At 42.2% G+C, this 286,596-nt stretch overlaps 16 protein-coding genes, 2 long non-coding RNA genes and 1 other non-coding gene across 53 annotated transcripts; 9 read left to right on the top strand and 10 right to left on the bottom strand.

The window, feature by feature from the left end:
* Positions 1-13,691: 13,691 nt before the first annotated feature.
* Positions 13,692-25,505, top strand: LOC143901402 (uncharacterized). 2 transcript variants are annotated; one of them, XM_077413692.1, is made up of 3 exons: positions 13,692-14,685; positions 14,860-15,027; positions 21,551-25,505. In XM_077413692.1, the coding sequence occupies exon 3, from the start codon at positions 21,599-21,601 to the stop codon at positions 25,094-25,096; it is 3,498 nt and encodes a 1,165-aa protein (XP_077269818.1). In that variant the 5' UTR covers positions 13,692-14,685; positions 14,860-15,027; positions 21,551-21,598; the 3' UTR covers positions 25,097-25,505. The 2 variants fall into 2 exon arrangements, with proteins under 2 accessions (XP_077269818.1, XP_077269817.1); XM_077413691.1 differs by having other exon boundaries at positions 13,692-15,027.
* Positions 25,506-44,759: 19,254 nt separating this feature from the next.
* Positions 44,760-60,091, top strand: LOC143901408 (solute carrier family 41 member 3). 4 transcript variants are annotated; one of them, XM_077413714.1, is made up of 10 exons: positions 44,760-44,929; positions 46,735-46,983; positions 49,856-49,975; positions 50,801-51,064; positions 52,985-53,277; positions 54,659-54,983; positions 56,339-56,639; positions 56,880-57,085; positions 57,476-57,624; positions 57,706-60,091. In XM_077413714.1, the coding sequence occupies exons 4-10, from the start codon at positions 50,803-50,805 to the stop codon at positions 57,883-57,885; spliced, it is 1,716 nt and encodes a 571-aa protein (XP_077269840.1). In that variant the 5' UTR covers positions 44,760-44,929; positions 46,735-46,983; positions 49,856-49,975; positions 50,801-50,802; the 3' UTR covers positions 57,886-60,091. The 4 variants fall into 4 exon arrangements, with proteins under 4 accessions (XP_077269840.1, XP_077269839.1, XP_077269842.1 ...); XM_077413713.1 differs by lacking the exon at positions 44,760-44,929 and having other exon boundaries at positions 46,520-46,983; XM_077413716.1 differs by lacking the exons at positions 44,760-44,929; positions 46,735-46,983 and adding an exon at positions 49,459-49,483.
* Positions 60,092-62,619: 2,528 nt separating this feature from the next.
* Positions 62,620-97,407, bottom strand: LOC143901403 (uncharacterized). Of its 2 annotated transcripts, XM_077413693.1 has the most exons (7): positions 96,587-97,407; positions 94,172-94,351; positions 89,258-90,608; positions 68,441-68,677; positions 67,102-67,970; positions 66,287-66,569; positions 62,620-65,659 (listed from the first exon to the last, which is right to left on the bottom strand). In XM_077413693.1, the coding sequence occupies exons 3-7, from the start codon at positions 90,528-90,530 to the stop codon at positions 65,469-65,471; spliced, it is 2,853 nt and encodes a 950-aa protein (XP_077269819.1). In that variant the 5' UTR covers positions 90,531-90,608; positions 94,172-94,351; positions 96,587-97,407; the 3' UTR covers positions 62,620-65,468. The 2 variants fall into 2 exon arrangements, with proteins under 2 accessions (XP_077269819.1, XP_077269820.1); XM_077413694.1 differs by lacking the exon at positions 94,172-94,351.
* A 341-nt stretch (positions 97,408-97,748) lies between these two features.
* Positions 97,749-101,663, top strand: LOC143901419 (uncharacterized). Its single transcript, XR_013258067.1, has 4 exons — positions 97,749-98,970; positions 99,575-100,966; positions 101,359-101,439; positions 101,529-101,663. It is a non-coding gene; the product is annotated as an uncharacterized LOC143901419 (long non-coding RNA).
* On the bottom strand, positions 101,207-105,844 carry LOC143901405 (putative glutamate receptor). Its single transcript, XM_077413697.1, has 8 exons — positions 105,421-105,844; positions 104,609-105,108; positions 104,067-104,393; positions 103,566-103,722; positions 103,109-103,317; positions 102,382-102,468; positions 102,135-102,298; positions 101,207-101,734 (listed from the first exon to the last, which is right to left on the bottom strand). The coding sequence occupies exons 1-8, from the start codon at positions 105,581-105,583 to the stop codon at positions 101,434-101,436; spliced, it is 1,908 nt and encodes a 635-aa protein (XP_077269823.1). The 5' UTR covers positions 105,584-105,844; the 3' UTR covers positions 101,207-101,433.
* Positions 105,845-107,004: 1,160 nt separating this feature from the next.
* Positions 107,005-118,382, bottom strand: LOC143901406 (putative glutamate receptor). Of its 4 annotated transcripts, none has more exons than XM_077413699.1 (8): positions 113,246-117,061; positions 112,419-112,918; positions 111,851-112,180; positions 111,277-111,358; positions 110,884-111,092; positions 110,450-110,536; positions 110,211-110,368; positions 107,005-109,829 (listed from the first exon to the last, which is right to left on the bottom strand). In XM_077413699.1, the coding sequence occupies exons 1-8, from the start codon at positions 113,406-113,408 to the stop codon at positions 109,568-109,570; spliced, it is 1,791 nt and encodes a 596-aa protein (XP_077269825.1). In that variant the 5' UTR covers positions 113,409-117,061; the 3' UTR covers positions 107,005-109,567. The 4 variants fall into 4 exon arrangements, with proteins under 4 accessions (XP_077269825.1, XP_077269824.1, XP_077269827.1 ...); XM_077413698.1 differs by having other exon boundaries at positions 107,007-109,829; positions 111,277-111,433; XM_077413700.1 differs by lacking the exon at positions 113,246-117,061 and adding an exon at positions 118,227-118,382 and having other exon boundaries at positions 107,009-109,829; positions 111,277-111,433.
* A 67-nt stretch (positions 118,383-118,449) lies between these two features.
* Ref(2)p (refractory to sigma P) lies at positions 118,450-121,664 on the top strand. 4 transcript variants are annotated; one of them, XM_077413723.1, is made up of 4 exons: positions 118,450-118,587; positions 118,682-118,919; positions 119,753-120,912; positions 121,335-121,664. In XM_077413723.1, exons 2-4 carry the CDS (start codon positions 118,730-118,732, stop codon positions 121,587-121,589), a joined length of 1,605 nt encoding a protein of 534 aa, XP_077269849.1. In that variant the 5' UTR covers positions 118,450-118,587; positions 118,682-118,729; the 3' UTR covers positions 121,590-121,664. The 4 variants fall into 4 exon arrangements, with proteins under 4 accessions (XP_077269849.1, XP_077269852.1, XP_077269850.1 ...); XM_077413726.1 differs by having other exon boundaries at positions 118,549-118,919; positions 119,753-120,190; positions 120,269-120,912; XM_077413724.1 differs by having other exon boundaries at positions 118,549-118,919; positions 119,753-120,190; positions 120,248-120,912.
* A 387-nt stretch (positions 121,665-122,051) lies between these two features.
* Positions 122,052-124,644, bottom strand: Mrps29 (mitochondrial ribosomal protein S29). Its single transcript, XM_077413732.1, has 6 exons — positions 124,485-124,644; positions 123,715-124,044; positions 123,241-123,333; positions 123,025-123,161; positions 122,616-122,963; positions 122,052-122,449 (listed from the first exon to the last, which is right to left on the bottom strand). Exons 1-6 carry the CDS (start codon positions 124,498-124,500, stop codon positions 122,213-122,215), a joined length of 1,161 nt encoding a protein of 386 aa, XP_077269858.1. The 5' UTR covers positions 124,501-124,644; the 3' UTR covers positions 122,052-122,212.
* Positions 124,645-124,971: 327 nt separating this feature from the next.
* On the bottom strand, positions 124,972-136,516 carry LOC143901407 (tetratricopeptide repeat protein 39B). Of its 10 annotated transcripts, XM_077413708.1 has the most exons (15): positions 136,373-136,516; positions 134,973-135,076; positions 134,695-134,892; positions 133,978-134,221; positions 133,056-133,903; positions 129,279-129,331; positions 129,159-129,187; positions 128,695-128,875; positions 128,453-128,585; positions 127,842-127,974; positions 127,673-127,772; positions 127,519-127,584; positions 126,658-127,379; positions 125,901-126,134; positions 124,972-125,817 (listed from the first exon to the last, which is right to left on the bottom strand). In XM_077413708.1, exons 6-15 carry the CDS (start codon positions 129,303-129,305, stop codon positions 125,622-125,624), a joined length of 1,821 nt encoding a protein of 606 aa, XP_077269834.1. In that variant the 5' UTR covers positions 129,306-129,331; positions 133,056-133,903; positions 133,978-134,221; positions 134,695-134,892; positions 134,973-135,076; positions 136,373-136,516; the 3' UTR covers positions 124,972-125,621. The 10 variants fall into 10 exon arrangements, with proteins under 10 accessions (XP_077269834.1, XP_077269833.1, XP_077269835.1 ...); XM_077413707.1 differs by lacking the exons at positions 133,056-133,903; positions 133,978-134,221; positions 134,695-134,892; positions 134,973-135,076; positions 136,373-136,516 and adding exons at positions 129,600-129,648; positions 129,721-129,763; positions 132,829-133,047; XM_077413709.1 differs by lacking the exons at positions 133,056-133,903; positions 133,978-134,221; positions 134,695-134,892; positions 134,973-135,076; positions 136,373-136,516 and adding exons at positions 129,637-129,763; positions 132,829-133,047.
* Positions 135,858-139,906, top strand: Tbc1d22 (TBC1 domain family member 22). 4 transcript variants are annotated; one of them, XM_077413718.1, is made up of 8 exons: positions 135,858-136,435; positions 137,194-137,374; positions 137,461-138,017; positions 138,095-138,225; positions 138,317-138,571; positions 138,648-138,897; positions 138,989-139,212; positions 139,291-139,906. In XM_077413718.1, the coding sequence occupies exons 2-8, from the start codon at positions 137,292-137,294 to the stop codon at positions 139,435-139,437; spliced, it is 1,647 nt and encodes a 548-aa protein (XP_077269844.1). In that variant the 5' UTR covers positions 135,858-136,435; positions 137,194-137,291; the 3' UTR covers positions 139,438-139,906. The 4 variants fall into 4 exon arrangements, with proteins under 4 accessions (XP_077269844.1, XP_077269847.1, XP_077269845.1 ...); XM_077413721.1 differs by lacking the exon at positions 135,858-136,435 and adding an exon at positions 136,746-136,979; XM_077413719.1 differs by lacking the exon at positions 135,858-136,435 and adding an exon at positions 136,746-137,077.
* Positions 139,907-140,261: 355 nt separating this feature from the next.
* Apoltp (Apolipoprotein lipid transfer particle) lies at positions 140,262-159,401 on the bottom strand. Its single transcript, XM_077413686.1, has 27 exons — positions 159,074-159,401; positions 158,838-158,997; positions 157,892-157,936; positions 155,793-156,873; positions 155,276-155,639; positions 154,854-155,163; positions 154,110-154,609; positions 153,736-154,031; positions 153,100-153,610; positions 152,799-152,940; positions 152,542-152,715; positions 151,743-152,288; positions 150,740-151,646; positions 149,466-150,564; positions 148,850-149,140; positions 148,554-148,754; positions 148,309-148,464; positions 147,015-148,154; positions 146,555-146,916; positions 144,956-146,337; positions 144,458-144,642; positions 144,230-144,384; positions 142,610-143,784; positions 142,286-142,497; positions 141,177-142,190; positions 140,650-141,099; positions 140,262-140,514 (listed from the first exon to the last, which is right to left on the bottom strand). The coding sequence occupies exons 2-27, from the start codon at positions 158,896-158,898 to the stop codon at positions 140,428-140,430; spliced, it is 12,846 nt and encodes a 4,281-aa protein (XP_077269812.1). The 5' UTR covers positions 158,899-158,997; positions 159,074-159,401; the 3' UTR covers positions 140,262-140,427.
* A 106-nt stretch (positions 159,402-159,507) lies between these two features.
* Positions 159,508-164,173, bottom strand: LOC143901418 (uncharacterized). Its single transcript, XM_077413735.1, has 5 exons — positions 163,736-164,173; positions 163,379-163,552; positions 162,029-163,158; positions 160,950-161,117; positions 159,508-159,638 (listed from the first exon to the last, which is right to left on the bottom strand). The coding sequence occupies exons 3-5, from the start codon at positions 162,065-162,067 to the stop codon at positions 159,549-159,551; spliced, it is 297 nt and encodes a 98-aa protein (XP_077269861.1). The 5' UTR covers positions 162,068-163,158; positions 163,379-163,552; positions 163,736-164,173; the 3' UTR covers positions 159,508-159,548.
* Positions 163,833-163,939, bottom strand: LOC143901442 (U6atac minor spliceosomal RNA). The gene has a single exon (XR_013258072.1). It is a non-coding gene; the product is annotated as a U6atac minor spliceosomal RNA (small nuclear RNA).
* Positions 164,174-164,905: 732 nt separating the features above from the next.
* On the top strand, positions 164,906-169,134 carry Sak (polo like kinase SAK). Of its 3 annotated transcripts, XR_013258027.1 has the most exons (12): positions 164,906-165,138; positions 165,240-165,335; positions 165,656-165,869; positions 165,949-166,061; positions 166,151-166,243; positions 166,317-166,598; positions 166,727-167,248; positions 167,362-167,667; positions 167,875-168,153; positions 168,217-168,402; positions 168,529-168,763; positions 169,036-169,134. XR_013258027.1 is itself a non-coding variant. In XM_077413372.1 (11 exons), the coding sequence occupies exons 1-11, from the start codon at positions 165,046-165,048 to the stop codon at positions 168,700-168,702; spliced, it is 2,358 nt and encodes a 785-aa protein (XP_077269498.1). In that variant the 5' UTR covers positions 164,906-165,045; the 3' UTR covers positions 168,703-168,887. The 3 variants fall into 3 exon arrangements, 2 of the variants coding, with proteins under 2 accessions (XP_077269498.1, XP_077269500.1); XM_077413372.1 differs by lacking the exon at positions 169,036-169,134 and having other exon boundaries at positions 168,529-168,887; XM_077413374.1 differs by lacking the exons at positions 164,906-165,138; positions 165,240-165,335; positions 169,036-169,134 and adding an exon at positions 165,342-165,476 and having other exon boundaries at positions 168,529-168,887.
* A 963-nt stretch (positions 169,135-170,097) lies between these two features.
* Positions 170,098-174,104, top strand: M6 (neuronal membrane glycoprotein M6). Of its 2 annotated transcripts, none has more exons than XM_077413384.1 (5): positions 170,098-170,239; positions 171,292-171,428; positions 171,508-171,690; positions 171,799-171,949; positions 172,109-174,104. In XM_077413384.1, exons 1-5 carry the CDS (start codon positions 170,236-170,238, stop codon positions 172,420-172,422), a joined length of 789 nt encoding a protein of 262 aa, XP_077269510.1. In that variant the 5' UTR covers positions 170,098-170,235; the 3' UTR covers positions 172,423-174,104. The 2 variants fall into 2 exon arrangements, with proteins under 2 accessions (XP_077269510.1, XP_077269509.1); XM_077413383.1 differs by lacking the exon at positions 170,098-170,239 and adding an exon at positions 170,277-170,976.
* On the bottom strand, positions 173,887-176,132 carry Pig-l (phosphatidylinositol glycan anchor biosynthesis class L). Its single transcript, XM_077413385.1, has 5 exons — positions 175,556-176,132; positions 175,355-175,436; positions 174,701-174,897; positions 174,494-174,624; positions 173,887-174,398 (listed from the first exon to the last, which is right to left on the bottom strand). The coding sequence occupies exons 1-5, from the start codon at positions 175,869-175,871 to the stop codon at positions 174,258-174,260; spliced, it is 867 nt and encodes a 288-aa protein (XP_077269511.1). The 5' UTR covers positions 175,872-176,132; the 3' UTR covers positions 173,887-174,257.
* On the top strand, positions 176,008-178,111 carry LOC143901258 (mitochondrial fission process protein 1). Of its 2 annotated transcripts, none has more exons than XM_077413387.1 (4): positions 176,008-176,140; positions 176,708-176,863; positions 177,067-177,194; positions 177,263-178,111. In XM_077413387.1, the coding sequence occupies exons 2-4, from the start codon at positions 176,809-176,811 to the stop codon at positions 177,575-177,577; spliced, it is 498 nt and encodes a 165-aa protein (XP_077269513.1). In that variant the 5' UTR covers positions 176,008-176,140; positions 176,708-176,808; the 3' UTR covers positions 177,578-178,111. The 2 variants fall into 2 exon arrangements, with proteins under 2 accessions (XP_077269513.1, XP_077269514.1); XM_077413388.1 differs by lacking the exon at positions 176,008-176,140 and adding an exon at positions 176,470-176,490.
* Positions 178,112-178,250: 139 nt separating this feature from the next.
* Lim1 (LIM homeobox 1) lies at positions 178,251-223,165 on the top strand. Of its 8 annotated transcripts, none has more exons than XM_077413381.1 (8): positions 178,251-181,065; positions 195,448-195,637; positions 211,379-211,611; positions 215,001-215,228; positions 218,010-218,251; positions 219,308-219,593; positions 220,029-220,217; positions 221,926-223,165. In XM_077413381.1, the coding sequence occupies exons 2-8, from the start codon at positions 195,465-195,467 to the stop codon at positions 222,063-222,065; spliced, it is 1,491 nt and encodes a 496-aa protein (XP_077269507.1). In that variant the 5' UTR covers positions 178,251-181,065; positions 195,448-195,464; the 3' UTR covers positions 222,066-223,165. The 8 variants fall into 8 exon arrangements, with proteins under 8 accessions (XP_077269507.1, XP_077269506.1, XP_077269504.1 ...); XM_077413380.1 differs by lacking the exon at positions 178,251-181,065 and adding an exon at positions 186,710-186,820; XM_077413378.1 differs by lacking the exon at positions 178,251-181,065 and having other exon boundaries at positions 192,947-195,637; positions 215,022-215,228.
* On the bottom strand, positions 182,093-185,997 carry LOC143901259 (uncharacterized). The gene is made up of 2 exons (XR_013258028.1): positions 185,180-185,997; positions 182,093-184,118 (listed from the first exon to the last, which is right to left on the bottom strand). It is a non-coding gene; the product is annotated as an uncharacterized LOC143901259 (long non-coding RNA).
* Positions 223,166-286,596: the final 63,431 nt, after the last annotated feature.

The following is a 286,596-nucleotide window of genomic DNA, read 5'->3' as shown; positions in this document are numbered from 1 at the left end:
ATAATTAAAACATGTTTTTATATCAAACCGATGAAAAAACAGTTTGAAAATATTGTAAAAAATATTTATATATAACTAAATTTAATCTTCATTAATTAATAATATTTAAGAAAAGCCCAGCGGCTAATAATAATTAACCAACCTACGATACGTTCGGACCCTCTGAGAAACCCATATGATATTCAGCCCTGTCCGCGGGACGTTCCGCTGCTAGCTCCCGCTGCTAGCTTCAGCGACATCTCTCTCTCTCTCTTTTTCTCTCTCTCTCTCTCTCTCTCTTTCTACTTTCCTTTTCGGATGGAAATGAAGCGCGTTCGATCAAATTTAAGTGCGCGAGCCAGTTCAAACCAATCACTCCTGCACAAGTGCACCCATTGCGCGAATTCTCCTTTGGATTCTCGGTTTGCGGCCTGCGGTCTGCGGCTCACGATATTGATCATCGCAAACTATGAGACATACCGACTCGATAATAGAACGATATCTGTTCCACATACGGAAAAAGTCGGAAACGATCTGCAATCGAACGGTTTATAGCTCCCTCACTGACTTTTCTTGTACTGTCGATTATTCCCGAAAAACATCGTTATTCTTGCATCCTGCTCGCAAAAGTTTACTACCGCGAAAAAGGACTGCAAAATTTGTGGCGAGAGAAAAGGATTGCCTGTTATTAACGAGGTGAATATTTGCGAAATAAAGCACGAGGCTGCTCGAACACGTTTCAAGTAATATTCCCAATTAATGTTGCAAAAACGAAGAAAAAACTTTGCACGGGTACATGAAACGTAATAATTGTTATCTGCGGATTTACAATCCTTTTAATTGTATACGTATGAAACGTTTGCGTAACAAACTATCGTTTCTGTGTGTATCGCATTACAAAAAATATTGAGTTTTTTATTTCAAAATTTTGCGCGTAACACCGGAAGTAAATCTGTTAAGAAAGAAATTGTTTTTTATATTAAAGATTTACGTTAAGTATATTGTTTTCAAAGTTAAAATGTCTCGATATCGAGAATTATTTTAGTATTAAAAATACCAATATTTCCATACAGAAAAAAAGTATCAAATAAAACTTTATATATAGATATTCGTATATGCGCAACAATCTATAATCTTCTTATAAGAATTTACACTTTTTTTCTTGTTTCAACTATAGAAATAACTTTATTTAAACAAAGTTTTTTTCGTTTGACGTAATATATATCTCATTTCAAGATTACAGATACTTGTGTATATACGAGTATATAAGTCTTGATTTGACATTTCTTTCTTTTCTGTGCACTTGTGCCAAAGTCATCACAACTTTTTCAATAAAATGAGTATTGCAATTTATATGAATCACTCACTGTTTGCTACATAATGTTTCTACGATATAAGTTTCCTCCATTATACTTGTACTTTACACACACTCGCGACGTACACACGTCACAGATATACAGATATAGTTTGCCGCAAAATAAAGACTGCACAACTTCTTCGCCTTGGCACTTTATATAAAGCGAAATTTTTGATAATAGAAATTCTTGTGGAAACTCTCAACGTGAGCAAATTTAATTATGACGCTTATGGTCTTGCACGCGATCGAATCCGCGACGTGATAATATGAACAACGTAGACTCTTGTGAGCGCTCGCATTAAACGATCTCATTAATCCGACAGTATACCCAACACGTATTGTGGAATTTTTTGGAATAGATTCCAATCGGAATTGTTTAGTTATTTCCTAAATATTTTCTTTCTCTCTCATCGGTACCTTTTTTTTTTTTTTTTTTTTTTTTTTTTTGGAAAAAAAAATAATTCCGATCGGAATCCGTTCCAAAAAATTCCACAATACGTGCCTAGTATAGTGTAATCGCAGCGCATATAAGAGCGACCGATTCGAATGAGAACTACGACTGTTCGGCTTTTAACAGCGCACATTTTATAAGCCTCTTTGTATCAAAGTCATTTGGTTAAACGGCTCGCATCGCTGTTTTATAACACGACGTAGGTTCGCGAGATATTTCTGGTTTGTGTAAAGTATACAAACCATGAGAATTAGATACAAAGACGAAAGTTTTCGTTTTTAATGATTATATAGAAGGTAAGAAATGTAACGCATTATCGGAACGGCAACAAGCCACTTACCGAAAGTAGCGTCGATTTTTCTTCCACCAGTAATTCATCCCGAATCAATTGGCCGATGTCTCGAGAAAAGCGGAATATTGGAAATGGCGGCGATGCGGCGCGGGCGCGGAGCGAGGAGCGAGGAGCGGAGACGGAACAGTCTGGCTGATTATCCGATTATCCAGTTCTCCGGAACATTTGCAATTTACGTCTCAGAGTTCCACCCTTCCCTCGAGAGAGGTCGTTCCTTCTTCTGCCGTCTCTCTTTCTCTCTCTCTCTCCCTTATTCACCCTCGTCCTCGTATCGACGAGTCGTGGGGAATTTTCCATTTCCATCTCGCTGAAGTCGTTCCCGCTCTCTCTCTCGCGCGCGCGCGGTCGCGCCTTCATGTCACGCGTTATTCTTGATAAAGAGTCCTCGTGGATCACGGCGGCTGCCATAGTTGACCTACACGAGTCGGGAGATTAACTCTCGAGCGGAGACTCTCACTACTTCGGCTGCAGGCGCAAATCCTATTAACATAATAGAGACGACCTAATTAAGGATCGCTTACAAGCAATGTGTCGCGTTTTCTTTCAAAGGCTATCCCCACGAGGGATTTGACGGCTAATCCTTCCGAACGCGACATTTTCCATTAAAATCTTTCGAATCTAATACGCGCGTACGGGCTTATTCGGGCTTTAATGACTGCCTACTTTGATGGTCTATGGATCGCACGTACTGAAAATATCACGAGAGATGTTATATATCACTAAATGTACCATTTCCAGGCAACTTTTTTCTGAAAAATTTGATAGAAACGTTGTCATTTATCGTAAATTTGTTTAAAAAAAACAAATATCCTTGCAATCGAGAAATAATAAGTTTGTCATAAAACAACATCTGTTTAAAATAAACCAAATATATACGAATAAACTGGGCTAACTAAGAACCAGCGCGGTAAATATGATGCGCGAAAGTTTTTTATTTATATTTATATTTTACATACATTTTCCAACGTTTGACTGCGTACGTGCCGACTAGATTTGTCAGACTTGAAACATAGCTCCGGTTGGAGTAGTAAAATTCCCTCCTTCCTTACACTTAATTAAATAAATTTGATTTAATTTTTTTTGCTATATGCATCTAAATAACTGTAAATGTAATAACTGTAAACTTGATTTAATTAGGTGTAGGGGGGGATTTTATTACTCCAACCGGAGCTGTGTTTCAAGTCTGACAAATCTAATCGGCACGCAGTCAAAGGTTGGAAAAATATGTAAAATATAAATATAAATAAAAAACTTTTGCGCGCATCATTTACCGCGCTGGTTCTTAGTTAGCCCGGTTTATTCGTACGGATTTTCCATTGAAACCTATACTTCGAATTTTAAACCAAATTATATACTTTTAACACATTTCTTTGCGTTTACATCATTTATCTATACGCTATTTAGCTTTCCATCTTGAACATACAGTCAAATATAGTTTTCCATTTAAATGCCAATGAAGAATAATATAATTACATAGTTTTGAAGAAACGTACAATTGTAAAAATCAAAGATAAATTTATAAATGTAATATCTTCGAATTTTAAAACAATATTATTCTAAGCGTTAGAAGATTAAATACTCAACTCATCATTGTACCTCGTTAAATATCTCTTTATCCTTAGTTTCAATTTATATGAAAGCAATTTGTGTTTCTCATTAAACTTATCAAGAAAAGGGTTTGAGTTTGAGGGTAAATCGCACTTGGAAATTTCGACACTTCCTGTCACGAACAGCAAAATGACAGTTTCGACTGTCGTCGTTGTGGCCGTTTTCAGTAGTTAACTTCGCGACTTTGAGACGCGTCGAGTTACTGATTATTCATCACTACAACCTCCGCGAACTATCAGAAAGAGCAGAATAGAGAGAGAGAGAGAGAGAGAGAAGTGAGAGGACGGTTTCCGCAGGGAGCAACGACGGACACGACACCGTTCTCAGGATGAAGAGAGGCAGCGACGAGAGGGGGAACGGATGAAGAGGGACGCGGAGAGAACCAGGACAACAACGTATTCTGGTGTGTTCTGTGTTCCCTCGTGTCACTGATTATTCCATTTACGAGCCATGCCGCATGATTCTGAATAGCGGTACGCACACGCCACGCAAATCTGCCGTTGGATTCACCCTCCGCGTCCCAGTTCCTCGCCTCTCAACCAGTACGTTGTCATCGCACACTTCCATCCTGCTCTTGCCTCCCCCTCTCTCTCTATCTCTCTTTTTCAATTCCTCTTTAACTTTCCGACCCTATGGTCGCCCGTAGTTCATCATAGGTGAGAGGGGTCTCGTCCGAATCGGAAATCGATTCAATCTGCGCGAGCCGCGCAGAGCCGGGCGGCGGTTTCGATTCGCGAACGCGAACGATACTACTGCCGAAAAAATAGCCGATCGATACACGCGGCACAGAGATCTCCGCTGTGCAACCAATGCGGCGTCCGCTGCAGAGCAGAAACGTCAGAGCCCGCGCCGTATCGGCGTTTTAGTACGGCCGGCACCGTCGAAGCGGAATGTTTACGCGATGTAGGCGCGCCGAACGGATTTCCGATTCGCGAGAAGAACAGGAGGGACAACCTGATGAGGATTTTATCCAGATGAAATCCAATCCAAGTATACCGCTAACGCAATAAAAACGTCAATTCCGCTTTTGATGCTGTTTCTTACGCAATGAGAAGTGTATCGAGAAGTGGAGTTATGTCGTTCCGATTCGCAGTACGACTCGCGAATCTCCATCGAATCGCTATTTTAAACGTACTTACTTTGCCGTGCTCACTCGATAAATGTTCGATCGACGTATCGGAGCGTGAGACTCGGAGCGCCGATATTAAATCCCGCAACGCTACTTATGTTACGTAGCACCGATAACGTTGCAAGTCTCCATCCGAGCGAGACCAGTTACGTTACATTCGCCGCTACGACGACCGGCAGCGATGAGAAAAAGAAGACGCGACTGGTGAACGTTAACCAACTTTGGCCGCAACCGAGATGCGTATCGCGACGGACATTATTAGGGCGCATTTCGAAAGTTGATGGATGGTGGATGAGTTCTAGATACGTTGACCAAGATATTTCGAATATATGACGAAAATCTCGAACCGTTTCGAATATTACTCAACGTCAAAAGCTTTCCGAAGCGCTTGAAACCCTCAAACATCTCGAGAATATTAAATGTGTTAAAAATCCAGTTCAGATCGTCTTGAAAATGTATCTTTTTATCTACTTAAGAGTGTATTTTTTTTATATTGCTTTAAATTATAATTTTAAACCACGTTCAGTTTTATACATAGACATAGGCTGGTATTCATAGTCAGATCTTATATGTATATGAGGTCGTCTTAGGTTTGTCTTCAGATATCTACTCCGTAACTAATGAAACGAGTCGTATATACAGCGCCTGAAGATGAACTTAAGACGATCTTGAAAAATGTTTTGGAAGTTTTGAAATCTTTAAAAATCTTGAAAGTCTTGTCTTGAAGATCTCTCCTTTGAACGTCTAAAACAGTTAAAATTCTAAAAATTATTTTCTATGGGTCGACTATGTTCATAGTTAGATCTTATACTTAAGATCGTCTTAAGTTTATCTTCGAATCGCATAGCGTCTAAACTTTAGACGTTCTTAAATTTAAGATCTGATTATGAATACCATTCATGGAAAATAATGCCATTTTTCAGAATTTTAATCGTTTTAGACATTTAAAGGAGATATTTTCAAGGCTAGACTTTCAGGATTTCAAAACTTCCATAACATTTTCAAGACTTTAAAAAATCTTCGTTTCTCAAATAATAGATATTTGAAACAATTTGAAACGTTACTACACGACTGATCTTTTTTAAAATTTTCGAAAAAAGCAAGATTCGAACGCTCTCATCGCTACCGCCAGACATCTCCCCGCTTTTCTAAATGCACGAGTACATGCTGATGGAATAAAAAATTCTGTGGGGCCAGCAGCGCTCCACCGCTATCGAACACTCCGCACGTTCGCAAACACGTAGATCGCCGTGCTTGCGCATGCAGATTTTCAGGTGCAGCCAGCCGGCTCTGCGCCGCGTCGGAGGAGCGCATATCCCCGAATTAGCCAACTGAGAGGGTTAGACGCGAGATGGGGACGCACAGAAGGGTACTTCTGTCCTTGTTCATGCATAATATCCATATTCTTCGAAGGAGACAATGCCCCATCGCGAGGTAGCGACGACATAGCGGGATGCATCGTGATACACAATCGAGGCAATACCCTCCTTTCGATCCCGCTTCGCCCTCGGGCTACCCTCGGCGATTGCGCGCGATCCAAAGAGATTCTTTGCGACCCTGACATTCACGCGAAATATCAGGAGGGGAAAATAAGAGATTTATCTTTTATTTTCAATACGTCGATTTCACATAAATGTCAGAAAGAAAGGAAGAAAGAGAGAAGGAAAATTTATAAGATCAAGATGCGATTTTGATTCCTTTTCAAAGAGATACAGAGTTTCTCGAATTTATACACGCGAACGTAATATGTACTTATAAAATTGACTTTGAACAAAAGTCTACCAGAAAAGACCACTCTTCACACTTTTTCGTCCGTAAAAGCTCCGAAAGCACTTTAATACTTTTTTCGTCAATGCACCGCAAAATTTGGCCGGTCATTTTTAATGCGGTTTCGTTTTACCGGCGGGTGATTAAAATGGCATTGCCTCCGGGCCGTGTTTTCCATATTTTACTTCTCGTTTCATTTCAGCTTAGATCACGCGCTTATAACGGCGATTGTTTTATAATTGCATTAATGCGGTCAGTAGTACGTCTATATATATTCAATTTTGTTGCGCGTTTTAATAGCGGATCCGCGAAACGCGCCTCGCGTACAATATCGAGCGGCGCGAAACATTTCATTCGCTGATTAATCGGGGAATGAAATATATTTAATTACGCGAAAACTGGTCGCGCGCAATTATTCCGCGATACCCTCTCAATTACATTAATGAACCGAGAGAAATGTTACGCTGTCGCGGGCTCTGTCGGTGCACTGCCAAAGGACCAGTCGCGCATTTCATTCTGTCGTAATCTCGCCAATAATTAACACGATTACACGAGCATCTACTAATGAAATATACAAAGTGTCACATATATGAAACTAAATCTGGGCGGATTATTCGGCCGCATATCGCGTATATGGATGAAAGAGCGATATACCGAAACTGGACATATCATTTCGAGCTATCTAGATCAATACCAGCAATTGCTTTATATCTATATAATCTATAACCGCATAATTTATTAATAACTAATGACTAGATTGCTGATCTCATAATAAAATATGATTGAGTAGTAATATAGTCCCGGTGTATCTGTACCCTACTTCAAACTTCAAGCTATCTAGAGCAATACCAACAATTGCTCTACACATTCTATAACCATATAATTTATTAATAAAAACAAATAAATAGATTGCTAATCTCATAATAAAATAGGACAGAGCAGTATAGTCCTGGCGATAAAAAGATTTTTTAAGGTGATCTTAATAAAGCTGTCTGTAATACCTATATACACTCGTTTTTAACAATATTTGCTTTGTATAAAAATTCTACAACTTGATGTTACAAAATGAGGGTGCAGATCCATTCAATAGACATCAAGAAATATCATAATGTACGTACATTAAATAATAATGTTTATTATTATTTAACTTAACTTTTTTGTTTGGAGTCTCAGCCTAATTCTACAAACGCGGTATGATATTCCTTGATGTCTACTGAATGGACTTGCAGCCTCATTTTGTAACATCAAATTATACGAAGCAAATATTAAAAAAAAACGAGTGTAGGTATTACAGACAGCTTTAGGATCACCTTAAAGACATTTGTATAAAAGAGGAATGCGTAATGTGTGTGTGTTACGCTATATATTATAGCATGTTTCAAATGTGTTCTTTGCACCTGTACTTTATTTCAAATTCCTTACAACAGAAAAATCTTTACTTATCTATTAAGTTATTAGAAGAGCGGGAATGAAAAATACATATATATAGAGAGAGAAAGAGAGGCAAACTCTAATAGTTTTTGAATCGACTAAAAGAATCCGCGAACGGGAAAGAAATGCGAGGAGTGTAGGGGAGGCGATATAATACGAAGGGTGTTAGAAACTTCCGAGGGACGCGACAAACTGACGGGGAAGAATACTAATACGGCGAATAATTGGAACGGCATCGCGGGACACATCGCGGGAACTTCGCGACTCTATATGAAGCTCCCCGTCTAATCGTCCGATACGAGATTTCTGCGGTACTTTATTAGAAAAGTTTGCGGACGGGGAAGAATCGAACGAGATCAGGCTCACGGGTCGCGCGGATTATCACGGTTATCGTCTTCGCGACTGCCACGACGATTCAAGTCGGTGAGGGGAAGAAGATGGGGCTCATTCTGTCCATTACGCCGTTCGAGTAACAAGATATTGAATTTCTGGCACGATTGAGTGAGAACCGACCAGTTTTCGTCTCTCCTTCCCCCCTTCTTCTCCTTTATCTCTGTCTTTCCCCTCGAGGCCGGATTCCGCGTCTTGAGATATAATGGGGCGCCTTTACGCGTCTCAGGACTATGTTTCGAGGCGCTCTAAGGAGAGAGAGAGAGAGAGAGAGAGAGAGAGAGAGAGAGAGAGAGAGAGAGAGAGAGAGAGAGAGAGAGAGAGAGAGAGAGAGAGAGAGAGAGAGAGAGAGAGAGAGAGAGAATGGGAGAGAAAGGGAGAAGGAGACGCGACGGCGGAGGCTGTACACGCTCTCCAACAAACGCCCATTTTCAGACAATGAATATTTTAGCGCGTCTATGAAAGCCCGCTTTTTTTGCACCTCGCACCGCTCTCGGCACAAAGGGCGTCATCGTCGCGCCATACTCTCCGCGCGCGCGCGCGTGCGAGGGTATGTATGCGAGGGTATGTGTGTGCCTGGTGCTTTTTGTATGCCTGACGCTCCCGGGCCCTTGACCATTCGAGAATTGCCTTCGTCGTAACTGGATCAAGTAACGCTATTCTCCGCGCGCGCGCGAGAAGGTCCTTTTCTTGTCTTTCTTATTGAAGGGCTCGCTCTCCTCTCTCAGCCCATGCGACGCCTTCGGGTTGCGATTCACTTCGAAGGGGAAGGAAGGGCTCTTACGTCGAGACCGAAGGGTCGAAGGAACTTCCCTTTCGTGCCGACGATAACGAGGTGCTCGTTTAAATGATCGGTGCTGCTACTTGAAGGAAAATACAGAAGGCTGCGCGAGTTTTGAAACGTACGCGACCGGACACTTGAAAATTGCCGCGATACTGATCGATTCGAAGGGAATTAATCGCGCAGATGACGCCAGTAGGTAGCGATCTCGTATACTTTTATCTACAGGTCGTACGGGTAATATATCTACAGGCGGATCTTATTTTACCGACGGTAGAAACTCTCTCTGTCAGTTAGCTCAGAGATACAAATGTGTTGAAAATGTATTGCATATTAAAAAGTGGCAATACAATATTTTCTAACAGTTGCCTTATATTGAATAGAGAATCTGATAATTAATCGACTTTAAATGATAAAATTCCTTCGTTGACCTTTTGTAGATAAAATCAAAGGATTGATACCCGCGTAAGATATTAAAAACATTTATTTTAGTTTAGTAAAAGAAATATTTAACTATCTAGCATTAAATTTATAAAATTTTATTTTGCATTATTTTAACTCTTATAATGTAAATGAAATAAACGTGTTTTTTTTACATATAATATAAATGAAACAGAAGAAAACTTCATGTATCTTTCGCTTCTTCATTTCGACATAAATAATTTTTATTAACAGTATAAGTCGAATTGGTAAAGACATCACCCATCACGAAATGTAGGGAGATTCAGGTTCAAATCCTGGCTGAGGTGATATTTTTTGCAATAAATTCTTTACAGAAAGGATGCTTATATTAGCATCAAAATTTCGATTATCGATTTGTGTATGTGGTTTTACTGTTCCAACTAGCTATGTTTTAAAGACCAATAAGAAATCGGCGCGCAGAGTTTATTGATTTCGGAAAAAGTATGATATATAAAATTCACACAATATTATTAGGCTACCAAGATCCAGTCCGGAGTATGGCGTTTCTCTTCCTCTAATTGAATTTTTATTAATGTTAAAAAAAATACGAATAATGATATTTAATATATTTTATATATGTTATAAATATATTGAGTTGAATATAATATAATAAATAACAATTTCGTACAATAAGAAATAATTTATTCGTTTAAAATTCAAGCTAAGAGTGTAAATTAATTATTGTTTGAAATAAAAATTACGTATTCGCATTTGCAAAATTCCAAACGATGTTTCTCCTTACTTCTTAGTTATCGCAATATTCGCAATCGAAACGGTGCATCGAACTGCGTTTAAGCGTAAAATATGGAACTTTCCTACGAGCTGGAAATTCCACCGGGCTCTCGACGAGACTCTGCCTCGGAAAGGCGTGACGATAAATAAGAAGAAAACCGCGGAACTTTTATCTAAGTGGAAAAAAATTGACGTATCGGCGTCGTATCAAATGAATATTGGAGCGAGGGCGCTTTCCAGACCGGGAAACGGGAAGTTCCGTGACGAGGGATAAAAATCGGCCGCGACCATTGTCCAGCTGTCCGGTAATGGACGACCCTCCTTTGGCTCGAGCTAATAATACCGAATTGATCCGGGGACGTTTTGGCGATTATGTTTCACGGCGTTGCTTCCCGTGCTTGCCTTTTATATTACGGACAATCGAAAAAAACCTAACTTTTTGCCCGATTTTTTCTTTTTTTTTCGAACGATCGGCTGCCCGGTGTCCGACATCTGCCTGCCGATGTGCATCGGTCATCGGTCACCGCGTGGCGATCGTCCCGATAAAATGCGGGATGTTCTCAAAGAGTGTTATCGTATCGTGACGACAAAGCGTGAAATCAAACTCAAGTCAAGCGTCGAAGGGAATTGCACGATCTCGGGATGAAACGTGTCGTTCGGCGTCGCGATAAACGGTGGACGTTTATGGCACGTTTATAGACGGAAGTTATGCGTCTATTTCATACGCGGGGCGATGAAATTTTACAAACGTGCCGATTTGGAATATTAACGACGTGGAATATTAACATGACTTGCAAAACGCCCGCGCGCGTTATCACTTTGGAAAATTTTATTCGCTTAACGATTCGCAATATCTTCACTTAGGTCGTACTGCCGATTATCTTTTTGTAATGCAATGATTATAATAACAAACTATATTGTATAAAATTACGTTTAACAGAGCGTGTTCGATTACACGTAATTATACTTATCAAGATACGAACGATAAAGATTACGTTTTTAATTAAGAAAACCTAAAATTCCTAACTAGATTAAGATAAGTATATCTTATCGCATAAAATTGTGATTAGAAATTAAAAGATACATCGAAATTTAATATCTAACGTTTAAGAAAATTGAAATTTATATATATATATATATTTTTTTTTTTAAGACCAAGAGCGATTTCTTGGACTCTCTAAATCTAAAACTTATATGCTCGCCATATTGCATTTCGAAGGGAGGAGCCCTTATTTTTTTGGCTGAACAACCGCTTATTCCGCAATCATCCGTGTGACGCACGGTCATGCGACATGGCTACTTCCACTTTTTTACCGCACGATTCGATCATTCAAAGGTAGCAAAAACTATGAAAGGAAACTCACGCGCGGCACGCGTGCAGCAAGAAAAGTATCCCCGCTCGTGCATCTCCACCAAACTTTACATAAGGGAATTTTTTTTTATCTATATGATACATAATTTTCCCTCAGATATAAAAAAATTATTCTTAATGTGTGAACATACAATCCCAACAAAATTTATACAATTTGGTTTTAACATAAATTTTTTTTATTAAGCGGTCTGATAGATTATGGCATACTTTCTTTGTAAACATTTTGAATTTTTGCAATATCTTTAAAATTGAAGAAAATATAGTACACGAAAGTGTGCTGTGACGTCATACTTTATATAAGAAATGACACTTTTTGAAGTTGCCGTCATCAAAGAAACTTTAGCAAGCTATAACTTTCTCAAATTTAGGTTTTTTTTTTTTTTTAATTTAAAAAGTACTAAAAATCGGCTTAGATTCTCTACATTAATTATGGATATCGCTTAATAAAAAAAAATGTTAAAACCGAATTATCTCAAATAAATATAAACTTTGTAACAGATAAAATATATCAATATATTTTATGTGTTACAAAGTTTATATTTATTTTTTTAAAAGATCTTTATACAATTAATTGATAATCCCAAGAAATATTTACAATCAATTTTAATTAAACCTTAATTAAAGCCTTAATTAAAGTTTTAAGTTTTAATGATGTAAGATATTCATAGCGATTTTTAGTGTGAACTTTGTATATTGATGTATTTTATATGTTACACAAAGTTCACATTAGAAATAGCAACAAATATCTTGCATCATTAAGGCTTTAATTAAGGTTTAATTAAAATTGATTGTAAATATTTCCTGGAAATAATATCATAGTTTACAGATGCTAAAACGTTATCAATTGCTCGTTCCGTTGCATTTTAAAGAGGAACGATGGTCGATGAGAACGCAAGCACCGGCGTAGGCTCTCACGGATTATCGAGTTGGATACCTCATGAAAATTGTCGGGTTAGGGCTCGGTAGCGGTCGGCGCGTAATGCCATTAATTTGCAGGAACCAATGCAGACCGCCGGCTTTCAATATCGTTATCAATACTGTATATAGAATCGCGTGACAAGTGCGTGACCGCAGATGCGGAACGCCCCCGGTACGCATGGACGTTTGCGCCCAACTGCCTCAATTTGTCTCTTAAATTATGCACGATCTCACTGAGAATAGTGGTTTTTGATCCAAAGACCCTACTTTATATCCTTCGTAATCCCACCATCATTCTTTACATATTCTTTTATCGTTGCACATGTTTGCTAATCGCTTGACCGCTCTCCAACAATATCTTTTGGCCGAAGAAAAAATTCCGGTTAATTAGAAACTTTTTTATCTCCTCGTAGTCCCTTGCACCTTACATTCGTGTTCTATTATTACGTCCCCGCAATTTTCAATGAAAGTGGAATTATCGATGATAAATAATACAATTCGTTGGGAGCGGAATTCAGGCGCAAACGACACGCGGTAATCGATACCGAGCCGTCCGTCAAAGGAAGGGCCACTCTTCGGTAGGCTCGGACATTTTAAGAAAGAGCCTATGTGTCGTTTTCTTGGTGGAGAAAGATCCTGAGAGGAGGCTCGAGCTGGCTCGAACTTATCCGTGAGGCTAAACTAATTTGCCGCGCGCGAGGGTGGACGGTTGGAGCTTCTATAGGCGGGGTGACACGGGACCACGGTCGAACCACGGGGAACGAGGGGCGAAAGTGCGGACGAGCGGGAAGGGGGCTCTAATGCCATCGGGTGGTGGTGGGGGGGAGGCAGCGAATTCCAAGTGACCAGTAAAAGTACCACCCCACACACACACCGGCCTCGCTTCTCTTTTTCCTTTCATCCTCTTTTTCTCTCTCTTTTTCGTCGCCACTCCTCTCCTCTCCCGCCTCTTCCTCTCCGTAAATCCCCTTTCCCTTTCGCTCCGACACCCCCGCCCTTCCGTCCCCCTCAAAAGACCTCAGTGTTACCCGAGGGGAACTGTGAACTGGGGTAAAAGACTGCTCGTGCTGGGTCGCGAGGACGACGTTCTTTACGGCTTCTACGTATGTGTGTTTCTCGCGTGCGCGTGTGTGCGTGTGTATGCGTATTTACGCGCGCGCGCGCGTGTTTTTTTTTTCAGCGCACGTGTGTGCAGGTGCGTAACTTCGGAAGAGGAGGAAGTGCCTTGACGAAGAAGTTCAGTGATGGCGAGCCGTCATCCAAGTCCCCGAACTTTTTCTTTACCACGCCAATGACTTTTACTACTTTCCTGTACATGAGATGTACCACGTAGGTAAGATGGAGCGTGTTGCACATAACAACGTAGTTGTATTGCTTCTGCTTTCTCTCTATCACGTATAAAATGTTCTTTATGCATATATAAAATTGATTTATGATAAATTTTATAATGTCATCTTATCGTAGCCATTTGGAGACCCTACAATTTTCAACGATGGAAAGAGATATTTTCTTGCTCAGAGGTTTTGTTTTATCAGCTAAAGAAACATTGATTATTTGCGAATTTTCCATTTTCTTCGGACTTTTCCCTAAAAATAATTTTGAGAAATAAGAGAGACGATCATGTTGTTCGACAGCAAATATATGTGCGAAATAAAGGAAAATTTGGTGGTCGATAAGAGAAAGAAGGGAGCCTGTCTGTTCGCAGAAAGGCGTCGGCCCTGACTTTGAAAGGACGTGGGGGTGGCGGGCAGGCAGGCAGGGAGAGGGGCAACTCAGTGAGGGAAGGACGTTGAATCGTGGAACGCGCGGGGACGGGGACGAGGCGGCCGCGGCGGGCTGGAGGGTTGAATCAGCGCGGGGGTGTATGGGGGAATTAGTGGATGGTCGCGGACAATGTGGGGGATACTTTCTCATATCAAGTATGGCCGCCATCGTGGCACGATGGTCAAAACAATAGTAAGTAGTTGAGGCCGCGGGCGATTCCTCTTCTAAACCCCGTATATCGTCGCGCGCCGCCATGATATATCTCTCTTCTTCTTTTTTCCGTTTCGCTCCTTAATTATCGCCACCTCGCCACCTCGTCGGTACAGCGCGCGATCTGCCATTATTCCACCCTCCTCCTCTTCACAGCTTTCCAGTGCGCGGTGAACAAAGTGGTGTTATCGTCGCGTTATCGCCGGCACGCACGTCCAGCCGCCACCTCGCCGGTGCTTAACAAATGGATAATAATAAGGGGCCGTCGACGAGCCGCGATTTTCTGGGATGGTTTTACATCCACGCATCGCGCTGCTGATCACGGTGAGTGCAATCCCGGGATTATTCGCAATCGCGTTCAGCTGTTCCACGATGCCACGTATGTATCGAGGGATCGAGATGTCGGATATAGTTTTGCCGCTTTTAATTATTGTATATAAATATATAAATATCTGCCAAAAGCATTAAAGTCACAAAAATTATTCGATCCTTATCTTGACGATCATTTTGATAGATTGTTTCGATAAACTTTTGAAAACATCTGAATCTAAAAGATCTAAATCTCGTCGCGTGTTGTGGATGGCAGATTTTATCTAGTCTTTCCCCCGGAAACATTCCCCGGACACTCAAACGATAGATTCTATCACACGTGCGCGGTAATCTTTACGAAATTTAAAAAGTTAAGTCGTTTATCACGTAGAATTACTATAATCGGAGAAAGTAATATGATAAAAGCAAGGTGACACGATAAACTCCCTTTTTATCCGGATTGTCGGAACGATCTTTGCACTCGGCTCGATTGGATCGACCGACAGACCGCGAGATCCAAACGGACTGCGCGTAATGTCCCCGTACTTCCGGATCCTCTCGTCAGAACAGGTCCCCCGAATCTACGGAATGCGCGAAACGATACTACACCGCTCCCCTTTCAGGGTGAACTAAGAGTACCGGCCGACCGGGTATTCTCGCCGCGACGTCTTTTGCATGCGAATACTCCACGTGGTTCATCCGGCGACACGCATTGCGCAGATCCGACCTCCCGCGATCCCCACCTTTATGCGAATCACACCTTTTACCATACCGTAACAGATTCGTGTGCGAGCTCCCGCCGAGTGAGTTGACTGCTATACTTAACACCTCGAAGTTTCCGACAAACTTTGTGATTTAAGACGTTCCGACGTACCTTTGTGATTTTCTTACCTTACACGTATGACCCTAAAGATATTAACCGATGAAATTTGTTTTACAAAACCGCGAATTTATATTCACATCCATATTTATTGAATGTTCTAAATATAAAACGAAAATCCTCAAACGCTGCTACATACTTTTGAATAATGCATGATAAGAATGTTCAGGCAAAGAATGTGAGATATAAAATCATTGAAACTTGCGGAAAATTAATTTTAATATATAGCGTGCCTTTAAATATCATTAATATTATATTCTGCCACTTAAGCTTAAGTACAAGTTATATCATAATATATATGCTCGAATTGCTTTGTTGGCCCTTTTCCGCGATGCTGATTGATTCTGTTGCTGCGCTAACTTCGTGAGCGGCTATCGTAGCATATTTTGACAGTTGTGTGTAATATTAAAGCTAAATAGCGCGCGCCAAGCGCGCGTCTGTGATGTCTAGTTTTTTACAAAAAGAAGACAAAGATATGTAAATAAAATATATTTAAAAAATAACAAAAACAATGTATGTGTGTACTCTTTTATATGTGTGTACTAAATTTTTTAATTCAATATGAGAGATATTTACTTATTCATTTGTATACAAGAATCACAAAATTAGAAAACTTATTTAAAAAAGGGGGGCTATACATTCCATTTAACAGTATTGAAACTCTCTTTCTCTCTCTCCTCCGTAATGGTTAACATTGAGATTTCAGCGGCAACCACGGCAAAGTCGATCCGCTTGAGACTCGAGAAAGAGACCGGCGACGAATCGGATGGACGTTTCTCAGGACGTCGAGGGGAGGGTGCGCGGGTAGATTTTCAGGGACTGGCGATGATATTTGTCTTGTTTACGGGAAGACTTATGCGCGTGTGCGGACCGCCGAAGTTCGCCGCTCGATCAATAGGCCTCTACTGAAATCACACGTAAACGGGACCCGCGTGTATCCCCCACACGCCCACGCGGTGCGCACGTACACGCACCGCGTACACGGACACGCGTGCTTGCTCGAGCACCGGTCCAATCCACGCGAAAAGTTCGCGCGAGCTTTTCTTTCGACTTTTTGCGAAAGGAGCCACAAGGCTTTCATAATTCACTGTCCATACCCACTATTGATTCTGTTCTCTTTCTCTCTGTCTCTCTTGCTTTCTCTTTCTTGCTCTCTATCTGGATCCGTTTGATGTCCCTGGGCTCTTATTGCTTCACCTTAGGTTCGATTGATTTCTCGTCTCTCACTTACTTTCGCCGACCTGCTTTTGCGCTTGTTTTAATCAGGCTCTATATTATACAAGTGTCATCGGACAATTATTTGATGAATTGTGCGAGCCAATTATTTTTTTTAAAAATGGTACAAATTAAATTCTGGAAGATATATGATTTGGAAGATAAAATAGATTATTATTTTTAGAATTATTTAATTAAAATTCTATTTAATAATGTCGTGAGTCAGAAAGTGACATTTGATTCTCGCAATTCAATCAGCAGCGAATACCGTAAAAGAAATGTGTCTATCAATATATAAGTTCATAGTCGTTAAATTTTATAGTTAAAAAATGGAACGATCAATGCCAGGCTGATATACAGTTGTAGTAACATGTCTCGATTTAAAAGATTAATTCTTTAGCCATTTTATTTCAATGCAACTCAGCAACGCGACCGACGCCGACGTGTCGTTTCTCGCCCGAACTGCGTCAAGCCATTTCGTACTTTATTAGAATTATTGAACCGCTGATGAGAGAGAGAGAGAGAGAGAGAGAGAGAGAGAATTTTACCGTCATCGGTCAGGCTTGCAACGAGAGCGCCGCACGAAAATACCCTTGACGTGCGTTCATCCATTATTTCGCGGGGGTGCAACGTTGTTTGTCGTTGCACCCACGCGCTCGTGCATGCCACCCACACAAGTCAAAGAAAATCTGGCGAACGCGGTGTACGCGTAATAATAATACAGTAAGTCTTGTTCTATTTCATTGTCAGTGCTCTCTCTCTCTCTCTCTCTTTCTCTCTCTCTCTCTCTCTCTCTCTCTCTCACTCACTCTCTCTCTCTCTCTTTGCGCCTCTGACGACGTGTTTTTCGCCGACATCCTTTCGCGAATGGTGAACTACCCCATCGAGTCGGATCACCGCCCCTCTCTATCATTCATCCAATTTCGGCGGTGAGTTTCCACAATGTCGGAGCTTTCTGCCCTCGCGCGAACATACGGGCGTATTTACGCGTATTTTTAGAAAATCTGTCAAAGGTTGCGTAGAGAAATACGCGGGTTCCGCGGAACCCTCGCTGTCTGCCCCGTTCACTACCTCTACCTATCTCTCACTCTGACGTGCGTCAGCGATTGCTTTACAACCCTCACATAATCCAATTTCCGTCACACACGCGCACATGCACCAACTGCGAATAATAACCGCTGTTCTTTTTAGACAAACCGAAAGCAAAAACAACTCCGCGGGGCGATTGTTGTGTAGATCGTTGCCGTTACATTTTAAATACTTGAGAGTGTATCTTCTAAAGGAGATGAATTTTATAGTATAATTGCCAGAACTAATAAATAGTTAGTTTTATATATCAATATATCTATGTATAAATAAGTACATTTATATATAATAAAATTATATTAAAAGAGAGAGAACATATAATAGAATGAACTGATAAAGGATGGCTATGAGAGTTAGACGCAGTTATCGGTGCGTAAAAAATCCAATTCACTGATTTATTCACAGTGTATATAATCGAACGTTTCGGCTCGGGATTGAGCCATCTTCAGCGAAATATACAAAAATTAATTAATAAAAATAAATTTCGATTTCCTATAAAAGAATACAGTATATAAAACCCTCGTATAATAATAGATACTCTATATATTTTAATAACTTTATAACCAGTACTAATACTAATTAATCAATTTAATTGGACTTTAATATTCAATTTAATAAATGTAATTATATTACATTTTCCAATTTTGTCATAAAACTACGTTTCAAGACTGAATAACAATCAACGCGTGGTTCAAAAACATAAAAGTGGCGCGTATAAAATTTGCAAACACTATTACTATAGGCATAAAATTCCGCTCGAAAATATTAATATTTACTTATTTTGTTGCATACATATCACGATATAAATCTTGGTTAATATTCATCAATGTCGCACACAAAATGAAGACGGTGCAATGTTAAATTTTTCTTAAAATATTATTTCTACACGAACATGTTATTGTTGCCGCGCTCAGATAAATCCGGAAATCATCAACCCGCAGAATGCAGCAGAATGCGGGGATGACGGAGCGGGGTGGGGAGATTTGTATCGCGGTCTCCGAAGGTGGTAGGGACGTGAAAACGGCGTGACAGACCCTTCGTAGGATACCGTGCCTATACCTAACAGTAACGTGGCAGAATCCAAAGCTGCCGAGGGCCGCGGAAATCAAGGCACGCGAATACCTGAGCTCTCGATTAAAACGTTTCGACACTGTCATTTGCATTTCCCTCCGATTCCCTCTCGTGCAATCACGTCTTAACGTTATCTTGCCGTCAGTTCCGCCACCGCGGACTTCTTCGATCCGACAAAGATCGATATCGAATGAGGAAGTTTCGAGCGACGACCTCGATTTTCTCGTTCTCGCGAAAGGGAGGGCCCGGCGACGACGCGAAAATGGAAATATCCCCGCCGGAGAGGGTGAGGCTGACCAACGACGTCCAAGGTCCACGCAGTTCACTCACCCTCGGTAACGCCACGTGCCAATAACGCGGCGATCTCAGCCAAAAGGCGAAGCGATTGCTCTGTCGCGGACTGTGCTCTGTTTCGAGTTTTGCAAAGTGTCGCGAAGTTTTCGTAATCGCGAGAGATGCGTGACGAGGCTGCGCGTGACTCACGACGACGACGACGTGCGGTTCTCGTGGTGTCACGTTTCGATGCGGACGCGATTTCCACGGTTCATCGGTCATGAAACGAAGACGTTTGAAGCACGAGGACCTGTGTATCCCGCGGGTGAGAATTTTACAAAGTGTTGGTTGCACTAATCTTGAACCTCCGTCTGTATACGTGGGTCCACGGAGTCCGAGCCAAATTGATATCGGCTCGTAACTGTAAAACTTGCAAGCCTGTCAGAAAATGTTAATTAAACGATGTTTATCTAAATGATTATAAAATCGTCAACTACAACAAACCAGACAAATGTTCCATAAATTTTTTCAAATTTTTTAAAGTACTTTAAGGTAGGGAAAAATAGCGTCAAATGTGACAAACTCACGTATACGCTCCAAGGGTGCAAAAAAAACGTATACAAACGGAGGGTTAACATTCCACGCAGCTTCGGGTGTTAAAAACAAAAATTATGCGAGCGATTCTCGCACGAACATTCACAGATATTTAAAAACATTTTATCAATGAGTTTTAATTAATATAATCATTCTAATACATATTAATTTCTATTTTTAATATTTATTATAAGTATATATTAAATTTCTTAATACGTTATATTAATTAGTCCAAATCTTATCACTTCCAGACTGTAATAGTTAACAAAATGAAATTGAATCATCCTTACAACGAGCGAGTAAAATGCGAAGCGTTAGATCGCAAGAAATATAGTCGATAAACTTTTCCCACAATTTTCTTTCCCTTCGCGACACTGAATAACAGGGAACCTAAGTATAAAAATCATTGCGTTGAAATGTTTTCGAACTTGTGCACGCACAGCTCACGCGATCTTTCTCACGCGTGTATCACGCACGGCCGGACACACAATGGCAGAATATCGTTCAGGGTTCACTGACCGTGTATCGTCCACTTACATTACATTTGCGATACAAGGCTGTCATCCTGAATTAGTAATTACGCCGCGCTTTCTGAAATGCATATTCGTACTATCTTCCGAATTCCCTGAATACGTAGGGTGGACGTATAATATGAGTCATGGGAGGGTGTCCACCCTGCTCTCCCCCCCCCCCGCCTCGTCTGTCCGATATCCCGCGTCTCCCTTTTTCGAGACCGCATGTCCGTCGCGCGCGAGCGAGGGTGTCTCGTTCACCGTGTCTCGTTCGTCAAGTTTCGCGTGCGTCTTCCTGCAGCACGAAGTGCTCGTTAGCCGACCCCAACTTTTCCTTTCCCCTGCTCCTCAGATCGGTCGAACGAAATCATTATGATCTGCCTCGAATTAATGTCGCCTTCGACGAGCATTCGCGATTCTCCGCGCGCTCGCGAGACAACATATTCGAAATTTATATTATATCGTGCCACGATGTTCTTGTATGACATTCTTGAAATTGGACACTAGCTAATCCATAAAAGAGGTAATGATAGACGTCTAAATAGATAGATGTCGAAATCAAGGGCTAGCAAACTTTTTTTAATAAAAGGATAGATAGTATTTTTTGGACTTTAAAAAAAGTTCAAGAGGATATTATAAAAATATAATAAAATTTTTGACTAATTTTTTATTAACAAACTTTAGAATATAATAACAATTACGCGAGTTATAGTTTGTCTATTCCTGCTATATAATTTTGCATATCTAAATGCGAATTTATCAATCCAAATGTTGAAGAAAGTGCAAAATTAAGTTACATGGAGAACTATATTGGCTTCCTTTTTCACGAAAACATTATCAAATGGCAGATCGTTTCTTTTTTTTTGTAATTTTTTAAACGCGAGACATTTTATCTGTTCCTTGCTAGACGGGCAACATCTGAGGAAAAGCAGCGGGGTGCGTGAGATCCATCAAGATGTCGTCGAGCGTGACATCGTCGCACGAGGTCACGGCGGCGACGACGGAGGCGACGGAGCTGGACAGCGACGGTTCGAGTTGCGGCGAACGCGACGTCTGGAAGCGCGTTCGCGGCGATCCCGCCGACGCCGGGCCCAAGAAGCGTCGGAAGCAGACCACGCCGGTAAAAGTCTCGTCCGGCCTCGCGGGCGTGCACGAGGATGCGCGCGAGGACGAACGCAGGGACGAGGACGTCGAAGGTAAGCCGTCGTCGCGATCGCCGTTGCTGAGCAACGATCACCACTACCAACAACACCACCACCACCATCACCACCACCACCACCATCACCATTCGCCGTCGTCGAAAGACGAGAATCTGAACAACGAGTTTCGCTGCCAGCACTGCGGCCGGCTTTTCGACAGCGACGAGACGCTCAATGTCCACGTGGACGGCGAGCACGGTGGCGCGAGTCAGGTGACGCCGGCTGTCGCCATCAAGGTAGAGCCGGCGCAGCAGCTGGACCCGACTAACGGGGGTCCCGTTAGTCTCTTAAGCGTTAAGAACTTCGCGACCACGTGGCTGGCGCCCGGCAGCCAGCAGCACGTGCAGTCGCAGACGCAGATGCAGTCGCAGAGCGACGAATCGTGGTCGGGCGGCCCGGTAAATCAGATCGTCACGATGACCAATCACTTACAGGCACTCTCGAGTTTCCCGGGTGCCCTCGCGCAGTATCTACCCCTGCCAAGTTTTCCCTTGACCGATCCTCAGCTCCCCAGATCCTCCCTCGGTCCTGTGCCGGTCAAGATTTTCAATCCGGACGCGTATTGCGACATGTGCAACAAGGAGTTTTGCAACAAGTACTTCTTGAAGACGCACAAGGCCAACAAGCATGGGATCTACGTCGACTCGCCGGCGCCAACCGTGGCTCTAGATTCCGCCAATGTCGTCGTTGCCAGCGGCGTGTTCGGCGCCGCGAACTTCCCCGCAGGTAATGTGAGTGTGAAACTGGAGCCGCCGGCGACACCGCCGCAGAAGCGTTTCCGCAACGAGGATCCCGCGAGAAAGCACAAGCTGAAAACGCACAATGAGTCGCCGACAGATCAGCAGACGGACGGCCAGCAGATCTCTGTGTCGCAGAACGAGGAGGACCAAGTGACGCCGCGCGACAGTCCCGGCGGCATGGAAGCGCTTATGAAGCAGGAATATGGCGTTGAACAGGAAGATGCGTCCTTCATGCCGGCCCCGAGACACCTCTCGCCCCAGTCCATCCAGCAAGCACGCGATTCCGGTTTCAGCGTCGATCTTCTGCGTCATCTGGGCGTCATAAATCCGGAAGCGTTCTGCGAGATCTGCTGCAAGGAGTACTGCAACAAGTATTTTCTGCGCACGCATAAAATGAAACGGCACGGCATCGTCGTGCAGGACAACGAGAAATCGCCCGGCAATCCCGGCACGGCCGTCACCACTTGGCACCAGGTGCAGACCAGTCCGCTGAACTTGATCGTGTCGGAAGTTGCCGCGACGGGTGCGGAGTCCAACGACCGCAGCGGCGAGGAGCACGAGTGCAAACCTTGCGACATTCGCTTCCAGACGATCGGTCTGTATCAGGCGCACTGCAGGAAGATGCACGAGAACGAGGAACGCGGCTCGCCGAAGCAGGAATACGATCTGGACGGCTCCGATCAGCGTACCGAGTCGATCTCGGAGGATCTTCAGAAGCTGCAGACTATGATCATGCAGCTGAACGGTCTGGATTCCGGTAAGGGATTATCCTGCGCCGTGTGCGGCAGGGAATGTGACTCGAGGTCGGCTCTGCGCGTTCACATGGCGACCGAACACGGTGTCGCCGGTGACGAAGCCTCATCGCCGCCGCAGAAGTCGCCCACGGTAATTTCAACTATTTTCTGCACTCTCTGCGAGAAGGATTATCCTAGCCAAGACGCACTGAGGAGACACATTAGCGAGGAACATCAACCCATCGTGTCCAGCGCTATCACTCTGCCGACACTGCCGCCAACGGTAATCGCCTCTTCCGCCAGTTCGACGCCGACCAGTCAGACTCCGAGCGGCCAAACGACGATAATGACGACGACGACGACGATGACGACGACGGAGAGGAAGGTGACGTCGCTCACCCCCACGTCGAGTTACTGTGAGATCTGCAACAAGGAGCTGTGTAACAAATATTTCATGAAGACGCACATGCAACGGATGCACGGCATCGAGATCGAGAATGGCGCGCAGATCGGCGGCGTCATCTGCAACATCTGCAACAAGGAGTTGTGCAGCAAGTACTTCCTGCGGGTTCACAAGCACAATACTCACGGGATCGTCGACGAGAACACGTCGTCGGGATCGACGTCGAACAAGCAGGAGACCTTTGACGCTCCCAGCGCCGAAGATCCGACACTGAAACCGGAGCAACTGAGCGATCTCAGTCACAGATACTTCACCCACTTCACCGAGGTATGTCCGATCTGCAGTAGAAGGTTCCGCAGCATCAAGTGGCTGAAGGCTCACCTGATGAGCGACCACGGGAAAGCAGGGGTCGACAAATGGCACGAATTGGAGCAGCAGTATCAAGCGACGTCCAGGACCAGCGGTAGAAGCGTCGCTTCAGCGAAGAACACGCAGCCAACGTCGAATCTGAAGATTCCCAATGGCTTCGAGGTCGCCCAACAAGCCAAGCCTGTCGATTACACGAGTCTGGGAAATCAGATGCTGTCGAATCTCCTCGGCTCCTCGTCCGAGGAACCTCAACTGAAGAACTATCGTTGCGGCTACTGCAACTTTACGACCCCCGTGCTACCCTTCCTCTTTCTTCACGAGCGGTCCCACGTGAGCTCTCAGGAAAATCTCGAGGGGGATCGCGCGCTGCAATGCCCGATCTGCTCGCACGACTTCCATCAGCCGGATCTGCTTCATCAGCATCTGCTCGCCAAGCATCAGTTCCCCTCTCTGTTGTCGCAATTCCAGCATCCTTTAGTGAATAATTTCAGATCGGACATCGACGTCAAAACAAGCGACGTCAAGGACAGAGCTGATCAGGATTCGAAAAACGACCGCGTGGGATGCAGTCCGCAAACCGATCGGAGCGTGACCGAGCCCGCGAGAAATCCGCGGCAGGACGAAACCGCGGTGCAGGTGACGCCTCAGGGTGTGTACAAGTGCGCCCAGTGCGGCTACGCGACGACGAATCTGAATCGCATTAAGAAACACGTGCGGAAGGATCACAAGGCGATAGGCGATCCGACGGAGAGCGTGATCGCCGAGCTCAGCAAGACCCTGAAGGACGTGGCGAACAAGCAGAAGATGCCGGCCTGTTACGCGATGCCGCAGGACACGAACCCCGACAAGACCATCATGCAGCCGTTCCTGATCGAGGAGCAGGACCTGATGCAGGTGGGCGCCGAGTCGAGCTCGGCGAAGAGATTCGCGCCGGCTCTAGTCTACTTGCCGGTCAAGTCCAGAATCGGCAACGCTCTGACCGCCTCCTTCACTCTCACCCCCGCCTGAATTTAGATCGCGATCGCCCTACATCGCACGTCTTAAAAGAGTACGGGCGGCAGCATCTGCATCTGCGACCTGAGCACGTGGTATCGGTTCCTATTTATCGTGTAAAACGGCAAGTTTTATTTTACACTATAATAACTTTGACGTTCCATTAATTTTTACGTATCTTTAGCGACTATTGCAGGTTTTTTTATTATCCGATTAGTGAGTCCCTCTGATTCCATGCTGCGAATTTATGGAGAACGAACGTAAAAATAGACGATACCCTGACGAGATTATTATTCTCCTTCGAAGCTAATTTTGCATCGTCCAAAAAATAATTCTGAAGCCATTCAACGTCTGAGAAGATGGTCACTATAAATGGAAAAAAGTTTTTCAATTATTTTCTTAGACATTAATCAGTTGAAAATCGATCTTTCACTGTGCAATGTTATATCTTTGTAAGAAGATATAATCCCGTCTGACAGTATTTCGTTCCAAAACGCGCCGTTGCCACGACGCGAGATTGCTCGTTTTTTTTTTTCGCAACACGTCAACTCGTACACTCAAAATACAGGGAGATCGTCCTGAAGCAACAAGGAGTAGGACACATTTACACGTATTTTATTTCGAAATGGTTCTCGAGGGCGACGACTTTAGCAGACCGAAACGATCTCCTTCGGAAGGGAAAAACCTTCCATAAAAATAACGAGACGAGATTGTTATTATTGTTCTAAGTGTAGGGAACATACTCGTTATATAATTCTTGTAAATATTTAAGTGTAACTAATTAAAACACGAACGGGTGATTGACAAAGTTCCTATTTTAAACGCGACAGGCTCCTCGACATCGCGGGAGGCCTTCATTCTCTTCGCTCCGCATTTCATTTCGTCCGTTTTCTCTTGCTTTAGCATATCGGTTTTGCTTCTGCTCAAGTGAACTAAAAAAACAAGAAAGAAAAAAGAAATTTGCGCGAAAGATCGAGCGCGATCGATCGATTGGCATTAAAACCATTCATCGTCTTTTATCAACTTTCCTTTTCGCGACTGTTCTAGTCAATATTTTATATATAAATATATATATATATATTTAATTACGTGAGTAAGAAGAGAGTTTTCTCAGAGATAGGGAAGATTTAGAGAGGTATTTATCATACACACATAGAATACGCTAGACTCCGAGAAAGCGTCGGGCGGCGCTAATTAGGCGCGACCGCTAATTACGCGTCGCGACGCGTACAGCCGCGTGGACGAGAGCGCGGTACAATGGTAACGGAGGTATTGGGGTATCAAATGTGCAGAGAGAATCGCCAACCAACTCAGGGGTGGACACAGTATAACCCGCAACAAAGAGTACAATCGTATACACAGCCAACGCATTACATAGACTTTAAATAACTTTTAACTTATAACGACGAGATGTAGCGCGCGTCTCTCGTAAATGTTCCGCGGAATATATCAATATAACGATCGGCCCCCCGTTCGACCCCGCCTTGGGCGAGGGGGTCGCGAAACGACCAAGCTCGATCCACTCGAATATTCGACGAACGGCCCCCGATTTATATATGTATGAGCTACATACGAGAGCTATGTAGCGCACTCGGATTATTTTAACTAAGAGTTACCTAGTCTAGTCGGTAAACGCCACGGACGGTCGAGTCCGAGATTAAAAGTTCCTCCTTGAAAGCTGTTTCGAGCCTCGTGCCTTTGGAGCTTGAGAAACCGCGTTACCCGCCAACTTCCTCGTTGTCACGCAAGTTTCGATAAGATATATCCGAATGTGACGGGCCGATCTGTTACGATTATAATAAATGTGGTTTCTATCAGGTGTACTCTCTCTCTCTCTCTCTCTCTCTCTCTCTCTCTCTCTCTCTCTCTCTCTCTCTCTCTCTCTCTCTCTCTCTCTTTCTTTCTCTCTCTCGATCGTGTCGTAACCGATCTCCTCCCCTCGTAACGACGCGATGCGAGACTTTTCCTTGAAAATAAGTTGCGGATAACCGCGAAATTGTTTCACGGAAAATGTCTCATAAATACTTATCTCGAAATCCATTAGGAATACAAGCGGTTTATGACGCGCAATATACATTTTAATGGTTTCCGCAAAAACGATTTTAGATTATCGTCTGCTTCTAAAAATATCCGAAGAGAATAGAAACGATTGGAATATTCAAATGTTCACGTAGAGACTATTGTTTCTGCGATTGTGTGTGTGAAAAATTCGTAAAGATCCTCATTAGGTTGGTGTCACGAAAAAGTTTCGGCGATTTCTTCGTCAGCGCTCGAATACAATTGAAATGCTCGAAAGGGCAGCTGTTGCCCGCAATGACCACGTTCTCGATTGCTAGGCGTGCAGCCGTTCTGACCTGCCTAGCTTCCCAAACACGTTTTCTCGCAGCACACACCGGTGTGCCTATCCCTCCACGATGAACAAACATGCACGATGCATTTCCGCCTACACGACGTCGCCCTTGCTCTATCGTAAAATAATAACTCTGCTTATTCAGCGCAATCATACTCTCTTTACTTACCGAGCAATATTTGGAGTGCAAATATTATTTCACCAAAAAATTATTTTAAAAATTTCAGCAGATTTTATCTTCTAATTAGATAATTAAAAAATCTTCTTAAAACAAATATAATATTAATATCTCATAGAGCAAAACGTAACGATGGAAAGGACATAGCTTAATTGTGAACAAGTTCAGATTTAGATTAATTTACATATATCTTTGAAAACGACTGTATTTAAATGTTTTTAAAAATTGTACAGATACGTAACTTTAATTTAAGTTTAATCAATAAACAATCGTGATAATTTGCAATTATGCGTGCCGAAATTTTCAAAATTTAGTTCAAAGAGCAATATGGCGAGAAAATAAATTACGCTCCATAAAAGTGCTGTCGAGAGTGACGCGCTAGAGACGATAAATAACGCGATCGGCTAGACATATATCGGTTCCCGGTAAAATGCAACATTCGGTGCCCGTCGCGTTCCGGTAATGCGAATTCGCCGGACGGATGTCAGATACGGCAATGATTTATTCCGGGACAATTTCCATGGCACGAGCCATGGTTTTTGTCTCAGGGGCCATAAAAGTTTTTCCCCGCGCGCTCGCGCAGCTGAAATTCGAGAACCGCGTCATTTAACGGGGCATGGCACACACCGATGCCGGCCGTTGCCGAAAATTTATCTGAATTAGTATGCGCGCACGCGTGCATTAATATGACTTAGGGGAGGAGAGAGGAGATCGGCCATTACGCAGATCCATCGAGGGAGTAGAAATGAGAGAGAGAGAGAGGGAGAGAGAGAGGGAGAGAGAGAGAGAGAGAGAGAGAGAGAGAGAGAGAGAGAGAGAGAGAGAGAGAGAGAGATGGAAAAGGAAGAAATGGAAACGGTCGCTGGACAGAGGGAGAAGGAGCGATTTTCGATGGGGAAAAACAAATTTTTAGCTGGCATTGTCGTGCCGGCGAGATGGGCCCGGACAAACGGGCCTCCACCATCTGGCCTCCCCCTCTGGCGAGAAGGTCAGAGAGAGGAGGAAGGAGGTCGCGACCTTGGCGGGGATTTTTCCGAAAAAGTTCGAGAACGAAACTACCCGGGATGGAAAGAGGGGGAGGGGGACACGGTATCCCATCCCCCCTACCCCCGCTTTACCCTCGGCTTCGCCTATTTTTCCTGCCCCACGTGCGCGACGCGCGCGGTGACACGCGAAACGCGCACGTTCATGCAAAACGGCTCTACCTCGACCCCGCTCTTAATTGTGTCCCATGCAGATACGCGTATTGTGCACTTAATGGTCCGTGCGCGACGCGTTACCATCGCGCCGGGGATGTCGATTTAATTATTATCGCGAGGAGAGAAGAGGGCACGCGCGCCGAGGGGTGGATGACAAAAATCCGGGCGACGTCGGGGAAGCCGTGGGTTCTTTCGCGCGCGTCGCTGCAACAATTTCCGGATAACAGCGAGCGATCGTATACGAATTAAATTCTTTGGTGTTTCGGTGCAAGAGGCACAACGGTTACCAGATGAAAAATATGAGGAAAGATATTTATGACAGATCGAGATGTTATTGAATATCAAACCAATCTGGCGACGATGACGATTATCAGACAAATATTACTTTCATCAATACTGTTTACAATAAATTTGTTATTTTTAATTTAAAAAAAAAATCACCACGCGCCATTAAATTCTCTCGAATGAAAATGTGTCTGCCCCTCCTCCCTCTTTATCGAGCACCAAAGATTTATTCAAAACTATTATTCTTTGTTACGGGAAAGTGAAAAATAGCATCATTTGCATCGATATTGGTGTCCAATTAAATACTTTGTTTTCTATCTACAGTATATTTATATATAATTTGACGGAGTTACAGACGATCGCTAATTGTAATCAGTTAATCACGAATGTCGACGTATGTCGAAGCCGTGGAGCAAGAAGAGATTATAACGAAGTTCCGAGAAAAATCTCAACGGCTCGCATGCCCAAAATCAGCATTGCCTTCGTAACGTAATTGAGCGCAAAATCAAAATTTACCCATAAACCGAACAAAAATATGCAAAGTATATATTATATATATATATATATATATTGTTCATTGATATATATATTATTAATTATATTAAGAAGGTCGTAAGCTAAGTGCATATGTGAACGATGCGAACGTGAATTAGGTATACCTATGTGTACACCGTGTAATTCGTGTATATTAACAACGGGAGCGTACGAAAGATATCGCATATTCGACAAGTGCATATACGGTATAGAGTGTATATTTCGTGAAATTAGGGGAATTAATTAGCATGTCTAGTCATTTTGGAAGCGATTTACAAATTCCTATACCTGATCTAGTCACACGATGTAATCAAGGCGACGTATTTCGATTACCAGCGCAATCGATTTTTTCGTTAGAGCAATCGCGTATATTTTTTTTATGTAAGACTGCGTGAAACGACGAGACACATTATTTTTGTTATTTTATATTTTTTTTACGTACACGCTTGAGTTCTCGCAATTATTTAATTATTTATATACGTGTGATCGAAAGAAATTTATATATTATATATATATATATAAATAAATAATTATTTTTCTCTTTCTTTTATTTTTGTTGCCTTTCTTTTTTTTACGTCCTCCTTGCAATTACACGCTATTATACTTTCGATCGATCCGCACAATTTTTATGTTTTTAATTTTAGCAATTATTGCGCTACTGCAAACGGGGAAGGATGTATTTTACGTTAACAACGGTGTTCGCGTCGATGCCAATAAATACAGAGAGATTGCTCTCTCGTGTCTCTATCGAAGCATCGAAATTCGAACTCACCGGAATTACACCGGCTTCGAACGCTCGTTTTAAGATATCGAATTACCCGATCCAGAGTTTGATGGGCGGCTGTTAGACTGCCGCCAACTCGTCGGTTTTGTTTTTTAAGGGTGTTGCTCCTGGGGTGCCTTTTTACCACTGGTGACAAATGATATCTCAAACAAGTTAAATTTGACAAATTATAGACACGCGTGCTTCCCTCGGGGTTCGTTTTCTCATTTCATTTCTTTGCTCATTTGAAAATGGAAGTTGCAAAACAATGGAAAAAAAAGGAGCATTCGTTGAATGTAATTTTTCTGGATTATTTTACACGGGGTGAAACAGGAAATTAAGATAACACCATGTTTGTCAGTTATTGGTTTTATGTCATGTTGAGCATTTTTAGTAATGCAATAGCTCAGTGAGTTTTTACCGTTGTGGAACAAATTTAAAACACTTAAAGAATATACATAATATACCATTAAAAAAAATTTTAACGTATACGATACTTGAAAAAATAAATTATATTTCTGATAACAAAGTCAAGAGCGTCGCCAATGTTAAAATGTTTATCCTATAATTCCATAGCACTTGAGTCATGCCTTATTATGAACATTTTGTGTAAAAAAAAAGAGAAGAATATAATTTCAACGACTGCATACTGAGAATTTTATTATCTACAATCAACGGGCAAATAACGCCAGACATTATTTTCCGTTTCGACGGCAGAGCGCTATCGAACCAAACGGAGAACGAAAGGAAAAGCGGGTACGACGGTTTTCAATCAGAAGGAACACACAAGTCGATGGGACACGAAGGCGCTTGCGCCATATAAGAGAAGTTTTCCTTTCGCTTGATGGCCGGTCGGGTCGGTTTGAAAAGGGAAGGCGGAAGGACTCGGTCGTCCTTTTCGCACCGAGCGACGACCGACCGATGAGTAAATGACACACAGCCCGGGCCCCCTGCTTCTCTCTACGTAAACACACAGACGTACGCGCGTGCACACGCTCGAAAAAACGAATCCACCCACGTACGCACGCGTCGACGTGTCCCTGGTGTGACGGGGATGTGTATAAAAATCAATAATATCTTACGGTTTCCAAGAGCCCCGAAAACGAAGGAGACCGTGGCGCGAGGGTGGCAGTCTTTGGTCGTGAAGACAAAAGATGGAGAGTATTTCGTTATCGTTCGTTATCGCGCGATAAAGAATCCGAGCGCTGTTGACTTTTGTACCTGACGGATCTTGCCGGGTATTTTTTGGCGAAAACAATATTCCGTTTCTAAAAATATATTTGCGAGTTTTAAACGGGCGCGTTTTGTGTCAAAATATTCTTAATATAAAAGATATTAAGATTTAATTAAAGAATATAGGTTGCTTTAAAACATCTCAGTTAATTAATTCAATTATTGTAACGATTTGTGTTGTACGCAAAATTTAAAAATATTTGAAGAAATGTTCAGTTAGATTTTAATATATCTATGCATTTGGATATTCATTAATTTCTTAGCGCAAGACATCTGCTTCTCTAAAATTCAAGCCTTAGAACCTTGAAAGCAATTCTTCAGCTTACTTACGGCCGCCATTCCGTCTTTTAGCTCCCATATCGCGTCTCTACCCTCGCTGAATACAATAATCGTGTGATCGTTTTGTTTTCTCGTCATTTATTTACAAAAGGACCGCCGGGCCAAGATCCATAGCAAATTTCAGAAAAAGGTATCGAACCATTCTCACCCCTCCATTTACCCAGTACGATATCCATCCTGCTTCCCCTGCTCATCAACTACCACAGCTTACATCCCGAGAAAGAAGTGGATTGCAATTATCAAAGCCTCCCCCTTTCAATTCCGCTCCTTCTCGGACTGACCGCTCCGCGATCTCGTCCCTCCGCGTTCACTTTCTTCCCCTATCGCCTTTCGCGCCAACTTGTAGAAATTTTATCCTCCAATAATAATTTCACCACCGCCGTTATAACCGTCGTCACCACCATCGCGACGGCGGCCACCCTCACCCGTATACACATCCTTTTTCTCCGTCCTGAAACTTCTCAGCGGCCGTAATCGACATATCCGACGATTAAAGAAATCTACGCGGCAAAATGCGGAGAAATTTCGTGAAAACACGACGGCACCGCGATTGAAGAAATAAACAATTGAGTTTATTTATTCCAGGAAAAAATATATTTATTGTTTTTTATGATAAATTTCCATTAAACCGGGATGAAATGTACATAAAACTCCGTCACTTTTCTTTACCTGCGTAAAACTTATTCTGTTGCTCGGTTCTTAATTTAATTAAGTATTCTCGACGATTAGTTCGCAATCTGTGGTATTTTTGCAACTGCGCAGTCACAATCAATCGAGAACGTACGGCGATAAATATTGAATCGCCTCAACGATGTCATTAAATTCAATGGACTATGAAATCTTAATCGCATAAACGAAAGAAATATCGCAAACAACCGACGACCCGAACGATATCGCTATTCTCGAGAGTAAATAACATCGTCACGAGCAATTATCGTGATCGATTTTATATCCAAAATCATTAACTGATTAGTTTTACAGCTAGGAAGACTGAAAGAAGTCAAGAGTCATTTTTAGATGTTTCTGTTCTATAAACTGATACCATTGACGATGAAATAAAATAAATGTAGAAATGATTTAGAAGAAAGACGCACAAAATCCGCGTTCGGATTTCAATTCTATCCGTCTTAATTCCGAATTTATCGTCGAATGAATTTAACGCGACACATCGCGAACTCTGAACAATGAAAATATCGGGGATGCCGATGTTTCGTAAGCGCTGTACTGCGAGTTGTCGAACGAACCCTTCTGGATCGTGCAAAAAAAAAGCGCGAAAAAAAGAGCCAAAAACAGTTGTCCCGGCATGGAGAAACCCTTTCACGGCTTTTCGGGCTCGCGCCGCGAGTTGCACGGCCGCGTTTCCAGTCGGATGATTCCACGGGGGAAGGGTGAGAGCGCAGAATCTCCGCGAAACGGGAATCGAAAACCGAGAATCGAAGGGTTGAAAACAGGAGCATTGTGCGGTCCGTATACGTCTGGTGCGCACCCTCAGAGGCAGGGAGGCAAATGCCTCGCGCGCACAACAACCCTTTATTTATTTAGCGCCGCGTCCACGTGCCGGGTGCGCGCGCGTACGCGCTTTCCCCATTTCAACGGATTTCACCCCAAATTTTCAGCTGGCGCGCACGTCCCCCTCCTCCTCCTGGCCGATTTACACAATATTTTGGAAATCCTTTATAAGATTTCGCTTCTGTATCGCCCCATCTTGCACCGCCGTCGGCTTAGCGCGTGTATTCGCTATTGTTGGGCCTTTACAGCCCCTTTCGCAACGACGGACCACGCCAGATGGGTGAAGCGCGTCAATCATGAAGAACCGGCGTAAAAAAAAAAGTTTGTAAAACACCGCGAATTCGTGAAATTAGGGTTGACGCGACGTGAGAGGAACATGGAATCGTGGAAGGAGGGCGAACCCCTGCGCGACACGTGTCTCTTTAAGGAGGGAAAGGTGATATAACGGCGAGAGTTGAACTTCGGGGGATTCGCGAAGAGTCGAAGTTTGTTTGAGATTTCATTGCGCGAATATATTATACCTTTCGAAGTTCCGTTTTGTGTAAATTTTTCTATTCCGGAGATAAACCGAGATAAACTAAAGCCGATTCTTATTAATTAATTTGATTTATCTGGTCATTAATGTTTTATCTTAGTGGAATCTTAATTTGATCATAGAAGATACATCTAATATTTCTAAAAGTAATTTTCAAAAAATAGTTATCATTTGATAACAATAATTAATCAATAAAACAAATTTTTCAGTTTACTTCTAATGCGAATGTATCTAAAATTGTTGATCATTAAAATTAATATTAATATAGTTTTACATATAACAGAAAAAAAAGACCTTTAGAAAAGAATTTATCTCGTCTATAAAATATAATGTTTCAATAATCAATTCTTTCTATCAACCTGAGCCAGATTTGATCTATAAGAAAAGTAACAATACATAAACAGTATCATTGAAATTACCAAGGAGCGATACCAAACGCGACATAAAGTTTATTTATTTGTTTTTTTATAGACAGTTCCTTCTTTTGCGCGGTATTGGATAACAAACGCGATGCGTGTGTAATGCTTATCGTCAACAATTAGTCGACAATAGCTAGTAGTCGGCCAATCCTATTAACAGCTTGGAAAACTCGAATGTCGAATGGTACAATTATATTATGATTTTCAACAAACTCGAGACAATAATGACCCTGAAAACATAATTACAAACGCCAGTTATGCGCGGTACGCACACAGAATATACAAGATAATGAAAAGAAAATGCCTAATAAATTTTACGATGATACAATACTTAAATTTTAAGTTAAATATGAGTATTCGTTAAATTAAAATGCTGAATATCCCCAAATCAGCTATTTCAGACGTCGATTTTTGTTTGCACGAAAAATCAATCGCGAGATATCACAATTTATAAAGTAATAATTTCGTAGTAATTTTCCCCTACAAAGTTATATCATCGAAACGTATGAGAAGACAATTTGTTGAATCGTATCTCTTTTCCTGTGACGAGCGCCTCTGGAAATTTCCGAACCGCTATCCTCAACACCCCCGTATAAACGCTGATATTGTATTGTAATAATAATAACGTCCCAATGACGCAACTACGGAATGCCAGTCCTCAGGAATCGCGTGGCTACCTCAGCAATGAATTTTTACAAATTTATCTTTATCAGACATCTGCGGAGATGACGCGCGCGGAGCGCTCGCGTGAAGAAACGTCGCGATTATCGCGGCGTTTATCAAAGATGACCTTGCGCATCGACGACGACGACGATGATGGTTCGCGTCGCGTGAAGAAAATTCAGTTCCTATTATATTGTAAACGGCTAGGTTCCTAAATTGAGCTTTATCGAGCGACACGTCAGGTTAGTCCGGTCGGAGTAGACTCGTTACGTCGAACAACGACGGCCCCGATAGAACTGGACCAACCCGTATCCTATTCGAGCGCAAACGTATCGATACACGTCATTTAATCGATGAGCGAAAAAAAGTGCCGAAACAATATCGTCGTTTTACATAACTGTTTCGTGTAAAAAGAAATTATTTTGTCGAGAAGATAAAAATCGTCCGAATATTTTATATTGTTGCAGAGCACACTTTGAATGAAGAATTAATAGTGAAGAATAGTTAAAAGATTTACAATGAGAAGTGTGACAGGGCCTAAAAATGAATGATTTTTAAAAGGAAAACGACAAAGCCAATTGATGAACAACTTTTCCCGCATATTTTACTATATTTCAAGAGTGCATACAAATTTTTTCAAAATTTTATATCTGTTATTAAAGCCCGTGCCAGCCATTTTTTTGGATCGCCGCGAAAAAACGGTCATCACGATTGCAGCCGTTGTAGTTATCTGAGACAAAAAAGCGAAAGGATGCTCAATCTACTTGAGTGTGGCTATCGTCTGAACTAGAGAATCATGAAAAAATATTGAAAATTTAAAAAATTATAGCTAAAAAACGTTTGCTAAAAAAGACGAAAATAATTATAATCGCTATAATTTTTTTAATTTTCTATATTTTTTCATGATTCTCTAGTTCAGACGATAGCCACACTCAAGTAGATTAAGCATCCTTTTGCTTTTTTGTTTCAGATAACTACAACGGCTGCAATCGTGATGACCGTTTTTTCGCGGCGCTCCAAAAAAATCGCTGGCACGGGCTTTAATAACAGATATAAAATTTCGAAAAAATTTGTATGCACTCTTGAAATATAGTAAAATATGTGGGAAAAGTTTATCAATTGGGGCTTTGTCGTTTTCCTTTTAAAAATCATTCATTTTTAGGCCCTGTCACACTAGGGAAGCCCCTTAATTTTATCTTTCCTATTCTTCTTAGAAGAATGTGTTATGTTTCTTTCAAAGATAATGCTCTTTTCGAAAATCTCTTCTTTTATTGCCCGTAAACACTCTTAGCGAAGAATAGTTAAAATGTCTACAATTAGAAATACATGTATAAATCTTAATTAATATTTTGCGTATTTTTCTTAAGAAGAATGTGTGTGTTATTGTGTTTTTTCCAATTTTTCGAAAATTTCTCCTTTTATTGCCCAACGCAAAACACACTGAGCGAAGAATGAAGAGTGAAGAATAGTTAAAATGTCTACAATTAGAATTATATAGGTGTAAATTGTAATTTTATCTCTTGTACTCTTAAAACAAGATGCGTCATGTTTATTTTAACTTTTCAAATACCTCTTACCTTCTTCTCTCGCTTATCAATTCAATGCAGACGTGATCGTACGTGTACGCAATGCGCGACGTTATTAAAATTAAGCATTACTTTATATAAGAGGGTGACGTAGAGTTAAGGCACGTAATACGTAACGCATGTACATGTACAATGTGTAAGTTTCGAGGATAATCAAAATTAGTGATTAAATCGACAGGGCGATACCGCAAGGAGAATTTTAGCCGGCAGGGCGGTAGGTACTTAAATTAATACGATCGTAAGCATCACAATTCAGGGTCCCCTATATAGTTACTCTTTTCCTTGACCGACAACGGGAATAGCATAATTAAACTTGTCTACTGGGTAAACAAAAAAAAAGTACAAGTGTGATGATATCGGATCGAAACACACACATATATACTTACAAGCGACGAATTATTATTAAATATTTACCGGAGTCTGTGAATTAGAATATGTACATAATAAACCGGCCGGGAAGAGAGTCACCGTTTTTTTCTATGTTACTTTACAGGCTATAATTATTGCGAGGTGTATATGCAATGCGATATTACTGAAGTTATCGAAAATCGAAAGACTGTAATATGCACGAAGCTCTGTGTGACGAGTTCATAATTTCCGCCTTATCTTTCGACTGTAGAGTATATATCCTTTGTATCCGATTATCAAAAAGCATAAATGTACACACATCGAAGTATGAATATTTAATATACAACTGCGCAAATGTGTGACGAACATGGCATAATCAAATCAGAACAGATGTGTCATATATTGCGTTTCTCGCGACAATCCGCCGAACGCTGTCCTTTTTAGATTCTTTCAGATTTTCCATTCGCGATTTCAAACGTAAAACAGGTCAGGTATAATCACTCTCTTGTTCATTTTTATTCTAATGTCACTTAGGAAGGACGACGTCACTATTGTGCGTCTGTATCTTTGCGAAGGACGAAGTCGCATAATTAACGAGTCCTGTCGTACATTTTTGCCAAAGTTTTTCTCGAGGACGAATTTATTAAGTTTTCAACACACTCTGCCAACGTTTTAGATCGGTAAGACTCACGCAGATATATCGTACGTATTAGCTTTTGTACGTGACACGAGAGTTTTCGTAAACAAGACGATATCGATTCATTACGCGGTAATCGCCACCCTCTCCCATCTTAAGTCTTAACGGTAATTTAGCGTGTAAGAACAGCAGCAAAAAAAAACGAACGTTCCTATGATAATGCTTTCATCTACCGTATATATATTTATTAAGTATTTATGCGATAGTATAATTATAGCGTTTATACCGTATTCTCTATGACGTTTTCGTTTTCGTATTTTCAGGAAGTGACAAACGGTATTAGCTATACACGGTAAGTTTAGTACGATCTTGTGAGATTAAGAATTATTGTGTATCTATATCTGTGAGATATATATATATATAGATATATATTATATATATATAGATAAATATATATAAATATATATAAAGAACTGAGAGAGTAATATAATGATGTGTGTATGATTAAATTAACTAGAATGAGAAACTAGTGCGCGAGAGAGTGCACGCGTCTTCTGTAACTGATTTGTGTAAAAGATTGTATATCAATCACTCGCAACTTTAATTCGTATACAAATACTCTATACATACCTAACATAGATAATATTTTGATTAAAGAGCCAACTCGGTAGATATAGAAAGAAGGAGATAGAGACCAAGATATTTGATACGTAAATTTAATACGTAAAGTGGCGGCCGCTATACAATGATATTTCTTTTACACAAATTAGATATGTGATATGGACGAAGAGTGTGCTGTGCTCCGGTGTAAAAAAAAAAAAGTATTTTTACCTGCGACCGAGAGATATTTTTGAAATTCACATACGATCGTGACGACGATTTCGTCATAGAGGTAATTTCTTTCGCGCGTGCATCTCTGCACCTTACCTTATATATTGTACATCTCTCCTTCGCGTGCACGACATTTTTTCGGGGGGGAGGGGGCGGCCCGTTGGCGTAATCGCCGACGCGCGACTGAGGGTACAAAGTGTGTGAAAGGGAAATGAAAGCGTGGGAGGAGGAGAAATCCAAAATCAAAATATTCAAAATCAAAATTACATTGTAAGTTCATAGAGATTGTTCGTCGGATAAATATTATTTGTTAGCCAAGAAGATAGTTGGACACGTCCAATAATATAGTCTAACAAACATTAAGCTCTCGTTGTTCTTTTATACCCCACCCTCCAATTACATATTTTTTTACAAATGACTTCATAGAGGAATCCCCGAGATATATTGTGGAGATATCGTATCTGAGAATCGTATGAGGAAATAAATGTAAAATAAAACGAGAAGGCAACTGCAAGAATACTGAATTTAGAAAAATTGCGAGATGAATATAGTAATGCTGTGGGGTCTATTCCGTAGCTTTTAACGACAGTTTCGTTATCGTTATATATTTGCGTTGCGTAGATATTATATATAGTAAAAAAGCTGCGCAACGACAATATAACGATAATGAAACTGTCGTTAAGAGTTACAGAATAGGCCTCACAGGTCATTTGCATAACGGGAGAATTCTATGTATAATAATAAATTGAGTTTTCAGAGAATGGTTTCGTTATTATTTTCTTTTTTGTATTATAACGATTTGCTTAACCCAGATGATAATACTACGCAGGTAAACAGCAGTTATCGAATAAATGGCACTTCTGCACATCAAAAGTAGGAGAGTGTATCGATAAAAATTGCGATAAATAACACGCCTGATAAAATCGACATTACAAGTGGCAGTGGTGAAAAAAGAGATTAATCGTCAAATCAGTTGCGTCATAATTACGATCAATCTTTAACCATGTTGTATGGCATGATGATAAAAATCCGTTTCTCTCCTATATCTATATAACAAACGCGATTATATTTCTCTTGTACCTTTCAAAATTTTTGATGCGACACGCGATAGAAAACAATTTTCTGTGTTTTACGTAATAAACTTAGAAACGTATTCGTAACTCCCTTTTACAGAAAATATAGAAGTCGTAATATTTTTTGCGAGAAAAATAAATTGAACAAAATTTTAATACAGGAACCGATAAATTTTCAAATATTTCATTGATTTTAATACAAACTGCAAAAAATCTGTCAGTGCTTTAACTGTAATCGTTTAAATAATTATATAATATAAATAACATAATTTATATAAGAAAATTTTAAAAATACTTTCTAAATAGAAGTAAAATTTTTATTTATCTATCTCGCATATAAGAAACGTCTAGGTGACAATCGGAATTTCCTCGCGCGACTGGAACGTGCGGTAAAAATCATTTTATTCCCATAACGGAATTGGAGCATTTTCTTTGCACATTTCAGGTCGCATTGCTTCAGTCTAGGAATCTTATCAAAAATTCCGATCTTATGTGTCGAACTGCAAACCCCGCCGGATTGAAAACATTATGGATACGTTGAATTCGCTCGTTACCGCACGCAAACAGAGAGGGAGATAGATAAATGTTTCTGCAAAATTACATTACGTACACGCGAGATGAGCGCGGCAGACACAATGACGTTATACAACAAATAGTCGCAGAAAACAACGGCATCGTTATTATTATCTACGCACCGGGAAAAAAATTATTGCGCGTGACATCGCAATAAGAAAAACGTATCTCCGACAGCGGAGATACGAGTTTTACTCTAATCTTTTACCTATAATTGTAGAATAGACGCGTGACCACCTGTCGGATATCTTTGTCCTGAGTCTTTGACCGCGGCTGGACATATTTCTGAAGTGTCGCGTTGCGTCGCGTATCCTCCTTGACGTCCGTCGCGTCGTGAGAAATCAAAGCTGCTTGTCCCGCTGGGAAAACGAGCGGAAATTAAACAGGGGGACTGTATTTATATTCGTATATTTACGTTCATATTCGTCGAGCAACACCGTATCGTCAACTTTCATTATCGTCTTACATCGCGGTGAAATGAAACGATAAACGGCAAGAGAGAGACGCGCACACACAATGCTCGCTTTAAGAATTTTATCGTGTGATTCCCCATGGTGTTCATTATCCAAATACGGCTTATTATCTAGAAGCAGCGGAATTTCGAGTGTCTGCAATAATTCCGAGATAAAATACAGGAATGTAGCACTATGTAATTTAACTGTGTATGATTATTTAGAAGAACATGAATATTAATTACCAATTACCGTGACCGAGTGACATACTTAAGATTAACAGAACACGTATTTCTCATTAATTAGAGTAATATTCAGATAATTAACGGTTCACCACTCTTGATGTTGTCGACGTTTATCGCCGTTGAAAATCTTTTATATCACTATTGCGAAAGTGTCGTACATATCGCGTTTTTCGTTTACGTAGCTTGCCACGCCGAATGCTAAACAGTGTAAACAAATTTTACAACTGCTTTATCGCACACTCTAGACGACGATAATTCCGGGCTCATTTTCCTTCGATAAATACGATTGTAAAGTGTTTCATAAGTCGTGCGCACACGTGCGAATCATCGGCAGTGAAGTACGATTTCAGAAGACGTTGCAAAATGCGACTTTTCTTACGGCAAAAAATATATTTGGGATTCAAAATCAATACGAGATATTTCTTGTAATTTTCATCGAAGTCCCACCTGTCCCAAATGTCCACAAAATTTATTTCTGTTTATATTTACAGTTTTATTAATTTGAAAAGACTTTTAGTACTTCTCTCTTCGTCGAAGCTTAAAAAATATTATAAAAGTAATCAAAGTTTTAATACTAGAAACCCTAATAAAACTTGATAGACAAATCGTACTAGAATTTCCCATTTAATAATTATTGGAAAAAACTTCCCAGATTTTTTGAATGAATTCAATAATTATTTTAAACAATTTCCAAGATTTTGTGGAGTATGTATCTTAAAATTCATCAATCGCAAATTCGTGTATTTTTCGAAACGCGAAGCTTAATAATGTTCCGAATGACTCGGAAATTACGATAAACAGCTGAGCTGGCTCGCGCTTTATTATTATTTGCTCACGAATCAATCGGCCCTACAGCACCAGTAAGTGTAATGCCGTCGATCAATGATGACTGGTGATTCGCGCGTTTTGAGTCTCACGCTATCGTGTATTCGGTTTTATTCGGCATGTTACGCGAAAAATTATTCTTCGCGTTGTGCGATGAGCGTGTGAGAGGATGTGTTCTCCAGACGGATATCTGAGTCACCTTGCAATTGTAGCCGAGGATCGATACCGGTGCAGTCCCGGTTAGTGAACTCATTTCTTTAAATAACAGTCGCAGCAAATAAGATTCAACGTGAAAGAAATCTGTTTATCTGTTTATCTAAAAATTCTTCCCCGCAATATTTGACAGTATCGTTAACGATTGAAAAGATTTGTGATAAGATTCATGAAAGCAACGAGTACACGATTTTATAGATTTCAGATCACGTAGCAACATCATGTCCATATTGTCCATTCACCATTTCTTTATCGCAATCGATAATAATTATAATACTAGCACGTTAAATGAAATAGCTTAGCATTCATCGCGAATCGAACGGTTCCGTACGACGGGCACAACGATTAATACAATAATTGCAAATGTATGCGCATGCGATATTGCTTACTAAATAAGTTCGTGAGGATAGTGATTATAATTTCTAATAGTCGATAAGTCAATTCATATTCGTTGCATGTGGATTATGTGTATTTCTCACCGAACGTAATCTCCAAGAATGTAATTAATAGTAATTATTGAGGGAAATTCCTATTTAATCGGAAAAAGTACTTACTTCGTTACGTATATGCAGATCTTATCTCAAATACTATATATCCTACAAGCACAAAACTACCGTGCATTTATATTACATAATTCCAATCGTTTGCGACGTGTAAACAACTTATCATACTTTTTAATTTGAAAACAAAGAGTAATTTTTTTTGCAAAATTATACAAAATTAAGCTCTACTAATTCACAGGCAATTTTCATGGATAATTCATAGATGAAATAATTTTACTGTACTCCGTCCAACGAGAGATCATGGTTGATCAAACATAAATAATGATAGAGCACAAAGCCGCAATAACAAGGTGTTCGCGTTAAATTATTTTTATTTTTAATAGTGTTGGACAATATATCTATTAAAAATAAAAATAATTTAACGCGAACACCTTGTTGCGTCTTTACGCCCTATCGTTATTTATGTTTGATCAACCATGATCTCTCGTTGGACGGAGTATAGAGATTATTTGCAGGAAAATTTTATTACCTAACATTTTATTATACGGATATATGACGGAATCTAGTGTCATTTGATCGACGGATTTTCCCTCGTATTTCCAGAGTTTTTACTAAAATTTATTTTCTTCTGACGTACATGCGTGTGGTTTTTCTCTGAACAGTAATTTCTTATTTCCTCGAGATATGTTTTCTATTAAATTTTTACAGGAAATTGAAACATACGAAGAAACAAAGTTATAATTATAACTTTTATGATAATAATTAAAATCTATTATTAGAGACCGTATCAATACTGAAGTTATCATTAAGAATGATAACTTGTTGATATATGGCCTTCACAAAAGATTATTTACGAAAATTATTTATCTCACACTGGAAGATGTTCTTTTTCTAACTTGCGTTCCTTGATTCTGGTCAAGCTATATGATTGTCAATCAAAATTGTGAGTCGAAACTCGACAAGTGTAATTGTCATTAATGACCATTTGCGGGCCAAAACGTCACCGTCGCCGGATGACGACACGCGCGTAATCGCAGACGTGTAATTACGCGTGGAGATGATCCACGATCGTCTCTGCGACGCCCGGACACGCGCGGTGTTTCTTCGTTTTTGACTGTTACGAGAGCCGTGAGTCTTGCATAAAACCTTGCGCTCGCGTGTTCGGTTTGCCGATCGCGTACCCGACGTCACGGGCGATACAATATTCATGGGACATACACGCGGAAAGTTGATGTTGATTAACGAGCGGACTTGAAGTTAACGTAAACGTTATGTATGCGAGGTGACGTGCTTGTCACGTACCACAACACTCTGACATAGTACTTTTTGGCGTTTTATTATTATTTATAGCACGTTTTATTCACAACTTGTACGTGCTTTTCGCTCAAAACTTTAACGCTCTCGGAAGATCCAAAAATCTTTCCTATAACCAAGGAATTAAACTTCTCTCTTTTCAGAAGATAGAAAGAGATTTTTATCTGGAAGTAATGTTTATATATATATATATAAAGAATATTTCTTTTTTAAATTCTTTTTTGGGAACTCTTTTTACTGAAAAAATTGCAAAAGGTAATAAAGATGTATCAGATTGAATAGAGTAAAAATACGGCTACCTGCCATGGGTCGAATATGGTAGGTAAAATAATAGAGCACAATAGATCACATACACATACATATATATACACATAATGCTATTATGTTTGTGTTTCAAAAATTGAAAATTAGAAAGTTGAAACTGATACACATAAAAGACGTATTTTTTGCTCCAAAATTCACTAAACAGCAAAACATGCAGTTTTGTGAATTTTGAAGACAAAGAAATTGGAAGACAAAGGACTGCATATTTTGTCGGCGGACTCAAATTCACTAAACGGCAAAACATGCAGTTTAGTGAATTTGAGTCCGCCGACAAAACATGCAGTCCTTTGTCTTCCAGTTTCTTTCAAGATTTCCAAATTTTAAAAAATTTTCTGTATTAATTTTAACTTTAATATTAATATAATTACTAAATAACAATTTTCAATTATTAAAAGTAAACATTTCGTTTCTTTATTCTCTTGTTAAGATCTGACAAAGAACACAATTAGTAGGAAACCATAATTTATTGTACAAAGAAATATGCGTATACGTCAAAGGAAGAAAAATTACCGTCGTTTTTTCTGGGAATTAAAAAAAATCATCCTTCGTCAATCTTTCAACGTTTTCTTAGAATCTTTCAAACAAACAAGTTTTCTGCTAAATAAGTTTTCTATACACTGTATACACTTCTTTTGTGTGGGTGCTTTTTCCACCTTTTATATCAATTCTTTTAGAAAAGACTTCACAAATGCACTATAATCGTTGGTATTTCGACTCGTCGTGTCTACGTAAATACGAGTTATTATTACAAAGAAACTCCCTTTTTCTCAACAAACTAAACTCGATCCCTCTGAACTCTTAAAAGGCTTAGTTCTCTTTCGTGGCTCGTAGCAGCTACATCATCTCAACTGAATCCTCCTTGCAACTTTGGTCTCGCCAAGCGCCGTCGTCGTGGAAGCCTTATAGTCAAGCGAGAGGTCAGAGAGTATTTCTATTTATTTCGTTCTTTAAAAATATGTATTAACATCGCGTCGCGCGTGTGAACGGTGCACAAATCGACGCGTGATTCACTCTTCGCGGTACACTGACGGTCGTCTCGAAGTAAATACCTTAAAACCCGATTAAACGATTCGCCGTGACGCAAACCGTTGCTTACGTCACACTTAAATAATAATCATCAACGCCGTTTGTCGTCGCAGGGTAATAAAAGGTTTATGTGCTCGGCATACGGTATCAATTGCCAATGATAATTGAAGGCACGCGATTCGGGCATGTCAAGCACACAAGTCGTCGACGGACGTTGAAAATCTTTCTTTTAAGAGTTAGAGTCGAAGGTCTGGAACAAGGATCTTCCTATAAAACGTTTTAAAAGGTCAAATACTGCAAAACATAAAAATCTCGTGTACCGAATATCCATATCTTTTGAGAATGAGATTTGTCAACGAAAGGAATACTGATGATGAGCGATTTGCATCAAGTGACTGAGTAATAGTGCGCGATCTAACAATAAATCTTGATATTAAATCTAATTGGTTGAACTTCAGATTATTCATTGACGAAGTGGAAAAATGTACGTTTAAATGATCATAATTCATCGGTATTTCCGATACTTTGTTAATGTGCTTGATGAGTTTTCAGTTTATTAATAATGTATATAGTAACCAGTTTCCTTCTATTTTCAACTTTTGTTAAATAATGAAATTGCATACCTTACGCTTAAAGTTATTGATCGATCTTAAATTAATTATGGAAGAATGACGAGAATTTCATTGAGAAATTACAGTAATATAATATTATTATGTTACCGTATTATTAATGTCGTTTATAATGTATTGTTATGTTACTAAATTATTAATGTCGTTTGTGTTAATTTTAAATAATTCTATAAAATATACACCAAATTATTTTTCCGAGAGAGAAATGACTTTAACAAATTTTACGGATAAACTGTCACCGAGATTCGATTGATAGTTCACTTCAAGGATCAATAATCCTTTTAATGCTTTCTACTGTGCAAACATTAACGCGCCATGTGTCTCGCAGTGTAAGAAAATCCTATTTAACCCGTTGGCTGCCATAATAATCGCTAATGACCAACATTGTCCAAATATTTTAAAATACTTGTAAGAAATAAATACTAATACAAAATTTTGGATAACATAAATAGCTGGACAAGAAAGTAAAGTAAAAAGCGCGCTATATATTTATCACCGTCACATAAAGATAAACTTTAATTATATTACATAATATTTTATCATTATACGCGATAACGAAAGTCCTATGGCGCGCGCGATAAAATACGTAAAAGTCGCGAGCAACGCGTTAAATAATTCATTAGATTAATTTTTCCTCCTATAGAAGAGAAAATCCGGATTCCATAGAATTGTGTAAATGCATCTCAAATCCCGTAAATCCCGTAAATCTCGATAACATTATTCCGTTCCTCGTTAATTCGAACTTCGGTCGGCGATCCCCCGCGGCGAAAGTCAGGTGGGGAAATTCGATGAATTTCCGACAGCCGCTCGCGAACCGATCTTTAAGCATACGCGATTCGCCTTAGGATCGGGCTCCCACCTACCCGCGCCGACGAGATAGCGCACGTGCATACGTCGACACGACGAGGTAGACGCACGAGCGCCTGAGTACAAGTAGGAGTACTGACAATCGTGCGGCGGCTTCCTTTTATCAGTCAAGCCGAACCGCGCGCGACACGCGTACGGACACCTCCGTGCGCTCCGAAAATCTAACACGCGGGCACACCGGGGGCCCTTTCTTGTCACAGTGCGCGACACTTAACAACGCTGGAAATCCTAACGGAGTGCTCGAACTTGTGCTCGCGGGCGGCTTCACGTGAGTCTCGCGGAAGAACGCGCGTCAAACTTCCGGGCAGCGGGATATTCGCTCGCGAATCGGTAACGGGGCCGTCATCCAGACCGCTGGTACCGTCCTCAAAGTCAACGGAGTCTCTAGGAACGAGGGCTACATCGGTGAACTTCGACACGCTGGCGCAGATTCGATGTGAGCTTTCTACGTAAGTAACAAACCATCTGTATCTGGATAGTCTTTTTTTTTTTATCTGCAATTGGTTTAATCCCGAGAGCTTTGTTGTTTGAGTTATCACGAAGTCCGGACAATCAGATAGACGGTTGATCATTGATAAATATAATCGAGAAATTTTCATGTTTTAATGCTGGAAGGAAATAAACTTGACGCTTGCAAATGTACTCGAAAATCATTATCTGTACAGTAAAAACCGAACAAATGAATTATTTGCGATCACTTTGGTATATATAAAAAGAAATATCAGAGAAATTTCTATAAATTTGAAATAAATATAAGACGAGCTAAAGCTGCGTTTCACAATATTCACTGCCACTACTGAAAATCTCATAGTTTAGGTCACATACACTACAGATTTTCACTATAGATTTTTACTATAGATTTACGCTGTACAATTTGTGACGCTTTTAAAGTTCTAAAGTATCTGAATAAATACAAAAACTAAGAAATTAGTTGCGAAAATTCTTGAAAGCCAGTAAAGATAAAGGAAGTCTAACTTGCAAATTAATATTTGGAGCCTTTTCAAAATGCACATTGTAACTGTACTTTCTCTTGCAATAATGCACCTTGTCTATAATAATTAATATTAATGACTTCATGAAGGGACACGACAAAATGGAGAAGCTGCTCGTAAATTTCGAATAACGAATAATTTATGCATAAAATGCGCGTACGAAACGATTATCTCGCGAGATATCGCAATTTTCAGCGCGCAAATTATCTTGAACAAAGTCTAAAGTATAGAAAGATATTATTTATCTGTTTATGAATACTGTTTGTTCTCTTGCGAGAGAATGTTATCGAATAAAATTATAATATAGTGTCATATCATGAAAAGCATTTCTTCATTTGCCACGATAATAGTGTGAAGTGATTGATAAATATACGTATTCAATCGAAACGCCTGATATCTAGCGCAAAATGAAATCACTATTCACAATTATATTAGCATTAAATTTAATTCATATAATTATACGGAAGAAACAGTCGTAATTACATGTATAAAGTTATAATTACAAAAACACACATACATGTTGAAATAAATTATTAATGTAAAATTAGATCTATCAAGCTCAATTCGGTGAACATCAATTATTTAAGTTTGTAAATACAACAACGTAATAAGCAATCTATCAAAATTAAGTCAACGTTTATTTATTTCGCTTATTAAAATAAATGGCAGATACGCATAATACAAAAGGATATAAAGAGTTTTCCCAGATTAATAATACTACTTAATAGTATTAATTATCGTATTTTTTGGTTACCTATTATTTCTGCTGTTTATAATTCATTTCGTAATTTATATTTCATTTACAATTCACTTCGGTCGATCTAACTCGGACTTCTCCTCGATTTTTGCGAGGATCGAAAAACTGCAGACTAGTGCAGACCCTTTGTGGGCAGACGTAGCAAAAGGTGCACGCGTCCCTTTTCCGCGCACGCACGCGTAATTCAGTTCCCGCGACACGTGCGATCAGATTAAGTTGCGAACGCGAGAGAGAGCTTCGGTTGCCTTCATCACCCCAAACGTGCGATCAGATTAAGTCGCGACGCTCCCGCTGATTCTGCATATTGCGTTACACACGCGAAGTGTCAGGAGCACCGAGTCCGTCGCGCCGCGCCCGCGCCGGTCGGAGCAACGACTTGACCACTCACGGTTATCGCTATCAATTACCGGAGATATATACTATTAAGAAACATCAATGATTAAAAGAAAGGTTTGTTAAAGGAAAACTACTTCGGCTACTTCAGCCATCAACAAATATCGTCTGATATAAGCAATGATGCGTTTAGATTAGGTCGAGCGTTGCATAAAACGACTCCAACAATCTTTCTTTTGATATATGACGTGTATACGCAATTTCTTTAAGATTTTTGTATCTGGAGAAATAAATATTGCTGAAGTTAATATACGTACATTTTTTAAATCATAATAAAATTAATCGTGTGCGTTTAAATTTCCTGTTTGAGAATCGAAGTTCAAGGATCGTATAGACAAAGAAACTTTTGGATTTTCGATTAATGAATAATAAGTGTTATATTGTTATACTTACCAATCTTTACGCGTACGAATATATACACAGAACTTTTAAGGCATATAAAAGCAAAATATATATAATTTAGAAAAATTACTATTAAATCCCGATAATCAAAAATGTCGAATATTTATTTATTCTATCTTATCGCGTAGTGTGTGTGTGTGTCACACACACACACACACACACATTATTTACCTATACTCTTATTACAGGATTCTTAACTTAACGGCGTTCAAATTTCGTGTTTAATAGTTTCAACAGGTAGAAATATGCGATAAACCTGCGGTTATTTTTACGGACGACTCATAACTCATACGTGTGCAAGCACACGAGGTAAAACCGTTAGTCATGATTAGGTATCGATTGCTTCTGTCTGGCGGACGTTCTCGTTGGTTACGAATTACGCGTCCGGCGTCGGCAAATGATTAGGTTTATATTGAACTATCGATTTTATACGCTTGCGGAGAGTTGCGCGGCGAGCGAGCGCGGCGAGTTCTCGGGTTTCCGCGCTCTCGAAAAACGCGGATCGGATTCAAGCTCGAAAATCTCACGATGTCTATAATTCCGAACATTCCGAAGAAATACGCGTGCGAACGATGCGCTTGCGTAATCGCGGCGAGCCTCGAATTCCTGACCTCCGTTTCTCCTATCTTCGCACTTTTGCACCCCCGTTGTTAATCGGTTCTTTTTTTCTTATAAATCGCTAATACACGAGTTCTCGCGCGCAAATTAATTTGACTGTGATATGGCAAACAGTTTTCCAGATATCCTGAATAATATCTATAAATTGCGTATTTTCAGTTTTTGTAGGTCGAAGATCGCGGAAACAGGCCGATCCGACGTGAGATTGTCGCAGGTTGATCCTAAGATCAACCTCTGCCGAACGGACTATTACAGCACCGTAGGCCAGCAGCGAATTCGGTATGTATATATATATATATATATATACATACATATATATTGAGTTTCATTCTCTGTAATATGCATGAAGAAAAGGAATCGCACCGAGAAATCTTTGGAGAACTTCAAAATTTAACCGCATAAAATCACGCGTTGTTTCACTTCTTTTTTGCGATTATAAACATTACAAATTGGACCGTGATCTTTGCACGTCGTAACACTTGTTTTCTTATTCTAATACATCGATAAATATAGAGTTTCTTTAAATGTATCTTTTTTAGACTTTAAATATGACTTCTATTCACGCGATCGAGTTAATTTTCATGTTTCCTGGTTTCGCAGTTTTACATATTTATCGAAGGCAAATGAAATGACAAGTGGACACTTGCGATAAAAAAAAGAGATAGAAGTCTTAAAGTCTAAAAAAGATACATTTAAAGGAACTCTATTTATCGATGTATTAGAATAAGAAAACAAGTGTTACGACGTGCAAATATCACGGTCCAATCTGTAATTTTTATAATATGCAGTTTTATATTTGTAATACAGTTTTAACTCTATAATTGTAAATTATTACATATACAATGCATTAATTTCCATCAATGTTATAATCAATTATCATAATCCGTCAAAGCTCTACTACATTATTATAATTTGTTAACTACGTCAATTTTCAAGTTTTATTATAACTTAATAATAATTAAATTACCTGCCTTTTCGGAAACCGTTACGTTTCTCTGTTTGTACGATTTGTTCCAAACATTAAATCTGGGATATATCGCGAAGATCTCGAATAAAGATCGGAATGAGGCATCGCATCCGCTTAATTGAATCCTTGTCTTTCAGATATGGTCGCTTTTCGGGACTCGGAGATTGATCCGACGTCGAAGAACGGCACTGGTCTCACGTCAAAAGACAGCAACGGGAACAACGATGACAGGGCGAACAACATTGAAAGAGTCAGGGACCAAGCTTTCACTATACGCACAACGAACGGTATGGACAACTATGCGCTGACGTTCGACAATATCGACAACATCGAGAAGATGAATGACAAGAAGCTGAGCGTGGACATCAACCCGGAGCCTGTCTTCGTGAAGAAAGTCGCCGGTAAGAAAAGTCGCGTGATCAACGCGGTCGAACTCGCGAGTGTGCGCGCACCCGAACGTCGCGCGCGTGACCACGTTTATTTGATTAAATGATTAAATGCTAATTCCGAAAGTCTTGCGCGACATTAACTAGGAAAGATAAAAAAAACTGTTGAAAGGTGTGCATAGCAAGTGTTCGGCTTAAACGTCGTAAATCGTTGCTCAGAGTACCATAAATATCTTACGGTACATAAATTCTTACGTCAATAATGGTATCGATCGGTTTCGATCGCCGCGAACAAAGATAAAGACTGCATCCGCGTTCGCGGCATTAAAGTTCGAATTTATTTGAATAATAGATTTACACAGAGTTTCGATTTCTCATGAGGCGTGCGCTCGAAGCTTTTCATTCCGCGCGAAAAGTACGATTAGCGACGAAAAACCAAGGAACAAGTTCGGAAAAGTAAATATTATTGAAGCAATACAACCTAATGCGGATTTCGTTGTAAAGCTGGATGCACAATGCTAAAGCGATAGCGATAGCGACAAAATTACCGACAAAGGGCTTTCAATAACATTGTGCAAAGGCGGACAATTTCGTGTACTTGAAACTTGATATTTACTTATCAACTCCTACGTGGTAATTTCCTCGTTATCGTTACTTTTTATCTTCTAGTTGTTCGTAGCGTAAATTATTTTAGCAATTAAAAATGTTTAGTCACCAAATAGGTTGTAACCTTCGACTAAAAATAATAGTTAGATATATTCAGACGCGCCAGCGTGAAAATTACATGAATGTTGCGCGTATTTATCTAACACGACAAACTTTCGTAGCAAATAATAGTGGAATAGTATAGATATGTCGCAGGAATTTTGAGTAATTTTTTTTTGCAAAATACTTAAAGAATTCATTAAAAAACCGGGATATTACAAAATGAATAAAGATTACACAATCTTACTAGTGATTGTGAAAAATCCTAGGTTCTGTCAATGAAATTGTGAGTTGAAATTTTTATTAATTTATATTTACAAATTATATTTATATATTTATAATTTTTATTTATTTCACAATATCCCAGTTTTTTGTAAATTCCTTAGCAATTTTGCAAGAAAAAAATAAATTACACGAAATCCCTGCGACATATCTACGAAAGAATTTTCTCAATAAAAATTTACGCTATAATATTGCCATTTGATAAAGCGAAATTTACGCGGTGCCATTTAGAGCCAGACAAATTCCGACAGCACAATCGACGGACGGCATCATTGCTCGTTTGTATCGCTTCGCATCACGAAACTCATGTTTACCTCGCACCTACAGGAAGCGAACGAACTAAATCGTCATCGCGATGTGACAAATCACTCGCGAGTATGGTGGGAAAAAAAATTGCGCCGCATAATGGTGATTACAACGATTACAACGCGAAGTAACTCACCGATGATTTTTATGACCGTCGCACGACCGTCGTAATTCCGGGTACCATAAACTTGCGCCAGTTTATAATGTCGACGCGGACAGAAGCATCGTTCAGTAATCCCTCGCGCCGTTTACGTATATGCCTTTGCGGAGCGCGAGTTTATTGTTTACACGAGAATGACGACGCGCGGAAATGTTGACGGTCACCAGGGGACCGATCGTCAGTGAGCCTTCTTTCTCTCTTTAAATCTCATGTAAAATCAACTCAAGAACGGGGTCTTAATTACACGAGTTAATTACAGTTCAGAAAAGAGTTATACGATGTCAGCTTATAAATCCTCATTTTTAGAGAAACAAATATACAAACGACTCCTAATTCTTGTAGCCGGTAATTACCGTGCCCGAACGAAGCGACAAATTACTTGATCGTATCTCTCAATTTTAGCACGATCATTACTTAGGATACTCATTGCGAACTGTCCATTGAGCGGGATTTTACTTAACATGTAACCGATGCGTCGACAGCCGGCTTGAAGACATCCGGCGGTGACAAGGTGGACAAGAAAGACACGCCCGGCGGAGTAAACGGGAATGGATCTCTCTCCAGCGGCAGTTCCATTGTCACAATTTCGTCGAACGCCGTCTTGGATCCCGATGAGGAAGGATCCAAACGTCGTAAGGATCCAAACGTTCCGACCCACGGCGGAAAGGACATTAGAAATGAAAAATGGTACCACACGCTCATGCAAGTATCGATACCCTTCTTCATCGCTGGTATGGGTACCATCGGCGCCGGTCGTGTCCTCACCACCGCGAAGGTAAGGACCTCTCTCCAAAAAAGACGCCACATTGGCCGGTATTCATAGTCTTCAAGATCGTCTTAAGTAATATCTTAAGACGCTAATACGGCTCTGTGATTGGTTCGGTGACATCTTAAGATTGAATTTAAGACGGTCTTAAATAACTATGAGTACCGGCCATTGCGGAGGAAGAACTCGGATATCACAATCCAATCGTCCATTCTTATTTCTTCCTCCTTTTCATTTATTTCCCGCATTACCTTTTTAAAGAGGTGTTGAAACTTGGATATCACAATCGTCCCTCCCCCCCTCATTCTCATTTCTTTCACCTTTTCATCTTTTTCCTGCGTTATCCTTTCATAGAGGTATTTGTTCCGAGATAGAAGAATGATCTACTTGTACTGTTATCAAAAACGGTGTCGAAATTGATGCGCTCTTCAATATTTTCCGATACATTTTATCGATCGTATGACGTTACGATACACACGGTGTCGTTTTTAACACTCGCGCGATTACATAAACACTTTGAATGCCGTTCACATTTTTAATACCGCGACCTCATGTAGATTCCAAACGGAGATTACAGGTGCATTTCATTGAGGAATTTATCCGCAATCATTCGATTAGCTGAGAACAAAATAATCAAGTCTTATCGCGGGTTCACGTATAATAGCTTGAAGCATCCTGAAACGAGCGGTTACGATGAGTCAACTCATCAACAATACGTGTATCATGATAAGAATAAGCAACGCATATTAATTGTATGCCGAGCATCTTAAACGCTTGCATTTCTAAATTACCTCTTTCTTAATGCAAACTAAACCACTGCCGTTTTTGTCATACTTTATAGTCGACAAGTTTTTCCTGTGAAGAGATGATCATTTTTTTTAGATTCTACGCGTCAAGAGGCAAAATATTAAAGGTATTATGTACTTATATAACAAAAGAGAAAAAATTTTTTATTGATTAAAAATTGAAAATGTAATAATAATAGATAATAATTACACCAAATAAGTAACTCTTCGCCAGTAAATAATTAACCTAATTAACAGTAAAGACTTTTTTAATCGAGCTAACTGGCTAATAATAATTACGTAGGGCATATAAAAAAAAACGGTGGATTTGACCTGCAGATCGTAGTTCGCCAAGATATCATATCTAAAAAATATAGTAAATAATAAAATAGAACCAATCAGCATAATAATGATAATTAAGTAAAATTAACAATAAATAAATAACCATCTGTATAATCTTATTATGATACATGTATATCAACGCGCCCAGCATTCTTCGATCTATTCTTCGTTTTTACATGGCAATTAAAATAATGATAAATTTACCTCGTATAAAATATCGTTTCACACACACTATATTCTAATCTCGACGTATTCGATTTCAGAACATGCCCGCTTTCGTAGAAGTCCCCCAACTGCTGATCCTGACGACGTCGCTGCAGGGTTTAAAGGGTAATCTCGATATGTGTCTGGCGTCGCGGCTGAGCACCCAAGCGAATTTAGGTAACATGAACAGTCGGCGGGAGATCGTCAAGATGATCGTCGGGAACATTGCCCTGGTGCAGATCCAGGCAATCGTCGCGGCCGTCTGCCTGTCGTTGTTCGGCATGGGGGTAGGCGGGATCAACGGGAACGGCTTCGAGTGGAATCACGCGTTGATGCTGGCGGTCTCGTGCATGTGCACGGCGACCAGTTCCTGCTTTATCTTGGGTGAGCCATCCTCTCGTCGGCCGGCATGCTCATTAAGCCGATTAACGCATACCTTTTACGCGCTAATCTCCCACGAATCGACACTTCTTTGAAGCGTAACTATCCGTCGTTTATTGCTGAATGCTAATTCAGCATTAGCAACGACTGCTATCGCTGCTTGCGACTCCAGTCGTGCATTATATTAATAGACATTATCTCCTTTAGCCACGTTAGCAGATCATAAATGATACATGCTCGATAGTAGATAATGCTTTTCTTATATGCACGCGTTTCCTTTATCTACATTTTTTTTTACCGGGGATCTTTTTTTGCCGTTGCTGAAACTTTTTCGCTAGAACGCTCTCGATGAAAATATTACACGCATTTTGCATACATGCATTATCGCGTTCTGAATTCTTGATTTATGTTACCCATTGTCAATATTTCACATTTCATTCTTCTGTTTGCAATATTCTAATAAAGCCTGAAATGATTATTGATTAAAATATATATATAACATGTATCTATAATCATTTCTAGTATACGAAATGGGTCTCATATTTCATTAGCATGCAGATCGTCAGATTATTTAATCGTGTTATCGATCATGTAATCATTAAATATATTATTATTATAACAAATAGTTTCGTTAATCTATTGAAAGAACAGTTTATTATAATTATCTTTCCTCCTCTCTCTCTCTTTCTTTATATAATACTAGCTGATGACCCGGCGAACTTCGTACCGCCTAACCTCCCTCCCTCCCTCCCTCCCTCCCGCTCTCTTTCTCCTGCTTTCTCTCCCTCTCCCTCTGCCTCTCTCTCTCTCTCTCTCTCTCTCTCTCTCTCTCTCTCTCTCTCTCTCTCTCTCTCTCTCTCTCTCTCTCTCTCTTCTCTCTCTCTCTATTTTTTCTCTCTCTCCCTCTCCCTCTGCCTCTCTCTCTCTCTCTCTCTCTCTCTCTCTCTTTCTCCTCCCCCCTCTTCTTCCCTATTTTCCGAAAAATTGAAGAAATTAGAAAAACCGGTTTCCAGAATATCGGTAACGAAAAACTATAGCACCCCCCGGGAAATTGTACCCCTACTTCATATACAATACTTTCAAAATCTGTCCAGCCGTTTTTGAATTATAAATGGTGTAACTAACCCGACTTTGTTTTATATAGATTATTAATATTTGTTGCAAACTAAAATTTTAAAACTAGAGAATGCTTTTCATTTTATTATATTCTTTTTGTTCCTTCATCTTTCTAACTCCCAAACTGTTCAATTTGACATTTAGTATAATATGCATCCTTCTTTAAATTATTCTTTATTACGTAGTACGTACTTTAATAGGCGGAATTTTAAATTGTCGGCAAAATTATCTCTTCTCCATAGACTTCGTCTTGATCGCTGTGATCATGATATCCTATCGATTCAAGATGAACCCGGATAATCTGGCGACTCCGTTGGCCGCGTCTATCGGCGACGTCGTGTCCATCAGTATTCTCTCCTTCGTCGCATCGGAATTTTACAGTAGGCTGATATACAACCAAGAATGGGTGCTGTACGTCGTTATCGGATTGTTTATAGTGGTTCTTCTGCCGATTTGGATCTTAATCGTGCTGAAGAACAAGTATACAAGGACCGTATTGAGGTCCGGTTGGGTTCCCATTCTGTCCGCCCTCCTGATCAGTGGGTTAGTAGTCAAAATAATATTTTGAGCTTTACAGTTTTCCGAGGAATTTTATCCGAGTTGTTTGTTCACGAATATTTGAGTCAATCTCTTTCTTACGCAATTATGTTATTAATATATTATTAATTTCTGTTTTTTTAATTTTTTTAACTCACCACATGTCGACCAATTAATTATAATTTGAGAATTTTATCGCATAATTGTATTTTCAGTTTATTCATTTATTTCTGTTCTTATTTTTAGCGGAGGCGGATTAGTACTTGAGAGATCGATCGACTCTTTTAAAGGATCCGAAGTCTTTCAACCGGTAATTAACGGAATTGGCGGCAACTTGGTATCGGTGCAAGCGTCTCGAATGTCAACCATGTTGCACCAGTCTGCTATTATGGGAATTCTGCCGTCGTACGGCAAAATTTGGGTGTTTCCGTGGACCGCGCTCTTAGTAGGAAGTACGTATAATTCCACTTTTAATTTAATTGTCTCACAATTAGACATATCTGTAATCTGGTAATCCCGTATCTAATAAATTACAATAAATTTTCTCATCTTGTCTACGTACATTGATTTTTCTCGTTTAGCTGTAGTAAAAAGATCAGCAAAGGATCAGGTAATAAATATTTTAGGCTTTGCGGATGGGAGACAAAATCGAGGATATTGTGTAATACTTATGTAACAAAAGAAAACTAAATTTTAACTGATGTGATTTATAACATAATAATAATTATTATTATTATATATTAGAGAGCCGTAATTTGCCGATTTCTAGATTTCTAGGGAAAAAACACATTTTAATACTAGAATATACTCAATATCTAGAGATCTTCTTTCTTTACAAACAGCGCCGTATGCCAAGACCGCGAGGTTGCTCCTCTCTATGGCGGTCCCTGGTCAATTGGTCTTCGTCTTCATCGCCAACGCTTTAAACCCAGGCGATTGCAAGTTACACGCCTACTTCGTAATCTCTTATCTAGTTGTTTCCTTAATACAAGTAAGTCCACGAAATTACAAATTATCCTGCTTTGATTTTGAACCGCGAAACAAGCCATAACGAAAATTTTCTTTTCTCCAGGTGATTATTCTGTTGTACGTCGCGCACATAATTATCCACGCGATGTGGAGGTTCAAAATCGATCCCGACAACTCGGCGATCCCCTACTTGACGGCACTAGGTGATCTGAGCGGATCGCTACTTCTGGCGGCAGCTTTTGCCGTTATATACGCGATAAACCAACCATACTGCTTCGACTAAGCGAAACGGAAATCTGAGATAGAATTACAATCATCGCACGCATACAATCACACACATATAGCGTGGAGAACTTTTAACAATTTCTGATTTTCTTATTACGGGATAAGAGAATTGGGTGCTTCGCGCTGTCAAAACAATTTGAACGTCTTGCTTCGTGGCGTTAGTTGCTTTCCATTTACATCAAAACTCAGATAATTCTCACTTGTGACGTCATAACTCAGTTAAATGCACGTTCTTTTCGCATACTGGTGAGTGAGATTCAACTGAGTTTTTATTCACAGTCGAGACCACGTGCTTTAACGAATCGAATAAACTCACATTAAAAGTGAGGCTATGGACCTGTATTATTATGCGATAACTTTACCATAAATAGGTAAATACAAAATGACATATCTTACATGAGTATAAAATACTCACTGTAATAACTGAGTGACTCAGATCACTTGAGTGTAAATGGAAAGCAACTATTATACATATAACTCGAAGTGACTCGCGAAACCGAACGAGACACGTCGACAAAAATAATACCAAGAAGCGAGACATAATGAGGAAAATACTCAGATCACACATACATACACACATTTGTTAACTATAATTTTAAAAGATAGTTGTTAGTTTCTGCAAACGTGTGACCGGCTGTGAACTACAAGTGTGATGATTACAAAGCAGCATGATGATTAGCAGTTCTAGCACGTATTTCACGTTTCTTTTTTCCACCAAACGTATCACGAACCATTGACAAATAAATAGGAGCCTAGTCAGTTTAGTAGCAAACAATACGTATGTTCGAAAGGTATCTGAAAGATGTTTTAATTTGTAAAAATTCCATCAGTCGCCCGCGAGACGTCTTTCAGCGTTTTTTTAGAAGACTTGTAAATAGCTGCATCGTCTTGACGAAGAATACTCGTCGCGACACGAAATGAGCTAATGGCATCGCGACGTGTTCGAACTTGCGATAGTGTGTTTTAACTTATAGCAATCATTGTTTATAAAACCGTGGCCGTGAAGAAACAGAGCCACAAGAAAAGCGAGCGAGCCGAATGTCAGGAATTCCTGTATTATTATTTTTTTTTTCATCTTGAAAGTTGCAAGACACCCAAAGCGTTCATCCTAAGAAAACGTACCACGGCGAATGGGATCACCATTTAATTGCGCAATCGTACAATTACGGCGCAATTGCAACTCAACTAAAGCAGCGACATTTCAGCTACATATTATTAAAGCAAACGTTGTCGCTCTCCGCCGCAGCCTTACGCGCATACACCTTATTTAATTACGCAACGCGGTCTCCGGGACACGCCTTACGTAATACTCAGACAATGCCAAGTAATTAACCTGTGTCGATTATTTCTCTTTGAAGATACTAAGGAATTCGCATTTCGAGCGTCCACACACAGCACGTTGAATTGTGGTGAAAATGCTTCACACCACTGACAGAATTTTTATTAAAATTATACTTTGATATTTCGAAATTCATTAAGAATTTAATAGCCTAAAATTTATTACGGAGATTTAACATAGTATTAACAAACTTGTTATAGAAGCATAGTGCAGCTAGAGTGCAACGTTTCAAAATTTGTACAAAAACTCAAATCGCTCACGAAGAATTGTTCGAACCATTTATAAAAATTTTTAATAATAAATTATTTTGAAATGCAATTGTATTTGTATCTGAAATATTTAAATATTTTTTTACTGTATATATTTTATTTGTGTTTTAGATTATTTTAGTTATTGCAACATTTAATTATGAAAATTAACATTTACACTAATTAGTATTAATCTTACATTAGCATGATAGATATTCGAAATTATAATCTAAAAGGATAAAGCTCAGAATAATTTTAGACAAGAAAACAATATAAATAAGCTGAATCCATTAGTCTTAATAATAATTTACATCAAGAGACACGGTAGTGTCTCGCGTCAAGTATACGCGCCGAAGCGAGACCGCACCGTGACTCTTTTACGCGACGCGACGAGTTGCGAGTACCCGAACTTCCTCGATGTCGATAATGTCAACATTTCTAATCCTGTTTTCTATGTTATATATATCTATATCTGTCCTTGTCTAACGAAAGGCATCTGTCCTTGTTCGATTGCTGCGCCATCTCTCGCTACACGCAATACTGCTTACCTATCAACCTGAATGTGCTTTTGCACATATAAAAGTTAAATACAATAAACTTTTTTTTTAGGCTTTCAATCTTAGTTCTAATTGCACGATATTGTTCTTAAATGTTTTCCCTAGGGCGTATCTTATTTTGTATATATATAAACTGCAGTATTTTTGTATTAAGCAAATATTGTCGTCAGTGAGGGCCGGTATCACAGTCTCCGATTAACGTGATTCTCCCTAGATTCTCCGATTAAACTCACTCTTCGTCTCTTTCTAGAAGGATAGTTAGAAAGAGATGCAGAGTGAGTTTAATCGGAGAATCACGTTAATCGGAGACTGTGATACCGGCCCTGACAGCTTTATATATGTGCTCAAAGATTTAATTTTTTTTTGTTTTTGATGTAAAATCGATCAGACTGTGACCTACATTTTTGTGCGTACTTTTAATTCTGTAAAAAAATTTTGCAAACTTAACTCTATTTCATTATATAATATTTTAAATTGATCTCTCTTCGGTCGAATTATCATTTATTAAATCAGAAGTTCCTGTTGTGAGGCGAAAGTTAAGGTGGCCTAAAATTGCAACACCGAGCTGTCATTACAAGATTCGGTAATTGCAACATATCCTTTAGGTAACATTTCGGGCATCACCAAGTCAAGTCGCACGGCTACTGACCGACGCAACCCGATCCCGGAAACAAAAGCGCTGACAGCTGCTGGGTGTCGACACCAACTCGGAAGCTATCTGAATTGGCAATAAGGCAATAATCTCGGGCGCGATAAAAAGCTCGCCCCTTCAATCAGCGGCGGGCAGTCTAAATCGAAATGCGTACCGCGACCTGTGCGTGAATACTACTCGCGACCTACTCGCAAGTCAGGGTACTTGAATTAACTGAAACAAGTGTAACTACGAATTATCTTTATATTAAAAAGCAAGTGCAAAGAAATCTCGCGAGTGTTGACCTTCTCCTCTCTGCGGATTGACGGACCTCGGTGCCGGCCTTATTGAGCTCTATTTTACGACATGGCACGACATTCTTAAGTTAAATGTTTAAAAGACTTTGTTTAATTTTTGTCATTACTTTCGAATGTTATACATTAGAAAAAATACAAATAATTGTAAAAATATCCTCACAATGACAAGAAGACTACCGACGTAACATGTTAATATATATTTTTACATATTACATATTACATTAATATCCGCAATTTTTTTATATGTCTTTAATTAAAATTTACATCTATTATCTCATGTTGCAGTTTTGTAAATCAAATAATTAAAATTTCTTTTAAAACAGATCATTAAAAAAACCACATTATTTTATTCATTTGCAGCAACCTTAAATAAAGTTAGCCAGGGGGAAGCTATTGCGCAAGAGAAAAAGATAAAAAGCTCTGAGCAATCGCTTCTTTCATGAAAATCTTTGCGGCGACGTCAGTGTTCGCTATATATGAATTAGCTCAAAATCAAGACATACCATGTTTTGTTAACATTTGGTCGATTTCCTTGAACTTTGTCCTGTAAGGAAATCGACGAAACGTTAACAAGACATGGTAATCTCATCTATGACGCTGTAAATGAAATGACTTATCTTCACAAAGTAATAAATGGCAATAAGTATTACATTAAGTAACAAAGATATTTCGTTATTAATATGTAAGTTTAAATAAATTGCTTGTATTTTTTTGTAAAAAATATATCTTTATACTTTTCTTTTACACATCCAGAGACTCTGAGGAAATATTCACTTATTCCAATGTTGAATCGCGTGAGCACCAAGGAAATCAATCGGCACGCGGATGTTTAATGTCGGCACCAAAGAAATCAATCTGCCGACAATGAACATTCGCATATCGAAGGAGATTCCGATTTTTATCACCGGTGCTTGGGCTGCATCGAGATCCGTCATTATATCCGGACCCGGATAAATTTGATCCTGAACGATTTAGCGCCGGTATAAAAATAGGAATAAAAAGAAACGTAGAAAATACTCACGACAACAATAAAGGTCCCATTTAATTCGATAAATGCCATAGTGAATCTGTAATAAGGTTTTTAGGTTCACGATGGTACTTTCGAAAATTAATCGGAAGATCGTGAAAAAATAAAAAGTTGTGATAAAGAAATATTCCGAGGCGAGAGTTAGCTATGATTTCGCATCGTCCGAAATCTTCGAAAAATCGTCAAAGTTATCCGGATAATATATTTGGAAGGTTGTTGAAGGTATTCTAGAAATAGAAATTGTGTGCTACCCCGCTTGGAATCCATTAAATAACCCCTGCTTTTTTTCCCTTTCATGCACGCATTCCCGCCGACATTCTTATTGCTCAAAACTAGAAATTTTTAACGGACGACAGACAATAAGCGCCGATACATTTAGCTTGGAAACTCATCAAGTCACTTGCCTTTTGTATCTATTTCTTCCTCTTAGCCGTATGTGAATCTCTAGTTGATTATATCCCTTCATAATTTTCACGCATGTGAGATTTAGAGATTATACATTTCGCCAAGAAGAAAGTATTATTATTTAGTTTCTCTCGTATTATTTATTTATTATAAGATTTAATAAATGGAAGAGGTGGGGAGACGTTCCCGAAATTAATGCTTTATAAAATTTAATTAAAAATGTTTTATTGTGCGGAGCATACATTACCTTTGTCGAATTAGCGAGGCGATCCTAAGTTCTAATAATTTAATCTACCGATCGATTATACGATTCGTTACACCTTGGAAAATGGATATAAGAAATATATATAATCGTGTGTGTTTATCACCGTGTATATATCTGTATATATATGCATTCATATATAAAAAATTTCTTCTCTCCTTTTTCTCTCGTCGTTGTGACTATAGAATGGGCTCTCAACTCTCAAAAACGAAAATATTACAAATCGACTAGATACTAATATAATGTTGCTTCCTCTTAAAATAAATGCGTTCTCTCGCTCGATCAAAATATAATATATATATACTATATGTGTATATGTATAATATATAGATATGCGCTTTCTCTATGCGTGTTCTCGTCTTTGTAGTAAAAATATTTTTTGGGCTTTATCTTTGGACGATCTTCGTTAGTCTACGGTTAAAAAATAACGACTTTGCGATAAAGTTCGGGCTTTGGGTTTCCTATCGTGTATACCTAATTGCACGGGTCTGCATAAAGAAAATTTCAGGATGGATAAAAATGGCAAAATGTTTCTCAATTATTAGTATAAATTCATATAATAAATTATTATTATTATAAAAATTATTATTAATACAATTATAAGATAATATTTAATATTATTAACAATCGGATGTAAAAAAGTAAGTTTATTGCTGTTATTCTACCTAGATTATATTTAATAAGAGATCCGACAAAGAATTAGACAAAAGATTTGACCGTTCTTTTGCCACTTTTAGTTATCCTTGCATTTCTCTCGGACGAAGTCAGATTTTTATATTTCTATGACGTATCACTCGGCCATTAGAGATAAATATCTGTCGTACAATTGATACACGATCGATTCCGTTCGCTTCGTTGATTCTGCATAAAGCTACGTTAATAAACGTACGTCACTTTGTTCGTCATTAACTGTACAAAAATTTCGCGGAACATTTTTGTTCGCTTTATAAAAATAAATCGTCTGTTAATTGCTAACTGGAGGACTTCGTTGCGTTGTATTCGGTAAGTTCCGTTTTATAAATAGCCGAATTTTGCTCAGCACGTTTAATTCGTCTATTTTCCATATTCATATATGTATAAGTAAACGTGAGAAAATGCGATTCAATCGAAAGCTTCAATGATTCTCCGTTACATCGATGTCTCTAATAGATAACGTTAGACGATGATTATGAGTTTATCGATAAATATTAATGTTTAATATAGCGGGCACCGGCACCGAGTAAATCGGTCGTTCAATTAACACATTCACCGCCAAGCGTAATTTTAGCTGCAACTCACAGAAAAGATTTCTAGATACAATACTATTAGGATCGAAATAGGACCAATATTTAGTATTGAAAAAAGAATATTTTAATCTTAGAGGAATTCTTAAATTAGACTTCTAGAAAGAAGAATATTTTAATCTTAAATAGAGGAATTCTTAAATCTAGAATAAAATAATCTTGATGCTATCCTTCTAATTTCCTCAGAATTATTCTAGATTTAAGAAATCCTCTATTTAAGATTAAAATATTCTTCTTTCAATATTAAATATTGATTGTGTGTGGCCCTATTTCGATCCTAATAGTATTGTATCTAGAAATTTTTTCTATGGCTTTCCGTTCACGCCAATTGGATTATTTTATATATATTTTTATATATTTTATATCGAAAAAAATAATAAAATACTCAGTTTATTAAATTGCACCTAAAATATAATATAATATATTTATTCGACTGTCGCTCATGATAAAACGTAAACGGAAAGCTAAATGTTGGTCACCAGTGACCATCGTGGAAGTAAACGTGTTTTGATTCGACAGTGTTCGCTTCACCGTTTGATTATGTCAATTGAAAGTGAGACTTTGCTTCCTCGCTCTCTTTTGTGATATATCAAAAGAGCATCGTCAGTTTTTCATCATCCCTATATACTATATATCGAGAAAATATAACGGAAATCGTGATTGTAAGGGCTCAGACACAATAAGAAAAATAAGGAATAAGGCATGTTGCATCTCACTTTAATGTATGTGTACTGAATTGAGATGCGACATTCCTTTATTCCTTATTCCTTTATCTTATTCCTTATTTTTGTTATTGTGTCTGAGCCCTAAGCGCGTTTTGTTTTTCTGACTCAAGATCCTTATATTGGATATATATGAACGTGAGTCAGTGAATCTCTTCATAATTTTGTCAAAACTTACCGCAGTCGCAAATACGCGCAAATAACTTTATCATCCCGCCCTTAAATCTAATCTTAAAGTCGTGAGACAAACGTAAATTCACATTTTTCAGCTGCATTTCCTCAACGCATTTGCTGCATTTAACGTAGAATATACAATAAAACTATGTGGAAAAGTAATTTGGCCCGATTTTCGTCACTAAAACAACACAAAAAAGAAAGTTATGGAAAATGTCTGCTAGAAAGCATAAATTTCCGTTTTTTAATACATATATTCAATCATTAAATTAATAAATTATTTTAAACACTTATTAAAAAATTTGACGTTTTTAATCGTTCTAATTGTATAAAATTTTGCATACGCAATTTTATCTCGTTTTCAATGAAAAGATATACAAAAGCTAGAGGCAAAATATTAAAGTTTGAGATACAAGTTTGACGCAATTCGTCTCACGAACTCTTAAGAGAACAAAGTAAATCGTACCACAGTCTGTCTCGATCTTTCGCGTATTATTGCCAGCAATAATTATTGATATTGCTATATGGATTTTTTGTAGGAGAACGAAAGATCGGATTCCATAAAACTTTAGCAAACGGAAAAATCCTTCGTCGTTGCGACGTTCTTTAGACGAATTCACGTGACGGGTTGCCTCGGGACGGAAGGATTAACCGTCGCCAGGCTCAAGGTTTCTTTCTTCTTCTTGTTTACGCGACGTCCCACGTGTAAAACAACATCCCCGGCCTTTACGGACTTGAATTCGGCGATCGCCTCGGCGTGGGTCATACCGTGAAGAGGTTTCGAATTTATTGACAAAATTTCGTCCCCTGCGAAGATACAGCAAATTTTGTGAAATACATATCTTAATTGGAAATATAATGATATAACAATAAATATTATAATACAATAATAAAAACTATTGCAGAGCAATCTTTAACGATTATCACACAAGCGTAATCCTTTAACAAGTAATTTTGAAATATATTTAGGGGAGAGTGGGGTAATTGTGAACACGGGGTAAACGCAAACGATTACTATTGATGTAAATTAGAATAGTGATATTCTCTTACTTCTCGCACCCAGCGATAGTCCGATATACGCTCAGTGTGGTACGCGAGTACGAGAAGTCGGAAAATATCATACTATTCTAGTATACTACACTACAATACAACGTTCGCGTTTACCCCGTGTTCACAATTACCCCACTCTCGCCTACATTTTATTTGAAAGACAAAAATAACTATAATTTGTAAAATAATTTTTGAAATTTGCTTTGGCAAATAATTGCTTGGATAAAAAAATTATTTTGGACATTATTAAAGAAAAAAAACATCTAGAGAAAAAAACCGAGGAAAGATTATCTAGAAGAGATAATATCATCTTACATGAAAACTGATTCTTATCTCAAAAAAAGGTTTAAATACAGAATTAACTTATTGGATATACGGCTTTACCTTCTTTAACAGTGCCTAAGTCAGCAGCTTGACCATTAGGGAAGACAGTTTTTACATAGATCCCCATATTTCCGCGAGGACTGTCGGTACCGCCGACGATACTGAAGCCGAGTCCCTTGTGACCGGGACCCTTAAGAAATCTGGCGGTCAGTATCGTAAAGGATGCGCTCCCCTTACCAGGTCTTGGCAAGGTACAAAAACGTGACTCCTCCCCTTCAGCGGCCTCATCGATATCCTCAAGCTCCGAATCGGTATTCAGACCCTCGTCCGCGTCTTGAGTACCCTGAAAGGAAAATCGCATTGCATTCAAGCTGCAGAAAAACTTACGCGTGCTATATAGGCCGTAGTAATACTACGCCAAGAAATATTTTATTTTTATAACACAATAATCGAAATACTTTCTACGGTCGGGTTGGATTTTTGTGCCTAATAATATTTTTGCGTATACATTTTTTTCAGGCTCAGCAAACTGCGCGCCGAATAATGTCGATCTTGAAATGCAATATCAAGCTGAAGCCCAAATAGTTCACGTAATTAAATTGATAATCAATTTAATAATCATGATACTAAATAAGCGTCTTTAAAAACGAACCGTAAAGAATTTATTACGAAAAATACTTGGACCTTCTTACATTCCGTGTTACGTCTTTATTTTTATTTTTAACCGGTAAAACTTTTGTTAACATTTTAATTGTATATATACCGTTGTTTATATATATATTTCTCTACTAAATCTTTATTGACACAAATTTGAACTTACGAAACTTTGGTAAAAACTAAAAATTGTTCTTTTTTTTTTATCGGAATCTACTCACTTGCCAAGTCTTCAAGTTCGCGCCCGAAGAGCTGGGAATATTCGCGACGCTTCTACTGTTGAGCCTCTTCGGGTTTCTCTTGCCGGAACTTCTCTCCGTACCTAGACTAGCAGGGGCGTCCTCCTTACCACCGGCGGAATTCAACGCTACCTCGCCCGAGTAATTATTCACCTGTCCGCCGAGCTTGAAATCGGTGGACCTCTTTCTGGGCGTCACTCTGGGTATGTGTATCTCCTCGAACGACGGCTCCGACTGATTCCTGATCTTCGCGTTCTGGAAGTGCACGTTCTCGTACGCGTGCTCCCTCGTCTCGGAGTTACTTCTGGCCAGGTGTCGACCCGCGTACGGACTTCCGGTAGCCAGATCGTCTCGCGGAGCGCCAGCTCCTCGTTGAAAGCGCACGTTCTCGTAAGAGTGCAGATCGTGCCCGCTGGCCTCGCGGTTCTCCGAGTTGCTGCGTTGGAGAACTGGCCGGACTCTCGGGCAGCAGGACGACGGCGAGGACCTCGAGAACACCACGTTCTCGTAGAGGTCCTTCTGCTCGTAGCCGTCTTGGGCGGAGTAGGCGAAGCTGTTGCCGTTGCAGTGAGGTGAGTTCGGGACGCTGCTCTCCGCCAAGGTCTCCAGGTTATCGTGGAAGGGATACGGCGGCAGGGACGCCGGCTCGCTCGAATCGTAACGATTCTCCTCGAAGGTCTGACTGGAAGACGAGGTGAGCGGACTCGGCACGTAGAAATTCGAGGCATTGTCCTTCTGCGGGGGGAACACTTCCGTCACGCTCAGCGCCTTTCGCTTCCTGATGCCGGCGTTTATCTTGCTGAACTTACTGCGGAGCACGTGCTGGATGTCGGCGATTCCCTTCGTCGTACCTGCAAACATACTTTGTTATCAAGTACACGTGCAAAATGCAATCGGCCTCGCAGAGAACCAGAAACGAAAGAAATATTCATTCTTTTAACATTAAATTCAATTTTCAACATCTATAACTTCAATAGTTTTTTTAGTTAATTATAAAAAAGTAACTTTAATGAACGCATTATTATCGTAGTGTCAAATTATACTCAATTTGAGTCATTTTTAATTATTTCTATAGCTCACCACTGCTCCTACTTAATATGTCGTTAATTTAACACTTCAACTAAACCAATGCGGTTAAAATAATACTGTTTTGTGTTAAAATAATAAATTTTGACACTCATGGTAGTTAAAAAAAACAAAATGTTATTTAACTCAGGAATTGGCTTAAATTTCATCCTTTAATATTCAACAGTGTACGTCAAGACTAGACTTCGCTTAAATTTCGCGACGGTGGTTTGGTTTCGGGTCGATTAAAATTCACCTGGCAGCCTCAGGGAACTAGTTTGCAGCAGTTTCTTCGGCGAGCTACCATCTTGAAGGCTCTTCGCGGCCGGCGAGGCTTCTCTGCTGGCCGGCGTCGATCTCACCGCGTGTATAACGCCGTGATTCCCGCCACCCTGTATCAGCGCCTCCTGCGGCTCCGACGACTCCTGCACGGAGCATCTTCGCCGCAGCTTCCGCCAGCGCTGACTGATACTCTTGTTCCACAGATTCAGGTCTGAAAAAGAGGCGAAAAAAGAACGTTCAGTATGCGTCGCGTCGAGTTCGGCGCCGTTGAATCTCCGCTCGACCGAAAACGCCGGGAGTATCGTTCCTTCAAAAAAAAAAAAAATAAAATAAAAAAAAAATAAAGAAAAACGAGGAAGAAAAACACACCGTTCCGTTCCCCGTCCGTCAGGCCTTAACGACCGGAAACACTTATCTCTTCCCTGAGCGAGGTGCACGACATCTTTCTATTTACGCACAGATAACGAGTCGGGGGACTGACGAAAAGGCGCGCCACGGCACGGATGAGTGTAACGGTAACGATATGACATTATCGAGAGCAAAACAACGCCAAGCGTGTGATGACTCGTGCATTTTGATATGTAGTGATCACAAACGTTCGAACATGTTACTGCTGCTCCAAAGTAAATTGACTCGACAGAGTGATAACTCAATTGCATTTCAACCATCGACACTTAATAAAAGCTCTTTTTTTATTACGACAATATAATTGCAAAAATGCGTGATTTTCTCACCGTTATTTTGTAATTTTCGTATTTTATATATTCCTGCACGACCGACCACATTCGTAAAGAATAATGAGAAGAATTTTTTTTTTTTTAAGCTCGATGGTTGAGAAACGGAGTGATGTATTTTCTCTTTTTCTTTTTCTCCTTTTTTTTTAATATATAGACGCAATTATGCATATTACTAAGAAATTTTTTTGGTATCGTTTCTTTCATGTTATTACATACGGTATTTAAATGGTATTTAAATATTAATATTAACTCTCTGATTTAAAAATTCTGAAATGTCGTCCAAATCTAATACGATAAACACAAGAGGAGATTGGTCATTCGGACCTTTCCGCTTTTTAAAAAATAACTTAATGATAGACAATAAGCAGCTCTTGCTCATTTTCTACCGCTCCAGATGAGAAAACTTAAATGCCCATCACGTCAACTCGTAAACGCATGAAATCTTCATGGAAAACTGTCGAGGAAGAAAGCGCGGCTTAAAAGCATCTCTGTCACGCGGTGTACCCTCGTCACGCCAATTACGGGCGCAACTCCGAGCATCAATTCCTCATTCCGTCGCGCGCATTCTAACCAATTCAATTACATCTCCCATCGTGCAAGCCACCGTGTAATCCAATCTGCAATTACAATTCAATATAGTCTCCATGTCTTCCCCGCAGCCGTCCACGTGGCAGCCGGAAGACGACGAGACCAACCGCGAAGTAACATCAGTTCCGCGGGGTCGGACCCCACTTCCTTCTTCCGTTCCCTCGGCGCACCCTCGACAGCGGCCTTGAAGAAAACCGGAGCATAACGCGCGTCGTGCGCGCGCTCACGCGCACCGTGTCACGTTGTCATGAATCGTTAGAGACGATGACGAACTTTCCAGTCTGGCGAATTAACGTGTGGCTATTAAAATCCAGCCTCGCAGCTTCTTCAACCCAGAAATTGTCGCAATGACGCCGCGGTGCGACTGTCGCTCGTCGCTGCGACGCACTGATGCCGCGGCTGTCGCGTTCGCCGTTATCCCGGGGTTACCGTCATATTGTGCAAAACGCACTTTCACTTCTCGTATCGCCCGGATGCGCCCGATTTTACGAGGCCTTTTTTTTACACGCGCTGCCACGCCGCGCCGGACGTTGCGCTCGCCGATACACTCTCTTTCGGCCACCTTATATATATATTTGCATATGTTTGTATATGTAAAACCATGCACCGGTGAGATGCCTAATTGGCTGCTTCGTTAGCGTCAGCTCGTAACGTATACGATGAGAGATTGTGACATCGGTTTTTGACGCCACGACCAAATTTTTATATCGCCTCCGAGGTATTTTATGACGCCGGATATCAACGTGACGAAACTTGTCCGATCGAGGAGAGCCTTGAGGAACTTCGACGAAACTGTGGATATCTTTCGGAACGAAGTCTTACGCGGAAGGTCTATTCCCGCCTCGGGAATTCCTGGAATACTTTACACAGAGTGGACATAGAGTGACCCTTGTCACTTTGTTTAACCCCGAATTACTTCAAGAAACGACGCAGTTGAAAGTGAAGTTCTCGACAAATTTACAAAACAGAAAAAAATAATTATTAACTCGTCAAGAAAACTTTTCAGTTATTTTTTCTTTTTTTTTTTCAAAGAAAACGGATATATTAAAAGTCTCGCACTCTTAACGTTTCTTGACGCTTCTTTTACACATCCTTGGAAAGTTTCTCTTCGCGCGTCATAACTACATTCATTTAATTCACACTATCACTGTGATTGTTCCGACGTCTTTGTCTCAGGATAATCTAATGCGCGATCGATAAGGCGGTATAATCCCGGAAGAGGACAGTTCCTTTAATAAAGCTTCCTTAGGAAGAGCGTAATTAACATTTGCCGGCGTCCACGGAGTTTCATGCAAATCACTATCGATCACACAGAGACCGTGGGGAATCAAATGTGGCATCGCAGATAATGTCATCGGAAGTTTAAATCTCCCCTGTCTCGACGCAACATCCTTTATGAGAGCAAATTCTGTGAGTTTAATCCAAATAATTTTCTTTTATAAGAAAAACTTTACAAGTATAGTTTTTCTCTGTGAGCGAATGATTATTTTTCCCGATTTAAAATTAATCTTTAATGCAAATTCAGAAAGATACCATTCTTACGGATGTAGAATTATTTTCCAGCGCACGGTTTTTCACGATTTTTCCTTCTTCCTGTTTATACAGCCTCAGTAAGTTCTTTTTCACGAAACAAATTTGGAAAGCTTACATTCGTTCAGTTGTATCATTTGCAATTCCAGGCGCAATAATTCGACATAGAAGTTTTGCCCAAACAATTTTCCTTTAGAAGAAACATTTAAAGAATCCAGTAATCCTCTGGATGAATGATGATTTTCCCAGATTTAGAATTAATCTTATGGGAATCAATGCAAATTCAGGAAGATACTATCTTTACGAATGTAAAATTATTTTCCAGCGCCGGCACACGATTTTTTATGATCATTCTTCCTTCTTCCTTGACACTGTGTTTTACAAAGCCTCAATAACTTCTTTTTCACAGAACAAATTTAGAAAATTTGCACTCATTCGGCTGTATCGTCATTTGCAACTCCAGGCGCATCAATTCGGCGTAGAAGTAGAAGCCGATGACGTGTGCGAGCATCTCTGTAGGCGGAAAAATTGCCGGTTGATCCCCGATCGAGCGCATCGCGGGATCGATCAGGGTCATCGATCGTCCTTCGATCCTCCGCATTCGGCGACGCGAAACTGATCCTCGCAATCACACGCGACTCCGACTTTATTCAATTGTGACGGCCGAGTCTCCGTTTCGGAAATCGCGGGATCTACACTGCGCGCAGTCTCGGCATGGACTGAGAGGCCCTACTCTCGAGCTTCACGTTCACGTTGTCGTGTGTTAGGCGTAACACACGTGTGCGTGTGCCGGCGTGCACACCACACGTGCGCGGCTCTCTTGATATACCTGTGCATACTTGGTGACGCCGAACGAAAGGCTTGCATCTGGCCGATTCAAATTAATTTTTTTTTTAATTTTATTTTGATAATTTTTATTCTTTAAAAAAATATTGAGCTACACATAAATTTGTATACTTCAAAATAAGAAAGATCGAATTATGAGATAATTCTTTAGTATTTTTATGCAAATTTTTTTTCAACAATTTTTATTCTTTAATATTGAGCTTATACATATAGATTTATATACTTCCAAAATAAGAAAGATTGAATTATGAATTATTATTATTCAGTACTTTGTGATTATAATTCTTTAATACTGAATGTTTATTTTATTAAGCTTCTCTACTACGTCTTCAATTAATATTGTCAATGTTTTAATATTGTTTACGACGTATTGTCTAAAATGTATATCTTTCTGTATTAAATGATAAATCTAAAAAAATTTGTTGAAAATCAAATTGTACCTAATACAATATAAACATCAGAGATTTTGCAATCACTCGTAATTGCAAAATCTGAGAGTTGCAAGTTATATTTAAAACTTTAATTAATTGAAAATATTATTTCAGTTAATTAAAGTTGACAAGATATTATTTCTCATTCAATCTCAAACTAATTTAAATTCGAGATTAATTTTTATCGAACAATTCACATCGATTTATATTTATAAAATTATCGAATGTTATTATTCTTTTAAAATTTATTTCATAAATCTGGGAGAAGTAAAGTCGTATATTTAAAGGCAAGACGACGATTCTTTTGTTAATAGGCTCACCGTGTACAAACCGCAGACAGATCGTGTACTGATTGTGGGAGCTCCTCGGTGTGCGTTAGAATATGAGCGGTCTCTTTCGCTCAGGGACTTGCGAGCACGTGTGTCGTCCACTCAGGCACACAACCTGCACACACACACACACACGCCTATTAATGTACATCACGGCTGCGTGCACACCCTACGCGCCGTTGCACTCGTGCGCCTCATGGTCAGGGCGGGACGCCCGTTGTTCTTCACAATGACGCGAGCGTGTCTTTCGTGCACGAATCCGCATGAAAGTGGACGGCACACAGACTCCAGAGAAGAGAGGCGACTCAACGACTTTCGAACGTTAATAATCGGTAAGCCAATTACGTTTAAGAATGACTAAATTTTCTCCAGCCAATCTCGCCCCTTACCCATCCGCGCGCGCTGTTACGCCAACACACTTGCGCACATATATTTTTTCCTCGCCCTCCGGAGCTTGAAATATCTACACAAAAATAGCTAACGGAAGAGATAAGATAATGAAATTAATTACGGACTTGTATAGATTTCTTTTCACGATTATTTAATCACACTAAAAAATTGAAAGATAAAAAAATTGTAAGATCTTTTTTAACGGAGTTTTTTATATTTTTTAACGAGCAATATTTTTATTTTGTAATAAATATAATTTTCTTCATATATATATATATATATACTCTCTTTCTCTCTCGCTCTCTCTTAAATCAAAGCAGCTCAGTTCCTCTCGGTATCATTTCATTCGTCGGAAGATCATTCACCGACGTTATCAATCTCGCTGCGAAAGATTATCGCGCGCGAACGGCGCTCCGTTTTATCGTCTTACATACGGAGCTCGTACAATAAATAAATAAACCCGGGAGTGACGGGGCTGTCGACGAGCGACGATAAACGCGCTTTAAAGAGACACGCACGCAAGTACGCGCTCACGCATACGTAACCAGCACGTGCACGCCGCGCCGTGAACGCGAGTTACGTGCGTATGCGTGACTTAAGTGACACTCCGTGCGTGAGGTCAAGCCCGGAGAATGTTTCTTCTATTGCTCATTGTGTCTCGGGGAGGGGGCCCCCGACGGGCCCTGGCCTGGCCCCTATGGCGCAGTCCGACTAAGTGGCCGCCCTCGATGAGAATTTGCGCTGCCATTGAAACGGCAAAGCTGCTTTGCTCTCGCGATTCTGAGGATCGTTTGTCTTTGTTATTTTTTTTCGGTTGACGTATATTTTTTTGTCTACATAGGATGATCGAAATTATTGTATTACTTTACAAAAAAATTGATGTAATAAAAATATTTTTAGAGCAACATAAAAAATGATGGACAAGAAATTTGAATACGTCCCAGTTTCACGATTTGAGAATTGTAAAAGAACTTCTAAACGCGCGTGAAGACTTTTGAGACCGACGTAATAAAGTGTACTTTTGCTTTTCTTAGAATTAAGAAGAAAGATACAAACTAAAAATAGCGTATTTTGCAAGTCGAAATGTTGTAGAATACCAAATTATATGTAAAAAAAAAACTTGTACGAGAGCTCATGAGCACCTCTGAGCGAAGTGCCTTTAAATTCCCGGCTTTCCACTTCACTTATCCCGGAAACTTGACGTTTAACATCGGAGTAGGTATTATTATTTTGCTTACCTCACGCCTCACCCTGAACTTAGACGACGACGACGACAACGACGAAAACATTATTATACAACGGCGATTAAATCATCAGACGTGTCGATTAAATGCTCGCAATTAAACGATCGAATGGCGCAGCGCGCGCGTTTTCAGCGCAAAAAAGCGACTCGGTCGTGGTGAAACCGACGTTATTATCCGATCCGCGGTTTCACGACGGCTCTAGTTCGACCTGTGCATAAAGCAACGAGCCGGCGATCAGGCACTCGGGGAACCCGAGCATTCTTCTGGTACACGTCAGCGCGCAGAAAAGGAGCCCGAAGAAGCGTTTCCCTCTCGAGAGAAGGAAGGAAGACGGAGACACGCGCGCGGCGTGGTGACGGGGGCCGGGAACGGGACGGAAAAGGGGCCCCGTAGGGTACAACAGTTGCACCGCGTATAGTAGACCAACGCGAGAGGAATGCGTAAACGGTACACCGTATAAGTAGCTCCGCTCGGTCACGACCAATTCCAGAAAGACACGCATGAGAAACGCGGCGGGAGAAGGCCTACGCTCTCGCGAGCCTTCGAAATATTGAGCGAAGGAAATGCCACGCTGGTTTGTAAGACAGATTCGCTGCTGTCTCATCAAATTCGGTATTAACCCTTAAAGGCTACGTAGTCCATATATGGACCTCGCATATGGACCTTGGATCGCGTATAAAGCTGGGTCTAATCAACCAAATCTTAAAGAATTATATATGAAATAGGGGTAGAAAAGATTGAAGAATATAACAGAATTAGAAAAATTGCCAATAATTAATATTAAATTGCCCAAAAACATCAATTTTTGAAGAGCGGTCAGACTTGGTGTAGCCTTTAAGGGTTAAAGTTGGAAGATCGAAGTTCCTCCAAAGAGAGATTGAAACATTTCTCTTCATCAGGCAAGAAAGAACAATACTGAAATCTACTGTGGCAGCAATCTTGCTTCGATTTAGTTTTAATTTTATTCCATACGAATGTAAAAATCCTTTGGTATCAATGTGGATGCAATTGAGATAATCGCAATCGGTATTAATTTAAATTTTTCACATGCATCAAAGTCGGTGGAAAATAACAATTACAAATTCTATCTTACAGTGCCATTTCCTTTCAATTTAGTTGGGATATAAAATAATTACAGAGCCGACGGAGTTCGCGGTTAATGTCGGAACAAGTTCCCGGTATTATGATGTTAATATAGTGTTCCTTCTATTACAAAAGCGAGATGACGCGGGGACAGATGGCCCACGTCCAAGAGACGTCTCGTTCCGACGTTCGTGTCTCGACAGGTTTAAATTCATCCCTCTCACGGTCACGCCAGCGTTACGTCACCTCTCAACGACGACGTAACGAAAAGCTCTCTTTCTCCCTCTCGCAAGCTTTCGCGTCTGTTCGCGGCATAATTCGCTCTCTCGTGGCTGCCCGCCCGCGCCGGTATTTTTATTTCGAGCAAGGTCAATGACGCGTCGGAGTCGTCGTCGGTGCGTTGCTCCGCGTCGCTGATAATGGTATCGCGTGTCGCGCGCAGGTTTGCCGCTCGTCGCGTCGCGACGTACGAGCGAAGGAAACGGCCGAATCAGCGGGAATCGCGTGCGTCGGGATGCAGCGCGCGCAACAATGAAAAACGCGCGCGCGGGACCGATAGAAGGAGGCACGCCGCCGCACCCCGTATATAACCCCGATAACGTTTCAACTGCAATTGGCAGGCATTTAGCGACGCACAAAGCTCGGCGACACTGATTCAACAAGCGTGCGTTTGTATCACGAGTCGTATTTAATATTTATTCAAATTTATCTTTATATATGCAACTTTTTTTATCTATCTTTCTTTCGTTGCACTTTGTTTCATATTAATTTGTTATATTTTTTGCTAATTTAATTTGCGTTATTTTAAATTTTTACTTTTAATTTGTGCTAATGTGAAATTCAATTTATTTCGCGATATGGCATACGTCGACAAAATCGTTATCGCTAATAGACCAACTAATGCACGGCGAACCGCCTGTTGCATTATCAGCAAGGTTGAGGAACATATGCGTCGTAAAATAGTTTTAGAAAAACTGATATCGCAATTATCTAAATTAGTTGACGTAAATATCTCGCGGTTCGCAGTTATGAGTAATAAAATGAATACCCGGAGGTTCTGGCAAAATTATATTTACGACTTTCGCGCAGAAACGCTACTCAAGTTAAATAATCACGAATCGATAAGCTCTCTTTACGAAAACAAAATTGAAATAACAAGGGAGAGTCAATTTCCATAAGATGGAATGTTCAATCTCCGAGAAATCGTAAACTCTATAAATAAATTTCCACCGATCCCTTTTAATTCAACCTTCTTCTTCAGCGCGAGCTCCTCTTTGCGCAACTTGGCGGTGACTTATACAAACTCCATTCTCATGCAAATTCTCTCTATTGCCGTCGCGTCGTCGCGGGAAGCGGGAGGGTATTGTCATATCTTTTCATCCGTTACTTCCAATAACTTTTCGTCGCGTAATATTATAGCGAAGCACACATCGGCCGACCCTATATTGTCCGCGACACCGCGACATTTTTCAGCGGCGCACTTTTGTCGACGGTGCGAATTGTTCGGTATACGTGTCCGCGGTATAATCGAGTAACTGTACGCACAGACAATGGCCGAGGCCGCACGGTACGCATCGTTGACTCCAATTATGCGAGTTCTCAACCTCGGCGTCGTCGCTGCCGCGCTACCGCGGTTACGCGACCGCATGTATATGTATTGTCGCCATTACTGGATCGATCGCTTATTTGTCTTTGCAAACGCGTGATTTCCTACGATACATTTAAAAATTAATAGCGATAGAAAATTGATATTAATCACGGTATAGAACACTTGCCACTTCCATTAAGCACGGTTCAATTTGATATTTAGATCATTGCGACTGAAAACCTTGGTGGAAAAATGCCTCTCAGAATTCTTCGTATTATTAATCAGAATTTCAATGGAAATTTTCAGACTTTTTCAGATTTTTTATATTGGAACATTTTTCTGAATTCGGACATAATAATAAAATATTTCAGATTTTTCCAATACACATCTTTGTAGAAATCTGAATAAATATGAGAAAATCCGTGCAATTTATCAGTTTTTCATACAGATACTATAGAATATTCCAAAAAATCCTCATCTAATTACGGAAAGTATGTGAGAAATATACCATTTTTTCCCATTTTTTAATAAATCTAAAATATGAGAAATTCGTAGAATTTCTGAGAAAATCCGTGCATTATGAGAGATTTTTTCACCAGAGAAGTCGCAGGTATTTTAATTTTCGTTAGATTAAAAACGTGTTCAGCAAGGAATGACGAATGGCAAACCGGTTGTTCTTCCGACGTGAGTGTTTTAACGATAGAGACCGACATAACCGCGCATCATGCCGTCGTGAGGCAACGCTTCGCATTTCCGCTGGAAATATCGGCAAAATCGTTTTCATGTATATCCGCGTAATATCGCGTTCGTTCAGCCCCGAGGCCACGCACAGACGCTCACGCACACGATGTGTTTCTGTCCGAGAAAAAAATATCTAACATCCGTTTCTGAAGAATTACCGTTACCGTCATTTGCGGTCTTCAACATTTGCAAATCAAGAAATGCACCGATTAAAAAAAACGAGCTTTGCTTGTAGGGAAGCGAGTTCAGTCTCTGCGGATATAATCGACAATTCCAAATCGTGCCCCCTTTATGAACAGAATGCGAAAAGATTTTCAAGTATTGCACTGAAAAAAAATTTATTATTTGCAAAAAAATAGATTTCTTTAAATTTAGTTTCCTCAATTCAAAAAAGTGTTGGATAGATTTAAGAAAACATTTTTCTGAGTTTAAAATATTTTCTCGAATCTACCTAATACTTCTTTGAATTAAGAAAACTAAATTAAAAAAAATTTATTTTCTTGCAAATAATTTTTTTTCAGTGTGGAAGAGCAACGAGCAACTGCGCAAACGTTTTGCAACCCGAGGAGTTAAAGATGGAAATGAAAGGAAATAACGTAAAATCTCTATTTATACCGAGAATTACTCGTGCAAAAGCGAGATAAGTATCCGGGAGTGAATTACAAACAGAGTGGATGAATAGACGATTAAAGTAAACGACTAAATACGATAGAACGATGAAAACGAACAGGAAGACGTCTAGGTATAAGTATTCTGCAAAGATGAAACGTGTGCCCCAGAGGGGTCTCGGTGTGAATCGGTAAACTCGTCGAAACGTAAAGAAATGGAAACTACCGGCTCGTACGATTTCCACCAGCTCGCATAGAAATGCGCGCCCGTGAATGGACAAAGAAAAGATCGCGATGACGAACGAGGAAACTGAGGGATTCGCGGTATTATACCGCGGAAAATAAATTACGTTCAGAGCGCAGAGTTGGCTTTTATATATCCCGGCAGGTATACTCTCCGCTGAGAGAGATACGTGAGAGAATGCGAACGCATACTTAGCAATATGTACACGAATTATGGGCGCGAGCACAGCGTGACGTGAATGACTTTTGACGGTTGTTCAGCATCGTCCTCCATTGTTGCGGCATTCTATTGAAACTAACGCTTTCAGGTACAGCTGTTACTGCGTCACAAGTCACTGTCGCGAAACTTAAATTATTAAATTGTTAAATAATGATATCTGACAGCTGCACTGTTAATATATGTGCGAAGAAAATATTAATATACTAATATAGATTACAATGAAATATATATTTATTTTCTAAGTTTTCGAAAATTCTGGTTGAATTGACAATTTTTGCAATCAATTCCTTGCAGGTTTCTAATAAGATGATGATTAGCATCAGTAATGTTAAATTGGTTATCAATTAATTTAATTATCGCGATGAATAATGTCATACATTTCCAGCTTTAGCATAAAATTTCAAGACAGTGGGATATATAAAATTCACAAAAGTTGTTATTTATTGTAACTTGCACATTCAAATATTACAAACAATTGTATAGTAATCCTTTTGTAAAATATAAAATATCTTGCACAATATTTTTTAATAAAAGCATAACTTTCAACATAACTTTATTGTCATTTTTACTGTAATATTTTCTTCGTAAAGTAATTAATAAATATTGACATAATTATTAGAATTTAGAGTGCGTACTGCAAAAATACATTGATAAATAGAAATTTAGAAGCTTAATGCGAATTTTAAAAAGGCACGTCGGCACTAAAGTATTAAAACAATATTTCTTCAACCATTAACACAGCATGCTACGTGCTGAGTTACTTAAATGGTCATGTAATCGTTATAATTGAGCGATGGTGTCAACGTTCGCCGACTAAGAAAACTGATCGTTCAGGCAGGAAGTTTTATCCTTTACGCCGAATTTCAATCAGCCGGTAACTACCGTTCGAGCTTCCGCTCCATTCCGTTAACCGCGAATATCTCCCAGGTATCTCCCAGGTACATGACTCAAAGAAACCGCGAACTTCCTGCGCAAATAAACACTGCGGCCTGAGAACCGGCGAAATGCATAAACTCAATTGGACGCAATTTATTTATTTTATTGTCGTTTCCTTTTCCAGAGAAACTGTTTTTTCAATTTAATTATAAAATTAAACGCATTATCAAATTAAAGTATTGGGAATTAACTCAATTAAATACCTATCAGCTGCTAAGAAAATTAATTATAAATCTGTAATTAAACAAAAATTCTTTATATCATACAGCACTCTTTGTTTAAATTACGTCGACCTAAAGAACAATGTTTCTAAATTAATTAATCCCATTCCTAACTAAACAAAAGAGCATCAGAAGAAGTTCCGTATTATCAACGCTTAAGTTTTCAAACTTCACTGTTATTCAACGACATGAAGGATTAAAGTTTCACGCGATTTCGCATAACGAGTCGCGGGAGAAGCTCGTCGAAACTGATGGCTTCATCAAAGCGCTCGGGCAACCAGAGAGAGGAGAGAGAGAAGAGGAGAAACCGTTTCGGGTCCGTATAATGCCGTAATAATGCCGCGGCAGACGAGGAAACACAGTCTTCTCCGGAGGTTAAACCGGGTGGTCAGGTAATCCGAAACTTCTGCCTTTCTCCCCGTGGGTTCGATTCGAGGCGTGTCGTTTAACCCGGGGGAACTATCATCTCCGGCGCTATCGCGTGACCGACCGTCACGACAACGCCGAGGTTCCATCACGAGGGCTAATGTCATCGCGCGCAGCGTGGCGAATTGTCACGCACGACGATGCCGGCCTGCGACGCGAGCGAAGACAACGCTCGGTCCCTCCCTCACTCCTTATTCGCTCTTTCCCATGTGTCCGATGCACCGCGCCTTCCCGGAATCTCGCCATTATGTCGCGGTCGCGCAGGCCGCGCGGGAACCGCGCAAGTAATAATTTGGTGCCCCCGGTACCATCCGTCCTGACCGCCGCGCCGATCGGATCACATCGTCCAGTCGCCACCGCGATAATTTGGCGGTCCGCGATGTAAACTGTAAAGCTCCGGAGAACCCGTAATTCTCGCGATTCGAAAGGCAAACTTTTGATGCTTCAGCTTTCTTTTTCTTTCTAATGAAATTGTCACAGAGAGAAGACACATAAAAGATATAAAAAATAAAAGATACTTTTTATGTAAAAAAAAGAATATTTTTTTATGGCAAAAGTGAAATAATATCTGGAGCAATAAGTACGTGCGACACGCGCTAATTGCACGCACATTGTACATTGATTTGAGGTGCGATAATCCAGATTGATCGCCCGTCACGTTTAATCTCGACGGGCAGTAATAACGGTAATTTACAGCGCGGCACACATGCGAGACAGCAGGGAGCCTCAAGGGGAGATGCTCTCGCCCCTAATTTTTAATTGCCGGAAGATATGTCGCGAGAAAATTATGCAACCTCTGATTTCCGACGATTAAAATCGTCAGTGTTAATGCCGCGCGTCATTATTTGCGCAATCGTCGAGCGTCTCCGTTTCTGCAATTAAATTTTAATGGCGCGCGAGGAGGATATGTTACCCGCACCGAGACGCATGGTATAACTATTCGCCTCGATAAGAATTCTTTCGCGCGCGGAATATAAACTTGCGATAAGCAGGCGCCTGTCCGCGCTGCGTAAAACCCGTCCGACGACAAGCATCCTCTGTTACTCAACACTGCGCTAAATGCCTCCTTACGATCATCATCGTTTTATCGCCTGGTAAACACCTCATTTCACATATCACTTTATTTATTTTCTATTTATTTGTCGAAGCGTTTGCTGCGTAATAGTAAAGCGAATAAAACAGAATAATATATACATCAATTAATAAAAGGATTTTTGCGTCTTCTTTTTCTTCGCTCTTGTTCAAGTTGTTGAATATTTTGTGTTAAAAAATAAAATAGGTCACGTCGAATACGAGAGCGGAAATGACGAACGCGCCGCGTATCGCGGATTCCTCCGTATATATAATTTTACACGGTGCCGAAGGCGCGCACAAAGCCCGCATTATATCGATTAACGCGAGCATTATCTCTTATTGAGTATAAACAGGGGTGCGAGTGTCGGGGATGTTATCACGGCGTGCGGTCGAAGGCAAAAGTCGCCGATTGACCTCCGAGTTTCTCGCGCCGCAGCGCAGGGTCGGGTGGCTCAATGAACCCCGGCGATAGCCTGGAAAGTGGTAACGAGACGCGGAGAGAAGAAGCAAAATGGTATTATACGCATCTGCGAGCCGAGTGTTTTCTCTGCCCGGCTCCGAAAATAAATGCGGTGTAAATATTATGTCCACTTCCGAGTACGGCATTCCGAGCGCATGAGAGACACTCGAACATTTGGCGTACTCCGGTACGGCAGAACGGAGATTCTCACGAATATACGCACGTATGCACACTCGCGCGAGCGCGCGCGCGTCCCGGAGTGACCGTAATTAAGCGCGTAACAAGGCTTGTTTACGCCGAGTCCGACCGGCCGCGGGCCGTCGTAATCCCCCGAGCCGCTTAGTCTGCCGTTTTAATCCGACTCTTCTCGGCGCTACAGTCATCTTACGGTCCACGGTATGCGCGACGTGTCCCTGCACCGTGTACCCGTAAATAGAAACTTTCGCTGCGCCGCCCGCCGAACGGCATTGTTCGCGATCGTGACACTCCCGGAGTCTCGTTAAACGCGACCGGCGTCTCCAAAGAGCGTGGGACATTCGGATCGTCGATCGCGCAGAGACATCCGATTCTTCAGAAAAAGACTCTCGGTAGAGTTTTCTCTTAATGTTGTCAGGATACCAAAGCATAAATTTCAAATTTGTAACAAACAAAAGATTAATCACCCTCCTCCGTCTAATAAATTTTTGGAAACCGCGGATAAAGAATTTAACTGTCCATTGAATTTATGTGAAACTCTGTTTCATCATATACTATAATATTTCAGAAATAAAAGCGCGCTTTTATCGATAAAAGTAAACTGAGAATACTAGCCTTAGAATTCTAGTAAAAGCAAAAAAATAAATACGAATTAATGGTGATCGCTAACTGTGATGTCCGCGAGATTTTAAGAGAAATTAGACTTTGTTTTCAAGATGACAAATCGGAATTGCGTTGTTCACTTCCGAGAAAAACTTTCGGTCCCATATTTATTCATGCGCCGCGGGGTGAAAATGTCAGGCATTTACCACGCGAGCATCACGAGATTTCTCTCACCTTTGCTATATGCATTCTGCTTACAAATTGCTCGGCAAACAGCACAGCGAATCAACATCGATTTGTATAATGGTCATGAAAGGCTTTATCACGCAGATTATAAATCATCTCGATCGCGACTTATACCTTCTATCCTGTCATTGCGTAAAATAAATACCAGCCGGCAAATATATTTGAACTTCAACTTCCTCAGAATTTAAATTACATGTAGTTATTGGATGATAAACTATGCGCTTTTGACGTACAGGTCGTAATCTTCAATATTAAATTTAGTAACAGTTTTATTTGATAAATCAAGGATTTTTCTCTGTCAAGATATCAAAACATAAATTTCAAATTATAATAAATGAAAGATTAATCGCCCTTAAAGCGAATAGAGAATTCAACTGTCCACTTTATTTATGTGAAACTCTTTCGTCAAAATTTTCAAAATCTGATTAATTTTGTGGAGTATTCTACGAACGATCGATGGCCTTAGTTTAGTCGCAATCGTCGCAATCTTCGCAAACGAAAGATCAGCTCTATACTTTCAATATAATACTTTCAAATCTTGTATTTTATTGTACGGACAGTTGATAATATTTTGGAATAGAATTCAAATCTTCGTACTTGTCTGCACATTTCTACTAAAATACACCAACTCTACCTCGTTTATAATTTTTATTAAAAGCCTTACTCTATTGACGCGTTAAGTTACTATTTCCCATGCGCGTCACCCTCTATACGCGAGGGGCAGGATTACGCTAATATAACATCTGACCAAGCGTGTCTGATCAGCTATAAAATATTCGTGGATTCGTTTCTCGTGACGCTACGAAAATCACCCTGCAACATCGCGCAAGATTACCTTCGCGGCGTTGCGTAAGGTCATAAAAAATCTCTCACCTTCCTTTCCAAGTGTCAAGGGTCCGCAACGTCGTTGCCCATACTCACGCGATCTTGGTTACGTGTACGTCGTCGTCATGCCCCTTCGTGGACCTTTTCCCCCCTGCGGAAATTCCGCACTCGCCACAAGGGTCCCACGACTTCCCGTTAACCCCCGGCGCGGCGTCACAGACTTTCCCTTCGCTCGCGGAATTTCTCCGCGAAGCGAAATCCGTGACCTTTTCATCGGCGACGCGGACATTTTCCTTATTGGAAGATCGATAACGCGTGCCTCGAGGTAATCGCATTAATTAATATAACCGCGAAAAGCAAGTTCGTATTTATCTCCGGTGAATATCTTGAAACTTTTTTCTTTTTACTTCAAAATCGTTGAATTTTGAATGCTTTATAAGATTTAGGATTTTTGCGATTCTTAATTAATTATGTAAAATGTAATGCATATAAAAAATATTTTAATTGATTAGAATTAAAATCCGAAGTTTCCAAGGTCTATATTTCTCTTCGGGATATCTCGCCGTTAAAAAAATATCAATCCAATTAATAAAAAAAACCAATACTAATGTTATTTTTGAAAATAAAGCTTCGCTTAATAATACGAATCGTCAAGTAAAAGTCAAGTCGTCATTTTTAATAACTAAGGATGTTAGTTTTAACTGTTATTTTTCTCATCGCAAATCTCGTCCCGAATCTTCAGCGGTCATCCCCAAGGAAATTTTTAATTTCTAAACGCTTCACCCCCGAGGAGTAACTACCAAGGTCACCAAAATTAAAGACCAAGAGGGAGAATCTCCTTTCCATGACGACGGTCACGTATTCTCGCTCTAGAGAGGATACACGCGCGGCCCTAGAGGACAACCCTCTCCCTTAAGGAAAAGAGAAAAGAAGCCACCCTCACCTTTGCTGTCGCAGACGTCGCAAAGCACCATGTCCGCCGGCAACGAAGCGCGTGTATCCTACCGCGTGGCCGCATCTGCACTGAGATATTTGACGTAGGGCGGCATCGCGACGGGAGGTGGCGGAGGAAATTGAAGACGGGGCGGAGGGGCGGGAGGAGGAGGACGAAGAGGAAAATGAGGAGACCGGCGTTCAACGACACTGTCGATCGATCGGTCTGCAAAGTGTTAACGGTTTGACAGTCACGTTTACACTGGCGATGTAGCGCATCAGAACCGATGTATGGACGACCAACGGCCCCCAACGACGGGGTCGGAGGAAAAGGGGGGACCGTACCGATGTGACCCACTGTGGTGGGGATGCTCGGATCAATATTAGGGCGTAGACTCAAGGGCAAGGGTCGCCGGGGCCTATATGGGGTGTCGGTCCTACAACGCGGCGAATTTCGGCGAAAGAAATTTTGGAGTCAATTTTTTTCTTGGTCGAACGGAAATTGAGATTTTGTAATATGCTAAAATCCGAAAAAGTACATAAATGGTATGTAAATGCATTTCCTCTCTGAAAGCTAAATTTATCTCATCAAGGTCGTACTTTAAATTTTAATTTTATAGAAAAATAGAAAAGCTAAAGATTAAAATAAAAGGAACTCAAAGTTTGCTGAGACGAATTGCTAATCATTAAACGATCAACTACAGGCTTGTTACCCACAATTTTTAATATTAGATTTAATAACAGTTAATTAACTTGATAAATTAAGAGTTTTTCTTAATAGCATTGTCAAGGCATCAAGACTTTTTAAACGATTATAATAAACAAAAAATTAATCACGCTTCTTGTCTAACAAAGTTTTCTTTGAAAGTGAAAAAATCTAGGTGTTCAGTCAAATTTATGTAAACTTTGTTTCATCAAAAAATTTAATTAAAGTTGAAATATTCTACTCGCTATGAATGATAAAACTTTTGGCAAAATCTTTGTCAAGAAAAAAATCGGCTTCGCACTTCTCGTTGATTCGAAATTCAGGTCAAGGGTTCTAGAGCACCCTGTATAAGGGAAACTCGTGCGTGCGTTCGTGCGTGCGTGCGTGCACGCGTGCGAAAAGGAATTTGGATACGATGCATCGCACGATGATATCAATCGCGGTTGTCGTCGATGCGTCCCGTTGTGCCCAGAATTTGTTATACGCGACCTTTCCGCGCTCTCACGATCGCCGGGATCGGTTCTATCACCTTCGCCCGACTAGGAGGCTTACACGAGATTAGCGCGATAATAGGTGTGTTGTAAAAAATGATGGGCGTGTAAAGCGCGTAAAGAGCCGCTTGTTTGCCTCGCAATAATTTACGTTTGCGCCGATTGACATGAAAGATACTTTTTTTGCTAATAAAATCGACGAAGAAGCGATCACATTGTGAGATATTCGTTTGCCCTTTGCCTTCCCGGATAATTTAATTGCCATAAGTTAATTAATGTCAAGTTGATGACCCCCGTTTCCCAAATAATTAATTTAGTCGCGGATAGCTGCTGTCTAATTAAGTTTCTATAGAAAAATGGAAGTTAAAGATTAAAATAAAACCAACTCAAAGATTGCCAAGAAAAATTTCCAATCATTAAACGATCGATAAACTGCAAGCTTTATTATGCATAATTTTTAATTATTAAATTTTATAACAGTTAACTAAATAGATATGAATTTTTTCTCAATAGCATTGTCGAGGCACCGAGACTTTTCGAACAATTATAATAAACAAAAAATTAATCACGTTTCTCGTCTAACAAAGTTTTCTCTAAAAGTGAAAGAGTTAAGAGAAAATGCCGACTTTGCACGTGTTTAGTTATCTGTCTCGCAAAGAATGTATTAATTTGACTTTTGATCTCAATAGTTATTCGCACTTTCCGATGTTTATGCAATCGAATGGCAAGTCTCGCTGAGGCAATCGCTAAAAAATGTTTGCATGTCATCATACCGTTAATTGCGCGCCGCCGCGCGTTCTCTCTCCTCCGTTTTATATATATGAAAACTTTCGCGGCGCCGTGAGAATGCGAGAATGCCGGACGCGAGGGAGAAAACCTGCCCCTCTTCTGGCTTTCGGGACGAAAGCGCGGTATTACGCGAACGCCCAGGTATTCGAGCGTGGCAGCAGCCAAGTCGGCGATGCGATGGGTGCATAGTTCAAACGTAAACGCGGTATTTCACCGCGACGCGAAAGGATTAACCCCTTCGCGGCCACCGACGACCCGAGATCCTTTGATTCAGGAATTTTTCCCGAGACGCCTGCTTTACGAACCTTCCCTGAAGAGAGAGAAAGATAGAGAACGTCGGCTTCGCATTGCACGAAGATTATGTACGGTCAGCGTAATGTGACGATATCTATTTTGCGAGCGCAACGTTTCTTCGCGACGCGTTCGCGAAGAAAAAAGGAATTTAATTCGCACGGATGGCGAGTATTTTATGCGCTCGTGTGATTTCGATTATCCTATAATTTAACGAAAAAAAATTTAATTTTAATATTTTCTAAAGGAAAACTCCGTTTCATCGAAGCTTTGAAAGAAGCGATTCTCCTCATCCTTTCTACTTCTTCCTAAAATTCTTTTAAGAAGAAAGTTTAGAAATTTAATTGTTGACTTGCAATTTTCAGTTTTTGGGTTCTTTTTGTTTTAATCCGTATAGTCCGCATGTTCTCGACACAAATGCAGCTGTCTTACTCGAGAATTACTGCGCGTATCAACATTCTTGAGTCATCGGGCGTACACGTAAGCAAGCAGAGATATAGCGTAGAGTCTACATGTAAGATGATAAGTCGCAGAGATAAGAATGCTTAGCTAGGATAAAAGAGCGGTGCAAGGTACGCCCGGAGACCCCGGAGTACCTTCTTACACGTTGCGCGCAACTGAAGGTGACGGCGATGCCATTCCGCTCGCTTTAAACACGCATTCACACACGGAGAACCAGAAAATTTCCAGGAAGCCATACCCGTGAGAACACACCGACACTTTCGGCATTTACCGAACCGCAGACCGCAGGTCACACTAATTTCTAATCTAATCTAATCGGACAATTTAAAGCAGGGCTTAACTTTCGGCCGGTTATCAGCTTATCCAATTAATTTCGTTATTTTAAAATATATCAGCAAGAATTTTATCATGAATTTAAAGCAAATTAGTCAAGAATTAGTCCTGTATCTCTTCTCTCGAGATTCCTAAGCTGAAAAAAATCACGGATAAAGAAAGGTAAAATTATTCAGGCGGAAATAAATGAGTAAATAAATGCAATGTTATTTCGGCTCGTAAATCTCAGGCTCGAGGGGCACAGGGTTCGATCTTATATCGCCATTTGCATAAGAACGGCACTCCAGCATTCTATATACAATTGAATGCTCGAAAAGATCGGGACCGTCATCAGAGCGCTCGGAACTTTCACTGCGGGACCAGAGAGAAGAGGCACTTCCGCGCGCGTCTGTTTCTACGGTTAAATCCATACGTAGAGACATATGTCAAGGGGACATACACACACACACACACACGCACACTCTACATTGGGGACGCACTACCCTGACCTGCGGTAGTACCGCGAACGAGCGTGCGAGCGTGAGGGAGCGTCCAAAAATAGAGGTTTTTCAGCCCCCCCGAGGGATCAATGGGCATGCCAGTCGTACTGTAATTTTAAACACCTCGACAAACGTCGCTAATTGAATCTGCAGGCTTATACAACGCGCCCCCTCAAACGGACGTCGAGCATTTAACGTGCCTGCGGGCATTAAACCGATAAACCTGAAAATTTCAACAGGCATCGTCGAACGTGAGATAAAGACATGATCGAGGAAATGCGGGACGATACCAATGAACCAGTAAACATCTCTCACGATGTCCTTTTTAATAAAGCTGTTGTAACAAATAGTTTATTATAAATTATTAAAGATGCTTTATATTTTTTTCAGCCGAGATTATTCGCAGCCAAATGAATCGTACTGAATTTAAAGAAATTAATTTACTAACTCGCATTTGCTGAAAACGCTTCGCATTTTTAGCTATTAACTTACAACTCAGGGTGTATCTAAAACAAACGCAAAGCTTTAAAAGAATTTCAGATTTTTGGTTGTCATTAATTTGTGAATTGTGTAATTCATTTCTAAACACCAACGCCACCATGTGCCGCTATAAATAATTGATACTAAGTTAGCGATCTGTTCAAAAATTATTCCATCTATTCTATCCTTCGTCAATCGTCATCTACCACTCATTAGACATTTTTCTCACGCGCGAGATGTACAGCCGATTCGCTCGAACTCACCCTTGCGCTGGTCCTCGCTGTCGGAATGGAGCTCGACGTCGTGCAGCCTCATGGATTGCACGAATCCTCGCCAGTGACTACGCGAGCGTTCCCTCTCGCCGAGATCGCTCTTCAGGTTCGCCAGCTGCCGGTCGGACTCCTTCAACAGCCCGTCCAGAATATCTGGTCTGTCCAGATTAGAACTCGCCTTAGAATTCTTCTCCGCGCTCGCACCACCGTTCGACGAATCCTCCCCGCGAGGACCTCCTCGGTCCTCCGACCCGCGGCGCCCGTCTGAAGAGTAATCCGCGTCTTTCCAGCCTCGATTTTTCGAATTTCTTCTCCTGCGAGCGGGAGGACGCGGCTGATCCTCCGATCTCGCGTCTTCCTTCTGCTTCTGCCTGTCTCTCAGATCTCTCTCCGGAATCTCCTGAAGGATCTTACCCAATGCTCTCCCGTTCGCGTTCCTGCCCGACATCTTGTTGGACACGTTCTTCGGATTGTTACACCGATCCTTCAACGACTCCCGATTGCTCCTGGACGCCTCCAGAAGCTTCTGCGCCAGCAACCGAGTCCTGTTAATCTCCGCGCCGGGCTTCCTCTCCTCCTTCTCCGAATCGCTCCTGATCCGCTTGTCGTTGCCGTGCTTGGACACCGTTCTGGGCGATGGATCCGCCGATTGAAACATCTGCTGGATTTTGAAGATATCCGAGCGGATTTTGGCCGAGGTCGGCGCGTCGTTCCTCTTACTCGAGATCGTCAGCATTAATTCTGCTTTCTGCGAAGGTCCTCTGTGATTCCGCGGCGTCGGCGGTGTGTTCCTCAGCCTCTCCAAGTCCCTCAGGTCCGCCAGGAGAGAGTTGGGAGTCCTCGGTATCCTAGCCGTGCCATCCTCGTAACCCGTAGCGACGCTGCGCGGTCGATTATTTCTCGAGTCTGACCTGCCGACCTTGTCGATCGGCGTCAGCGACTGATCCAGGAAGACAGTCTCGCGGATCTGACTGATGTTGCGCAGCTTGGGCGCGCCGATTTTCATGCCGGTCGTTCTCATGATCACCTTCTCGACTGACTCGATATCCCGCTCGCGTCCCAATCGCCTCTCCTCGATCAGCCGCGCCCGATTGGCGTCGATCGACGTCGCGAGTGAATTGTGGTAAACCGGGCCCCTGGCGGACGTGACGGCCCGCGAGTTTGACCCGGGATTGGCGGACCTGCTGCTGCGCAGAGGAGACACCCGGACCAGCCTCGGTGCATCCTTGGGCTCGTCCGTCTGCAAACTGCCCCGGTAGACCATCTTCTCCTCGTCTATTTTAGTCAGTTCTTCTCGTCGTCACCAAAAAGAGCGAAGATTATTCGGAAGGCTGTTGTTCATCTGAAAATTGGAGTATTAATTGAGTACTGAAATTTAACATCGCGTAACATAAAGAAAACGGAACAAATCTTTTTTTTACTCTTCTTAAGAATTAAGTTCTAAGAATTCTTACAACTAAAAAAAAAATAAAGTAAGTTAAACCAAAATTATGTTAATCTGCACTGATAGAAATGGACATACAAAGATAAAATATAAAAAGTTCAAGGATATCAAGGTGAGACATATACATTATAATAATGTATAGATTATGTGTATACCATTTGATTCTACGTTGATAAGACGAAACGAGAATTTAGTACGCCTCCAGATCCAGATATAAACGCTGTCTCGAGACGCATAAAAGATACGATTATGGCAAAAGACTCGGCTGTAACGTCGCTCGAGATCGTCATTGAATCGTGAAATGCCATGCGCTGATAAAATGTGCTATTAAGATTGTAATAATAACGCCGGGAGGCAACTAAAATCAAATCTCCGTCAGCAGGATCGTTAATTATTGCGTAGGTAACGGAAGGATCAAATAGAGCTATAAAAGCAGATTGTCGTTCGAAACGCGGACCCGCCGCTCGCTGAATGATTCGCCGATCGATACGCAATGATTTAGCTTGCCACCATGGAATTAGTAATGGCTTGCACGTCAACGATAATCTATGCAAATTACAGCGGTGAAACTCTAACGCCGTTATGGAACAAAGCTCACGCCCGACCGGACACGTTGATATAATTCTAGTTATTTAAGCAAAAAATAAAATTTCCGTTCGCGAAACGAGCTCGAAAACGCATTAATTCGCTCCTTATTGGGTGCGACCCGAGTGCTTTTGCAAATTGCATCTTTCGAATCAACATAATTGTAAACGGTTTCAAGGCGGGTAAACTACACTGTTAAATTTGTACTGTCAAATTATACTCAATTCGAGTCACTTTATCATTCCTATAGATCGCCGCTCTTCCTATTCGATATGCCATTAATTTAAACAATGTTACCTAATTGAAATAAATCAATGGAGTTAAAATAATACTGCTTCGTGTTAAAATAAATTTTGACACACATCATAGTTAAAAATAACAAAATGTTATCTAACTCCAGTATTGGTTTAAAATTCATTTTTTAATATTTAACTATCGAGGGCGAAATAAACACATTTATTCAGTATCTATCAAGCTCGTTCTTTTCTTTATGATCTTCTCTTCTTTCACAATTTGCATTATTTTTTTTCTAAATAGTACAAAGCTATGGAAGAGTCGACGCTCTTTTATTGAAATCTTAAAAAATTTTTTTACGAAACGCCGTAACAGTCTCCAGAACATTCTTTTTTGGAGAAAAAGGTAAGAAAAAAAGGGAGAAAGGTTCTTGCTACCTGTTGCACTCTCTCACACGTATCGACGGCAGCGAGTTAATTTGATTGGCGAGACCGTCCGATTTTTGAGTCCCGTTTGTTAATTCACTTTGCACAACGCATGCTCGATCCTCGCAGCAGTGAGCAGACTTATACGGCGATGAGAAAACGCCGGGCGGCTTTTACCGCAAACCCGCCGCGCTCGCCGCGCGCGTCTCGACGTCCACGTCCATGTCGCGTCGGCACGACTCACGCAAGGTCGTTCCGCGGCGTTCGAATATCACCGACCACGCTGAAAATCGCCGTCCCGTCTCGCCGGGCGAGATATTAACGTTTCGTCGGGAAACGCACGTCGTCGGGAGAAACAGCGAGTCGCCGAGTCTATAATCGACGGGAGCGTGTCACGGCTCCGGGACTCTGCTCCGAAGGACCGTGTCGGTAGCTGCGTTTCATGTGGGTGTCACGCCGCGCAACGCGACGCAACGCGACGCAACGCAACATATAACGCATGTGGGCAGTGACACCCGGTCGCACATTTTGCAACACGCACCTCACACGCTCGTCTCTCGTCTCTCCGCGCGCGTGTGGGTGTCGCGCACCGCGCGCGACCGTCCGAGGCGACGAAACGCGCGGTTGCATTCTAATCGTGCGATCGTACTCGCGCGAGAAGATCGAGGATTGACAGCCAGGTCTCTCTCTTTCTCTCCTTTCTCTCGAGCCGCCATAAATGGCCAGCGGGAACGATCGGCATCGCGCGGGCACGGGGCTCCGTGCCCGCTCGATGCCTCCCGCGATCAAGACAGATCGATCATCACCATTATCGACAATTACCGTCGCGCGTGATATAATCCCTTGTGACGTAACGGCTGGACGTTTTATCTTTGTTACGCTACGCGAGCTTTCGGGCCCCACAAATGAAGCCAGCCTGCCGCGACTTGCGATATATTATTTGCTTCAATTGTCAATAATGCATGTAAAGTTAATATCTAACGGACAGTTAATTGGAGATGATAAGATCTACCGGTTCGCATATACCTGTTACGCGTGACGCGATACTTACGTATATGATAATGAAATAGTTGCAGCTCGCCGGCGCGAGCACACGGTCCCGCTAGGTATAATTAGGCTCTATATAAATCGCGCGAGTTAACGAAGAAAACAAAAGCGCGAAACTTTCCGAAACGTTTCACGGTAACGGACGTAATTAGGGATAGTGTGCCTCGTAAGTCAGAGATTGAATATACCGTTGAGCTTGTTTGGAATTCTTTATTAATTGGTAGCGACAAGCCTAATCGCGCCGGCACAATCGTTTTTATTTCAAACGATCCCGAGGACGTTTTCTACATTCAGGAATTTATTCTTTCAATGGCTAACCGTCTGGTTAACCGACGACACGATTGTTGAGTAATTCCGATTAATTCCACATGAGCTCGTGTTATTTTTATCGCTTATTCTTAAAGTAAAATAATGACAGGGAAGAAAAACTCTTCAAAAAATTTGAATTTAAAATTTCTTTTGTTTTTCATAAAATTCGCGGTATACGTTCTACTTAAAATGTCGATCGATTTATTTCTCTCCTAACCGTCTGTTTAAAAATCTTAACCGGATTTTTTTATTAAAAAATTATACAATTGATAAATAGAAAACTAATTAAATTATTAAAATTTAAAAATGTACATATGTGGAGATAAGTAACTTTTCCAAGTTCACGTGACGTTATAAAAATCAACGCGATAAAAAGCAACAAAATCGTAAAGAGATTCCTTTCAAAATTCGCTTTCTTCCTTCAAAGTTGATTTACGTTCTACTTTCACCCGAAAGTTATACGTGCAACTTGAGCGAAGACAAAAATCGCTGATGAACAGAAGTGCGATTCAAAATTTTATTTTATTTCTCATCTGCGAACCGCATTGGCATTTATCCCGTTTGCTTTAACAGGCCGAACAATCATCATTGCCGCCGATGCGTCTAAATCCGCGAATCCGTCACGCTGTGCCAGTCTCGCTCGCACCGAAGAAGGGAATGAACGCGTAAACCTCGCACGCACGTAACGGAGTAAACGTTTCCCGTACACGAGACTCGTCCGAGCAAAATTCGAAATCGTCCATCATACGTCAACGCTTTTTACACTTCCGGCAGCTCGCGAGTTTATCGCGCGCGATAGAAAGAAAGAGAGAAAGAGAGAGAGAAAGAACGAGGCAAGGCGAATGACTAACTCGGATTTACCTATTTTATTTATCGTGCGATTCGTCTCGTGAGAGGCTCCAGGAAACCGTGAGATTCGCAAAATCTCGTCGGATGGACGAGAATCGCCCCTCTTGCTCCTCGGCACCGCGAGATTCGATAACGGGAAACTCCTGCTCGCTGTACTCGCGGTCGACTCGCGGCCGGTCTCTCTCGTTACGTCTGCAACGAGAAAAAATTCATACATTTTTCCATTAGAACGCCATCACGAGCGGGTCATTTCACGGCTTTCCACGCGTACAGCGGAGCGTTGCTCCTATTCTCGCCCGCTCTTTGTTAATCGAGTAGGCCGACGGCAGCGTTGCTCGCCACCGTGTCTAACAAAAGTGGACCGATCCGTGAATATGTTAGAAGAGTTATCTACGACGTCGATAATTCAAATAAGATTCAGTTGCATTAACGCAAAACGCGTTGACCCAGTTTTGCCGCGCTCTCTATATAAGGAGCGCGGGGTTCTCCAACTTCAAGAACAATGAAAGAATGCGTGGATTAAGAGAAACGATCTCCTGATAAATCTAATAAAAACACAAATAATGTAAAAAAAAACAGTATGTATATCTTCCGAATATTATTATATTTTCAAAAAAGAAGAGATTTTTACTGTCTATTACTAGTGCTGGTACACGGAAAAAAATGATACACTTGCATATACGTAAGAATATACGTAATCTTCTTATAAGAATTTTAACTTTTTTTTTCTTAATTGAACTATATAAACTTAATTAAATTATAACTTCGTTTAACTATATATAAATGACTTCATTCAAGCAAGTTTTCTTCTTTTAACGCAATATAATCTCATTTCAAGATTATACGCTCTTGCGTATATATACAAGTATATCAGTGTTGATTTGATACTTCTGTTTTTTCTGTGTAATAATATATATTTTCATTTGCCTTGCGGAAGAATGCGCGGCGCAAATTCGTGCGCGCTCGCTCAGAAGGAGGAGATTGCTTGCAAACTGTTTTTCCTCGATTCCTCGTGCACCTAACCGAGAGAGTAATTTGATGTCTACATTTAACCGCCGTGTCTAATAATCGCGGAGTTATTCCCTTCCACTCGTACGTCGCACTTTGATTACGTCGGCGCGGTGCATAATGTGCGGGGATCGCATCTCCGTCAATCTCCGTGTGAAACTTAGCGGATCGACTTCCTCTCTCCTGCGGAATCATAGGTATTCCGAACGGACAGCGAGTGATCCAATTCCGCGTAAATGGATGAGAACCGTTCCCGTCGTCGGCATTCTGTGCAACACACAGCGATCCGTCTCTCAGAAAGTCGTGTAGCGCGCTCTGCACTCTGGTCCCCCGACATCTACGATCCGCTAGCGAAGCCGCTTCTTGCAGGAGAGTGATGTAATCAAGTCAACATAATTTGCCCGCGCGCAACAACAATCCTCGCCGCTATCCACTTAGGGGCCACTAGACGCAAACCGCAAGGAGATGATCCTCCTTGAAAAAGAAGTGATCCAGCCTCTTCAAATTTACCTTGATTTATCGATTGTTAATTCACGTCGAAGAGAGACGCTGTATAAAATTTATCATTCGGCGCGAAGTAAAAGAAAAAAAATTGATTGTATTATCGTCAGCCACGCGCTACGCGATTGCGTAACTTTCCAGTTTCCACGTCGACAACGAGAACGATCATAACGGTTTAATTAAAATTTCTGATCGCATCTACGCTGTATACATTACTGCGAGCGCGTACCTCGCGCGGGCCTGCTCTATACGCTTCGGAAGCCGCCATCAGACAGTCCGACTTCCGTGAGTAACAAACGGGCTGATTTACAAGTCCGCACGCTTTTTACCTCGCCTGTAATCTCGTCCTCAACCACTAATTTGTTGCGTAGCTTTTTTCCCCTCCCCGCATAACGGAGCGCGAGCAGATTGTTGCATCGATCGTGAGAGATCCGCGGTGAATCCGCGGATCGATGATTGATTTGGAAATCACTTCGAGACTTTCGAATTCCTATATCTAAGCGCTCCGCGCGCGCGCGGTCTGACCGCTTCGATCGTTTCTACTGAATCTTCCGATTATGCAAAATCGGTCGCTGGTGTTTCACGTTCGGTTACATTCTGTTCGATTACCGTTGCTGTGCTTTCTCCAGCGCGAATCGTTTGCATTAAATCCCATTTGTTCCATTATACATCCGGTTTCTCTTTCATTCGTTAGCCGTCAAAGTTTGAAGCGCGCGCAAAGCAAAAACGGACGCGCCGATGCAGCGCGCCGATAACACGCATAAATTTGCTCTCTTTCGACAATTAAGCTTCTCCCTCATTCGTGATAAATGATCCGCGCGCGCGCGATGCAAACTCCGGACGCCAGGAATGCTCTTCCTCTTCCGTAATAATACAATTAGTTCCGATTTGAAATTTCGCTTAATTAGCGCTAATTACCTTCACGACACCCGAGTGATCCTAAGATCGTGAGTCGCCGATTTTCCGCCTTCCGGTCTCCGGGAATGCCGTGCGTTATTGTTATTCTTCCTTTCCTCTTATCTTCCCGGACTCGGGCGCGTTCGCTGCCCGCGTTTGGATACGCGATACTCGCGATAGCACTACTTAAGGATCTCCAGCACGCGCGCCCGGAAGAAGAGATCGCGGAATCGCCGCGCCATTCGGCACGGGGGGGGGGGCTCGCGGAACTTTATCGACGAGAACCGCGTTTCACGGTGTCGCGCGCTGTCATAATTAGCACGGAACCGGGTTTTTCACATCGCGCATACGCCCGCGCCGCGGCCGCCGGACACGCGCCGAATCTCCTCCGAAAGTGCGCGCGGAGTGCTCTCGCAGGTCCCCGCGACGCAGTTTCTCCTTCCGATGTAACACGTTTTTTTTCCGCGTGGTATCTTCAGAGCAGAATTATATTTTTTTAAATGACGCACACGTGGCACCTGTGCCCATTTAGTCCCTTTTCCTTCTTTTATTATTATTTTTTATATTGCACTCCTTTTTAAACATTTCTGTTTTTATAAGTCGCAGCTTTTCGTGTTATTATTTACAGTACGTATTTCAATATATTTCTTTGATTTAATGAATATAATCCGTTCGGAAAATATCTTCCGAAGCTTTCAACATTCTTAAAGCGTCTTCAACGTTTTTTTCTCTCTTTTTTTTATATATATAACTTAACGTTACTCTTTGCACTTGACCTCTCAACTCCTTCTTCTCGCTTTATCCTTCGACCTCCTCGGCGGGCTTATCTTCCGGAGTTCGCTGCACTCCTTCGTCGCGCGGCTCGCGTGCGTGCACCACTCGCGGAGAGACCGTCTGCGGCCGCGACCGCACCATGTGCCCCCGTGCCGTGAGAAGCACTGAATGGGTTCGCCAGACACGAAACATAATCGTGTCTACGGCAGGCGGATAGGCCAGCTGTAGGTGCACTACACAGCTCTTTTCCTTTCCATTCCATTCCGCCGCGGCGGCGGCGGCGACGGCGGCGGTGGGGTACCGCATCGCGGCTCCGTGTGCCCCCACTGTGCGTGCGGACACGTACGTACGCAGAGCCCAGAGCCCACACCCACGCGGCACCCGGCATACGTGGGTCGCCTCCGTTAACGTTGGCGGGAGATAAAGAAGGAGAGAAAGAGAAGGGAAAAGAAAACGGAGATGATCGAGCGGATTTATTCCGCTATTGAGGTAAAATAAATGCGTGGTTGATAAAGGAGGACCGTGAGGAGCAATATTAATCGTGAGAGACATTCTGTAATAATAGAAGTAAAAATTGTAAGCATAAATGGCGTTAATAACGTAGATAAATGTGAAGGTACACGAGAGAAAGAGTCCTTCGGAGATGAAAAGTATCTGTTGCATGCGCCGAGGGTCCCGGTGCTCGCCTATTTTGGGCAAAACCGTGCTACGGCAATTAAGTGCTTTTACGATCGGCCGTTTCGCAATGGTACCTGGATCACGATGCCGATCGAGAGATACGGTCCTCTCGGTTTTGACATTGAACGAACGGAGCGTTGTAGTGGACATCGCGTCCCTCGCGTGACAAATAAAGAGTTTAACAAAAACGAGGAATAACGAACACAGATAATGATCGAAAATAGTTGCGCAGCGTAACGATCTGAATAGGAATTAAACACTTGTTTTCTTTCGTGTTTCTTTCGCGCGATACAATCTCGAATTTAGAATACCGGAAAGAATACGCACGAGGATGTATTAAATTTACTTTTAATTATCAGAGTAAATATTTATATTAATATATAATGTTTAATTTGTGCAAACTCTAATAATATTACACTATTAAATACTGTATAATAATTTAATAATAGCGTAACACCTTCGTCATGTTCTGTAAGTATGAATTAATTATTGCTTTCCTGCCGCGTAACAACACATATTACGTCAATTATCTACGACCTACTAACCGAATCGTTTAGCTCGTGAGTGGTGAAAAGAAAAAAATTGGTACGCTTATTATAGCGCGGTTTATCTGCGAAAGACTAATCAAGTTATCAGGCGCTGTTTTATATCTAACAGGACGGTTAAATAATTTCCGATTATATGGCCGCGGCATAATGGGGACAACGACCCATGTTTTTATTGGACTCGCGATTTTTATCGTGGCTGATCACTGCCGCTTCCTCTAAAAAATCATCAGTCGACGACAGTGTCGCATAAGGACAAATGACCCAGCGTGTAGCTAACACCTTCCTACGCTCTCGGACACGTTAATGAGCTTCGCGGTAGCCGAAGAGGTCTCAGTGGCGGATTTACTGAAGGGGCAACCGTCAAGCTTCTCATCTCGCCGGACGCCAATTATCGTCTCCGTTAAGGTAGAAACACTATTGTAATAATTAGCACTGGGCCACCTTGGAAACATTGTACTTCGAAACTATTTGAGTGCGTAACGAATATCCGTAATTAAGTAGAAGAGCTATTTAATTCTTATTCGTGTAATATTTGGCGATATGTTGAAATATCTAGCGATGATACATCTCGCTTTAATATAAAGTGTTTTTATTTTATTTGGATGTTTTCACAACGAGAAAATTCCTTTAATTTCCCAATAGCCATTTAGCTATAATTTATAATTCATAAATATGTTTATCCGGCCATAATAATAATATATAATATATTTAAATATATTTTATCGTAAAGAGAGAACTTTCTTTAAATATAAAAATCTTATTAAATTCTGACGAGAAAATGATCCTTTCCTATTTATGTAACGCTAAAAAAAATCTTCAAATCTTGCACTAAACGCTGTCGAAATTCAAAGGAAGACATCATTGCGAGATTTTACGACTTTATTTTTAGAGCGAGGCTTTATCCGTTGTCATCATCATCAGCATCATTGTTTTCTCCGCAACAATCATCGTTACCGAGTGTTATTGTTTCCTGGTTCATAATTATTGTTATTGTTACGATTGACTGCAGAAATATTCTTTCTCTCTGGGTCGGCGCGGTGTAATGGCGTATTGATGGACAAGCCCAGAGATGACACAACGCGACAACAATGGCTACTACGCGCGACGACAAGAGAGAGGCCAGTCGGGGAATCTTGTTTTCCTCTTGAAACGGCAGTCGTCGATCCTTGCGAACGATAATAGACAATTGCGTCTGCGGAGTGCATTTCGAGGCCGTCCGACCGCGCGAAGATGCATCATCAAGTCGTCTCGCAGTGCAGTCGCGTCACCATCAAGTTCCTTTTTTTTTTTTTACCAAAGCGTTTCTCTAGAAGTACAGAAAGAAAATGACAAAGCTAATTGTCATGTTTCCTTCTGCTCTAAATTAGAATTAAAAATTGAGTTTGTGAATTAGAAATATTTGGAGTGAGAGTAAAAAACAAATTTAGCAAGACGAACTACAATATTGATGATGAGGTACCGAAAAATTAATATTAAAATTGTAAATATTTGTTTCCAGAACTTTTTGCTGTGTCACGTCGTGCAGCAGCTACGGTTACAATCATCAAGGCCGTGCGGTTGCACGTTTACATTGCCCGCGAGGCTACATCCGAAAAGAAAAAACACTTCTTTTTATTTCGTCCTGTATTTCGACACGAAGACCTTAGTGTTCTAGGAAAAACACAAATATTAACTGAAAATTCAAAAGACAAATCCATCGAGCATCTCAACGCGAGATCGCGTCTTTTATTTTCAAGTTTTATGTTCGTGAAACACTCATGTTTCTCATCAACAAGAGAGAATTGCAACGAAACCGCGACACACACTATAATATGTGTGTGTGTGTGTGTGTGTGTGTGTTTCACGTGAAAATATTTAATAAATATTTATATATATATATATATAATAAATTAAATATATTTAATATTTAATAAATACTTTTTTATTCTTTCCCCCACACATAATCGCGGGACCGATCCGGTAATAGAAGAAGCTATCCTCAGTGTCACGCTACAGCCATCGCGTGCTATAGTCGCGATTAATTTGTCGCTGATTGGTGGTACTCGCGGAAGATGCGTTTATTTCCGTAATTGGCGTAATTGATAATCAATGCCGTCGCTACTAGTCATAGCTTCGTTGCAACGGTAAAGGCTACTCACGTTCTACACGTATTATACGTATACTGAAGCGGTACCTGTTATACGTATGGAACGGCTGTCGACTGTCGGGATTGATGCGTGCGTGCAGGTTTTTTCTAACGAGGCAAAGGTCACTTCCGGTCAAACAGAAAGCGGAAACGTAAGCGCGTGCTAGCTCGCATCCGTTGCGCTCGCCGGCGGCGAAGCTACGCCACCTGAGTGCGTATCGAATCGACTGCAGCAAGGAATAACTGCAAGTTGCGGATGCAAACTTCCGTTTGCCGGTAATATTGACAGTGTTACATTAAAGATTATCAAAGTCAACGAATCAAATATGATAGTTGAAACAATAATTTATGTAGACGTAGTTTGTCGTTAAACCGCTTTGTTTAACCGATATAGAGCAAAAACGACAACGGTGGAAAAATTGACATCTCAAAAATGCCGGGGTTTAACCGTCACACTGCATTTTCAATACATATACGTATATATCTAATCCTGAAAAATGATAGGATACATTTTAATAATTGTTTTTTAAGAGAAAAATATAAAAATTTTAATCAATTTGTGCAGATAATAATTGTGCAAAATTAGTCGGTAGTAACTTACAGCCTAATTGACGAAGAATTTCGTGTTGCTTAGATTCTTTCTGAGACTTTGTCTTGCTTTTTTCCAGGTTCTCAACGGTTTCTTTCAAAGCCGTCTAAGTCTATTATGGCCAATATCCGATCGGTCCCGTATTATAAAATTCTTAAAGGTTTAAATTTCTCTCGTTTCCCTTTCGCAACTTATTCCTTACGCCGAGATTATAACTCAATTTTTTAATGGACAATTTGTTGTTCTTAGAGCATCGAGTTTTAAACGAATAATACATTTTCTCGATTATCAAGATAAGAAGTGCCAGGACCATGCTGGCCGCCACCATCACCAAAGTTGGCGTTACATCGCTTAATTCGACAAAACCGTAATGTACCCCGCTCGGATGATTCCTTCGTATGTGATACTTGTTCTTTAATTTATGTATAACGCCATTAAGCTGCAATTTCCGCAAGCTGAAAAATATGAAAATATATTTAAAGCATTTATTCTTGAGAAAAAGGAAAAGCATGGCAGGGAATAATATTCTATCTGAATATTATAATACAACATTTTTTTCAATTTAATGATTTCAACAATATTAAAATTTAACGATATTCTCGCATCCTTAAATGAATATTTACAATACCAAATATATGAAATTTATACCTTGAAAATTATTGAAAATTATATTTTTAAAAATTTGATATTAATAAAATTTATTAATTTTTTATCACATGCATTAACAAACGCTCAACTTATAAACATCAGACAATTACGTAGTACAATGAAGGATAGCAGTCTTCTAAACAATAAATGTATATTAAATAATAAAATGTGTCTTTGTAAATATAAATATGTATATTTAGGACTTACTGGTAATTCATGAAGCCAGTGTAAGGATTTCCTTTCGTTAGAATTATCGCCAAATTGTCGATTCTTCCGGTCTCAATATATACGACTCTACACCGTATATAAATGTTAATTGCCTCTTTAAATATCTCCGTCGTGTAAAACGCTAACTTGTTTCTCTCGCAGAGCTGCGTAAGAATTGACATGAGAATGGTCGACTTAACGAAACTTAACGTCGTTGATTTCATTATAATTAAGTAATATCGCTAACTTTCTCGAATCCCTCCGTCGTTGACAGCGGCAAATACTTTTCTTCTAACAATTCGTACATTTGCAGGAAAACGGGATCCTTGACGTGCTGCAAAATTGCATAAAGAGCATAATTGGAAAAAAGAAATTGTTTTTCCAGTTAAGGTAAAAGGTGCCAATACCCGGCCATATGTACTTATATCTCTGGACACCTTTATTATTTATATAAGTTTAATAACGCGAATTAAAATCAAAGATAAAAATATTTCTTCTTGTAGTTTGAAACTTTTGTTATACTCTATCCAACCGTTTTTTTTTATTTTATATTTTTTTAAAGGTATCCAGACATAGGTATGTGTCCAGGTATTGATACACGTATTATACTTTTAAGCGTCCGGGTATTGGTACCTTTACCTTATAATAAAAATATGATCTCTTCTTTACGAACTTTTGCCAGTAATACTTACATTACACAAGAATAGGAACAAAAAAATTTAAGAACAGTATATATTCTCTACAAAATTATTTCTTTAACGTTTAAAATTACTTTTTCTACAAAAAAATTACTAAACTTATACTTGTATATGTCATATAAAAAATATTAATTTTATAATGCTTTTAAAATTTTCTTGGCTACAAAACTGTGCTTTTATTTGCGATCGAGCGTTTCAATCAAAATTACTATAACTGAAAAATTACTGTTGCGCAAGAATATAATTTCTGCGCTTTATAAGTAACGACGAACTCACAGTAGGAACGTCGTAGTCGGCGCTATTTCGCAACACAATTAATTTGTAAGAGCCATCCTTAACGTAACCCTCCAAAGTGGAAAAAGGCAGTTTGGGCGTACAGAGCGCTAGGAAGCTGATCAACGAGGCGGAATAGATGGCCAGAATTACTATCGACGAAGCAGAAATCGAGAGAAAAGCCAGTCTCACCGGTGACTCGCTGGGAAATTCTTTGCATAAAATATACATGTGCATTATATTATGGTGCAAATTATACATATATATGTTTATATATACATACATACATATATGTGCGTGTGTGTGTGTGTGTGTGTGTATACATGGCATATATATAGACATATATTAGCATATATTAACACATATCTATACATTAATTGCTTAAAACGTGACTAATAATACAAAAAAATATTATGCTAGACAAATATTATAAATACCTCTAGTAACGATGAAACGTTACCTGGCAAACCCTGCTGGCAATAAATACCCCAAACCTTAATATAGTTCTCGACCATTAGGTTCATCGAAAGGTATCCTTTTGTCTTCATGATAGTCAACAGAATAGAAGCGGTTATTATTGTCATTAATAATGTTATCCAAGTTCCAGAGCTGAATGCCTGGAATATTTATTGGTGAGGAAAAGCAGCATTTTAATCCACTAGACTTTGTTACCGTGAATCTTTAGCATAAATTATCTTAACACTATTTCTTTTCTTAATATGTGATTAAACAATCTTAAGTAATTGTATTTTAAATTTATAAATAAACAGGATGATTAGATCTTTACGCAGTTTTAAAATTCTATCATTGCATAATTCTATCATTGTTATAAACGTTCTATTATTGTATAACCAATATAATTAATATATATGTAATATATTAATTGATCCGTACCCCAACTATTATAATGCACTTAATACTAATAATGTACAGGTACCGTTGATATGAAGATAATTATTACTTTTAAGTATAAAGACCATTCCACCAAGGCTGTGTTAGGCTCCTTAAAATAAAGGCGGTATCGCGAGCGTATCAATGGTATCGTATAGTCGATAACGTCTTGTCTGTGACTCATCATCGTGAATGAGGAGATGCCGATATCAGCTTCGTTGGCCACCAACTGGCCGATCGCACCTGTCCACACCTTTTTCTCTTTGCTCCAGGTACCGAATCCCTCCACCGGATCCAGAATCTCCACCGTGAAGTTCATCACTTTGCTGAGCTCTATCAGCAACAGACCGAAAAATCCGCCGACCGTTCCGTTCTCGTGCGAGATCAGCGGCGAGTCCTTCGTGCATGTATCAACAGAATTGTCAAGTCAATTTCCGAATCTACGAGTCTATAAATCATCCTTAAGTTCTAATATCGATTTCGTGGCAAATTGCGAGACGATTTTTTTTTCAAGGCGACTATTTTCTATCATGATCGCCGCTCGCAACCATTTTCTTATTCGCAAAAAGAGCAACGCATATAACGGAACTCGAGGAAGAGCGAAAAACTTACGATCACGGACGCCACGCGTACAACGTCGCCGAACATGTCGCTCCTCCTAGCGTAGAGGGACTTTCGCGTCCTCAGAAGCAGACCTCTATCGGGGGACCACAGGGCCAGGTCGAACGTTCTGGTGCGATTATCGCGAATGGCGTACCACTCGACTAGAATCGGGCGAGCGTAGCAGAGAACCAGCATCTGGGTACCGAAGTCCACGTTGAATACGTTATCCGTAGGATGTCTGCAGCGCTCCTCAAGTGAATTCCCAGGACGCTGAAGAAACATAACGAGCCAAATGGGAAAAGAGATGGGCTTTATGCTCTTTGTGGTCTCGGCGAACTCGCCCATGGTCTCCTCCGTGTCGAGAAGAACGACAAACAACGGCTGTGCGACGTTCTTCCAGTACTCGTTGTACTCACTCCTCAGGTCCGAGAAAGTTATGGTCACGGTCATGACTCGGTGTCGTGAGAATTCGCGCGACCACGTGTGCACCAAGGTCGTCGTGTTCAAATCTGCAATATTCACATTAAAGATGGTATTATATTTTACTTGTTGTCAGAATTAAATGCTCTCTAAATCATAACCGCATTTAATTTCTTCAAGGATAAATGTTAGAAAAAAGTGACTTAATTTTTTTTATTTAATTACATTTTATTTAATTTAAATTCGTAACAATTAGATAAAAAAGAACATGATTTTTTAAATCGTATATAATTGAAATGAAATAATTTGCACGTGAAATAATGATTCAACATTTGTTCGAAAATTCGCGAAAATGCAGTGAGAAAAATGATAACCGGAAATTGTTTCCGATATCTACTCACCGTGATTATCAGGTCGTACGAAAATAACACACGACGTGCGATAATATCTGTGGACGTCGTTGATCAGTCGGAAATAATTGCTAATGCCTATACTCTCTGTCAGCAGTTTGGTGCTCAACATAAGGAAAAATATTGCGATCAATCGTGCTGTCGCGTATGTCATTTTGCGAAATGTAGATTAAACGGCTACTGTGTAAAAAATAAAATTCGATTTCACGCAGTTGGACACTGTTGCAATAAATAATTAACGTTTAATTCGGAATAATTATGTCTCTTGTAAACTAAAACGAACAGAAAAACTATAGAGAGACATAAGAAATCGGAATCCTAAATCCTACTAAAGACAATAGTGAATCCCGGAGTTCTTTATCGAAAAACCTCACAGCGGCTATTACTGCCTGAAGGTTAGAAACTTCTTTTAAGGGTACTGCGATTCTCTCAAGGGCGAAACCGTGACTGAAGGGCGATCATCACATGGAAGAATTTATCGGATTTCAAGATCTAGAACTGCGCGCGAAAGAGTGTCACTGATTAATGTGATTTTTATCGGCGAATCATCAGCCAAACCGATGAATTATTCGCCATGGTTAAGCTCGCCGTAACTGACATTATACTTATCCGAGCATCGTCATCACTTTGCTACTATTTCAAGTATATCGACGTATCTTAGTTTTCAATTCGATGCATAAAAATATAAAGATCAATGAATTTATTAAACGTGCATGTCTCGCAAAAAAGATGTAGTGTTGAGCACGAAAGAAATCTTCTTGATATCCTTGATAATTTAATTATTTAAATATATTGTTTAATTTGATTTCTTAATTACAAACAGGAACTGCCAGAGAATATAATGGATGGTTTTATGCAAGTACGATTGACAATTCGTATTTTTACGCACGACATCGAGACGAGTACAATATGAAATCAATTTTAACAATGTAGTTGCCTAATTTTTTACCTCCATAAGAAATTACTCTAGTTATCTTTTTTTTTTTAATTGATATGATTACTTCCAGAGTGATGCTTGAAAAGTTCTTTGTATCGCTGTTTGTTTAGGTATGCAATGAGAGAAGGGTTGCTTATATGCTGCTAGGCGCTGAGAAAAAACCGTAGAAATGAGAATACCCTGAAAACTGTCGTCCATCAATACCGAACGGATAGGCAACTTAGGAATGGTCCTGTCCAAGAACAATCCATATACAGGCGTGATAAATTATCAGTGGGTATCGCGAAAGATCCTTTTCTCCCTTTTTTGCGTTCAACCTTACCTTTCGGCTGTAAAAATGATATCGTGTGTACCAGTTTGCAGAAATTTTCGGACAACGGTATGATGACGCGTTTGAAGGATACGAGATTTTTGCCGCAGTCGGCCGAAGACAAGACTTTCGTGCCGGTGCGCTTGGTTAACGTCGCCCCAGTTTTGGCGTTTCTCTGCGGAGGCATTATTATAAGCATCATGGTGTTGATTATAGAGAAAATTTATTATCGGTTGTGAAAAGAAAGAAATTTCAACCGAAAGTCTTTTATCCGGTCAGAAAGCTGTTTATCAAGAAGCAGAATAATTGAGAGAAAATTTACTATTGTATATTATATTGTATATTAAGTTTGTGCTTGTGACAATTAATTATTCTTAGCACTTAAAATTTTCTTTACGCCAATTATCGTATACAATATGTATTGTGTGTTGCTTTTTAAGATCGCATACAATGTGTTAATATATTTATACATAAAAGAAAATAATGTTGTATTAACAGCATTAGATATAATTGGAAATAATCTTATTAATTTAATAACAATATATTAATAAAATAAATACTTGCTTTATTAAAACAAAAGCACATTATATTCAATTAACCAAGATTATTCCCAGCAATTAGACTAATTATTTCTTTCCCTGTATAATAGATATACGTGTGTGTCATAGCAATAATAATACTGTGCCGTTTGGAAGATATTTCGAACTGACCCCCGTAATCCCCGTACTGGTCTCCAGGATGGGTGAATATAACGGGCGCCGCGGTATATTGTCTTCAGACGCTCAGTATCACGTCGACAAAGACGTTGACGTTGAAGTAAATGTTCCTTGCCGAAGTGTCGAAAAGAACGAAAAGCAACATCGGAAACGCCGAACAAAGCGACAATCTCATTTTTTTTTGTTCACCGTTTGGAGGATCAATCGAGGGAAGTTTACAGCGCGATAGACCGGGGAGATCAACTAAACGGGTAAAACTTCCGCTTAGCAGGACAAATGTCTCCCCCCGGTTGCAGTAATACGCGGGGTAAATGCAGGGACGTAGATATACATATCAAGCGTTTCAGATAACATAATCGCGGTGATTCTGCGACGTGGAAATTGCGACCGATCAAACGGGCTTATATTAATTTGCTTTAATCGCTCTCCTTCCTTGCGCTGTCGGTATAAATTAAGAATCAAAAATGCGAGATCTGGAAGTATACGCAGTTAATTAAGCGCGAGGTCTTCTCCGGCTGTTAACGTTACAGTTTACAATAAATAAAAATACCTTTTTATTAAGTATTCTAAAAGTAATTAAACATTCCATTTTTTATGTCAAATAATAATAAACATGTTCAGAGATATTGATTAATTGCTAAGCGCGATTAATTCTTAGATTACATTTGCACCGATGTGAATCATTGATCGTATGACGATACGAAAGCGAATGGTAATTGCGATGCGAAATTTCTACTACGCAAAAAAAAATCGTTGACCTTACGCCCATCACGAATTTAAAAATATCAACGTTCGTGTCCGACCCTGGGCACGTCCATACGGAAAGTGCACATTAAAATTTATAATGCGGCATTAGGTGTATATTCCGCGAGCGTACACACCGACCGATATCAGCACCATTAGAAAATTGCGATTGGAAACGATCGACAGATCGCATCTTAAACATGCACTTGTCAGAATATACATTGTCAAGTGCCGGTTGATGGACAGCATAATTTATTTTCCTTCATTTCTCTTGAAAATCGCAAAATCATTTTTTTCAACTTAAATCAGATATTTTACATATTATATTTTATTGTGTATTTTTTTTTTATTACATATTATATTATTATATGTCTAATCCAATTTATTTCGACAAAATGACATTGCGGTATTCAGTAGAAATAAAAGAAATATGTGTATATATTATATATTATCTCTATTATAGATATATGTTCCTCCATTAATAATAGTATTAGTATTATTTTAATGATAATGATACCTTACAGTGGTGTAAATACGAATAGAACGATCATTCAATTATCAACTGAATAAGAAGTTCAGTTTACAATCAGTTTTCTTATTTCTACTGTAACGATTAATGTGGTTACGAATATATATATATATATATTTCAGAGTTTTATTCTTTAATCTTTAGTTTCTTTTAAGAAACTACTTGATTGTAGGTGCTGAGGATCCTGCCATTTCACATGTGCGAAAAATCCACCTCACAATATGGCAGCTGATCACGACGTTAAAGTCCGTGTGACAACACAGATGAAACTGTGGTAAGAATTTGATTAAACTACGGCTGTGTTCCAAAATTCATTGCCAGCGCTGACGTGTACTGTAGATTTCCAACACTGATAGGCTGGTGAATTTTGGAACATTGCTTTCACCATTTTTGATGCACAATTACATTTCTACCGACTTTTATACCGACTTATTCCTTAACCCTTTTGGTACGGTGCGACCGAGACGTGAAGGGCTCTCTAGTGGCCGGAGCGTCGAACCGCCGATATACGCGATTCGGCCGAGAGAGCTAGGCATTCGACGTTCAACGCCTTCAATTATTATAAATTTATCAACAGAAGCATTTCAAGTTAACATTTCAAGTTGCTCGGCCGCAGTTAACAGCTTGTGGACAATGACTATAGTCCCTGCTCGGCCGCAGTGAGCAGTATAAATGGACTGCGGTGACTATAGTCATTCTCCGTACCGAAAGGGTTAATGCAATATCTAAAAGTAAAGAAACTATAAGAATCACATACGTTGTCCTCACTTGGTCCGTATTAGGTAACCTTTTCAGGACACCTTACACGATTTAAATCCTCATATCCAGATCATGCGCTGCGTTATTTTCGGATCAGGGCCATATTCAGATTACCTGACTCGGGCCTGACCAAAAAATCATTTTTATTTGGACCTGATGTTGCCTTGCGGCTTGCCAAGTTTTCTGCTCGGGTTGTTGTTCTTAGATCGAGTTTTAGACGAATAATACACTTTCTCGATTATCAAGATAAGAAGTGCCAGGACCATGCTGCCCGCCAACATCGTCAGAGCTGGCGTTACATCATTTAATTCGACCCCACCGTAAAGTTCCTCTCTCGGATTATCTTTTATAAGAAATTTGTTCTTCAATTTGCTTATAACGCCATTAAGCTGAAATCTCCGCAAGCTGAAAAATGTGAAAAGATATTTAGAGTATTTATTCTTGAAGAGGGAAAAGCAGTCGTAAGAGTAGTTTCTATCTAAATATAATACATTTTTTGTAATTTTGTGATTTCAACGACATTAAAATTTAACAACATTCTCGCATTCTTAGATAAATGTTTATAAGACCAAATATATGAAATTTATATCTTAAAAGTTATTAAAAATTATATTTTTAAGAGATAATGCTATTTATAAAATTCATTATGGATCAACAAACTCAACTTATAAACATCAGACAATTACGTAATACAATAAAAGATAACAGTTTTCCAAACAATAAATATATATTAAATAATAAAATATATATATGCTTGTGTAAATAAATATATACATTAGGGCTTACTGGTAATTCATGAGGCCAGTGTAAGGATTCCCTTTCGTTAGAGTTATCGCCAAATTGACGATTCTTCCGGTCTCAATATATACGACTCTACATGGTATAACGTTAAGCTCTTTAAATACCCCCGCCGCGTAAAGCGCTAACTTGTTTCTCTCGCAGAGCTGCGTAAGAATTGATATGAAAATGCACGACTTAATGAAACTTGACGTCGTTGATTTCATTAATTAAGTAATATCGCTAACTTGCTTGAATCCCTCCTTCGTTGATAGCGGTAAGTGCTTTTTTTCCAGCAGTTCGTACATTTGCACAAAAACGGGATCCTTGACGTGCTGCAAAATTTGAGAAAGCATAATTTGAAGAAAAATATTTTTTTTCCAGTTGCAGTTTGAATAGGATGTCTCTTCCTTAGAATTTTCGTCAGTAATACTTACATTATAAGAATACCAAAAAGAATTTAAGAACAATATATTCTCTACAAATTAAATTTTCTAACGTTTAAAGTTACCTCTACATAAAAATTACTAAATTATTAAGATTTATTGTGTATGTCATGTAATAACTAATACAATCACGAGACTGTGCTTTTATTTGCGAGCGTTTCAATCGAAATTACTGTGACTGACAAATTACTGTTGCGCAAGAATAATTTCTGCGCTTTAAATAACGGCGAGCTCACACTAAGATCGTCGTACTGGGCGCTATTTTGCATCACAATTAATTTGTAAGACCCATCCTTAACGTAACCCTCCAAAGTGGAAAAAGGCAGTTTGGGCGTACAGAGCACTAGAATGCTGATATACGAGGCGGAAAAGATGGCCAGAATTACTATCGACGAAGCAGAAATCGAGAGAAAAGCCAGTCTCACCGGTGACTCGCTGGGAAATTCTTTGCATAAAATATACATGTGCATTATATTATGGTGCAAATTATACATATATATGGCATACATTGACATACATTAGCATACATTAATACTTATCTATGCATTAATTGCTTAAAACGTAACTAATAATACGAAAATATTATGCTAGACAAATATTAAATATCTCTAGTGACGATGAAACGTTACCTGGCAAACCCTGCTGGCAATAAATACCCCAAACCTTAATACAGTTCTCGAGCATTAAGTTCATCGAAAAGTATCCTTTTGTCTTCATGATAGTCAACAGAATAGAAGCGGTTATTATTGTCATTAGTAATGTTATCCAAGTTCCAGAGCTGAATGCCTGGAACATTTATCGGTGAAGAAAAGCAGCAATTTATTCCACTTTGTTACCGTGAATCTTTAGCATAAACTATCACAACATTGTTTTTTGTTCAATGTTAACACTTTTCCCAGAGATGTAATTAAACAATCTTAAGTAATTGTATTTTTAATTTTATAAATAAGCAGAATGATTATAAAGTCTTTGTGCAGTTTTAAACTTCTATCATCGTACAATTAGAAGGCTAAAAATTACAGTGGTGTAAGTTAAATATTTTAAAAAATTTGACTTACACCACTGTAATTTTTAGCCCTCCAATTGTAGCCAATATAATTACCATAGGCATATGTCATATATTAAAGGATGCATGTCTACTATTGATACACCTAATACTAATTTATGTATTATAGGTATTGTTGATATAAAGATAATTATTACCCTGAAGTATAAAGACCATTCCACCAAGGCTCTCTTAGGTTCCTTAAAATAAAGGCGGTTTGACGAGCGTATCAGTGGTATCGTATAGTCGATGACGTTTCGTCTGCCAGTCGTCATCGCGAATGCGGAGATGCCGATATCAGCTTCGTTGGCCACCAACTGGCCGATCGCACCTGTCCACACTTTTTTCTCTTTGCTCCAGCTACCGTATCCCTCCACCGGATCCAGAGTCTTCACCGTGAAGTTCATCACTTTGCTGAGCTCTATCAGCAACAGACCGAAAAACCCGCCGACCGTACCGTTCTCACGCGGCGAGATCTTCGGCGAGTTCTTCGTGCATATATCAACAGAATTGTCAAGTCAATTTACGCGAGTCTACGGATCTATAAATCATCGTCAAGGATTAATAAATAATCGTTCATATCATTGTAATATCGATTTCGTGGCAAATTTCGAGATAATTTTCTTTCAAGGCGACTATTTTCTAGAAGGTCGTCGCTCACGACCATTTTTCGATTCGCGAAAGCAGCAACGCACAACGGAGCTCGAGGAAGAGCGAAAAACTTACGTTCACGAACGTCACGCGTACAACGTCGCCGAACATGTCGCTCCTTCTAGCGTAGAGGGACTTTCGCGTCCTTAAAAGTAAACCTCTATCGGGGGACCACAGGGCCAGGTCGAACGTTCTGGTGCGATTATCGCGAATGGCGTACCACTCGACTAGAATCGGGCGAGCGTAGCAGAAAACCAGCATCTGGGTGCCGAAGTCCACGTTGAATACGTTATCGGTAGGGTGTCTACAGCGCTTCTCGAGAGGATTCCCAGGACGCTGAAGAAACATAACGAGCCAAATGGGAAAAGAGATGGGCTTTATGCTCCTCGTGGTCTCGGCGAACTCGCCCATGGTCTCCTCGGTGTCGAGGAGAACGACAAACAACGGCTGTGCGACGTTTTTCCAGTACTCGTTGTACTCACTCGTCAGATCCGAGAAAGTTATGGTCACGGTCATGACTCGGTGTCGTGAGAATTCGCGCGACCACGTGTGCACCAATGTCGTCGTGTTCAAATCTGTAATATTCGCATCAAAAATGGTATTAGATTTTACTTGTTGTCAAAATTATATATAAATGCTCTCTAAATCATAACTGCATTCAATTTATGCTTAATTTCTTCAAAAATAAAAATTAGCAAAGAGTGAAATAATTTTTTTTTATTTAATTACATTTTATTCAATTTTTAAATCCGTAACAATTAGTTAAAAAGGAAAATGATTTTTTGAATCGTATAGAAATGAAATAATTTGCACATGAAATAATGATTCAGTATTTGTTCGAAAGTTCGCGGAAGTGCAGTGTGAGAAATGATAACCGGAAACTGTTCCCGGTATCTACTCACCGTAATTGTCAGACCGCACGAAAATAACACACGACGTGCGATAATATCTGTGGACGTCGTTAATCAGTTGGAAATAATTGTTAATGCCCATACTCTCTGTCAGCATTTTGATGCCCAACACGAGGAAAAGTATTACGATTGATCGCGTTGTCGCGTGTGTCATTTTGCAAAATGGAGATTAACGGCTACTGTGTAAAAAATAAATGTCGATTTCGTCCAGTTGGACACTGTTGCAATAAATATAATGAACGTTTGATTCGAAAAAATTATCCCTCTTGTGAACTAAAACGAACAGGTGCGAGACTGTAGAGAGGCACAAAGAAATCAGAATCCCAAATCCCAAATCCTACTAAACACAACAATGAATCGAAGAGTCCTTTATCGAAAAAGCTCACAACGCGGCTATCACTGCCGGAGGTGTTAAAACGAGGAACGAGGGTACTGCGATTCTCTCAAAGGTGTGAACGCGTGACTGAAAAGCGATTATCGCATACAAAAATTTATCGGATCCTTGGATCTATATAATTAATTGCGGCTGCATTATTACAAATTATGTAGATGGGAGTATGCGACGGTACAATTTTTATCGGCGAATCATCGGCCAAACCGATAAATTATTCACTGTAGTTAAGCTCACTATAGCTGCATGGCATTACTTATCCACCAACTTCTTATACACCCGTTACTATTTCAAGTTATATCGACGTATCTTAGCTTTCAACACTCGATGAATAAAGATCAATAAATTTAAACGTACATGTCTCGCAAAAGGGATGTAGCGCTCAGCAAGAAAATAATTTAATATTTGTTTAATTTGATTTCTTATATTGGATACTTTGAATGATTGTCAACGAAAATTAAATAACTTTCAACAAAAATACTAAAACTGAAGTTTTGTTTTTTTTTTTCCTCACTATAAGAAGATGTTTTAAATTCTTATTTTATTTTAGTGTTAACACGCTGCAAAATTCAAAATTGTTAATAATATTAATATTTAAACAACATTTCGAAAATCATTCAAGATCGCCCACGCACGACTCTTAAGCCAGCTATCCTTCCCATTTCATCTTTGGCAGAGCTGGATACATTTGAAAATATCGACAACATGTTTAATATGTTTAATTCTTAATATCTTAAGGTGATGCGCTGGAGCCGTCTGTATAACCGACAAAATTACCATGTTATCGACCTATATCTGTCCTTGTATAGACAAGGATATAGACAAGGATAGCACCTAACATTACATTTTTCACTGGGCTAGGTAATATCTTTTTTTTTAGGCTTCAAATCTTACTTCTAATAATTGCACGATATTATTACTGAGTTTTTTGTAGAGGACTGCATCACTATTTTTTGTAGAAAAAATGCAAAATTGTTGTATAAAGCAAATATTGTCGTCCAGGTGAAGACAATATTTATAAAAACAAAAATTTTTGTTAGTTTATCAGAAAAAATCATGTACAGCTCTTTACAATTTTGTGCGTACTTTGATCGTGTAAAAGGATTTTCCATTCTGTTCAGCCAATTCAAAGATATTGCTTAGATCGATTTTACGTCAGTGTCGCTGTCACTCCAGGGGGGGATCCCCTTAATACTTATTTCTTCTCGTTCGAAACTGTCGCGGAAGCGTCTTGTGACTCACAAACCATTTATCACTCCATATGCACGGAGAAAAAAATGATGTACGTTTTGTATCAACAGCATTTAGTCTAATTGAAAATAATCTTGTTAATTCAATTCATGCTTTCGTTTTAATAAAATAAGTATTTCTTCTTTTAATAAAATAAGTATTGTTTCACTAATACTGTTTATTGTCTATTGAATTAGCAAGATTATTTCCAATTAACCTGATACTGTTGATACAACATCATTTTTTTTCTCTATGTGCGTCAGCATGAACGAAATCACACGGTAGATATTACATGGTCTCTGACATAACTTATTTGATCGCGCAAAAGGTGTAGAGCAGAAGTGAAAGTCGAGCTCCTCGATCGCCGGGTAAACTTTTACGGGGACTAATTGTAAGTCGTAGTCGGCACTGCCACACGTAGAAAGAGTTAAATTATTATAGGTACCATTGTCGACGAATTCTTCTATCATCTGAAAAGCCAGAATGCGAGTGCACGCCGTTATAGGAAGCAGACTAACGTCGCCGACTAGTGAACCGCTATCAATACCGCTGTCAAAAATAGCATCAAGTACTTACGCGATGTGCCATATGCAACGACATTCTTTTCGGAAAGAAAAAATGTACTTAAAGCTCCAGTCAACTTTTGAAGAAGGAAAAAATATAGAGTCCAATATATTAATCCAATTAAAATAAACGGCACAGTATTATTATTACTAGGACATGTATAACAGATATGTTCTAGCAATAATAATACTGCGCCGTTTGGAAGATATTTCGAACTGATCCCCGTAATCTCCGTACTTGTCTCCGGGATGAGTGAATTAACGAGCGCCGCGGTTTAACGTCTTCGGACGCTCACTCAGTGTCACGTCGACGAAGACGTCGACGTTGAAGTGAATCCTTGCCGAAGTGCCGAGAAGGACGACAAAGCGACATCGGACACGCCGAACGGACCGATATTAAATATCTTTTTTTTCCGTTGGAGGATCGGTCGAGTAAACGGGTAAAACTTCCGCTTAGCAAAACAAATAATGTCTCCCAGTCGCGGTAATACGCGTGGTAAACGCAGGGACGTAGATACATATCGAGCGCTTCAGATAACATAATCGCGGTGATTCTGCGACGTGGAAATTGCGACCGATCAAACGGGGTAACTTGCTTTAATCGCTTTCCTTCCTTGCGCTGTCGCTAAATTAAGAATCAACGATATCTTAATTCTTAATATTCATATATTAAATAATTAACATAAAATGTAATATAAAATATAAAATTATACGCAGTTAATTAAACGCGAGGTCTTTTCCGGGTGTTAACGTTATACAGTAAATAAAAGTATCTCTTTATTATACATATTCTAAAAGTAATTAAACATTCTATTCATGTCAAATAATAAACATGTTCGGAGATATTGATTAATTCGCTAAGCGCGATTAATTCTTAGATTAGATTTGCACCGATGTGAATCACTCATATACACAGCGATACGAAAGTGAATGGTATAAATGTGATGCGAGACTGTTGACTTTCCGCCCATAAATTTGAAAATATTGTTCGTATCCGACTCTGGACACATCCATATGACTTTGCAATTTTCAGTAGACATAAAGAATATATATATTGTGTGTGTATATTATATATTATTATATTACATATATATGTATGTATAAATAATGTATGATCGACGATACAATAATTAAATGAATCACAACAGCAGCCTTATTGTTGCGGATTGCGAGCAATAAGTATAGTTATCTTCAAGCTATAATCGATTATAAAAACGTTCGAGAAAAATACAGAGAGCGACCTCAAGCTGACAATGTGTTTTCTATATATACAATATACATATGTTACATCTGTTTGTGCGATTGCTTTCTATACAGCTCTTATATTAGTTTCAAAGTTAATGCACAATGATATATGATTCATCGATCGCCTCGCGGTCGGAGAGAGCTGCTGGCGCTCATCAAATTCGCCTAGTAATCATGGCACCAAAAATGATTCAGCGACTACCGTGCGAACAACCGGCCTTGTTGGTTTCACAACAATTGCTAATTTATGAGCGATGTTAAGATACAAGAAAATAGTGACTGTTATAATATCGTCATTTAATCAGAGAGAATTTACATCGTTACTTTTATTGGCATCGGCATTTTCAATATTTCCTGCTTCTCCGATAATTCTAATTTGTTAATTATAATTAGTATAATAGCTATATAATAGCCACAAACGCTATTTATATTATCTCGATCTAGACTAACTGATTAAAATTGTTTAATCTCAATTGCATTTTTTTTGTTTTTTTTTCTGTCTCAATAACTACATTTTATTGTCGTTTTCGCGCCGCCTATGTGACATACTGAAAAAATGCAATTATTTCCAAGTTCTCGTCGACGACGCAAAACGTCCACGCGTTGCGGCACCGACGAGGTTTTCAGTCGTGGCACACATTTATATTTTATAATTACGCGAAATAACGCGCGGTTATCCTCGGCTTATCGTCACCTCTAGTCGTTCGTATAAACGCGAATGTAGCGCAAGTTATATAAACACGTTTGTCCGTCGTCCGCGTGCGCGCATAGACAGATCTGGAAAACGTGGAGTTGAGCGCGTCACTCCGCAAAATCGCATGGCCGAATGAATGCGCACTTTTCCCCGTTACTTTCCAGACGCTTCTGGGACTGTATATGCGGCTCTGTCGCAATATTTCTGGACCGTTCCGCGCCTATCCGGCGAAGCTGTCGATCCGCTCCACAACGAAAAACATATGTGTGTGTGTAGAAATGCGTAATATTATATATATAATGAGAATGAGATAATAAGAAATATGCGATAAAATTTAACGAAATTGAGAAACGAATGCATTGACAAATAAGAGAGGGCCGCAGTTATTATAATAAAGAATTGTGTATATGTTGGATATATATAGTTATTTATAATACATGAATTGTAAAAAGTCTATTTTTTAATATATTAAATACCAGTTTGAAATTATACGCATGTCATTTATTAATCATTTTACAGTAAATTTCAAATGCAAAACTGAATTTTCGAGAATCAATAACGCGTAAAATCACCGTCGAAATCCACGTCAGGTATAAATCAAGTCGATTGTTTTACGCATTATTCTCGCATCGCGGAAAGCGTCCCTGCAACTTATCATAAACAATTAACAATCTAGTGCAATATTTAATTTTAACACTCCATCAGCTAGTTTAATTAAAAAAAAAAAGAAGGTGAAAATCATATTATATGCTCTATGATGCAACTATCACCTCATTTACCTCTGCAATCGTGAATCATCGTGCAACGACAGTCACGTGGTTTACCATCTGTCAAAATAGGCAGACTCACTCAGAAATGGCGGCGCGTGCGCCGACTTCCGCCGTTCAAGTTCATCCAACAAGAAAAGACCCTTTCCCGTCCCGAGATCGTCATCTTTCCGAGCGGAACCCCTTCCCACCGACGTGTCCGAATCTCGCCATAAAATCGCGAGGAAGAAACGAAAGAAACGACAAGGAGCAACGGCGGAAGGATCCGAGAACAGCGCGCGAGTCGCGACGCCGGAGTCGCCGGAAGTGACTGGCGGCGCCTAGAGAGTGTCGTGTCGACGTGACGGACGTTCGGTGTCGGTGGATTATCGATCGTGTATAAAAGCGAGCGGCCGCGGCGTCGTCCCGACAAACGACGCGCGACTCTCGACGCAACTGCATCGGTGAGGAAGACGAGGAAAACGGGGAAAAGCGATATCTACGTGTATATCGACGATATATATTTCGAATACTTCGAGACGTTTCTTCCGTACTTAGTCTCCTCTCCACGTTTCAACGTACGCCGAACCGAACCGACGCGACGACATGGCCAGGCAGATTAACAGGCAAACGAAGCTGAGCTTCAAGGTGTACCTGGAGGACCCGTGGACCTGCACGGAAGTGCGCAGATTCGGCGTCAACGCCGACGTCGCGACGAATTTCGTCTACCTGCGCGAGAAGCTGCAGACCATCTTCCCGGATCTGCGGGGCAAGAACTTCGTCGTCAACTGGAAAGGTGAGGTTCTTTGTGTGCTCCTTTTCTCTCTCTCTCTCTCTCTCTCTCTCTCTCTCTCTCTCTCTCTTCCTCGAAGGCGGCGAACGCAACGGCGAGGTTGTTGATCTGACGTCAGCAATCGACGTCGTTTATCAGTAGCCTTGTATCACTTTAATGTTCGGCGGTGTGCGTTATCTTCCGCGAGCTGACGACATATTTGATGTCAGCGAAAGCAAATTGAATTCAGAACTGCGTATAAGTACCTACTCGTGCCCAGTTTTTTGTGTAGATTCCTTTTTTCTTATTCATAGGTACCCTGAGGACAAAGGTATCTGTGTATACACCTTTTTATCAAGGCTACGTTCGGAAACGAGTATACTCCCTTCTCTTTCTGTCTCAGTGAGTTAGGAGAAGGGAGTATACCGGTGTCTACCCGGGTGACGTTTCCGAACGCAGCCTAACAGTTCAATTATTCAAGAAGCAAAAACTGTTTTACAGCAATGTATAAATGTATAATGTTAAATTGCTGAATCTTTAATCTTTACTGAAACTTGAGGCCCTGAAATTTAATGTAAAATGTTTTGTAGTATTTAAATATAATGTATCCTTTCGTTTTTCCTGTTTACTGTAGAGATCGAGTGTAAGAGGCACTTAAAACAAATTTTGATATATTAGTTCTTGCACAGTGAACCTTTATAAATTTATATTTTCAGCGTAACCTTATAATATGAACAAGTAAAGTTACTATGATCTATGATACGGTCAATGTTCTTTGTTTATTAAACAAAAGTCACAGCTGTTAGTGTGCTGGGTGATCGCAACTAACTATTCAACTTGTCTTTTGTTACTAATAGATAATGAACACGAGACCATTACCATATCCACCAACGAGGAATTGGAGATCGCGATACACGAGATGGATAGGCACAACATCTACAAGCTGTATATCTCGCTGCGAGCAGAGCGAGACCCGATAGATATGTTGAACATGGAAACGCTGCATCCCGGCGTAGTATGTGACGTGTGTGACAAGAATATACGTGGCTTCCGCTTCAAGTGCATGCAATGTCCGGATTACGACTTGTGCACCAGCTGCATGACGGCGGGCAATCATCCGGAGCATTACATGGTCCGTATGACGCAGCCGATCGAGTGGACGAGCTATCACGGCCGCCGGTTCGCTCACCACATGCGCAAGTTCGTGAAGAAGGCGGCGCAGCACTGCAAAGAGGACGAGCGTAGGTGTCCGCACAGGAGCAAGCGAAGCAGCTGTCCTGTGTTCGGCACTGATGGTAAATTTGGACCTTTTGATCCGTCAATAATAAATTCACTGGAGAATTTCGTAATAGACATTTGTGCCGGTCCATCAGACGAGAGCCAGGAGCAGAAGCGGACCAAGGAGCAACAGAGGGAACCGTCCGCCGAGGCTGCGACCGAGGCGACGGAGGATCCGCAACGGGAAGCGACCAGGCACTCTTTCTCGCAGCTGTTGAGGATCGTCGAGGACAACATCTCCAACATCTCGCAGTTCCTGGATCCGCTCGGCATCAACGTCACCGTGATGGCCGAAAACGATTCCGCCAAGAACAAGCCCGCGAGCAGCGCTCAGACGAAGGCCAGCACGCAAAAACCCGAGAGCCACGCATACGCATCTACGTCTTCGGAGGACTCGTCTAAGAAGACCTTCCCCGGCGAAGGAAAGAAACTGCGCGACGATCCTGTAAGTACTGCAGCTACTCCTTCGACGGATAATGTATCGTCACAAAAGGATGCAGCGGCAACAGCAGCAGCGGCAGCAACAGTAGCGGCAGCAGCGGCGGCAACGGCGGCGGCAGCAGCAGCATCGGCACCGGCACCGGCACCGGCACCGGCACCAGCATCAGCACCAGCAGCAACATCTACTGAACAAGCGGCCGAAGCCGAGGAATGGACGATGATACAACGCGAAAGCCCCATTATTAGTCGCACCTCGTCCATTTCCTCCTCCACGAACGGAAGTAGTACGCCTAAACAGGTACGTTCCGCATATATGCGAAATAAACAGTAATTGACTAGAACATGCAGAATTAATAAAATGTTAAAAGGTTTCGTGATATTTAAAATACATATAATCATAAATGTTACTTTCCAGACATAATCGCACAATATTAGAGAATTAAGATATATGATTAAGAAATATAATAAATTAACATATACACGGTGTTATAAAAAGAGGATTCAGGATTTGAAGGATTGATAGAACCCTATTTGCGAATTATTCGCTTTACCAACACCGAAAATTCATTTCTAATTTTGATAGAACTGATTTTTTCGACCTACTCAGCTCAATAGATACTATCATTGGTACCTGGTACCAATAATAGTATCATAAGTCCTGAATCTCTTATTTATTGCGCGTGTGTACGTATCACGTATTCAGAATACCTCATTATACAGGCTGCTACACCATCAGCACCCGTGGCAGAACCAGAAAAATCACCGTCAAACTCGAGAATCTACCCACCCTTACCTGAAGAAGTAAGAAACGAGTTTTATCATCCAAATCCCAAGATCCAACGCGCCGTAGAAGCGATGATGGCGATGGGATTCTCCAATGAGGGCTCATGGCTCACCCATCTGTTGGTCGCACAAAACGGTAACATTGACAAGGCGCTGGATGTAATACATCCGGTACGGATGCCCCATCATTAGGAGAGATGGGGCCAAACTTTAGTTAACGATAGCTTACGTAATAAACGGCAACAAAAAAAAACAGTTAACAGTTAATAGTCTATACTTTCAATAGTTGGTATAATAGTTTATAATTATCATTTGTTAGATATTATTATGTCTTTTTTGTGTTGAATTTATTTTACACGTATAATTTCGTTTTTAAAAATATGAGCAACGCATAACTTTAATTCTTATAACAGATCATTAACAATATTTCTTCATATACGTATTGCTAAATTTATATTGTACACGAACCTGATATTATTTTACGATATTACGATATTTAAAAAAATGAATCCTCATATTGTTCGTGCGATGTACGGTTGTATCCATATTCTTTGTATTTTATTCTCAATCTTAACATAAAGGACACTAAAATATTCTTTGGTGACTGGATTATTATGTATTACTGTATTCTATATGTTAATAAAATATCCATGATATTGAAAATAAATGTTTATTTTTTAACTTCAAAGAAATGTTCCTATTAATACAGATAAAATGAGTCTTAAAAAATGATTAGAAATAACCTTTATGAAGACTAAAGAGGTAACTAAGAGCTTTAAAAATTTTATTATAAATATCTCAATGTTCAATTACTTTTACAAGAATTTACATCGCTCCATTAAGCCCAACGGATTTTTATTAGTAATTAATTCTAATTCTCTCTGACCATTGGGTGTTAAGTTTCTGATCCATTTGCGATCCTTGTAATACTCTATCATGCTGTCAAATTCCGCGATGTTATAGTCTTCGACTAAAACCGGCAAGAAGGGATCCAGATGCTCGAAGCCTTCTTTGCCAAGCAAATATCTGGGAAGATGGGATTCCCGTCGGTCCTGAAAACAAAAAAGATTTTCCCTGCATTATTATCCATCCGTGTTTAATGCTGGAGATTTTCTTGAATTTTAAATGTGAAATGTTTCCATTTCTCCGGGCCCAATATGTTGAACTTTATTTAGATAAAGAAACGTTTAATTATGCAATACAAGTTATGGTACGTACCTTATTTGCCTTTTCGTCTACTGACAGTACTATTGCACCGTTACACCAATCGTCTTTCGTTATATCGAAGAATGGTACCGCCAACGAGACTTGCTTGGGCAGAACCATCACCTTATTGTCGTCGTGGATGTTCGTGTGACTCGATGTGAACGCGTTGAATCCGTCTATCATGACCAACGTCTTGCACTTGCCTGCAGTGCTGGCGAGTTTTAGTTCCTTTATCAGCGCGTCCGCTACGCCACAGGCGTACTTCATGCGACTTATACCAAAGTCGATGAGCTCTGGGATGGGAGTACCTTGCGCAGTCATTTCGCGTTGATTCCATACATAATCCTTGGATACTTTGAGCTGCAAAACGAGCGCCCGTTAGATACAGCCGGCGAAGTAATGTCTCGCGTGATGCACGTACATCTAATTGTGAAAGTAACTTCGAGTTTTGAGATTTGAACTGTTTCAACCACATCCCAGCATCGATCGGCAGATCCATGCAACCTGGAGATAATACCGAAGTCGCGACCTCTTTAAAGTCCTTGAACCAACGAGCACCTGAAGAATAAACGGCAGTTAGTACAAGTACAACGCTGAAAGATGATGTATCTATCATTTACGTAAAAATATAACATACCCCAATATACATGAACAAGTATATATTTCTGCATGAGGGCATAGTGTAGTATGTGACTCAATGTAATACTTTTTCCTGTTCCGTATTTCCCGTCTATTTAATATCGTTAAGGCTTTTTTTCATTTGTATTATTTTGTTAATGCTCTTTTAATATAAAATATAACGCAAATTGTAAGACCAATCCATTAGCGACAAAAAATGAGGAGATTGAAAAGAACTCTTACGATTTTGCAATGTGAAAAACATTGAAATAATTACGCAACGTTTTTCTTTGTATCGTATAGATTACATATATGTTTTTAATATGACAATATAGTATTTAAAATTTAGTTACGAATTTAACACATTAGACTCTATGCGGCCTGGTAAGTTGATATTATCTTTGGAAGTTGATTCGAAACGAGCCTCTTTACCTAAGTTTAATTTTAATATAAAAAATAAACGCGCTTTCCTTTTCTGTTTCTAAAAGGATACATAATACATATTTATTGACGGGCCTCGTTAGGTCGGCTTGACTGAGGTAAGACATAATTTCGATCGCAGGTTGCCTGATCAATAAAGCACACTCCTGAAAAGTGGTGACTTGCTTTGCAAATGTTTGAGGCAAGCCGCCGTACTGAAACAGTTGTTGCTGTACGTCTGTCGGCACGGTATATAATCTGACAATGTGATCCATATTGTGATTCACTGGATTGTTCTCTGTCGTGCGGAACGAGCATACTTGAGTCGCCTGCTCATCCTTCACCTTAACAGCCGTGCCGAATTTTCTGCCGTACGTTTTGTGTATTCCCCTCAGAAGCGAATCTGCAATCATTACGTTCGCTAAACCTTTGCCTTCTCCTTAGAGCGACTCTGATCACAAACTCGGATAAAATTAATCTGTAATTAGTTCAGCAAAATTCTTAACCATATGAGCAATTCATTGTCCCTAATCTATAATTTATTCTCCTGTCAGACAGCAACAAATCAATAATTGGATCCATTAATAAAATACTACATTACAGACATTACTTGATCAATTAATCACCAATTAATTAGTCAACCCGAGTTTGGTCAAAGTTAATGACGGACGTCATCTTGCAAGTTTTATTGTCGCTGTCATTAGTTGCACAGAATCGTGATCGCATAAATAAAATTTGCAAGAGGTAAGACAAGTCACAGTGATCACAGGCGTACAATGCTCCAGAGCATTGTCGATTAGTTTAGCACTGAAAAATTAAACGCCGACGTAAGTGAAATCTTACATGAACGTAAAGACATTGTGCTGCCTTTCTTCTTTCAGAACGAAGCACGTTTGACTGCAATTATCCCGAGTCCTCTTCGAATTTGCACGTTCAATAATGCATCGTGTCCCACGCCGTGCGAATTTGCGAATTTGACATAACCTACGTTTTGAGTTACTTCCTAGGGATAAAGTGCTGCTAGGTCGAATTCCTAGGAAACACATTTTTTATGTGTAGTATTTATACGTATATGGAGTATATACACATGTATGTACATACATACATGTATACATGATGTGTATATTTATGTATGTATATGTATTAATTAAAATCTATGGTATATATCATATAGACTTTAAAACTGTTTGTATTATATATTATTATAATGTATATTTTTTTTAGTTTAAATTTATCTTGTACAATTTAATGTTCTTATATCAAACCTAATTATTTAATTCTTATTTTAGAAAATAGATGAAATACAATTTTAAAAAATTGCTCGGAGGGGTAACATTACTCATCTGAATTCATTTTATTATTTCGTTCACGCAATTCCCGACCGCGTTTACGTATTTACAGCCTCGTAACATGATTATTTATTAACACTCTTTCGTCGTAATATTACAATAGAACAATCACAGATCACATTGGAACCTCGCCGATCTTCCGTAAAAGAAATAATTTATGTAGATAATAATCCATTATATTTATATTAGATAATTAGTCGCAACAAAATATATGCCCAATCCTTGTAAAGTTTCGCAAGACCCTTATATTATATTTTTATTCCTCCCGCGTAAGATATAATTTATATATTTAACATTATAATCGCTACCACAAAATATAATTTTTATATATTACTATCGCGTCGTTCTTCTCTCGTGGAAGAAAATAATTTATACAATTATAATATATCAAACGCTCCAAGAAATGTGCCCAACCTTCGAAAGAGATCTCTGATAACATCGTCGGACTTTAAGGAGAACGAAACCAAACGAAAGTTACACGCAAGGCCATTCGATGTTAGAAGTTGTAAAACGATCGCTCGGTTCGTTTTCGCAAAAATAGTCCTCGTCAATACGTACAGCACGTTATTTAGGAAGGTATAAAAAAACCTATGTAAGAATAAGTAGATCTCCGACATGCTTTGCGATGTTTCTATGTCTTAATCTCGTCGGCACTTGGACCCGCAATAATAACGCTATTATTGGCAACAATAGGCGTTTCCAGCCGATGATCATTCTCGTGCTTCTTTATCGTATAATTATTAGTCTTCTTGCCGGTCAAAATCATCAGATCCGAGTGTATTCTGAAGTGCAATCTAGATTCCAGTAAATAACCCGTATAGTTTTTCCTGGAATTTGAACATAGTTAATTTTTCCAACGTAAAAACCAATAACAATATTAAATATAGCATAATGTAAGATCCAAACTAACTTGGCGTCTTCCAAAAAGCTTATAGCCAGCTGAGTGTCGCCCTGATCTTGTGCCAATAACGCTAATTCCACGGTAGCATAAGGAAGTAAGTACGTGTCCTCTTTGAGAGATTTTTCCAGTTGTAAAACACCTCGCAGACACTCCTCCGCCAATAAAGGATGCTGCATTTGCCGTAGACAGGCGCCCTTCAGTAGCAACAGGAGCGCTTCGTTGTCTGCGTGATAATCGCTTTTCCTGCACAGTACATCACACATTTATTACTTGTAACTTATAATATAAGAACAAATTATATCTATAATTACAAAATAATAACACGAATGCTTGCTGTATTTTGCATTTTTATTTAATCGTGAGATTGCCAAATCTGTCAAAAATAAATTTTGCAAAATACCTACTATACAATTAAATTGACAAAATGCTACAAAAATATAACAAAATTTTTAATAAAATATTATCGCAGATTGTCTGCAAAATTCTGCATTGATGCAGAAACCTGCTGTCAGATTATGTCGAGTACAAAATTAATACAAATAACGTAGTTCATGTTAATATGTCACAATATTCCATTTGAATCTGTTGGCAAATTGTTAACATTTTATCTACTGGGTCGCTTCTTTTAACCTTATCGCTCATTCTGTATGCCTTAATTAACATTAATCTTTATCAATTTTTTTCGTTTCAGGCTACTTGTGCAATCATATATTCTATAATACACACTTATGCTGAAATAACAATTAGAGTCGTCGGAGAAACTTACGGGGCTGCTTTAAGTTCCCTTTCCTCTTCTTCTATCTTCTTGAATATATTTAATATCAAGTCCTGTCGCTTGCCTATTATCCTGAACATATTCCACACGTACATAAGCTCAAACACGGGCACGACTAGGTTCTTCTTTTGTGCAAAATAACGCTCCGTCTTCTTGATCATGAACTTCTCCAACGGCAGCGACTTGCCGGCGATGCGCTGCTTATAAACCGGTGCCTCCATCATCAGGCTGTCGACTCGCTGTTTCTCCGCGCTCCAGGTCGACGGTTTCTGCATAAGCAGGATCGCGGCCTTCTGGTACAGGTAGATAGTGCGCGACCAGTTGGATTCTTCCGCCAGCATCGTGGCGTACGTGTCCGCCTTGCTCCACTGCTGCATCGAGCAGTGCGCCCACATCAATTCCCAATAACAGAGAATACCGAACTGCGGCCAAACATTCTGACTTTTCCACGACTTTATATACCAGTCTATGCACTCTTCGAAGTTGGCCCGCGTGAGTTCCAGCCTTCCCTTGAAGAACAGGAACCACACACTGTTCGGATAGACGCTCAGTTCCTGCTCCAACACCTGCTCGCACCAGTCCAGATCGCCGTCCGAGTGGCTCAGTATGAAGGAGATTATCAAATTGTAGGTCAGTAGAGACAACACGCAAAGGACATGTCGCAGGCCTTTCCTATCGTTGCAGCCCTCTCTCAGTTCCATTAGACCGTATTCCTAACAATTAAGTTGATAAATAAAATTTAACTTCGACAATATATTCTTAGTAAATAATAGCGATATTTTTAGTAAATTGAACTTTAGCAATATATTCTTCGTGAGTAATATATGCTCATAGGATCATAATCTTAATCACCTTATCGCCGGAAAATCCGATAAACTCTAATAATTTAATGACACGTGCCGGTAGCAACGAGATCATCTGGAACAAAGTACGATTTTATAAGTATATACGATAAGATAATGGTTGTCGAGATAAAAATATATATAGATATAAAATATATGCATACCAAATTGAATGTGCCGATGCCCATGTGAACGCCGCCTTCGAAATGCACTTTGTGATTATCGTCTTTCCACTTCCGGTTTTTCAAGATCGTCATGCATTCCCTGCAAGAGACAACAATTGTGAATTGTTGGCGAAATCACGAATCGACGAGTCCGTTGTGGCTTATTTACTTGTACGACAGAAAACAGGTACGAATTTTCAGTCCTGCCTTGACAAAGCTGATCAGAGTCTCGTCCTCCACAAACGTGAGCATCGATTTTAAGAGGAGCGACTCGGCATAACAGAGCTCCGCATGCACTTCCTCTGCAAGATCAATCCTCGGTCATTCCTTTCATGCACTATGCACTATGCACTTTACGTAAAAGCTATTTGGTTACATCTGGATTAATCAGTCACTGTAAAATTGTATCTGGCAAAATGCCTCGGCAACAATTTCTATTGACATTAATGTAGCAAAAGATTTACAGTAGCACAGATTATGTTAATACCGTAAATTATTAAAGTTTATCATCAAGAAGACTAACTGTACGTGTTATACAGAATGTAACAGGAACTTGCCATTAATTATTGTCACTCTCATAAAGTCTGGGATACTCTATATTAATATTTGTTGATAAATCTCTCTATAAAAATTCCTCTAATTAAAGGAGCTTGAATTCACTTGTTATTGAAATCGATGTTACATAATAAATTTGACGTCACTTTTGTTAGGTAATATTCGTTAGATGCGCAACGAACAGATATCGCATGCCACTTTACGCACGTATACGCAATACATTACCGATCGTGTAAGCGTCGTAGTTAATCTTCTTGACCATTTTCCCGATGTTTTGCGTAATGGTGGTGTGCTTTCGGTGTTTGGAGCACAAGTTTATACACTGCTTCAACATCATCGACGCCTTCTCGATGTGTTCCTGCACATGACAAAATTGTTAAAGAATTAGCTAATGCGATTCGAGGGTGGACAAATACAAAAAAATGTTTGGAACATAACGGAAGAAACATAATGAACAATCGGAATACTTGTTCGAATGTAAACATCGCCTCTAGGTACGCGAACACGCTAGCCCCCAGAGAATGGTACAGGCTACTGTCCGCCCATGGCTCCATGATTTTTCTCGCCTCGTCGAAGTCGTTGTTGAAGAAACAGTGAATCGCCCTTTTCGACTCCATTATCGCTGTATCCAAATCCATAGACGCGAGTCTGAGACAAGATTTTTCCTCTTAAGAGGTTTGCAATTTGCAACGTCAAAAAAAAAGTTGACATAAAATAATGTCCGAACAATTACGATACGCAATAAAAGTTAATTTTAAGTTAAGAGGTAATCTTTCTTCCTAGACAAGATTAAAGAAAAAAATGTGTGCTTTGACATGAAATAATAGGTCAGGAAAAGAGCTGATTCTGACGCAAGTGATTTTTTTTCTCGGATAAGAGCAGAGAAAAAGCTTTGACGTAAAATAACACGTAAACAATATATAATACGTACTGTGGTAATGATTCCTGAGCATCTTGAAACTGAAATGCAAAAAGATTGAAACATATCAAATACAGAATGCGGACGTTTAAGTCCAGAAAAACCTAATAAATTAGCTTCATAAATATCTACCTCGTCATCGGCTTCAACGTCCGACATCTTTTAGCTGGTGTTAGGAAACGGTTCTGCAAAGATAATGTAATTTTGCAAAATTAATTTTCTCTTATAATTCAGTATTATATAGATATTTAAATTTATATTTCTATAATCCATGTTAAACTATATATTAAAAATTATCGTGCTTGTTATATAACTGTTTAATTATTTGTTATACTATTTTAAAACGTATTACAGTAACGTATTCTAGTCTTATCAAGAGAAACGAGAGAAAAAAAAGAGCTGGTATAACAAAAATATTACATTTTACAAAGTTACAAATCGATTTTTAATTACATTTAGAAAGTCACGAAGTTAATAATCCAAGCAGTACCGTGGATATCTCCTGTGGAAAAATAATTTCCGATTTTATCAACTCGATTCGGATCTGTGGACAACGATAATGCAATCGACTAACTGATAACGCAAAACGTCCAAGGTGAGGTAATGTCTGCTTATGCCTGGAAATATTTAAAATAATATTTAAAAAAATATGGAGAACTTTTAGCGCGAGATTGACGCTTTTATGGCATTCAAGGAAACGCCGTCGCAAAATGCCGCCTTGATTTAATGAACGGTGCTAAGATGTAAAAGTGACATTATCCGGTAATCGGCGAGCAGTAACGATATAATTATACGGATGATTATATAGATGATAAGGGAAACGGGCACAAAGAAACGTTGCTTCTGCGTTACACAACATCGCGGGGTATTTGCGCAAAATAAAAACGTAGCCCTTGTCTCGCAATACTCTTATTCCAAGACACTTTTAGTTTCAAATTCGTCTTCTATATGCGCCGCGGTATATATTTTCAAGGTGAATATTTAATTTAAAAAAAAAATATATATAAAAAATATATAATAAATAGGTAGTTGCACTAAACTACCAAAGGGACCGTCACGGACGAAAGTTCGTTTAAATTCCAGCGCGTAATAAACAATTTAACTTTCTTATCCCCCGCCGCTCCCTCCCCGGGTTCCGTTCACCAATTTCACTCCGCGGCAGCTGGGAAGCCCCGCGAGCGTTAGGGGAGCAAGAAACTCGCGACAGAAGCGGTAACAAAGTGCGGCAAAAGTGCAAAGGGGACCATTAATTTTTCCTCTTTACAAAAATTTCCTAAAAGCGTCGCGACTCCTCGAGAGCGACGAGGAGACAAAGACGAACGACACTTCACCTACGATGCAAATTTGTCTCCCAAACCCCGAAAAGACGTGGCTTCTCCTAAAACGGAGGATCTTCTCCACCGCACCCTGGCGCGGCGAGACCGGTCTCACCCAGGTCGTTTAAAGGAGTCGAAGGGGATGTCAGCGAGAAGACGGCTCTCGGGATCGCGACGAGCTCGCGCCTCCGTGACGGTCGGCGAGGAGCGATTTCGAACCCTGCGCACGTGGAAAGTAGACTGCCACGAAGAAAGTATAGGCAGGCTAGACCTACATTTCCTAAACCCGCGCACAACGGAGAGGAGAGGCGAGAAGGAGGACGAGGCGGTGGAGGAGGAGGAGGAGGACGGAGAAAGCGCGCGCACTCGTGAATTTCGCGGACGTTCGCGGTCGCACGACGGCGAAGAGCCGTCCGCTAAAGAGGCTTCTTATCAAGGATTTGCGCGGCTGATACCAGACGGCGATCGCTTCCATGGCTTTATTCGTCTGATTAGATCGCGATAAGATCGCGTTTTCCTGCGAGATAATCCTGGTGGAAAAATCCTTTCGAGTTTTTTATATTATTAATCAGAATTTGCATAAAAATTTTCGGACTTTCTCAGAATGCTCAGAATTTTTCAGATTTTCTCATATTAATTGGAACGTTTTTTGAGAAAAAAACTCGGACAAAAATAAGAATAAAATATTTCAGATTTTCCCCGCCAACACAACTTTGTAGAAATCTGAATGAACATAAGAAAATCTGTGCAATTTGTCATCGGAATAAATTTTCATACATTACGAATACTAATAGGAACGAGGAAGTAGAGGTAATATATGTTGAATAGGAGATAGACAATTCGAACAAAGTGTAATACAAGGATAGCGAGTCTAGTCATAAATAGACGTAATTAAGGTATGGATGGATGAAAAATTGTGAACCAAGTCCATTATTGGCTGTAAACACTGAAGTAATAAATTTCATTCTATTCATACATACACGGAGAGAATTTTCTCTTGAAATTTACCCTGAAATCATGGTGGTAGTTGTGGGACAACATGTACCACCAAGAATTTTATGCGAGCTATTCTGATTAATATCCACCATAATAAAAAATATTAATACCTATTACGTTAAAATATAAAATATGTTTGATTAATTTTACTAAAATATATAGTAGAAATATAGTAGAAATTACAATAATTTTTCAAAATTTACCAATCTGCTTGGTAATTTTTATCACGTTGTTTGTAAAATGTCTTTTGTATGTATTTTGAAAATTCCAAGTTGCCAAGTTGTCCAAAGTTTATAGCGAATTTAAGAGTAAAATATTCCTTAATACTGTAAGTGATTATTCGGCTAGTGATTAATTACTTATTTTGAGTATTAAAAGTACCGTTTTTAATGATTTTAAAACTCAAAATAAGTAATTAATTACTAGCCAAATAATCACTTACAGTATTAAATTTCTATAAGGGATAACAAAAAGTTCTCTCCGTGTACGCGGATACTGAGCTATATTCCGAAAGTCCTTATCCAATTATTTCTAAAAGTATCTGAGAAAATATATTTTTCCAGATATTTTCCACGAGTCCCAATTTTCGCAACATTTCTGAAAAAAATATGAGAAATTTTTTCCACCAGGGCAGCGGGTCGACAGATCGCGGAAAACTCTTCTCTTCTCTCCTCCAGGACGGCGATTGCATTTTCTACGTATACGTCACGCTGGAAATTAAAAGGCGACTCGAGATATGATTCGCTATTTAATTACGATTCAAGAAAGAGAGAGAGGGAGAGAAAAAGAAAGAAAAAAAGAAAGAGAGACGAAGAAACCTTTCGACTTCTTTCGCGTGCATCATTCGCGTTGTGAAGAAATAAAGATTAATCGAGTTAAAAGTGCAATAAAAATAAAAAAAAACAAGTTTTTCATTTGCGCTTACGCTTAATCTTCGGAGGATGAAACGGGCAATTTTGCAAAAATTCTATTTCAGATAACTTTTGACATTATTATCCTTCCACTTTGTTTACGTTCACGCGAGACGACGACAAGCTGACAATTTTTGGCCGAGATTCTCGCGTTACGAATCTCACGCCGCGAATGACACAGTTTCCCTTCGTTCCTCGATTCTCGCGACTCATTCTCGTAACGGTACGCGGGCGCGATACGCGTAATCACGGCGGGGTCGATCTCCATCAATAATTCATCCGAAAATAGAGCACGCGGTGCGTGCGTACATGCCTGCCCGCCTGGCTGATGCCTTGTCTCGTTAAATAACGGCGAGAGGCCCCGCGCGCGCGCGTGGAGGCGAAAATCGATCGTCGCCGGGAAACGGAAACGGGGTAGACCGGCGAGTGTGGAGCAAGTATAGGGCTGTGTGTGTGTACCGTCCTGGCCTTGCGTCGCGATATGCGGGCGCGATGGATGATCACGTGGGTGAGCCGGGTCCCGCTTTTCCCGCGGTGAGCGCCGCGCTCGAAAAACGCGACGGGACGCGGCGATTACGGCCGCCCCCGAGCGTGATTAGCGTGAAGCCAACCGATTGCCGAACAGCGTCGAGGAACAGGAACAGCGCCGACGTACCGTCGACGAGCGCGTCGCGTGCACCACTGACCTGCTGGCGGCCGACGGCGACGGCGACGGGGCGACGGGCGACGGGACCGTCGGCGACGGCGACGGCGGCGGCGGTGGCGGCACACGTGACCGCCCGCGGATGACAGGCGCCCAGGATCGTAGCAAAGACGACGACACACGGCCGGATTAGATCGCAGAAAAATGTGCCTTTCAGGTCTCTTTAAATTAATAGAGAGGGAACTGATCTTCGTTCTCGATTATAGGCTTCGACGCTTTTATTCCCCGACGTTTTTTTCCTTCGATCCTGGATACGCATCGACGCTTCGACCAATGAATAATTTGTTTAAATTACGTCCGTTGCTGAAAATGATAAATATACATTGTAAAAGAAATAGAAAAGTAGAATCAACGTTTAACGATCAAAGGCTTTGTAATTGAAGGAACGTCAGAGGTGCAAAGTTCGAGCTTTTAAGAAGAATTCAATTATTTAATATCCCCCCCTCTTTTTTTTTTTTTTTTTCTCTCGCAGAAATCTAATTTCAATACCGACAAGAAGTTAAATTAATCGGAGACTGATAAAACATTGCCTTCTCTTCAGATTTTAATATGTAAGCATAACATTATATCATATGTTACGACCCCATATATATTTTCATTTCTTTCCACGCTGATTTTCTGTCATCTATCATCGCACTGCGTCACAAGTGTCCTTTTTTTTCAAGTGGTGTCTTATCTCACAATAAATTGCTTCGTATCGAGAGAAGAGTAGTATGAGGAATACATCGAGTGCAGAAAGCTGGTGATAACGACGTAAAATAATTTCCCCTAAGGCGATTAAGCCGAGACAGAACGTCAAACGGGACGAAAGTCGCGTCCTATTCTCGGACTCTGAGGAAAACAAAAGAGATAAATCAAGAAAGTGTTTTAAAAGTATACGTAGAATCAGAAATATATATACCTACATATATGTACCTCCAAGTACACTTAAGAGTGACGAACAAATCTGTCGTCGAGTTTAAAATCAATATGCCTCGAGGATCAATCAATAACTCGAGATTCCAACGGCTGAGAACGAAAACAGGTGTGCCCCCGCTGAATCTCTTGCGTGACGAATTTGCAAGTCGATGACGTGTTCCGTAAAAAGAAAGAAAAAGTTGTTTCGTGGAAAACACAACAGATTTTCCTCACATTGTTCACTCGATGATCCTTATATGAAAGAAATAAAAGTTAAGCCTATCGATCCAACAAGCAAGATTATAGAACATTAATAATTAGCAAAGGATTGTGTTCGACCCCAACTGGCAAATCTTATTGTTCACAATACGCAATGTGCGTATTGTGAACAATAAAATTTGCTAGTTGGGTCGAACACAATTCTTTGCTAATTATTAATTATTCATTGGCGATTCAAGTTCTCCGTTATAGAATAATATTAATTTAAGCGTTAGAAAAGAGGATTCGAACTAAAAGGCTGCAACGAGTCGCATTGAGGTCGTGCAATTTGGAATAAACGAGGATCAACGCAGAATTTCATAACGAGCTAATTGCATGATCGTCCGCGCGAATACGTCAAAGTATAACTTAGTATACATCTACGTTATAAAGTATAATGCGACTTGTAATTACAGCCTTATCTCGAACGTGCGAATGTTCATTTCTTTAACATATATCCTTCGTACTTTAATTGCGCGCGTATTATATAAATCCCGGGCGTTTTCCCGGCTGATTCCTGAACGTCGAGATAAAAATTCATCACTCGATATAGCTCATTCGTCTGACTTTTATTCCCGCCTTCCTCCACGTTCTTATTCCATGCGGTTTTTTATTCCGCCGTGAACAGGGCCTTCGGAATCGCGGATGCGCCGGCAATCTTCATTCTACTGGGACGTAAATGTGACAAAAAAAAATTAAATATTCTCGGTATAACACGCAATGCGTATAATAAATTATACTAAACTGTTGCGCAACGCCTGTATGTGTCGCAAATAAAACCGATATGCTATGCGCTTTGTTTCCGTGGAAATGATTCACGTCAATATGTATCAGAGGAGCACTCGATATCTGCAAAATATATTCTCAATCAGCGATTTAAAGTATTGAAATTTGAGCTTCTACATGAGATTAGAGATAACATAAAATATTAGCTGGTAGAATCCAGTAGATTCGGACAGATTCGTATCAGCTCTGTAAACCCATTAGCATAATCACGAAGTAAGAGGTATTTATTATACTTCGTGAGCATAATGCTCGAATTCTACCGGCAGTATTTGCCGATGTAATCTGACAGCAGATTTTCAACAGAAACCGGCCAGAATCTACCAGTTTGCAACTATCTAAACAGATTAATTAATCTAAACAGATTAATTAATCTAAACAGATTAATAAATTTAAGCAGATTAATTAAGTGAAATGTATATCATATTGAAACCGTAGATTCTGCTCGGCCTCTGCCGTCGTATATATTTCATTGCGTTTCTTGATTTCTAACAGATTCACAACATTCTTAATGCCCGCAGGTAACAGAACGTTCCAGCCCCTATTACAGCAATTGCAGCAATTACAGCAATTACATCAATATTACAGCAACATTCCAGGATTCCTGCAGCAATGTTGTAAGAGGCTCGATTCTCGCAATACAATTAACTGAAATTGCTGTAATATTAATAGAATATTCTACGTGTGTGTGTTAAGTTTTGTTAGATTCTATTACATTTGCGCGGGCAAATTCCGGCGAGACAAAATCTGCTCCCTCAGATTTGGCCATTACGTTACATTATTTACGTTTTGAATCGAGTTCATTTGCTTACGTCGGCACCGATGCAAACGCGAGCAGAGAGATAAACAACGGGCTGACACGAGTCCGCGCGACGTGTCTTTTCTTAACAGTTTTCTCTCTTTCTCTCTCTCTCTCTCTCTCTCTCTCTCTCTCCCTCTCGGAGCCTTCTTCTCTTCTTATATTTCTTAGCTCTTGTCTCTTTTCAGAAGGCAATATACGGCCACGTTTTCGTCGCGGCTGACAAATCGCACGGGAAACGCGACGATGCGAGGAGAGACCGCGGCGGTGGCGGCAGCGCTCGCGTGACGTGACTCGCACGGTCGCGTCGCACGTCGAAATCGCGTACCTACCGCGTACCTTGGCGTACCTGCTCGCCCGAGCGAGCAGAGAGTCGCCGCGCCGACGTCGCGGCGTCTTCGGGTGCGTTTCCTGGACCTGGACGCGCGCGGGAGAAAAGGAGCGAGTGGAACGCGGCGATCGTGCCCGGCGCCAAGATCGCGATCTATCGTGACCACGACGACGACGACGTTGTCGTCGTCGCGACGCCGCCGCGGCGCGGGCGATACCGACGAACGACCTACCGACGGCAAGACCCGCTGTCTTCGGTCTACCTCGCGGGATCGTCGCTGCGTCGACTGTGAAATGTAGGAACGCTTTTCTCTCGTCTCTCGTTCTACCCTCCTCGTGCTCTCTTCCCTGATCCCTCCGGTCCGCGGCTCGCGCGGCCGATTCCGACAATCCGACGCGGCTTACGCAACATAACCTTCTCGCTCCGGGAACGGCCAGCGACCAGCGACGACGGAACGGGAGACGGGACTCCCCGCTGCGCGGCACGTAGACGTGTCCTCCTCCCCCTCTCCCTTCCCCCCCGTCGACTCCCGCGGACTGGAGCAGACTGGAGTGCGTCCTGCGTTACCGTGGATCTGTGGATTCGATTGCGGGAACGGGCCGCGGCGGCGCGCGTCGGTGTCGGGCGCGTCCTCGTCGGTGCACCGGGGGATCATATGTTATTACCACGATGCGTTTGTTATTACGGGGAATCCGTCCTCTCCTTCCGTTCCACTTGTCACAGTCTTGTCACCGTCCCTTCCGTTTTGTTGTGATCGCTCTTGCAACAATAGTTAGGCGTTGACAGCCTCGCTCTCGGTGTTACGCTTGACATCACGTGTGTGTGTACAAAACTACAACGTGTGTACAACATCGTCCGTATACTCTTTGGGTCACTCTTTGACCTCTCAGAAATGCTGAGCTTGCGGCCCGTTTTGGAGAATAACAATTGATAAATTGTAAAATTTATACGTGTAATTGTACGCGTTAATCTTAGCTTATGTTTGTTGCGCTAACTGTGATGCAACGATGACGCTTATGACACTACAAAGGAGCACTCTTCTGGTTCTCGTAGATCTGACTGTCATCGCGAGGGTATGAGGAACGATCCGTGCCGCGGCAGCTGCATTGGAGGATTACCAGGTGCGAGCTAACTTTGTGTTTCCTTCCGCTATGGAGAATCAAGGTTACCACCATCAATCCATCTCGACTCACCAGTCTTTCTGGAAGAAGAATACGCGGGCTGTACCGGGAAGGTGTGTATTTCTTTGTGATTTTGCTTTCCGTGTACCTGGAATTTCTCACGGATCAACTTACTAATCGAGGAAATCTCTCTTCGAAGGCCAAGCCTGAAGCAGGACGTCAGGCCCGGCAAGTTCAATCCCACGGCGATTGGGTCTGGCAATCTGGCCGGTACCGCCAACAGCGGCGGCGGTCACGGTACGGGAAGTGGAAGCGGGGGCTCCACTTCGTTTCAAGACTTTCAGGAGAGCGTGGACGACGCGTGGGACTCGGGGGACGACGAATTCTGTACAGTCTCGGATGTGAGGATATCGAAGAGGGTCAGCCACTCGGCGGCCCTTAGCGTTATCAATAGTCATAGATCTGGCAATAAGTGTTCACAGCCGCCCAATCAGGCGAACGCCAAGGCGGTCCAACGAGAAATTATTCCGGAGGAGAAGAAGGCGGAGGCTCTTCAGAGGCTGGCGGTGCAGCCGTTGCATCTGCGCAACGTGAATCTGCACTCGCAGATGATCAACAGCCAGCACTCCGGCGAGGATGCGGATCTGAAGCACGGTGCATCGCCCCTGCACAGGCCGACGCAATTCCCCGGTAGACCGCAGCCGCTGAGGCAGACAAATGCTCCCAATAAATTTTTTATACCTTCGAAGGAACAAGGTGCGTATCTGTTCCTTAGTACGTTTAGCAGCGATCCTTAAGATGAGGTTTAAAAAAACGCTTGTGAATCTGCTTAGACGGCGAAAGCAAGGTGGACAAGTTTCAGTTACTCTTGGAGGCGTCCGTGCTGAATCTAGATGAATTGAGGCAGCTATCGTGGTCGGGCGTGCCTGCCAAATTACGTTCCGTCACTTGGCGGTTATTGTCTGTAAGTAGAGAAGGTAAACGCACCGCATCATCGAGCCCGATGGAACGCCGTTCGCGAAGCGTTAAGCGACACCGCGTTCGTGACGTTGCAGGAGTACTTGCCGGCTAATCTGGAACGTAGGCAGCCCGCGTTGGAACGCAAACGATTGGACTACTGGAACTTGGTGAAGCAGTATTACGACGTCGAGCGGGACGAGGGTTTTCAGGACACGTATCGCCAGATTCATATCGACATACCTAGAATGTCGCCGCTCATCTCGCTGTTTCAGCAGACGACGGTGCAGCTGATATTCGAGAGAATATTGTACATTTGGGCGATCAGACATCCCGCGTCTGGTTATGTCCAGGTATTTGGCACGGCAACGTGTCTTTTTTATTCATTTCATTACGTGGTATCGTTAATTCGTATATCCATTGTTGCAGGGTATGAATGACCTCGTGACACCCTTCTTCTTGGTCTTTCTGCAAGAGGCCGTACCGATACAAGCCTGGCAGGATTTGGAAAATTACGACGTGGCATCGTTGTCGAAGGAGCAGCGTGACATTATCGAGGCGGACAGCTTTTGGTGTCTATCTAAATTTTTGGATGGTATACAGGACAACTACATATTTGCTCAGTTGGGTATCCAGCATAAAGTGAATCAGTTGAAGGAGCTGATACAGAGGATCGATGGTGAGTATCCTGCTGCTATGAATTTACCTTGTCTAAAATATTTGTCTTTTTTTTTTTTTTAACATTTTATGATAACATTTTGACATTTTAGCGCCGTTGCATCAACACTTGCATCAGCACGGAGTGGATTATCTACAATTCTCCTTTCGATGGATGAACAACCTGCTAACCAGGGAAATCCCGCTTCACTGTACCATCCGACTTTGGGACACGTATCTGGCGGAGTCCGACAGATTCGCCTCATTTCAGCTCTACGTATGCGCGGCCTTCCTTCTCCGTTGGAGGCGACACTTGCTCTTGCAACCTGATTTTCAAGTAATCCATCCGCCATCTCTATGCTACAATGTAGATAGAGATAAAGCACGATCGGTTGTCATACTTTCGTGATTGCAGGGGCTAATGTTAATGCTACAAAACCTGCCCACGCAAAACTGGACGGACTCAGAGATCGGCGTGCTGGTGGCCGAGGCGTACAAATTGAAGTTCACATTCGCCGATGCGCCGAATCACCTGCAGGCCCACGATACAACGACTAGGTGACCACTTTCAGACGGATTGGGTTGATGTTATTATGAATAGTGGCCAAACCGAAAGGCCGAGCGTTACCGAGTTATTGCCGGTACTCCTCTTCCGTCTCGCCGTCACTATGTACTGTGACGTTCAGTCTATCACGGCCATATCGAAAGTTTCCGGACTCCTAACACGCGGTCTCCTACGTTTCGTTCCCGCGTCGGCTATTAAGTTTTCTCGATTACCTTATGCGTTATAGAGTTTATTCCTTTGTTACATTGAAGGACTTTGCGAAAACGATTTAGATATACTCGCCATGTTCCACTCTGGAACAAAATGTAAAATGCGTTTCAAGACGCGGAGAATGTAACGCGAATCAATTGCCATATTTCCCGGTTTTCATTAAATTTTTATATATATAATAAGTCTCAGACATATATATACAGATAATATATATAGACAGGAAAGTTTTATATATCGACCCTGTGTTGTGCTTTTACATGGTGATTATGCCGTTTTCTACCAGTCTTATATATTCCTATATCCCAATTATCACGAATTTGGTTTCAGAACTAACGTTTACGTCTTAATAAACGACATCATGATATTATATTTCATTTTATAGCATACGCTTTACTTTGATATATTTTATATATTAAAATATGCGACTTTTGTCATATGCCACGGATATATCTTGTAATTGTGATATGTAAAAGAATTGCGATCATATAATGTGAATTATAGGATCTATTTGATATCAGATCAGACTTTCAATTATCATTTAGAGATAATGCATGCAGATCTGTGCAAGCTCATATTTTTTATACGCTTTTAATGGATATTTTTAATGCGAGTCAGGTTCAATGTCCCAATTTATTGCAAGACAAATCTTGAATTGAAAAGGGAGGTAGGTATATATTACCTATATTAAAAGGTTTATTATAAATAAATACGGCTAAAATATCAGCGAATTATCTAGCATCTAGTATTATCTAGCTACGGCATTTCCTTAATTATATTTCAGTCGTCCTCTATATCGATTTGGCCGTAATCTGCGTCGTCCAACGGCGGCATCATCGACAGCGACTCGTTGAAATTAAAGGTCTCCTGCAATACAGTAAAGGGACGTTCAATTAGACATACCGCAGACAATGACAAATACCTGCATGATATCGTAAGGATATTTTTTAGATTTTTCTAAACATTTTTTGTTTGGTGCTTCTGATATCATACGGTACATACGCTCACGTAATCCACGTGCACAGGCGTCGGGTATATACACGGCATGCATTCCATCTGCGTGACGCCGTTATTATCGGCGGTGCACTCGCAGAACTGACACCTGGTCGGCTCGGCTGTGAGGGCGATTCTCTTCGAGAAAACGCTCGCGAACTTCTTGATCGAGGCCGACTTCTCGAGACGCAACTTGTCCCCGCTGAATATCGTGCCGTTCGTCTCCAAGGATAGCGGCGTGCAGTAGCCCAGCACGGTCTTGGCGAGCTTGACCTGCCTCCTTAGATCCACGTCGCCGACCAGAACGCGGGAATCTTTCTTCGTGTACGACTTGGCTGCGTCTAAGCCGTAGAAAATCTTGCTGATCTTCTCCTTCTCGAATTCGAAGTCGCCGTGCATCAATATGTGCAGAGTGATGTCGTGCTCCAGTAGTACTTGATGCAACACGGAGTACTCCAGCTGAGGTGAAAAAATTAATTGGACAAGAATTCAAGAGTTATTATTTCAAGTTTATAAAACTTAAGAATCAGGATTACCGTTTGGTTTTCCGGTTCGCAATGCGAGCACGGCATCAGTATGAAGGACTTTGACACGCCAGCCCTGAAAACGAGCCGTGAGGCGAAGCCGATCGCGGCGAAGATGTCCTGACTGCCGCTGCCGATCGGCACGTGGTCGAAATAATCGATAAAGCGCGCCACGTTCTTCGTGAAGATCTGCCCATCGAGGATGATGCTTCTGGGTTTGTCGTGCACTCCATCACCACCGAACACTACCAAGGACCATCTGTTGCCCGTGAGATCTTGGTCGTTCAACTCCTTACCGAGCTGCGTGATCAGCAGCTCCATGCTACTGTTCATCTTTATGTCGCGATTACATCTCTTCGCCTCGACGATGAACACTACGTCGGCCGACCGCGGCACCTTGTCGCCCTCCAGCCGCTTGAAACGACCCTCGGCCACCTGGCTGCCGTCCATCATGGTGCACGTGGTGCACCGGTCGGGTATACGCAGATAAGTGTCGCGGAACAGACACATCTGCATGTACGACACCGCCACCGTGCACACCTCGGCCTCAGTGAGACTGTTCAGACACATCTCAGCGTACTCGGCTGGGTCGATCACGCCGAAACAGACGCCGAACTCCGAGCTCTTGTTCACGAACAGCTCGTCGCAGAACGTGGCCACCATGTCGTCCTGCTGTTGAACCTTACCGGCGTGATTCGTCGAATCGGCGCAGTTTTCCCCGATCGACCAGCTATGAGCGAAGCTGCCGGTGTCCTTTAGGAACAACTTGTTAGAGCCTAGGATGTCGTCAAACTGCTCGTTGCTCATCGTGCCGAGGAGACCAGCCGTCTTCCCGTAATACCAGCCTGATAATTCCAAAGTGCATAGGTTGAACTTGAGATTACACTCCAGTCGAAACTGGTTGTGCTTGCGCTCGACCATCACCACGTTCTCCACTTGGTAAACATACGTGTCGTTGTCCAACTCGATCGGCAGCTGCAGATTGCTCGTGATGTCCGTTGATTTCTGAGAGATCAGCTTCATTGTCTGGATAACGCATAGCATTTAATGTAACTACTGTTAATAATTGATTTTGCTATTTTTAATTTAATTTTTATTGTGCAATAATAAATTCTACTGACATCATTGAAGAGGTCCAACTCGATAGCGTTGCTTCCGATTAGGACTATGATCTTGTGGGTGATTTCCTCCGCTTGTTGATCATACTTCACCAAAACTGCGAAAGTGTCGCGCACGAAATCCTTCGCCAATAAATAGGTACAATTTCCGGCGAAGTCGAAGTAACGTCCGTCAAAAGTAATATAATGCTGGGAGCCGATGATCATGGCTTGCGCTAAAACAGTACGAATTGTTTGTTAATCGTAGTTTATTATCTATTCGGTCAAAATTCGAAGTCTATTGGACTAAACTAAATATTGTTAAATTTTTGTGACTGCGAGACGAACCTTTGAATGGCGGTAACCAGTTTGACAGCTCCGAGTATGGCTTGTACTGATAATAAAGGCTCCAGAAGGTAGTATTTGAGGTGACAAAGTACGTCCTGATGTCCGAGATCGCTCTGATCTCCGGTATCTCGTGGAATTCGGGCGTTTGATTGAAAGCGTGCCAGGACATGGGCAGTTTCTGCTCCAGGCACATCAGACCCTCATTAGGATCGAAGATGAACATGGTCTTGGCTTCTCTGTAGCGGCTCTCGGCCTGCAGCGCCGTCTGACTGATGTCCATCATCTTGGAGTGCACCAGCCGGATGAAACCCTCTATCTTGAGCCTGACTTCGAAGTACTCGCAGAAATAGTTGATTCTGTCGTACAGCTGCTCGAGCTTGTCCACGGCGTAGTTGACCGACGGCAATTTTCGAAGTTCCTTCAGCTCCGACACGATCTCGTCCACGACGTCCTTGAGCTCCTTGCCGAACGGCACGAAGGCGAAGTAGCGCTCCTTCACGAACTCTATCATCAGACCCGAGTATTTGTGCATGTTGGTCACTATATCATTCGCCTTGATGTCGCGGTAGACCTTGTCGATGTCGTGGGTGAAGTTAGTGAAGCGATCGAAGTACGGCGACGTGATGATTTCTTTCTTCCGGTCGTACAAAAAGTCCAGCATCTCCTTGCTCGCCTTCCACACGAGCGTCTCGACGTAATGGACGAAGCGAATGAACAGAGGTTCCATCAACTTCAGGAAGCGATACCATTGCTCTGAGATGGACGAGAAGATCGTAACCCAGAGATTCTCGATGTACTTGATGAAGGACACATGCAGGTTCCTGATAAATCTGTCGTACTTCTCGATCAGCTTCTCGATTATATTCGCTACTTGCGACAATGAGTCGCCTCTCAGTACAGCGGTCATAATCTCGGACATTTTATGGTAGGCGTTCTTGATGGTATCGATCAACCAGAGCAACGAATTTCGCAAAGCTTCCCCGGACTCGCCCATTATCTCCCAGATTTCATTCAGGATGTTGGGAAGGGACTCAATGTGACTTCGCAGAGATAATTCGTCAATGACATATATACCGAAACCGACGATGTCTTTGATGTAAAAATCATTTGCGTTATAAGAATCGTTCAAATATACTTTGAGATCTTCAAAGTCGCGCTCGAGAATTTTCAAATCACTGAAAAGAATGGAGAAAAAGAAAATTGTATAGGTTGTGTACCTAAATTTACACATAATGTTTAATAATGTACATAATTATTTTATAGTTTTTTTCTATCATGCATTATACACGAATTACACTGTTAAATTCATAGTGTCAATTTGAGTCATTTTTAACCATTTCTATAAGTCGCCACTGCTCCTACTCAATGTATCGTTAATTTAACTAAAACAATGTTAATTTAAACTAATACAGTTAAAATAATACTGTTCTGTGTTAAAATAATAAATTTTGACACACATGGTGGTTAAAAATAACAAAATATTATTTTTCAACTCAAATCATTGGTTTTTAAACTTCATATTTAACAGTGCATATTATTTATATCATCTGTTTCTCTTAATATTTTTCGTAACATATCTGATAATATTAGAAGTATTAAATACAGATTTTTAGTACTTACTTCCAATCTTCAACGAATCCTGATACTTCTTCCTGAGCGTCCTCCCACACATCCATGATGGTAGATCTTACTTCGCTCTTGATATATTGCTTCCAATAATCGATATCATTGTCCACGCTTTCGCACATTTCGTTGAAGGTTGCTTTTATAGTGGTCTAACAACAGTCGTGAGATAATTACTGTTAATCGGAATTACATTAAACGAATATCTTCAATAAATTATCTTACAATAATATCACTCTTAAGCTCGGGCCGCCATCGCAAAGTTGAAGTAACGAGCCTCGAGTGGTTTAGCTTCAAGTAAAAAGAAACGTCCGAAATTGTTAAGTCATCATCATAGGTTCTATAAATATTAAACATGGCGTTTCGAGCATCCGGAATGCTGCCGTGCATTCTTAAGCTCACTGTCGCATCTACAAAATGAAAAATATTGAAAATAGATAAATCAAGTGAGAAAAGATAGAAGAAAAGTCGAAGACGAAATTCTTTCAATTTTATTTCTATAATAATAACGCACATGAAAAACAGAAGCAATAAAAAGATCAATAAAATTTATTCTAGTTTAAAAGCTTTTTAAAATTTGTAAAATCGAATAAAACACAAAAAAGACACATATTTAATTAAAACATATATTTAAAAATTTCTAATTTTTCAATATTTTTAATATTTATTTTAGTCTTACTAACTTTTAACGTTAATTAAAAGTTTCTGTCTTGTAATATTTACCGGGTGTGTAATTCATCATCATCCATATGAGTTTCTCATCCGGATCCAAGAAGAACTTGCCGGTGGCGTTAAGTTCCGGTGTATTAATAACGCTACCATTTACAATGTACTGAGAAGGCGTAGGATAATAGCCGATCGCGAAATATTTGACCTCGTCATTGTTCACTCGTTGGTAGATTATTTCCCTCGATCTCCGGTCAATCCGACCGATGAATTCCCCAGTTTCACCCGGCATGTAACCGCGCGTGTACCGAGCATGGTTCACCGTCTCGACCAGCATGTATTCTCGTCTATGAACGAATCCTTCGACGTCAAGGTCCAATTTAGTGGTGATATGTTTGCCGGCTATTTTGTAGATATACTTTCTGTTCGATTCGTCGCTTTCGTCCCTCAGCAATGCGGACAACGTTAACAATTTGTCCTCATTGTTGGAATAATCCGTAGTAAAAACAACGTTTAACAGATCCCTGTGGTCTCTTCTCATTAATACACCCTTCATCGTAACATTCTTCTCGAAGGTTGGATGATGAAAACTCAACACGGCTTGCTGTTGACTCTCCATCGACGTGTCGGTGATGTTCAGCCAATCGAAAGCCGCACCAACGTTCCTCGACTTCTCGTCGTCGCGTTCCCATTGTAAATTAGCCTCGGAGTTCACCTCGTCGGTGGTGATCCTGTAGGAGCCGCCCAGGGTGAAGTTTCGTCGTGGATAGGAGAAACTGAGGCTAAGGAACTGATTGTCCACATCTTCGGTAGTCTTGTTCAGGATGTTCACGTGATAGGACACCCAGGCGTCCTCAGCCAGGCTCAGCCAGGTGTTCTGGTCAAACTCGCCGGACAGAACCTCATAGTCTGTCTTCAACTGGATCGTCTTGTTTAAGTGCATCGCCTTCAGATGAATGTTCTGGCCGGTGTGGGTAGTCCGGATTCTGGACTCGCCGGCGATGTTGAACGCCGAGCTGTTGTCCAGTCGGTAGACGTTCACCTGTTTGAACTCGACAGTGGGATAGTTGGTACCCTCGTTTCCACCACTGTACTCGTACTGGTTCACGTAGACAACGCCTATGGGCTTATAAATGTTCTCCACCGTGATCTGAATGCGATCCTTGTCGAAACCGGCGCGGGACTCGCTCTTTGAATTATATTGAGCGTGAAACATCTTCTGGTCGTTATATGTCAAGGTCGAATGGCCAGTGGTGACTTGCGGGCGTTTCTTGTAGCCGTAGTTCAGAATACCGATGTGACGAGCGTTCAGAGGGACTTCTATGTGCAAAATGCCGTCCAGATTCGAATCCAATCGCTCGCTATGGTAATTGTAATCGGAATTCAGCAAACCCGTGTTGTTAGGCCAGAAGAACTCGACGAATCTCTTATTCTGTTTTCTGTGGATAGGAAAAGAAATAATTTAGATAAATTAAGAAAATAAAAGAAATACCCTTAAAAGATTATACAAATATTTTTTTAGAATATCACACATTTGATCAATTAAATTCTTGAAAGAATTGATAATTAATATTAAAGTTTTGATTTTTAACATTATGCGAAAAAAATTAATGCTTTTCTCTGTAATTTCTCTTATCATGTAGTAAATTCACTTACAGAGTGGTAAGTATAACAAAATTGCAGCCAACGTATGCCAACTGCTGCATAGATATTGTCGCGTTAACGGTTCCGTTAACGTTATTCAGACTTTGGTAAGATATTCTTGCAGTTCCAACCTGCCGTCTTGAAGGATAAAAAAGATCGGCGTTAATTAAATTTGTCTCATTGGAATTAGCGTCGTAATTGCAGAGGAGCACCACCGTTTCCTCTTCGACGAACAGAGGCGTGTATAGAGAATATTTGAGCTCGATTTCCTTCTTGTCAAAAGTGATGTTAAAGAGATTGTTGAGGGATTGCATGGGCAACAATCCCCAAGATAGCCGGAAGTGTCCGTTAATGTCGCGCGTAGCCATTCGAATCTGAAATTTTACATTCAACTTATTCAAGTTCGTACTATCGCGTATTAATTTCTCTCTCTCTCTCTCTCATTTCTTATTAATATTAAAGAAATACAAACCGATCCGTCCGAAGCGTAATTGCTCTTCGCTCTAACGGCGTTGTAGCCCACCACGTAAGAAATATCCTGATTCTGCTTGTTAGTGTGATAGCTGATCAGAAATCGATGATCGTCATTGTTCGGGGGTGGCAGCTTTACGACAAACACCGCGTCAATGTTCTGCTGATTGCGGAAACCAATGGTCGCGTTGGTCTCAAACTCCCAAGCCTTTCGATCGATGTCCAGATCGAAACCCACGTCGATGTTCCTGTACAATCGGCCGGGGTTCTTGAAGAACACGTGAGTGGACAGCTCCTTCTTGCCCAGGTCCGTGGTGTCGTATCCCGTGATTAATTTCACGAACATGTCCTCCATGTAGTTCAATTTCCATCTCGTAGTTGCGTGACATCGATCGTCGTTCAGTCGATGGTCCAGCCGGACGTCACCGCTCGTGTTGGTCAGCATCAAGTTGCCTTTCACCGTCAGGATCCTGCTGTCGTTCCAGGGTGTCTCGGTGTGAATATATAGAGTGGTATTGCCGTTCACTTGCACGTTCATAAAGGTACTCAGCTGAAAAGTATTCACTTTACCAGCCTGTTGGATATCCGTGCGGGCTCTCACGTCCCAATTCAGATTGTTGAGCACGTTTGCGTCGAGGGAACCATTGAATGATCCGCCATCGACATCCAGTAGGAGACCGAATTTCTTTCTTCTCAGCCGCAAAACGAGTGGCTCGGTGTTCGCGCTCTTCGGCTCGGCCTTTACATCTATCGAAGAGAGAGTGTCATGCAGGAGGATGACAGAGCTGACGTCGTAAGATTTCGCTTGCAGTTCGTTCTTCAGCTCTCCCCTGATGTCGTACAACGATTCGTTGATCTGTCTCAAGTCACCGTGAAACTGGAAATGGGGTCTTTGCGACAACGGCGTGTATAAATCGGCGCTGATCTTGTCGTTGTTTAAATTTCCAATCAGCTGATACTCTTGATCGCCGAGATGCGTTACGTGCACGTTTAACTCGGCGGTATTGTTTACGTGAATCGCGTTGCTGTAGAGGATGTTAGTCTCCAATGATTTTAAAGCTTTTATCCAGCTTTCCAGCTTTGCGGAAGCTTTCACGAGATGATACTCATGTTCTACTTGCCAGGCGGACTCAAAAGATATCTAAAAAGATAACGGCTTGGATTTAAATCTATTTAATTAATTTAATCAATATAAAAATCAAATCAACCACAAAATTGACGAAAAATAATTATTATACTTGTACTTTGATCAGATACAGATTACTTGAGATTACAAATAAATATCGATGCCTTACATGTTTTGATACTGGCTCTTCCATCCTTGCGTTGAACTTAATTTCCTTCCTATCTCCGGTGAAATCTTTTTTTACAGCAATTGATGTTTGCGGTATTTTTATAACGGGCGAATCGATCGCACCCGAAAGCATCATGTCCAGCAAAGCGTGTTCTAACTACGCGAAAAAGAAATCAAAATTTTTTATTTTGACAGCTTTTTTATGCAAATATTTATTTATAAATTTCAAAAATTGTGCAAACTCACTCTTGCACTTCCAAGCACATCCAAGATCAATTTGTCTCCACGAATCGCAAGTGTACTTTTGTGAAGAAGGCCCTCGATGTCGTAGGTTGCGTTAACACGGAAGGTTTTGAGAAATTCTAAAGGTGTCTTTATGTCGAATTTTACCAAATGCGCCTTTCCATTCTTAATGATTCGATATGTATAATTGCCGTGAAATCCAGTCTGTGTAAAATTTTATGTGCTTAACAGATTTTCATTTCGATAGTATATTGTCAGTTATAAGAATATAAAATAATACGTCAAATTAAAAATATTACCTCGAGCCACGTAGTATCTTTTTTCTTGATATTTATGTCCATGTCCATGAGGTAGGAGAGATTCTCCATATCGATGATAAATGCGTATAATGATGTTATTTCTCTAATTTTGCCGAACGATATATCAATATGTAGATCATTCTTTATATGAAAAACATCTTCCATGGTAAAGCTGTCGTCTATGACGATTTTTTCGGGTGGCAATTGTACTTGACCTAATATTTTATAGGTATAACCTTCAGTATCGATATCTAGCTCTGCCAATATATTCGGGATTATTGCAAGCCAGATCTACAAATAAATAAATATTTACGTTACATTTAATAATTATTAATTATATAATATTAAAATAATAATTATACTACTATTTTAAGAAAATAAATATTACAATATTCTTCTAATTTTTAATTAATTTATGTTAATTTCTCTCGTAATTATAAATTAATATTCAAAATTTTAATTAATAGTATTTAAACTTTATAATTTAATTATATAATTTAAATTTTATATATATATATATATATATAATTCTCTAATTTAAATTTTAAATCCTTGAAATCATATTTTTATAATAAAGTTTTTTGAATCATAGTTTAGTTATTTGAATTACAATTACCTGCAATTCCCCTCGCCAATAGAGAGCATCCTCATCCTCTTCCTCCTCTTCTTCCTCTTCTTCCTCCGACTCAAAATCGTTCATCGTGGAACTTCTAATCCCCGGTTTCAGCGGAATTTTAACGGGTGGTGGTTTCGGTCCACCCATAGCCTTGACGCCGAATTTGGTATCTGCCAGTCTCACTGAGAATTCCGTGTCTACGTTCAACATTTGCTCGAGTTCTGTATACGTCACGATCAACTTTGTAATCACGCCGCACTCTTGCAGACCCTCGAGAGGCGTGAACACTATGTAGCTATAATCGAAATCGGTGATGTTGTTATAGTGCCAAGTGCCGAGGAAGCCCGCTGTGATGTTGTTATAACCGACCCTGAAGTCGGCCTCGCGTCTATTCAGCTTGACCACCATCAACGCCTTCTGTAACACCTCGAGGGGCGTCGCCAGCATGAGCTTGACGTTGAAATCATAAGTGGCGGTAAAGACTTGGCACAATCCCTCAACGCCCAGAGGACCGTTCGGGGTGACAACTTCTGCCACGACATGATGATTGCTCTCCGACAGACCGAACCTGCCACGAACAAAGGCAAACTTCTCCAATGGCGTGGTAACGTTAAACTCCACCTTGGACTCTTTCCAGTGTACGAGGTTGCCGATTAGTTGACCGGTGTATTTGCGTTTATCCAGGTCAAGATTGGCCGCGCCGTAGAACTTCCAGCTGGTCATGAGACGCAGCTGGCACTTGAGCTCGCTTTTCCGATAGTTCATCAGAGGCGAATGCAAATGCAAATTGCCGGTCAAGTTGAACACGTCGTCCGATTGCTTGTCCAGGTGCCAAACACTGCGCGCATCGATCGTATTGTCGGGGTTGTACTTGATCAGCATGTGTGTGTCCGCCGTTTGCGAGCGTAGTACCTTGTGTGTGACATTCACAGTCACCCATGAGTTGGAATGCACGGTGCTGATCAAGCCACAGTTCGCTGTCCACTCTTTCAGATCCTTGACCTCGCTCACACTAGCGTAGAACTCCGCCATCATATGCTGGGAGTCCTTCCAGTGAACGCTGCTGCTAGCTAGAATCTTGTCTGGCAGTTGCAAGTATCTGGAAAGAGAGCAAAAATAGAATCAAAATATATTTTTGATAACATCTTATTAGAATTAATAATTTTATCATTATAATTAACTTTGTTACATTTTTAATTATTTTTAATGTAACAGCGTTTTAAATATTCTATTGACGCATGCATAAATAATTCATATACCGGATGCGTGCTTACTTCGCGTTTAAGGCAGTCTTCTTCCAATTTTCAAAAGGCGTTAACAGCTGCGATTCCAATTTGACAGTAGTTATTTCCGGTCGCACGGCATAGTCCGTGCCGATTGACGCCTTGATCACGCTCTCCGGACCCCAGTCCAGAATAATGTCCACCAGATAATTTTGTGGACTACGTGCGATCAAGTCACAAGAGCCGGTAACTAGTCGACCCGGATAGGTCAGCATTACCATCGCGCTCCGTTTGATCCCGGGAGAAGTCGCGTTCATCAGATACACCCTATTTAACTGCACCATTGTGCCCAGCTTCAAGGCGGGATCTCTATTAGCGTCCCACTTGATTTCCGCCGCAAGCTCTTTCCGGCCTTCCTCGTTGATACCGTTCAGGGTCAGATGCACGTCCCGCCACTTGTCCAGGTGTAGCTCCACGCGAATCTCTCGCGTGGTGTCGACGTTCGTCATCGCCGAGTACACGTTGCCGTGGTATCTCGCTTCTACGTAAGACATCAGGCTGGTCGCCGACACCACCGTGTGATTCAGCACAAAGGCGTACTTGTCGTAGTCCAGCTGCTCGACGTACAGGCCGACTTTAAGGTCGCTGTGATTTTGATACAACTGGCAATTGAGCAGAATCGGACTGATAAAGCTCGGCGATTTTAAGATCATTTTCAAGTGATGATTGACGATGACGGCCGACGATCGGTCGGAATAAGCGCCGCGCGCGGTCATGTTGTGACCGCTGAACCACGTTCCGGAGAACTCCAGGTCGTACTCATTCTGCGAACGCTCGTTGATACGCGCGTCGATCAGCATCGAATTGAAGTTTGGGATCGTCAGATTCGTATGACCTTCCATAGAGAATAACAAACCGCGCGGCATGATGATGTTAACGATCAAACTGATCTCCTTGCCTGTAAAACAGGATTAAATACAGAATTTCTAGATTTTTCCTATAGCCAAATAAAATTCATTTACAAATATGAACAATTGTGAAATTTGCATGTTACCTGGCGCGTAACCTATGAGGAAACTAGTCTTCGATTCGGCGCCAAGGACGTAGTGATTGACTCCCATCTTGAGATCCAAGTTCTGAATAGGTTTGGTAACGGCTATCAACGCGGTCACTTTCGTGCCTTGGTTCTGAAAGTACATCTTCGAGTAGGAGATAATGAGTTGCGCCGTTAGCTTGTGCCTGTCGTCCTTAAGATGCGGATTGGAATTTATCTCGGCGTGGAGCTCCAAGTGGCCGAGAGCTTGCTGGTACCAGGCGCTTATTACAACGTTGAGTTGCGGATAGGCGGTGGAGTGCAATTTCATTTCGGCGGCCTTGTACGTTAGCGTCTTCGACGAGCGATTGGACAGCGAAACCTCCAAGTGGAGGGTCTCTTTCCTCGGCATACGTTGCAACTGATAGTCAAGCTGAAAATCGCCGGCCAGACTGATATTCCGCCGGACAATGTAGCCGACCAATTTGCTCCAGACTCGCTTCGTTTGAAAGGTCAGATCTATATCAAACTGAGAGACGTTGTTCTTCTGTGCGTTTCTAATAACACCTGGCAATTTTAACTTTTTTAGTATTCCATCTCTCAACTTTTTTTAGTTCTTTTATTAATATAATTATAATACATTATTATATATATTATTATGATAACTAATTGGATTTTTAAACGCTTTAAAAGTTTAAAAATAATTAGAAAAAAAACATTATATTATTTTTCTAAAAAAAAATATTCGAAAGAATTAACTGATTGTAAGTATAAAATGGTAATTGCTTGATTATAAATGCAACTGTGAGCGACGAAATACCTGAAATGGCAGCGACGCGTTCGCTATTGATAGTTAAATGGGCTACAGGATGATAGGTATAACCGTGATTGAACCTTTTTCTCGTGTAACCCAAGCTGGCATCTAAGTGCTTTGTGCCATTAATATCAAAACCAATGTCTATAAAAATCTCATCTTCGGAACGTTTATATGTACCTGAACCGTATAGACATTATTATAATATCTTCGTCAATCGTCGCTATTAGAGAAAACTAGATATAAATTTAGAAAACACTAACCTTTAGCAATTAGGGAATTACCAGCCGAATGAAATAGAGCAGTAACGTTATTATTTATTGTGTCAAAAGTGACAACAGCGCTTATTTCCCTGTTCACCTGCGAGCCAGGCGTGTCAAACATCAACTTAAACGTGCTAAACTCCTGGAAGAAAATTAGTTATAAAGAATATCTGTCGCTTTCACAATTTTACTATAATTCTCATTGAATATATTAATATCGTCATTTACTTATCACAATTATTATCGAAAATAATTTATACGAAAGTATTATATAAAAAATGATTCGTGGTTCTGATTATACCTGAGTCTTATTCCAACTGTATTCCAACACGTAATTCTTGGCGGTTGGATCGGCTTTGAGCAAGGAGACTTTGAAGAGCGTGAGACCGTCTAAAACAAAATAGGGTGCACCAGGATCCTTAGTCACGTTTGTAAATTGATAATCGGTGCACATCTTTAAGCCTATCAATCTGTCCAAGGCGGCCCAAGTGCAGGTAGTGTTGCTAATAATATTCTTGGGCACGACTGCAAGGTGTCGCGAGTTCTTCTGATTCTGATCGGCTACCAGGACACCCAACGGTCTCTCCTGGACCTCGCCACCGTTAATCTTGATGAGAGAGACGTCCGAGACTAGCGAGAATACTTCGATCTTGCGGTTCGGTAAACCCAGACTGACGTGCACTAAACGGGTGTTGTTTATATTCAGATGAAGTTGCATAGTTCCGGAGGAGTAAAGGTTCGTTCGCAGCTTGAGCCCGGCGGATTTGTAAAAAGCGTCCACCGTCATTGTGTTCATCATATCAATACTCATACTGTAAAAAAATATATATAAAGATAGAAAACTAAGATAGATAATTGTAGACAAACTTAGAATTTTTTATAATTTTCGAAAATATTAAAGATGACATACACACATTCATACAGAAAGAGTACAAACCTGGAAGCAATATTGGCAGCGAGTTGAAATTTCTTATCGGATAGTCGAGCGTCGTTGAGCATTTTTGAGATCTTAAAGTAGCAAGCCGCGGAACCGGCGAGATCTAAACGAATTGGCAGTCCGGATCCCATCGGTACTACGTATGAAGAATCCAAGAACATCCCAGTCCTTTCGTAGAGAATTTCCTGCATAGCCAGGAACTCCTTTATCCTCTGCCAGGGATTGAAATTCGCTATTGCAGCCCTCACTTGCTTGTCGCCGTCCAGCATCGTAAACATCAACTCGTTCCCGAATACCTTTCGCAATAAACAAGACACCGTAATATTATTACAATTATATAGGATGTATTTTTATTTTATTTACTTTTCTATTACCTTGTAACCGAGACTTATCTTCGGATGATCGAAATTATTGTCGATAATATTAGGCAATCGTTTCACACCGTTCCAATAATTCTCATTCTCCGGTGCCGATCTGAAACGTCTGAGGAAATTCTGGAGATGATTCGAAATTCGTTCGTTACTGTAGATGCCATCCGGACCGAAGAGATTCTCCGCGTAATATTCGAGGCCCTCCATTCGCGCTGTGATTTCGAACAGATTCACGGACTGCCCGAGGAAATCGGTGGTCACGTTGAAAGTGAGCGATCGCGGCACGTATGACTTCGGTGAGAAGATCAAATTCGTCTGATAATTCACGCCAACGTCATATTCTTCGGAGAAGAAGGAGCTCTCGTAACTGCGCGAGAACTTTCTGATATCACTGTTGAACTTGTTGCCGATGTCCCGATCCGTCAGCAGACTTTGGATCTCGACTCTGGTAGGCGAGGCAGAATTATACAGATTCGTCAAGTGGCTCCATACGAAAGAACCGACTGTAAATAAATAGGGAAAATAATTATAAATTAGAAAAAAGTCATTTCTTTGCGTTAAAAACTAGAAGCGAGAATAAATCAAGATTGCTTTAGAGTACTTCATAATTAAAACTGTTTTGAAAAAATACGCATATTAAATATCTATAAATTTTTTAAAACACTCGAATTGAACATCGTTCTCGATCTTTGGATGCAGAATGCTGTAATAAAGATTTAAATGTTTAACTGTGAAAGTGCAACGAACCTTGGTTGACTTCTTCTATTTTGAGAGTGTGCTTGATAGTCTTGATAACGTTATAATCGGGGCAACGCATCACCTGTAAGTAAGAAGCTATACGGATCTCCGTGTCTAACGTCGTGTTGCGGTAATAATCAAGGAGGAATTCGTCCCGAGTCTCTTCGCAGGACGGCAGCCTACGGTGAGCATCGACGGCGGCAATGCGAACTTCCATGGGTAAGAAACCACCAGTGTCGTCTATGCATTTCTTCAGTTCCCTTTGCAAGTCCTTCGTTTCGAGTCCCATATTGCCGACAGCTTTTAGAGCTTCCAGCGTCTGCAATTAAATTAGGTACATTAAAAATTGTTTTTATTTCTCACACGCTTCTACGCACGTTTTATCTTTTATTTTACTGCAGATAGTAAAAAGAAACTGATAAATATCTTACTTCTTTCGTCGAAAGAGAATGATGAAAACGGGGCTCGCAGCCTTGCGAAATTTTCTGTTCAAGATGCGACAAAAACACGTTCACCTCTTCCAAATTACTGCAGTCAGCGTCGTTATTTCTGCAATACGTATAAATGATAGTCGAATAGCTGAGGATAAACTGGACGTGGGGAATTTGAGACTGGAACTCCAGTAGCTTGGAAAGAGCTTTGATAGTGTTGCGATCCGGTTGTGGAAACAGAGCGAAAGTGACGATCCAATTATTGACGGTCATCTGATTAACGTATTTCTTGATTATCAGGTCATTCATTACGTTCACTGCGGCGTTGCTATTTAAATGTGGCAGTGCCGCGACAATGTGTTTCCTGTTGAATAAAAGAAGAAGATAAATGTTGTTAAATTGCATTGAATAAAATAAATTTGTCACATTTTATTTTATTTTTTTAATTATTAATCCTTCGACTTTTTTGTTAATAAGAAAAATGTTACATCTATATAAAAACACGGCAGTTACGTACTTCCCGTTTTTGCAAATGCTGTTAGCTCTGCTAAATAGCTGCGACAACAAGGGATAATCCAAGAAGCGTGCCGAATGGACGAAATTAGTGAATACTTCGGAGAATCTCTGCTGCAACTCTTCGGCGTTTCCAAGTCTGCACATAGTCTTCAGCAAGTCTCTGGAGGTTCGCAGCTCACCGTGCATAGTCTTCAGGGTCTTCGCGTGATCGTACAGCAACGTGGTTCTCTTGACGCGAGGTGTACGTCGCACGAAATTATCCTCGTCTCTTCCGTCATCATCGTCGTCTTCATCCTCCTCGAATCCGTGGACGGAACTCGTGCTTTCCTGAACCAGCTGAAGGACCGTTCGAGACTCGGTTTTGGCACCGGCTTTGTCGCCGTTGGAGAGCGGCTGCAGCAGTCGTACCTCCTCGCAGACCACCCTCTCGTAGATGTTATGATCGATCGTGATCTCGCAGTCGCTGTGCGACTTGAACAATCCGTGCTGGCGATGCTGCTTTCGCGGACTTCTATAGGGATTCGACTGCACGACGGAGAAGTACTTGGGCCCGTTCCGGCAGTCGGCCAAGTGCTTGCTCTTCTTCACGATCAGGCTGGTCTTCTTGGCCTCGTACAAGCGGTAGTGGGTGTCGCAAGCGCCGTGAACGTCCACCTCGTCGCCGCGATAATCCACGTCAAAACGCCGCATGCTGTTTTGCAGCATCGACAGGACGCCCCGCTTGATGTTTAACGCCCAAACCGGCTCGCGCCGATCCGGGCACAGCTCGTGGATCAGACCGTCGTCGAAGGTGAACCTCAGCGCGTGACGCTCGAGGTTGGCCTTGAACTCGGAGCCGGCGCGATCCGGGAACTCGGGGTTGTACGCGCTACGATCGTGGCTGATGCTGGCGTTCAGAATTCTCAGGGTGCCCTCGCAGGGGTTGTCGAAGTGCACGGACAGGGTGGCGTCGATGTGCAGAGCCGAATCGTTTCTCGAATGATGGGACAGCAGGTGATAGCCCAGATTCGTGCTCACATCCGCGGAATATATGTACACGTAATGGATATCTTCGTGATATTTGAATTTTCTCTCCAACGGAACTGAAAGGGACGGACACATCGTGTTTATAATATTGTTCATTTATAATTACAGAACATTTTCAATTTTATGTATATTATTTCGAAACAACAGATTCCTAACATAATTTAAAATTTATTTTTTCTACAGAGAAATTAAAGAAAAGAGTGAAGTTTTTTTCGCTATTTTCCAATTTCGTGATTTTTTTACTTCAGAACATATATACATTAGCGAGAACATCCTATTTAATTCATTTCATTAGTAACACTATATTAAAGATGCGAGAAGGAATATAAAGAAATGAACATTAATATGTATTTCTGGAAGATAAAGTTATGGCTAACATTTGTTGTTTACTATGATTGACGTTAGTAAAATGTTTGTGCTTCGAAATATTTTTTGTGTCTATCAATAATCTGTTTTCTTAATCATTATCAATTCCTCGTATTCTGTTATCTATGCAACTACGCGTTTGTGTGCAAAAATAAATGTCGGAGTCCTTCACCTCGATAGACATAAGTTCTACGATATATTCGTCGAAATTAATTCAAATTTAAGCAATAAAAAAGAAATAGAAATATATATGTCTTTGTATATAAAAGGAAAAAAAGAGAAACATTTCGGATTAAGTTGATAAATTAATTATAATTAGTTTGATAAATTAATCAATAAATTGTTGCATGATATAGATTATTTATATTAGAAAATTTGTTTGTATGCGCGCAGCAACGCAAGCAAGATACTATCAACACGTTCATTTGCGTAAAACAATCAGTTTGCGCGGATTAAAGTGCAAAATATATTATCTTTCTTTAAAATTATTGATATTTACACGAAGAGAAAAATGCAACGGAGAATAATTTCACGTTAGCGGTTTACAGAAAAAATGCGTGAGTCGTTAGAAAAATGAAACGGTTCTTCGTTTCCTCTTTCAACGATGCGCCATGGGATAAACTCTTGTAACTCAAGCCTATGGAAATATGATAGCTGAGTGTCGAACTGTGGCAGCCTGGACTATGTCTGCATGAAAATATTACCTACCCTTGCACTTTATTCGGCCGCATAGCGTTGGGTCCTTGGCAATCTCTGTGCGGGAACAAAAAAAATCGAAAAAAATGTTACGCACGTGTAAAACATCTGGCGCATATATTAGTATATATACATATATTACATTAATATATTAATATATTTTATAATAAATTTTTTCAAAAAATAACACGTCGATTATTATACTATAAGGCTGGAATTATATTATATTAAAAAATTTTAAATTCTTTGTGTGTGATAGAAATAAATTTCTATCACAAATAATAAATAAATTTGAATAATATTTAATAATATTTAGTTTTAAAAAATTGGATTGTTCATTCAAGAATGACATTTTTAATACATTTTTATAAGCGCTATAATTCCAAACCAAAGGCCCAGTTTCACAAGTGTCGGTTAACTTTTAATCTTAGATTAACTCACTTTTCGTCTCCTTCTAATGTCCCTCTTAGATAGAGATAAAGAGTGAGTTAATCTAAGATTCAAAGTTAACCGACACTTGTGAAACTGAGCCTAATACTACGTTTACGCAAGCGTTACTTCTGCAGTAACTTACGATAATTCCTTCGCGTAAACGGGATTTTCCTTCGCGTAACCGAGATTTTGTAGTAACTTACGATAATTTACTCCATGTAAACGAGTGATATATCGTAAGTTACTACAGAAGTAACGCTCGCGTAAACGTAGTATAAGTCACAATATAAATTCACATAGAATTTTTTTATTTTTCGTTAATTTAACGCGTCACTCAAGTTTTACGCGTATAATATAATTAAACCAGTTACTTCGAGATCATTTTCCTACAATATGAATCTGGGCGAAACCCTGATGCTGCGTCCCGTCGCAAAGTACACCGTCGTTCGATAACGATTACGAGGAAATTAATGAGACACCGGACGCCGTAATAAATATATACACACCGGAAATTAACGATAATTACCTCCTCGCGCGGCAGTTATCGCGCACGCGAGTGCAAGAAGCAGTATCGCCTTGCCGGTCATGTTTTTCCGGGGGGGAGGGGGCTACCCCTTGTCGCTTCCGGAATTTGCGAACCCTCCGAGATCGCTCCTACCGCGTGGTCTCCATCCCTCGACGTAGGTCTATCGAAATATACGTCTCGTTATTTCGCCGAATCGATAGGGATCTGTCAATACGCGAACAATATCAAAGGGGCACCTCCGGAAGGATGAGGAACTTTCGCGATAAACGGTCCTCTCTTTCTCGCGCACCGTTCACTGTATATTCTTCTCTTCCTGCAGTTTCCCGCGTCACTTTCGATCCTTGAAGGTTCCACTCGAAGAGATCTTAAATCACACTTGGAGAGATGTATCTATGGAGATCTGACGTTGCCGCGGCGGCTGGGCGCTTTGTCCCGCGGCGAAAATATCCGCGATAACCACCCGGGCGATAAACCCGGGGTGTGGATCGGCGGCTTGATTGGTGATGAAGATGGAAGTGGAGAGAGTAGAGAGAGTGTGTGCGGCGTCCACTGCGTTACGACTAAATAAGTATTTCCGTTGCTGGTCGACCGACGAATGGCCGAACGACGAGGGAGCGCATCGGATGTTAAAGGTCTCCCGATGCTTTCTGTGTTTGCGCAGGGGTCGGAGGTCCGCTTACCCGATAAGATATAGCTGCCTGCGACCGGATCCTAGGAAGCCTCGTCTCTCGGCGCCAAGCGTGTCGCACGCTGGAAATCGTCGGCATCGAATCGTCGAAATCGCCGGTTTCGCTGACTCGACTAAAAAGGAAAGAAGTATCTTTATGCAAATAGCTTAAATTACCTTGTAATCGTACGTCGCGTGCTTTATTTTCGCGCCGAATTTGTTTCCAAAAAGCAGAAAAACGCAGCCGAACGAAACGGTCGCGAAAGAGATAAATTGACTCGCTCAAAATGATTGTAAAGATGCGCGAAATATTACGTAAACTAGAGATGTAATAGGATTGCGTTATACTTTTCTTGCACATTTGAAATTGTTTGTTTAGCTTCTCCTCCGTACGAAAGATAAAGATATCTTTTTCTCTTCTAGTTTTAACGTTACGCGGAAATAACCGGACCTATCTACATTCGCATTATACAATTTGTCCGGGTATCGTTGCCAGCGTGAACAATTCTTTTTCATTTTGTGCGTGAAAAATAAACGCCGAGTATGTGGTGTGGATGTCGAAGAGTTTCAAAAGTAATCGTTGCCTTTGAGTATCAACCTGAGGGTTCGAATAAACGAGAATAAAGAACGAAGAAATTAAACATAAGAAATTAGGGGAATCAGGGAATTGAGAAACTACATTTTAGTCCACAATAAAAAAATCGATTTATTATAGAGTAAAAGATAATAAAATTAACAATAAGAAACTTATTTTTCGCTCGTTTGAAGCAAAGGCTACAATGAGAAGTAAGACCATTATACGAGCATTATTTTTTACTGTGCATAAAGTCCACGGATTATAAATCAAGTTTGATCAAATTCCAATTAACTTAATCGATGATTAATTTGCCAGATAACATCTGTGCTATTTTGTTAATTACAGAATGGATTTTTTTAAGTTTATTCGAAGTTACCCTAAAAAGGCTCCGTTCCTGATTCTTTACGTTTTGAAGATGATTTTGACCAAATTTTAATTATATAACTAATCCACGTAGATTGACTTTTTTCTCGGTTTAACTAAACTACTTTTTATCTTTTTCTAATTTTCAGAACTAAGAAAAGATAAAAAGTAAGTTAAACCGAGATTAAGTTAATCTACGTTGATAGAAATATGTACAAATCGATTAACTTTATTAAATATGTAACTTTCTACGTAATATCTGTACTATTTTGATAATTATAATGAATGGAATTATTTATTCTTTGCTATCAAACATAGAGAAAGAAGATTGAATCCAACGAGTTGTATAATTAGAACTTTTTTAGCTAATTCTGAATTAATTGTCGACCAGATCATCGGAGCTACTCGAGCTCGCCCTAATTTCTTTTGTTCACTTCGTGTAGCGCGTTCCTAAGTTTACTGTGCACGCTAGTCGCCACGGTTGCGTTTCACGCATGATACGTACAGCCGCACAGAAGTTGTTGAAGTTGAAATGTGAAGAAGATGAAAGTTCGCGCATGAGACCGCATGAAGCCTGATGAAGTACCTCACCTCGCGCAAACTGCCGAACATGGCAATGACAGTGGATGACAGTTCCGTGGTGTTGGCGCGACCATAACATTTTGCCATGTGCCTAGAAAACGTGAAATCATTATAATGCGCGCATTCTTACGCAAATTTCATCTTCTTTCAACAGAATTACGTTAATCAGAATTACACAAAAATCGATCGTTAGGACGTAGATGGAAGTTGTTTTCAAACTGCGAGCGAGCTAACTCTCAACTAAATGTGGATGTGGAGTTTTGTTACTTTTTTGCATAGAATCAGACTTTATCTTTTAAATAAAGATTGATTCTATGCAGAAAGAAATGGTAGGATATAATTGCTCTATCTGTACTTATCGCTATATTTTTTTGTATCTTCCAGCATATAATAATTATATACAGCATCAAGTTTTATCTTTTACATAAAACTGACAAGGTGGAGAGCGATTATTTTTATTTCTTGTTTTTATGTGTAAAAATAGAAATTTCTATCCATAAACGTGCAATAAAAATACATGTCCATAGTTAAGGATTAAGCCACTTGACAATGTCTAATCGCGCTATCATTTCAGTTTTGCTTTTTTGATACCGATGGTATACATAACAATCTTGACAATAATCTGGTAAAATATATAAAACGAAGTAACAATCGAACGCATATTACGTCAAAACAGTTTGATAAAATAGCTATAGTTAATGGTCAAACTTATAACTATGTAATATGTAAGCATAGGTAATAATCAAGAATTGAAATGGCATGATTTAAGTTACAATAAAATTTAGTCAAAAGTCAATAAAATGTTGTGACAAATTTCGTCATTGGAAAGATGAAAAGCGCGAAAAAACAAGATTTTCGCTCAAATTTAAAATGGATCTGCGAAGAATTCGGTGACGGCAAAAATAAATCCCTACTTAGTGCTTACTGTATAGAATACTAATATCTAGGATACCTTCTCGAAGAACTCACTGAACAATAATAGTAGCACAAAAGTTTGAGTACCTTCTCGTGATAGCGTTCCGAGACCACGTGCGAGGACATGTTTCGTATGTAATATATGAAACGCAGAGTCTACCCCCTTTTCCTCTTCTTTCACTGTTCTGCACAGAATTAATCGGAATCATCGGCAAGAGACGGTGGACAATCAACCTTGCTTCGCAGAAGTTCCCGAGAATTTTTTAAATTATTAGAACTAGAAAAAAATAAGAAGTTGAACCAAGATCAAAATTAGGTAATCTACATTGGAAGAAATGGACATAAAAGAGGATGCTTTGACAAATCTAAAAAAAGCTCGTTTGTGACGTGTGGCAATTGGGACTTAAAAACCATGCTGCCGAATCAGTACGCCGATTTGAATGGTATTACTATACTTACAGAATCAATTAAAGCAATGGATAGATCTGAAGCACACGTTTTGTGAATCCACCGGGTATTATATCCGAAGGCCTTAAAGCAAGGGCATGCTTGCGCGATTAAAAAATAATTGCAAATATATATCTTATGATATACTATCAAAATTTTAACTTTTTGATGTATCAGACAATAATAAAAGATGATAAAAGTTATTGGTTAATGCTTGCACTCTGTTTAATTATAAACCATCCAAAAATAAAGAATAATAATGTTATAAAAAGTAAGTCGTATAAAGTGCTGATCAAAGTATATAAATTTCTTTTGAGGAATTATCCAATTATCCCGGAATAATTGGATCGCGCGGAAATATCGCGACGCGTTGCGAATTAAGCGATAACCGGATGTAAAACGTTCGATCATCATCCGCGGTTATCGCTTATCTCATTAACGTGACGTTAGACGTTAACGTGACGTGAAGATTTTGGAGCGGGGCTTCAATCCGTTGCAAGAGGTTTGTTGGAAAGAGAGAGAGAGAGAGAGAGAGAGAGAGAGAGAGAGAGAGAGAGAGAGAGAGAGAGAGAGAGAGAGAAGGGTGTTATCAGGTTTTATTTCTCCGACCGGCGAATATGTAAATGAATTGAAGATACAACCGGGCGAGCATGAAGCCGAAAAGGTGGTCGTGCCATGTGATACGTGCGATGCGTGATCATGCCTGTTGAGTGTGTATGTGATGCATATGAGTATATAACGGGGACGCCCTTTTTCACGTGACATAATGCCTGCGGAAAAAGAAATCGACAGTATAAATTACAGTATAATGTCCATTTCTACTAATGTAGATTAATTTTAATCTCGGTTTAACTTAATCTTCTTCTAATTCTTAGAATTTAAAAAAAATAAAAAGTAATGTGACTACTAAATAAATGTGACTACTATAACATTTGAAAATTTCTTCAATTTATCGATAAGATAAAGTCGAAAAAATATCTCATCACTTACTTATATTTCCTTTGTTTATAAAGAATTAAAATATCTGCGCCAGGATTGAACAAATTCCACTATTGATCATATATATTAGTTGCTCTCTATTTACATCAAAACTCAGATAATTCTCACTTGTGACGTTATAACTCACAATCAGTTGAATGCACGTTCTTTTCTGCAAGCTGAAAACTTAGATTCAACCGAGTTTTTATCCACAATATCGAGACCGTGTGCCTTGAATATAATAGACTCATATTAATAAAACTCAGGGGGGTTTTTTCGGTTGTATTTTTTCGGAGGCTATGAATCTGTCATGCGATAGCTTTGTCGCCAAAATAAACAGGTACCTAAGTACAAAATAAAATATCTTACCGGAGTATAAAATACTCATATTCGAGTAATTCAGATCACTTGAGTGTAAATACACAGCTGCATGTAAATGGAAAGCGACGATAAACAATATAACGAAAAAAAATGTGTGGTAAGTGCCGCCATCTGACGACAGTGCCCTACCAGTACATGTGTAATCCATCCTTGTCTAGGGGAGTGCTAAACTTCTCTCCTTTCATACAACACGGAGGGAGATCGATACTCGGTCTCTTATATACGTAGCGCTCGTTGAACGAGCGCTATCGAGAAAGTAAGTTTTTTGCAAATGAATTCTGATCTAATAATCCTATTGCAAAACCGTGAAGAAAAATTTTGTTACAAATATTATTATGTACCTCGCTATATAAATTTTATCCATGTACAATGTGAATTCAATATATATGTATTTAAATATTATATATAATTTTAATATGTACATTATTTTATCATGACGTTTTTTTTAAATAAAAATTATATATTTATATTTTATTTTTAGAATTTTCGACCTTTTTACTTCATGCTAGACCTATTTTAAGAATGCGAATCGAATTTTATTTCCTCTTTAGAGTTTGAAATCGAATCGAATAATCGACAAAATTTCATTCAAATCGAAGTGAATTAAATGCTTTTGAATTGAATCGTTAAAATATAATTTTTAATGAATAATATTATTATGATTAGAGATTAAATTTTAACACGTAGATATAATAATATATATAATAAGAGATTATTTTAATATGGAAAATAATACATTGATTATATTATATTAGTATACATTTTTTTAAAGTAAAAAACATAAAATTTTTAATATAAAACTAATACAATATATTTGATTTAATGTCACAGTAAATGAAACGATTAGGCAAAAAATCCATAGACAAATTATTAAAATACTTTTTAACGTATAATAGCAATTACATACATAAAAATTAAAGTAAAGAGGATAATTATTTTAATTTTAATTACTATTAATCAGTAAAAGAAATAAATCTATTATTTTAAAGTATATTCTGTTTCGCTCTAACTTATTGCCCCACTGTGCATCAGGAAGGTCTTCGAAAAAGAACAGATGGACTGTTTGATATGCGCTTGCGGCCATGCGGCTTGCGCCGCCCTTGCGCGTCGCTCGTCTGTCGCTCGTTAATGCGCGAGCGCGAGACGCGAGACGCGACGACGCGACAGTTTGCATACTGCATATGGCGGGCGGTATCATGTTGTTGGCGTTTACGGTTTCCCGAGAGAGATCGAGATCTCGTTCACGAGTGCCGTCGCCGGCGAATTTCGCGTAAGGTAGGGTCGTTGTCGCGGTGCCGATGGTCATCGACGACCGACGGCGCCCGGCCGAGCGTGGCGCGATGCGGTGCCCCATGCCCGCGATCTCGGCCGGCTTCGGCGAGCAGATTGAGGTTAGCTTTTTGAATTTGCGCCCGTTTGCGCCGTCGCCGTCCCATGGCAACGCGCCAACGCGCCCGACCCCGTGACGCTGACGCGCCTGTCTTTTTTCTAGGAATACGAAGTGTTGAATCTACTGGGCAAAGGCGGGTACGGGAGCGTCTATCGGGCGAGATGTCTCCGCAGCGGCATGGAAGTCGCGATCAAAATGGTAATTTCCTTGTCCGTCTTTTCTTGGAGTTGAGAGGACTGACGCCTGTTGCTCCAATCGCATTGTTGAGCTCCAAGACGCTTACCTTTAAAATATCAACTTCGAAATGCACACGCAAAGCCGATCTCGGCAAGATTTGAGGTATTGGGCAAAAGAAATTGGACCAATGTCAATTCTTGAGGTCGCAAACACTCTAGTGGCTTGCTCCGTACTCGGCGAGTTATACAAATACAAAATTTATTGCGAGGTTTCTTGTGCCGTTGCTTCAAAGCGGACAATCTATATCTACGTATCCTCTTTATGTCTACTTGTCCCTGTAGATCGACAAGAAAATGATGCAAGCTGCTGGGATGATAGATAGAGTAAGACAGGAAGTAGGGATACACTCACGGTTGAAACATCCCGCTATCCTGGAGGTATACACGTGCTTTCAGGACGCAAATTACGTGTACCTGGTTTTAGAATTATGTCACAACGGAGAGCTTCAACGCTACCTCAAAGCGCAGGGCACCAAAACCCTATCCGAGGAACACGGTACATAATTTATACGTGCATGAGAAAGGATACATTTTAAATTTTTAATTACAATTGTAACAAAATTTTGCTGTTTTAGCCGCCTATATAATCAAACAAGTGGTGCACGGTTTGGTTTATCTCCATTCCCACCAAATACTTCACAGAGATCTGTCGCTGTCCAATCTACTCTTGACCAGAGATATGCAGGTGGTACGTTAAAAAAATATATATATGCAACATTTTTCACAAGGCAAAAAATTCGTTTCTTTTTTATTCCAACTTGATTTCTGTGCTCGCAGAAAATAGCTGATTTTGGACTGGCCACGCAATTGAATAAGCCGGACGAAAAGCACTTGACTATGTGCGGCACGCCAAATTATATCTCGCCCGAGGTGAGTGCTTCCTGAAAATTGTCGTACAGACCGCGATGTTGCGCAGGATTGTAACATTTTCAAAACTCTTCAGGTTGCCACGAGATCTTCGCACGGCCCGGAAGCGGATGTATGGAGCTTGGGATGTATGTTGTATACTTTGTTGGTGGGTAGGCCACCGTTTGAAACCGATGCGATTAAGAGCACCCTAACTCGAGTGGTCATGGCGGACTATGAAATGCCGCTTCATCTGTCTGACAATGCAAGGGATCTGATAGATAAATTGCTGAAGAAGAACCCGAAAGAAAGGATATCCTTGCGGGACATTCATAAGCACCCATTTATAACGAGCATAGAAAAGAGTAGGCTACGCAACGTAAGTGACACGTACTTAAGATATAATATTAGGTGTAAATTTAAGCCAAGTCTTTAATAACGGGGGAGAAAATGAATTGACAAGTTCACGAATAATACAGCGTTTTGTTTCACGTTTTGTTTATCCAGGAAAGAAACGGTACGAGCAAAAATGCGTTTACCGATGGCATGATGGATTCCGGGCTTGGTAGGACACTTTCGTCGTACGGTCGGCCGAAAATGCGATCCCGATCGGAGGAGAGAATCTCCACGACACCGATGATGCCTATGGTTAGTGTGAGAAGTGAGCCGTTGTCCGAGCCTATTATGAAAATGCATTTGCACGGTGCGAGATATGCCCATCACCGCTTGAAGGAAGACTCGTTGATGAGCATTCCGATGTCACGCGATAAAGCATTCTCGCAAAGCGAACAGTACGGCGTCTACAACGACTCTGAGAGACCGAGGATGGTGGAAAGGCACAGGTCAAGGAAGGAAAACATCCCGGAGAACCGTAGCGCGGAAGGAACTGAGAAGAGCACAAAGTTACAAGTGTCGCCCTTAAATTCTAACAGGCTACAACCTACCAGGCACAGAACGAAGGGCGCGATTCTCACTATTCTGGATAACGGGGAAGTGTGCATCGAGTTTATCAAGCGCAGAAACGGCACGGTACGTAGAGAAGAGCGATACAAAAATCATGATATAAATAGAAATATCGCTTTATTCTATAAAAAAAAGGTAGATATACATTGTAAAAATACCAAATATTTTTTATATCGTAGGAAAAGATAAGCGAAGTGTGCAGAATATCAGGTGACGGTCTGCGAGTCGTTCTCTACAAACCTAACACGACTACGGAGATTGGCTCGCAACCGCTACCGTTGCCTAACCGAGGCGCCGATAGTATTTATTCGTACGAGAATTTGCCGGCGTGCCACCATCGAAAGTATCTGTACGCCTATCGTTTCGTGAAGCTGGTTCAGGCAAAAACTCCAAAATTGACGTTGTACGCTCAACGCTCCAAGTGTCTGTTCATGGAAAACGGTCCGCAACCTGATTGCGAAGTGCACTTTTACAACGGAGTGAAGGTACTGTCGATTCTTATGCATTATGTAGTGACGTATGCAGTGATAAAATTAAATAAAAACTGATTGTGTACGATATAAAATAATCTCAAGCTGCAAAAGTTAATATCATGATTCTTATACATTGTTAATTAAATTACATCTAATATTTAAATTTCGTTATTCAAGATTTGTGTATTTTATATTTAGTTTTTATATTTCATGTTCTAGGTTGTCCGAGTGGATGGTGTTGTGAAGATCACCGATAACAGCGGTACGTTTGTCGAGAGTACGTACCCGTCGCATCTCGAGACCTATTACGAGCATTACTCGGAATGTTATCAGCGTTGCTTGCTACTGGAATCCACCCTAGCATCTTTGGAGGCAGCCACCGGGCATTCCTACTTCCCCGCGATAATTGGACGACGGCCCCACACGGCTTTGAGTGATTCTCCCTGTTTTCAGGGGAAAGAAAACGTCTCGCACCACACCACAAATGGTTCTCCCATCGTAAGTAGCGGACAGGATGCCTGATTTTTCCGCTTTGCTGAATTAACGTTGAACCTCTTTCAGTTGCCGTCGTTTGACGCTTCCTGCTCCGTCATCTCGACGGCGACTTCCAGGTCGCGCAAGATGAACTCCATGCATAATTCTAATCACCATAATGTGACCAAGGTGGCGGTGCCGGGAATCGGTTTTGTTACGAAATTGTCATCTGGCGATATTAGGGTTGACTACAGGGACGGAACTGCTTTAACTGTAAATTTCTACCTAAATATTGTTCATTAATTTAATTATCGATTTAACTTTAACGGCAAAATATTCACGATAGTTTTCTAGTCGACACGTCACTCGTATTTTATCGACAATTGTGGTTTGTTACAGGTAAGTCCACAAAGTCACCATGGCGACATCACGTACGAAAGTAAGGACGGCATCGCTATACGATTTAACAAGCATCATCAGCAGAACTTGGAGATACCGGTCCAAGAGAAGCTCCGGCAATTGCCGACGGTTATCAAGTATTTCATAAACCCGATGCACCAAGGCATTCGGTAGCTCCGCACGAAAATGTAGAATATTTTGTATAGTACGAGAAATCACCCTCGTCCATGGACTTGTAAGCTTGCTATAGATTTATAAATTAGCATAGATTTATAGATAGCTTATACAAATTTAAATATAGCTTTATGATTATTTCCTAAGTATATATAATAACGAGAAATAAAGAGAAATATATATTATATTCTTATCTTATCTGATACGCTCAGTTCGAGTTGCTATTGCTATTTTAATATTCAATTGTAAGAAACAAAAAAAAAGAGAGAACTCGTTAAATAGTAAAACAAGGGGAATAGGGTGTTTTTCAAATATCGATATTTATTTTTATAGATAGAAGACGAGAGGCAATTGTTGATACTATATTATATATATGGAAAATTTGAGAATAATTCTTATAAGAGTGGAATAAAATTGAAAATTTTTCCATTGTTTGCGATACGTGAAGGGACATTCTGCGAAATCCGGTATCTCCTACTCCTCAAAGTGATAAACTATGCAGGTATATTTATTGTTACATTTCTCGATATAAAAGATATATTTTTAAATCATTACGATCGCTGTGTGTGTGTGTTTTGCCCCGCCGAGCAGTAACGAGAAACAAATTTCTAATAAATCAAGCGAACCACGAGAACATGCAAGTTCCAATTTTCATAAAAATTGTTACAGCAGATCCCTCCTATTCCCGCATCTTCCTGCAAAATCCCTTCATCACGACTTTTGAGATTCTACTCGTCGGATCGGATTGTTAGAGAATACGGGCATTCTCGCCTCGGCGCGTTTATCGCGACTCCCCGATCGAATCGGGGTCACAGCCGGTCATCATCGCCTCCCGCCAAGCCCCGCTCCATCGAAGGGACCGACGGTTTCGACGAGCGCCGAGCGCTTACTACAGCACGCCCTACGATTCGTCGCCGGAGCAACGATCCCATTCACCATACGGAAAAGTAACGGACGCGTTCGTGACAATCGTGACGCCATGTTGAGTCTCCGGTCGAAGATACCCCGTGGAAGTCGTTCCCCCTGATGCCCGAAATTCCGACGTGCCCGCGCGCGTGTAATTGCGCGTGATAAGATCGATAAGATCGTCGGCGCGCGAGAGATCCATCGGTGTGGACCGTTCGCGGGTGGTCGATCTTGCATCATCTCGTCGACGCGCAGTCTCCCGGAGTGGCTCTGACAGATGGTAAACAAGCGAGTTATAACGCAGTGATATCTGTGAAGTGGAGATCAAGAACCTGTAAGCACATAAGATTACTCGAATAGTTCTGTAATAGTCTTCGCGTGGATGGGTAGCTAGTGGCATTGAGAGTCCATCGGATTCGCCAGTTTCATCCTTCTCTCTCTTTTACGCCTAGCGATCGCGAACTGGGATGTCCTTCGCTGCCGCGGCCGTGGGACGCGCGATCGCCGCGGTAATTAACGAGCAACTGCTGCTGTAATCGCGGATTCCTGCGAAGCGTACGGGCGCTGCCCATCCCACCTTCTCCGGGCATTGTTAACCTCAGGCGAGCGACTCTGCAAACTGCAAACATGGGTAAGTCGCTGATCTCGACGAGAATCTCACTTTTCGGGTCTTCTGCTGTAAATTAACATGATCGTGCGATGCCCAGGTCCGATTTAGGACCGTCGTGCGAGCGTCCATAACAACGGTATCCATACGGTTGTAAACATTGGGGCTACTCGAGGTTCGACGCGCTCGATACAATGAGCTAATAATCAACTGATCGAGACCGAGCTATTTTTGATACGATGTGAATTATAATTGACGCAGCACGGACGAGCGCGGAGGAAGCTTGTTAAGTGTTATTAAGAGACGGATGACGTTCGCACGCAAGTGAAGGAGTTCTGGATGAAGACAATAATAGACGCCGCGCGCTAATTGTTTCCGTCAGAGACGTCGTGGCGCGTTAACGGCACGTTTACATTGCCGAGTTTGTGAATGGGCTAGCGTATAATTAGCGAGTATAGTTAGACACATGTCGCGCGTTATCTGACCGAACTGTAGATAAGTGATTAGTCATCCGCGTCTGTGGTATGGTTTAGTCATTGGCCGAACGCCCAGCTCTCGCGGCCACGCGTTCTTCGTTTTTATTGTTACTGTCGGATCGTTTATTGTTGCTCTTACAATTATATTTAAAATGACGAGGCTGAACAAACTACGTCAGGCTAGAGAGAGCGTGCCGCTGCGCGGCAACTTTGGGAGTAACGCTAGCCTAGACAGATTTTCCGAGCGTAGTCTACACGGACTAAATTCGAAGGAACGAACTTGTAGTAAGTGTCTGAAAATGCTGTTGGAATGTGACGATAAACAGTACGAGTTGTCTTGTGACAAATGTAGACGCGATAAAATTGAATTCTGCTCTTCGTTACAATAGATTCTGTTGTAATTTATTTCAACAGTTACATATTTTACGGTTAATATCTCTCTTTGAAAAATTTACTTGACACATTATGCTATATTATCATTGTTATATCTAGATTTTGATCATAGCGAGATTTGATTGCGATAACTTCAATTAAATATATATAAACGGACATGGCGTCCCATAACAAAATTACAAATATTAAAGGAATTTCCTTGTTTAGGAAACATGTGCAACGAATGCATGGCCAGGGTGCCGTATGCGACTCTTATAGCAACCATCATGTGTTGTCTGGGAGTCGGAATCTTCTGCGGAACTATGTACCGAGGTGCGACGTTGTGTGCTCTTATGATGGATCAGGTAAATCACGCGTGAGAGAACTCGGTGCTTTTTTTCAAAGTAAAGATTCTGTAAATTTCAAGTTACAAAATTAATTTAGGTGTTCCATCTGCATCTTGGATGGTTGGAAGCGGTGCAGCTAGTATTTGCGTCGATCGGAGCTTGCATGGCAGCCTTAGGATTCATGATTTTGTGCGTCGGTTGTCTCGCAACTGGTGCTACGAGGCACAAAGTCTACCGTGCGTGGAGATCCAGAGTGGGTGGGCGTATCTCCTGTGCTGTTGTAAGTTTCTAAAGTGTAAAATCCTTCATTATTCCCCATTAATGGAAAAATCATGGTGTGACTACAAGCTATTTTAATTATCTTAATATATACATCTTTATTTTCCAGTTTATGACTATCATCTACATCCTGCAAATAGTTTGGCTTCTGATATTTGCATTCCTGGTTATTACTACGCTGGTATTTACCATATTCTGGGGCCTGTGCAGCAATCCACGTGTCCAGTCTCTTGATGACTGCATTGATTTCACTCAATTCGGTAAGTTTTCACACGTCGATATATATAAATAGACTGAAACTACGACGTTGTATTTAAGTCCATCTATATATTCTAGTTTATTATATAATATTTATGTTAATCGTTTGTTGTATAAAAACCAAGAATTGATAAAGAGCAACCAAATTCGTGCCGTTTCAGGCTTCATGTTTCCAAATAACACACGGGTGCAGGACATGCAAGTGTGCGGACCACAGGAGGTCAAGCTCTTCTGCAAGGATTTTGTGGAGAAGGCCGAGGTGATGTTCATCTTGGCGACCGTGGCGAGCATGCTCGTGATTTTAAGTTTGATACACTACCTGATGTGCTTGTCCGCTAACTACGCGCACATACGAGATCACGAGAAGTTCCAGGAACTGCAGGAGTTGCAGTACCTACAGGACGCGACCGATCCGGACTCCCCGCAGCCGGGAATGGGTACTCTCGGTTCTCATCGCGGTAAAGACAGGTTCTAGGACACGGCCCGCGAGATCTTCACTATGAACCCTTTGTAAGGAGCCTATCGTCCACCTGACTGTCCACGTAGGTCATCCTTGCGCCCGATTGGAAATCTCTTCCGGGTACCACTTCCTCTTCTCTATGTACCTAAATTCGGTATTCCGCTCATCGCGGTGTGACTGTCGCCGTCTACGGTAGTTTACTGATTCGAGGATCTTGCGGGAACCAACTCTATGCCGTCCATTTTATCTGCGACCGTAATCGTATGTAAGCATCTACTTCGTTTTATGTAAAAAAGATGTTTATTGAGACACGTGCCGGTTTGTCGTAAAACTTTCATCTTTAACGCGAATCGCTCGATCGAAGAGATCTCTTGCGATCGATTCGCGGAGTTTCGGTCTAGAGCGTAAAACGTTCACGACGATATCATTCCATAAGCTTCGTATTCATAGGAAAAGTATTTGAAATGTAGCCTTGTGCATTCGAAATGCGCAAGATTCCAGCGCGCACAGAGATTTGTATTTACTTGAAAGTATTTTATTTCACTTCGCACCCTGTATTGTGCGTAATAGTGTTATGCGAGTGTTGACGACTTCAGATCATTTGTCGGTCTAATCTTTCGGTATTAGGGCTAATTCTCGGACTATACATACCACGTACTATGTCTTCAGTACTGAGAGATTTTTTTACGAAAGAGATTTCTTTTTTATACGTGTTTACATACTAGGCTACTAAGCATATATTTTCGTTACATTACGGACATTTAAAGCATGCTGGGAAAATTACATTGAAATAATAAAAAAGACAACTGTTACATAGGATATAAAAAAATCAAACTGACAACGACCGCGTATACAACAATTGTTAAGATGATTATTAATCATCATTGAATATTTTCTCAGCATGCTTGCTAAGAAATATTCATGTCGTTTGTGCAATTATAATAAGGGAAAAGCTCATCTTTCACTTTAGCAGCTTTCCACGGAGATAAAATGTTACAGAATACGTAACATCGTGCTAATAGAAGAATATTCGTGGATTCTGCGTATATACCTATGTATAATATCGAATGTTGTGAAAAGAGCAATATATTTTTCCGAATAGTAAAAGAATTCCGCTATCAATAGAGAAAGGAATATTAGAGAAAGGAACGAAAGTTATATATAAATTCTTCTATGCACGTTACTTGTGCCAAAGTAAAGAATTTTTGCTCTGAACAAAAATTTATGACTTATGTAACACGTCAATGTTGAGGCACAAATTAAAAAAATATATATACGTACAATCGCGAGCTCGACTCGCCACATATTATTACTTGCTCAAATGATTTGACGATGATCGCTGATTTTCGTAATGTGTGCGATTACCGGATGAAAAACCTTGCGCGTCCCGCAACTTAAATTAGAGGTACGATTTTTTTTATCCACGATAATTCTAGATTACTTTATTATACACACCTGATGAGTAAAATGACACACATATCAAATGGCAATTTTAATTTATATGCAGCTGCAAAAGGTTGTATACAATAGAGAAGGATAAAACGCGCGGCACGCAGTATTTGTTTGTTTTTAAGGAAAGAACTTTGATTTATTGCACTGTAAAAACTACGTGCCGCGTTCGAAAGTAATTACAATGTATAATATATTCTTAATATTCTATTATATTAATGAATAAAAAAATATTTCCCTCTAATAAAGTGTGTGTCTGCATATATTTCAAAGTTTCCGTATTAATTATCTATAGTTTGCGTAGCTTTGGTACGTAATTTACATTTATCATGGTAGACAAAGTATGTACAGTGACAGTTAAATTACACATTTTGTACAGTTCTTCATTCGTCGCGTGACGTTCAGTCCTCGTCGAACTGGAGGTCCAGCTCCAGGTCGAGGGCACTGACTTCTTGGAGGGTGTTGATGAACGTGTATCGCGAAAAGATCATGTACAACTTTCGAAACCAGACGTACTGGGACTTGTGTGCGGCCATGGCACTCTGCAAGGGAAAGATAACGTTTAAGAAAAGAGGTTTGCGCGTTAAACGCGATGATTAATTGTCTCGCAATAACGAGGCAGAACGTTCCGATTTACTTTGATCGTTCGCTTCTGCTCGTACGTCACCAGATACCAGTACGAGGCCGAGAGTAGGCTGACGGGCAAATCTAAGAGTTGAATGTACTTCCTGATTATATTAACGGACTCTAACACATATAGCTTGCAATCTGGAACACGATCGGACTTATACATCATACGAGCCTGCTATATTTGTATGTCAATCGAGCGAACGATGTTACTCACAAGGCGGTACTTTCTTCTCTATGCACAACGCGGCGATTGCAAAATACAAGGAGATATGATTTTTATGCCGGCTCACTCCGTGTTTGTCGAACGTAACGACGGCGTTGATTTTATACATTTCTACGTATTGCAAGATGCTCTCTGCAACCGTGTCCGTTGGCCACTGTACGCCCTGATCGTCCGGCAACTCGCTGCTCCTGTACATTTGTTTATCCGACTATTATACAAGAGATAGTTATTTCTATTTTATCATATTCCTCATCGCATATTTAACACTTGAATGAAGTTGGACGCAGTTGTGCAATAAGGAACCAAGCACCATTTTTCTATTTTTAGTTCCGTATTGCAAAGCAATACTTCACATGGACAGGAAATTTTCTAAAAATGCATACAACATATAACACATGGAATTACATTTGACATAACGTTGGCGCAGAATCTTATTTCTAACATTTCGAAATTTTCCCTAGCAAAGAAGGGAGATTTTGGAGTTGGTCCCGCATTGCAGAACCGATTGTCCCAATTTCCATCTTGCAAAAGTTAGACAAGTACATCTAGCGTTAAATATGCCGTTAGAATAAAGCGATCCTACGATATTTCCTCGAAAGAAAAATATGTAAATAATTGGAGCACGTTTCCCGTAGGCACACTCACATAATGATCGTCACGTTAGCCTCCGGGATTCCCAGCACCTTCGCACACGCCCACAGCTCGTCTACCCTCTTTCTGTCCCCACCTGCAAGCATACTGGTAAACATCAATAGACACAGCGTTTACGTGACGTCTAGCCTGGTTCATTCCCGGATCGTCGCTCACGATCCTGGGACGACGGAGAGGCCCGCCAGTGACATGTACCCATGGATAAGCACAGGAGGTAGATCTCGCTGGCCTTGGAGCGGGCCAGCCAGTAGACCAACGGCCCGAAGAACATCACCTCGTCGTCCGGATGAGCGGTGACCAGGAGAAGTCTACCGGGCGGGCCCGGCAGCTGCCAGGCGGCATGGCCCACCCGTTTGAGGACCGCGTAGAGGAAGACGCAGACGCAGAGGTACGCGAGCAGGGCGATCAGCAGCTGCCACGAGACCTCGCGGATGTAGAAGCACCACCAGGAGATCGCCTCGTTGAGCTGCAGGCTGAGGTACAGCCGCACGTATTCCAGGTCGGCCATCATCCTGAGAATCCCCGCGTGCGCGACGTCGCGCGAGCTATCGCGGGCCCGCCATGTCGCCGATAACGCGCGAGTTATTGCCCGCGAGCGAGATCGCGACGTTCCCCGGAGCCGCGCAGCGGCCGAGTTTGAGGTTAGGTCGCGCCGACTTGGCGGACCGTCCGAGCAGTCGCCGTTTTCGGCGTTTCACGGCCGAGGAGGAACTGTGAAGGAACCATGGAGGAACCGAGGAAGATATTCAGGGGAAGAGGGAAACGGTGGACGTGCGAGACGTAAGACGTGAAACGATAATTTAATATATTAACTTCCAGATGAGATAATTATTTTCGTAAACATTATTTCAATCCCGTTATTTAAAAATGTGAAATATGTCTAGATTTACATTTTACTATAATATATCTATATATAGCCTCGGGCGTCAGAGTCGGTCAGAGATTATTTCTTAAAAATTAGGTAATCGCAATTACAGCTGACGTCGTCAGCATGACGCAATCAGAGGTTGATTAAGAAGAAACGAGGTAATTGCGGATAATTGACTCGTTGCGTGATTCAAGCGTTGCGCGAAGGTCAAAGGAAAATTTATAAAACTTTAAAGTTTCAAAAAATCAATACGAATCGACAGGTATATCGAACTGCGAGCGCGCGACCTTATCGACCTATCGAAAGCTCCGTAGCTGCGACGGTCGACGCTGATGCGTTCAGCGTTGTGTTTTTCGTGATCGACGTGATCTGTTTTTGCAACGATATTTCTACCCCAAGTTTTCCCTCGAATAAATTCTAAATGCTTAGATAAGAATAGGAAGAGAGGAGAGATTTTATAGACATTTTATCGTTGACAGCCGAAAATTCCCTTGGCACTGAACGCCGCGAAGTGCCAAAAGTCTGCCGCAGGTTATGTCACCGCGCGGGAGGTAGTCGGAAAATCGAGGATTCCGGGACGATGAACGATCAGGAGGAGGTGGACCTGTACCGAGACACGTATGTGAGATATTTAGGTAATGGCAAGAATATTGTTAAGTACCGTTATCGAAATTTTCTGTCATCCTACTCTCGTTTTGTGTTTCACGATTCTGCACGACGTATACAAGTCATACTTGATTTATAAATAATTAATAAGAAACAGTAAAGCAAATCGGCGTTTCAAGATGATTCTTTTGTACGTAGGCCAACAAGGTGTAAATTCTGTTTTTTTTTTTAGGTTATGCGAACGAGGTTGGAGAAGCGTTTAGGAGCCTGGTGCCAAAATCCGTCGTGTGGTTCAGTTATGCGTTGTCAAGCGGATATGTTCTCGCAGACACGGTGCACAAAGGTGCGAAGGTCTACCAGGTACTGCGGAAATGTTAAATTTTAACGGGGATAATTATCGGACATTTTAACAGCTTCTATTATTACAGGCGGACACTACGCCACAGAGAACCAAAAACGTCCTGTTGTCCACGTCAGATACTTTGATATGGCAGGCGTTCGCGTCGGTGATAATTCCCGGCTTTACCATAAATAGGATTTGCGCGGCAGTTCAGTTTGCTCAAAGAAAGAGTGCGAGAGCACCTTGGAAGAAGCCTTGGATCACTACGCTTATTGGTTTGGTGTCCATTCCTTTCATAATACATCCCATAGACCACGCCGTGGAAAGAGCGATGGATGTTAGTTACAGGAAATGGACGGGATACCATCCAAAGGAGCCTCTATGCGGTGTGAAACATGAATAACGATAGTTGTTCGTACAGGTAGTTAATTATATAGTATATAACCTGAGAGAGGTCGTGCTTAAGCGAGCTATATTGGAGAATTTATTCAATTTTGTACACAAAGCAACTCAAAGATCTTATATTAAAATACTGGTGGAAGAATATAATATATTTTTTCATGATCTCTATCTGAGGACGATTTAACGGTCAACGTGATGCCTGAAAGTTTCCTTAATCATCAAAATGTAAATTAAAATTCTTTGTGATGTGATATACAGATAAGGATAATGAAATATGAAATAAACTCTACGAAAGAATAACTTAAGATGAATTAAAAACATATTTACACGATCTCTCCTGGTCTAGAAAAACGGTACAGTATTACTGCCAGATATAAGATAGTACAACAGAATGCACTTAGAATATTTTATTGTTAATTGCAAAAATGTAAAATATTTTTGTTACAATGTACATGTTACACAGCAATATGTGCATTAAGATTTTTAGCTGGCTTTGCCGCAATTGTTAAGCTGTTGAATAAAGTTATTGATTTAATTCCTCGTTCCTTATCTCGTAATCGTCTTCGCTTTAACGCATCGTTATGTTTTCGATTTAGTATTTTCTATAACTAATATTTTTCTTATTTTTTTCTCTCGTTATTATATATTAAGTAGGAAATATATACGATAATCCACTTTCGTGTATTTCTTACTCAAAATGAATTCGAAAAGGAAATGACGTCTCTCTCGTTTTTATTTTATCATTATTATTTTTTTTTCCAGAAATTTAATCATCGCGATATCAGAGGAATTTAGACGGTGCCGCAAAGTAGGAATGGTTTCGCAAGTTATATGCACGGCGAAAGGTTCTCCGACGGTGTTTCCACGGTGCGGCGGTTAATAATGGCGCGATGTAGGGTAACACCCGTTTCATGAAAATGCATCGCGCAAAAAATGATACCGCATCGCGCGGCGGCGTTATAATTATACCGCAAGCAGCGCCGATTACGAGATCATTATCTGGCCGTACCACACAATTTCCCATCGCTATCGCGGCCGAATCTGAGGTCCCGCGCTCACGATAAACGCGATTGTAATCGATATACATTTCTCAACGGCGCGATTCGAGCGAGTTTCGCATTAAGACATCAATGGCACCGACTAAGCGTTTTCCCGCGAGCGTAATTTTCGATCGTCGGATAACGCGATGAATTTTTCCGCAAGGAATAAATGACGCAAGATATACATTGACACGTATCTTCTTGTATCCGCGATATTTTAGTAGTAATACTTCGAAATCACTTTTATTTGCGTGATTCTCGTTCCGGAGTGCCTTCGAATTCCCGTTTTTATTTTGACAAAAAGCTCGACGTCGGCCCTTTTTAAAAAAGAATTAATATATCGCATCAATTAGCGATTATAGAAATCTGCCGGCGAATCTTTCGTAAATCTCCGACGACGCGCGGCATTCTTAAAAACGTCATACCGTAATATTGCAATACTGTTTAATATATTCATTATTAACGTATTTATATTTTCTGTTTTGCGAATGCAAAGAAAATAGCGGAAAAAAATGACGATCAAACAAGCGAAATGTTCAAAGCGTTTAAACAATTAAATATTATCTTAAATATCGAAACAATTAAATATCGCCTTAAATATCGATAAAACGATAATAATGTATCTTCTCTATATCCTTTCGTTTCTTATTCCGAATGAAAATAAGTTACGATAACACATGCTTGAACATTTTCGAGGCATTGGCATTGATGACAGCGGACCAACGATAAAATTCCGCACAACTTTGCAATTATAACAATATTAGGGATAAAATCGCTAATCGTAACAAATACATATGTAATAGAAAGTGTGATCACGTTTCGCGCTTGTCAATACAACGAACGATACGCGCCGCCGTTTTCTCGCTCGAGCGACCGAATTGATTTTGAAACGTATTATCGGATATATATATATTTTCTGTTAGGTTTTTTTTACGGATTTTCCTGGAACTCAAGGTTGACGTCAACAACGCTCGTTTGATTTCGGCCGCGCGCGTCGCGCCCACGCTTAGGTCGCCGCGCTACGCGCTACCATTCGCACGCGGACCTCCGAAGCGGGCCGGGCAACGGCTAGGCGGCGTGTCGCGTTATTTTTCGGAGTGCGAATCGCCGGTGTCGACAAACGCGAAATGCGGTTATTCTCCTCGTCTCATCCGTCACGATTAGAGATTATTGGCTCGACGATCAATCGTCTTTAAAAATGTTTCCGAAGCTGGAATTATACCGCGCGATTCGTCCACTTTGGACTCGGGATTAGAATCGGGAGGACGAGGGAAACGGCCGGGGGACAGTCGAATGGAACGGAAAAGTCGCGCATTATCGTCTCATCGCGACATTCAATTGTTTTTTTAACGCTTCGATTCGGACGTGCCGCGCGGTCGTAATTTCTTTTTTATTTCGATATTTCGAAAGCGCGAAATAATACGCGAATCGCCGGGGCAAGCTGTGCAAAGGATAGCGAAAAACGATACGGGGGAGGGGAACGTATCGAAGAAATTTATTAATAAATTATCTTTATCTCGGTGAATTTTTGTGCCGTTAAAGCGATACATCACGATACTGAATATCGTAATACACTTTCGAATAGTCCGGCTTGTCTCAATTAGATATTAGATATTAGATATCGAATTGACTCGCGCGCCGTGTGTCGCCGCGATAAGCGGAGTGAAGTTGCCCGCACGTCTCTCTCGAACGTGGCCGGTCGCGGGTCGCGTCGGCGTCGCCGCGATGCGGAATGGATCCATGCGCACCGACTACACCGAGGTTGGGCGACGCCGACGCGACGTCGCGGCGCGTTAGATCGGCAAACACGGTCACTCGATACTCGTCGACTGCGTAGTCTAAATAACAGGGTGAGTGTACCGGCGACGCGCGTATTTCGCAGCGTCGATTAATTCGACGAACGTCTCTTGAACACTACTGGTCGCAGGTCGATCGGCAGAGCGACGACAGTGCTCGCCACTGCTCGCGAACACCGTTCATCGCGATCGCAAGCTGCGCATTTGTTGTAATCTCCCTGAAACGCGGAGCTAACATCTATTTGTCGTTCGAAATACGACGAGAAATACGGCAAGAGTGCCGTTGGGCGCAATTAGGCGGGGTGAAGCTAGGCGCGCGAGTTTCGAATTCTCGCTCCCGCCCCGGCCGTCCCGGGGATCGAGATTGTGTACTTATCGTCGATTCGCAAGATGTCGCGAGTGTCTCAAACATGTGTTTTCCCTCGCGTTACTTTACTCTCCCGTTACGATGTAAACGTTATAGCGTCTTTGTAACGCCCGAGAGTGTCGGTCGTCGTTTTAACCGCCGTTTTCGTGAGTGTCAGTGCCAAGTGTCCTGCGACCGCCATGGAGGAGCGAAGGCAGGACGAGGGAGGAGAAGGAGGAGGAGGAGGAGGACCAGGAGGAGTATCTCGAGGAGGCACCGCGAGCAACGACGGAGCGGTCGCCGGACGGTGAGTGAATTGTAACTTATTTTATTCGTCATTTATTACTGGGATTAATCGCTCCGTTTATCTCCGCGGTATGTCGACGGAAAATCTTTGAGTAAAGCGAGCGCGGATTTCGTGCGATCGGTTGTAGGAAACTTTAGTTTTAAGCGATTGTTGATTTATTTGCGGTTTAAATCGCGCGAGTGCGCGTATCAGCGCATTTCGGAAAAAAGAACTTTGAGAATATGATTATGTATTAAATGCTTTCGATCTGAAAGCGTTTTTTTATCTATGACAAGTTTTACTGTTAAAGTTTTTGAAGAGCTAATAGAAATATGTTATGTGTGTGTTTACAGTATGCACATGTATTATAATTCTGATTATGGAATGCATTTAAACGTTTGTTTTATAGATGTTTTATAGATATTTTATTAATTTTATAGATTTTTTAATATCGATTCTTTCTCGTAAGAAAAATAAAATAAAATTTATTTTAAAAAGTTATAGAATAAATAACTATGTACTCTCTATGTTAGATATACATGTATTATAATTTATATTATATGTTTATAATATTTGTTATAGAATTGATTTAGATGCCTGTTTTTATTTTTTGATAGAAGAATTAATATAGATTTTTTCTCGCAAGTAAAATAAAAAAATCCGCTAGTTGTTAGAATCTTTTGTAACTCTTGCGCGCAACATTTTTTTTAAACATTTATCGTTTTTGTTACACGCACATCAGCCGAATGCACTTAAATTAAAATTTTTAATTTATCTTAAATTTATTTTAAGTAGTAATTCTCTGAGAAGAATATTTAAATTTATTTTAAAATTTAATTTTATACAACATTGAAATTATTAATTATAATTATAATTTTATACAATTTTGAAATTATAATTATCAATTTTATATAACATTATTAAAATTATTTTTAAAAGCACAATATTTTCTCGCAATCACGTCGTCCGTGTAACCGATTTTCTATCATCTCTTCGATCTTATACATTATACATATATTTTTCGTTTTGTCGATATTTTTAAAGAAGCTTCCCTATATATTAGTCTTCGGACGTTACCGTTTCCGAACACGGAGCTGCGAAGTATCTCGCATCTTGATGACATTAACAGCGCGATTCTTAATCGCGTATAATCGGGCTACTCGCGCTGCTCCTAACGACATGTCGCGCGTTCGATAATTAATAATTAACTTCGCCTCTCCTCTCCCCATTCTTCCTCCTCTCTCCCTCTCATTTGAGCCTCTCTCTCGCGCTGGATTACGCGGGGGGGGGGGGGCGGGGAGGCGCCTGAAGAATTTCAATGGCCATCGACGATAACGCACACCGAGCCCGGCTCGTAATCGTATAATTCTAACTATGCGATTACGGGCGCCGCGCGGCCGTAAATGAGGCGGCCAGCGCCGGCCAGTAAAGTTTTAGCTCCGCGCTAATAACGCAGCCCTTACCATAAATACCCTCCGGGCGCGCAATTGCAATGAAGTCGTTCGTTCGTACGCCCGCGAACACGGCCCCGGCGCCGTAAATATCGTCTCGAATGGACAGAAGCCCGTGATAATAATCCCCGCAATAAATAGCCGGTTACAGCCGCGTCTCGCGGCCAAGAACGCTCGAAAAAGCGCCTCCGCCGTTTTCTTTTCTTTTTTTCTCGATTGTTCTCCCCCTCCTGCCCTGCCTCTTCAGTCTTCCCTCTATTGGATTATACTGATTGCCGTTCGTCATTGCATTGATATCCATATTTATGCCAGTTTGTGCGACATGAAGCACGAATTGCTGTAAAAATCTCATCCCTCCTCGCGGCACGGAAAAATCGCAGAAATAGTGCAGAAATATTTCTTTCGTTGGGATAATTGTACAGCTATGTTCAACGGGCCTTTGCCTTCGGAAAGATTGCGCAAAGCAACGTTGCAACTTTGCGGCGAAACGTATTTGCAGCGGTAACGTGACGTACTTTACGTTGTTGCAAAGTCGCGGTAGTGTCGCCTAACGCAATATTTTTCACACATACGCACACACACACACACACACACACACACACACACACAATGTGGTCTTTTCGAAACATTACTGCAACCTGCTCTACTAAATCTCCCGAGAATCGGGAAGTAGTTAAATCGAGTGCCGCCTTCGGTGATGGTATTTTTTAATCGCGATACAATCTTCGAGCTGCAGCCGCCCGCTGTTACCGCGAAGTTGAATCGACCGACATTAAGAAGACGGATATATCAAGCTCTGAATTCTCCGTCAGACTTTTATATCGGGGGGGATGCGGCACACACGCCCATTCGCGCAAGTGCGTTCGTACAGTCTTGACTCTGCTGATCCGAGAAATGACAACGTGACGACGTTTTGACGTGACGATGAGATGTTTTGACATCTCTAACCGGCGAACGATTTTTCACGCGGGCGGCCGTAATAATTTCGCATTAGCTTTTCGGTAGCCCGTCGCCCTCGACCCTCGTAATAAGCCTAACCGAGCGCGACAATGTAATTTACAGGAGCCGCTTCTTTTTACGGCTAATTACGGCGAATCACGGTCGTACGATAGAGGATCGTACGCCATTAAGCCACCGTTGGTTCCTGATTAGGAAGAAGAAATGCGCGGGAAAAGCGAAGACGAGATGTGCACTGGTTTATCTGCGACTCGCGTGAAATATCCTCCGCGATGCCGCTCTGTACCGGGTGTCTCGCAATATTTCTGCGTTAACGATGTTCCGAATTTTAAGTTGCCTGCCAGGTTTTTCTGGACTCTTTCTTAACAATTATGAGTTTCTTTGTAAGATCAATAAGAATAACAGATATATCAACGAATAAAAATTCTCTCTTTAATAAATGATTAAATCTCACGAACTCTGAAATTTGAACCTTTATTTCGTAGCAATAGAAATAATATAAGATTAATATATTTAATGAACAATAGAGTTCGATATTTCACCGTTAAACATTTTTGGGGTTAAGACGAGCACGTTTACTCAAATTTCGATTCATCCCGCGAGGCGAGGCTGTCACAGCAGCAGCAGCAGCAGCATTCGGCCACTCGGTTAATGGCACGTGGAGTCCTTTAATCGATAGAAAGGAGCGCGTGTCAGTTAGGTACTCGCACCCTACGATAACGCGCCGTATTTCACCAACGTACTAGCGCGTGTATAATAAAGGAAGATGAGAAAAGACAGAAGATGACAGAGAAATATATGAATGAATATATGAGAAAATATATGAAAATAGAGGATAAAAAAAAGGAGACTGAGGAAGATGGAGAAGAAAAAGAGGATGGAACAAGATGGAGGAAGAGAGAGACGGTTGGGAGATATACGCAAGATGACGTAGAAAGAAGAGAAAACCGGGGAAGAGAAGCAGATCGGTAAAAGAAGACGAAGAGAAAAGAAGAAGAAATGATGACGGGGTAGGCACAGAAGGCAGGATGAAAAAAAGAAAGAAAAGGGAGATCATGCACGGATGACGATGAAGGAAGCAAGAGTAAGGCGGTGTACGAAAGAACGCAGGCACGATCGACAGGCAGAGAAGAATAAAGAAGCGACTAGGAAGAGAGGAAGACAGGATGACGGATTGATAAAAGGAAGAAGCGAAGGCGGAGCGTGCAGGAGGAACATGGAAGGAAAAGAAAAAAGACGAAAGAAATTAACGGGGTTGATGCAGAAGACAGAAGGATGAGAGTATATCGGCGATAACAATATCACGTCGAGTCATCGACAACAAGCAAGCGAAAAGACATTCGCTCACTCCATTCAGAAGGGAAAGGACTGTCGGGAAAGAGAAAGATGGACAAATACTTAAAAAGCAGTGTATAGATAGACCAACAGGATAGATACAGAAAACAGAGGAAAAGAATCACCGGCGAGATGGAAGACAAAGGAAGAGGAGAAGGGAGTTTAAATGTTCATACGTGAAAGGGCGATGTCGGAAGGCCGATGGAGGAAGAAGACAACGAACGGCACTTAGAAAGAAAGGCAAGAGAGGTAGATGCAGAAGACCAGATAGAACGGCAAAGTGGAAGCGGCGTGGCGCGGCGCGGCGCGGCGAGTGGGGAGCGGGGTAGAAAGAGCATCAGGAGGAGGAGGAACACACTTCGCGGGCGCGAAAGGTAAAGATTCCCTGAAACCTGTGGCATTTCGCGAGGCGGCGGTCTACCCTCTCGTCTCCCGCGACGCCGCGGGATCGATAGCGTGTCAGACGAAGAGAAGCAAGCGGCTACGGCGACGGCGACGGCGACGGCGGCGGCAGCAGCACCACCAGCCTATTTCCAGTAACAACAGCAGCCAGCAGCAGCAGCAGCAACAGCGGCAGAAGCAGCAGTAGCAACGACGGAAGCGCCTCTCGCAAGCGAACGCGGCTCCGCAGCCATTCCACGGCCATGTCTGGCGGCGCTCCGGCTTGGCTACGCCCGTGTCTCCCGTCGCCGGCCAATCCGACGCCGTCGTACCACGTTTGCCACGGTGGTCGTGGCCAATGGGCGTAGCTGCAGCTCCACGTCGGTTGCGCCGAGTTCTGGAGGAACTCCGGGTGTGTGGAGACGAGGAGGGGGACACTCGCAGACACCGCAGGTGCAGCCAGTTGGCTGGCGAACTCGAGGCGAGTGTGCTCGCGTCATCGTCGTGTTCGCTCCGCCGCTGCCGTGACGTGACGTGTCGCACCGCGCGCCGGCATCTCCGGCGTCGGTCCCCCCTCGAGATACGACACAGGGCGAGACACGGAAAGAGAAAGAAAGAAAGAAAGCGATCACTGGTCAGCGGCTCTCGCGCGCCGATCCAGAAGTCGCCGCGACAAACGCTCGGGGGATCATCCCGGGAGTGCATGAAACAAACGCGACGAAAGCACGACGCCCGCTAGTATTCTCTCATCCTCGGGATCGGTTCTCGCCGGCACGGTCGACGAAACGGATTTACCGCGTGAGGTCGAGCGAGATCCGAAAGAGAGAGATCGCTCGATGCACGGGAGTTCCAAGTTCCGAGAGTTCCTTTCATGTTGAGATATATATTTTGAACAAAGGGGCAAAAGCACTTCGCAAAGAGCGCTGGATCAAGATCAATCGTCGCGCGATCACGTTCGAGGCACGATAACGTCGAAGGAGCGACGTCATGGCAGGGTGTAAGACGCACGTATCTCGGGCAAGATTGTGAGCGGACGAGTGTTGGTATCTAGTGCGCCGGAAGAGGACGTTAAAGAGATCGAACGAGGGAGCAAGCGGGATCGGATCGCAATGAGGACGACAAAGCGCTCTCAAGACGACAGCTGAGAGAACGCGCGCGCCGTCCGGGGTTGACAACCCCGTCTTCGCGCACGACAGGACGACGAAGATCGCACACGAGTGGGTGCCGCGCGTTGCGAGGGGGTGCAAGGACCGGCACGCGTGAACAAGCACGGCGGAAATTTTGCAGTGAGTGACGAGAGGAAGCAAGAGAGTTAAAGTAAACGTTGGCATCACTGGCATCGGGGGGGAAAGTGTGAGAAGTGCGATTTAACGGCCGTTGGGATAACAACGCAGTAAAAGTGGGTGCACTGGGGCCCTCGGGACCGTTCGGCCGATACGGGCCCGTGGAAGGTGGGCCTGGTGGTGGTCCCGGGCCCGGCGAGGGAGTGGGGGCAGGGGTGGCCGCGGTCGCGGCTGGGGAGGTGGAGGGCTACGGGGGCGCCGGGGGCGGGGGAGGGGGCCCCGGGGGGGTTGGAACCCCCCGGATAAGGGTCACGGCCCTTGGCGGGCGTTGCTGCGCACCCCTGCCCGTCACCCAGGCTTGTAACATAGGTAAGAAGCATGCGAACATCGTTTTTACTTTATAGTACCCGCTGTACACCCTCGGGCCCCGCAAATGGGCCTCGTCGCGCGCTAACGTCACTTTCACGTAGAACGCGCACCCTGCTCCGTTGGGAGATTAATCGGAGTTAGATTTAAAAGTCAAAGAGTCGCTCGCGGAGTAAGTGTCGAAATAATGTAACGCATTATATATAGTTACCGATAAGATACCGCGTGGACTGTTGCTTTGAAATATTACGAAAATTTCGTACAGTTGTCCGTCGCGATTGCGTATCGCGACGTGGTCGACGGAATGTTTCAAATGTTTATTCGGTTTTCCATATCATGCGGAATAGATGCGGTTGATGATGTTAGAATCTGCGAAAGCATGTTCTGGAAACGTCAATTATTAAAATGTGAACCACGAGAGCCTTCGATACATGATAGTTTGAAAATCGATGACCGTATATATACTTTCTCGTTATGAATATTTTTAGACAAAATTGAGAGAGGTGATATAAAATATATCTATAAAATCTCTCTCTCTCTCTCTCTCTCTCTCTCTCTCTCTCTCTCTCTCTGTTATAAATTCTGTATGAGACAACGTTCGTGCTCAGCATTCTAAAAGGGAATGAGTAAGAGTGTAAAACTTTTGAGTGATCATTCTTTAGTCCGTATTTCATTTTACTCTATTCCCGATATTTATTTTACGCAGGCGCGCCGTGCAACCTTTTTACACGAGTAGAGCGCATCTCGCGTAAAATAGGATGGTTTCCGAAGTAACGTATCCCTTATAGCGCAACATCGGGCCAATGTCATGCCTAATGCACCGGAGAACCGTGCAAGATACGCGCGACGCGTGAGACTGCAGGATCAACCTTGTTGACGCCGCGGAGCATCTTTGGAACGCGTAACATCTGGATTGACAATCGATTCGAGCCTCTCCGAGATTCTTCTCTCGAAAGCGGGAGAAACCGACGATAATTAAGAGTGACATCTTGTTTCTTATAATTACACTTCATTAATTTAATCGTTTAATCGCTTATTATACTTTTCGTGACGTTTCTGCATCTTAAATGTCGTAAAAATCTGAAACTGGTATATACACGCGTGTAACTCGATTGGCAATGCCTTAAAAATTTATAAGTTGAAAAGTATTTTTTCACTCGATTCGATATGTCAACAAGTTCCACCGTATTTTCTCGAATCGCAGCGCTCTATTAGTTAAGATCACGTTTTGCGCTGGTCGCCGGTTTCTTCGCGAGAGTACTCGGTAAGGTGCGTTACTGCAAAGTACCTGTTGCTGTATGCGAAACTTTTGCGGACGATTTTTCCGCTCATTTTCGCTCGTTGCCGCTCGTTCGCGGGAGCGTCGTGCCATTTCGATCAATCTCGCGACGGAGGGCGTGAATCTCTCCCCCTCCCCCTTCTCTCTCTCTCTCTCTCTCTCTCTCTCTCTCTCTCTCTCTCTCTTTCTCTCTTCCTTCCCTTTCTCTGCGAAAGAAACGTCACGCGTGAGAAGCTGCACACGCACGCATAGAGATCACGAGTCAATGAACCGCTCAATAAGAGAATACAATCCCGCGACGTTATGCATGCAAATCTATGCTGCGATCGAAGGAGCGACGGATTTTTTTTCCGCTCGCTAGGTACGTCGCAATTGCGCGGGTCGAAATGACGTGGGGAAGTGTCTTTTACACGCTTACGCGGCGATAGACTCGCGCCGAAGTTATTCGCAAGGTACAGGGGAAGGCTGGAAACTTTTTAAGGTATGTTAATGTATTTAAATCCCGCCTCGCGCGATGAAGTCTGTCACATGTGCGAAAGCGGGCGAGTATAATTTTGTACGTGACACGCAAAGTTCTATTTATATTTTTAAATAGTCGCTTATATTACGCGGATAGTAATCTAGTAGTAAAAATGAGTGCGATCAGACGTAATTAGTTCGAATGCGTGAAAGACGGGAAAACACGTGCCCGCTAACGGAAAACATATATTTGACTTATTATTTTTTTTAGAGAGAAATATTATGCATAATTACTCGATATAATTACTACTTAGAATACAAAAGTATTTCGCAATAGTGTGTAGTGGTGAAATAGGCAATATTGAGTAGAATTGTACATACACATAGATACACATTACGTAAAATATATTCGACTATTTTTTCTCTTCTGCATAATTAACAGAAGTTTGCGATAGAAAATCGATATTCTTTTCATTATTAGTTATATTTTATATAAAGAATTGATGAGAAACACATATAAGCATAAAGTGTAAAAAGAAATCAAATCAATCGGTCAATAAATTTCATTAGGGGTGAACAGTACAGTTGTTGGCCACTCTACAATGATTGGCCACATCTTAAAAAATTAAAGATTATAAAGAAATACTATTTTAAAATGTGTTTAATTATAAGTACAAAAATATTATAATAATTATTTTTTTTATAGTATTAAAAACATTTTAATAGTATTTTTTATAATCTTTAATTTTTTAAGATGTGGCCAATCATTGTAGAGTGGCCAACATCTGTACTGTTCACCCCTATTAGTTGGAGTTAATGAATTATAATCAAAGAGAGAAAAAGTACATAAAAATGATTACATATGATTCTTTTATATATTCCTAGAATTATTTTCAAAGTATTTCATTTTCTATGACATATCGGACAATAATTACACACATTCTTAAGATCACTAATTGTTTTTATTGAATTAATTCGTCATCTGTCTTGGAAAGAACAAAAAGTGCTGATTACCCAATTTACAGTTGTGCCAAAGTCGCCGAGAAATATATGTCTCTTATCATGGATTACAAAAAATTCGCGTGATCTCGAAATTAGCCTTGAGTAATTAAACACAATTAATGAGATAACTTTTAAAGTTCTTGAGATTTTTCAAGTGTTTTATTTCTCTCTCTCTCTCTCTCTCTCTCTCTCTCTCTCTCTTTCTCTTCCTTTTTTCTTCACCGGTCCGATTCACCGAAGTCAGCAAATCGATTCGCCGCCGGCGCGGCGCGGTGCTCGGAAAATAGTAATTTTCATCGTTATGGTGATTTGCCGAATCTAGATGCACTTGTGGTAGGCTTAGACTGATTAACCCTTAAAGTGCATACGTTTTTTCGGTACTTTCTAAGTGTATACGTGAGTCTTTCACGTTTATTATTATTTTTTCCTACCTTAAAGTATCTTAAAAAATCTGAAAAAATTGTAAGGTTGCGGTCCACTTGACGCTACGAATACTTTGGAGCATTTTTCTTTTCCTTCTTTCTTCATTGAAAGAAAAGAGAAGAGGAATGCTTCGAAGCATTTGTAGCGTCAAGTGGACCGCAGCCTAAAACATCTGTCTACATTGTAGTTGACGATTTTATAGTCATATTTTGATAAACATCGTTTATTTAATATCTTCTAACAGGCTTGCAAGTTTTACAGTTACGAACAGATATCACTTTGGCTCAGACGCCGTAGACCCCACGTTAAGGGTTAAGGTAATTCGCTGAAATTCGTTCTCTTGCTTTATCTCCTCTGCGTAGTTGTCCGCGTGTGACAAAAACGCGCATGTCGAAATATACACGAGATACGTGGGGTTGCTCATACTGATATATATATATATATATATATATATATATATATATATATATATATATAAATTTAATTTACTAATACATTTTACATGTACCTATAGATATAAAATTTTAAAAATTGTAATATCATTACTGGACAGATATGGCAGAAACAAATCGAGATAGACGAATTTGGCATATAATGATGATATAAAATTCTATAAATATAGCAACTAAGATTTTTGTTACAAATACGTTTCCAGATTAATGACATATATTTAACATGAAGCTAGAGTTGGTATATGAGAATAGACACGGTGTCAGGCAATCGTCGAATGCGATTACGTTAGAAATTATGTTCGCGGAACGATTTCTGCTTGCTTCAGCGTTAATTTCGGATCTGATGATGTTAAAAATTATATTGCCGGTCAAAATGTCAGAAAATTTTATTCCCATTTATGTTAGAGCGCACCTCGAGATTTTATCTTTAAATATACGTGTGAAAGAATGACATAGATACAAATAGAACGTTACAATAGTTACAAGTTACACGTTACAAGATACAAATATATGTTTTAAATTTTTGTCGGTACTTTTTTCTACTCCGCGCGGTGCGTCTTATCATCGGACTGTCATGCTGTTTTTTGGTATCGAGTCCATTATTTCATATTTTACATTTAAACAAATGATACAAACTATCTTTGAATAGCATTTTTTTAATGTGTTCTGATTATTAATATTATATTAAAGATTTCGGTTCTTTTATCATATGTATTATTCTCTCGTCATTGCTCTGGCATTTATGATAAATACGTCTTGATAAAGTCTCCTCCGACGGAACAAAACAAGATCCGGCATGACGCGAGCAATGACGTCCAGCCGGAAAAAATCGGATTAAGCAATCCGCCGATGTCGCTGGATCAACAGGATTTTCGTCTCACGTCCCGTTAATCCTAATCTGGTTTATGCGATTCAACTAACTAGGTCTTTCTACGGTTTCCTGTTTCTTACTTTTTCCGACTAGGGAATCATACGCGAAGTTAGTTTTCTAACTGGGATAGGCAATCGCATAAGTGACAGACGTTTCGATGGATACCTATAAATAGATTAGATAAATATTTTGATAAAGCCGAGAATAATTTTACACATATTTTTTCTCGCAATAACGTAAAAATGAGGAGTAAAAAAATTTACGATTAATTATTCTCTTGAAATTTATACGCTTGAAATTTTAAGGCATTATTTACGTGTTAAAAGAGAGAAAATTATTGAGGATTATTTTAAGTGTTTTCTAATGTCTCTGCCGAGGACAGTGCCGTTTGAGCAGTTAACTTTAATCGGCATTGATGTGATACGTGAACACCCTGTACGTCTTATATTCGTTGAGACCGTTATTCAAGCATTTAAAGTCGTTACGCGATAATATCGGAATTCTACGTGGTACTTATACGCGAGATTAGCTTCTAAACGTGTTACCTTAATTTATGTTATTGATTTCGTGATTAGATAATAATTTAACGCTTGAACGTACGGCCATAATTTCTTTTTGCAAAACTTAACTTTAAATAACTATAATCGCCGCAACGATTTAAAACAAACCAACTCGAGCTTCATGTTAAATATACGTCATTAATCTGGAAACGTATGTTTTTAACAATCTTAATTGCTGTATTAGAATTTTATACGAACATTATGCGCCAAATTCATCTATCTCGATTTTTTTTCTGCCACGTATGTCTAGTAATGATACAATTTTGAAGGTTTAATATCTATGCATATAAAATGTATTCAGCAAATTAATTTCCAAAAGAAGTATAAAATATATTACGCATCCAACTACTCGCTCAGCAAAGATATCAATAGGTCTATTCCCTTTGTAGTTTGGCTTTTGTATTCTCTAATTAAGAGAATACAAATTACTTTGGAAAACTTTATGGAACAACTTGAGAGAAAGAAATTTCTAAAACATAACAGTAGAAAAATTATTCGTTGATTAAAATTAAGTGACTTTAAATTTTTTTCGTTAATATTAAGATTCGCGCTATCCAAGTGATCCATTTTTGTTGTATCAAGTCAAGAGATAGCTTCGGGCATTAACGGCGCGGGGCGCATGCGAGTCGATTACGCGGAATAGTTTACGATTTCGAAGTTAACTTGATGCGAACGTTCACGGACTACGTCGCCGTCGATGCCGTTCTACCACCCGCTCGCCTTTCTCGCCCTTCCGCGAGAGGGATGAGATGCGCAAGGTCAGATCTTAAGGGTGGGAGGAGGGTTGCTAGGTTGACAACCCTGCCAGCCAGGCAGAGGGACTCCGCCCATTGGCGGAAACCGCGGAAAAAAAGGAAGAGGAGGGTGAATTCCGTGGGTCTCAATGATGGCGATAAAAACGACGAGAGGGCGAACGGAGGGAAGAAAAGGAAAAGGGATAATGGTAGGGCGAAAGAAAAAGATAAAAAATGGAGAGAGAAAGAGAGAGAGAGAGAGAGAGAGAGAGAGGCAGAGAAAGAAGGAGAAGGAGAGAGAGAGAGAGAGAGAGAGAGAGAGAGAGAGAGAGAGCAAAGGCGAAAGAGCAGTCTCGTTCGCAAATGTTAATTAACGACGAATTATAATTATTCGCTGTCGCGGGGCCCGGTCGCGAGAGGCGCGCGAAAAAGCGGCCGCGAAATTAGCCATCAGATGAAAGATCGCGCAACTATAAATGCCGAAGCGCGATCGTTAAATTCATCGATGCAATAATCCGCGGCTTTTTGTTTAAGTGCCCCGAGATTTATGGTCACGGTACCCCGTCGCGACGCTCGAAATTCTCCCTTTCCTCCCGCCTCGTCTTTCTCGCGAATTAGAAGGGAGCGTCGTTATAGCTAGGCAATCGCAACGCCGCCGCGCAGTCCAAAGCGGTGGAGAAATTTCAGCTGACCGTTCGACGATCGTATAACGCAAACATTTTAACCGCGATATTTTACATTGTTCAAATTGCCGTGCTTAAATTACTGAGCGATGCCCGGTGGTAATTGAAACCTCAGTTAGCGCTCGGTAATTTTTGATATGTTTAATCGTTACGGTTATATTAACAATGAATGATGTGCATACAGGGTTGCAGCGGAAAAATGTGCGCTCTCCCTCGATGAATTTAAAGACCCGTTTAACGAAACTCTTGTTTATCGAATTTTTCATTGAAAGTCGTCGATCGTCAATGTTAATTTTCAATCATTATTGATTTATATTTCTAACTAAAATATAAATATATTTTACGCGACTGTAATCTTCAAATCAAATATATTTATAAAATACATGCAGTCACATCTTGGGTAAACCAAGATGTCGTTTAACTTTTATTTTTCGACAATTATTCATACAAGGTAATGTTGATACACACACACACACACACACACACACACACACACACACACACACACACACACAACCATAATAAAATATGAATAAAATAAAATATTGTTTTTAGAAAGATCTAAATTGGGATACAAAAGTTAGGTTCATACCAGCTAACGCCAGTTATCCTCTCAATGTCAAATGTTGCTCTTGATGTAGTAATTGTAATTATACGATTATTTAGATTCAAAAATTTATGGTTTATTATTTACATTTAGCAATACTTGTATATACTAGGTTAAGAAATGATATGCACATTCTGTTGTTTGCAACACTTTAGTGAATTATCGCACGAACATCTGCAATTGCCAACTCTTTCTATTTTTCTTTGTTTAAAAATTACATATTTCGAGTTAAATTTTGATTGCGGAGAGAAAAGAAACGTAATTACATTCAATTTTCAGTAGCGTCGAGAAGGGAGGAAAATAACACCAGATCGTTTAGGATTAATGTAATTTAATTGCAGAAAGTGCGCGATATGCTGTCAAGATTCCTCGAAGAAATCGCCCAGCCCCAAATTCACTAAAGAATCTGCGAAACTTGAAAGGAGCGCACGCGACTTTCGTCATCAATCTTATCAGCTTAATAAAAACAGGGATTTTTTCCGCAAATCGGATTAGTTGCCGCTTTACGTGATTAGTACGGCGATTATGTCACATTGTTGTATTTTTACACCGGTCCGGATTGTGTTAACCAGATCGTACGGCGATTTAACCGTCGAATATACAAAAAAGTCGAGCACAATGCACGCCTCGTTATGCACGCGCGCTCTTACAATGAAAGCGCTTAATCTTCTTTCTAAATAAAACGCGCGCCACGCTCGAAAGGCTCCGAACATTTCGTTCGATCGATGCTCCCAACGCGATTAATAAGCCATCTCCCCCCCTTTTTTTTCATTTAACAAATCATCGCCAACGCGCGCTTACTTTGCGTATCTGCATGTGATTTTAATTCGACTCATTGCGGATAATTTCGCGCATAATTCCGATCAAATTTCCATTGTGATAATTACTCGACGGGCGCTTCGAACGAGCGCCCGGAAATTAGTATTTATAAATAAATATACGCGTGTGTGTTTCGCGAAAGAAGGATTTAACGTTTTGCGAGCGCCGCGCCGGTGATATATATATTTCATTCTTTCAGCACTGGGAAAACAGAATTGTGTTATTCGAAATGGAAAAGAAAGAGAGAATATTCTCGAGTATAAACTGAAACGTTACTAGCCGCGATTTGAATCTCGCGATGCATCCGCGATTACATTAAATTGCGTAAAGCCGGGTTTGTTGCGTTACGCGGAATGCGTAGCGCATATATTTACAGCGCGAAATGTTCAGCATTGCGTGCAGAACCAATATTAATTTAAGCTTTGCCCGGAACCAGTGACGTAACGTTTGTGTCCGCCGCGCGCATGCATTAATAACCCCGCGTGCGTTAATATTTCATCAAATTTCAATTGAAATTTTCGAAATTGTACGTGTATCAGATCGAGCCGTTTGACGAAGCGCAAAAAGATTTGCGCATTTCATCCTTGAAGGACGTGAAAAAAAGAGAGAGAAGCAGGTAGTTTAAAGGGGGGAGGTATTGAGCGAGCTTGTACTGGCGGGGCTGAACGTCATGTCCGTATAAGATCGCGGAGCCCGAAGTGACGGAGGTGTGCGTAATGTGTTCTCTTTTAATTTCAACAGGGAGACGCGGTCTGGCGATGCTCCTGTCATGTGCAGGATGCGAGAAACCGATAATGGATCAGTACCTGCTGAACGTTTTGGATCGTGCATGGCACGTCGAGTGCGTGCGCTGCTTCGACTGCAGAGCCGCGTTGCAAGACAAGTGTTTCTCCAGGGAGGCGAAGCTCTTCTGCAGGGACGACTTCTTCAGGTACGCGGCCGTCTATGTGTGCGCGCGCGCTTTCAATCCTCACGTGGAAAGATTCTTCTGACAACCCTTATATAGCATCCAGAGCTATAGTTTATTTTAGAATAAAATATGGCAGCGTTATATCAGTATTATCAAATCAAATTAACACGTCAAATTTGGTAATAAAATCGTTTATTAACGATTGAATCGTTGTGCAACGTACAATTTTCTGATACAAATAAATTATTGACACATTGCGGAGAAAAGATTAATTGACATTTAATAGAATTATCTTTTCATTTGAGGAGCATTTGCAAAACGCCAACACTCCTTGAGGCGATCCATGCCACATGACTGACGATTATAGAAATTGATTAATTATTACCATAAATAACAAATTATTATTATTGAGCGGCATTATTAAATGTCGCACATCTAATTAGAGCTCACGTTCATGATCTGCATGTATACATATGCATCGATCAATATAGATACGGTCGATATCATATAGGCTGAATATAGATCGACTATACGCGACTATCCTCTCATTGCTATACACGGTGAGAATTTTTTGTTATATTTTACCCTTAAATTCACTATAAACTTGGGACAACTTGGTGCAACCAAGGAATTTTTGAAATATACAAAAGACATTTTACAAACAACGTGATAAAAATTACCAAGCAGATTAAATTTTGAAAAATTATTGAAATTTTCTATAGATATATTTTAGTAAAATTAATCAAACATATTTTATATTTTAATGCAATAGATATTAATACTTTTTATTATGGTAGATATTAATCAGGAATAGCTCGCATACAATTCTTGGTGGATACATGTTGTCCCACAACTACCGTGATTTCAGGGCAAATTCTAAGAGAAAATTCTCTCCGTGCTGTGCTACGGTCAGAAATACTTCTTAAAAATTTACGCCGATTTATATTACAATGTATTTATGATACAAAATGATAAAAATTTCAAAGTAGCCTCTCATTTCCCGTCTTCTATAGTTTTCTCCCGGACTACCGCGAAAGTTCGCGTTGTCGAACCTTTCCCGGTGCGAACCGACCGTCTTCTTCCCGTTTGCGATCTATCGGCGATGAATCACGCGGGAAAGATCGGCCGTCGGTGTTTTTGCGTGATTAAGCGACGGATCGGCGCGATTCGAGAAAAAGGGATCCCTCGCGGAGAGTGTAGGCCTTGGCGTTTTCTCGTCGAACAACGCGGGCGCCGCGCCGTGTTTCGCTCGGCCTGACCTTAACCCGGCGTTACTAAGGCGGGGGTATGACAAATCCCGGACACTATAGACATAGTATTATTTTCACATTTGCGCTGTCAGTGTAATAAAACAAATTTTTTTTTTTAATTTTGGACCCAACCATTTTTATTGGTATAACTTGGTTTTGGGGACCAAATTTAATTTTATAAGTATTCTAAAAACTTTCATTGTGACTCTTAACTTAGCTGAGCTTTTAAGTTCTTTTTTAGTAACGGCGAGTTAAAAATCGACTTTTTTTTCGCTTGAGCGATGCATAGATACGCTGACGCTGTCGCGAAGCGAGCGTCGAGACATGTAAACTAGCTGCGCGACGCGTGTTTTCGTTTTTGCGTATCTCGGAAAAATATGAGGAGTGCACGCTGACGAGTTTGGTGAATCTTACACGCGACACGACTCGTCGAAACGCGAAAGCGCGAGGGAATATTCGAAACGCGGATTACGAGCGGCCTGCTTTTATAAGTCAGAAGTCGAAATCACAGAACCTCGGGAAAGGTTCTTAAGCTTCTCTCTCTCGTGTTGTCGGAAGTTCGCCGGAAGGAAAAATAGTTCAACCTAGTGATTTGAATTAATGATCGTCGCGCATAGAGGCGATTTAAACGGCTCGGCAGCATGGCCGATGATTAATTCAGACACCCGTAGAGCAAATTGCTTTCGACGTCGTTTTCGGCGGTTGCTTTATTCCTGTACGGCCATCTCGCGCTGTAAAATTAGCGAAGGAATAATAGCTCGATACATCGTGCGTGGCAAGCAATTTCGCATCGCCGACTGTGGCGGACTATTCCTTTCAAACCTCGCCATCCTTTCGTGCATTTCATAATTTTGTAGAAATTTATAAAAGTAACACATTCGTAACGAGCATCGTAACGTTGTCACGAATTATTACGGTTCCTTATTATGTGTATTTCATACTTAATTGCAAATTATTGTCAGTGCCATTATTATTCATAATTTGTCCTTGAAAGCTCAGTTTGAACTTGAATTTAAATCGATCGAGATGATGCTGCAAATTATCGTTACGGTAGATCGTAACGAAATATAATTAGTTGTCTCAGTCGCTTATAAAAAAAAAAAAAAAAAAAAAAAAAAAAGTCGACGTCCGCCGCAACCGGTCTTCATTATTCGCGGCACCACGTCGCCATAGATCTGTCGCATTCTACGGTCCTTGATGCCGTTCCACGTGGGTGGCGAACTATATGGTATCACCGTATCGATTAGTCAAGGCGAAAAATGGCGAGTTCGCCGCACCGCGCCGCTGTGGCGAATTCAATTTCGCGGCCGGTACTTTTCTGCGGTAGCCGGGCCGCGCGGATCGTTTGCAAACACAAAAATCACCGCATTCCCGGACGCGGTCCCGCGGAGAGGAGAGGTACACTCGCTTCTTTCGTGACTTCTGGAAGTGATGAACGATCCTCTTTGTGACCGGCGGGAACCGCGCTGCATGTTAGCGCGGAATGGAAGCGCGGGCGGGGGTCGGTGGTGGAGGAGAAGGAGGAGGAGGAGGAGGAGGAGGAGGTGGAGGTGGAGGAGCGCCTCCGATATACGTACGTATGTACGCGAGCGTGTACGAATGTATAACGAACGTGTTGTATACATTACGAGGCAGCTACTTTGCATCTCCCGGACCGATGAAAAATTCATCAGCCGATCGAAAAATTCATCGCCGCGGTGGAAAAAGCGTCGCGATTGCAGGACGCGGGATTCCCCGCGCGTATATTCCCGACCGATTCGTCGACCGATCGACGACGGAAGCTGGCGTGATTTGTAAGTTAAAATCAGATAACTGAGCATCGTGTAAATTAATAACGCAAATCACGCGTTTAATCTATATGCAATATGATGCAGGAACGATTTAGGAAACACGCGGTTAAAACGACAGTCGCGATATATGTTACTTAAGGGCTTTCGATTAACTTAATTGATGAATAATTAATAAATTTTCTAACTACATAATTCGTCGTTTCTATAATCCAATCTTTTCTTTCATACATTAAACAACAAAAAAATTAATAATTCTATCTATATTAACAAAATATTGCGAGCATTTCTTGACAAGTTAATCGCCGCTCAAGAATCAAAGTTTACTCGAAGTCATCTTAAAATAGAGGCAGATATTCGTTTTAATATGCGAAAATGTTTAGTTGAGTTGAGATCTCGACGGAATCTCCCTCTCCCCTCTTCTCCCCATTCGTCTCCTCGCCTCCGCCATATACGAGATTCCAATTCGAATGGATTGATCGAATCACCGAGAGTCAGGTTTGTTTAATGAACACCCATCGGGGTGTGAGAGCAGGACGCCCAAGGACGGTAAAAACCGACGAAGAGCACGGAAAAATACGTTCGGTCGGGGCCCGAGGGAATTCTATATAACACCTCCGGGAGGTCCTCCTCCCGGCGTAGCGAGCGGTTATACGTGCGGTTATGGTAACCGGTCTCCACGAGTCGCAGCAAGGTCCTTAAAGGTCGATAATGGCCCCGTGGCGTGGCCCTCGACGGGCCCCTTCGGGCACGATCAAAAGGGCCGATGTCCCCGTTTCGACGCCGCGCCGCCGCGCCGCGCGACGGCGGCGGGCCATCGACCGCGGCGAAAATTATTGTCTTAAAATACGGTCCGCCATTCCTGAACGGCCGAAACGCTGATGAAAACATTACCGGCGGACCCCGCACTACGTCATCCATGCGCGACCGACGACCGGCGACCGGCGACGTTTCGGGACTGTATAGGCTGCACGGAGAGATGAGCGAGTGTCGCTCGTTCGCTCGCTGATCCTCCGGCGCGAACAGCTACCGAAAATTAATGAATGAATAATTCAATGGCCGACGACAGCAGGGTTGCGCAAGACGGCGCTGCTTCACGGACGTTATCGATTTCTACCTGTGGCACTCGGCAAGTCAGTCTTGACTATATTTATGAAAGCGTTAAATTATGCCATTCGTATTGGATTTTCAGCCTCTTCTTCAGATTTCGTAGATTTATCGCCGCGCTTCGTTAACGGTATCCCCCATCCATCGTCGGGTTATTTAGGATGAAGTTACAATTGCGGTGTCCGCGATGTGAACTGTTAAGGCCATCGCACACAAAATGTACAGTTTAGCATAAGCGTATAGCATAAGACCGCTAAACTAATAAGCATCGAGCATAATGTCACCATATATTAATTTATATAAGATGCTTATTGGTCCAGCGGTCTTATGCTGTGCAATTTTGTGTGCGACGCCTTTTACGATCCCCGAGAAAGCTATACTTTAGTTCCTTTTTGTTGCGTCTCATTAATATCATTCTTTTCAATTGTTGAATCAGAAAACATTTTTTTATAACAATGACTGGACCTAATTATACATTTTTACAAAAATTCTTTAATTGAATGACGTTTCCTTAAACTTATCTGCTTAAACTTATTAGCTCGTCAACTCTTGACGTATCTGGTTGTCAATCTGATTTAGGTAAGATATTATCGAGCTCGACGTGGCTCCGCGACAGAAATAAATAGAGAGCCGCGGACTCGTCGTTGATAATTCATTGATATGCCGACGGTATCATCGTCGACGTGTTGCCGATGATTGCCTCGATCGTTACACGGATCGTTACGTGCGTTACAATGTTACGTTGTGCGCGACGCCGCGCGCTCGCAATTAACATATACTTTTCCGCTAACGAAGCCGGCGCGCGGCGCGCGCATATCAGCGCGTAAGTACGTCGATTGAATGAAAAGTACTCCCGGGGTACTCGCGGGTCCAGTTTGTGCCTCGAGGACACGAAGTTACTTTACGTAACGGCGTCGACGGGTAACCGACGGAAATATTGCGCAGGCGATATTAATGTTTTACGAGGGTGCTAAATAACGCGGTGCATGCATGGGACGCAACTTGAGGCGCGACTTCCCGCGAATCCGTCTTTATTTTTTTCTTTCTCCGCCGATCGCGACACGCTGCACGCGTGCGAATCGTCGTGATCTCGCAACAGCTCTGCAATGTATGCAAATGGAACGAGGACGACGAAAAGTACTTTTCCCTTGAATATTATTTTGCGGTGAATCAAAGAAACGTAAAAACCTCGTCGCTTTTCGCGCAAACTTTTATTCGCCAATACTCAATTAATTGTTGTTCACTTTAATTCTTTCATTTATGAGAAGTTATTTTGTTCCCATAGAGTTTGTTTCAATTCACCGGGAATGAAAAAATTTATGGGCAAAAAATCTCTCTTCTTATATCTTCCTTACAAGAATTATTTCTCTCCAAATTCTGTCGCTTCTGTTAATATTAAATCATGATCGTGGATACATCGATATTTCGTCGAATAATTGAAGGATCACACGCGCGTCGCCGAGGCTTTTCATGGCAAAGGGCGCCGACGTGGCAGGCCCCATTGTCCTTCCACTCTCGACTCTCGGCTCCGCGGGAGTGGACCCATCGAAACTCGAACGTGGAAACATTATAAATGCGGCGTGACGCCCGCTACGAGTCGTAGGAGAAGTTTGTTGGGCGTGACGGGGCCGGCGCGGGTCGCAGGGTTGGCTTGGAACATCGGCGCGGCAGGAGGAAGGGAAGGGAAGGTGCAGCTCTCCGGGGCCCCGTTTCCCTTCCAGGAAGGCCCGGCAATAGCATCGCGATGCGTATATACCCCGTTTGTGTGTGCGCCCGTGAACGTTTTTTTTTTTTTACCAACTACCGACTCTCTTGCTCACGTCGGGCCGTCTTATTCGCGATTAACAAGAATCGCGCTGATGCTCATTTATAAACAGCCGAGAGGATGATTAATCACGCGTATACGAACAAGATTGAGTTGTTCTCGGTATTGTCCCATCGCTTCGAGGGATGGGGGGGGGGGAAAGCGCGTAATTTAGATAATTATACAAGGAGCGAGACATTGTTAGATTCTTGCGGGGGAAGCTAATGTGATACTAAATCCGGTAATAGGCTCCCAACTAGAAAAGTTATAGCGGTTTTAGTAGCTGTAAAGAGCGCCGGCGAGACAGCTGGTCTGATGGTACCAATCGCATTTTTACGAGGTGCAGGAAAAAGCGGCGTAGGAGAGACACTTGCATCCAGTCGGAATGTCCCGGTAACAAATTCTCAAGAGGCGAAGTAACGTTTAAGTAATACTATATAATCCGCGTCGCGGAGACGACAGGCTTGGCGATGCGGCGAAGTGAAGTCGCGGTGAAGATAGAGAGAGAGAAAGAGAGAAAGGTAGTGAAATCGAAGAGAGGAGACCGACGGAACGATTTGAATCCATTTACTATGCTCCGATAACAAGCCGGTTGAAAAACGGTGGAATAATGATATATAATTGACAGGACCATAATAAAGCTAAATGCAATCCGTTACCGCGATTATATGCCGAGAGAGAAAGAGAGACACGACGGTGGACGACACCGAGAAGAAAAAAAAAGAAGAGAAAGAGGGAAAGAAAAGAAAAGGCGATTATATACAAAGGCGGGAAGGCAAGGAAAGAGGAATGGCCTAAATTCAGGGTGACCCTTTATCGCCTCCGCCTCTTGAATTTTATGCGGAGAGGCCCTCGTTTCTTTCTCCCCCCCTTTTTTTTCACCGCGTTACGCGCCCCGTTAAAACGAGACACACGAGCCTACATTTCGCTGTACCACCGTTGGCGGTGGAGAGATTATGTATGAATGCGAGGCATTTTTATGCGTGCAAACAGACGAGAAACGCGAATTACGTCCGGTGAGAATTTTAGGGATGCTGTTACATGAGTGACGCTTCCGCGCGCGCTAATGTTTTATTTTTTTCACTCTTATCTGTGTACAACTAATGCAATTCATTATGTTCCTCTTGTTTTATTTAGCTCTCTAGCTCTCTAACAGTAGTTAGAGAGTTAATTAATTAATCTCACATTTATCTCGAAGTCGTATTAATATTGTGTGAGGCACCCGAGATATAAATAAATTTTGTAAGCTATAAGAGAACGAGAAATTCACACAATTTTAATTCATTTTTTTGTCTTCTCCAGAAAGCGAATGTATATATACAGTTGCAAATACATTCTTCCGTAACTTTTGCTACGGAGGAAGCTACTCTCCAAACCTGTTCGTACCGTTTGAATGACATTATCCTTCGTTCCGAAGCAAGATAGCGCTCTTATTTGTAGAAACCAGATCTGTATGCGGCAAATCAACAATCTCTTTTCATTTTCCATCTTTTTTTTTTACACGCAATTGTGCGGCGTTGTCCTTGACGCGCGATTATGGTCACACAATCGCCGATATCTCCACGGATTAATATCCGCGCGGTCTCCGAATAAGGAGACACGATCGCGCGATAAGCAGGTACGCGAGTTTATCTCGCGTGGTTCAGCTGGCGAAAATTCAACGGTGAGCTACGATTGCTTTAAGCGGAGGTGTCGGCATTACCTTGAACTCCGTGGCCGCGCGATTATACGGGAAACACTTTCCGAAGAAGAGAACTGCCGCGGAAGAGCGCCGCACGCTAATTGGATGCAGTTAATTAGAGTTCGCTCGCGCGGCGAATATTCCCCGGTGTCGCGAGGATATCGACGCGAGATATCGGTGGTAGAAAATCGCCGGAGACCGGAAAATATCGCGCTGATTTGTTTAACATTTCATCACAGAAGCGACGTTATTGGGGGATATCTAATCGCCAAGAAGCCGCATGAAATTTCTTTAATATTTCAATGTTGTCCTTCTGAACTTATAGAGTCGAATGATGAAAAAACGATGGGAAAATGTTAGGTATAATAAATAGTAAATATAATAACGCGTAAAAAAAGGTAAAAATAATATTTCTCTCGGCTTACCCTCATATTAACCGTTCACTTTGAATCAGAAAATTATGTAATTCTACAAATTATGTAATAATGAGCGGATTAAACGAGTGAATTAAGCGTAAGCATCTAGGATAATGAGTATAAATAGATAGTGAGATTTATTTCACCCCGGGATTAAATCCGCGTTAAGGAGGATTATGTACTAAGTAAGTACAATGTAGCTGACAACTTAATACAATTGCAAGCGTGCGACTTCGTCTTAAAGCTTGACTCAAGGCGACAACGCACGGGTTCGTGATAGAAGCAGTTTGATAAAGGTTAATAAGATTCATGCATATCTACATTGCGTAACGTAAGAAGCACGGCGATCTTTGTGGAAAACCGCAGCGATGGTCTATTAAGATCGTCAGACAAAGGAAAAAAAAAGATATAAAGAACATGTTGTGTTAGTAATAAATAGTTGAAAGAAGGAACGCACGTACCAATTATATAAGCCGGGATAATAAAGAATTGTGGAAAAAGGGGAGAAGAGAAAGAGCAAGAAAAAGAAAGAGAGGAAGGATCTTACTTTACACGTGGAAGGGTTTACTTGTCTGTTCCGCGTTGTCGAGCAAATTTATATCGCGCTGTCTTCCCCGGTGATCCCTCTTTCCCGCTGTTGCTGTCGTACGTTAGATAGCGTCCGCCGAAGGGAGATTAAAGGGGGAAAAGGAGGGAGGGAAAGGGAAAACGAGGGGAAAAAAAGAAAATGGAAGGAAAAAAAAACGGGAAATATCGTATCTTGAAATATCGGTGCCCGCGGCGCAGCGCGCGGCGCGGCGAAATGTCCCGCCGCTCGGGTTCCGCGCGTTATGTATGCACTGCCCGCGAACCACGCTTTTATTTCTCCGCGCTCTTGTATTTGCAGAAGATTATCCGCGTAGCGTCGCGCGACGCACGCTGCGAACCGTTTATTTTTGGTTCCGCGTTGCGTTCGAACCGCCACCGAGTTAAACGGCTTGTCCGCGACAGAGCTAATCTTCGCACGGTTGTATCGCGCGATTAAAAAAAAAAAGGAGAAAAGAAGAATAAAAAGGACACGGCGCATCAAGGAGGCACGAGAGGCATTGTGTTTTGGACATGGATTTGCTAAAGACCTCGAGTGACTTGATTTCTAGGCAGTGTATTCTTAATTCTGTTGAGCGAATTTTGTAAAATTAAAGTGGAGTGTTGAGATTTAAAATTAAAGCTATCTTTGTAGTAGAGTACTTTCTGTCTTATTTCAGCGTGAGTTTCTTTTTTAATGAAGTATAGAGAGTGTAAACTGATTAACTGAAAGAGAAAGAGAGAATGATTATTTATATGTAATGAAAAAGATTATATTTCTATAATATCTGTATATCGGGAATATATAATTGTAGATAATATAAATTGCAGAAAAAAATATCTCTTTCTCTTTTGTCTATCTCTCGGTATCATATAAAATAAAACGTGGAAAACCAAAAATAATCAATAATCGCTGGTCAAAAGCTCTCATGCAGTAACGAGTATTACGAATTATCCAGATTTTAAGTGACACGGCGCGATAGTATTATTTATATTTAATACTTACACTTTGTTATATATATATATATATCTAGCCCGATCGTTACATAAAACGTCATTTCGATCAAGCAAATAAATTGATATAAAAGTGTCGCGCTCTGAAATTAATGTTTCATAAAATTATTGGTCAATTAAATGGTACCCTTTAATATCGTTTTCGAGAGCAAAGTGCATCCGTCGGGTACCTGCTGCGCCCCTTTCGTGACTCCGATCGAAATAATTCCCCGCGAGGAGAGGCGAATAACAAGGGGGGCCCGCTCCACACACAACATCCGTCCCGAGATCGTTCATGGCGTACCGTTTCGTCCGTTCGTCCGTCTGTCCGCGATATCACACGGACACACGCGCGCGTACCCGTTCTCTCGGGTCCGTGGCAAATCGCGCCCCGGGCCCACCCCCTTTCTTTTTTCCCGTCCGGGGCCCGCCTGTCCTATATATATTTCTTGCTCCACGCCGGAATTCCAGACGCGGCTCTTTACGCTCTCCTTCTTAAGGGAGCCTCTCGATTCCCCCCCTCCCCCTTGGTCCCGCTGCCACCCTTTCCCGCCCCCCGAGTTTCGTTCTTCTTCCTTCTCGGCGTACACGCGTGGGACCACGTAAGCCTTTAGCCTTTTTATTAATGATTTTTACGGCCTGCCTTCTTCTTTTCTGGGACTTTCCTTTTTTTTTTCTCTTCTTCCCGACGAAGACGGACCTGTCTTCTCCTGGGAGAGAGGAAAGAAAGAAGGGGGACAACGCGATTCAGTATAGGGATGTCCCCTCGGGGTGCGGCGACAGGCGCAGCTGCACCTGCAGAAATCGACACGGTCGCGACTAATTACTATGATCAATTAAATAATACCTGTAATTAGACCGAGCTGTGGACGTAATGATGGCCGTCATTGTCCCTCGTCCTCGTCCTCGTCGTTATTCCCGTCGTCGAGAGAGCACCTCCGAGAGATCGCCTCGGGCGCAGCTTCCGTGATGATAGTTTCGTTGTCCGGACCGTGAGCGTTAATTCGGACAGCTTGATGGATAGTTCGGTGAGAAAAAGCGCGCCGACCGGCTGATTACAGGACGCTCTCGCCAGAGCGGCATCTCGCAATCACGCGCGATCCGACGTCCGAGTTGATCGATAAGAGGCACTCCCTTGGCTTCTGCCGTGGAAAAACTGTCCGTTCTCGTTATCGATCCGAACGGGATCGCTATTGACGGATCACGATCGCGAGATCGATTTCTGAAGAAGTCCACTAATAAATTCGCCACGAAATAGATGCAGGAATTCTTCATTCTTAAACGCATGATTTTCCTAGTTTAAATTAATTTTTTTTCAAGTAGAAACGCTACGTTTCTAGATGACAAAAGTAACTTTAAAACTGAGTTTTATCCTTCAGTTTTGTTCAAGTTGAATTTCGGTTAATTCAGTGTCATTGTTGCGGACCAACACTGAACATTCGAACCTTCAGTAGTAGTATAGTATTGTCTCGCATTTCCTATAATTGTTAGAGTCGGAATTCAGAATGTCGATGCCAAAAGTACTAAACAATTCTAATTGAACGGTGGCACTTATTGATGAATGGCGCCGGTTGTTCACTCGGTATCGCGAGGACTGGTTCGAAATTTCGTTCGAACGCGAATACGGATCGCGAAAAGTATTATGCAACGATGACGATAATTAGCGACTTTTTGCGTTCCGTTATTTCCTGCGGAGGTGGATGTGGGTCGTAAGACCTTTGCGTCGTAAAATCGCGTCGCTTCTGCGCCGATAACGCTGTACAGCGATTTGTTTTGCATTTGTTATTGTTCACGAGGTGACGCAATTTTTAAAAGAATAATTCTTTTCTCGCTTCATACAAGAAAGAGAAAGAGGAAGCACTTTTCTCCCTTCGATTTCTTTCTTTTGTTCGTGATTGATACACTCTATATGGGGTACAAATTAAAGGAAGGTTAAGGCGCTATAATCAAAGCGACGCTTTCCTCGTCCCACATTTACTCATTACATCTGTATACGTGCGTCTTTATGAGAGGTAATCTCGATCAACGTTCGAATCCGTACTTTTACGAGAGATATCCATCTTGCCCACGAGTGGAGAGAGTTGCGAGTGCCCGAGCGCACGATGGACGACGAAGCCCCGACGTAGGCAAGTCCGGGCGCAATACGCGAACACAATGTTGTGTTGCGGACACGTGCAAGCAACCTTTGATATTCACCGGCCGTGCGCGAGCAACCGGGCTCCACCTAGACAAGAGAAAGAGAGAGCCGTATCTCTTTGAGATACACGGCGCGTTTTCCGCGCGCGACTTTCTCTCTCTCTCTCTCTCTCTCTCTCTCTCTCTCTCTCTCTCCCCCTCTCTTTCTCTCTCTCTCTCTCTCTCTCTCTCTCTCTCTCTCTCTCCCCCTCTCTTTCTCTCTCTCCCTTTTTTTTCTTTTTTCATTCTCATTCTTCCTTTTCGCGAGATGCACGTCAACCGCGAGACGTAAAATATTTCAGAGGCGGTTAAAGGCTGCGTGCGGTGGGAAACCTCGCAGGAACGCTCGCTAGTACTTATGCGAGGCGGATTATAGAGAAAGAAGCTGCGCGTTGCGTCAAGTTCTTGGGTGTGCGCGACGAGCGCGATGAATAATCGCCGATCCGTCAATGGCTTCACGCTGTATTCGAGATCTATCCGTCTGTTAAATGTCGATGGTGTCAAATTACGCGAGAGACGCGGCGGCGCAATAATTAACATCGCGACGAATCCGCGGGGAAAACTCATTAAGGATCGCGGCATGCGTGATGTGAACGTAATACGCGGGAAAAAGAACGAGGGACACGCTCGTATTTAGCGTTTATTCAGCTGTCACAAAATTCGCCATTCGCGAAACGTTCCAATTAATTGTTTAGCAGCCGTAGTTTAATTTATTGTTTATTATAGCGCATTCAATATCCCGCTTCTATACTAAAATTTTTCGTTAAAGGCAAATTAGTCATCCGATGCGCTTTAGCAGTCAATATGTCACACATGATTTTCCTATCGACGAGTTACAAAAATGTTTATTCTCCCTCCGTTGACTTTTGACTTCCTTTTCTCCCCCACGCGAGATGAAATTGCTATTAATTTAAATCACACGTGTATTGTGATTTTCGGAGTTGAGTTTGAAAATGTGGCATTCCACAGGATTAGAGATACGTCGAACGGTTTAGTAATTAATGAAACGGTTTACGGAGCATCAACAATTCACGCGGTTCGTGAATTCGTTATGATATCGATTAACGGCGTCGCGATCGTAGGTAAATACGGAGCGTAAATGTAACCGATGTAACGTCGCGCGCGACGAGCGGCTTCTCTTCTATTTTTTTTCTCTCTTTCTCTCTCTCTTTCTCTCTCTCTCTCTCTTTCTCTCGACGACGGCGGCGGCGGCACGTCGCGAGACGCCCCGCACTTGCATTCCCGTCGGACGTCACGCGTCGCGTCCACTTAATTGGTAATAAAGCGCGGCGAATTGGGTCACTTGATACGGCACACCGGCAGCAGTCAATAAAGGGAGATTCCGCGGGATTTATTGTGCGCTCAAACGCTCAAAACGTCGATGCACACCGCGCCTATAGGCGCGAACGCGCCGTGACCGTCAGGTACACCGAGAACAATTAGGCTAACAATGACTCTCAAGCGGCGTCCGGGTCACGGCTCCCCGCGGCGGCGCGGCGTGGTGTTGCGCCTCCTATTTCTACTATACGTGCTTTACGCGTAGCGCGTACTTTTTATGGTCAATTGCGCGATAATAACGCCGCTGAATGAGAAATCCGAGTTTAAAAAAAAAAATTGCAATTAATATCGGCACGCGTGGTTTTGCATTTGTTTCCTTGTTCCTTTTTTTTCCAGATGCATACATTTTAAACGTTTGCACACTATAGCGGTTGTGAGAAACTGCTGGCGTTGAAATGTCAGTGGCCATTTGTGCAACATAGTAAAATTAAATTTACAAAAGATTATGGATTTAAAATCAGAATCACAAATGATAATTAAAAAAAAATTTATTTTTCACGGTTAAACGGAAATATAACATACATATAACAATATCAAATATATAATAAAATAAAATATAACCATGTCAAAGAAAAAAAATTGTGGTAATAATAAAAAGTGAGTATAATAGGATTTTAAGATTCTTATATTTGTGCGAGATAATACTTAACTCTTGTGATTTTTTCAATCTCAGCTCCTTTGATTGATGCTGTTAATGGCGTAGATTACAAAGTAGCTCGAAAGCTGCAGGTCGATAAGTATCGCCCTACCGAAATTGCTAATAAGCGACCGATTCCGTGATCTCTCCGGCGATCTGCCATCCGCGTTTAACTTGTTTATTGTTGGCATAACGACGATGGGGAGGAGGATCGATTGAGACGTCCGCTCCTCGGAACACACTAGCCCTAAGGGCCCCGGCTAATTGCTATAATTAATTGCGTGATTGCTATAGTTAGATCGATCCGGATTGCCAGTTAGAAGAATGTAGCTTCTGCCACCGTAATGATACAGTCGCAGATATATACCTATATTGACTTGACGATTGTTCCGGTTCGATTTAGAAACGCGTCGACCGGAAAAGTTGCGAAATTTGTCTATTCTTTCTCTATCCCTTCATATAACTCTATATATCCTTTAATTTAATCTTATAATTTTGATATTTTATATACAGTTATATTTTTCATAACTATATAATTTTAAATAATATATGTAATTTCACTAAATTTAATTTAATTAAGAATTTTATTTTGACAACACACATACGCGTACACAAAAACGGTCTAATATTCTATTTTATATAATTTTCAAACTTATTTCTACCATTTTTTGATTAGTGTATTCAATTTTGTTTATTAATTTTGTATTTTAATTTTACAATATATGATTTTTTCAATTTATAACATAATTTTGCGACTCTCTCGAGAGACTCCTTTGCACAACAGTCGTGGTAACACTCGGATGATTTAAGTTTTCGATGACGCAACGACGAAGCGGAAGAACGTTTAACGAGAGATCAGTATAAGGCGTCTGAAAAAAGCAAGGCGCTTAACGATTCGGCGAGGAAGAAAAAAAATATCGGGCGGACCGGCGCGGCGCGGCGGTGCGTTTTTACGACACGGTAGGGTCTCGGCTCTTTATGCCTGGATCCTGGATCGGAACATTAAACCGCCATCTCTTTAAAAGCGCTGTATTTCTTTCATCGACATTTGCGGTCCGACTGTGAGTTACAAACAGAACTTGTAACTTTCACATTCTATGAGTACAGACCGTCCTATACGGTCAACTCCGAGCCAGTCGCGGGCATTTATCGAGCGAGGCGTGCGCCAACCCATCCCGCGGACGACGACGTCGAAATAATTTCGGGGTGTAACAACGCTTCGGAGAGTTTCGCGGTGTAAATTGCGGATTAAAAAAAAATCTCGCGCCTCTCGCTATTTTCCGTGAAAGGCCTGTTATCGAGCTGAGAAATATGATTCATGACACCCCCATGGATGGAAAAATCATCGAGAGCCGCGGGTCGTACGTGTGATAATAACACGTTGCGTGGCGATACTTGCGGGGTTTAATGATTAGAGGTTTCGCGTTAACGCGCCAAGACGAAATTACAACGTCGCGGGATCGGGCATGCCTTCGCGAAAAAGAAGGCAAGTGCGAAAAAATTGCGGAATCGGAGGTACACTTATGATTAACTTCCTTCGGTACCTTTTACGCTTAATACCAACCTTCTCCTTAACAATCTCGCGAAGCGTGTCGAACTTGGATAAGTTTGGGAGAAAAATTGGAAAATTAAATAGAATTATAGTCTAGCTGGAGTTTTTTTTAGAAATACGGAAATTTCCCTCCCCCGCGGAAACTCCGCCGTGACGCGAACTCGCAGCTGACACCGGACAAGCGACGTTTCGGTCTCACGGTTAATCTCTGGCGCGCATTTTTATTTTTATTGACACACGCGTCGCCAGTCTCGGTTCGCAACACTCGCGACAATCGATCAATATCGATTTTTATGTTTGAAGTTTAAAAGAGAATTAAGGTAAACTTTTTTTTTTTTTTACAACGGAAACTTGTATTTCCTCACGGTGGAAGAACAAGCTCTTCGGGGGACACCCACGCGCTCATTATCCGTCCTTTCATCGGCTCACCAGCGATAATCTGTATTATGTGCTTGTAGGCGATACGGCACCAAGTGCGGCGGCTGCCTCCAAGGGATAAACCCGCAGGAGTTTGTGAGAAAAGCGAGGGACAAGGTTTTCCACATAAATTGCTTCACCTGCCTGGTGTGTCGTAGGAAGATGAGCACCGGCGAAGAGCTCTACCTCCTGGACGACAACAAGTTTATCTGCAAGGAGGACTACCTGTCGGGCAAACCGCTGCCGGACAGGCATCATGTGCACGGTCATCACGGTGAGCCGCCAAAACTTACCCCCCCCCCCTTCCGTCATTTAGCCACCTGAGCCACCTCGCGTAACAATGTTATCTCGACGCAATCATATTATCGTACTTATTACTTATTTATAAAATTATATGACCAAATCCGAATAAAATTTCTAATGTTGCAATTATGTCGCTTATATGTCGCAATTATACTTTTCGAAGCTTCGAAGCTGTCGAGGAGTAACAGCCATAAGCGAAATCTCTCTTTTTTTTCCATCGATAAAATATAATCGAGTTGAAAAAGCGAATAGTTTAGAAACATCAATGTATTAAAAGCGTATTAAAGTTTCGGTCTTGAGCGGCACGGCCTAAATATGTCGCGCGAGCTGCTACGCCGCGATTTCGACGTGGCACGTGGCTGTCAGCGGCACGCGGCGATCGATCGCGGGCTCGAAAATTCGCGCGAAATCGCGTTTGGCACACGCTCGGCTCGGTGCCCGAACAAAGTCAACGCACAATCGCCTTCCATTATATCGATCTCCGGCACCGCTGTCACCGGAACGCGGCGCGGCGCCGCTGTCCGGAGAGGGCGTATATTATCGCGACAGCGCTCCTCCTCGCTCGACCCCCCCCTTCCCCTTGTCTTCCCGTCGGGTCCGCCGTCCGATCTCGCGCGTTTTACGATCGCCTCCGTCGTTTCCGTTCCCGTCGCCGATAAATAATTTTATCCGCCGCTCGCGAGAAAGAGCGGCCGTCGTAAATTATCGCGCAGCTCGCCGATCTCGAAGTCGAGATGCCCGTCGGCGTCGTCCCGATCTCGATATGTTCTGCCAGAATTATCGAAGAACCGGAAAGCCGCCAATGGGGAAAGACGCTTCGGTGCCGATTGAAGCGGAAGAGATATCCCGCGCGCGTGTGGCAAAAACTATTTGGATGCTTTCCTAAAACGAAATATGAAGATTGTCTCAAGAGAGAATTATCAAAAATATCAACATTATGTTACACGCGGTGTTAATATCGTGTACGAGGATATCCTTTTAAATTGGAGAATTCCTACAAAGACCGACGGGACCCATTTCTCGAGTGGCTCGAGAATTTCGGGATTTATTTTTTCGAGCAGGCGAGGCTCGAGGGGGTCACAGTTCAACGCGCACGCCGCCACGCCGGATTTTACGGAGTCAGGATCAGCTTAAAAAAAAAGGGAGGGACCGGCGGGTCGGTCGGACGAGCGGGAGGGGCGGGGAGGGCAGGTTTTTCACGGGAGTTTCTACCCCGAGAAAGAGAGAAAGCGGCAAGCTGTGAAAACAGCGTGGCGCGTATGCCACCGTGAACCACCGGCCGAGAAGGGAGATAGAGAGAGAAATGGAGATGACGAGCGCGAGAGAGAGAGAGAGAGAGAGACGGCGCGCGGGTCGGCTCGGTTTCACGAGGGCCCCACTCGTATATAAGCCGTGAAACGAAAACCGAAAGGTCGTTAGGCAGGGGGCGAGCCTTTTGTCGTTCCCGTTGCCGACGTTGCCGAAACCGCAAAACGCACCGACAACCCGTTTTCTTCTCTCTCTCCTTCGCCCGGCCGCCTTTTTCTCCCGGGGATCTCGGGGGCCCCCGGAACCCGACGGGCACCGTTGTGTGCTCGCCGTACGTGAGACAATGTCGTGGGACAGCCGCCGAAAGCGCGGGAGAGCGCCGCGAAATGATTTACGCCTCGGCCGCGGCCGATTCGGCCCGCCGCGCCGCCGACTCGCTGTCGATGAGTTTCGCGTGAAGCGTCGTCGTCATCGCCGTCGACGTTGTTGTTGTCGGCGTCACGAGTCACGAGGCGATCTTGAGGCGCATACCTGCGGATGCAGGAACGAATCTGTAAGCCGCGCGTCAAACGTCAACGTCGAGGGGCTGCCTGGAAGGATTCTATGATTTTTCGGAGGCGGTTCCGACGCTCTATACAAAACAGAAATTTCGCGGAAAAGGATTAGCTATTAAATAGAAACGAAAATCGAGAGTAAAAAGCGAGACGGTAGGGAGTAAAGTAACAAAGAAAATTTCTTATTTATACAAATAATAAAATTAAAATGTTGCTGAAAAATAAAAGTAAAATAAGGAAGCGTTCTCTCAGCATGATTTGTATGCGAGTTCATTAAATAGATCTGTATTTAGTCAAGTTGTGTGCATTAGGTTTATTATAAATAACTTACACACAGTTGATTATTTTTTATCATCGTCCTCGACTACTGATTATCGATGTAACTGGCGGGAACAATAGAGGCAGGTATGGAGCACGAAATCTTCATCGCGTGGAGAATCGAATTCGACGCGCAACTGGGGGCAGAATGTTGACGCGAGCCTTCAAGGATGATTTTGGGCCGATGATTAAGCGACACGACCGTCTTGATGCCCGACACTTTTTCAACATTAATCTCTGCCATCCGCTCGGCCATTTGCCGGTTGTCGAATCCGCGCGGCTATCGTTCTCTCTCTCTCTCTCTCTCCCTTGGCGCGGCGCAAGACGAGAGCACGGTAATTATGCTCGTAGGAGACGATTAATATCCGGAGACACCATTTTTTCGGCGGTTCTCGCCGTAAAATATATTGCGTCTGGAGTATTTCGTGCGCAACGCCGCCATTAAAACTAGAAGGCAAACGCCGACTTTTAAAAGTCGCTGCTTGCCCCTCGCAGCAGCCACGTACTTTACAATCGAGATATAGCTGCACCGATTAAATTACACCGAAAAAAGAGTACGTGATTGTTCGAATGTATTTCCTAAAGTTTTCGAACGCTGCGTCATTTATTGCGACATTCTTCTGCCAACAAAATGCAACTATTTCTCTTGATAAATTACAGAACAATTGCGTCAATACGTGCAAGTAGTTGATATTTAATTGTGCTACACGTAAATATCAATGTCGGCCATGATATCAACGAATAATCGATTCTTTTTTGACAGATTTCTTGCCATCGGAAAGCGTAATCACTTTTCTTTCAAGCGACAGTTTCAAATCAATTAAAAACTTACTTAAATCGTGTGTGCTACTTTGAACATCAATAATATCCGTACCACGATAACTTGTACTTTATTTCTGCATATTCGCTAAAAATTCAATCGCTGATTTCGAACTATCTCGCAATTGCACAGAAGCGGTATTAAAAAAAAAAAAAAACATTTCCAATTAGCAAATAAAATTGGAAATAACTTTTTTTTCGGCCATTCTAACAAGTTAGTTTCTCATTTGTTTATAACTGTACAATGTACATACAACTTGAATTAAAGATTCGAAGTATCTCGTTGGCGGCGTTTAAGGCACTTCGCGTTTCGCTTCTGTGCAAGTGAGCGAGTCGCGAATCGTTATTTTTCGAAATCGGCGGTTCGTTGGTCGATGTTACTTATTAAAAAGGCCGGTGTCTCGCGTCCGTTCACGAGCAGAACCGTCCAACCTGTCGGCAGGCGGAGACTCGCTGATGGGCTCGGGATCGGAAGACGAGGACGAGGACGGTAGTGCCCACCACCACCATCACGATCCGGCCGTACACGGCGCTCACCTCGGGACCCACAACATTGGCCCGGGTGGTCCCGGCGACCAGGCCGTCGGCCACGGTGGCGAACTACCTCTCGGTGGCGATCCCTGCAAGCAGGAGGACTCCGAGGATCAAGGTGAGTACTCCAGCTCACTTGCCGAAGATGAGATAACGAAGTAATGGCGCGGCAGGCGATACGTTGGATTAGACAAAGAAGTTCTCTCTCGCGCAATTCTCCGTTGGAAAAAGTATTATTCATGAGAATTATCTTTTGCCGCGGTTGAATAGTGCGCGTGTATAATGTGTGTATAAAGAATCAATCTTTTTCTTGTATCACGTTAAATCGATTATTCCCGCGAGTCAGAAATCTATTGAAAAAGATTCTATTACTTTAATAAGTAAAATAAAATTCTAGTGTTTGAAAAATAATAGATTCCTTTAATTGGCTGATATAGGCGCTATAAATATTTCTCCGCAAATAGTCTTGGAAAGTTCTCTTTAATCTCTTTAATCGCATTTTTATAAGCGATACGTGTAAGCGATGTAAATATTACCGAGTGGAGATACATATTTTTACGAGATAGATAGACAGTTTTACGCAGCTCAAACTGCCTCTCGACGGAATAAGAGAACGTCTTTATTACGTCAAAGACGAACGATAAATCTCGCGAGAAAGAAAAGTAGCGAAGGATCGTAAACGAAAGTCAATATCGCGTATATAGCCAAGCGTAAAGGGCAGAGTGCACGTGTGAAATATCTAAGCTGTCATCTCGATTACCGTGATTAGACATTCCGTATGTATCGCGTACACACACACACACACACATGCGCATATCGGTGAACTGCAAACGAAACCCGGACCACATTCGCACGCCGTAAATTACCCCACGCAGTATACGCGAAATTCGATCAAGAGCAATCGATTGGCGGCTCGATCGGGCTTCCCTTCGAACCACGGCGCCACTACTTACGTCACCCTTGGAGATCCCCCGCGAGCACGAATTCGCGGCGTCGCGACGTCACCAATCGCCCGGGGGCGTCGTCAGAAGCCGGTCTCGAGCCATTATACCGTTCCTGCTCTTTTATCGCGCGCACAACAATCGGTCCTTTAGCCGTACACCACCTATAGCCTCTCACCCTCGCACGGGCCCGGATACAAGCACGTAACACAAGAGCGTCGTTGCCCCCCTCCCCCCCGCCCCCGATCGGGAAAGAGGGAGCGGACGTCTTCACGAGGGGTGGCCCCCGTTGTGCGGTGCGACACTGTCCAAACATTTTCTTTGTCCCGCGGTTAAGACCTACCCGGTATACATATATACCGTATAGTGTATAGATTACCGTGGAGAGTCGGGGACTTATATTCGCGCGTGTATGTGTGTGCGTGCGTACGCGTATGGTGACACTGCGTACGCGATGCGTGCGTATGTGCGGGGTACGGCTTTCGGCATATGCGCGCGCGGCAGCAGCCACGATAATCCGATGGGGGTTTCGCATCGCTTCCGGGGGATTGGCTCCGATTGTTGTTACCTCGATCCGGCCGATGAATATACCGGGATACACGGGGTGTCCCAGACCTACCGCGTGGCCTCTCAGCCGCGATTACCTCGACGAATCTACGGACGATCATCCCTCCGCGCGCGCGTTTGTCGGGAAGCCATCGTACGCGCTGAAATCCTTAAAATGCCCATTCGGCTTCCATCGATTTTGTTTATATATTTTTAATTTAAATTTGATAAAAATTAACACTAGAACTACACCGAAGAGTAACCTATATCTATTTTTACCGAAGGGATCAAAATAAAAAAAAAAAAAGAGAAAACACAAATTTATAAAACTAATTATTTGTAGATTTCAACAAAAGTCAGAGAAAATTTCAGAAATTGTGACGTTTTAAAAATAATAAATTATATTTTAAAAAATTTCAAACCAGTCATTTTGATCCCCTTGATAGTTTTGTGTAAAATGAAAATTACAAAAAAGAATTTAGCAACAATTGCATGGCATATTGAACTTTGTTAAGATATTTTAATCTCGACATTGACAGCCGTCATCTTCAATATTCGCATGGAGACACCCGATAAGTACGCGTACCTATACCCTATACATACGATAGATTTCCGATCATCTCGCTCGACAATGTGTTTTCTTTTAAATTTAACTGGAATGTTGCGGTACGAGAGATCGCAACTCGACGGGCGTCGCTTAGAAACCCCCGTAACGCAATGATGACTCGTGTCTGAGGATGACAAGTCATTTCTGGGTTACCGACGAGTCACGCGTCAGCGGATACGCATAGTTCGGGATTAAGAAACCGACTATCCCCTCGACCACATCGACGACTGGGTAATAACAAACCCGCGGCGTAACGCTGAAAATATTGTGTCAGCTTTTTTTTTCCCCCAGACGCTGATACCTTTACAGCTTGTCTCTATAAATCGTGTGCGAGTGACAGCCTCGTCTCTGAAAATTGAGGGCTCGAGGATACGGAGTTACGAAACCATTATTTCGGTCTAGATGAAATTTAGATCTATAGCAATTATCGAGCGATTTACTTTTACTTTACTGTTTTTTTCAGAATAAATTAATTTTATTGTTCTATTTATATCGCGCAGCTATATAATTATAATTTAGAAGAGAACAAATCGTCGTTTGCGTGCTTGTTAATTCCGGCCGCCGGCGCAACTCAGGAATTTCGCGAAACAGAACCGAAAAGTCGTGTCTCCATCTGTTCGAGAATTAGGTTCCCCGTCATTGTATTTTAAAGCAGACAGACGTGAAACTCGCTGTCGCGAGAAGACACGGAAGTTCTCGAGGCGACCGATTTCGCTGACAGTCGATCGAGCCTCTCGCGAGAGATAGGCCCCCAGGTGATCTTCGTACGACTGTGACGCGATAGCTCGGCTTCGATCGGTTGAAGGTTCCCTGGACGGCGATCCCGAGACGAGGGACAGCCAAACGGAGAACAAGAGCCCGGATGGCGGTGCCGGCGGTGGCAGCGGCGACGGCGGCGCCGGCTCGAAACGACGCGGCCCGCGGACCACTATAAAGGCGAAACAATTGGAGATCCTCAAGACGGCCTTCTCGTCGACCCCGAAGCCCACCAGGCACATCAGGGAGCAGTTGGCGAAGGAGACCGGCCTGCCCATGAGAGTCATACAGGTGGGAAAAGGCTCTCACTCTCGCAACATTTGCACTTTGAAATTGCTCTCGTCTGCAATGCCTATATTATACTACATATATCTACTTATTTTTCCTCCAGCGAAAAGTTTCTTCATAAAACTTTTCATAAAACTGATCACGCTATCATTTAACTAATCATCTTGATAATTAAACCTGAAATAAAAATTTGAAATAAAAATCAGCGTTCTCTCTGTTAAAACTTTTGAACGAAGAGAACGGTTTTGTTGTACTCAGAGGAAAAATCTTGAAAAATATCTTTAATCAGATGTTGGGGAGTTGATGATTAAATAATAATTATAATTTAATCTTGTAATAAGAATAATAATTTACTTTTCCTCTCTCAGTTTTCGTTACGACATTTGCTTCTCAGGCATTAAATTCTTTAACTTACGAAGAGAATCGCTATTAATATCGAAGTGAATCGCGCGATTTGCACTATCGGCGACGGTTTTATGCAGCTGGCATCTAAATCGCAAAAGCGACGCGACGCAACGTTCAGAAGTCCTCCGCCATCGCGAACAAGTAGGAAAAAACCGCGTCGACAAACCATTTGCCGGAGAATTATTCACTCGGCTCGACGTCATATTATTTACCGAGAAATTATTTCGCGACAGCATCGTCGCGCCGGTTAATTCGCGATGTATCACCGATAAAAAATTGTTTACCACGGTTTTCTCGTGTCCCAGAATGCAAAAGAACACAATAGAACACAATAGAATGGACTAAGGGTATATCGCGTGTTCCAAGACCCACATTCTTTCAGAACAATATACCTTTACAGTTCAATATAGCATTGCGGTGGCGAAATATAAGAACAGGGAAACTGACGAGTAAGCGCGATATTTTTTACAATTTTCAAGAATCTATCATATCAACATATTATTATTCATTATTATTCACATTAATATCTATTCTTAGAGCGATTTACAATTGTAATATGGCTGTGCGCAAAATGGAAAGGGTCAGCGGTGGTGAAGAGGGAGACCCGTCGTTAAATAATTCAGCGATTAAAGACGGCCGGTCTGCCCGTTTCAGGTCTGGTTCCAGAACAAGAGGAGCAAGGAGCGCAGGCTGAAGCAGCTGACGTCGATGGGCAGGAACCCCTTCTTCGGGGGCTCGCGCAAGATGCGCGGGTTCCCGCTCAACCTGAACCCGGGTGCCCTCGGCGGCGAGGACGGCCCGCCGCCCGGCTTCCCGTACTTCGGCCCGGACAAGTTCGAGTTCGGCTACGGCGGCCCGGTGGCCTTCCATCACGAGTTCTTCGGCGCGCATCCGCCCCCGCATCCGCACGGGCCACACTTTGCCGGTACGGGAAATCCAGGTGAATCTCCCGCCATCACGGATGATTATCGTTGTCATTATTATCGGCGTCCTCTCACTGTGTTGAAGCTAGAATAGATTCTAGTCTCGAGACAGGTAGAATCGAACGCGGAAACTCCGAAGATACCGAAGATTCTCTTGTTACGTAAATTTCCAATCGACCTTTCATATCCTCTTACATGCAATCGGATTTTCTGTATAAAATTCCACTGTTTTATTAATCGCGCGGCTTTTGTCTCAATAATACAAAAACTTGAAGTAAAAAAAAAAATAGCTCGTCTCTACCGAAAGTCGGGTTCGGGGCCCGGCGAGAGCCTAGTCCCGGAATCTCGCGTAATTATAATAAACCTCGAATCAAGTAGGTAGGCCCCCGCGATAATTATGACAGCCGGTTTCGGAGATGGCCGAGCGGATACGAGATCCCCTCTGAGAGCAGTACGTAATCTGTTTCTGACAGGCCTGGACCCGGCCAGTTTAGCGGGCATGGCAGCCGCAGTGGCGGTGGCAGGGGAATACCCACCTCCGGGCGCGGGGGGCGGCCCTCCGGAATTTCTCACGGGGCCCCCCGGGCAGGGGCCCCCTGCGCCCACCGGCGGCAGCCCCGGAGAGTTCCTGGCACCTTCAGGTAAGAGGGAAATATCCTCCTCCGAGCCATTACCACCGAAAATCGGCCGAATCGCGCGATCGCCAATCTACCTCGGCTCGGGTCTGCCCGCGAGCGGACTTAATATTTGCGCTCGCGCCGATTTATTAGCGTTATTTTCGCGATGCGGCGGCGACCATTAACTCGCGACCGTTCGAAGGAGATCGACCTGCGTTTCTCGCACCGAAAAATAATATTAATATAATAACAATATTCCCCGCACGAGACGCCGCGTTTCTTTATAGACGTCGAATAATTCTTTTTCATCGGAACTAGACATCAATATCCTTAAAACACATCAATTTTTTTCTATTCAATTATATTTTATATTGATGTCTGTCTTAATCATTTTTCTTAACTTGATTTTCGGCAGCACGCGCAAGTTAATGGTCGCGAAAGAGAGATTGTACAACGTTCACTTGAGTCGCGTTTCGTGACAATTTTATTCGTGACGATTTATTATACACATCTCTGTTACATCGAACATGCCATATGTCGTGTTAATTAGGAACGGTTTAGTCCCGCGGTATCGAATCGAAACTGTTTCACGCCATTCAACGTTTCACGTTGAAATGAAAATTATACGTTGCTGTTAACCTTTCGCACGCGGTATCATTTTTATCGCGCGGCATCGCGCGTCATTATTCGCGCACCGTCGCGACGTTATTTCGCGCGCGAAAGACACGCGCGCAGGGATTTCTATAACCGGCTCTAGGATTTTCTGCAACAAAGTACAGCTCTACGTGAATGTCATTTCCTTCTGAGCCTGTCGTACGGATAATTGAGATCTGGCAATCAGGAGGTTGGCGTGACCTTTCGCGATACACGTCTAAAATACTGAAATTCACGTTTTCCAACCGCGCGTCAGATACGCATATGCAGTATCCGTCTTATCCGGCTGTCACCGGCGTATCAATCACGTCACATACGCGCGTTATTAATTCGTTGAGGAAAGTGCAGTTTAACGATAGTCGCATTAATAATCATGGTACTTAATAAAGGAGCGCGTTTAACGCGGCTAACGTGGCTAACGTTGGCTTCTGATAGCCCGAGGCCAAGTTTGAGAATTTCGCAACGCGGAAACTTTTATTCGTTAAAATGTATGACAGCACAAATGTTACGTATATAATGCCTGCAAGGAATAATGGGATAATGATAATATTCGAGTTTCAGAACTATCGATGGATTCAAGGTACATTAAATCGCATCGGATTGGCTCGAATATGTGATGAGATTTTCCGGATGTTCGAAACTTTCAAGAATCTCAAGATATTCAAGAATCTCCGGTTTCGAATGCGGAACAATTCGTATCTTTTTTTTTTACGATTGAAGTTGCTTAAAAACTTTTATCGCTGTTCCAAGCCGATCGAGGCTTTTATTCGCCGACTTCGTACGATGGATATGGCATGCGCGCAGTAGATAAGACAAAAAAAAGCCGGTGGCAGTTGGAGAGTAGGCGTTTTACAAAATGTCACAACGACGAAATATAATAAAGCGTATCGCGGCTATCGGAGATCGCGCGCGTTAATATTTATAAACCGCCGGCGGCGGATTGTCTCGCCGACTTTCACGGGACTTCCGGCCACATATCGGCTCGGCCGGGTCGGGTCCGTCGCGTCGCGTTGCTCTGCACGCTGCGGGATTTAAATCTTAATTGGCATCGACGCCGTGCGCGTTCGCTTGTTCCCAGGTGGAGGGCAAGGTAATCCGAGCGGCGGCGGCGGGAACGGCGGCGGTCCAGGCGGCGGCGGCGGCGGCGGTGGCGGCGGGGTCGCGGGCGGCGGGTTCCTGGAGCCGCACCAGATGCAGAGCGAAGGGCTCGCCTGGTAGTACGAGTTTTAATTAACGTCTCTTTTATGATAATAACAATTCCGCCCGCGCGCCTAAAATACGGAGGATCGCGAGAGCGCGCGTCGTCGAAAGCGCGAGAGCGATGAAACGGCGACGGCGACGGCGACGGCGACGGCGACGGCGACGGCGACTACGGCCACGACGGGTGCTGCGGCGATTTCGAGTCCGGAGGACAACGGGAGGCTCGGCGCTTCGTTGCTTTTCCTTCCCCACCTCCGGTTTTTCCGTTTCCATTCCTTTTCATCCCTGTCCTCCCCATTCTTTCCGTTTCGCGTTGCGATCGTGATCGCGATCGAGTCGTCGTGAAATCGACTCGTTCTTTATGTAAGATATTACGGACACGGAAGCGTTTGTCCGCGCGCCTCGATTCACGGTTATTGTCGTCGACGCACGGTCGACGCTTATTATCTCTATTGATTACGGCATCTCCCGGCGCCGCGACGTTATTATTTTCATTATTATTATTAATATTATTAATTATTGATTATTATTATTATTGTGTATAAAATTCGAAGAGGTCCCTATCGTGTAATATTGTACCCTTCCCTGTTGATTATTTCTTTTCTCGACGTTACTTTGGAGACACCCTGTAGATATCTGCTGTTGTACACCTGATAAAGACACGCGTACACCGGTCGCTAGACACGTACACACACACTCTTACACTTGCAACGTCATACGTGCATACGAACAGATACACGGATACACGTATCCCACACACTTGATGGAGACACGCTGTACTAATATTATCATTAAAGTATAAATATAAATAGGAAACGTGTAATTTGTATCTGTTAAGAGCGGCGAGATCGATGTAAATACACACGAGGAACACGCAGAAAAAAAAACACGTTCTATTCTCTCTCTTTGCTTAAAATGCGCGCGCGTAGCGATTTGCGCGAGACGGCTGGACTTACTCCACGAACGCCATCGGAAGTAAGAAAAAAAATATATATAGTATATATATGTGTATTGTGACGCAACAACACCGAGAGTAAGGCAGATCGGGAAAGAGATGCGCCGCCGCGACGCATAACGATTATAAATACTATTATAATAAACCACCTCGTATTTCCGTATGCGGAGCTGTGCATTTCATTTCCTTCTGACCGCCGCGCGACGCTTTTCCTTCGGCTGAGCGAATGACGTTACGTAGAAGGACGGAGGAGAGTGTGTTGTCCGGTTGATTGCTTAGACGAACAATTTGATATATCGCGCAAACTCCTCTTTTGTTTCGCGTAAGAACGTTTCATCCGATAAATCGACATCTGCCTCAATCACGATCTATAAAAAAAGAATTAGGCAATTAATATCCATTTCTGCCAATGTAGATTAACTTTAATCTCCGTTTAATTTGATCTTTATCTTTTTCTGAGAATTAGAAAAAAAATAAAATGTAAGTTAAACCAAAATTAAAGTTAAAATCTAACATTGGTAGAAATGGACATAAGAAATTAAATTAAAATATACCTACTAATTTAAAAAATTAAAAATACTAATTTGTGTAGATATCTTTCTTTTCGACGATTTGCAGCGCAGCCGAATTATTCGCAAAATCTAACGGGCCTAATCTCTTTATCTGTTCGCCTGTCGCGCCAATAGCAGTTGATCTTGATTGCGGTCGGTCGATCAAGATTGGCGATATCATTGGCGCGACGGATCCTTTGATTTATGCTAATTAGGAAAGCGTATCCGTGTGTGTAACAGCGATCAGATATCGATAACGATAGACGGCAGCAAGAAATCGCCCGACGACGGAAGTTAAGTGAGGTAAGTGACCATTTACGTTTTTTTTTTTTTTTTTTTATTAGCGCCTGTCGTACCGGTGTCACCGTCTTCGATTTCCGTCTTTCGATGTGTATTATCGCCGTCGACAGACGTCGTTCGGCGTCACGACGATTTCAGTAGCATTGTCCCTAATGAGCTGCGACGCGATACTTCGCCGCGCGAATTCGTCACACGTATCGGCGAACCGAGAAACCCCGCCGAAGACAGTTTATCATAACTTGTTACTAGCGCGCGGCGTCAGATCGCTCCTTCAGCGGGACGAGGAAATTATTGGTTGTCAAAGGTGGCAAAGTGATCGTCGGTATCAAGTGGCAAAGATGACTCGCCCGTTTGAAAAGATGAAATCTCTGCGCGTCGTGCGCGCGACGAGAGAAATTCGGCGAGACAACTGCGCCGTTTTGAACTGATTGTGAAATCAATTTTTCTCGGGGTATATCCGAGAGAGGCGGGGTACAGTTTATGAATTGTGTCAGTTTTCTTGCGTATGTATATTTGCATACGCTTTTGGGCGAAGCTCTCGGCGTGCACACACACACACAATTGTCGCGTTTATATTGCCGCCAATCAAGTGTGCCACATTACGCTGCATTACGTTACGCCACACGCTAAATGCGCGCGCGCGCGCGCGTGTGTGTGTGGGGGTGTGTGTGCGTACCTACATACGTCGCGTCGGCCGGTTCGCACAGCGCTTTTTTTGCGCGTCAAAAAGCGCGTTGCGGACTTATTCAAAAGGCAATCCGGCTAAATACCGGAATGACGTGCGCGAAAAAATTCAAAGCGAAAAGCAGGTACATACACGCTCGCCGCGTATGATGACGTAACGGAATTGCAACAACGACGCCACGTCCCACGCTTGCAAATCCATCGTTGAAATTCCGCTGAAATTTCGTTAAACACGGCATTTACATTATCCAGTATTTCTTATTTTGCATGTGATTTATATTTATTAAAAATAATTTCTATACTCTCTCCCTTTTCTGTTTTCATGATATGAAACTTTATTGATATTAAATCGATAATTATATATTCAAATGGTATTCAATTAAATTCTAGTTTATAAATCTCTCTCTCTTTCTCTACCTCTGTCTCTCTCGTAAAACTACTTTAAATAATATATTCTCAAAAGATTTAAATATGTGCATTAACAAAGTGTACATTATTTAAGGCACTCTAAAGAGAAAAAGAGAGAAATTGATAAATTATCTAAAAAGACTTTATAATCACAATTCATAAAATCATGTATATCTTTAAGTGAAAAATTTCGGGATTACAAGTTCCAACGAATCTTTTATTCATCAAAGCAAGTTGTTATTAATTACTGTATTAGATAAATTACTATTTATATCGATGTCAATTTCTAAGGTACTTTCGCCTTCTTTTTTTCCCTTTTTTTTCTCTCAGAGAAAGATGGCCTTGCCGAAGAGCGGACGAGCTCAGGTGGCAAGTCGAATCCTTTTCCTTCCCCAAATCGCCGGTCGTAAACGCATCTGCGACCGACGTCGCCCCGAACGTCGTTAGCGGACGCGACATCCTTGTGTCCCGAGGTATAAGGGAAAGAGAGAAGGGTGCGCCTCTCGCATCGGCCTGGACATCTGGTGAATTCGATTTTGATGTGTTTCTGTGCGACCCCCCGGGGGGTACGAACGGACGTTCTCCGCGTCGTATCCCCGCGACACGGCCCCGCTGGGGCCGCCAACGATGCCGCCGCGTGCATGTCCCCATGTGTTTCGCGTATATACACATCGTGTATACACAAGCTCCTACCCCCGGTGCTTGTTGCAAGTGCACCCGCTAAGTGTGTGCACAGAGTCGGTGGTGGTCCCATGTCGCAGTTTACGGCTGCGCACGAACGGTAACGAGATTTTGTTTCGCGAGCGAGGGCGCCGAAATTTCTTCAAGAATCTAAAAATCTATAACGATATTTCAAAAGTCTAAAATAAACTTGCCTGTTTATTTTAACGAACCGATGTCTCCGGAAACTTTGCGCTTAAGAAAAAAAAATTTTAGATCCAAAAAAATATTTATTTAGGTGACTCCTAATAGCTTATTTATTTAATATACACTGAAAAAAAAAGTAGTTAGATCCAAGAAAATATTTTTTTACATAGTACCAATGGCCTTATTTATTTAATTTAAGTAAAAATATCTAATTCTAAATATATATACATATATATATATATATATATATATATATATAAATATGTGATTATATTAAGTAAATAAGGCCATTGGTACTATATATGTGAAAAATTGTCTCTTGAATCTAACTATTTTTTTTTTCAGTGTATAATACACATATTTATTTAAAATTAGATATTTTTATTTAAATAAATTAAGAGCCACACCTAATAAATATTTTTTTGGACTTAAATATTTTTTTCTTAGTGCGTTGCTCTAACGAACGTCAGTTGTCTCTCTCATTTCTGTTTTCTTTATTTTTGAAACCTTTTTTTTTTTAAGGAAGTACAATGTTTCTATTTGATTCCTTTATACATACGCATTATACATACTTGAACATCTTCAGCGAGGCAAGTTATAATTCTGTCAACAACCTTTTTTCACCCATATATACATGCCTTCGCGAAATAATTTAACGTCGTTAAAAGCGCTTTGTTCCCTCCGGAGAATTTTTAGGCGCCACCCGCTTTAACTGTCCATGTGGCGAAAGTTTGGGGTGTAATCTAGCTGGAGAAGCGAGGAGCACATGTAACGCGCGTTGTAATGACGTCGACGGAGGCGTCGGCGTCCCGTGTAATACGCGCGTCTTCCGCGGGATATCTCTCGGGAGATTCGACAGATGTGCGGCCCGCCTCCGTGCCCCAGGAACTACCACGGCCTCCCGTGGGAGTCCTGCAGGGACAAACCGTCCCGGGGGGTTCGCACCCCCGGCCCTCGCGTATCTTTGTGTTCTTCTATTACCCTCGTTTACACGGAGCAAGAAAACGAGAGCGCCGAGGCAAGCCGGCCGACATTCTTACGCGCTCTTATTGTATATACCTGAATATACCGCGCGTGTTACCGAAATTACGGCAATTGCGACAAAATTCTGTGAGATTTTGTTAGATTTTTATTGCACACATCGGCAGAATAAAAATCTGATAATGTTCCACAGAATTTTGTTGCAATTTTTTGTTGCCATATCATTATTTCGGAATTTGAATTATTATACAGAAGCAAATGAAACAAGTGAAATTTTCTTGCGCTATTAATTAATGGCTTGTTATTATACACGTTGAACTTTACTTAATTATATTATTACAATAAATAATTTCGTGAGCGACAACAAAATTTTTTATTTATGAATTAATTTGACTTTCGGCTATTATATATGGTAATTAATGTTCGTCATTTATTAACACGACTATTTCGCCGACAAACTCTTTCCTGCCCGTATTATCAATATCTAAGTTTTTCTAATATGATATTTGACGCTTTCCAGATTTCTACACGCGCAGATTGTCTATTTTATATTTAAAGCCATTCTCGCGGAATATATAACTTTCGCGGCGACGCGAGCTGCAACGCGAATGTTATCTTTATTATCGATATAATACCGGCTATACATTCATCGATGCTTATCTACCCGTCCGAGAGATATGTACGTTCGAGGAGATATGTAGAGCAGGACGATGAAGAGGGGCTCCCAAGGGGTGGCGGCGATGGGCTCCAGGGCCAAGGGCCAAGCGGCCGACGTGTCACAGTCGAACGCGCTCCGCCGACTCGCTCACGTGTTCGCGCACGTGTCGCAAAACGAGCCCCCCTTCGGTCTGTCATCATTATGCAAGGAGGCCATACAAATCACGCCCCACTTACCGCGGGCGCCTTCGTCGCAGGCTCGAATTAACGCGGCGTAGCTTCGAATTGACCCCCGGGACCACCCCTCCGATCGTCGGCAGCGCCGACCGCGAATCTCGCCGTCCTTCAAGTTCTTCCCTGAAACATATTTGCTTTGAAGAAGCCATCGGTTGGTTACGACGCGAACAGATCGATTTTAAGGTCTGTCGTTTTGATACAGATTATACAGTTTCAAAATCGCGCAGACACAGTTTATATTGACATTAACTCTTTATAATGTCCATTTCTATCAATGTAGATTGTCTCGGTTTAACTTACTTTCCATCTTTTTCTAACTCTTATTATAGAACTAGAAAAGATGAAAGGTAAGTTAAACCAAGATTAAAATTAACCTATGTTGATATAAATGGACCTAAGACTCTCGAAATTAGACTAATGAAATTAATATACAAGTCTATACATGCGCACCTTCTTATATATACAACTTACTTTCTTTTTAACATATAAAAATTAATGGTTAGTAATCTTCATTACATTTATCCAAATGTTCGTTACATTTTTTATTTAAGGAATCTAACGATTTTTATTACAACAGTGCTTCTTGACGAGTTTCTCGATCGCAAACATTTCGCCAACTCTTTTACGAGTCTTTAGAAAAAAAGGAAAAAAAGACGAAAAGAGTCGCCGGAGACATTAGCGTGACAGATTCAACGACCGTACGATCGCGATAGTGTCGTCCACTTTATTTCTCCAATGATACCGTACGTCCCACGCATGAAGTCGCGTCATCTCTGATGGAATCCCCGGGCTCCTTGGCTCGCGTGCGTCTCTTTCTTCTGGGATTCCTTACGAATTCGGGGTGATATATACGAGTCGGATGACGGCGATCCGCGGGAGAACGGAGACGGCACAATGGAGACGTCGAGTGGCGACGTTGTCGTCGCGAACGACGAGGAGAAGCGCTCGTGACACGATGCTCGTACTTATTTCCGTCTCCTTTCGAGCGAACGCTCGACTACGACGGAGGGAGGGCGAAGGGGACTCGGGCGGGGTAGATACAGACCAGAAGTCCGTTCAGGCAGGCAGACGGATGGACGACCTCCTGGCGTTTCGTCTGGGCTTAGGCTAATCCAAAATCCGGATTACCTGCGCGTTCCACAAGCCGTCCAAGCTGCCCGCAGTCTTACGCGTCGCAACGGCCGATAGGTTCGCCTCTTTTCTTCCGTGGATTAAGCCTCCAAGCTCCACGTGTGACGTCCTCGTGAACGCGAAAGCGAGCGTGCCTTTCTCTATACATGCGCGGTGTATTTCCTTTCTATTTCTCTCTGTCTCTCTCTCTTCTTCGGATCGGGATAAACGCGGACGTAGACAAAGGTATTCCGACCGCGTGTTTGTTGCTCGTCGTAGGCTGTCGGCTTCACGCGTCACCGTGTTGACGTTGAAGATCCGTGTCTCGAAGAGATTTTCGGGTTTCTTGAAAAATTCCGGGACGTTTCGAAAATTGCCCGAGAAGAATTTGAGTCGTCACGCACGAAATGAAATTATCTCAACGTAGGCACATCGATGCGGACGTCGCGTCGTCGATATAGCGTAGACCTTAAATTTAATAGCTAGTCGTGTAATTTGTACAACCCGGCGACTTATTTTTACTATTTATAAAAAATAGTGATATTTACTTTGGCCTTTTAAGAATAATCACGATTATGCTAAGCTAGGACTAATCGTGATTACAATAAGCTGGGAATAATCGCGATTACGTTAAGCTAGATCAAAATGTCTCTTTACAAGAGACACTTTTTCTATTTACGTCACAGATCAAAGATACGTTTCAACAATTCAACGAAGCTTGATGATAGCGCCCCCGCTTCTCCCCCTCCACGAATTTTTATCCTCTCGTTATCAGAATTGTTGTGCCTCCTTGTATACGGAGTGCATATATACATGCATGCATACGGCTGCCTCGACATAAATGCGGCGGCCCTTGTCAGCATTCTTATTACCATACATGCATGCAAATGCGCGTATCGCTCGCCTTTATCACCGTCTGTAGAACACGCGCATTTTTCCGGCGTGATTTTCTGGAACGGTATAAAGCTCCGCTCTCGCGGAGATGAGTGCTTTGCCAATCGCATTTATACGCGTACGATCTTCCGCTCATCCGCATCAGTTGTTCAAGCGGAGGGGTTAATTAAATTGATCATTCGAGTATTAGAGGGGAGGAAATCACATCATTTTACAGGTATTCTTGTGAATTTGAATTTATTATCACAATTTACAATCGACAAATTGCCATGAACAATTCGTTTTAAAGGCAAATAATGCTTGCGACAATAATTGTATTTAATTGGTAATAACAGCAACGCAATAATTACACACGGAATAGTAATCATATTCATAATATAACAGCAATGGTATTGAATATTAATAGATAATATTACTAATGATGAAAAGAATGATATATATTGCCAAAAATTAAATTATCACGCGAGTGAAAAGGCGGCGAGTCGGGAAAAGTATATCCACGTGTGAAATCTAAGTAGATGAATAAAAATGACGTCAAGAACTCTCCTCGCGTTCAAGGAAATATCTCTCACACCCCCCCCCCGGTTTCTTGACGATTTCCCACCCTAATCGTCCCATACGCGCTTGCACCCTCTCGACCCGCTTATCAGGGCGCTTGCCCGCCCCTCGTCGACGAGATAAGTATTTGCTATTTAAAATACCAGCTCCGGTCTCGCGCGGGCCCCAAGATAAACCGCTCGTGTCGAGGGGTTGGCCGACGTACGCGCGAGCGAGAGCCGCGAACGAGTGCGAGCGGGAAGGGCAAAAAGAGGGGTTGATTATAAACCGAAGGCAACAGAGAGAAGGTTCGTGGGCGGCGGGCGCGGGAAGGGGGAGGAGGGGGGTGTACGCGCAGGGGCGGTGGAGTGTGCAGCAACAGCAACAGCAGCCACGGCGGTCCACCGTGAGGGTGGTTTACAGGGGGAAGGGAGGGCTGTACCGGGTATTGTTGTATAAATAGGTTTGGCGAGTTAGGGGTTGCTACCCCCGAGGGAACTGCACATGTCCGCATCGATTATACCCACCTCTTCTCTGCGTTCAATTCTCTCTCTCTCTCTCTCTCTCTCTCTCTCTCTCTCTCTCTCTCTCTCTCTCTCTCTCTCTCTCTCTCTCTCTCTCTCTCCGTCTCTCTCTCTGTCTTTCTCTTTCTCTCTCGCCCTCTCTCTCGGGCCTCTTCTCGATTCTCTGCCGTCGGGGGGATGGCTTCGATTCTCCCCGTCGTACAACACATCGCTCTCACTCTTTCTCTCCCTTCGGAGGCCCTCTTTGCTTTCCTCTGTTTCTCTCCCTTCACTCGTACAGTTTTATTCCTCCTCTTTTTCTCCTCCGCTTTCTCGCTTTCAGTTTTACCCTCGGACCACCCTTGCGCGCCCGGCGAGCGCTTTCTCCCCGTGGCGCCCACGGGGCACGCCGCTCGGTTATTTTCAAGCCATTTGCTTTGTAAACGCACGCAATCTCGACCGACCACCCCCGCGCGCGCGCGCTGCACCCTCTCTCGCCGACGTCTTTCACGTAACCTTCGACCCCCGCGGACGCAACCCCTCCGTCGCATGCTTGCGCTCGAATGCCAGGCTTGAATATTCAAACTCTCGCGGCATGCCCGGTTTTTTTTTCCTCGATAAAAAGGCGCTCCCGCTGCGATATCTGATTTTTACCGTCGTGACATAACGCATTATGTTCTTATCACCTTCCATACTTGGTCAACTAAGTATTCGCCACTTTGCTGTTATCATCTTATCGTTTGCCAAGTACTCCTTTAAACTTCAATATTATTCATATTTGAATATCACAAATTTCAGATGTAACAAATAACTGAAAGATATTCTAAATCTCTTCTAAGAGGACAACGTAATGCTTTAGGATGTTTTTTTCTTAATGTTTAAGAGATATTCTAATCCTTTAAGATGTTTGTCTTAGCTACGAGACGATTTAAGCCTTTGGAAAACCTTTTAGACATATTTCGACGTAAACATTTCCATCTGTAAACCTTTAAATTCATAATAGCCGTCCTTTCTCGCGACATATCGGTTCAGTAGCTCGTACTCGTTCTCCTTTATAACTTAACCCGTTGAGGTACACGTCAGCGAAACGCCGGGTTGATCCTCAATTTTCAAAAGGTTGTGCTTACGTGTTTTAACGTCGCGTTAGGGTCGCGGGGTACCGGGGATGGTGATAAAAAATAACCACAGCGTGTACTAGCGTGTAAAAGCTCGTATCGGCCGCGAGCGTTCGTCAATGTTTTATTTTCGCGATTCAAAGGGGCATCCGCACACGGGGGAACGGCGAGCCGCCGCGCACCGCGCCGCGCCGTTCCGAACACCCGTTAGAAATTTCCGCAGCATCCGCACCAGCGTCGCGCCCGCCCCCGCGGACGATCCCGCCGGCACCTGGCGCATGACAGAGTACACTCCGTTGGAATCACAACCCCCAAACCCTCGACTCGCTCGCCGAACGGCGGCGACGGCGGGCGACGGCGACGACGACGCCCGTTACGGCACGTTTGACCTCGTGTTTTTATTAACAACAGGTACCGTCACGGTCCATCGGCGATGACGCTGACGGCGCGATTTCTCGATCGGACCCGCTGCCCTTAGGGCTGCTCGTGCCCGGATACCGGAAAATCTCGACGGGACGGCGATCTCTAGATTGCGCTTGATGGATTTCTTCTGTTTCCCGCGATTCAAGAGCGAGACGAGGGGCGATCGCTACATTTTCGGGGGCGAAAACAGAAATATACTTTAAATTTTGTCAAAGGGCATTAATCTAATCGTCTCTTTGTCAATCACGATTTTTATCTCGTTTATTTTATTAATTATTGTATAATCAGGACTGCATTATGATACATAAGTGTAGGACAGTTGCGGTAGCTGCAGATATATACGAGAAGGTTTGAAGTTCATTTAAAAATTCATTTAATCGTACGATTTGCGCGAGTGCAAGTGGCAAGTGGATTTAGACCGTCTGGTCAGACGCGCGTATTATCGGCAATCCAGTTCGCGTCCAATAGCTGGACTTAAATTCGGGGACCGTCTGAAAGAGAGTTTGAAATTGCAGGACAGGGTGGTGAGCGAACGCGCGTTTATCCCTTCCTTCTCTTCTCCTCCCTCCCCTCTCTCTCTCTCTCTCTCTCTCTCGTCGATTCGTAATTCCGGGATGCTTGGCTACGGGGTGCCTCCGCCGAGGGTAATTGTGTTTCGCGTTGTCCTAATTGTGTTAGCGGGTCTTATGGGGGGATTAACGTGGTTTGGCAGAGATTGCCGTCGAGCATCGCCGAGTCTTGTCGCTGCTGGAAGAATATCCCGACGGCAGTGACGATCGACGGGTTTCCGTTCATCGAAAGATTACTATTTAATTGCTGCCTCGAACATAAATGTCAGGATATATAAATGTTGCAAATATTAAAGCTGCAAATATTATAGTTACAATTATATACATAATATATGTTTAAAAAATCTTTATTTAATGAAACAGAAATGAAGAACGGGGTGTTCTCCAAAAGCTCATAATACTCGGTGATATGTAATTATTGTATGAAACTTTTAAAGAACATGCTTGTGAAAGAGAAAACTATTACTATTTATTGCATCTTTTGTATTAAATATTTTTCGATCGATATATATATATATATATTTAAATTTGAAATTAAAATGTATTACTTTCATGTATCATATTTATAATAATTATTAAATTTTGAGCGTTTCGACATTCTTCTTTAATTTTCGTCTCACAATTAGATTTGAGAAAAGATTCGATACTTAATGTATCATACACTGATTACAGATACATTCGAAATACAAATAATAATAAATAATACATAAAAATATCTAAATGCACAAACGAAATGCAATGGATTAAAGATTCGCATTACACTTGCGGATTTATAAAAGATTTATATAAGCTTCTAATTTTCTTTCTCCTCCTCATTAGACGCGATTACGGAATTGTAGCGAATTGAACGTATGGAGTGGTCGAAAAATGGTGCATAACGCGCGCGTAAACGACAATGGGCCAATTTCCAGCGGTAATAATCGTCACAATAGAACGGGCGATATTAGCACCCTCATTCCACGGATGTAACATCGATTCCGCGGCGATTACCCACCGTTGCACCGGCCGCCGTTGCAATTTTGTACCACGCCCCCTCTCACCCCCGTGTCAGGGGGTTAGCATAGACAAAACGGTGTAACGACAGGCGCACGCCGACGTAAGGAAGACACCGGCACTTACGCGGGGCGGCAAATCGTCGCGGAACTACGCCCCCCATCTGTGCACCCCCCGTGTCGGCGGGTTCTCCGTACCCTCCCAGGCTACTGCGTTTTGTATCCCGTCAGAGGCATGCGTGACGGAAGAGGGTAAAAGGGTCACCGCATGGGGGCTACTTCTCGCGCAGGGTCGTCCATTTCTTTCGAGGGTTGTAACTCGCTTAAAATGCGATACGTGAAAGGGGGTGGAGCGAGAGCGAGAGCGAGAGCGAGAGAGAGAGAGAGAGAGAGAGAGAGAGAGAGAGAGAGATGGAATTCGGAGTCGGAGGGATGAACAGGTGTCCGCGGAAAAGTGGGTGTCCCGAACCGGGGTGTCGGCGGGTGAATATCATATCGCCACTTTATAGCGGGGGTTACGGCGCGCGTTACGCGTCGAGGGACGGTGTATATGCGTGCATATATACACGCTCATACGTAGCGGTGTGTGTGTGTGTGTGTGTGTGTGTGTGTGTGTGTGTGTGAGCGAAGGGCGGCGTAATGCCACGGTCTAATCGCGTTTCTGCGGCGCTAATTAATACGGCGTCTCTGACTGGCGTCGGGGATGTAAAGTGTTTTGATGGCATTTCTCGTGTGGGACAAGAAAGGTGGGGCAACGGGGCAACTGGAGGGTCGTGAGCGCGCTCGAGAGTCAGCGGGGCAAAAACGAGAGCGGCCCGTGAAATTCGACTTGGAATCGCGTGAGTTTCTAGGACGTCGATTAATACGAAATCGCTAGCCGGTTTCAGAGTGTAATTGCACTTCCGTGTGTTCAAACGGTGAATAAATGTCGGACAAAAGCCGTGGTGATAATCGCGGGCGAGGGTACTAGAACGACAGATGAGAGTGCGAAAGAAAGAGTGAAGAAGAAATACGTCATTAAAGCGAATCGACAAATTTGTCTGATTATAGAATTTTAGAATAAGAATATAATTTGTGGAAAGATAATAAATTATATATAATATAATGTTTTTTATACTTGCGGCTCAATTTAGTATTATAAAAAATATAATGTATTGAAACAAATTTTACGATTTTCACATATACTGATAAAATGAAGGCGATGAGATAGAACCGCCGATTAAGGCCGCGAAGCTAGCGTAAAATGCGTTCGCATTGCGTTGTGCTATCGCGATTGAAGATTCCCAGCCGGTTTGCTCACCGGCGCCGGTATTCGCGCAGACTCGATCCAACAAGAACGTCCACATTGTGTCTCGCATGCACATCGAGCGGAGGCAACGAGCGCGGCGATTATCTCCTCGGAAATCTCACCTGTCTTTCACCTAGTTGCTTCTTCCCGCCCCCCTCCGTCTTAAAGAAACCCGAAGAGAACTGTCAAAACCTTGCACCTCGGAGCGCGTTTCTGCGGACGGGAAACTTGAAGAGGAGCCGCGTCGCGCCGGATCGTCGATCGTTCAACGAGAAAGAGAAGAGAAAACGCTGTACGTCAAGAAGAAGAAGAAGAAGAAAGAGAAGTAGAGGGAACACCGCGTTATGCGATATCCCGCGTTGCGAAGGTGGCGGGGTCGCCGAAGGTGTGCGGAGCGAGAAGCAAGAAAAAGTAATGGGGGGCGCGACAGGCGGGACGGGGGTCGGGGGAACGCGCGCAGAGGGTGGGGCTGGGAAACGGGGGTCCCGGATGACCCCGTGGCCCGGCACGTATGGGGCCTCCAGACTGCTGGGCCCGACTCCCGACTCCCAGCTTCTACCAGAAGGCTAACCCTGAGGAAGAAGCGAAGTCTTTCTCTCTCTCTTTCTCTTTCTCCCTCTCTCTCTCTCTTTCTTCTCTTCCTCCTCTTCTCTCCTCGACAACCTCCTACGTCCACCTCTGTCCACCTCAACCCACTTGGCTTCTCTCGCACAGCCTATACTTATCCTCCTACTAATACCACCACCACCACCACCAGCAATGCCGCCGTCGCCACCACCATCACCAGCGGCCAGCCTGGCTCCCTCCCGTCTCTCGCCCCCCCCGCCGCCCTCTTTCCACCTCGGGTTACCTTATACTTATTGCCTCTGGTGGGCTCCGGAGCCTGCCCCTACAGGGTGTGTTATTATTATCTGACATTATCTATAATTCCGAAGCGGGCAGGAAGCCCACTTAGGGATTGTGATAGCCCCCGTGATTAAACCACCCTACCCCCGGCTCGTTCTCTCTTACCCGCACCGCCGCGCGAGCGCGAGAGCTCTCTCTTTCTATCTCTCTCTGCGTACACCTACACGGCCACCCGGCGGTGGGCGCGGGTAGCCGATACAGGCCCCTTCAAAGTGATAGGTAGGATTTTTCAGAGGCTACAATGTTGAGGAACTCGATGCGTTTACGAGCATCCGTATTTCGATGGAGAGATTCTCTCTGACCGAATGTCGGAACTCTCCCCATTAGTCTTGCCACCTTGGCAGTTTGATGGAAACGATATGTCGCGCACTTTCATGGAAGCCGTGATATAGATAGTTCTTGGGAACTCTTGAAACGCGGATCTTCCAATTTGCGCCGCGAGACATTCAATGATCGCGCTTTGAAATATCAGAAATTCAATGTTCGGCTGTTTCTCTCTGATCATTGATTAGAATGATTATAGATTATCATCGGTAATCCTGAGAAAAGTAAATTAAATTTCAATATATCAGCGACACTATCAAATTCCATGATATGTGTGTATGCAAAATATATGATTAAACATATATAATTCATAATTGATAATATTTTTGTGTGATGGAGCACATTCTCTCTCCTTTTCTCTCAATTTCAATAAATCCAAGGAAATCTATTGTCAAAGCAGAACGATCCCGCACGCTGTGGGGGGCACTTCCGCGTAGCTGGTAGCCAAGCATCTCGGGCACACCCGGGCAATTTTTTCTCCTCATCGCCCTCGATTAGTCAGAGACTCGTCCTGTCGGAAGTGTCGCCGTGTCGATACAGCATCAGGTGAGATAAGGGATCAGGTGAGCGTTCGCCTGCCCACGTATACGTATATCTGATCGTGGTTGAAGGGCCCTGTAGAGAGAAAGAGCTATTCCTCCGATCGCGCACCCCCTCGCGGCCCGAGGTGTGCCCGACGATGAGAGGGGGCGAGGGGCGAGGGGCACGAAAAGGGGGACAACAGTAGGCACCCGGGGACCGGTCCCGGGACGCTACTTCGGTAATCGCCGGCCGATTATAAACCGAAAAAGCCGGAAACCACTTACGTCCGAAACCGTGCGGCGTTTATACGCCGGTTACGTCGCGGCGAACCACACCTTGTGCCGGGGCCGGGGGCCGGGGCCGGGCCCCGACCGACCGACCGACCGACCGTCTTGCCTTACCAAGAAAATCATGCGATGCGTGAATTTCGCCGGCACTGCAATCCGCCAGGGAGATCATCGAGTACGTTAACCCTTTATATACGTATATAAATTCTTTGTAATGAGAAATTATCGTGTACTCGTAGCAAAGAACACGTAGCTTGCAGCGTTTGCTGCAACGTTTAATCCCGAATATAAGAAAGCTACTTGTCAGCGAATTTTATTTTCAAAGAGAATTAAGTCAAAGTCTTTCAAATCTTTGTATAATACGACGTCTTATATTTATATAAAATTTTACTTGACATATATATGTAATCAGAAAAATATATATCTCGCAGTTTACGTGAAAACTTGACGTTATGCAGAAACTTCCATCTTTAAGCATATAACGATCAATAATTGTCCAACATTATTTCGTGCGTAATACGCGTCTCGTAATAAGTTCGTATCAACTGTCACGATAGTCATACGCGTACGCATTCGCAGAAGAAGTTATCTTGCATTTACAATAAGGCACACGATGATGGATAACGTTAAGAAGGATGTTATCATAAGAGATTAAATTTCGTCGGCGGCTTTCGTCTTTTCGGCATCCTCCCCCGGAGCGTTACTTCCTGGAGCGCTGCTACCCACTCGCAATTTTTTCTATGGCTGTCCTTGGGCTTCCAGGAGGTGCTAATTTACCGGCCGATGTCTGATCCATAAAGATCATCGCCGGGGAGAAACGGAGGGAGAGAGAGAGAGAGAGAGAAGGAGAGAGAGAGAGAGAGAGAGAGAGAAGGAAAGAGAGAGAGGGAGAGAAAGGGGGTCCGGTACAGGAAAGAGCAGCCGGGTAATAATCAAACATCCCCTCGGGGCCGGTGGTAAGGCCCCAACAGTAGGCGCCCAAGACCGGCCCTGGAACGCTACCTCCTCCCGGTAATCGTCTCCCGTCGATTATAAATCGAAAAAAGCCGGAAACCACTTAGGCCGCCGTCGCCGCCACCGCCACCGCCACCGCGCCGCCAGACCGATCGTCGTTTATACGACGGACTCTCGGGTTATGGTCCTGTACCAGCCGTACCTTGTCGAACGGGACAAACGGGTCTCTCGGGACGACATGCGACTCGCGCCATGAACGAGCGGGTGTCGATATGCATCTGGGATATCGCGGACCCCCGCGGGGGGTCGTGGGTCCCCGGACTGTGTCTCGTGTCTCGGGCCCCACTTATGATGATTCCGGACGGAGCGGGCCCCCGAGGTGATGCTACCGTAAGTTCGTTCGTCCGCTCGCTATCGTGCCGGGAATCTCGGAACGGGCGCGTAATCGATCGGAGCGCGATAATGCGCAGTCAAAGCAGATCGACGGAGCCTCTCGTCTCGCTATACGGTATCAATATGCCGCGCAATAGCTTCCTCAGGGCGAGTGAAATATGGCGTAGGATCGTATGAGAAGAAAGAGGAGAGGAGGGAGAAGGAGAAAGATGCGGACTTCGAGCTTTGAGACAAGCGTGCATGATTAATCGCTCGAAGATACCGAATCTCTTCCTCGCGACGAATGTGACTGCGTCCTTGTATCGACAAATGCTCTATTAAAAAGTTTTATAGTATAAGATAACATATATCTTTTAATATAAAAAAGCAGGTATTATTTTTTTAGATTATAACATATATTATAAAATATATGACAACTATTTTCTCGAAGTAGTAAATAATATTTTTATTGTATGTACACAACAAATAAATGTAGTACAAAATATCGCATAAGAATGATACATAAGTATGCATAGAGCAGACAGGCTGAAAAAATTAATTCAATTACTGTCGACTCACAAATGAGAAGTTTCGGAAAATAAACTTATATTTTTACAAATACATTTTTCAGTATCGTTATAGAGAATAATATTTCCAGTCGTACCAAAAACCGTACAAATTTCTCGATTACCATTACCGATCACGTTAAACTACTATACCATTGCCTTTTGTGCACTTCATTTCCAAGAGACTGACGTAATCGTGATTCGTGATTGCGGAATTCGGCCCTGGTGGTTAGGCTGGGATGGGAGGGGTGGGCGGTAAAAGAAGAGGGTGGTACGATGGTGAAGAGAGAAAGTGATGGAGAGGGAGTGAGAGGGCGGCGGCGAGAGAACGAAATCATCGGAGCGACGTCGAAAACACGCGAGCCTCGCGGGTACCCACGTGGAAACGTCATCGGCAGCTGGGCTCGCGGGGGCCCTTTCGGGGGTGCGTTCTGGGTTAGACGAGGGTAGGGATGGACGTACCGGCAGTCAGTCGTTTCGATTCGGGGGGCGAGGGTGTGTGCGCGCGGCCCTAAGCCGCCCCAAAGCGCGACCACCAAAACCCCGCGGAGCTTATTTCACGAACGACCGGCCACCCCGCTCGATCCATTCCTCTGTCTCAGCGCACACGCACACGTACGCGTATACGCCCTGATACGCGCCCGCGCTTACGACCCCTCCGTGCCGCGACGCGATGCGAGAGAAAAAGGGACGACGCGACGTGAGGGAGGCTTATCTTAGCGCGACCAGCAGCGCAGGTCCCGCCGGAGAAATGAAACTCGATCATCTATACTGGGTAGTCGAGGCGGAGAAGATCCGTCTTTGATGACGGAAACCGGGATACATCGTCCCACACGACGCTTATGGCAGCGAGAAGATTGAAGAGACGATCGTGTGTGGAATTTCGTAGCGTTTGACATACTTTTAATATATAAATATTCTAGGCGAATAATAACGAAGGAGAAAGCAGCGTCTTTTATATTTATGTAAAGTAAATTAATATAAATTAATTCAAGTAAAATATCATGTAATGTTCGTAATTGACGCTTAAGGAACGTGGAAAATAAGCACTCGCATTATTTAGTCAAATTGATATTTGAAGTTACTTGTTGGACATAATTTTTTGACGCCTGCTTACGTATGAGATAAATTAAATATATAAATTACGATATATGAAAATCAGATATTGTTTGCAAATCCAGACAGTCTTTTAGAATTACATGTATATTTAAATTTATGCCTTTTACGTATATACATATATCCAGTGGCGAGGAATGTATCCTCTCGGAAACGAGTTGCCGTTTCGTCCGCGAACGACACATCAAAACGCGCCCTCGTGCCTACGGTAGCACCCCTTTAAGCACCCCCGATTTCATCCGCGCGCGACTTTAACATTCTTACCGAGAGCGTCGCGTCGCGTCGCGTCGGAGCGTGCAGTCAATTCGACAACTTCGACACCCAGTATAGGCCGGTGGTATAACGCGAAGCGGGGGAACGTTATCTGCCGAGTCCCAGGCTGACGGGGTTCGCCCTTCGGGAATAGCGCGGAGATAAGCACCCCCGTGGCCCTCCCTCTGTCCCTCTCCTCGGTTCCCTGCCCACCCTCTCTTCGCACGCTGGAGATGCAAAGAGATCTTGATACGGGCTACATCGAGGCCGTCTCTCGTTCTTCTCCCTCTCTCTTCCTCCCCTCGTAGATATAGGTTCACCCCTCGGGCCCACGGGCTCGGCGTAAAACCCCCCTCGGTAACTTATGAGTCAGATTTATCTCGCCGACTGGTGACTGATCGCCCCCCCACGATTTTCCAAACTTCGAGCGTCCGCCAGACCCCCGTCGCCGTCTTCATCGTCGTCGTGGTGGTCGACGGAGAAATCGAAAGACCGAAATCGCGGAGCCACCCTTCCGCTCCTCCTCGTCGACGAGAAACCCGCAGCCAAAATGACTCTATCGCGAACGCGCTCGTTTCTGTAGATCTTTAGATCGTTTTGCGAAAATACATTATCTGGCTCATATCTTGGGCATATGTAGGTTTGGTGATCAGAAATTATGCCGACCATAATAATTGAGAATATAGAGCGCGCGATTGAAAACTTCGTAGAGTTAATTAGGCAGTCGGCTCATCTCTAAGATGTCTTAGGAATCATTATCCTATTGCGCATTGATCAGCATCTACCGTAGTTTAGCTGCCTTTGACGTGGGCGTTGTTTCTTACCGTCAACTCGACCGCAGGATCGCGATCCGGAGACAGTCGCTTTCATGACGCTCGGTGCGCATCGGTGGCACCGGACACACCGGCAAACGAGCGTAAAACTCGACGACCGGACAATGCGGCAGGCGTGGTACGCTGCCATATTTCGGTGGCGACGATAGTGCGATTTGCGGACGCTGGTGGCTTCGACCGGCCACCATCGGCTTGATTCTTTCGTCGTACAAACACGCGTTTATCTTCCAGCAGCATGTAGCCATTTTACAAGAACGCTATTCCAAAATTCTTGTTTTCCAAGAAGTGTATAAATGTATAGGAAAGGGTAACTATATATATATTTGCGCATATAGTAAAAAGTTTATAGAATTTGTACATAATAGTTTTACAGTATTTTAATTTACATATCAACTTAGAGATGTAGTTTTATGATATATCAATCCATTACATTATTCTTAATTATAATTTTAGATTTATAAATTGGCTTGTTATATTTTTCAAGTTTAATTTCTAATAAATAAAATAACATTTTGTTAAATAAATTAACAGTAATTAGATTTTTACTACTTTTTTGTAATAATTCATCTATCTTATTTATCAGATTTATCTGATAAACATTTGAAATATTCGTGATATCCAATAAAAAAAATCTTTAAGTTGAATTAAGAATAATCTTTTTTGAAATTATTAAAATATCATTACGGAACATTTGTGATGTATTATACTCGCCGCGAACATGGTAAGAGATAGCGACACGGATAACGAAGCACATAATAAATTAAACTTACAAGCGTAATGGACTTACGTCTAACGCATCTCGCAGAAAAATGGGGAAGAAGATGGGGGAAGAAACTTGAAGAAGCTTTCGCGATAGCGACGGCAAACGAAGATTGCAATGAGGTCCTATTCCGCACGTTCTATTCTGCCGCGTGTATAATTCGTGCGCGACAGCGGGTTCGATCGCGCACGTTTGGAGCCACGCGTCGCACGCATGAGTCTCGGTTAATCAAGTGGAACTGTCCGTCGGCTGTGTTGCGGAGGGCACCGGACAAGACAGACCGTCTGCGTGATCGACAGACAGTGTCCGCGTGACGTCGGACAGGTGGTGGCGAGCCGGCGCGCGGACCCCGCCTGCACACACCCTTCCTCCGCACGGGGAAGGATCGCAGATGCGATAAGGTACTTCTTTAACAGTTCTGCCGCAGCAATCGCGCTTTCGTATCCCCTTGAAAACCGCAACATTCGGATTGTATGATTAATGTTTATTTCTACCGATGCAGATTGACTTTAATCTCGGTTCGACTTATACTTTTTATCTTCTTCTAATGTCCATTTCTATCAACGCAGGTTAATTTTGATCTTGGTTTAACTTACCTGTCATCTTTTCCTAGTTGTGAAAGTTAGAAAAAGATAGAAAGTAAGTTAAACCGAGATTAGAAGTTAATCTACATTGGTAGAAATGGGCATAATTCTTAGAAAGAGATGAAAATTAAGTTAAACCAGATTAAAAATAATCTGCATTGATAGAAATGAGCTTAAGAGCCTCTCTGTTTGTATATATAACATATAAAAATACAGAATAAATAAAGTCGTCATCTCCTCGTACAGCGAGTGCTGTTCTGAAAAAATATCCACGAAGTGTCCAGGTAGAATTCAAGTAGTCAAAGCCAACCCCATTAGTTAGATATTAGATTCGACCCAGATTCTGTTCAATCATGCGGATTTCGATTAACTTTGCAAACTGAAGATGGAGAGTTCACCGTTACGGCAAATGCAAACGCATATTTGCACAAACGGAAAGTCGTATGAAAGATCTCGAGACTTCTCGTTCGGCTTCTTCGCAGGGTGTATTTATTCCTGGGATTAGGATTCGAGACTACCATTCGTTTGATTACCTCGCCTAAGTCGTTGGCTCCTTGACTCTCCCCATTTTCGTTTTCGCGATTTCATATCAGCCCCTCTCGCATTAAATGGATCGTGAGCCATTAAATTGCGCGTACGTTTCGGTAGATCTGCGCACGAAGAGGGTAATATGGCTCCGAGGCTATATAAAACGTGCGGATTGCTGATTTTGAAGGGATACATAGCCAAACAATGCTTTGATTAACCGCGCATGGAACCGTGCATACAGAAACGCTTCGCACAATTGTGCCCAGGTATCGATATTTTAACACAAAGTCTAAAAAAAAGCAGGCTTTGAGAAGAAGAGACTTTTATTTTCTTCTATTTATTCAGATCACACACATACACACAATTTCTCATGATTTTAAATACATAAATTAATCTAAGCATAGTTTTTTTTTATAAGGAGACAAAGAATCATTTAATTAAAATTGATATCGCAGTCAGTTGAAAAAAAATGATCGTTAAGATGTTAAATTAATAAGATCGAATTTTTTGTGCATTTTCTGCAAGTTGATTTGGATACATAGACTATCTTTTTTTAATTCTCAAAAAGGCTTTCTCGATTATAGTGAGATTTCAGGCTTTAAATGTAAATTATCTTATCTCTATGACTTATCTACACCGTATATACCCTTAAACATAATTTATAATCATACTTGTGACGACCGCAAAGTTTCGACTTCTCGATCAGCACCGAGGGACAGATGGTGCGGCCGGAGAAAAGAAGGGTAGCCGTTCTCGGCGTGTGCCGGGGCCCAAAGGCGCGGAAAGCACCATGATCGAAGATCCTAGCGATCGACCGGAGTTGAGGGAAGCAGGGAAGAATGAGGGAACGATCCGTCCGTCGGGCACCAGATGACAGAGCCATGACCTAGGAAATCCCACGGACGCGAAGGATCTCGAAAAGGAAGGAGGAGGAGGTGGTGGAGAGGAAGGAGAGGAAAAGAGGCATACGTCGGACGGGGCACTGAAAAATTGATGTTCTCGCGTCGGTTCCACCCCCGATATACAACGTAGGAGGAGGCGAGACGGCGGGAAAGGGGAGGAAGGGGGGGAAGAGGAGCAGACGGGACGTCGGTGGTGAAACACGATGACTGGCGATCCGCCGCTCCTTTTTTCGAGGTCGTGGCGGCGAAACTTCAAGGACCCTCACCGGGGCCAGAAACACTCGCTTGGCCCCCTAATTATCACTACGGGGGTTCCCCTTTTCGGGCGCGGTGCCCTCTCCCGGGTACAAAACTGCTCGGCAGGGGTCCCGCGCGCAGAGCCCCCTCCTTTTACCCTCCTCCTCTCGGCATCGCTCGCTCTTCATCCCGTCCTCCCCCTTTGTGTATATCCTCCCGTCCTCCCACGGCCGCGCGGTCGACCGACCCAGAAATATCTTCTTCTCCCTTTACCAGTTCCCCTCGATCCGACCGGAGTTTATCAATATTTTCGTGCGCGCCCCGCCATGGAAACGAGAACCCGTGTTCGCGGCGTAATCAAGAGCTTCGACGAAACTCGAGCGACGAGATATAGCCGTCCGGCCGATCGAGCCGATCGAGTGTGGAATTACGCTCGCGCGATCGATACGCCCGGCCACTTGTTGGAGTAAACCGGATCGTCCTGAGTAGGTGTGACTGTCAATCGCTTCGAGTGCGTTTTGACTATCCGATCTAAAAAAGGATAGCCGACACCTTTTACACGCGCGCGCTGGGAAACACGGTCCGAAAAGTTGTCACAACATCTTGTAACCGCATTTCTTTTCTTTGCTCAGCGACTCTTCAAATTTTAACCTATCGTTTCTTACGTCGAAGAAATATTAAGTCGGGCCGAGTTTCGCGAAAAGAAGACGCAATCTCTTAACTCCGCTCAGGCTGGATCTCCGCGAGAACGGAAATCCCATCCCCAAATTTCTCGCGTTCCCTCTCTCTGCCGTTCGATTATCCTTCCGATCTCGACTTTCCTCCCCCCCGCGTCCCCTTCTCTATCTCTCCCTCAAACGAATACGCGATCGCGTTACAATCGCAACACAAATTTCAACGCGAACGAGAGGGTATTATTCTTAGACAAACACCAGAAGCCACTTGATCCGGGCGATCAAAGTCTCCACCGAGCTTCCGCGCCGCCGCACCACCATGCGCTTAGGGGCTGTAACGCGGCGAAGGGCCACCGACAAACTCTGTAAGACCCGTATTCGGATGTTGCCCCCCCCCTCCCCCCTCTCGCACCCACCCATCCTCCCTCGCGGAATGCGTGCTGTCCCGTGCACGCATCCAACCACGCCACCGCCAGGACGAGTTCGCCCCCTTCCACCCCTCCGATCCGACACTTGGCCGGCTCGCAGCGCAGTTACATGCGTCTCTATGCCGCGAGGGTGGTTTTGCCCTCGCTTGTTCGTTCAGGATGGTTGGCTTGATCGTTGATGTTTCGCCCTGCGCGCCCGTGACGAAGGAGGCCGAGGGTTGCTCGTCGACTCCGACACGACGGACGAGAGAGCGAGAGAAGGAGACATCAGGGGAAGCGAAAGCGAAACGAGAAAGAGAAAGAAGGAGAGAGAAGCAGAAAGAGAGAAAGAGAAAAAAAAGAAGGGGATGCACACTTCGCGTTTCCCACGTGCTGCTCGGTGCAAACGTCGTGCATCGCGTGCTTACCTATACGTCAGTCCAAAGGGAACGGGATTAGTCAGGGGTTGCCCAAGACAGGGGTAGGTGGGGTGGGTTCGGCGCGGGTCGGGAAACGACCCGGGGGGATGATTGCAGGGCCGGCCGCGTGACGGTAACTACTGGGGCTTGGCATGACGGACAGCCCGAGCGAGCGACGGCAGCGGGCGCGCGCGCGCGCGCGCTTATGGTCACGCGGCCTGTCTTCTCGGAAAAGTTTCCTTGTCCATCGCCCTCTCGCCCCCTCGCCGCCTCGCCCCCTACGCGAGGCCACCCCTTTCCGCGCTCGTAACGCGATCGTTTCATGGCGTGACACCTCGCGCGATTTGTAAGGAATTTTGTCCAAGGGTTCGGGACCGTCCGGTATCCGGAATTGAACGATTAGTCGTCGCGTTGTATCTTTGCGGGAAGGAATCTGGAGAGGTATCAGAGGGATAGACGCGTAAGCGTTCAGGTTCTAATGCTCGCATATAATTTCTAAAATTAAATACTATAAGTTTGCTTGGAAAAAATTATAGATCATTACAATTTCAAACTTTCACGATTATATTTTCAGAAGCTCCGTATTTCAACACGCGAACTAATTTCTCAATCGTCCAAGATAGTTGCACGTGCTTTTTAGCGAAGCAACAGTGGGATATCTTCGCGAAAACTTGGTTACGAAGGAGTCGAAATACACTTGTTTAAAAATGAATAAATATTTATCGAAACATTAAATTTCCATAGATAAAAAGCATTTCCATAATTTGCTTATGTGCATTATAACATGCGACTTTTGATTTTCATAAAAACATCTTACGCTCCCTTACCTTGGAAGCCTATTATATTTTGTAACTTTTAGAAAATGAGACTTATAAAACTCTGTTTGTAATTTTAAGAAACTAATGAGTTAATGGTCTCGCCGCCATTTCAGTTTGCAGGCGGATTTTTTCAACCTCTTTGCTATGCAATGCACGGCGGTTCGGTAATTTCATTTATGATCTCTTTATCCGTAATTGTCGGCGACGGTAATGCAGCAGGCAATGCATACTACAATACGATTATCGTTATCTGCCGCATTTGGCTCGCCGCTAATTATTGTCTGGCTTAGAAACGCCGTCTTACTTATACGCGCGCGAAAAAAACAGTTTAAAAAAATACCACCAATTTTATCCCTGAAAAAACGGTGATAGAAATAATCGCGTTTTTTTAAACTATCCTCGAGAGTATATCAGCGACGTCAACGTATAGATTTAGTCGGGCGAAACTTTAGTTCCGCGTATTTAAGCCGAGAGCATTTCCAGATCGTATCGATATATCCCCTCGAGAGAATCCTATTTGTTTTTATTATTTCGTATGATAGCGCGGTTATACATTTTCTATTACCGGTTACGTCCATCATGTTGCCATGATTGCGAGCGTTACCGCGCGCTCTTGTTACGCAACGTCAATATTTTACTTCAATAACTGCGTAAAACATTTTTTTTTACACAGGGCGAGTAGCGGCCGTTAGTTAGCGTTACGAACTGTACAATAATTTAACGATTCCATTAATGTTTCTTTTGACGGTTATTAACTTTAATTGCAAACTTGAGAATCTTTATCTTATCAGTAACGCGTGTTTTCTTTTTACGGTCCTTTAGTCAGATAAAATTTTCTAGACTTTATGAAGTCTAAATCGAGAGTCGATATTTCATATTAAAAATAGAAATAAATATTTTATAGCTCATTATGATATAAATATTAAACTATAATAATCCGATTCAATTCATTCATACTACGGCACCTTAAATCTCTTTTTTTTCTAATACAAAAATCATTGGCATAATGAAATTTTATTAAACACTTGAGAAATCTAATCTCAAAATTCAGATAACTAAATTTAGTTTAATATTGTATCGAGTTTTTTCAATCAATTCCAAGTTAATTAAAAGTTCTCTCCACGCGAGAACTCTGGGACTCCGAATATATTGTACGCGACTCCGAAAGGTTCTCTATCATATACTACTTCCTTTCTTCGCGTAATCTATGTTGATTTAGCTCTAGTGACTCTTGCACGATTTCGAGAGATCGACGAGGATAATGGCCATGCCCGGCGCCCCCCCCCCGTGAAGTCTTCATCATCGTGTACCTCTTGGCGCTTGCCCTCTTCCCCCCTGTGTCCTCTTCCCGCCGCCTAACACCTAGCCAGTGCGCGACTCTACCTTACAATTCGATAAATTGAATTTCCCGTAATATGATAATGTTATCATTAGCCGCACGTGACGAAGATGAATGACACGATTAATCACGCCGATCGCGTGGGTCCCGCTAACACAATTCCGTCGAGTTGCATTAACACAACCGCCGATCTCGTCGTTTTTCTCTTTCTTTCTCTTCATAGAAGTGATTTATAATAACGCTTAACGGTCGCATAAATTTCAATTTCTCGTCGTTCTTCTCCTCGAGCGTCCACACGCTCGCGCGGTGGATCGATCTCCCTTCGATCTTAATTTGCCGAAACTTTTTGAACCACGGCTCGATCGAACGGCCGATTTCGACGTAATCGCTCTTTAAGCGGCAGCTGAACGACCCAACAACGTTGGAACGTCACCGGCATTTTTACTCGTCGATACTTGTACGCGAGACATGCCTGCATTTGCATGGAAAGGATCGAAAGGATTTAACGCTGAAAAGAGACGTTGATTAATGATGCGAAAACATGAATTCGGTGATTCACGGTGATCTTGTAAGTATAACAGAAAGAGAAAAAACAGCTTCGTTACAAACTTCTTTCTCGCAGTTCACTTGTGCAAGATTTGTTTGTTCGATTCAAATAATTTAACCGTCGGATAAGATATTCATATTCAGATTTGACATGGCAATATAAATTGTATATATAATCGTAGACAGATATCTTATTTAGATAATTTCGACGTCGAAAAATTCGACGAAGCCAAATTGCCGATAAAGATACGCCACGAATTAACGAATTGATATAAACATTTTTTATGTTGATCACATTTCAGAGTCTGCATTATCAATGCGATACGCCGTCGATCGCGGGATTTTCGTTCGGCAACCGTCGGAACGAGAGTGGACGCTAATGCGGTCGAATTATACCCGACCTTGGCTGGATCGAGGGGGCCAATTCGAGCGGTAATCGCCCTTCAAGGAGCACCTAGGTGCCGGCGCACACGCGGGATGTACGCGCGCCCGACCACGCGCGCCCAGCACCGCGCTACACGGCGAAGAAGAGACGGAGCCGAAGTTCCGGTGATCCACGAGGAATCTTAATGCATGGGGAAACCGGGGCCCCGGCCGAGAGCGGGCCGAGCCGAGCCGAGGCGGCCGGCCGCTCTGCGGGCAGGCAGACTACGCGCATAGGGACGTGCAAGAACGCTCGTCCTTAACCACCTTTAACAAATTGCGGCCGCGGAGCAATCGTTGACCGACAAGAAGAAGAGAGGGAAGGGGGGCCCCGCGCGTCTAGGCTCTCGTTTTTGTGCATGCCGGCCGAGCGCGCCGACGTATTCGCGAACACGCTCGCGCGAACTTGTACAGCGCATGAAATATGCACGCTCGCGTCCCCCCGGCGCAAGCGAGCCTTAACACAAGATGTCCCGGAACTGTTGGCGTTCCCCCCTCTCCCCCCAATAGTTTCCCAGACCTGGGCGCGAAGGCGACTCAATGGAATTGCGCCTGACACGTGGCTGTAAATATTACATGTCTTAAACACGTATTTGTTAGCAGGTTTTTAACTCGGGACTGAATGTTGAGACTAAAAATAGATTAGACTATCAAAATGTTAGAATTATATATTAGAAATTATAGGATACTTAAATGATAATGTCGGACGATTATTTTCATGTATTATATTTCATAAGATTGGTTCAAAAAGATGCTAATTATAATACATTGAAAAAAAAATTTTTTTTTAATTTTCTGCTCAAAAGATGCGTACATTTCTAGTTGTAAGTTACATTAATTGCAGTTAATTCTGTTTCCAAATCAGCTCTTTCGCGAGCAGTATTAATTGTAGCGGTCAATGGGATTGAAAAAATTACGATTTATCGAGGTAAAAAAAAATTTGCACGCACACAGAGGCTCGCGATAAATGATACGCTGCGCAGATTGTTAATGCATTTTGTATGCAAGGCGATGACGTTATTTAGAATCGGCTCTTTCAGCGAACGTTACATTTTTCATTCAACGCTTGTCTCGATTTTGCCGATGCGCTTTTAAAAAATTAACCACCGGCGGGCACGTGCGCGCACACACGCGTGGAAAGCGCACGTGCCGCGCGTGATACACGCGCGTGCACGCACGCATGATGCATGCACGCACATTTCCAGCGGGTAATCAGACGCGTACCGCGGGGGTGCATTAACCTTTCGATCGCGGATTCCCGGGTTTGTACATACGCGAAAATAAATATCGCTGCTCGAGGTGGGTATCGGGTCGTCGAACGTTTGTCCGCGAGAGGATTCGCTCCCGTTCGCTCTCGCCATTCTTCATTACTGCAGCGAATAACATTTCATTTCGCATGTTCTTTTAGCCTTATTTTAAGAATATATTTTTATTTTTTAAGTAATAAAAATGCTCTTCTATTCCAGTCACTAGGAGGTGTAAATAATGAACGATGTAAATGGTTCTATAACTGTTCTGAGTATCTGAAACGCAAAAACCAAAAATTTTCTTATTCAGGAGAAGTATGGGTATCGTCTCAACTAGAATAAGCGCATTATACGTTTATTAGTTTTATTTTTTAATAAAATACTAACCAAATTTTTAGAAAAACTATAATATTTTAAATAAGAAAACCGCCATTTTTTCCAGATTGAAAAAATATTGGTTTAGTTCTAATTCAAAAACGATAGCCACACTTCTCTGAATAAGAAAAAATTTTGGTTTTTGCGTTTCAGATACCTACCTAGAACAGCTAGAATTATTTACACCGTCCATCATTTACCTTCTAGTGACCAGGATATAAAAATAAAAATATATTCTTAAAATAAGGCTAAAAGAACATGCAAAGTTTAGTGTTATTCGCTTTTTTTCCTACAAAAAATTCTTGAAAAATACCTTTCTTTACGATCTCTACCCCTTTAAAAAGAATTAAAAAGCTCTAGCATGCTATTAACGATTACTTATTCGAATATTAAGGATATATATATCCTTAATTGTAATAAATATATATATAAATCTGTCTTTCCCGCGAAAGGTGGATTTTGATCATCAAGAAATTCGAGTCCAAACGATGAGAACGGAAACCGGAGCCGATCTAATGACGATTTCGAGCCAGGTAGAAGAGCGACTTGAACGGAATCCCGCGTTAATCTTCCCGTTAATTTGCCCGCAGAGATTTAGGATATTGGAAACGTAATCGTCCATCCCTCTATAGCCTCGCCGCGGCCGCGCAATTTGTAAACCGCTGCGTTTTAACCGCGGGACAAAAAGGCGGGCGTGATAACGGTACGGCGCGGCGGCGGCGACGGCGGCGGTCGACCGAGATGGAGCGAGACGCGATTTCTCGGCCCGCGGATTGATTCGCGCGATCCACCGCGGCACCGTGTGAAACACGGTAGTCACATAGCGACACTTATACGCGGGAAAACGAAATTGTGTGTGTGTGTGTGTGTGTGAGAGAGAGAGAGAGAGAGAGAGAGGAACTTCGCGCGTATTTCTTCCCATCGCGGATTCTCCTTTCCGTCAGATTACGGCGGAGAGAAGTCTTCGTCGATTCAATCTGCTTGCTAGACAGGAGAATAAGGTAGCAGCTATTTTAATCGACCGTCGTTTTCTTCATTACTTATCCATTTACGGCTCTTAAATATGTATCCGTAAAATATGTATCCGTTCCGATTAATTCTCCCGAGTCGCGCGCGGGTTTTGTATTTGCGTCCTCCTGCGAAGGCGTTCAACAGCCGATTATCCCGATAAGAATCAAATTTCCACAGTTCTATTCCCGAGAAGGAGGAAGACAAGGATCGTAATAGTGGTCCGGGGATGGCGATCCGACGCGCGTGGCACTTTGCTTAGCCCGGAACGTGTCTCACGCGCGCGGCATCTTCCGCTCCGGTGTCGGCGTGATAAGTAGGATGTCACCCGCTACATCCGCCGGTGTATGCGTGTTTGTGTGTGTGTGCGCGCAATTGGACGGTGGATGCGCGGACCGGTGTGTACGCAACGAGCGCAGCACCGGTGCGGTGTGCTGCGGCTTTCCATAGGGTCGTCCTATACGGTGGCTGGTGGACGGATGGCGCGGGAGAGAGACGGGGAGAGACGCGCGGGATGGCGAACCGAGCGAGGGGGCGAGGTGGGGAAGGGGAGGACGCAGCCGGCTGAGGAGAGAGGAGCGAGGGGGAGAAGGGTGGACCGTGGGGGCTTTAATGAACCAATTTAAATGCATGCGATGATCAGTTGGCCTCTGAGCCCTCTTCTTCTTCTTCTGCGGTCTCTTTCGACGACGACCGGCTACCTTTACACACGATAGGCCACGCCACACGACACACGCTGCCTCCTAGGACCCTATACTCGGCCGAGTAGTATATTCCGCTGCTGCAGCCGCCGCCGTTGCTGCTGCTGCTGCTGCTGCTGCTGCTCCTGCTGCCGCGTCCCGTCCCCCTCTCGCACTCCGTTTCTTCTCTGTTCGCGCGGATGTGGCCTCATCGACAGTCGTACCTTTTCTTGCCTCCATTCTTTCCTCGTGCACGCCGCCACCTTCCGCCCTTCCCATTCTTTCATTCATTCCTTCATTCCTAACCCCGCTGCCCTTTCCGTCCATTCCCTTTCCCTCCCCCTCCGGCTCGTTCTCGCGTTCCTTCATCTGGAAGCTCCATCTCCATTTTTTAATGAAATCGAAATTGCAACGGAGAGCGCTGCGCGCGCGTTTCTTTCCCTCTCGTCTTTTACTTCTTCTCCCTCTTCCTCCTTCCTTCCTTCCTTCCCTTTTTCTTTCTTCCGCTTTGTTCTCTCGCTGTTTCGCGAGAACCGCCGCGAGAGATTGGCGGAGGATGGCGGAGAGGGATAAAAGGAGCTCTACTGCGAATGCGGTGTGCTGAACCGGGCGACAAGCGGGATTGTATTAACCGATCGCGGCGAATCGTCCCGCGAGAGATTTCTGCGAGCGCGAGATGAACGTGGATCCCATCGCCAATCCCTCGAGATTTCCGCGGACGGCGTCCCGGAAAAAAGAACTCCTTTGCCTGCGAGAATTTAATTCTGGGAGAGAGAGAGAGAACGGCGACTCTGCGGTTGAGAAATATTCGTGGGTTTCTGATTATTACAACTAAGAGGTGCGCGCATGTTGCGTCAACATAATTACAAATCTAACGTAATGAGAACAAGCGTAATTTTTTCCTTCACCCGCGACAAGACATTTTCTCTGATAACATGCGTAATCGAGTAAACCCTGATGACAGTTCCGGGATCAAAGTCTCAGCGCCGCTACCTCGAGATTAGTGGATTGGAGACTAACTCTCTCCTCCCTCCTCCATTTGAGAATTAATACTCCTGCGCGTAACAGGTATCGCGCGGTTACGACCTGGTCCTAATAATCGGCGGGGATGAGGCGCGAGAACAAAGCGACCGAAAACCGTGGGGGATCCCCACGGGCACCTGCTGGAGTTCTCGTACGCGCACGGGGGGAGGGCAACAAGCACAACGACAAGCCACTCGGGCGCCTTGTAAAAAGCGAGATTTGCGTCACCCCAGTATCGACCCCCCGCGACGCATCGACACCCACGTCGTGCGATGCGTGCACCACACGCCGTTTTATCAATCCACGCGACGGACTGCAGCTACAATTTTGCGCTCCGCGAAGTCGCCATATAAATCTTCAAACGACGAGTAGATTTACAAATGACTGGGAAAGCATTAAAATAAAAAAAAGCAACTTTCTTCTTCAACTTTATATTTCTAGAATTTATTTACGCAATGTTATTTAGGTAAGAACTTTTTAGCGTGTCTATTTCTTTTATATATTTAGAAAAATGCCTAGAACCTATTTATAGTGTAGCTTTTCAGTTATTTTTTAAAGGTATTTAGGTATTTATTTTAGAAAAACATATAGGGAACCGAATTCAGTTCTATTAATTAACGGAGAATGAGTAGTCTAGTTTGTAATGGATCCGGCGGCAACTAACTCATCTCGAGATGTGCATGATTAGATCAACGCCCATGACTCTTCATTTCACTTTAGGACGAACCATTGCTCCACTTTGTAAAGAAACCTTCACGTTTTTTGATCGTAAGAGGCATATGTGCTATTAATACCACAAATGTAATCTCTTACATTGTACACACACAGTTTAAATTTCTTTCGGCAGCCTCATTGTTTCGACAGTATTAATGGCATAGAGAATTGTACATTGTTATATTTTAGATATGCGAGATATTTCTTTCTATTCCTCTCTCTTTTTTTCCTCTCTTCCCAACTCTTTTCTCTCGATCGGCCAGATCAAGGACGAGCGACTAGCGGCTCTACCTATCTTCCCATGCGGTTGTACCGCGAATTAATTAACGGCGATAGACTTTATTTATAGACGCCGTGTCAAGGTCGGAGAAAGGGTTTCCCAAAGCTTCCGTCGACTGGGAGATTAATGTCGATTCCGAGTATCGAGGAGGTCCCTGAAAGAATTATGTACGAAAAACGAGCCGGTGCGGTGGGTCCCCCTCCTTCAACATCGATCCCGACGCATTCGGGAATCTTCGGGGTTCGATAAAAATTTGGCATATAATCTTGAGATAAAATAATACCTCCCAGCAATCAATAATAAGATTAATGAGATTAAGAAATAATGCCAGAAATGTAAAACAATGTTAAAAAATTACTGAAAGAAATAACTATAACAATGCAATTGAAAACGAGAGTAAAGCAACATCGTTTAGCGTTATCGCTCGATCAACACGCGCACGACATGTCTCAATTTTTACGTTCATGATTTTCTGATTTTTCTCCCACTTATATTCCTTTGAAGGGAGAGGTACGAGCGTTCTTTGTGTCGGGTATCGAGAGGATAATTACGAGAATTCCGTGTACACGCGAAATGAAGTGGCGTTGTACCTGATCCCCGCGCGCGGTTTTATCCCTCTCCGTGTCGACTTCATCCGTCGACTGGCGGCTGGCGGCTGCACGCATGAACGCCCACGCACCGTACGCCCACCTCCGGCTCTCCCTCACGAGCCGTCTCTCCCTTGATCGCCGCGTATTGACGTGTCTTATCGGCGATCGGCGCCCGTGGATCGTACAGTAACAAATACACGCGGCTTTTATATTCCGTTACGATCATATGCCTCTCTCGCGCGCGTCGAGTAGACAGATAGATAGGTAGGTAGGTAGGTAGGTAGGTATAGGTACCACGTCGCGCGCGCCTGGATGGAAGATCGCGCAATCTCCCGTATTTGAATAACATCGTCGGCCTCGGCTACTCCGCGCGTCGCGGCAACGCTCGAGGAATCGCCGAGAAGCGACCGACGATACTTTCTCCGTGTAAATCGCGGATAATACGGTTTCGTTAACGAAACTTTTTCTCGAGAGAGCTTTCTTTGAATGAGAAAATATATTACTGTTTTCAGATAGGTACTAAAAGCTATGATAGAGTTATTTTGAAATAACAGAGCCATTTTGATAAAGCCATTTTAAAATCAGAGAAATTATGTACCACTTCTAAAAACAATAATAACAGTGATAATATTTACTTTATTTATTGTATATTACAAATGTGTGTGTGTGTCGTCAAATTTAAACATAACAGGAGATAGAATGCAGAAAAAAAGAAGTGTCAAATCAAGACTCGTACTAAAATTGAAATGAGATTATATTAGCGTTAAACGAAGAAAACTTGCTGGAATAAATAAGTCATATAGTTCAACTAAGAAAAAAATATTGAAATTCTTATAAAAAAATTATAGATTATTGTGTATATGCGAGTATAAGTTGATTTGACATTTCTTTTTCCTGTGGTAAAACGACAAATATTGCTGCTGTAAGACTCAACTCGAAAAAATAAGAAATTTCAAGAAATACGATAAAATATAAAAAATGAAAGGGGAAATATAGAGGACAAATGTTGGGGTTTATAGACGCACATTTCTCAATTTCACTTGCTTTGAATTTGGCAGTAATATCGCTATTCAAGGTAGCGATTCGAACGAAGTAACGGGAATGATAAAAGATTATTACTATCGGTAATTCAACATAATTTCTATCATACCTTCGTCATCGCGTCGGACGTTCACGGAACATTCGTGCGCGATACAAACTCGGCGCGCGGCCGACTATGTTTACGATTCATTGAGAGTTACAGTTCCCGTGTCGAACGATAATCTCGTCGTAACGGGCCTACCATGCCTTCTCTCCTACGGAATACAACACGCGGCGACGTCGTGAATACGTCGTTTTACGCGCGGACAGGTACACGCGCCCGTACACACCCCGCAGCCTTCATAAATTCCCCCGGCCGGCCTGCCGGCGCCGCTTTTTTCGATAATGATACTGAAACACTTTGACTTTTATCTACCCTCGCCCAACTTTTATTTCGTGACGCGTCGCTCAATTCTTTACCGCATTAAAAAGTTTCCGTACATCGGCCGCATAATTTCTTATATCTCTCGTACACATTAGCGCAACTTGTCAACTACGCCTCGTAATTGAATACCGATTCTATTAGGGCGACCAGCGTTGAATATTAAAGCTGGAAATATTTGACACATTTTCGTTGACGGAGCTTATTTTTCTCTCGAGAGCTTTCTTTGAATAAGAAAATATATTACTGTTTTCAGATAGGTGAAAGCTGTGAAAGAACTATTTTGAAATAATAAAGCCATTTTAAAATCAGACCGAAAGACAACGATTTGAGAGAGATGTATCTTGCTGAGAGAAAAAGCCACTTTTCTCGTTAAGTCGCGATTTTGATAAAAAGTTCCTTCGTTTTTATACCCTTCCTCGTCTCTCATCACTGATCGAGTTCGCTGTGTAACTTATATGAACAGTACTGTATATGAGATCCTCCCACCCTTTCCCACGCGATTCTGCGTGACTTCGCGTTCACCGCGAATTCTCCCTGCCGTGCACCATGAACACGCGCGCGCCCACCTACGCGTACGCGCAGCGTGTGTGCACGCGTGCGCTCGTCACGTCGTCAGGTGTTGTCGAATCGACGTGTTTTGTCGATAATCAACGTCTATCGAATGCGTAATCGAGTGCAAGCGCGCCCGCGTTACCACCCACCCCCTATCCGTCCGCCGTCCACCTCCGCCGTGCTGGCCGACTCCGTCCACCACCACCACCACCACCACCACCACCACCCTCTTCCTCCGCCCGTTTCTGCGCCGCGCTCTCATTTCGCTCGCGGAGTGAGAGCGCTTTCATGAAAATCTCGCCCCCGTTGCCCGACGTCGTTTCCGAGTCGCAAGCGCGGGCTGTCGTTCGGCCTGCCCCGTTGATTACTTCCCCCGCTTTTTTTTTACCCTTCCGTCGGTTTTTTTTGCGCGCGCGGAACGGAGCGCCGACTTGCACGGCGGGAACGGCATGCAGGGTGGAAACGTTCGTCGGAACGAACGAACGAACGAACGAAGGAGCTGATGGCGTATTTCTTCATTTTTCTCCTCGCTCGTGCCGTTCTTTCTTTCGTTACGAAGCTAAGACCGAGAAGGGAGGCACGACGAGCGGGCGGCGGAGGTGGAGGAAGGTGGTGGAAGGTAGGGAAGGGGGCGCAGGGTAGAGAAATGATATTTTCGCCGGAGCTAAATTACGGGCGCGCGATGGAATGCGCATGCTATACTCGTTCGCTGCGCTTCGCTGATGAGCGCAACACCGTCGATGCGATGTGCTATGCAACCCGCCTGATTATGATTACTTTTCCGATTAACGGCTCGCCGTAGATGCCAGCGCGACGACGTGTATATGTTTACCGCGCGATTGCGGGCGTCGGGAGTTACGTCGAAGTCTTCCCGACCTTTGAGGTAACGATAAATGGACTGGAATCTTGGAATTAAAACGGTTTGGTTTCCGTGGATGTGCGTTCGTTAATTAAAATTTCATTACCACTTTCGGTAGCCGAAGCGATCTCGCGTGCCCTGTGTCGTAATCGTTCTAACGCGACTGAGAACCCCAGAGATTGTTATATTGTTCTCAATTTAATCCCGCCACAATGTGCGCATTTAATTATCATGTTAAATTATATATCGTCATTTTTTTACAATGGAGCACGTACGAAACGCATCGACGAACGTTACTAGAACGAATTGGATGTATTAAGAATCGAGCTTAGACGCTGAGCGATACTAAGCGATTAATTCGCTATCGAGATAATTAATATTTCCTTCGCTTTCACGGGGGCACAATGCGCGCGGCTCTTGGCTCCATCGAGAGCAGCGTCGCCGCAGGTGCTAAAGGGGCGATATCTCCGGCGGGGCACGTAGCCGCAGGGGCGGAAGGCGGACACGGAGGGGGGCAGACAGGGAGGGGGGGAGGGGCAATTTTTCGCCCGGTGGCTCCCGCCCTGCGGCGAGCATCGCCTCCTGCAAAGTCACGGCGGTGAAATTTAGTGCCCCGCCACTAAATTTCTCAGGTATTCCAATATATTCCGCGGTGCGTATCTACCTGTTCCGCGGCTTCTCTCTCTCTCTTCTTTCGTTCTGCGTTTTTCTCTTTCTTTCTCTCTCGATCTTTTTATTCTCTCTCCCGCTTCCTCGGCCGTCTTCCTTCTCCTTTTCCTCTTCTTCCTCCTCCTCTCTTTTACCGTACATCTCGTACTCGTCCTTCTCCTCTCTTTCTTTCTTTCTCTCGCAGCCTTTCTCCCTTTTTCTTTCTCTCTCGAGCGAGACGAGCGTTTGTTGCACACGCTCGACTTTAAAAGAAAAGGCACGAGATGAGGATAGGCGTTCCCACCGGAGTTATTAATGGCTTTGACTTCGTTGCTATGGATATCCATAAGTCTTTGGCCTGTGAGAAAAAGAGAGGATGAGAGCGAGGGAGTCGCGGGAAGTGAGAAGGAAGGAGTGCGAGAGAGAGAGAAAGAGAGAGGCCCCGTCTCTCGGGCTTTCCTTGGACCTCGGGGCCGCTGCCGGGCCGAAGGACGTGAAACATGAGAAAAAGGCAGAAAGATGAGAAACAGCGGACGCGAGAGGCAGAGTACATGGAATTGTCAATTTCTTGAACGTAAAGGGGCGGAAGAGCGATAAGAGAATTGAGCGGTACACCAATCTCAAGAAGCTGGGACGTCAACTGCCATTGATGTTTATTGGCGGATTTAATCCGTCGTGATTTAATCACTTCCAGAAATGCGCCGACATTCGCAACGCATATCCTGATTTTAATGTCTATAATTTTAATTTACCAAATTAATTTAAAAACAATATTTGTAATGTTGTTTTAATAATATTTATAAATTATACAAAACTAATTACTGGCCATTTAAAATGTTTGCTGCAAAAGATCTAATATTGTCATAAGCGACCGAGGATTGAAAGTATCAATCAGATAAATATACATCGAGAGAAATATTTAAACGCACGTCTCATTAATTGATAACGGGACACTGGGGAAAAAGGGAATAAAAAATGGAATCTCTAATTAGAATCGAATCGTCGCGCGTAATCAATTAACTCGACTGTTGATATTATTAGAAACTATAACCAGTTTTGTTATTACAGGATAAATAATACGTCGCGTCACACAACGGACGGCAATAATGTGCATACAGGAAGGAATACTTTTACGCAGTAATTGGCGAATAAAATCAATTATCAGCATTACTGGCTCATTAATGAATAACATTATCGATGCACGATAATAATTTGTAATAATTAGATTCGCGTGGCAGTTAGCAATAATTAAATTGAAAACTCCATGAGATATATTTGCGCCAAACTTACATTAACCAATGAATTTGGTCAAATCAACGGATATTTCATGGGAGGAATATATAATTTAAGGCTCATTTCTATCTATATACATATAAATAAACGACGTATTGGACAATAAATGTTTTTCCCTCATCTACTGGAATAACTATATAGAAAAAAAATCAAAAATTGACAGAAAGAATCGAATTCACATACGTATAGCAAAAACCTTCATTCGGTGTCGCGGAGGTGGGATAAAATTACCCGCATGGTAAAAGCCCGAGTTACGCGTCGTAAACGGGCGCATGTAGTAGCGAACGATCGTTCCAATATCAATTACAGGCGAGAATTAATTACCGGCAACGTGGCGGATAATGAAGCTTATTAATTTCGACGCTAAGAAACGGCGAAACGCGCTCGCCGTCGCGCTCGCGCGCGACGCTGTTCGCGGATTAACGCCGATTAATTATCGCCCGTATCATCGAACGCTAATCTGTGCGGACGTTACATTCCAATGGGTCCCCCGCACCATCGAGTTCGAGTTTGATTTAACGCAGCGCGAACATACCCCGCTCGCGCGATTCGATCGAAAGAAACGACAGCGACTCGACAACGTCGATGTATCACTAGGTATACGCAGGGCGGTACGCGAGCTTGCATGCGCATGCACCGTTCAATTTCCTGACTTTTCAGATTATAGATATCAGTTAATTCGAAGGTTTAATCCGAGATTTAATTACCGCGATATTTGTTACCACAATTTTTTTCAATTGCCCCCCTGCTCGCGCTTTTTCCCAAAGTATCGTCGCCGGTATCGTCGAAGGACACGGCGCGGCGCGGCGCGGCGCGATCGTCTCCCAGGCTCGTCCCGTGTAACAGAGGGGCATCCTGACGGACCGCGGAGAATCGAGAACCCGTTCGTGTGCGACGAGAGGGCTTCCTGGCCGCGCGTGTATTCGAGAAAACGGGATTGTACGTAACGCCTCCTCCGCGGCGTAACCGCGCGAGGAAGCGGGAGGCGGCCGGCGTGGCGACGAGGTCGGAGGAGGAGGAGTAAAGCGTGAGTAAACATAATGGCAGAAATAACGTTTGCGGGAGAGCGAGAGAAAGAAAGAGAGAGAGAGAGGAGACCGGCGGCGAACGTTCCTTTTCGCGACGCGCGGCGGGAATCGAGAGGTACCTATTGTTGGCTCGCTATGCGAGCGATTTCACGTGCGAGTAGCCGCGTTGATCGCGCGAAAAAGGAAGATTTGCCGGCGAGCGAGCGTAATAGCCGGAATAGCGCCGGTCGGTGCGACGATACGCCGCCGCGATGCGATGCGATGCGATGCGATGCGATGCGATGCGATGCGATGCGATGCGATGCGATGCGATGCGATGCGATGCGATGCGTCGTTCCGCCTCCCAGAAGGGCGGCGTAAAATCCGATCGTGATACACGGCGAAGGGGGATGCCGTGGATCGCGAGGAAACTATCGGCGGTAGGATCGGCAAAACTAAGAAATGACGAATTACATAATTCTCGTATCTAATTAAAATCCACATGAAAGAAGGGCTTTCTGAGAATTTAATAGAAATTTAATTTCATTTTCACAGAGAGACTATAATCTGTCATTTTTTAACGACAATTATAAATATATTTGAACACGGAGGAGACTAAAACCTCGTGAGGACTAAAACCGCGTAAGATGTTTGTGGTTGTCATTGAAAAATGCTATCGACTAACGGATTCGAGAGATGTTTGGAAGACGCTATCGAACATCGAGACTCGACAGATTTTCACGTTTAGAACTATTTATAAAGAACCTATGTACGTAATTATTCGTATATGCCTTTCAATCGTAATATCGACAACATCCGCGTTGTCAGATGTCATCTCACAATGGAAGGATTAAATAGGAAGCGCCGGTCGCGCGCCGGTCTTGTCGCAAGATAACGTCTGCATTCCGCGATAAGGGCAAATCGCTTTGGGAGTTAATACCGAACGCGATGAGTCCCCCGTTGTTTTGCATCCCGTCTCCGTAATGCGGAAATTCCAGCGCGTTTCGCAATGCAGAAGCACCGCCGAGAATCCAGTGGTCGCAGCCGCAGCTCAGCCAGCTGTGATCCGGGACACGGCTCTCTTTCCCGGTCTCGGTGTTTCCCGGGGATTTTTCAGCATCTACCGACGCGGCGGGGAGAGACGGAAACTTTCGCGCCGTGAGGAAGAGCGTGTTATCGGCGAGACTGAATTCCCTTGAAAAGCCGGCGATAATAAAGCGACGCCGTATACCGGTGTCATAACGGGAACGAGAAGGTTCGGCGGATGTCTCTCACCTTCTCGCACCGCGCCCGGAAAGGAAGATCCGACACGAAAACTGCGTCCCTGGATTAAGGACATTACGGCGCGGCTTCGCGCAGGAGGAAAAGCGCGGTTAGTAGCTTATCGGGACGTTTGAACGTTCGTTCTTTGTACAAGAACGCGGAATATGTTCGCGTCGGCGTGGCGAAGGACGAACTTTATATTTCGACGCGTCGAAAGGGAGATCGAAGATACGGGAGAAACTGTTATTCCTCGTTTAACCGCGAGTTTCACACTTGAAACGTTTGTGATTAAAAACGCCGCGGTTATCTGGCGGTTGATGATACAATGTGCAACTAATTTTCGCTTTATTGCGTATTGGAAAAAGCAAACGTGAATTTAAGATCTGATTGCAATGTTGTTCGATATCGAGATGTTTTATTAGACTATTTTTTTCCTGAGACACGCGGCTTTTAAAATCGGACTGGCATAAATGAAAAATTGCAGGAAGCGCGATCGATACGTGTATACTCTCGGCGAGTCGGCCGACGGAAATTCCGCAATTACGAATGTAAAGACTGACGAAACAAAAAGAGAGAGAGAGAGAGAGAGGGAGAGAAAGGAGAGAGTCGCACAGAAAACGGCGTACATTTCGCAGATAACGACACGGCGCGCCGTGTGTTGCATTTGCCGTGTTTGCGCGCGACGTCACGGCGAAAGGCTGATAGCAGAGAACGAGACGTAAATGTCGTAGTCGTGGACGTAGGGTAAAGCAGAGAAAAACGTAGTCGTAAGGTTATTGTAGGCAATAGGCCTTATACGACTACGTTTTTCTCTGCCTTATCCTACGTCACCCTACGTCCACGACTACGACACTTACGTCTCGTTCTCTGCCATCAGCCAAAACTGCATCCGACGATACGGTATACGTACGCATTTCAAATGTACGACGCGTTCCCCGCCCGTTGCGATCAAAGAGATAACGAGCCGCGCTAATTATAATAATCACAACATAATCGCAACATGTTTGTTACATTCGAAATTCATTTTGCCCTTTGGTCGATCGCGATCCCCCCCTGCTTTCGGGAAGGAACGTTTGAAAATCACGCTAAACTATACGTTCGATCGAGAAGCTATCGATTAAGAGTTTCTCTGATCTATTCAAATTGATCCCATAAATCTCTCGCTACGACTCGTTACAAGGACGGACTTTTAAACGCTCGTTCGGATCCGCGCGAACGTCCAAGAAATAAAGAAAAGTTGCATTTAAATAACCGGACGTAAATCTAAAATGGAACACGTTGTGTCCGAAAACGCAATGTCCATCTACCGCCGCGCGGAAAGCAGATCCGACCTAATTTCGCTCGGCGGGGCTGCTCTCGGCAGCCCTTATCGCAGATTACATCGGCGGGTACGTACAAATCAATTTCGCAAAAAAGTTGACCTGGTCAGTTCCCAGAGTGAGAACTGCGCATCGCTGCGCGTGGCGCGATTACGCGTCGCGCGCGTTTCGCACGGCCCGGGCGGAGAAAAAAATAGACCGCGTGGAATGAAAACCTATGACTTTTCGAGGAGCGAGAAGCGAGAGCTCTCTGGAAAGAAAAAGAGAGCGAGAGAGAGAGAGAGAGAACGAAGGCGAGAGATCAGACGGGAAATAAAGAAACGATGGAAGAAAGACGAACGAAGAAAGAGAGGATTCTCGCGGCCGGAGTTTGGCGCAATGAAAGAAAAAGAGAGGCAGAGGAGAGAACCTTGAGGAGGGGCGGGAGAGAGAAAGGAGCGGATAAGAAAAAAAGGAGCAGCAAATTGACCGCCGCCAGCGGGAGGCCCCGGCGCGACGGGGAGTCCCCTTCGTCCGAAAACTCTCCTCCCGTCCTCCTTGGTCTCGCGGCTCTCCCTACAACCGCCCTTAGTCCCGTCTCTCTCTTTCTCTCTCTCTCTCCCTTCCTCTCCCTTTCTACCTCTCTTTGTCTTCTTCTCCCTTTCTCTTTCTCTCTTTTTTTGCGCTCCCCGCGCGTCCTCCCTTGCCACGATCCCTACCCGACGATCTCGCTCGCTCCACTCGAAGCGAGACAAATGAGCGGCATCCGTCTGCGTCACCTGTCCGTCAGTTCGTCCGTAACTTTTGACTCGAGGCAAATCGAGAGACGCGCGCGTCAGGAGAGGGAGGAAGAAAGAAAACGAGGGGCGGCTTTTTACTGCGGGGCCCGGTGACCCGACAACGACGATGACGACGACGGATCCCGCGGCTGACGCCCCGACGCGAAGATCTGAGGGAATAAGGGCCGGTTGCACAACGGTTATTTTTATTCGCCGCGTTAATGGAAAAGGCTGATATAGTCGATTGAACTCTAGCTTCGTCATTTCGAATTAACAAGATTATATTTTAATTTAAAAATTCTCACACTCGAAGAAGCACATACCTAATACCTGCGCTCGAGTTCGAGCGAATGTTATTATTTTTTATTGCCGTTATCCCTTTACAATTATTGTCTTATTGTACGTAATATAATTATTGTACAGTTGCAGGTTCTATCAATTATATATATCGTATATATAATATTTTTAAATGTACAGATTTTATTACTGTAGGTTTAGAGAGAGAGGCTTAAGTATAGCCATAAGCTTTGTTATTGCTGATACTGATATTCACTTTTCGAGGTGCAGTTCTCTTGATCTTAGTCTTTATTATTGCACTTCAATAAACTTATTATCATTGTTGTTATTACATCGATATACCCCTTATATCCTTTTTATCGACTTGTAGCGTCGCCCCGGCTACGTGTGCGGTTAGAATAGTAACGCGCTGCCATTCGCGTGTCGGGTGGGAACGCAAAGAATAACGCTCGTAGAAAACAACGGGACACGGAGATTTTCTGTACGCGCCGCGCACCATAAATAATCCTCGATTACACGCGTCTCACGGCGGCTCTCTCTCTCTCGCCGGCATGGGACTCCGAAGAGGCAAATTCCGGGCTGACGCGAGCGCCGAGACGGGGCTCTTTCCGCGGTTGCACGCCGGATTACGTCAGCGCCGGGGGGAGAGATTGTAAAAATGCAATTTGCATTATCAGATATGCTCGCAACGACGTGGTGTCGATACGCGACGCGGGACCACGTCGTATACGAGTTTACTGGCCGACGCGACGCCCCGCGTCTTTTATTTGTTCTTATTTTTATTACCGTCGTTACGCCGATTTTGCGATTTCGCGAGATTATCTGGATGCGACGAATGTCTTTGCGCTTTCCACGATTTTTAATGGAAAATCCTATTTCGATGCTTCGCGAGCTCCTGTAAAATTAATCGAAGGGATCGAGTGATATATTATTTAACACTCACACAGTTAAGGCATCATCTTTAATAGATAATAAGACACAGATTTCGAGGAATAGCCTGGATTTTTTCTATTTCTTACTGCATATGTTTCTCCTTGGAAGCGAAAGTAAAAATGATACTGCAATTCTTCAGTTCAATTAGAAAGAAAATAAAAGAATGTAAATAATCACTTCTTCGCTTAGATGTTTGAGGGATGTTGTAGGTTCTGAAACGATTGTTAATACGTGCCTGCGTGAATTGCACTCGCGACTTCCGTCCCTTGACGCGCGAATCGACCGATGAGATCGACGCCGTGCTCCACCCCCGTCTCAGAAACGGAAAAGCAATACTACCGGTTATCGGGGTACCGAGACCCCCATCCTCCTTCTCGTTCCCCTATCTCGCGTTGTATCTTTGAACGCGCGCTAAACATATTTTACAGGTGTTACTTCCTAGCGGGCGCGCAACGCGAAGATAAGAAACAAAGTGCTCCGGTATTCATCACGGTTATCTTTATGGATGCGCCTGTAACGCTGATGAGGAATTCTTAACTTTTATGGACGCGCCGATACGCGGACGCTGACTACTTTTCCTGGGAAAGAGCCCGAGCGACCGAAATTTATTCGTTAATTGCGTTAAACGCGATACTTAATCACCAGGCCGCTTTTTTTTAGGATCAGCTATTATTATTCTACAAATTCTTCTAATAAATATTAATATTTATAATACGCCGAATAAAAGTTCCACATAAAAAAGAAAAGAAAAAGAAAATAAAATTGTTTAAAAATAACAAAATTATCAATAAATATAAATATTTTGTTTTTATTAGATATATTAACTTTTTTTACAACTTAATTTACTAAATAATTTTTACAAAGAAAGTTTGTAAGTACAAAAATTTAAAATTCTATTGGTGCTCCTAATTAACGGGTGAGTTTGGGGAGAGGGGAATAGATTTTTCACTTTTTTATTAACACAACGATTAATGATAATTATACGCTGTAAACCTTGCTTGATCAATAAGAAACTTATATACGGAAGCACTTAGCACGTATCAAAGTATGTTGTATAGTTATCGAGAACTAAGGTAACAAAGATTCGGCCTCGGTGAAACGCATACTCCCTCGTTTTCGCCAAATAAAGGTTGGCAGCAGTCGGGAGAAAAATAGGAAAAAATTTTTCGCGTGTGAGAGAAAAATTCGTTTTCTTTTGTGTTTAGCAAGTTGTATATTGAGTAGATTTACAATAAAAATGGAATTGCAGCTACAAATTAAGAATACTTGTATAATATTGATTTTCTTATTTAGATTAATCTCGATACAAGTATTAAATATGCTTCATACGCTATAAATTGTTTATATATATATATATATATATATATATATATATATAAAATACCAGAAATATTTAATATATATATCGCGGGTCTCAAGAAAAATTCGTTTTTGTTTTGTGTTTAACAAGTAGTAATTTAAGTGGGTTTACAATGAAGATGGAATTGCAGCTACAAAATAAGAATACTTATATAATATTGAATTTTATATTAGATTAATCTCGATTTAAGTTAAAAATGCTTCACGAGTTTTACTTAATAAAATTGTTTATATAAAATATCAGAAAAATGTAACACATATCGCGGATCTCGCGATCCATGCCATTATCCAACATCATGGAAATTTCGAAAGCACCAATTAAATTTTTATTTAAAACGGGTTTTTATCTAAACACCATCGTGAGTTGATACGCAGCGCGCCTAACTACCGAAAGGGTTAATACAAATCGTCGAATATTAAAATTTCATTATTATCCCGAGGCAACCGATAAGGCGGAAGATTCACGATTACGACGCGCGTAAACCGAGATATGCGAGTTACGTTATCAGCCGCGAGTTTTTTTTTCGCTCGCACTCCGTGTTTTATCAATTTTATATTATATTTTATATTTCGGTAGCATCTCGGCGACCGAAAGCAAAATATTCCCGCGCGCAAATTTATCGTTCAAAGTCCGGCAGTCATCGCGCGCGCGAAGGATCGTGCGCGCCTTTGGCGCGTGCGACGTTTACCGTAATTTACCGCCGCGGAAAGGATTCGTTAAGATAGCGAGAACACATTTCCCTTTATCTGCTGCGGGATGCAGTTGCGCGGGAAGAAAGAAAGAGGCGTAAAAAGAAGCGGAGGAGCGCGAATGAGACAGAGTGGAATGCGAAGCGACGATGATTCGTCGTCAGAAAATTATACGGGGTGGGTCGAGGTACAGCCTCGCCGTTTGAAAGGATATAATTTCGCACCTATTACCGGCGCAAAAAGGATCGCTGGAGGTCGAACGGACGGATGGTAGCCGCCCTGGACGCGTTCAGGAAGTGCAAACTGCCCCTCTCGTGGGAGAAAGAGAGAGAAGAGAGAGAAAGAGAGAGAGAGAGAGAGTGTTCGTTGAAAAATTATGACATCAACGCTTCCAGCTTGGGAATTAACGCTTCCGGTGCTCCGATGCCTGACTAACAAATCAAATGTAACGGAAGCCAATGAGGTTTACTCGCTCATTCGTTATTGAAAATTTGTCAGCTGGGATATTGCCGAGTGATATAAATGAATCGGTCATTTGGGAAGCGGTGCCTTTGATCAGCTTTCATATTCCTTTTCTATAATAGTTACTCTTCTATGATAGATCCGAATAAAATTTTCATATGTTTCGAAAAATCGTTTTGATATCTGTTGCTTAACCATATAGCTAGCCACTTATTTTCGAGTCCTTAATTCGCCACACTCCGGTCCGTAAAACCGCTTAAGACTTTGTCGCGCATTGTCATTTTTTTTTCTAATAAATATTTTTAAGCTTGTAATGTGTAGGAATTGGAAATACAGAGTCGGAATAAGATGTTTATGTGATAATATAAGGTCAAAAAAATGATTTGAGTTTAAACTGAACTTATTATGAGGAAATGTGTGAAGACTAGAAAACTTTCGGCGGTCCGCTGGACCGGAATATGACGAGCTAGGGTTAAAAGTGATTACAGCTAACGGGGGCGTGTTCGCTTCTGTCATAAGGACGTAAGTGGGGGCCCCTTTTGTCCGGCAAAATCGCAATTCTACCGCGAGGACTCACGAATACTTTTATCTCAATAACAGGATCGCAATTCGCGACGCGAATTGCCGTCTATAAATCGCGCGTTCTCGTTTTTTTAAATTCGACGTCGCGACGTCGATGGGACAAAAAAAAAGAAAACACGTTGTAAAACGCGTCTCGAGCGTGCCGCCGAGTGCGAGCGAAAAATGATGATTTACGGGAAAGTAAGCTACTACGTCGTAATAAAACTGTCAACCGGCCCACCCAGTACGTATAGTGGTGGGACAGGCAGAGGCCGAGTCCGGAGTCAGACGACGCGTTGTCGCGGTGTCTGTGAGTAAGACGAGTGCCTTCGAGATGGCCTCGAGATTAGAATCTGAACGACGCGCTTAGGTGTGTCGCCCGTCCCGAGAGGTGCATCCGGAATTCGTGCCGGTTTCTGTCCACGTGTCGCCCGTCCCGTCGTAGATCACGAGAAGAAGATGTTCCGGCTTCCGTCGAATTTCTTTATTTCCCGTCGTCGCCCGTCCCTTTCTAAAGCGAGATTCAACCCTGACTGAATGCGATGTTACCGCACGTGATCGCGAAACGTGCAGCAATCGCTGCTACCTTTCAATGCTTTTGTAGTGTCAGATTATATTTAATTTGAATCATTTTTAACCATTCAAATAGGTCTCGCCATTGCTCGTACTCAATAAGCAATGTTAATTTAACTAAACCAATGGAGGTAAAATAATACTGTTTTGTGTTAAAGTAATAAATTTTGACACACATGGTAGTTAAAAATAAAATGTTATTTAACTCAAGGCAGTAGTTTGAATTTCATCCTTTAATACTTAACAGCGTTCATTACTTCAACAATGAGGATTTTTTCTAAATTTTACTATGCGTTTGGAGATCTACGCGTATGTCGAAATTCCTTATATACGTGCTGTAATTTCAAACATTATTCTATTGTAATTACGATAGTTTGTACGCCAAGTGTATAAAATAGACAAGCAACTTCTTTTTTTTCTCATAGAAAATTTAGGATACTGTTTCGAGCGAGCGCTTTCAGCGTAGGGCGCAACACGGTGGTTGGTCCGCTCGAGTCGCGGATTTACACATGCACACGTGAAACGAGACCGCGAGCGGCAGTGGAAGAGAGCGGCAGGAGCAAAAATTCCGGCGCAGTCGCCGCGGGAAAGCGTTTCACGGCAGAGAACAAATTGGTCACGATCATTAACGCCCTCCTGGCTCGAGAGCCGGGCCCACGGCAGTTACAAAGCGATATTTTATATGTCTATACGCGCGCGCGCGCGATGGAGACGGATCTAATAGCGCCGCGATGCACTTGTTGCCACAATAACGTCGAATTGAAATAAAACGCCGCGCGCGCGTTTCCGCCGGATGGAGAACGGCAAACGATCCGGACCGGCAGTCTCGATCGTGAGTAATAGCGATCGTCGAGCCTCTGAACGCCGGCGTTTTCTCTCGCGAGTCGCGACTGAAAAATCCTGGAAATATTGGATATCGTACACCACAACTTTGGTCACTTTGGAGAATAATATTTCTCTCTCTCTCTCTCTCTCTCTCTCTCTCTCTCTCTCTCTCTCTCTCTTTCTCTCCTTGAAAGAAATAATCATCAAAAAATTATGCGAAAGAGAAAGATTTCCACCTGGTGAAAAGTTTATCCACCGGTCAATACTCGGCCTAGTATAATTAATCGCTGTCCTTTACCCGGAGACGTAGGGTCAAGCGTTGCATTTTTCTCTTCTCTTTCATCGTCGATCGCGCCAGAGTCTCATCCTGGCGGCGCGATATATTTGCAAGAGGAACGCTTCCCATTGTCGTCCATCTTTTTCGCTCGTCATAAAAGGAACGTAAGGTAAAGGTACCAATACCCGGACACTTAAGCATAGGAAATGTACCAATACCACGACACGTATCTGTGTCTGGATACCTTTAAAAAAAAATAAATTTATGAAAATAAACGTTTGGATATTATAACTCAAGTTTCAAACTACAAGAAAAAATACTTTTATCTTTGATTTTAATTCGGGTTGTATTTATAAATAATAAAGGTGTCGGGATATAGGTACACGTCCGGCCGGTACCTTTACCTTACATTCGTTGTTGCCATTTGTCTTCCGGCGCGTGAGGAGGACAACCCTTCCATTCTTTCGCGAAATGCACATCGTCCTCTTATTCCAGAACTGCCAGGTTGAGATCGCATACGAGGTGTATGCAAATAATGCCGGGAATACACCTCGATGCGGCGCGGCGGCGCGATCATTGAAATCATTAAGCGTGATTTAGCATCGTAACAAGGCGTATCGCGCCATCGGTCACGTAATAGCTACCTCGAGTCTCTCTCCTTTGTTCGCCGCATAATTTCGCAGCGGCACGACGATGGAGTAACGCGACAATGAGCGAGTTACGTGACGACCGACGTCGCGTCGTTAACTCTCGTCCAAAACTAAGACGAAAAGTATAAGGTGACAGAAGTAAACTGAACGGCGTCGTACAATGCGCCGCGAACTAATGCGAGGGAAAAAGGAAACGTGAGAATTAATTACATTGATTAATCGCGCTGATTTCAACGTGCGTTTCGCCAAGTTTGAAATTCAACTATTATTTTTTTATCTCTATTTTCCTTCCTTTTTTCAGCGCAACATCAATTCGCGTTGGCGGAAATGTTGCCCGACATATTTTTATTCAATATTATGTCGAAATTAACCGTACCTTCGGCCTTTGAGCGCGGTTCGGTTAATTTTTGCGTGTACTCAGGGGGACGAAATGAGGGGGGGAAGGAAAGGGTGGGGATAAAACGAGTTGGGTTCGCGGATTTCGCGATATCGCTGTGAAGTCATCGTTTGCATATAGCGTTCACGCCGCATACATACAGCGCTCGCGATCATTAAAGCCCGACCCTGGTAGCCGAGCCTTTGGCAATGGGCGACAAAGCGATATTTCAGCGTTACGAACCTTTGAGATGCGTTAAAACAGCGATTAAAGCACTTGTCGCGTCGGCGTTGAAATAATCCGAACGACACGCCGCCGACAATCTGCCACTCTTGTTTCCCGAGGGAAAGGGAAGGAAAAAAATCTAGCGTCTATAGCTATAGTCGTAACTTCGTTTAAATATTACGCGATTTCGCTTACATAATTATAATTATAATCAATCATAGAGAAATTACATCTGTATGTTTTTTCTATCCCCAGGTATTTAGATTCTCCGTAAATTTGTTCTTTTTCGTAGAACGTTTGATTCCAAACGCGCGTATTATACAGTTCAAATGTGTTAATTTTTTTTTTACCGAGAGATTTCAATTACGATTCAAAGTGGGAACGATATAGTATTGGCTTTGAACCAGTGTACACGCATGTCATGAAGGAAAGGTAAGTACGTCCGCATACGGAGAGAAAGGATTAAGCTCGACTGCGTCTCGTGTGACTATCATTACGCTGTTAATAATTATCGTTTGGTAACGCACTACTATATACGGGGGAACGGCGATCCGGCCGTGGCGCGGCCACAAAGAGAGCCCAGAACTCCGTGAAATATATGCAATATATTCTTTATCCTCACCTTTGCACGCGCGATAAAATGGCGTAGATTGGAGCCGGAGTCGTAAAACTCACGCGTCGAATAAAAGTCGACTGCTAATTGAGGCTCGCCTCGGATATCGTAATCTCGCGTTGCGTCTGTGCCGAATTTGTTAATTAATTTAGCGTCTCGTGGGAAACAGTGCATATACATGTTTGCCGCGATCCTCCGTATGCAAAATGAAAATACGTTTCCAGAATAAAAGGTTGCCACTCTAATAGAAATTAATTCAAGATAAAATATTGAAGTACCCACATTTCTCTCGATGATAAAAATTGTAGACTTATTAAGCTAAAGTGGTATTATTCTGTTAATGTAAAAATGACAAATTATTGCGAACGTCGTTAATGACGATAATAGTATTTGTACATGTGCATACATATTTGCCGCAATTCTCTGTGTGCAAAAAGAAAATACGTTTCCAGACTAAAAGGTTGCCACTCTAGAAATTAATTCAAGACACGATATTGAAGTACCAACATTTCGACTATAAAAATTGTAGTCATTAAAGTAAAATGATATTATTCGATAATTTAAAAATTAGAATATTGTTAATAATAATGATAGTACTTGTAATAATCGTAATTTTAATTTATAAAAGTAGGTAGAATGCAGCTTCGATCAGCTGTAGCCATATCGTAAGAGCAATAACCGATATTTTCAAGAACTTCAGAGACGGGTGATGCTTCGTGCAACTCGATCTGAAGTAACCGACCGCTGCCGCTTCTAGCATTGTAACGCAGAAGGAAGAAGCCGAAAGGGCACGAATCCGATTTGTCAGTTTGCGCGAGTCTTCTATTGCCTAATCGCCGCAGAAAAGTGGCCGATCTCGCGCGAATCGTGCGGGTCGGCGAGGGAAAAAGGCGGCGGCGGAGGAGAAGGGTGAATCGCGCAACGGATCGCGGCCCTTGCCAGAACAGAACGCGAGATTCGATTCGCGGTGGAGAAAACGAACGCTTATAGCGCGATAAATCACGCGTCCGCGTCCGTCGTGCTTTTTACCGTAACGTCATTATCATAATTGCAGCAACGTTGTATCTCGAAGGCGTTTCACGCGGAAAACAAATTGGTCACGATCATTATCGCTCTTCCCGATCACTTGGAAGCAGAGCTTCGTGGTTGCTGGCCGCTGCCGCTACCGCCGCCGCGCCGCCGCCGCGCGCGAGCACATCCGTGTCTACTATGGGCTACACACGCGTGCGAAAGCGGGTACGAAGGGTGCCGCCATCCATTAGCGCATACATCTGAGAAAATCTGTGTTCTATACATGCGCGATTAACCGCGGCGGTGCATCCCTCCGTGATTTGATAATAAATGACTGTATAACCTCCCTCATTTTGCTCTAATAAAAAAAGGCAATTAATATTATAATAATAAGGAAGTTGCAATGAACAATAATATCATAAATTCCATCGTAAAATCCCGAAGACCTTTTCTTAAAAATATATCTCGACTTGAAAAATTGATGAATTATATAAGTGACATTTATTTATTATTATTTAATTAGTTTTTTTTAATAAGTTGTTATTGACGAAAAATCTTTATGTATGTAGTCTCGCACGGGACGTATCGGAAACGAGAGTTAACTGGAGCGACACCGCGAGCGTGCTCGAGCTCTGCGGCGCGGATGCACTCGCTGGAAGAGCGACGCGCGGCATTATGCAGATGCGTTTCGGCGATCGAAGGAGGCCGCGGCGCGTGAAGCTGGTCGCGGTTAACTACGGGATGGAAATTATTCCGATTCGGCGTAATCGCGATCGCGCAACGCGCAACGGAGACTGCTCAATTAGTGGCATTCTTGCCGGCGAATCCGACCGGAAAGCGCGGAAGCGAGATCCTTATCAATTAATAGAGCAAATAGAAACGGGTAACACGGGTAGCCCGGGAAGTTGGAAATCGCCAAGCGCGATGTTATAGCGCCCGGCGAATCGGGCGATCATCGTATTAATTAATTACGGAGTCGCGTCGCTAAATTGTAATTTGGCAACGCGATCCTGCGCGAGACGCGCATTTTTAATTACTCTCGCTTGCATATTTGCAAGATTTCAGTGGAGGGCCTCTATAATTTGAAATATATTAAAATTTATAAATGTATGAAAGATAAAAGATCTGTTTTGCCTTGTCGTTAAATTTACACACATTTTGTTAAGTTTTTATACAATTATTATATTCTATTCTTTCTTCAGTTTTTCAATTTTCTGAATTTTTACACCGTCATCGTTGTGATAAATTAATTTCATATATACTTTTAACCTTTTTGAATCCACTCTTATTCTTATTTTTTTGCGCGCAAATTAATTTTAATGATTAATTCAATTCAATACTCGAATTCACTGGCCATTAAAAATTGCGAATATCGTTGTGGCCACATTTGGAACGAAGAAATTAATCGAAGAAATTAAACGTCCGCAAACGTAATAGGCACCTTTCCGTTTGGAAAACAGCGGGTCGTAATGCGGGGCGACTGCAGAAAGAGCAAATAAGCAGTCGCCATCAATTAATATCGCGAGGATGCGGGTATCATTTTCTCGCATTGATGAGACCACTAATCATGCGCGGCGCGACATCGCGGCGTGCCCTTTTTATATAGCGAAAAACACGCCGGGGATGCGAAATTAATTACGATGCATGGCCGTCTCTTATCGCGCCTAGACAATTACGAGTACAACGCGATACGCGTGTTAATTCGCGACGCGCGAGAGATCCGATCGGATCTCCTAATGGCCGCGTAAACTATTAAGCTCCGCGAGGATTTATGCGAGCCGGAAAAATCCCGCGCGCTTAAAATCGGTTTGCATCGCGCGAAACAATCGGCGAACGGGAATGGGAATGCGCACTCCGGATCCGGAATAATTCTAATCAGCGCGCGCGCCCGCGCCCGCGCGTGATTGTTATGTGCTCGCTGAGAAAATCTGATCGGAAGAGTCGAAGGGGATTCAACGTGTCGATCAATGAACCTCCCTCGCCGGAAACCGAATCTCCCCGACGCGACGGGACGGGACAAAAAAAGGTGGTACGTACGCGACTGCTATATACATTCACATAATGAATAAAGCAGGACGCTTTTTCTGTTTCCTTCCTTCGCGCGATAGATTTCCACTTCCGGAAGTGAGATACGGGAGATGTTATGGTTATTGATGTCTCGAGAATCTCGCCTCTCTTTTATCTGTAGGAAAGCAGATTTAGCAGATGTCTGTTAATTAACGACTATATCTCGAATGTTTAATGGCCTCGTGTCAACAACTTTGCCGTTTAGCTTGCGCTAAAGGAACCTTGAAAATTCGCAATCCCGCGCGGCGAGAATTCCGCCGCGTCGCGCGATACACACGCTAATTCGAGCCGCGAAGATTGAATCTTAATGTGTGCGCAAACCATTAAATCGCGGCGTGCGAGAAACAACGCGGCGGGGAATTACGTCGATTCCGCGGAGTAATTGCAATTATTTGTGGAGCGGATCCGCGCGAGGCATCTCCATAATCCGTCCCAGACGAAGGCGTCGAGCGGAGCTGCCAACGAAATCACTGCCAATTACGATATATCTGTCTCATTATCGCGGCTCACGTCTTCCTCTCCCTTCCCCCCATCCCCTCTCTCTCGTCTCGGATTATTCTCCGGTCCGCGACGCTCGCAGGCATCTTAATGTTTCTATTACGAATTAAACAGATCAATTCGTATCGGCTAACGCAGAGGTATAATACGTACGATGATGCGGTACTATTGATATCGCGACTAATTTTCGGTTCTTACTCGCGTCCTCCTCGCATATCAGATATCGAACTTGAATTCGAGATTATCTAGTCAACCACAAATACAGGATTCAATTCATTCAATAACAAATAATTTCTAACGTTTGAGCAAAATAAAAGAAACGAACAGAGAACACTTAAGGTTCGAGAAATATTCGGGAACTATTAGCATAATTATATATGCGTTAGCGCAATAATTCAAGTCACTCCCCTCGGGGAATTTTTCAGTGATAGAAAGATATGCGTGATCAAACAGCTCGGTAATAATTTGGACCAATTTTTTACGACTGATTACCAATTGGATTTAATTATATATCGTGTGCGGACAGAACTTAGTCTTGAATGCAAGATAAATTCTACTTTCTCTCCTTCTCTCTCTCTCTCCCTCCCTCTCTCTCTTTTCCTCGTTTCCTCACGCACCATTCTTCAGCGAAATTACTGTCTAATTTTCCTCGAGCCTGGATATGAAAAACTCAAGAAATGCCTACCGCAATCGGCGGGATATTTCGTCGTAGAAGAAGAAAAAGAAAAAAAATCACAGAAAGAGGGGATCGCCGTTTACGGACGCGGTGGAAAGCGGAAACGATCGTCGACATTCCTGCGAAAATCACCATCGAGCGGCTTTATCGCCGCCGAATAACTTGCGAATTTCGCAAATACTTTCGCAAGATTATTTTTTGTTCTTCTTTCCGCGTCTAGTTGAAGATTCCTTCAAGAAACTCATAAATGACAATTTATACAAATAAAATTGATAACACAAAAAAATAGCTTTAACGATATAATTTTGTCTGCATTTTTATTTCACAAACAATATTAGCAATTTTTAAAGTGCACAGTAAGTTCCGAATAATCTTTTAGCCTAGCATCTAAAAATAAGTAAGAAGGAGATATTTAAGTTAGTTAAAGAAAAAATCGGACAAAAAATTTTCAAGATAAAAAGTCAAGAAGATTAAAAAAATCAGAAAACTCCTTACTTTCCTGAAAATTGAAAAGCTTTTTCTTGTTTTGATAATTTTGTATCCGATTGTTTCTTTAACTGACTCAAATAGCCCTTCCTTACCCTCTATATTTGAAGATATTGATCTGGTGGTCCGACCCGAAGATAACAATAATCATTATTATCGTGCTTTGCTCCGTCTCTCACTTTCTCTCTTTCTCTTTCTCTCTCAAAATCGTCGATATAACCGTCGGCTTACGCAATACCGGAAATCGATCCTCCGCGGCCAGGAAGTGGATATTACTTTCGCACGAACGCCGTGTCCCCCGTAATCGGAGCGCGAGGCGCATACTGCTGATTACAGGTAGTTGCCGATTCGTGCTTGACCCTTCACCCGGAGCCAGCTCATTTTTGCTCCGGAAGAAAACGTCGACTTCGGTGAGGTAGATTAGCAGCGCGATAGAGTACCATACGTATATATATGCGTAATCCTCATCCGGTGATCCATTTTCCAAACGCGAACAGATAGCTATTTTCGCAACGCGCCATAGTGATGTATATATATAATATAGGAAAGAGGAGTAATATATAGAAGCGCAATTCGTAGATGGATAAACGAACGGACGGATAATTCTATAAATTTGTAAAAGCATGGAAAAACCCCAAAAAACCGGATTCACATTCGACCGCACGGAGTGCAGTTTAAGAGTTGATGCGTGCCCAAAAAAAAAAGATTACCAGGCGAATCAAATTTCGCGTAGCGCAAAAGCGCTTTTTGCCATATATAAAATATACCGGCGGTTCTTGTTTCGCAGTTGTGATTTTAATATCGCACGAACGCGGAATTTACGCGGTAACTGAATTCGCGACTCTCTTTACGATCGAAAGTAGTCGCCGTTAATTGCCGATATTGCGGGCCCGCGATTTTAAATTAAGTGCAAATATCCCTTTGAATGCGCGCGAGTATCGTTTCTAGAAACTAATAGGTAACGACCACATTCGCGGCGCGTTTTCGAACGGCGCACGACCGTTGTTAATAAACTCGCTTCTTTTTTGCCGCGGAAAATGCGATTCTGTAAATGCGTTGCTTTGATACTCGCGCACGTTAACACGTGTATACGGGGCGCTTCCGCCGCTAAAATATTTGCCTTATCAGTCGAAAGATACGTACGCCTCTCTGACGCATCAAACGTCGAGATTTTTTCTCTCTTTTTCTCTCTTCTCAACATTACGCTGAAATTCTTTAATTTTCATTGACAAAAACGAGCCTTTAATTACTCCTCTCTTCGCATGTGTGCACAAGACAAAGAGCCGACGTCCAATTAATAAATTTAGACGATATTCGCGTCGTTAATGTTTCGATGTGCATACATAAAATTTTACCGCGCGTTGGACCTTTGAAGACCTGTAAAGTCGACGTTGGCATCGGTGCGTGCGTTTTTTACGATCGTCGCGTAAAACCGAATTTCAGCGATCGCCGCCGCATATCGTCGACGTGCCTTTCTTCATTCACCGCCGGTGGCGGATTTCATTCATCGCACCTGGGCTCGCCCTCTTCGGCGACCTCTCGCGCAGATATCAATAACGTCGTGCGATAAATCCAATGCAATTAGCAGCCGTTCGGTGCAATTAAAGTGCACGCCGCCGCAAGGAGGAAATCGCATGCGAATTCCATTCGCAGAACGGTCCGCGATATCTCGAGTCCGCGGCATCCACCGCGTTTATTTTTGTGGGAGAAGTCCGGGAGAGACCGCGTCTCTCTCATTCTTTCTCTCTCTCTTTCTCTCCGTGCTGCGGGTCCAAGCCGGCGATTATCGTTATCGCTTCTCTCACCGCCTCTAACTTCCCGAAGGACTGTCTTACGCAATGCTGGAAATTGGCGAGAGAAATGAGGGAAGATTGAGAGAGGAGAGAGAGAGAAAAAAAAACACTCGGAATTGGGTGGATTCGAGGCGGCGTTTTATGACAACGAGCTTTACGATTTTCCTCTTAATTACACGTGGATCCCGCCGATTGCGGCGTTCCCCCGAGATCGAGAGATCGACGAGACATCAATGCGTGGAAGGTCAACGCGAAAATGCGAGAGAAAATCCTTGTCGTGAAATGAACCGCGATTACCGCGGCTGCGAGATCTCGCGGGACGCAAGAAAAATGAGAGATAAAAGAAGGGAAATACCTTTTGCATTTCTGTTACAGAAATCACGGCATCAGATGAAGATTAATATATAAATGAGAAACTTATAGCTCGTAAAATATGTATTATAAAAATTGCTTTGTCCTGTATTTTTTTTCTGATATCGTGACACGCTACGAAGAGATCTATCTCTCTGCGCCGATCTGGACATAGTGTGGAATTTGTGCGGAGACGGACGAGCGATATGCGACGCACTCGAGCCGAATGTCGATCAGAGGCGATCGTTCGGAGTCGTAAATTGCTAGATATCCGCTACCCCGCGCATTCGTCAAGCGAAAATATTTTCCGGCCTGGTTGAAAAATCCGGGCGCTGTGCTGCCTGCCGCTGACACGGGCGTGCACGCGAGAGAAAACGGAACGCAGCAGCGAGTTTTCTTGGAAAATCAACATGGGCGCACAATTGCGCGCGATGAAAGTGTGCTCCGGGCTCCGGGAGAACGAAATCCGGCCGAGATTACATATTTTCGCATACCGTTTTCGAGAGTTTTCTTCGGCGGGGTAAACAAAACGTTGTTTACCTAATATTCTCCGAATTGTTGCACCGTTGAGCTTCGATTACGCGCAGCGAAGACAATGCAATAGTTTGAAAAAATACGAAATAGCTCGTTCACGACGATGATGTGAGGATCGCGAGCGGCAAAACGGGAACAAATATTGCTTCAATTCGTGACACCATAACAATTGCCCGCGGAATCCATGCTTCGCAAAATTTATATAAATTTTCATTTAATGGACTGCTGATAACGCAAAATTGGTCGCAATTGTTTTACATGTATTGTCATTTGCAATATGACCATAATTAGTCAAACGGATGTGGTACATATTTTTAAACAAGTATAAATATAAAATAAATATAAAATAATATTTGTAAATTGTTTTCGGTTCGATGTTACATAATACAAAATTCAATGTTAATAATATTCAGATGAAGAGAGAAAAATTACGGCGCACGTATTAAAATACTTTGCAATTTTGTTCGCTAAATAATAATTTTGTAGAATTTGTCCGAGTATGTGGCTAATTTTTATCCCAATTTTCATGTCGAGCCAATTTTTCAGAATAGCTTCGGCGATATTCCGTTCCGTCTGACGTTTGCATTTTCCTGATTTTCGCTCCGTTCGCACATCGCGTTCCAGTTTCAAATTCCCACATTTCCAGATGTTTATTTGCTCTCCGCATTGACAGGTTCGTCACCGTTGTAACTGTCGATCGACGTCCTAACGACACGCCGTCGACGCGGACAAAACGACGCGACGGCGAAATCCAGAGAGAGAAAGAGAGAGAGAGAGAAAATCGCTTCTCTCCGACCGTTTGACGTGTTTTCGATCGCCCTCGAAAATCGAGGACCGGAGACAGGAAGCTCTTCATCGAAACTCCCTGTCGATACTCTAGAAAAAGATCGTTATTTCGTTCCTCGCGAATCTCTTACCTTCCGCATTATCACTTGATTGCAACTTTAACACTCGCTTTTATTAATTTCGTTTAATGCAACTGCTTCCACAAACAAAATTAAAGTACGAGACATCGTGATTTATTTTTAGAACCAGAACAGGAAAATGCATTTTACTCCATGTGTTCTTTTTTTCTTTTTAGACAATTTGTACAAAGAACGCGCAATTTCAGAGATTACACAAGAGATTACCAGCTTGTGTGCTTCACCTGAATTATTTTTACAACAAATAATGCGAGTGACAGAGTGATTTTTATGCTCAGACGCTGTACTCGTTGCGTTAAACGTTATTCCCCGCCTCTCGTATTTCAAACGCTAAATTCCCACGCCGTGAAATAACGCGGAAATGTCGCGATCGAGCCGCGACACACGTTGCACGAGATCGGATCACCTCGTCGCGCTTATCACGCCAGGCTCGCTAGCGTCGCGGTGGCGCGCCATTTATTTTTCGCCGGGTATCAGAAGCAGCCCCGTCATCGCGCTGCCGACGCCGACGATCGCGCCGTTCTCAAAGCAACGCGGATCGTGTTCTGGCGATCGCTCGCGAATGCACCTTTCCCTCTCCCTTCTCTCTCTCTCTCTCTCTTTCTCTCTCGTCGTTTCTCTCTCCCGCGTCTTCCTTTTCTCTATTTTTCCCACCTTCGCCGTTCCTCGCTCGCCCCCCTTCTCACCCTTTCGCGTTCCTGCGTGTCGTACGTGCGTACGAATTCGATTTCACGCGATTCCCTTCGATCGGGGAGCGCCGTAAACTATTTCTCGAGCAGCCGATCTCGCCCTGCCCTCCTTCGGACCTGTGCCTCGTTCCCCCCCCTTTCCCTTCGTTCCTCTCGATCCCTTTACTCCTCGTACTCCCCCTTGACTCGGGTCTCTTTCTTTCTTCGTCTCTTTAGGCCGACTCCCTAAACGCGGCGCTGAAAAAAAGGCAATTAACAAGGAGAAGTATGCGGAGGTCGTATACACTCCGTGGATCGTTGGATCGATTTGTTTGATCGATCCCGGGCGATCTCTCGCTCCCTCATCCCCTCGCGGTAGTTTCGCTTCTCGTCTCGCGCGTCTCTTTTTTTCATCAGCTTTCGCCTCTCCTCTCTTCCCCCCCCCCGGATCCCCGGCAGGGAGCAGAGCAAACGGATATTTTTTCCTTCGTTTTTTTTCCGGGAGTGTCGATCGACACACACGTAGCGTTTGTACGCGATGCGCGAAATGGCACGATATAAATTTAATCGATCGGATTACGATCGGCGGCTCGAAAGCGCGCGACGCACACGATAAGGGTTTTGGAATATGCGAAAGAAGAAGGTGGATTCGTGGAACGATTAGATTTGCTAATAGATACGCCTGAATTGGTACGGCCTCAGTCCGGGTTAATTATTCCCGGATCGGTAATTTATCCTTCCCTTTGTGTGGATCGAGAGGCTTAGTTCCAAAACGCGACGTACATGCCTCTGAGAAAAAAGTAAATCGCGCTAGTAAATGCTCTTGACGTCCTGGAGACACCCTGCACGCTTCTGATATAGTGCCAGATCGAATTACCGTCACTCAACGCGTTTCCTAAACTAATAGAGTGACGATCACTAGAATATAACTTTGTATATCGCCGTCCAATCTTGATCTGGATTTGGCTCCGCGCAACCGTGAAGAACATTTTCGTTGTGCGACTCTCGCTCTTTTCATTTTTGCAATGCGTATACTGAGTATGTCAAGATACATAAGATATAACGGTTTTTTATTTTCAGAGAACTTTTCTTTTGTCCAAATTTAGATTGAATTCTCATCATAGAATTATTTAACATTGAAAATTTAAGTGTCTTAATGAATTAAGCTTCGGACCATAAATCATACAGCGTTATCTTCCAAGAAACTTTGAGTTTTAAATTGACAGAGTTGATATCGGAGACATTATTTTTCTAATATTCAATGATAAAAGTCAAACTTGTTCAATCTTCAAACCAAATTCTATTGCCGCAAATAAACTGACACACCCTGTATATGTGTCTCTCTTCTCCTCGTTATGGCAAAGAGGGCGGCGGCCAATTTTAATTCGCAGTTGGAAGCGTTCTCATAGACTGATCGATTTTTCTGATCTTGATAGGCCGCCGCCGTGTAACGCGAAACTTAAGCCGCGCCGTCATGCGAACGAGCTTCGTTCGTGAAACGTAACGGGGCGTTTTGGGCGACAGGCACGAAACGCGTTTACATAAAAAAAAAGAGAACAAAAAGAAGCGGGGAAAGAAAGGGTGAGGGATTAACGGGACATCCAATCGCGCGAGGATCTCCCGGGATTCGTGCGAGAACGACGCTTGTGTGACTAAGTAGTACGGAACTTTGCGCGAAGCTAGTTCTCGAATTGAGGAGGTCCTTTAATATTGATAGAGATGCTTTATAAGATACCGACCTTCAAAATTCTAAAATACGATCGCAACTTTAGTGCTGTTCGTAAAACGTCAGATACTTATTTCATAAAAGGGGAATGATCGATCATGTTTTGGAAAATCTCAGCCAATAGCGCGGTCTTCCAGACATTACGTAATTCCAAGTGTTATACAGTCAGGAATCTTTATTAAATCGACACAATTGGCGAGTAACAATAACGCTTAATCACGACGTTTCGACCCGGGGGTTTTGGGTCCTTCTCAAGTGTCTTGTAATATAGTCTGTTATATAGTCCTCTGACGCTACGTAATTTTTGGAAATAAAAGTATCCTTGTCTATCTAATATAGTTTAACTTTCCTTTCTGATTAAAATGTTTAGAGAAAAATTGCCGAGATTTTCCACTGTATACGTGTGTCAGAATTGTTTCACGCAGTCTTTGATATAATAAACCATAAAATTGACTGTAGTCGAAATCGATAGAGACTGAAAATGATGATAGATAAAGGGCGAAAGAAGCGGAAGGCAATCGCGAAAAGCGGAGCATCGGACTCCTAAGTAGTAATGAAACGTCTGGCGGCAGACGAAAATACAGCGGCGGCCATGAGTAAAAGCGAACGTGGGAAAAAAATGGGCAATAATAAAGTTCACACATCGTCGCGTTGTTCGCGATATCGCGAAGTCCGAGAATAGTCTTCGAGGGGGAAGAAAATGCGATAAGTTGTCAAGTAAAGAGAAAAGCATATATGTATCCATGAAAGTTTTAACATTTCAAAGATTTTCGAGAATTGTACCTGTACATTTTTGCTGTAGTCTTTTTTCGTGCGATGTCGGATTCACATACGTTAGTCACGAATAAAAGTGTCACTTGATTTGGTATTCGTAAGCGGCAGTGTTGCAACACGTGTGTTACGTGAGCGCGTAAGCTAGTAAGTTCCCAACTAAAAAGTAAACAGCAAATTATTGTGTAACTTCTTACGACCGCTTCTTGGTGTATGCAGCCTTTCGTTTTATCTTGCAACGAGACGGGAAGAAGAAGCGCGTGCTGAAATCAAAGACGAAGAACGCTGCGCGGCTGCGATTTCGTAAGAAGAACCGCCTCAAAAGGCCGCGACCGAAAGGCAGATCTGTCGGGAACAGTCCGTGAAGTTTTGCGCTTTCCTCGCAACGTATTAAGTCTCTAGCAGAGCGTAACTTCACGCTAAATACACCCATAAAGGAATAAACGAGCGAGTTTTGTGCTGTTAGACAGAGGAATTATTCACTCGTGAGCCGGATAAGGAAAAAAGATACGAGTGAAAATGTAAGAAAAATGAAAGCCATAAAGTAAGACACTTACCGGAAACTGAGAATCTAAAGAAATTCATAGCTTAGGTAAAAAAAAACGTTTGAAGAACTTGAAAAAATCAATTTTTTAACACAGAAATTCAGCAAAATCAAGAATTTTAATATATTTGCGATTGCTTAATAACTGATTAAAAAAATTTTAATCTATACGGATTGCGAATATATAAAAATAATCGAGATTATACAAGTTTTTTATGTTTAGATTTATTGCACTTTTTGTATTTACTATGCTTTTTCGTCCCTTACTTTTTTCTTTTTAACTTTCTGCAAGGGTTCTACAAGGGTTCTCACAAAAACGCAGAAGAAACACAAAGAACAATCAACTCGATTTCCAACACTTTGAAAGGGAGACATCGAAAAACTGAGGGGTTTAACTGCATCTATTCTCAGCCGTGAAAAAGACGACGATTTTCGTGGAAAGACGTCGGAAAATGAAGGAGGATTCGCAGTAAAAGGCCGAAGGAACGAGGTGAAAGAAGCCGAAGAGCAAGGACACGACGATAGTGAAGGAGAGGAAAGTAACTGAAGAAGGAAGAAGCGCGTCTCAAGAAGGAAGGAAGGAAGGAAGGAAGGAAGGGATCCTGGAAGGAAGGCGGATTCACCGCGGGATCGCAGGTAGTAGCAGGGCACGGTAGGACGATTTCTACGTGGAGGCCCGTCCCTCCGCGATGGTTTTCTTTTCTTTCTTCTGGCGCGTATATACGCGAGAGATATCCTCTTCTCTCGTCTTCTTCGGCCTTCGTCGTCTTCTTCTTCTTCTTCTTCTTCTTCTTCAGGGTTTCGTGACGAGAGCGCGAAAGGGCCGAGGCCGCGAGCCGAAGCCGAACGAAACGAAACACGGTTCTCTCTTATTCGCTCCACCTCCTCCAACCCGCAGTGTGGTACACGCACACGCACGCACGCACGCACGCATGGCACGGCGCGCATGTTTGTGCGCGCGCGTTTACGCGTGTGTACACGCATATATACGTACGCAAACGCATCTACGCGTTTATGCTTCTCTCGCTCGCACACCCGCGCTTCTTCGTTTCGTTCGGTACCACCCTCTCTCGTACTCCCTTTTTCCTCCCTTCTCGCTTCATCCTCCGCCAACGGCCGGGCGAAGTCTGTCGACGTCCTCTTCTAATTCTATCTCGCCGCTCGACCGCCTTTCCCGCCGTCTCTCTTGCACTTCTTCCGTGTCGTTTCTGCGTCTCGTATCCTCTCCACGCTCGGCGCTCCGTCTCGCTCCCTCGCCCTTCGTGCTCTCTCGCTCGAACAACCTATCAACTCGGTGGGTAGACGTCGGGTCCGGACGACGATTCTCTCTCTCTCATCCCATCGACCGACCGTTCTTACACCGATATAGTCCCGCGGCCTGGCGCGGCTGTGTTCGTGGACGGGAACACGGGTCGCGTTATAACGGGTGTCCGCCGCCGAGATTCACCAAACGCGATCACCTATACGCGCACCTGAGCGCGAGCGAGTGCAAATTAGCGCGAGCGAACGTCTCTTAACAGATGCCCGCCGATACCGCAACGTGAAGTGACTTCGTGTCCAAACGGCAAAACTTTTCCGAATCGCCCAACATCGACTAATGTCCATTTTTATCAATGCAGATTAAGTTTAATCTCGGTTTAACTTATTTTTTTTTTGCTTTTTCTAGTTGTAAGAATTAGAAAAAAAAATAAATTGTTAAATCGAGATTCAAGTTAATCGTTGATAGAAATGGACGTAAGCGATCAACAAACGTCTGGGGTTGAAGATAAAATTTGCGAAATCGAAGATTGTATTCCTATATGTACGATTCTTGTTATATGCGAATTATATAGTTTTTTGTGGCGCAAAGTTGATTAATATGTAATAATTTAGGTGCACTTGAAAATATCGATGCTTATCAATGTTTATCAATAAGCGATATCTCAATGAGTTTATATAGTTTTAGTCTTGCCTTCTGAAAATTGTACTGTTTCATGCGACTTGTACAATTAAATTCCTTTCTGAAGTTTACCTGTTTATGTAATCTCGAAGGCAAGATCTCTCATCGCGAAATTTCACGACTGGCGTGGGCAGTCAATATCGTCTAGCGAACTTTACAGTCGCCGCATTCTCTATTAATACATCAATACCTACGAAGTAGAACAACGAATGCCAGTCTGCGAGTTAGAAATAGAAGGAAGGAATTGTCATTTCGCGATATTGATCGTTCTAACTTTATAATGATAATCTGATATCAATATATCAAAGAGTTATTATCCTACACTCGAGCTTTAATAACCGCTCGAAAGGACTGGCTTTCGCCAATATTTAAAGTGATACTTTTCTTATCATTTTATATACATATCGCGAGTGAGATAGAAATATCAAGCGTCTTGCGATCGCGTCGCGTCACTTTTAACAGCCTATATATATAATTCGTATATAAAATACAAAAAAACGCGAATGAATGTGATTTCTTCCTCGAAGAACGAGGATCTTTGAGGATTTCCGCAGCGCGCTGAATTGTCCACGATAATTCTCGGATGCTCGACCGCAGCGCAGGGAATCGCGATAAACGGTATAATACAATGCGCGCGCGTATACGTATCGCAACACCCCATGTTTGATTTACACGTTGGCTCGCGCTGGCCGGGCTCTATAACGCGGCCTCGTAATTGTCGTCCATTCTGAAATGGCATTTCGACCAACTCCGGTCACGGGACAAGATTTGATAATATATCGTATCGAGTGATACACCGG

This window comes from Temnothorax americanus, unplaced genomic scaffold, assembly GCF_048541705.1.
Source record: "Temnothorax americanus isolate GAGA-0224 unplaced genomic scaffold, ASM4854170v1 Scaffold33, whole genome shotgun sequence".
NCBI lineage: Eukaryota > Metazoa > Arthropoda > Insecta > Hymenoptera > Formicidae > Temnothorax > Temnothorax americanus.
Note: the sequence above shows the minus strand (reverse complement) of the source record. Positions and strands in the feature narration are given on the sequence as shown.

Excerpts from the sequence above, each read along its gene's own strand:
- LOC143901258 (XM_077413387.1), top strand. The coding sequence starts at position 176,809 with ATGAACGATCAGGAGGAGGTGGACCTGTACCGAGACACGTATGTGAGA. Across the intron at positions 176,864-177,066 it reads CACGTATGTGAGATATTTAG|GTTATGCGAACGAGGTTGGA; the intron begins GTAATGGCAAGA and ends TTTTTTTTTTAG. Across the intron at positions 177,195-177,262 it reads AAGGTGCGAAGGTCTACCAG|GCGGACACTACGCCACAGAG; the intron begins GTACTGCGGAAA and ends CTATTATTACAG.
- M6 (XM_077413383.1), top strand. The coding sequence starts at position 170,844 with ATGACGAGGCTGAACAAACTACGTCAGGCTAGAGAGAGCGTGCCGCTG. Across the intron at positions 171,691-171,798 it reads GGCGTATCTCCTGTGCTGTT|TTTATGACTATCATCTACAT; the intron begins GTAAGTTTCTAA and ends TTTATTTTCCAG. Across the intron at positions 171,950-172,108 it reads CATTGATTTCACTCAATTCG|GCTTCATGTTTCCAAATAAC; the intron begins GTAAGTTTTCAC and ends GTGCCGTTTCAG.
- LOC143901403 (XM_077413693.1), bottom strand. The coding sequence starts at position 90,530 with ATGGTCTACCGGGGCAGTTTGCAGACGGACGAGCCCAAGGATGCACCG. Across the intron at positions 68,678-89,257 it reads CAGCGAGGACCAGCGCAAGG|ACCTGAATCTGTGGAACAAG; the intron begins GTGAGTTCGAGC and ends CCTCTTTTTCAG. Across the intron at positions 65,660-66,286 it reads CTTAGGCACTGTTAAAGAAG|GGGACGAAATTTTGTCAATA; the intron begins GTAAAGCCGTAT and ends GTATCTTCGCAG.
- Mrps29 (XM_077413732.1), bottom strand. Across the intron at positions 123,334-123,714 it reads CGTCAATAAATATGTATTAT|ACGGGAAATACGGAACAGGA; the intron begins GTATCCTTTTAG and ends GATATTAAATAG. Across the intron at positions 122,450-122,615 it reads TAGACGAAAAGGCAAATAAG|GACCGACGGGAATCCCATCT; the intron begins GTACGTACCATA and ends TTTTGTTTTCAG.
- Sak (XM_077413372.1), top strand. The coding sequence starts at position 165,046 with ATGGTCATCGACGACCGACGGCGCCCGGCCGAGCGTGGCGCGATGCGG. Across the intron at positions 165,336-165,655 it reads TGGAAGTCGCGATCAAAATG|ATCGACAAGAAAATGATGCA; the intron begins GTAATTTCCTTG and ends TTGTCCCTGTAG. Across the intron at positions 166,062-166,150 it reads TGACCAGAGATATGCAGGTG|AAAATAGCTGATTTTGGACT; the intron begins GTACGTTAAAAA and ends CTGTGCTCGCAG.
- LOC143901418 (XM_077413735.1), bottom strand. The coding sequence starts at position 162,067 with ATGTCCTCGCACGTGGTCTCGGAACGCTATCACGAGAAG. Across the intron at positions 161,118-162,028 it reads CGGAACGCTATCACGAGAAG|GCACATGGCAAAATGTTATG; the intron begins GTACTCAAACTT and ends CACGTTTTCTAG. Across the intron at positions 159,639-160,949 it reads TCAACAACTTCTGTGCGGCT|TCGAGTCAGCGAAACCGGCG; the intron begins GTACGTATCATG and ends TTTCCTTTTTAG.
- LOC143901405 (XM_077413697.1), bottom strand. The coding sequence starts at position 105,583 with ATGACATACGCGACAGCACGATTGATCGCAATATTTTTCCTTATGTTG. Across the intron at positions 105,109-105,420 it reads CGTACGACCTGATAATCACG|ATTTGAACACGACGACCTTG; the intron begins GTGAGTAGATAT and ends TGAATATTGCAG. Across the intron at positions 102,469-103,108 it reads CCGACTACGACGTTCCTACT|CACGTCAAGGATCCCGTTTT; the intron begins GTGAGTTCGTCG and ends GCAATTTTGCAG.
- Tbc1d22 (XM_077413718.1), top strand. The coding sequence starts at position 137,292 with ATGGAGAATCAAGGTTACCACCATCAATCCATCTCGACTCACCAGTCT. Across the intron at positions 138,572-138,647 it reads CCGCGTCTGGTTATGTCCAG|GGTATGAATGACCTCGTGAC; the intron begins GTATTTGGCACG and ends CCATTGTTGCAG. Across the intron at positions 138,898-138,988 it reads GCTGATACAGAGGATCGATG|CGCCGTTGCATCAACACTTG; the intron begins GTGAGTATCCTG and ends TTGACATTTTAG.
- LOC143901407 (XM_077413708.1), bottom strand. The coding sequence starts at position 129,305 with ATGTCGGACGTTGAAGCCGATGACGAG. Across the intron at positions 127,585-127,672 it reads GCATCGGCACATTCAATTTG|ATGATCTCGTTGCTACCGGC; the intron begins GTATGCATATAT and ends ACTTTGTTCCAG. Across the intron at positions 125,818-125,900 it reads AGCTTTTTGGAAGACGCCAA|GAAAAACTATACGGGTTATT; the intron begins GTTAGTTTGGAT and ends TTCAAATTCCAG.
- Lim1 (XM_077413375.1), top strand. The coding sequence starts at position 195,423 with ATGTGTTCTCTTTTAATTTCAACAGGGAGACGCGGTCTGGCGATGCTC. Across the intron at positions 211,612-215,000 it reads TCATGTGCACGGTCATCACG|AACCGTCCAACCTGTCGGCA; the intron begins GTGAGCCGCCAA and ends GTTCACGAGCAG. Across the intron at positions 218,252-219,307 it reads TGCCCATGAGAGTCATACAG|GTCTGGTTCCAGAACAAGAG; the intron begins GTGGGAAAAGGC and ends TGCCCGTTTCAG.
- LOC143901406 (XM_077413698.1), bottom strand. The coding sequence starts at position 113,408 with ATGACACACGCGACAACGCGATCAATCGTAATACTTTTCCTCGTGTTG. Across the intron at positions 110,537-110,883 it reads CCCAGTACGACGATCTTAGT|CACGTCAAGGATCCCGTTTT; the intron begins GTGAGCTCGCCG and ends CAAATTTTGCAG. Across the intron at positions 110,369-110,449 it reads CGAAGGAGGGATTCAAGCAA|CTCTGCGAGAGAAACAAGTT; the intron begins GTTAGCGATATT and ends ATTCTTACGCAG.
- Pig-l (XM_077413385.1), bottom strand. The coding sequence starts at position 175,871 with ATGATGGCCGACCTGGAATACGTGCGGCTGTACCTCAGCCTGCAGCTC. Across the intron at positions 174,898-175,354 it reads GCTAACGTGACGATCATTAT|GAGCAGCGAGTTGCCGGACG; the intron begins GTGAGTGTGCCT and ends ACAAATGTACAG. Across the intron at positions 174,625-174,700 it reads AGAGAAGAAAGTACCGCCTT|ATTGCAAGCTATATGTGTTA; the intron begins GTGAGTAACATC and ends ATCGTGTTCCAG.
- LOC143901402 (XM_077413692.1), top strand. The coding sequence starts at position 21,599 with ATGTCGTCGAGCGTGACATCGTCGCACGAGGTCACGGCGGCGACGACG.
- Apoltp (XM_077413686.1), bottom strand. The coding sequence starts at position 158,898 with ATGACCGGCAAGGCGATACTGCTTCTTGCACTCGCGTGCGCGATAACT. Across the intron at positions 156,874-157,891 it reads CGGCCGAATAAAGTGCAAGG|TTCCGTTGGAGAGAAAATTC; the intron begins GTAGGTAATATT and ends CGTCCCTTTCAG. Across the intron at positions 155,640-155,792 it reads AGCATTTGCAAAAACGGGAA|GAAACACATTGTCGCGGCAC; the intron begins GTACGTAACTGC and ends TTTATTCAACAG.
- LOC143901408 (XM_077413714.1), top strand. The coding sequence starts at position 50,803 with ATGGTCGCTTTTCGGGACTCGGAGATTGATCCGACGTCGAAGAACGGC. Across the intron at positions 54,984-56,338 it reads CAGTTCCTGCTTTATCTTGG|ACTTCGTCTTGATCGCTGTG; the intron begins GTGAGCCATCCT and ends TCTTCTCCATAG. Across the intron at positions 57,086-57,475 it reads GACCGCGCTCTTAGTAGGAA|CGCCGTATGCCAAGACCGCG; the intron begins GTACGTATAATT and ends CTTTACAAACAG.